The sequence below is a fragment of the Lepisosteus platostomus genome, chromosome 1 (assembly GCF_059453375.1).
Source record: "Lepisosteus platostomus isolate fLepPlt1 chromosome 1, fLepPlt1.hap1, whole genome shotgun sequence".
NCBI lineage: Eukaryota > Metazoa > Chordata > Actinopteri > Semionotiformes > Lepisosteidae > Lepisosteus > Lepisosteus platostomus.
The window spans coordinates 50,959,543-51,172,895 of record NC_142611.1 but is presented as its reverse complement, the minus strand read 5'-3'; the positions used below and the strand labels follow the sequence as shown (position 1 = coordinate 51,172,895).

The 213,353-nt window shown below is 38.6% G+C and overlaps 1 protein-coding gene across 3 annotated transcripts; it reads left to right on the top strand.

The window, feature by feature from the left end:
• The first annotated feature begins 285 nt into the window (after positions 1-285).
• LOC148678079 (ADAMTS-like protein 1) lies at positions 286-210,673 on the top strand. 3 transcript variants are annotated; one of them, XM_088631318.1, is made up of 28 exons: positions 286-531; positions 66,466-66,585; positions 140,931-141,058; positions 150,179-150,224; positions 152,014-152,250; positions 153,212-153,338; positions 153,691-153,765; positions 156,802-156,959; positions 170,448-170,559; positions 172,634-172,772; positions 173,316-173,366; positions 174,177-174,381; positions 177,193-177,340; positions 178,012-178,096; positions 185,141-185,424; positions 186,456-186,585; positions 187,094-187,304; positions 189,951-190,130; positions 191,081-191,234; positions 192,518-193,598; positions 193,826-193,953; positions 194,540-194,674; positions 195,428-195,640; positions 197,911-198,034; positions 204,518-204,692; positions 205,969-206,078; positions 207,007-207,227; positions 208,252-210,673. In XM_088631318.1, exons 1-28 carry the CDS (start codon positions 472-474, stop codon positions 208,356-208,358), a joined length of 4,944 nt encoding a protein of 1,647 aa, XP_088487444.1. In that variant the 5' UTR covers positions 286-471; the 3' UTR covers positions 208,359-210,673. The 3 variants fall into 3 exon arrangements, with proteins under 3 accessions (XP_088487444.1, XP_088487433.1, XP_088487452.1); XM_088631307.1 differs by having other exon boundaries at positions 204,485-204,692; XM_088631326.1 differs by lacking the exons at positions 286-531; positions 66,466-66,585 and adding an exon at positions 131,207-131,393 and having other exon boundaries at positions 204,485-204,692.
• Positions 210,674-213,353: the final 2,680 nt, after the last annotated feature.

Here is a 213,353-nt window from a genome sequence, read left to right as displayed (position 1 = left end):
TATCATGTTCAAGAAGACATCGGTTAACATTAATTATATAGTTGTTACTACTGCTCATCATCTTTCTACGGCTGCAGCTAAACGAAAGGTATACATACTGTATATTTCATCCAAATGTGTTTTTAGAAAGGTGAACGGTGAATTCTTGCAATGCTGCAATAGTCGTTTTACAGACAGATGCTGTTCCTTTAAGAATGTAAGGTGGGTGAGCCCCCTCACTGACGCACGCTTGGTATGCAAACATAAATTTAGCAACAACGTGTTCTCAGACACAAAACTCTTGGAAGCAACTATGAAGTGTCATGTCATGACAGACGTTTTTACATTTGCATTGTGACAGAGGAAGAAACGGATGGTCGCTGAGATTTGCTTGTTCATGGTCAAATAATAGATTTAACCACATTACAGTTTGAATTCGCTTCACCCTCTTCCAGTTATCAGTCTTTTTTAAATAAAAATTGACATTTGGAAATGGCAACCTTTATCTTCGAGGCACTGGGATTTTTTTGCACGTCTCTTCTGCTCTGCAAGGTAAGACTGAAAGACCTGAATCGGTGTTTTTTGAGCATCTCTGAAAGGTTTGGTTTTGTTGAAAGCGTTCTATGACATGCTTTGTAAATAAAGGTATTAAAAATAAACAGGTAAAACACAAAAAAGAAATGCTCAGCAGATTTACATTTTGTAAACGCTATACAGATATTTTTGCATTAACCTGTTGCAGATGTTTTTGCAAGTACTGGCTTAACTTTGAAAATCCTGAATAACGATGTACTCTTACTGCAGTCCTTAGTTCGCACTTGTCAGTGTTTAGAACTTAATTCCACATGCTTTGTTCTGATAAATGACTATTGTGCTTATTGCTGTAGATGATTTAGTTGTCTAACCTCAACTATCGACAGCTGCAACCAGGAGACTGCTATTTATGTTCAAGAAGTCTGATTAGATGCTGAAGAGGGTACAGAACTATTCTACTGGATGTACAGTATCTGTTACTGTCTTCTAGAGTTTGTATAATATGTTTCAGATTTTTAATATAAAAATCAAGGACTTTTGTGAAAGGGGCAAAGTCAGTGTTTTATTTTTAGACCGATTTAGGTTTCACATATTGAATTGAATTCCATTTTTTTTTGCATTAACTAAGCCAGTTGCTTTTTTACTGTTTATTTAGGCTGGAATGGAAGGCCAACCTGTAGCGTAATTAGATTCTCAAGGTTGTTTCATTTCGGTGCGCCTTACAAGAAATGTTTGATAGCCTTCCCAAATATGCAGTGATATTACATTTTATTGGGAAGTGCTAAAAAAAACAACGCATCGGTGGTGTGAAGCTGGTTGTTATTCATCTGCTGTGTGCAGAATGAGAACTGCTTCGCACAGTGGAACTGACAAGAGTACTTCTTCGTCCACCGCGCGAGTGGACATGGATATCGCTAGTTTTTTTTTTGCCGGGTGGAGATTATGAGGCCAGTCTTGTGCGGATATCATTGATGTAAAGCGTTTCCCTGAGTGCGGGCAGGAGCCAGTTACCTCTAGCAACTACTGTACGTCAGATAGGCAAAGGTGTCTGTGTCCACTGAGCCCGTGGGGAATTGACATGTCGGAACACCTAGCGCTGTCAAGCTCCGCCGTGCAGGTGTGCTGGAAGCTCATGAGCTCAGGTGTAGGAGTGTGGTACAGCGCTCCTTAGAGCTCTGTTAAATCGTGGTTAATGAAGAAAACCAGTTGGATTTATTTGTGCGGTTTTTCCTTATCATTGTAAAGTGATTTTAAAAAACTTTTTTTGGTGGGATTAGATGTTTGACCACCACCATTTACTGTACTGTATATCTCAATTACCCTGAATTTGTACAGGGTGTTAGAACCCGTTTCCGAGTGCTTTACCCTGTTAGGGTAAATGTTAGGGACACGAAAGTAATCTTGTCGTGTTATACTCATTTCTGGAACTTGAATGGCAGGGTAGTTATTTTACATACAGTAGATTTTTGTTGTACATTGGTGTTTAAAGAGGAGTAGCCTTGGCAGTTATTTTTCACGCCCCTACTGAGTCTGTGATTTATTGCTCTAACCAGTGTATCTTGGAGCTCAAGCAGCAAAACTAAAGACAGATGTGCTGAGAGAGGTGTTCACAGGTTGTTGGTCCATTTTGTACCATGATACCAGAGTGAAGATAGTAGAGGTTGGTCTCACTGACTCAGACATTGTCTGGTGATCTCTCATTGAAGTGGCACAGCTTGGGGATGAACTTGTGTTGAGACTCAACAAGAACTCCTTATCTGATAAGTCTTTCAGGTGTTCAGTTAAATTATTTTGCACATCAGTACTTTGTTGAATAAAAGCAGTCTGTTACACTTCCAATTTAATTTATTTGGTCAAAAGTAATTAATGAAAAGACTCAACCATTGTAACTGTCATTAATAAGGGCAAATGTTCTATTTAGATCATCCACTATAAGTTTTTTTAATTCAGAGAAAGCTGCACAAGATGTTCATTGTACTTTCAGTAGTTGTTGTAAAAGCGTTTACTCTGTATCTTGAGTATTGACAATGGCAGTGGTATTTAATTTCTTTTCACTGTGCTGAATCCTGACTGTCAAGGAAATTGGTACCATTTTGGATAAATTCCAGTTGTATAAATTGCTTGATATGGAGGTGCTGTGCTTGCTTGTGAGAGAAGATGGCAGTAAGGCCCACACACTGCTATTTCAAACTAGTCAAAGAGGTAGTCAAAAGAAGTAAGGGCTCAGAATTCTCAAGAAAGTTTTTAAATAAAGCTGTTTGTATTGCCCTACTACAAAATAAGGAAACATCAATGATTTTATATAGAGTAAACACTTAAGCTGTAGCTGTTCCAAATAAAATCAGCAATATAGTCTATTATAATAAAATAGACTAATATAGAAATATAGTGTACAATAGTTAGTGCAATAAAGATTGCAAGAGCAGCTCTATATGATAACAGAAGTCATCTACAATGGTATGTCTTGTGTGAGAATTTAGAATGCTGTATTCCAGGCTTCATTTGAGGTACAATATATCAACTGTCCTGATCAGTTTTTGAAAACTGGGAAGCATTTTAACTTTTCAGGTGGACATATTTCTTCCAAACTTTTATGTAAATTGCAGTTCAAGACTTTACGTATATTTGAGATATTATTTTGCTCTGTAACTGATACTGAACTAAGATTACTATCCTCTACACAAGTTGTGTGGCCCAAGCTGCTTTCAGTCATTCACATCCCTGGTCTTATCAACCACAGGCTTTCAAGTTTATATGGGTGTTTAACATCAATATTTTTATCTTCTCAACAGAAATGGCTCTGAATGTCTACATTTCTTTAATGCATATATTGAGCATTGTTGTTATTGGAAATATTCCTATACAGAGTGAAAAAAAGTGTTGTTTGCTGACTGATCTTTTGAGAGTAGGGCTCAAGGCAAGAGTTTTTTTCTCTGTTTCTCTAGATTTCAGCATACAGCAGTACCATGCATGCCGAGATATTGTGATTCTCTGTATAAATGTGAACTCTCTTCCCATCGTAAAGAGTGCAGCAGAGCCCTGTTGTCTGTTTTTTCCTCAATTCACAGTGAAGCTTTCACACTTTCCAGACCTCATTTGCAGCATCCATTGTAATACAGCTTCAAATTCAGCCTGTGCTGTAACTGGAGAAGCCCATGAAAGAGACCCACCAACCTGCCACACTATGAAATCATCAAGCAAAATTAGATAAAACATCAGGTTAAGAAATGCCGAGGGTGACCTTTGATTATACATTGAAATTGTTTGGTTTCTTCAGTAGATGATGACTGTTGTTCTTGTAATTCCAGTTTATTTTGTTTAAACATGTGACTTAGTCCCTGTTGTAGAATTTGTAACCTTGGAAATTTAATTCGTTCACTACAAAACTATATACAAATACACATGTGACTTGCATGGTTAGTTAGGCAACATAAGTGTGAGCAGCATTTGTTTTATTATTACTTCGGCAGAGTTATTTATCCTAAGGAACTTTAAAGGAGTACAGTTTATGCAGCAGCATAAAAGCAGTAATATTATACTGCAGATAATATGTTATCATGTATATTATGTTACAATATGGGCACTGATGAGTTCAGTCTTTAACTTGCTTAGATGGTGATATCCACAATGAGCATGTAGACATCTGCATCTTGAAAGCTCCCATAATATATTTTCTACCATAATTAAAAATAATGTTACAGCCTTCTTTTCGTGTCAGAGAGGGAATTTCTAAGCTGGCAGCTCAATAGCTTTTTTCTTCTGAATCTCCATGATCTCTTGTGGAGCTGCTGGTCCTTTAACAGCTTGAGGTCTAAAGAATCACCATTTTGAATATGAAACGCTAAGATGATAAGCGGTGTTGAAAAATAGCTAGAAGATCATCACGCAATCTTTAACCGATTTGTGTCATAACATTATAAAGACATAAGATTGCAAGTTGGTTGTGTGTGAGTTTAAGTTTCTCAGAGCTGGAGTTTAGCTGAGCTGGAAGGTGTACAATTTGGAATCTGAAGGGCCATTGTAAAAGGAGAAGCAGTATGTCAACGTGAAATGTCACAAAAACACTCTCCTTTTTTCAGTGAGGTTTTAATGAGCTTCTTCTCCCACCATTATGGGAAACTCCCATTTCAGAAAATGCTTCAGATTTAGCCCATTTTGAAGTTTTCAGTTTGCCTTAAATGTCCTTTCGGTGTCACAGATTCCTTTCATTCAGTTTCAAGTAAGAAGAGTCAATGGAGGGAAAACATTGCTTTCCTATCCGAGAAAAAAACCTGAAGAGCCCATTGCTAGAAACTTTAATGGCCCACAAGGAATGAATGGAGGCTCTTTTGTCAGCAGTATAATGGCATTTCTTAATGATTCTTTAAAGATCCTGTTTAGCAACAAACAACATGCCCCTCTTTAGTGTGTAATGCAAAGCAAATCCCTTCAAATGAGCTCCGTTTCAGAAAGTGACTGAATAGTAATTTGTGGAACAGAGGCAGTAGACATGCTTGAGTTAAAAAGGATCTCAACATTTTAACAAGTAATGAGCTGAAAGAGGTTAATATGGGGTTAATTAGAGGAGAATACAATATATAACTGGGTTTACAGGGCTCATGTGATGTAGTAGATTTTATCTTATGCCATGAATTTCTTACATCATATTAAAACAGAAAAGCAGCCCTATTCTAATGTTTGTTTTTGCAAAACAAGCTATTTCACTAAAATGTTCTGCTGATAAAGCTTCTTTTGCGGACATATTAGCTTAAGGTGAATTCTCAGTGTGGGCAAATATAATGCTGTGTAATTTCCTTCTAATTCTGCAGAAGCGTTTTTTTTTAAAGTAGTGTGCATGAGGAAAATCAAGGGTGTGGGGAACACAATTAATTTTTGGCGATTTGTTTGAAAAGATATTGGATTTTGCAGGATCGCAGATCAAGTGCCTCAGTCTGCATCCTGTTCCTATTAGGTACATGGATAAGTGCCATTACTGTAGTCATGCCTGAAACATGCAGAGATGTACACCACAAATATGCACCTTGTGTGCTGTGCATTGAATACCATCTGTACTTAACATCGTCTCCAATCCTCAATTATGCTCAGGCATAGTGTATGTGTTCTAGCACCATATTAAGATGTTGAATACTTGTACAAGATAAACATTATCATTTCATAGCTGTAATGTGTCTCCAGAGAAACATCTGCAGACAGAACTGTACGTTTGTCATCAGCAGATGACACTGTGCCTTGATGAAGCAGTCATGTGCTTGTCCTGTCACAACACTCACCTGGACTTGCTTCGGTGAAGGACGCTCTCTGATGAAGGATTCCCTGTTCACTTGTCTCAGGAAGAAAATTTGTAATGTTCAGGTTGGATCCAAGCTATTTCAAGTATATAGCCCCTTTTAGGACTTGTTTTAAATTAGAAATTCAACAGGCTTGCCACCAGGAAATTCTGATTACAGGAAAATTCTATATGACAGAGGCTTCTGGGAAAGCATTGGGTTGGCTGATGTTTTCATATATTTCAACCACATTAAAAGGATAATGACTGAAGTTAAAATTATAGACTTATTCTCACCACTCATATCATGAGAAAAATAAAATTATTTTTTATATGACAAGATGGGCTTTGGGTTTAGTTGGAATATATCACCCTCTCCCTGATGTTAATTTGAGATAGCTTTAAATGATCAGAAGTTGAATGTCACTCCCATAATGACTGAAGAGCTATCAGGTTCATTTGTGGTCTACAAAACTGTATGTAGTGAGCAAGACAATTGTTAAAAGCATCTGAGATGTGAAATCTCCCTGTAGAATATTTGTTTTATAGTCTGATTAAGTTGTTTAAAAATATAGGAGTCAAGTTTACTAAATTACCTACAGTACAGTGCCTATATAAAAACAACACATCCTTTTCAAAGTAACACATTTTGTGGTCTAACAGCTTGAAATCAAGAGACATTAAATCAGAATGTATGTTACCTTTACTTACACAGTGTAACACAGAACGTCCATGTAAAAAAAACAAATGCTCAGACATTCTGAAAAATAATTACAAATGAAAACTTTGGAAAGGGTGTGTAAAATACCTGTGTGTAGACAGTGCCTATAGTATGTAGTATGTATGTAGTATGTATGCCAATCTCTGTAACCAGAAGTAGTGGTAACAGTTGCGTACTTTAAAAAGAAAATTGTACATGTCACAGTGTATACTGTAAATTGCCTTATGCATTTTTGTTGTGAGATAATCTCTTTTGTAATAAACAGCTTTTGGTGTTTTTAGATTAACCACAATTGTAATACCTTTTGACAATATGTCCGTAATACATTTTATTCATATTATATGACACTTGATTGAATTATTAAAGACAAGAAATTTAAATTTCTGATGAGTGTGCTGTATCTGCTAATGATCAGTAGATGGCGCTGCAACAGCAGAAGGTAATCAAGAAAAAAACTGAAACCTTTCAACGATGGAAGATGTGTGCATATTTGACCTGAGCAGAGAAACAGTTCAGAAACTGTCCAAATTCATATTTTATATTATTCAGTGTAGATATTGTGGTTAAGACCTCATCACAGTAAAGTGTAATCTCTACAGGACATCAACAAAATTGTCCAGCTCCAGCTCTGAAATGATTTTGTTCTCCAGTTTGTAATTGTGTGGCGATGCAGAGTGGAACGTTTAGGCGATAAATCTCTAATTATAAATGATTTCCCTCTCCAGCCTTAGAAAATTCTGGACATGACTTGTATCTCTCTTTCTGGTTTTGTTGGCATGGGATGTTCCAAGTGGTCATGTTTCCTTCCACCTCCCACATCTAAATGGTGTCTCTAAATTGTGTGCTTGTGCTTGTGCTGGCCAGGGGATCGTGCTTCTCTGGTCACTGTGCCTCCAGAATAGGCTCTGGGCTGCCTTGACCCTTACTTACAAGGAATTATCTGCTTTCTAAGAAAGGACGGATATACCTGTATTTCTAAAAACATAGTACTTTGACACCCACTTAAATATTAAGAAGACTAAATGAAGCAGGTGGACAGAGAGAGAGAACTAAAGCCAAAATAAGGTTTTCTCTGACAGACTCTCCAGGACTTAGTAAGTAGTTTCATGTCGATGTGCAGGCTGTTCTGAAAGCTGTCTCAAGTAAGACCAAAATAATGCTCCAGCAAGCTAAGTCTGATGTTTGATGTTCTAGAGGAAACCACACTGAGAACATTTCTCTAGGAAGAAAGTTACTGTATGAAAGCATAGGATTATGCTTTTTGTTAAGAGTTAGAAGGGCTTAATCTCGCATAGTGTTTTCTACATGAAAGTTCTTTCTGTAGAAATAACTTTCTAGAGTGTGTGTCAGACGACATTCTGCCTTGTTGAAGGAGGTTGTTAAAAAGGAGATATAAACTGAGGAAGAAGATCTATGGTGAGATGGTGAAAGATAAGATCTCTTTATTAGCCATATACAGTACAATTTCTTGCATTAGGAATTACTTTTCACATACCCCAACTTGCACTCAATGAGACACAGACACACTGACAGGGAGAGAAGCTGGGGGTTAGAGTGCAGGGTCAGCCATTGTGCAGCATCCCTGGAGCAGTTGGAGTTAAGGGCTTTGCTCAGGGGCCCAACGGAGTAGGATTCCTCTGCCGGGCACCAGATTTGATCCAGCCACAGGTGCAGATCCTTAGCCACAGGGCCACCGCTCTGCCCCAAATGTGATATAAATTAATATTATGGTCCTTTTAGTTTTATTTGTTAATTTTTATAAAACATTTGTGTGATTGTATTATGAAGTAGATTTGTATGTCTCTATAGGCTGATAATAAATTCAGTTAGTGGGATATTTCCTTTCAAAACATGGTGATCCTCAAGCTAATGTCTTGTTCTGTAAATATCATATATTCACTACACATGATTAGGACTGTTAGCTAGCTAGTTATATACATATACATCCCCTCCCTGGATGGGAGACCTCCTGGGAAAAACTAAGGTTGCTGCTGGAAGAGGTGTTTGTGGGGCCAGCAGGGGGCGCTCACCCTGCGGCTCATGTGGGTCCTAATGCCCCAGTGTAGTGACAGGGACACTATACTGTAAACAGGCGCCGTCCTTCGGATGAGACGTAAAACCGAGGTCCTGACTCTCTGTGGTCATTAAAAATCCCAGGGCGTTTCTCGAAAAGAGTAGGGGTGTAACCCCGGCGTCCTGGCCAAATTTCCCATCGGCCTTTATCAATCATGGCCTCCTAACAATCCCCCTCTATGAATTGGCTTCATTACTCTGCTCTCCTCCCCACTGATAGCTGATGTGTGGTGAGCGTTCTGGCGCACTATGGCTGCCGTTGCATCATCCAGGTGGATGCTGCACATTGGTGGTGGTGGAGGGGAGTCCCCATTACCTGTAAAGCGCTTTGAGTGGAGTGTCCAGAAAAGCGCTATATAAGTGTAAGCAATTATTATTATTATTATTATTATTATTATTATTATTATACGGTACAGTATATAGGCAGTATCATGAGGAAATTTCATAGAAAGTGGAGTCTAGAACTTTTTATTGTTCTGTGTGTAGTTGCTGTTTCCTATTGGATAGGTTCAAGAGGCATTAACTCCTATATATAGATATAGGATGATGTACTTCTTAATGAGTATGTTAAAGTTTACTATTTGGTACAAGTCAACATTGTTTTCCAAGTGCTGTTTTAATAATGCTTGCTTGCAGGGAGGTCATTGCTCTTACAGGAGCCTGTGTAAATCTCCCCTTCAGAAAAAAAACACTATTAGTCTGGTTCCAATTACTGTTGATCTCAAAGCCATATCAGGACAATAAACTCTTGGTCACTGAGAAGAAGGGACATTCATGTCCCTGAAAATGTATTGACTTAGACAACATAGGTTCTCTGATCTCACTGTGTTTTTTACAGAAATAGTTAGAATAATATATATTTTCCTTTCAAGACAGTTTAGTTGACATAAAAAACAGATAATAAGTTGATTTTATCTTTAAACTGATCATCACTTTATTTTGTATACTGAATGCAAATTATACATTTTAAAACATTTTGGTGTGAAATTGCCTGTTCTGCCAGCTAATAATTCATTCAATCAATATGTTTCTAGGTACAGTACCAAAGCACACTTAAGTATTAAAAAAAAAACATCTTGGTACAAGTTACAGCGTTCCAGATTTTTCTGCAAAGCTTCTGTTCAATCTTTTGGAAGACGAAAAGTCAGAAAGTCCTGAAGTTTGTGTATTTTAAACAGTGACATCATTAGCCAACAGAGTTTAAAAAAAGAAGCGTCACATTTTTGTACTTTGCTCATCGCCAGACCAGATAAGGCAGTTTTGAATTTCTAAGATTCTGAGCACTATTTTTAAACACCATGCTGCCTTGTGCTTTCAAAGTCAACATTAAAAGCAATTACACTTCCAGGCCTGTTTTCTGTGACATGTTCCACTCATTTTTCTTGCTGCCATCCGGAATCACACTGGATACCCTGTAGTCACTGGTTTTAGTTAACAACCCTGTTTGCATCACTAATGCTTGGTATGCTGCATGAAAGATGTTTGGCATTTACATACTGGAAAAAACACTTGACATTTAACATTTCTCTTTTTTCTCACTTCAATTGGATTAAAGCATTAAAGGAGCCTATTGTTTAACTAGTCTGATTTGTCAGACTGATGCCAATGGCTTCAATAGCTGGAATAGTTTAAATACTAGCAAAAGTACTCAGTAACTGATGTCCTTCATTTTGATGGTTGTTGCTGACATATGGCTCATGTCAGAATTGAACAAGGAGCCTTCTTCTGTGAGGCTATTAAAAAGCTTTGTTGACAGATGATGAGTGGATTCTGTAGACAAGTACTTTAAGGGCTGCCATGCCACATGGAATGGAATACATGCGAGTGCTTGTCAGTGTAACAGTTTAAAATGACATTTTTACTCAAGTGTAAGAGATGTACTGTATATGCATTACTGTGAAGGGGGATAGATTGTTGAAGTAATACTGTACAATTTAAATTGAACAAGTTGAATATTTTAAGTCTGGGGCATCAGCTATATTTATTTTTTTTATTTAAGGGCTAATTTAATTTTGAAATTGCTCTCCGTTTATTTTTTGCTTGACAGCTATCCAACATTCGCATTTCAAATAAAAACCGAGGTACACTCCGTGTTTCAGCATTGGTCCTGAAAAGGTCTACTGGATTGACTTTGGCAAAATCTTTGAGGATTTCAAATGTCTGGATCAAGTCGTTTTGAGACCCATCAAGCTGCAACCCAGAGCAGCATCATCATCTAAAAACTTTCAAATTGTGCTTGTGAACATTATTCCTGCATTTGAAAGTGTGCCTGTGCCAGTACCCATTCACACCAGCTGAGGTGATTGAGAGATTTTGCAAAGTATGGACGTTTCATATAGGATAAAGATGTTGTACGAATGTCCACCCATTTTCTGAACCACTATTTCCAGGGTTTTTACAGGGTTGTGGAGAAGCTGGAGTCAACTCCAGCAAGCAGTGGACGCAAGGCAGGGGACATCGTGGATGGGATGCCAGTCCATTACATGGGCAAACACACAGATACAAACATAGACACACTCACACCAGGGCCAATTTTACTGAAGCCAATTAGCCTGCCAACATGTCTTTGGACGGTGCGAGGAAACCACAGCAATTAAAGGAAACCCATGTGTCTAGTGGGAGGAGGGGGGGAACATACAAACTCCACACAGATAGCATCCCAGGAACTGAACCCAGAGCCCCAGTGCTGCAAAGCAAAAATACTGAACACTGCACCACCACGCCTCCTGTTCTACTAACTTGAATCTCTCATTGTTAACGTACTGATACAATGATGAGCAAGCTTGGTGTAAAGAGAGCTACAGTCCTTTATTTATTGTAAATGTCTTTTAAAATCCGTAATAACTGAGAAATTGAGAATTCTGGTGAAACAGAGACCAGGAGGCCTTGTGGTCCCTGAGGACAAGCATAGCTGCTTTGCTATGCTTTTTAATGCTCTTGGATGTGTACTTCTCATTCTTGGATAACTTAGCGAAGAAAAGCTTAAGAGATTTTTAACTGAGCATAATGGCCTTTTTCTTTGAATTCTGCAGTCTTAAACATGAACTTAAAACGTGGTTGTGTGTTTTTGATTACAAATATGTATTCACATTATCCCTTCGGCTCCACTGTTATTGTAATGGTAAACAAATGGAAATGAGGCATAAATTCTAAGCTTTACATCCCCCAAAACACTGTAATTTTCTTACAATTTCATTTCTTTTTAGCCAGTCATGAAAGAATACTGTTTGTAAAGAGTTGCTACTGAAGAAAAGTACATTTTAAAACAAAACTATTAACATAGCAAGACTTATAGCCAAAGAGACTGACATTTGCACCCATTTATGTAGCTGAGTGTTTTCAAATACAAGGCCCAGAGAATGTTTGTGAACCCCCTAGGTTGGTCTGGATTCTTGTATATTTTAGATGTAAAATGTAATTAGATTTTCATGGAAGTCCAAAAGATAAATGATGAAGATAGCAAATACACATATTTGGATTATTTAATTAACAAAATAATGCAACAGTAAATATGGTAAGATAAATAGGTATATGAAACCTTAGTAACCGGTGGTTCTTCTTCAGCAGCAATGACTTCAGTTAGAGGTTTACAGCAACTGGTTATCAGTCTGGTTGCAATAACAATAACAATAACAATAACAATAACAATCGGGTTTGGGTCCAGACTTTTACTTGGTCAAACAATTTCTGTTGTAGATCTGCTCATGTGTTTAAAATCATTGTCTTGCTGTATGGCCCACTTTTGGCACAGCTTCAGTTGATGAATGGATGACAAGTACATACTCCTCTAGAATTTTCTGATACAATGCCAGACTCATGGTTTCGTCAATAATGGCAAGCAGTTCCGGTTCTGAGGCCCGAAACCATGATGCACCCACCGCCATGCATGATGGTCAGGACGATTCTCTTCTGTTGTAAGGCAGTGTGTGAGGTTTGACCAGCAAAACATTTCTTGTTGTTGCAAAAAAGATATAATTTTGACACATCTCTCCAGAACATTCTTTCCTAGTATTGTGGATCATTTCAGTGCTCTCTGGCAAACATGAGATGCCACAGTGAGAGAGGTCAGCTGATCCTTAAATGTTATTCAGGGGTTGTTTGTAAGTTCCTGGATGATTATTCGGGTTTTCTCTTGGAGAGATCCTGAAAGTATGACCTGTCCTAGGTAGAATCATCCAGTGGACGGACAAAGGGACAAATGTTCTAACTCCCTCCAGATTGATGTAAATCAACCACTCTTTTGCTCAGGACCTCTGAAATCTCTTTTTTAGTCGCGTGATGTGTTTCCAATAACTTCCATAGTGAAGACCGAATTCCCAAAGTTTCTGACCATTATATAAAATAGCGCTGCCGAAACATAATCCTTGTTTACTTCTTACCCAGTTATTTAACCGTCTGTTTCTAATTACTCCCTTAAAAGTTTGGCACTTTGGATTACTCAAGGGTCAAACAGCAGTGCTCCACCCAGGAGCTACTGCTGCTGCCTTCAACAACAGTACCAAAAATGACAGGTACATCAGGACCCCATTATTCCAGAGAAGACAAACAGTTTAATGTTTCTCTTTTGTAAACAATAACATTGTGGGACCTTACACAGTTAAACATATAAATATCCCTTCATGACAGTGTCTTAAAACCTCAGCATTAACTAACATTTTGTAAACCAAAGGACTAACTTGAAAAGCAAATACCAGGACCACAGCCTTTGACAAAGTTGTCACCTTCAACACAATTCTTCTCCAAATTATATACTGTACTGTATATATAGATACAGATTATATTGGTGAAATAGATTTGTTCGGAACCCACATATATTACAAAACTCATTTTATAAAACACGAACAAACTAATACCAAGGAGTTAGCTCAAATTTAATCTCATACAAGTCATAAACCATAATTTCCCTGAAATATGAAACTGCACTTGATGTGTTGAAAAACTACTGAAAAACTTTTTAATACATATAAGATTACAGTTCAACTTCAGAAATATTTGGCAGTGAATCCTATGATCTGAAGAAACGATGCTTCTCTTTTGACAGCATTTTGAAAGCTGATATTAAGTTTCTGTGGCTGCCACCTGACAGTTCAAAAAGGAGCATTTCCAATGTAGTGTAACATATCACCTGGAGGGCTGGAATTTTTAATTAGTTAATAATGCCAAAGTGTCTGACTTGAGCTTGGAAAACACGACAGCCTGGTTAAGTTTAATCCTCGGTTCTGTCTTGCGTTGGCAGTCCTTCCAGACAGGAGAGTGGCTCATGAAAGGTGATTGCCTGACAGTGGCCTTGGTTACAGCCGTGTATACTGCCAGCAGAAGCCAGGAGGCATTCCACTCATAGCTCTGCAATCACACTCCAGTCCTCAAGCAAAAAGAGGCAGCTGAGTTTGTTTCGTCCATGTGGACTATTACCTTGAGAAGGAAAATTTATAGCAAAACCTTGTACTTTGGCCCTAAGCCTAACCCTAAATGTATGTATTGTGTTACCCAGTGTCCCTCGCCTTGTATATTTAGGAATTCCACTTCGTATTATTATCGATTGTTTTTCATCTTAAATATGCATTAGTCAGGAAAACTAGGACCAGGATCCTCCACTTCCATTGTCTTAGCAATGCCATCTTTATTTTAAGGATCTCATTGGCTTGTCTCCTCCTCTCCTGAAGTGTGTCCTGGCATTCTTAAGGACTTGCAACAGGGAAAACTGTGAAAGGAAAATTCTCTCCCTCAGTCCTCACATTAATAAATTAAAAGCAAATTAGGCTTTGGTTCATTCCAGAAACAACATTGTGTATGTAGTTCAGTAGTTGTTTGACAAATACATTTACCCATACGTACAGTATGTCTTTATATCTAAAACAATTCAGTTTTTCATTTTTTTCTTCAAATTTACCTTTGCTTTTCACATGGTTTACCTCCACGTTCAGCCTCATGGATGGTACTTGAATCATATTTAAAAAAACACAACTCAAAATTGGTACACTTTGCTTTTATAGCGGTTTGATGAGAAAAGTGTTTGAATGTGGATGAAAATGTAAAGTAAAGTATACAAAATGAGAAACACCAATCTTAAAGAGGCTTGTTATGAAAAAGACTTTGTTAACACTTTGTGGGGAAGTAATGAATATACTGTATATACTGTAGTTAAAACCGTAGAACTTACATCCAGGGATATACAGTGCAGTAGTAAGTGTTCGTTTAGAATATTCTGCATACGTCTGGTGACTATGTTACAAAAAATAGATTACTACTCTGTGCAAACAGATATATTAAAGAGCTTAAAGGAAAAAAAACTGCACTGACAGGCTACCTCTTTACAATCACCAATGAACTGGAGAACACAAGTGGAAGTTACATGGAAGTGCATTTAAAACAGAGTACAGGAGGCACGTCTTTACACAAAGGGTTGCGGGAGACTGGAACAAGCTGCACAGCCATGCTATTAAAGTTGATAACGTAACTAACAAACTAAATGTTATGTTCTTGTGTAAGGGGCTAAACTGACTAACAAAAGCAAACATAAGCAGAACTGGTTGGAGACTTGTTTTCCAACCACTGGCATTTAAAAATGCATTAGGTAAAGTGCTTAGAAAATGGTGGTATATAAAAAAACCTTAAAATGAGCTAAATTGTGTTTCACTGTTAGAGCCCTTAATTGACAGCATTTTACATGACCAGCCTTTCCACATACTTACATGAAATCTTCTGCAAAGTGATATGATTCACTTGCAATTTAGCCCTTTCAGTCTAACATATTGGGAAAACCTATACCAATGCAATTAATCTGCATGCCGTGAGTCTTAAGGAAAGGCGTCCACGGGATTGATCTGTCAGCTGTATAAAAAAAAAAGTTTTAAAGAATGCTTCTTTTCTGACAGCACTTTTCAGTACCTCAGATAAATACAGTTGGGCTGGCTGAGGGAAGCAGTTTCTATCAGATAAGATGTTTCTTAACATTCCAGTTTATTATAAGGGTATTATAAGGCTCTTATTTTAATATAGATAACTTGCAATCTGATCTTTCTCCTGCTTTGAAAGATAGTGCCACACCCTTTCTCGTTTGACATTCGTTTTGTCCTGAATTAAGGAAGTCAGGAGATGAACACTGCATCTTTCCTGCTGGTCTGTTATCAGGCTTCCTTGACAGATTGATACAGAGGTCCAAGAGAACTCCTGACATGTGTTTCAGATAACTGCTGGCAGCCTGGATCCTCTCTATTTTAAAGGCTCCATGTTCTTTGAAAGTAATGAGAAAATATAATATTTTTGAGAATAAGGGGATTTACTGTACAAACAAATTGCAGGACCAATGCATTCAAAAGCAACAGTGAAAACTAACATGCAGGCTGGGAGATTTAAACTTACATTGTACACTTCCTTTCATGGTGTGGGCAGAAGGTAAATGACATGCTGATATTTGCTGCATCTATGCATTGGTGATTTTTTTATATTTTGTGGCTTGTAAGTGTAATGGTAATGAAGAATATTACTGCATATTAATGAAGGAGTACATTGTTATCTGTTGGGAACATGGCTGCCTTTGTGTTTTGAATTAAAGTAAAGAATGCATTGACACATGAAAGAAACAGGGCAGAGAGGTACAGTATCTGGTCCCCTCATTATTTAGACGATCAGGAAACTGTCAATACTGAAATGCCTTTCAGCCTTCTCTGTAATGTACCTTCACCTTGTTTGTACTTGTATATTAGCGTTGTTTTTTTCTTGCAGTAGAATAGAAGTAACCATGGCTTCATAATTCCATAACTCTTTATGAATAGACAGGTTTTTAAATTGCCCCTTAAATTAAAAGGAATAAGTGTGTAATGAAAGCATCATCGCTTTGTTAAATAAATTTTTATGGTGTCTAAATTACTAGAGGGTAGCCATACATGAGTATGAAAAATATTATTGGAAAGGAATATACCTATTTATATTTTTGTAATTTTCCTTGTGTTTTAAATGTACCCATACTTTATATTGTGATAGTCCATCTGTCAATGAAAATATGCATGCTTGTTTGCACACAACCCATTCTAACTAGCAATTCTGATCCACAGTTCCTGGATCTGATCTTTGGAAGGAATTCTACCCGCCAGTGTTTGTACAACACAGAGCAATCCAAATAGTTTAAATAGAGTGGCGTCAGAAATGAACATTTTAGACATTGGTCGTTTTCAATGACTGCGGTTACAGATGCTGGATTAGAAACCTGGTTTGTCTCAAAGCATTGTGGAATTATGGGGTCATATGGCAAAACTAATTTGAGCTGCATTATTGATGTACAAAAGTGGGCAGCAGGGCGGTATAATAATGGCAGAAAACATATGCTCTCATTTTAATTTATACCCTACTGTATATATATACCTGACTCAATAAAATCTTACAGTATATGATCTTCTCAAGCAATGAGAAAGAAAAGAGCATGGCAAGCTGAATCCTCACTTGACGGGTTCTGATGAGTGTCTGTTTGGAATTCTTTTATCTGCAAACCAACGATGAATGTTTTTATTGAGTTAATAAATGACATACATAGTGGAAAAAAATAGCATTTTCACATCAACTGCAGAGAACAAATTTGAGAAATATTGGTCTAGATGGGTTAAGTACAGCTGAGATACAGCATAACTGAAACTTGAATAAAGAATGTACATTTACATACCTTTCTCCCCCTCTATAATCATAAAAAACGTATCCATCTTACTTATTTTAAATGTACACAGTTTGGTAAGAACCGAGTAAAATAACTAATATAGATAGGAAAGAGATAAGAATAGACTATAGATTAAATGGCAGTGCATCATGTATATTTGCAAATTCATATTGTAAAAGGATGGTTGTGTAATGTAATTGATACTTAAAATGCTTTTGTCTGTTCTCTAAAATATACAGTAACTCAAAAAAGCAAAGGAAAACCTTTTGTGCATATCTTTTTACCTGCTCAACTGTTATGTACTGAGCTGTGGAATTCTCTAAAACAGAAAAGGTTTTACATGAGGAATTCTGAAATAGCTGAATTCCGACCGGGGCAGTAATTCCTGTAATGACTGAGCTTGTTAAAGATGTTTGAAGAGGGGTGGTAAGGGAGGTGTCTAGACCTGCTCATTCTGAGAATGTTTTGAATGGAGTTGCATTGCACTGACAATGATTACCAGCTAATGACAGAAGGTAACACATAGGGCCTGTTTGAGGGTGCTCTGCCTTAGCAAGTATTGATAACCTCCACCCTTTGTGGGCAGACCTTCACAGGCTGACTTTTAGTTCTTGGAAGAAAGAGTGACTTTTTGAGAGGCGAAAGCATGAAGATGTTCAACGTGTGAGAATTCTGTAGGTTTAAAAAATGGATTAACTTGGTGGCAATGAAAACTAATGTTTATTGAGAGTAGTGCAATTGTTAACTGTTAATGTCTTTTAAGAAATCACAACATTTCTGTTCCTTCCTAACCTTTTTTGTGACTATTTAGACTTGTCTGTTTTTTAATCAATCCCTAAGGTAGTTCATTTCTCTTTATTAGAGCTACTTTATGTCCTGAACTTCATGTGATTCCCATTTATGCTAGAAAGAATCTGTTATAAAATTATACTAGCTTTTTCTACATTAAATACTGTAATCTCGCTTTGTTTTAGAAGATGCTGTAGTTGTGACATATTGTTAATTCTTCCATTTCAATTTTAATGTTATCAATTAATATTATTGTACCATTATTTGATACTAATACCACATAATTTATTTACAGAATTATTTTAGAGAACAGACAGACCAAAAAAAAACAGAACAGAAAAGCATACTGCATTTTTATAAAATTACCATGTAAATATGGATTGATTGGGTTAACCATAGTATTCATTAACATATGAAGTTATTTGTACTTATATTATTACTTTGCCAGTTGAGACACTTTAAATAATTAGGTGAAGTAATTGCTATATTGTTAAAAAATCAGTATGGAAACACAGCTAGATTATAATCAGCCTGAATGTCCGACATCTTAATTTGCCCTGGGGTTGATGTTGTTTCTAACTGAAAGGGATATTAGGAACTTTGTGCCAGAAAGCCCTTGCAGATCAGTCGTAGCGTTGAAAATGTGAAATGCCAACACTATTGATGCAGTGGAGTTCAAATTCAGTTCTCAAGTCAATTAAAGATGGGACAACCTTCCTGTCTGTGCGCTGTAGCTGTTCTTTATTCTTTGAGCTGTCAGACATATCATATGAGTCATATCATCAGAAACCATTACTGACTGTTTGAAAGCCTTTCTTTTACTGTGTTCCAATTTGAAAAGAAAAATACTCAAAAAAAAACAGTAGATATATTTTTGTAATGAGTCAACTAAAGGAAGGGTGCTTACTTTGGGAGAAGAAGCACTAAGCCATTACCCACTAACTTTGATTCACAACTTTGAAAAATGGGGTTCTTGCGTGGGCAAATCTGCTGTCCAGTAGGCGCAGAGGAATACATAGTGTGCTGTAAATGCTAAGCTCATTAGAAAGATCACAAATGAGAGGAGGTCACTCAGCCCCTCTCATTACTCCAAGGAGCTCATCCACTCCCTTCTTGAAAGAGTCCAGGGTATCAGCTCCAACAGCATGGCTGAGTTGTATATTACCTTTTTGGGTACCGAGGAGCCTTCTGTTCTTGGTTTTCAGAGCCCTTCCACAAGTTCTTCTGATACAGTAGGCAGGTCGTTTCCATATCCGAGCCACTTCGGCTCATCAGTCCAGAGCTATACTGGTTGCCATAGTGTTAGGTGGACAAGAGGACACATGACTCCCCACCCTGCAAGGAACATCACCAGATATAATATATGTTGCTAAAATTTCAGTACTTGTCTCTTTTTTACTTTGTCCTTTTAAATAATAAATGGTTATTGAATTTGGTTGATCATTTTCCTTTCACATTATTGATAGACCTTAACCCACTTCTCTTTTACACTGCCTCATAAGAGGCTGTGTGTTATTCTAGTAACGCATGGCCTCTGACGATGGTGTTGCCAATCAGTTTTGGCTAAGTTTTATTTACTCTAGCACTGTGTGTGCTGCTGTATTTCACCAGACAAGCTGTGCAGTTCAAGAGCAAGGTGCAGCTTTTTGTGTCAGCTGTTGACTCCCTGGCCAGGTGGAAGACATGATCTCTTATACACCCAGGGTGTGTGATGTCATCCATCATGTTGGGCTCTTGCAATGGTGGTACTGTAGTTGCCATAGCAGCACCTGCCAACTTGATCCTTTCTCCTTAGGAAAAAAAAAACATTCTAATTGGCCATTAGTCCTTAGTCTCATGGTGTCCTCATGCAGTCACAGAATGGCAGAATACAATGAAAGGCAACACTGTCTTACTGTAACAATGACCAATGACCAGAATAGCTAATGGACAGTAAGGAATGCATCAAGAGCAACAGAACATTACAAACACATGACGACAGTTAAAAGACTGTGGGACAGAGGGACACAGCACTTTACATTCTCTTACAGTGCAAGGGCCAATGCCTACTATATTCCCAGTATTCAGGCTTTAATGTGGTTTATAAAAGGCAATGCCTGCATTTTGGCATTTGGAAGCTGTTACAATTACCTAAGAGAAAATTTGTCATAAATGGAGCAAAAGAAAAACCAAACTGACTCATGGAAAAAAGTCCAATTTAATGAATGTTGTAGGTGGATCAATTATAGATTTAAATAATATGGCTGGGGTGTGTTCAGCAATCAGTCTTTCACAAAGCGCTGAAGTGGCACAAACTCCCAGATAATGATTTTCAGGTGCGTACTAGTGCTCCCGCATACATTTATCAAAAACAAATATGACAGTTCATCGTAAATTACTGTAGCTGAGACAGCCTGTGTGAATTATACCAGACCAAAGCCTCATACTCATTCCAGCACTTATTATTATTGCCTGGTACTGAACCCTTGTGACTATGAGGTGGTTTTTTTTTCTGTCTAATCTGCTGTTTGGTCTTTACATATACATCCTTGGCTCTGGTTGATTTTCCCACCTATTTTAATATCTTCCACCTTTCCCATCTGCCCTAGTCAGTCCCTGTATTTGTTTTTCCGACCACGCTAATCTGTGGAATACGCCTCAGCTGTGTGAGCTGGCTTGGGAAATCTAATATAGAAGTGACCCAGGTTCAGGCTTGAATTGCTGGGTTACATTTCCTGCCTGTCGCTTCCTGCAGGCCCCTCCCTGCCATTATACAATTTGAGTAATATTTCTCGCTGCACATGTGCACACCCTGGTGTTTTTATGTGCCGAATGCCTATAAATGTCAATGGCAAGGAGCTGAGCTGAGACCTCAGAGGGCGTTTGGTTCCTTTTTTGCAGGAGAAGAAATGTTATTACCCCTGGCTATGGACACATTTGGTCAGCCTTTGTCTGACAATTCACTGTATAATACAGTAAAATGATATTTACCCTAAATTCCTTGAGTGCTGGAACTATATCACAAAATGTTGCTACCACACCTGTACTTTACATGAGACAAATGATTACTGCAGTATCGACATGCCTTATAGTCACGTTCAACATTTAGCTCTGTTTTTACATTTCTTGAGTTGAAAGCCTTTTAGTTTACCCTCCAGAGAAATCCTTAAGCCGGCTCAATACATACAGTTTTATGTATGGTTGAACATTCTAGCTCAGCAGCATAGTAAAAATAGTTTTACACTTTCATAGCGAAGTAACTGATTACTAGAGGTCATGGCTGGTGGCCTCTCTTTATTAGATAAACAAATCAGAAATCCATTAGACATCACAGTAGGATGTGCTGAACTGCAATGTACTTGGTTTGGTTTTTCTAGAGCACACTTTTGTCTCCCCAGATTTTAGCATGAAGCTCAGACCAGTGACTGACAGCTTTGTCCTGCTGATTCTATTCTGTTTTGGGTTTTTTTGTGCTTTTAAAGGACATGGGTTGGAAATGCAGCCAGGGCATGGAGCTTGCTGAAAAGGTCTCCATTGTCTGTCCTCACGAATTGAGAAATTCCACCTCATTCCTCCTGGTCTTCCTGATTGTTCTCGTGGGAAGCTGTGAACCAGTGCTGTTCTTCCCCTCAGCAGGATGCTCTTGGAGATGAAGGGCATCTTTAGATAAGGCTTCTGCACTGCTCTCTGAAACTGTGGTCTTTTCATACTCTTAAAAAGAAGTGTTGCTTTTTTCCCTCCTAATAACTTAAATCAGTGCTACTGCTTTTGCTTACACTTCAAGGCAAATATGTTCACAGCTGGTTTTGAGAGCAGTATGTACTCACAGATAATTAAAATTATTTGCAGCATCAGGATGGAAAGATGGAAAAGGGAATTCAGTAATTTTTCTTTTTGCTTTTGTTCTGCTAAAACAGAGCATAGCTGAATAAAACAGGCGGTTGTTCCACTACTTCATATCATTATTATGCTTACACTAGCATTTAGTGGGGAACAATTACTGCAATTAATGGTTTCCCTAATGCTATTATAATTAAGAAATATTGTGTAACTTGAATGATATGCTGTAGTTTTGTAAGTTATGCATTTGTTGAATAAATATAGCTCATAAGTAACACCAAGCACTTCACTTTAACTCATTATACAATAAGACAAGAAAAAGCAAAGAACAAAGAGTTACATGTTATAGCAAAGGTCCAAGTAATAGGTTTATTGAGGGCTCACGCCTGAAGAAGGCTCCATGGCCGAAACGTTGTGTTTTCTTTCTTCTTTTTTCAGCATGGAATAAACCTATTACTTTGCAGCCTACACATGCTGATGCAGCTACCCACCTGAACTACTACATGTTATAGCAAAGGTACAAGTCCATTAGGACTTAGGAATTATTTCATGAGTCATCAATATTAAAAAGAATCGTGCATAGAAGTTTCAAATCACAAATACAAAATTCACTTTAATTTTCTGGCATGAGTAAGATCTTCAAAATTGAAAAGGATGTAGGAAAACCTTGCTGTGGCCTCCATTTTTGTTTAAATTTATACCATTAAAATTGGAATCAGTTTGACGTGAGATGTTGACCTCAACAAATTTAGTTTTGTCTCCTAATTAATAGCATGTGATCCATCAAAAAATAATGTAATCTTTCTTTTCCACTGGAATTTCTATTTTGACTCTTTCATTTTTGTATTTGTTAGTTTTATTAATTCCGTTGTTGCAGTGGGTACTTTCATGGTTGTATTACAGTAGGTGTTTCAAGGAACAGTTTGATTAGATCTTTGCATCAGATAGCTACTGTACTTACTACCAAATGGACTTGACTTGCCAAGTAGCCTCCTCTTACTTCTAACTGTTTCTTACGTTCCTTGAAAAATAAAATTAAATTTAAGGGGTTGTTATTTGTGGAAAATATCAAAAATTCCTTTCCACCAGCAGCTCGGGGTGTCTCTGTCAGTGCATCTACGGAATGCTGCGACAAAATATTGTTGACTTTCATTACTCTGCAAATTTCATGGTTGTGGATGATTACTAAATGGTTAACAAGTCACAGAAAGAAGAGGAAGTCATGGTCTTAGTAGAGTCCCACTTGAAGAAGTTCAAGTTCACAATGTTGTGCTGTTTTTCTGATCCTGGCTAAGGGTTGTGTGATGAATAAATCAGTTTGCAAAGAAGACATCTCGAATTCAGCATTACCAGTACTGTTCAGCTAGGTTTTCAGTTCAAAAGTGCCTCCCTGCAGCCTCTTACTGGACTTTGATTTCTCAAGCAGACAAGTTAGATCTGATTGCTCAACGTTTTGAGTAAGTGCAGATATGTAATCCTAAAGTCTTGACCTGTCGAGAATTCTAAATTCAACTTTTAAAATTTATATTTATATAACCTTAGATTGTTGGAGTCAGTTGTACATGAGACTATGAAAGGAAAAGAAGAATGGAGACAGGAGAGGGCATTTTTCAGGCTATTCCTTCCCTATTTTTTACTTACAAAAACAAAATTGTGCAACTTTATATCAAGCTTCTTTGTAACCAAGTAGAAAGCGAGGTTTTCATTACTTTTCTTTATTTATTCTGCCAGAAAGCTATACCTTCCTGTGCTGAAGTGTTCCTGAAAATGTGTCATTTCCAACTAAGACACTATTTTTTCTAGGTGTCGCTTTTTATTATGTTTCAAGAGAAAATGTAGCAACAATCACAAATGATTTGAGCATTGCTGATTCCTCATCTGCACACTTGTTTCAGCACAGAACCTTCCTTTCTCAGTGCTCACCATAAGCTTTTTTAATCTTAACTTTGATCTTTCATCTTGTTAAATTTAGTTTCATTATATTTTTTTCCATTCGGTATGTTGAGGGAGTTTTTTCATAAACAAAACTATATGAAAATATAGATTGTTTGACTGAATCTACATAGATTATAATAATTATATTAATAATTGCTAACACTTATATAGTGACTCCCCTCCACCACAACCAGTGTGCAGCCCCACCTGGATGATGCAATGGCAGCCATAGTGCACCAGTACGCTCCCCACACACCAGCTATCAGTGGGGAGGAGAACAGAGTGATGAATTGGCTTGGGTGATTTTTTCACATGAAAAACTTAACAGATGTGAATAATCAACATATATATATCTACATACTGTGTGTCTTTTGTCACCATTGTTTGGTGTGCATTAAACTATTTCCAATGACTATGATGTTAAGTGAAGTATTTATAGACACCAAGGCTGAGGATTTTAAAACTTGTATAACCTTTGTATTTCATAACAGTAATATAGTAGTAATTCACTAGAAGTGCTAAAGATAGTAAAGAGCAGTGTGAATTTTATTTCTTTAACTGGATCTTCAGGAAAAAAGACAGATGGCTCATACATTGAAGAATATTGTGATGATGTGTACTGAGGCGTGTGAAATGGGCTCTCCATATCTGGGAGAGGAACTGAGCATTTAGAAAAATGTGTTCATTAGGGTTCTTTTAAATCTAAACAAATGTGTAGTTAAGAAAATAATCCTCATTACATATGAAAATACATCAGATAAGTCACAGAAACACAAGGAGGTTATGTTCTTAATGAGGTCTCACTTGCTAATACTCATGTTCATGACTTGCTGTTTTTCTGATCCTGGCTAGTCTTGTTTGTTATTTCATACTGAGAATTCCCTGTTAAAGAATTCATTCTTCAGTCCAGAAACTTACCTGGTGTGAAGCTGTCTGCTCTCTGACCTATAATTCCTTCTTTCCTGCCTTCCTCTCTTGAAGATTAACAGAATGCTTGCTACAGCTCAGTCTGCCTGTACACCTGTGTGAAACATTACATTTACCTTGGTCTTCCAGGTAATGTCAACCTTTGTGTGTCAGTTTATTTTTAATCCTAAGAAAGAAAAATCAAGAAGTTTCAGACTAATCCCATACTGTATGTACCCACATCTAAGTAAAATGTGGGGTATTTCCAATTTGGTTTTTGCACAGTAACTTTGTCAATGCCGATATGCTCCTTAAGACAAACTTGCTCTTTGTTCAACTTGTTTCACGAATATAGGATCACCAAATATTGTTCGGCTTTCATAAGCTTTCATTAAAATAGCTAATTACTATCCCGTCTAAATTACAAACATAGACTGAGTTCAACCAGTTGTATATTGTCTGTAGGTTTCTCTCTGTTCCCATGGTAAAGGTCATCTGCCCAACATCAACAGCTTTGTATTTGATCAACAGACCCTCTTAGGATTTCCTTTGAAAAGAGCTTCTTAGTTGGCTTTACATTGTTCTTGACTTGACTTCGAGTAACATTGCTTAGCTGAACATATAGTTGTTTGTTCTCTGTAAGATGCTCATTGGTCATAGAAGTAGTTTGAATAGGTTCAGTGGGAGGGTGCACTAGTAATTAAGACTTATCAGATTGAAATGTAAGATGTCTCTGCCATTTCTCTGGTAAGGATCACAGTGGAAAGTATCATTAAAAGCTTAATTAATCGGCATTTTATCTCATCTTTTATGGTCATCAACTGATTTAAGTCTTTCTTCGCAAAAATGGGTAGTATTACAAAATAAAATGCTTGGGAAAAACAAAAAGAACAATTATTTTCTTCCTGAGTTTTCTCAGTGATCAGAGCCTAGAGCTATTTGTTATTCTCTATAAGAGTGGCATTTCATATCCACTGAACCAAAAATGTAGTAAAAATATGAAATTCTATCTGAACCTTGTTAAGTAGTTTGTTCAAATAAAATGTCTTCAGTTTTGGTTTTGTCTGAAAAGAATTCATCTTAAAATGCAGTAATATAGAATATATTATATAGAGTTTTATTTATTAATCTGCAAAGAATATATAGAATTTTGTTTCTTTATTCATCTGCAAAGATTCACTAGGAATCTTCTGTAGTTTGACTTGGGTGTCTTCTGTCATCTTGTATCATATTGTCTTTCTTACTGAGATCCATTTCAATTTTATAGGTGTTAATGAAAGTTGTCCTACAAATTATTATGAAGCGTAATATCATCTAAATCAACTAACTGACTTAATTTTTATTAGAGATGTTTTGTGGGGATGTATATTTTCTTGTCTTCATAGAAAACTTCCTTTCTTGGGGAATATGATATCTAAGACATGAAAGACTTTTCAGATTTTTTTCTTTCCACTTAGAAAGTTAGTTGTTGAAGATTCTCATTCTGGTTTCATCAAGTGCAGCAAAACATTATCAGTCTTTAGTGAAGAGGGTTACCAGCATATGTGAGATAAGACCTCTTGAGTGGCTCATCAGTCAGGTCAGTCTCAACTGCAGGTGGGCCATAATTTGCTGCCAGATCTGTTCAAGCCTACATCCCTACTGGCCGACTACAGTAGGGAATTCTCAACAAGGTGGAGCACAGGTTTTTGAACAGTACAACCGACTCTCTTTAAAATTGGAAAATCGGTATATTATACTCTGGGCCTATTTCCATTTTCAAATCAAAGCACTGTTGTTGTTGTCAGTGTGTAACTTAATATTTTACAGTTGTGGTTTTTCAACACAGTTTATCTATCCATCCATTTTCTCACCAATTTATCCAACACGGGGTTGTGAGGGAACAGGTGTGTCTCATTTCATGGCCTGTGGGGTCTAACACTGATTATTCTGATATTGTTTATTTCTTGGATTATTTATATGGCCGTGTTTCGTATCCATGTGTTAACTGTTGTGGGTTCAAAATTATCTTGTTCTGTCTGTTCCACCATCTTGTGGCAGGTTACAGAACCTGCTGCCTCACACTGTTAGTGAGGTGGGACCTGGGATGGGACTTGGAGTGTTTAGTCTGGCTTAGGTGGGGCGACAGAGAGTTTGTTTTGTTGTGTTGTTTGGGTTATTCTCCTATACTTTTTTTCTTACCAGTAAAGGTTTGCACTAGTTTAATAGTGTCTTGCGTTTCCATGACGTGACTGACCATCATTCTCTGTGGTGAGGTCACAGCAGGGTACACCTAGGGCACCCAACAGAAACCCATGCAAAAACAGGAAGAACATACAAACTCCTCGCAGTCAGGACCTCTGGAATTGAACACAGGGCCCCAGCACTGCAGGGCATTAATGCTAACCACTGCGTCATCGTGCCTTCCCAAAGCAGTTTATCTAAGAACGAAGACCTTTGAGAATTGGGTGGGAGGTGAGTACAGTTGCAGTGGATGATGGGATGACTATTAATTAGCTCATTGTCCAATTGCAGTGCTATATTCAAAAGAACTGGAATTTGAATCACAGGTCAAAGTTAGCTGACGACCCCTTGTAAGGCCAAAATATCAGTATTGGAGTTAATTAATATTCCTACATATAATGCATTGCAATATACAATATTTACTGACCTATTTATGCAACATATGGTTGTATGATTTTTGTGATTTTTGTTTCTGCATTACAAATGGTTATGAATATGTGGCCTGTGTTATAACTTGCAGTTTTCATTAGTCCCCTGTAATGATATGAATTTAGAATGTTTCCACACTTTACTTACAGTAATTACCTGTGAACACTAACCTCTTTATGAAGATACAATGGAAAATAAAGTAGTTACTATCTTTTAAAACATACTGTGATAATTAACCATGGAAGTATCAAAAATGCATTTGTAAAATAAATCAAAGTTTAACGGCTTAAGAGATTACAGTCTGATGCTGTAAGACATTCTCATTCTGCAACAAAAATGAAAAAAGAAATCTTGTATGTTGAGCCAATCGTATAATAGCTTTGTGAAGTTGAACCTTGTCAAATGTACATTCTGGCATCGGGGGCCTGATTTCTTCAGTCTGTTTAATCTGGGGTTTAGATATTTTTCAAAGCCTTTGCCAGTTTAAAAGACTTATACTATAGGGGGTTTTACCCATGTTATTTGTCTTTTAAAGATTCCTTGATTTAATTCCAGTTGTTTTCTGTATTGTGAAGACAACGCTTGAATGATTTTACGCTCATGAAACATGACTTCCAGACTCTTGGCACCACATTGTCTTTTCTTTACTTTAGTTTCTTGGTTTTCTCTGTGCTTTTAGTTACTGCTGAAAGAATGCCTACACACAGAGAAATGAGTGATATAGCCAGCGATTGACAAATCCAAACATTGCAGATTCTGAGCCCGAATCTGATATGAGTACTTTGGTGTGTTGGGGGATTTTATATGTTAATACTGAATTACAGGGTCCAGAAAATTCTGCACAAAGCTGCTGTTGTTTTATTCCAGCAATGGGGAGTTAATTAACACAGCAGGGGGAGTTAATCAACATAATTAAGAAGCTCCAAAGCGGGAATTCTACCTGACACCACAGCAAACCTTCTTTCTTATGTCTTGCGTGTCTGTTTAGGTAATTTAGCCTGCATCTTTATTTTAGCAAAATGTTTATACTTCATTGGCTGTTATTGTTGTAAATGAGGGCGACAGTATTTTAAAGTCTTACACTCTCTTGTGTTTCTGACAATGACATATAAGGTAAGTCAGCTGTACTGTAGGAGTGGCAAGCTGGTTTAACAATTATCACTGTTGACCTGCAACTTTTCCGTCATCAATTCTAGTCCAGAATGCAGCATCTTTTGTGCGGAGTTTGTGTGTTCACGCTTGGTCACTCCTGATCGCTGGGATGGCTAGTGCTCCCACCATCCCAGTGGGTTTGAAAGCAGCCTCACACATCTGCCTGTCTGTGCATGGACATCTGAATGTTTTTACTGTGTTTGTATGTTTGGTACAGTATGTTACTGGATTTCTCCCATCACCACAGATGGTACTGGCTCAGTCTGATTGACCTTTCCAGTTCACCTTGTGCTCTTCTTCCCGTATTGAATCTGGGACAGCTGTAGGCTGCTATGACCTTCGCCAGAATAATCAGATTACAGGTCATAGTTGAATGGGCAAAAGATGTCCATTTTACCCTTTTTGATTAAAACACCAAAGTGATCCCGTGATCTCACATAGCCTGATGGACAGACAATTCAGCAATTTTTCTTTTGTTCAGGCAACAATGACTCTGTGAGTTACGTACTGCCTAAACCCCTCCTAATTTCTGCTTGTGGCGCTGTTTTATTCATCAACAGTCCATTTGTTCGCTGTGTTTACTCTGAGACTCATCAGTGCAGATCTAAAAAAAGATTTAGTTCCTTTAACATGCGTATGTGCTATATGACCAATCTGTTCAGATGAGAACATATTTGAATACCTCTTATTCAAACTCCTTACTGGGCAGTGCTGTAGTGGTTGGCATAGCTAAACAGCAGAATCTTTATGTATCTCTGTATTTATTATCTTTATCTTTAATATTAACCTCTATCTTTATTGTAGAGATTTTATTGTGGTGACCAAATCTAGATATGGTGTTATGCATAAGCTCTTACTAATTAATGCAAAGCACAGTGACCCTTTATTACTTAACATTGTCCACATGCCAGTGACTAAATATTGTAGTTGTAATATTAAAGCATTTTGTTTTCTTTGTTATTACCTGTCATTCATCCACCCATTTTCTAAGCGGTTTTATTCAGTATGAGGTTGCAGGAGAGACAGAACTAAACCAGGAACCTAACCCAGCAAGCAATAAGGTAGTAAACACCCTGGATGGGATGCCAGTATATTGCAGGGCACAAACAGACAAACACAGACACACACTGGATCAAATTAGGGACAGTTCTCCCAGAAGCCAGTTAACCTACCAGCATGCCTTCGGACTGTGGGAGAAAACCTACAGTATACTAGCGTCCCCTATTACTTGCCATATCACATGCAAATTTACCAGTAGTCTGCAGTCAGGAGAACCAGTCCGAAGTGTTAGCAGTTTGGGTAGGAGTTAGGAGTTTAGTTGGAGTTTGTAGCTGTTAGAGTAATTGAAGGGTACTGGTAGTGGTAGCTTCACTTCCTAAAGGAGTTTTTGTTAGTATTAATAACAAATACTTAACTATAATTATTTTAGAAGCCTTTTTGCTTTGCTTTTATTTGAACACGACTTAAATAAAATAATACTCGAAAACGTCTGGAGGATAAAATCCATCGGAGTTTGGAGTGTTTTATGTTAGATGGTCTCCCAAGTCATGCAACCAAAAACAGGTATCTTCCACTGTGAACGTCTTCTGCTTCCAACATCAGAATTAATCCTTGTGTAATTATGTGTAATTTTGTTGAAACTTCTGGAAATATAAATAAATCTTAGTACAGTATATAATATTTAATCGTGTATTGGTACCATTGTTTTTAAGGAAAATTGCTGTGTGTTTTCTTCATACATAATTGAGATGAGGGAGTTGTAAAGCATTGCTAACCGTGCGGAAAATGTCTGGACTGGCACCAGGTTAAAGGAGCAGTTTATAACATTCCTATTTCCTGCCATATCACTTAATATCAATAATGCGAGTTCATGGTGCTTCTTTCTTACAGTTAAACTGTATACCGCTTTCTGCCCAGATTGTGATGGGGAGGTTTGTAGCAAGCAGCTGCACTCCCAGTGTAGAAAAAAACGTTCACACCAACAAAGTAATCAGAAGATAAGTTGCATGTAGTCTTGGTTAACCAAACAAATCTCATGCATGGAGAAAAGAAAATATCTTTTTTTTTAGATTGGGTTTTCATGTTAACTTAAATTGTGTAGGTGAACTGTAGTGCTGTAGTCTACTTGGTTTTTTAATTAGAGGCCTTTTCCAGTTTTTTTCCCTGTTTGTGTTAATCTTTCTTGCATTCAACAAAATCACATAGTGAAATATGAACAGGTGCAATGCAACTGGAAGATCAAGATCAAGCTTTATGTAATCTGTATAATCCTAGATAGGTTTCCAGCTAGGCTATGAACTTGCCCTTGGAAGGCATTGAGGACACTGGGATGAACCATCCTGTATTATCTGTGCTGCCAGTAAAAACAGTGCCTTTATGAAACAAAGTACTTCCAGTCGGTATAGCTGCGTCAGCATGCGTAGACTGCAAAGGAACAAGTAAAAGGTTTATTCCATGCTGAAAAAAAAAGAAGGAAAAAACACAATGTTTTGGCTGTGGAGCCTTCTTCACACCCAAAGAAGGCTCCACAGCTGAAATGTGTTTCTTTTCTTCTCTTTTCAGCATGGAATAAACCTTTACCTGTTCCTTTATGAAACAAAGCTGAGTGTAGCGGCTGTTTCTCAATGAGTGACAAGCTGACGTGATCACTTTAATGCTCTCTTGGGGGACTTGCTTTGTCTTTCCACAGTGCTTCCAATCTGCACAGAACAACTTTCTCCTCATTTCTTTTAAATTGTCAGTAGTGCTTTTGGCACTCAAAGTCTACATTAGTGTCTCTCCAAGAAATTTGGAGGGCAGGAGGTACATTATACAGTACAGTATGTGTATGTTGCAATGAATAGTTGGCTGTAATCAGTAGTGGTCTTGGAAACTAGATGGGGGCAAAGTCTCAAACACTCATATGCAAGGTTAACAGGGAAAGCATCTAAGAGCATTTGTTATGATGTGTGACTTTATTTCCTTTTCCTAAACTGTATATGGGCTGGAGTGTAAAAGTGGAGGCACGGGAGCTGACAAATTAGCTAAGGAAAAGCGCCGCTGTTTCCCATATCTTAACATATTTTTTTTGTTTTTTGATGGAAAGATTTCATATGGCAATTTTTGCCATAGAAAAGTGTGAGAGAAAGCAATGAGAATACCGGGTGTTTGGTAAGGTAAGAGCGATAAGGCTCTGAACTATTCAATCCCCACCTGGGAAACTGCTATTTTGCCTTTGATTGAGGTACTTCATGCAGATAATAAAGATAAAAGAATAAAAGAAAATAATAGGGTTTAATCCCAATATTCTATGTGTAATAGTCATATTATTGTCCTAAGATTATAATAATGATTTTAGCAATGGGTCACACTGTGGTGTAATGGTTAACATTTCTGCCTTGGAGTGCCGGGGCTCTGGGTTCAATTCCAGACCAGAAGTGCTGTCTGTGTGGAGTTTGTATGTTTTCCCTGTGTTCACATGGGTTTCCTCTGGATGTTCTGGCTTCCTCCCACTGATAGGTTAATTGGCTGTTGGGAAAATTGTCCGGAGGACTGGAGGTCTCCTTCTGCTGTAGCCTTTCTTTGTCAGAATAACTGAGATATACTGCCTGTTGTATCTGCTAACACCTGCTCTACTCTCAAAGAGGTGGTTGCCAGAGCCCTGTGCCCTGAACAAGGAGCACCCCGTAACCCTAAAATACCTCCATGTTAATTGAAGCAGCTCCAGGTCTGAAGGATCCTTCTGTACTCGGCCCTGTTAATTCCGACTCTACATCACTCATTGCCCAGGTTCTGTGGTGAAAATGAGGGGGTGGACTTGGAATCACTTAAAGAAGTCATTAACACAAGTATTTAATAACTTTGGATGGCTGTACAGGTATATCTGAATTTACTGTAAGATTGTGCTGGCTTGCGTTCATTTTTGGTCTTATGTTTTCTCACATGGAAACTCCAGAATCCCTATACTCTAGCTAAAGCAGTCAGCCCTGCGCTAATGCTTGCTTTCCGTGTGTGAATGCAGTGAAATGGACAGCAGTCAGAACAGCTTGAAGAGCGCAGGGTAAGAACCACTGCAGTAATAGAGGGTGACTGGGAGGAATGGAGATTACTTGTAATTCTTCCTGGCAAACATGGCAGAACAATATTGTGTGCATCAGCAGTTGCTGAGGCTTGTTGAAATCAAAAAGGGATGTTTTTTTCCAGTGATTTGCAATGCACACAGTAGTGATTTTTTATGATGTGGTACAAAATAGTAGACTTGAATCATTTTAAAAAATCCTTTATAGGAACATAAGCAACAACACACATTTTTTTTAGGTTGACTTCACCTAAAACAAATTACTTTTACAAATACAATTTCCATTTACAATAGGTCTTTTACTTGGACTGAATTTTGATGGAGTTAGTGTTTTTGCCTCCAGTGTTTGTACTGGCAATGAAGTTTCATCTTCTTGCTTCGGCACGTGTCTGAGGACAGGGCCTGTCTTGTTTGCGTTGTTTCAAACAGAACGCTGCACCAGGTCTGGCTTTTTAGCAATTCAGAGAAACCGAATGGAGGTGCATTGTTTGAGAAGACTCAGCGAGGATGCAGACTAACAGTCTATGCAAAACATGTCTGAAAAAGTGCAGGAAAGCACAAAGGAGACTGAAATGCTGTTTCAAAAAAGCTGGCATTTAAAAATAGAAATTGAACTTCCAATATGGAAATGAATTGGTTGTCAAGTGTAATATTTCAGTATGGTGATAAATGAAACTCAATGTGGGTTACATATTAATGCCCTGCCAGGCGGAGCCCAGAGTGCATGGCTCTAAAGAAAAGATGTGGGACATCCAAGTGCTGCTGTGGGTCTGGTTGTCCAAGTCCAGCAGAGCTTGGACTTAAAAGGCCTATTTTCCAGGACGTTGAGACCACCTGATGCCGATTGAATTATAACAAGGAAAGTATTGCATCAGAAATGGAAAAATGGAAAATACTGCATCAGAAATTGACCGTAGAAAGTCGGCAGGAATAGCTCAGGGCTGTACACTTTATCATTCTGAAAGGAAAAGGCGTGAATTGAATGAAATATTATTTTTGTTTTTAATGTGGAGTTTGCCAGTTTTTTTCATGTATACCTCCAGCTGTCAATGAACTGAGCTGGCACGATCAGGAGGGATGAGGGATTTGTACTTCTTCACCTTAAGAGTGAGCTCTCGAATGATCTACTTTAGTTCTTGTTTCAAATCCCACAACACAGCACAGTTAGAGATGAATGAAGACCCGGTGCACCTCTCTGTGATAACACTGGTTAGTTCACAGGTGTCTGGCAAGCTACAGTATAGGTTTAGCTGCGGTACTGAGAATGGTCTCGCTTGCTGGAGCCCAATAGTCCATAAATGAATGTGCACTTCATCCTAAGGAATCTCTTTCACAATGAGCTGAAAGTCTTGACTATGCAGTGTAAAAGAGCACCTTTACTGGTTCTGCCACTTCAGAGCCAGAGTCGCTTAAATTAAAAGAACATAAGAGAGGTTACTGATAAGAGAAGACCATCTGGCTCATCTAGCTCCTTAAGTAGTTAATTGAAGCTAATTGGTCCAAGGACTTCATCCAACCATTTTTCGTGAAACACTAGGTTATCAGCTTCAACAACATGGCTGGGTAGCTTGTTCCACACTCCCACAACGTTCTGGTACAAAAGTGCCTCCTTATCAATGGAGCTTCCTCTTGTGTCCTCTAGTTTGTGTTTCCCCTTCTGGGTTAACTTTGTCAGTGCCTTTGAGGATTTGAATATTGGAATCAGGTCCCCCTTGAATGGTCGATTCATTCAGACACAAAAATGAGGGATTACCTTTCTTGATAGGATAGTCCATCAACAAGGGCACACCGCTAAATACAAAAAGTGACTGTAGGCATTTTGCTATTAGCTCATTTAGGGACTCAAGGGTATAAAAGTTAAGTTAAATCAGTGCCCAGCTTGAATAGAGTGGACAGAAACAAGAGTTTGTTTTGGTTCCAGGCTGCTGTGTATTTGAATGCCTCTGGACAACAAGAACATGCTTTTATTTTATTGTCAGAGGCCATTAGTTAAGGAGCTTGCTGTAACACTATTCTTGGCAGAGTATAATGGAAGCTAAGCTATCAGATTTAGAGCATTCAGATCAAGCTTAGAACTGTTGGGATCAGATTGCAAGAGCTTACTCGTCTGAAAGACATTCTAAAGGTTCAAACTGTACTTTGCTCTTTTTGCAGTTACAAGAGTTTTGTCGAAAGCCTACCTGTATTTCTCTCTTAATGCAATTAAGTAATTTCTCACTTCTAACCCTGATCTGCTATACAGAGAGCTGCTACAGGATTATGAATGCTGCTCGTCACACAGCTGGGGGCTGTACTTCAGTAGTGGATGATGTGGGTCCCCTCTTGTATGTGTAAAGAGCTCTGGGATGAAAAGCACTGCGCAAAATGAAGTTAGAACAAGTTCCATATCAGCAATATTCTGAAAGCAGTCAGTTACATGCTATTACATTTTTTATATTCCCATCAAAGTTAAGGCAGTGAAGAAAAAAACTGACTAATATTCTAGGGTTAAGGTTATGCTCTTAAGCTTCTATGTCATGCATGAACAGAAAGAGTAGTAGCATTAAATGATGGAGAGATTTCATGAGTTTCTTGTTTTATTCATGTGTTTCTATCCTTGAACTGATTAGTATCTCTGATGAGTATCTCTTTTTAAAATGTACCCTCAAGACTGTGTTATGGATGTTGTCTTGATGTATTGTCAATTTTGCATTCTTTCTCTACTAAAACTGCACAGTACTGCTTTGGAAGGCATGTTTATCGTAAGCCACTCCTGTGTAGCTTTGGCCTTGTGCTTTTGGTCATTGTCCTGTGAAAGATGAGTTTTCATAAGGTTGTAAGCAGACAGACGCAGGTTTTCTTCTAACATTTGCCTGTACTTTGCTCCATCCATTTCCCTCTCAATCTTAACAAGCTTTCCAATCTTCATGGTTGAATCTTAGCTTTAAGTTCTCTACCTGACTGAGGGACCTTACACAGACTTTGGTTCACATTATATCAGATTATACCTATTATTGCACGGAGAGATGCCACTTGACTATTTTTGTGACTTGTCAAAGTAATTTTGTTCTCCTAAAGAAATTTAGGTTTGCTGTAGCAAAGAGGGTGAATGCTTATGTAATTACCATATTTTAGTTTTTGATTTTGCTTTGCCCTTTGAGCTGACTCATTTGTCATACAGTAAATGTTAATTTAATAAAATACAATTCCGTAAAATGGGACATTATTGGAATGTGTGAATACATTTGCAAGGCAGCGTAAGTATGGAATATCTAAAGTACATTTTACCCTCAGAAGATGATTCCTGCTTATTGATAACCATATTGTTGTCACTAATAAGAAAACACCTTGCAATGTGTCACAGTTGTTATCAGTTTTTGCTAGATAATTGTGTATGTGTATGAGAATGTAATCACTTTAGTGAGTGTCTAAAACCTCTGAGAACTGAATGTGAAATGTACTGTGTTATATCTTATACTGTAGATGTGCAACTGCTGAGAATGTTCCTAGCTCTTGTTATCCGATTGATCAAATCAGAAGGATAAAAAACATTTGTCTGTATCAGGGAATTAGATTAATTTTAAACTGTTTAACCTAATTAACATGTCTGTTACATTAGAAAAAGCAAAATGCTTTTTCTAGTACTTATCATGGTGTTTTAAAAAAAAATCTTGATAAAAGGAGAGCTTTTAGTTAAATATATTACGTAGATGAACACATTCAGTGTTAGTCTTTGCTTGGTCAGCTGGTTTGTTTAAACCTGTGCTGTCTAGGGCTGCGTATAAACTCAAACGCCATGCAGCTTATTTTGACAGGTTAGCACAAGTGTGCTGCGGTGACAAATTGCTTCAATCATTCTGCCCATGAGTTTTTGTGTTTAATTGATATGAAGTTACAGTAGGGTGTATTTAAATGATGTTTCTTTGTTAGAACAAAGGCACTCTGTGTTGCCTTTCCTAAATATATCACATCCATACAGACTGCCTTTTTGCTAGAATTGCAGAAGGATCCCAGTGGGAGAGTCTGGTTAAAAAAAATTCGGGCCTCCAACAACTTCCATAATTGCCAAACTAAATGTTTTCCAGAGATAACTCCTACCACTGCCCAATAAAAAAGCCACCACACACAGCAGTGAAAGCAAACATTGCTTCTTTAACATCAGCTTTTAGTTTGTAAGGACTAGAAACAAGAACATTTGCACAGAGTTACTTATATGACATATTTATGCACTCAGAGAAAGAAACACTCACCAAAAAGAACAAGTGTACAAATTTGGCGTAGTTAAGTCTTTCTTTAGTGTGTCGCCCTCTCTTTTTGTAATTATAATTAATGCACCTGTTTTAAGATGATAGTTTTATACAGTGTAAAAATGAATTGGGTATATTATACTGACTTGGGTAATATACATCCTGTAGATGAGAGTATAAATTCAGCATTTTGTGTATATTTTTAAACTTCTTGAATGGTGACTCTTTTGTGGGTGGAATGATCTAAACTGTGGTCGTAGTTAATATGGTCAGAAAAGAAAATTATTTTTATTCTGAGTGCATTTCAGCCTGATAGGGCTACAGACAGTGACTGGTGAAGCAGTAAATTCTGTTGAAAGAAAGCAACAGAATATGTGATCGGCTTAGATATTGTTCAGTTAGCTTCACAAAGCAGTAAGTAAGTAAGCCATAAGCAGCAAACAAGCAGTGCAATCTGAAGTAAGCCTCTTAATATCTATATTTCTAGGACAATGTTACCAAGGTATAATTACATCTTTGCTTTTCAGAGTTAGGGTAAAGAAAAAAATATGTACATATAAGAAGAAATGTATACTTGTTAAATCTGGCAATTAGCTGTTTTAATATGGTCAGAAAAGCACTTACAGCTAGTTAATGCTACTTGGGAGCTACAGAGCCCTGACAAACTGTTTGTCGAACACTATGAAACAGACACTGAACTGAATAGGGCTTAAACTTGCAGTGGTCAGTAAGTCCTAAGTGGTGCATCTGGTATTTTCATGATTTGTTATTTGGACTGGTGATCGCATCCCTGTCAGTTCTGAACAGCTAATCTTATCTGGAGACTCACAGACAGACTTTTTGTAGTCTGATAACTAAGCATTCTGGACTGCTTTACGACCATAAAAACAGCTATTAGCTCCAGCTTAATTAAAGGCCATGTCATATCAGCTCGGTATTCTTATCCTTCTGATGCAACTGCAAAGAAAGCCAGGGGTTTTCCAGGATGGACTCCATATATACAACATGCGCTTCTTAATTTGAAAATAATATCCTAGATTCATGCCAAACTGTGGCCTTTAGTACTGTTGCTTTTCTTGTGGGGTTGAGCAAAATGATACAATAGGAAAAATTAGTTGTAACAATTAGTTGAAAAAATTTAGATGAGGCAGAAAAATAAAAACCCAAGCAGTACGAAGAGTGTCTGTCTGAAGGGAAGGCAGTTTATTGAGTTTTGGCATGTTTGTTGTGTTGATCCAGTTTTGATCCAAAGGACACGATGGCTCTTGTTCAGTGGTTTAATCGTGTGATGTTGTGGGGTTTCTCTGATGCACAGTAAGCCCTAGACTTAAAGGGGGCAGTTTGCTTGTGTTTAATGGTTTTCAGGGGTAACCTGTATTGTGATGCTATGTTTCACAAAAACATACTGTATACTTGTCAGAGGAGAATATGCTTGTAATGAATCTCCTATGTTTGTCAGAAGTTTCATCTCTGTTGACTATATGATAGAAACAGAAAATTTCAATCTGAAATAAGATACAGAAAACATTTCCACACTTTTCATTTTAGTCTGTGAAATACCTCATCTGTAGATGCTCTATGTTTAGACCTGTCTTGGAAGTTGGAAGTGACACACTCTAGGTAGCATCATTGTGACTGATTTTGTATCTACAAGACATTTTGTTTTCATTTTCATACAATTTTTCTCACTTAATACACGCATGCTTTTGTTTAAAGATGTTGAAAAGGTTTGTGAAGGCTCGCATACCACAATGAAGAAGGAGGAATCTTCCTCATTACCAGTTGCAATGTATCTGACCTACAAATATTTGAATCCCCTCACTGGCCCCAGAAAATGGCTCTCCTCACCCCTAATGTATCCTCCTGTGTGGGTTATTGTACTTGGGTATCTATACCAATGTAAAGCACCTCCTTGATAAATTAAGATAAAGGGAATTCCTCAAGTCTTGAATCTGAGAAATCCAAGGATCTCATCCAGCCTTTAAAGAAGCCAGGGTATGAACTTCAAACATGGCCAACCAGCGTTTTCTAAACTCTAATACCTCTTTGGCTAAAGATGTGTCTCCTGTTCTCAGTTTTCAATCCACTTCCACATGGTTTGTGTCTCACTATTAATTCTGAAGAAGTCTGCTGGGTTGATGGGTTGACTTTGTCGAGGGCTTTCGGGATTTTGAATATCTGAATTGTCTTCTCTATTCAGACTAAAAAGGTTCAGTCCTTCAGTCGCATAACAGTGATCAGAGTTCAGTACAGGGAGCCACTGACCCATTATTTACTGTATGTGACCAGAGGTTCCACAGAGCTAACCCAGTCTCAATCTGATGGGGTGAGCAGGGAAATAACATGTAAACAATACTTTTGACCAGGAGAGTTGGGATGTCAAACACACTTCTGATCTTATTTGGCTTCGTAGATAATGCTGAAAAAGTGACTGCTATTTTGTTGCAGCAGAGAAATGTAATATTTGTGGCAGTTTCCAGATTTACAATAAAAATTGTAGGTTTGAACCAAATAAAAAAATCAACATAAATGTTTACAATAAAAAAGTAGCTTTCCCTGAATGATTCTTGTTCACACTGTCTTTGTCTTTGTTTTCACTAGTTTTGTGAAACATATTGCATTGATAATGAGATAAAACAATTTTTTGTAGCTGTTGACTTTGAGGTTGAATGGTTTGGATTAATTCCTTTTATAGTTACATTTGTGTTTAATTAGAAATGCACTAGCAGTTTGGTTCCCAGGCAATTGATACTGTACACTGCACAGTTAGCACGTCAAGTACCATGTTTTCACTTGGTCTCATGGGTGCCAAATTGGTTTGCAACCCCTTAAGAAAAGATCAGTGGTTACATGTCTACTGGGAGGTCTGGCACTGCCACTAAATTTGTGAAACGTTTGTAAGTGGCATTGCCAGTTTTCTAATGGTACACAAGCAGAAACTAAGGGGAAACCAAATGTGGTTTCTCTGTCATTTGGAGTAGAAAACCTAAGTAGTTTTCCTGTGACAAATAAATAGATTCTCTTCTGCAAGTGAACCAATAGACATACTGTATGTAGGCAACCCCTTTTTTGTTGTTGTTAATACAGTGTAGTTCATCGTCAATAATTTGTATATAATATATTTAACAACGGAGAACCAGCTGTACACAAAATGCACCTCCTTGTCTCTGCAATTTGAGTAATAGTACTCATTGAGTCTTCATTGTCTGCCTAACTCTCCTCCATTAAATCACGGCTTTCTTGAAAAACAAAATATAAATCTGCACCTACATCAATTAGACAACATATGGGGAGTGCATTTGTTCATTTTAAAGCCCTTCAGTTCCTTTGGTGCTGTGTTGTTTTCCCTTTGTAAATTGTAAAGTCAGTTGAACATTCCTTCTCTACTCTAAAATAGATTTTATTTAACATTTGTCAACGTTTCAGCAAACAAGCCTTCATCAGGACCAAAAGTCCAGCTAGCTCTTCTGTTTTCCTTGATGTTTTTACTGGACAGCGCCTCAGCAATCTCTGGGTGTGCCTCCTTTTTCTCCTCTTTCATTCTCCCATTGCTCCTGTTGTCCTTCTGAAGGTGGGCTTGGCTGTTGAAGGAAGGCTACCAGCTACCAAGGCGGCCCTCAGCAGGCTCTGTGCAGGCATGGAGGGAATGTGTTGTGTAGGGCCTTTACCTCCAGAGCAGATCCCTGCTCTTGCTGACAAACCTAATCCTGTTGACTCGGGAAATGATGAGGTCAGGCAACTGGAGGATGAGAGAAAGCACGCGCTGACGTATTTTCATTTTCTTGCAATTAGATAAAAAATGCAACCCTTGTAAACCCATGGCCTTCTAAATTAGTTGTAAAAGTTGATTTTGACAGGCTGTGTAATTACAGAATAACATTGAAGAAACCTGGGAGGAGACAGTGGGTTTCAAGGCATTTAAAAAAGGGCAGAATTTGTAAGGGGAGCAATTCTGTAAGAAGCCTGTCCTACTGCATTAAATAATTAAAATATGCTGAATAAGTGTAATGATACATTTTTCCTAAATACTTTCCTTTTGAATTATATCGTTAATTCTGATGTGGTCAGTAAACATCCACTTGAGTTTTCGATGTCAGACAGTTCAAAGTCAGACAGAACTGTGTTCCCAACAGCTTTCACAAATGCTCCAAAGCACATGGGAATGGGGTTCATGACTGAGTGCATCTCTAGTCACCCAGTCAGCCCAGTTTTTGACACCTTCAATTAAATTGTTCTAGATATTCAGTGTAGTGTCCATCCTTCCTCTGTCAGAACATCTTAGTTTACATCATCATTTTGAAACTGTCCACTCACCCACTGCACACATTTCTAGGATGGTGTTTCATAGCTTTACTAAGCTTGAATCAATTAGTTTATATGAATAAGTGTGCATCAATAAGTGAACAATAAGTGTGCAAAATATTTTTAATGGAATTGCTCATGTTGCATGTGATCGTTTTTACGTGACTTGGACAACCTAGATTCAAATGGACGGTCTTCAAGATGTAGCGCTTTACCAACAGCCTCTCGGGAGTTTCTGCTTTTTACAAAAACAAAAACAAAAGGACCTCTGTATAACATGAACTACTCCAGCTGAGCTTTAAAGAAAAGGTTCTATTTTGGTTTTTCCTCCTGGTGCCAGAAACATGATTTTGTAAGTTCCACTTCATCAACAGCGAAGCATATAATTAGCAGATTGTAGCAGTGAAAAAAAGGGTGTTGCTATTAGTGGTTCAGTGCCAACACTCTACAGTATTCTGTGGTGTCATGGTTGTTATTTACTTTAGATTATTGAACATGCTAAGTATTAAAGACAGTTTAGAACCTACTGAGAATACATTTGATTGTGATTGCAAACACTTTTACTCAACCCGATATCTCTTTTGAGAACTTTCCCCTAGGTACACTCTAGACATGCATTAGATCAGTTGGCCGTACTCCTCATGCTGGACTAGGTGACGTTGTTTATCGAGTGGCCTCTGGAGTCTTTCTTGGGAAGCTAGATGTCGTATATCTTTCTACCATAGGTGTCACCACAGATACTCCACGTTGCACTTACCAGTGTGATCAATGTGATCTTTTATTCTTTGATTGCTCCTCTCTGCATGCTAGATGAATGACTCACTGGTCTTGATTAATTTACAGATCTGTAATTGGAAAGCACTTTCTGTCCTCCAGTTTGAAATACTGCACTTTTATCAAACTGAACCTCCCCAAAACAACTTCCAATCCACCTGCATATGCGTGGTTGTGTTTGGTTCACAGGGAATGTTCACACTTGCGTGATTGCTAACGCTGTCGAGTCCTGTCGTGTTATGTACTGTTTATTAAATTGTGCTTTGTTGTTTTCCTGTGTTTCAGTTCTTTTTGTCTTCTGTGGAACATTGGTAGAAATGTCTTGGCTGTGTCTTCATTGTAAATGAGGATTTGTTCTAGACCCACATGACTGACTGAACAGATCTTATTTTCCAATAGTTAAGGACATTCTAGCCTATTCTGCATGTCTTTAGCTGGTGGTAGGAACACGCAGGCTCCACACGAACAGGCTCTCAGGGCAGGAGCTGAGCCTAGGACCCTGAAGCCATGAGTATGAAGAGCTAATGGCCTAATGCCCATGCTGCCCAGCTTCACTGTGGGAAAGTTTGATGTACAGAGGTCTCCCTGTACACTTTCTTAAATATTAACTACTGGTCTCAGCAAATGTTTCTGCCATACCTTTCCACATGCTTGAATTAACAACAGGTTATTTCTTATGTGCTAAATAAGTCACAAAATAACATATTAAATCACAGGATGTTAACCAGCTCAATATACTGTGCTTCCCTCTCAGTGATGCAGGCAGCTAGAAAGCACATGTAGTCCAGACTCAGGCTGGCAGTGAAGACTTGAGTACAGGGCTGAGTGTGCTCTCAGAATGAACACCTTTCCTGATTCAACCCTTCAGGATTCAACTCTCAAATAAACACAAATATGTAAAGGAGGAGCAGGCATACCTTTTTGTGCATTTGTTATTTTAGTTAACCTGACAGCTTCTCAGAGAATCCCTCATAATCGAGATAAGAAAGGCTCTGGTCTGTCGTTGGCCATTGCTGTCAAGAATGAACGATAAAGGTTGACTTTTTAATGGGAGAAAGCTGCCATTGTGGACATAAAATATGAAATGTATACAGACCTTAGGGATTGTGTAGTTAAAATGGGGAGAGTTTTGGCTCTGTCCTATGGGTGGGTCTGTGGAGTTTGTTGGCATGGAAACATCTGTATGAGAATGATTAATGTGAGTTGGTGAAAACAGGACAGACTAAGTATAATACATGATATAATTTCAAATGTGTTTGGAATTACAGATTTCCACCTTCATATTGCACTATACTGTAGTATGTGTGTAAAATGTCAATGTGTCGCATGTATACTGATTTTGCTGACCATTAAGGTCCTCTGATTTGGGGTTGTTCACAACTGCTTTGAACAAGAGTCGTTTACTGGAGACTCATGCCTTCTTTCTGGGTGTGGAGCTGTCAGACAAATCTCTTCTGCCACCCACCCATACTGTAAGACTATATAAACAGCTATACTATTTAAAAAGCTTTCCATCTAAAGTTATAATTGAGCCTAGTAGAATTTCACATAAACTGTAATAAAAAAATCTTTTGCTGTATGTTTTGCAAGAAGATAAGCACCCTCATTGCCAGAAAAGTACATTAAACATTACAACATAAAGTAAATGCTTTCTATTTTTAAATAGAGTTGTACCCTGAAGATTATGAGTTCAAATCCCAGATGGGACATTGGTGTTGTACCTTTGACCAAAGTTATTTGGTTGTTCCAGTAAAATGTGCCCATATAAATGGATACAAATGTAAATTATTTTGAATGAAGTTGTCAGCCTGTACTATAACCCCTGCTCTTCCTAGTTTATATCAATTATCTGGATCTGGATTTGGAAATGAAAACCTGAGTCTGCTAGTTTTCGTTTCACCTTAGCTCTTAACACAGTCTCTCAGCTCAATTCTCCCAGCTCTTTAGGTAATACTGCTTTGAAAAGACCTAGAAAACCTGCTGACACACTGCCCCCCCAGTGTCACGCCCTCCACATCTAGAGGGCGCTCCTGCTCTGTCCTGTTCCTAATATTCCTCTGCTTTACTTGTTCTTCCGGTATGTCTTGTTGTCTGGGGCTTTATATTTCTGGGGCTCCCTATCCTCCTTGCCCGGCATTGTTGAGAGGCTCGCCTCACCAGGTCGCCCCACGTCTGCTACCTGAGGGCTCATGTGTTGTTCTGACTCCGCCCGATACCTTGAGCCTGGAGCGAACCCCCTGTGTTTGCTCCATTCCTGTCGCTACACATAGAGTCTTGCCGGTCTCTCTCCACGGCTAGCCCCCGGCTTCTGTGACACCCAAGAGTAAAACTGCACACCCCTCGCCTTGATTCTGGTATACTTGACAACTTACAAGTTGTGTTTGTTACTAAATACCAAAATGGGAAAATGATCTTGAAGAGGCAACTTATGAAAAAGACTTAGGTGTTTATTTGGACACATTATTTACATATTCTAGGCAATGAAGAAGAAGTAAAAGAGGCAAAAAATGTTAGGATGTATTGTTAAAAGCATAGAACTTGAATCAAGTGGTGTTAAAATTTAGGGGTTCACTTACAATATTGTGTACAATTTTGCTCACCATGTTACAAAAAAGATATTGCCAGAGAAAAGCAACGAGATACATACCAGGTCTTATGGCAATGTCCTATACTGACAGACTGGAAAGGCTGGACCTGAATCTTTTTGGTCGAACGAGAAGGCTATGGGAGAACCTTATCCAAGTATTACAAATCCTTAAACAAATTGTCATGGTCAACCAACAATAAACGGTGCAATGTGTAGACACAAGTGGAAACGATGCAGAATTGCATTTAAGCAGGAAAAATAGGCACTTCTTTACACAAAAGGGATGTGTGAGTCCGAAACAAACCCAGCCAGCCTTCATCTTGCTGAAGCTGATGCCTTGGCTCCTTTGAGGAAGCGGCTGGATGACATTCTTGAATCAGTTAGCTACTATCTTCCAAATGTGCTAGATGGGCCGAATGGCCTCCTCTCATTTGCTTACCACACAGATGGCCACAATGACCTTTTCATATTGGTCATGTAAACAGCTCATTTGTGTAATTGTACATTGATTATTTGGAATATTTGAGTACTCGCATGGGTTTAGAAGTGTGTTATGGTGTGTCATAATGTGGGTAGTAGAGATATTGTAGGACCAGAAAATAGACCTGAGTCAGTAGACCCCCAACAGCACATTGCTCACAGTTTTGAGTTAAGGGCTCATTTTGAGGGAGTGTTTTTGTTTAAAAAAGGCCTCGTTAAAAGACATAAACCTTGTCACAAGCCTAAAGCTCCATGTATTTTGGAGTGTTTCCTGACTCTGTTAACTAATCTCTTACCTCCGGGGGGGATGCTAGGGCTCTGCTGCCACTGTATCTAGAAGACCCCTGCTTTTGGTAATGTGGCTCAACACCGATGGAATAGTGTGAATGAGCCGGCTCTGTGTTGAGCCACATTACCAAAAGCAGGGGTCTTCTAGATACAGTGGTACCAGCACCCTAGCGTGCCCCTGTGGTCAGAGAGGATGCACTACCTTTTGAAAGCAACAGAAGAAGGAAAAAAAGCATGGGCACAAACATAGTGATGTGCTACAGTATGTGTACGAGGACTTGTGGAACTGGTTCAAAGGACAAAACGATAAGGATGTACTGTATGAAGGCAATCCCTTTGATGAAGCAGGATCGGACAATGGAGCTCCCAGGGTGATAGAAGGACTGAGTGGAGTCCTTGTCTCCACTCTGCAGGGTATGTGTATAGTTCCCAAAGTCCAGGAACTGAGGACATGGGATAGGACTTCAGGGCCAACAGGGAACTGTTTCACTGCAACCAGTGTGAGACTGACATTCAGTGTGTATACTGAGGAGATGTAGACCACAGGCAGACCAGTTGCTCTGACATCTCTCAAACTGCTGTGGTACCCTGACAGAGAAGCATTTGAAGTGTAAACATACACTGACAGGCCAAGGGGTTTCTGTGAAAAACACCTTGTTCAGTGATAATAGTTTGATTATTTGGGTCTTTTTTAGCACAGCTGTAGATCAAAATCACTGTGTGAGTCCTTGGCAATCTTGAACACATGATGAAAAGATATATGTGAGAATCTTTGTGGAACAACAGGGTTTGAAAGTCATATGGGTGGTTTATTAAAGTTTGTATGAGACTGGCTGATTCTGTGTTTATAGTAGGTAACACCACTTATATATACAGTAGAGCCCTGGACAATGGCTCTCCTACCAACTGTATACTGTCAGATTGTTTGATTTTATTAACTCGCAGATACTTTTTTTGACATTTGTAGGACTAGAAAAAAAGTGTGCACCCTGGAGCGAAAGCAGGGGAAGAAAAGAAGTTGTTCTATTAATGCTTAATGTGACACAGTGTCTAAAATAGGAATGCACATCAAAATGTGCACAGTTATTTATCAGCTTCCACAGGATATAAAAAAATCAGAAGAAAAGCTATGATCATTTAATTCAATTCAGTTCAATTCAAGCTTTATTATCCCCTGGGGAAATTTGTTTCACCGCACTATCCAATAGAACAATACAACATAGACAGGCAGATTACCTACAAAGATGACAGTAAAGCAGCATCCAGGAGGTAAGATACTTATTTTACTTTGTTTGAGAGTGAGATTGCAGAGAAGATGATTTCTTGAGTCTGTTACCATTGTACCTGTGGACTCATAGTATCTCAAGCACAGGAGGAGTGTAAATTCACAGTGGAGGGGGTGAGCCACTGCGAATTCCATAATGCTCTTCGCCTTCATTTCAGCCCTCTGTTTGTAGAGGATACTTAGGTTGGAATTGATTACTACAATTGATTTGCTACTTCCAATTCCACAGCTTTTGCTACAGTATATACCCAAAGTTACTTTTTCATTGATTCCTTGCATTGCTCTTGGTGAGGACATACTGAAGCAGAATCTAATCACTTCCTGCATCTTGCGTCACTACTTCCTGCACGTACCCCTTTGTACTCGTCAATGTGAAATGTTTTTTACTAAGCATCTTCGCAATCCATGATTTTATCTAAGGCTTTCTGTAATTCCCTTGCTGCTGATTCTGTCCTATTTTGTATCTGAACATTTATCATTTGCTTACCCTACCAGTTCAGAAAGCCATTTACCAAAAATACTTATTGCTTTGTTTAAATTTGCTTCACTTAATTTTGATGAAATGCAACTTTTGATTGAAATACTTTTACTAATACTTCTATTAATTCTATCTTGTACAGCTGGTCCTGACTGGTGTAGCTATTTGTATTTTAGTTGTTTCGAAACTTACTTGGCTTTAATAGACCACAGAGAACAATTTCATCAAACTGGATGACAGAAAGGATTAGATACCATCAGGAACTGTCCGTTGTCTGTGAGATTCCCAAGAGTGCAGCTAAAATACTGGTGAGAAAACAAAACTAAACGAACTTCATCAACGATTTATCACCTGTCTCAACAATTTTTCGAGAAAATGGATGGGTTTTTTTTTTCCTCTACAAAAGGGTGTGCTGGGAAAGCTATGAACTGGGTGGACAGCAGAAACCAGATAAATCACATCCAAGTGCTGAAAATGATTTTTGTAACAGGATTTCCAAAGGACATGGCTTATATTACAAACTCAGCTTCTCAAGGTCAGACCCGTATAAGACAGAACAAGACAAGCTTCTGAATTCATTGTTTCTTCATTGTATTTTTCTAATGAATAAGCAGATGAATAATTGGCACTGCCAAGTAATTAACAAAAACATTGAATACCATTGTATTTACACACACAAAAGTCTTTGAATTTTAGTGCTATTTATGAAGTGATTGTTGGGTCAATTAAGGGCACTACAAAGAGAGCACCTTGAAGTTGTGGTACAGTATAACAAAAAAAAAGCTTCAGTCATAGTTTTCCAATAAACTGGCCAGGTTAGCGGTAATGAGATTCTCCAAGATGCACAGTTAAAGAGATTCTGCACTGTGTGACTTTGAGACAGGCAGGATGGGCTGACATGACTGAACTGACTTCATAATTCCTGAAGGATTGTATGCATGTGGTTTTCAGCCTGTGCAATATCGTTCAGTCTGTCATTGTGCCATTTACATTCTGTCATGGAAAACCTTTCATTGACGGGGCTCTCTCCTAGTTATTTGCGGTTTGCCAATTCCTGCTGATGACTACTTGACTGCTGCCTTCGAGGTGTTTATGATTTGGTTTTTCAAACTGCCATCATCTTGAGAAATAGTATATGAGCCATATCAGCAGACAAAATAAATTTGAAAGTAATTTCATGTGATTCTGGGTGTTGTGCCTTTCGCGGAATGGGGGGAATTTTAAAATCATTTAGCCATCTTATACTGTTTAGTTTCAGAGGTTATTTCAGTTCATTGCTTCTTTCCATGCATGCTGCTGTACACATTCATTACAGTTGATCTTTTGTTGTTGTTTTGTTTTTTGCTTAATTTTAAATTGGTAGCAGGTAATTTAAATAATTTGAAATGTAGGGTTTCACCAGATATAGTCTAATTAGGCATATTCCATCAAAAATATAGGATAAATGTCTCCCAAGATGCATCTACAATTAGGAGCAAATCTATGTTAAACACCTTGTGAAAACTTTCCAAGTATTACCTGCTATTCTATACTGACATCTAGAGGATAGTGTAACATAGAAATGTCATAGTCTTTGCCCAAGTTTGATGACAGAAGTAATCTGTTTTATGTTTTTTTTTTTTATGAGCATGATTTAGGTTGCTTGAAAAAAAAGTAGGGATTTAAAACATTTTCAGAATCATACTGGAAAGACTACTGATCTGCAAATTCACCCGAAGGATTAAACATGCGCTTCAGGAAGCAATGTATCCACAGTTGTTTGTATTGTTTGTTGAAATGGAAACAAATAACCAGTTATGTCACTTAACTTTATTGCTGTCCAGGTTACATGAACACTTAACCCTAATGGGGAATAACACACTTATGCTTTCAGAAAGTGTTTTAGATTTTTACCTCCAGTAGAAAGTTATGTTTTGTTCAGTGAGACAGTAGTTTTAGTTATATTTAATTCAGTGAGAACCTACGTAATTCCCGTGGGAAACTTCCAGTGACGTAATTGCAGTAAATCAGAACCCTTAGAAAAAAAGCACAGGTACAAACATCTACATACTTGTTCAAACTTTTACCTCACTGATGTTTGATCACAAATTCTCATTGCTACGGACTACAGTATATCTACATCTTAGTGGCCGCCACAAAACTTAATAAATGTCTTAAGAATGATTGTGTGTACAAATGAAAGGACATTACAGTTACAAGCAAGAGGTGTTGCTAGTCTTGCGGGTTTGAATGTTATTAGCTTTACATACGTATGACGATCTCATTCAGGTTTTTTAAATGTCATTGCTAATCACTTAAAACAACACCAATGGGTAGTTCCCCCCCCCCCCAGAATAACATTAGATCCTTCAATTTTCAGTCTTAAATGTATTGCCTTATTTTTTTATTAGTAGAACTATGGGATTGACTTTCAACACCCTCTACTGTTGATTAATTGCATGTACTATACTGTAAGTAACAAAACCTTAATCCTGAACATACTGTAGCATGACCTAAACCATGGGTTAGTGACATCAGTGTTTTATAGCTGTTTATAACATAATTAATAACATGTTAATAGATTATTTGCAAATGGTTATAATGGATACCCAAACTAAAGTTTAAGAATTCAGTAATACCTGGCTATAATTTATATTATTTGTAAAAGGTAGGATATTAGGACCATTTTGGCTCCTAAATGTATAGCATCTTTGTGCTAATTGGGCTCTTTTCTCAAGGTTCAACTAAACCCTGTGAGTTTATGCAATACTTTTCTATGTACAGATCAGGATGCCCGCTAGTCTTCGTATCTCTTTTTTAAGTATAAAATGACTATGTACTCTGTAGTCTTTCCTAATGATGAGTAATTCTGAAAAGTTCTCTATGTAAAATGTCCTTTGGCAACATGCCTGCAGTATGTTGAACTGCTCTGTTTGGCCACTATACATCACAACCATTGACGTACAAACCACATTCAAAATGTTCCCTGGGAAACACAAATCCGTTGCATAATAATAATAATAATAATAATAATAATAATAATAATAATAATAATAATAACAGGTGCAACTCTCAATAAGATTTACCATCCAAATGTGATGGATCGTCAACAGAACATATGTTCTGATGTTAATTGAACCTGTGATGATAATACTAATTGGCATTCTTGAGCTGAGGCCTTGGGGAAAAAAAGGGGGACAGCTTTAAAAAAGTTAAAAACCTTGGAGCTAAAGGATCCTACAGAGTCAGCTTCAATCACATGATTCGGGAGTAAAAAAACAGGTGTCTCCTGTTTGTGGTCTTGAATATTTTTAAACTTTTTTTTTCTCACTTGTGTGTGCCCCAGTCTGTATAAGGCAGCTGATCTTGAAGAAGTCCTCTGAGTTGATTTGATCAATGACTTTCAGGATTTTAAAATGCCTGAATCGTGTCCCACGTAATCTGTTCCATGCATGTCAAACTTAAGGCATACTTCCATCCTGTCCAGGTCTTTGTCCTCTTTCTGTTGATATATTTTCTTAATTGACCTACAGTAACACCTGCTTTAGGCACTCTAGAATTCAATTTAATTACTTTTAGGCTAAATTTGTTCTGTCCCTCTAAAATTCCTTTTTCTATTTAATCACATTCCACTTTCCTTCAGCTGTGTCTTATTCCTTCATAATCTGCTTTGCTGAAACTGTAAACTGTGGACGGCTCCAGTAAGGTTTTTAAAGTACACCTCTAAAGATACCATGTTTAATCCCAGTTCTTGTGGTATCACATTTGCCTGCCTGCATCTACAGCCATTTTTAGTATGGGTGAGGTGGGCTATGCCATACATACAAGCAGTATGTTAATCCAAATGGACATACTTGTAATCAGAAAATAACTTTCTGTTTCTTCAAGGTGTTTAGCTTCATCAGCGCACTGTGATCCCCCAAAATTATCATCACATCACCACAGAATAATCCCCTTCTACAGCTTCAGTTTTATCTTCATGTCTGTGATGTGTTTGATGTTTGAGGTTAATATTAATATATTTATTCTCTTTGGATGGAAGCTGTTCTGTTTACAGTTATTTGCATAGAAGGCAAATGTTGACTCATGGTGTACTTCTGGAGGTTGCTGGCGATTGCAGGCTTCTCTCTGACCTTTGTAAAGCACACCACATCTTATAGACTTTACATGGCCGCTCCAATTTGGAATATGTTACATGTGAAGTTCTACAGGGGTGTTCAAGTTCTTCTGTTATTTTAAAATGATGTTTTCTTTAATAGTCATTTTATGCAAAAACAGCCCCGGGTTCTCTTGATGACTGGTAATGTCAGTGTTTAAAGAAAGACTTCCATTAGAGAAGAGTCTTGATATGGTTTCTGCTGTACTGGCATTTAAATTATGCCTAATTCCAAAACAGTACCTTCAAAGTTTGTTTTAATCCCTCACAAAGTATTGCTTATATTAGTCCACTACTAACTGAAACTGTACTAACTGAAACTGCTGTTTGTTCTTCATACTTCATATTTGTCTATGTCATACTGATTAAGCCAATGTAAGACACAAGAAGGATATGATTCAGCATTTTGTGTTTTCTAATTCTCACCATTTATCATGAAATTAAGAAGTAAAGGCTCAGGGCTGTCGACTGTTTTAGTCTAAAATTATATAACACATTGCCTGTTATTCCTTGGAATTGGGGCACTGCGCTGTTATTTTTGTCACCCTTAAAGGTTAAGAGTAAACAGACTGATAGCTGAGTTTATCTTCAGGTAATGTAAAATGTCTGGAGAAGATTCTTCTTGAGAATTTTAATAATTTATTATAGAAGTAATATACACATACTGTATATAAAAGGAAAAAATGATTAATTTCCTTCTCCCTAGATTTGTGCTGTAGTCTGGACTGTAATCTCATGAATTGGTCTGAGTTATATCCACCCTAAGCACATAATTAAAACAAGTGGTGTAATAATCAATTATCTTCCCTTTTTCTTAAACTTATTTTTTATTACCTCATAAAATCCATGGCTGCAGTCATTTAACAGGGCAGTAGGGCCGACAGTGACTGAAAATGACAAAATAGCAGTCAAACCTGTTGGTGTTAGTGTTAGTTAAAAGCAACTGTTTGTTCCAAGATGGAAAACATCTGTTGGCAGTTTCAGTGACTGGAATAAAAGGCACTGCATTTAACTCTCCATTTAGCAATATTAGCTTTTAAACAGAATAAGACTATCATGAAGCAGTATATTGCTTTTACAGTTACTGTCAGTGGCCAAGAATTGTCTTTCTTATTTATCTTGACAGAGAATGTTTATTCCTTTCAGGAGCCGAAGAAAAGGTTTCTGAAAAAGTTGAACCATCTGGATGGACTTCTTTGTTGTTGGCAAATATTCTGGTACATTAATGAAATACTTCATTATATGCATTATGTGTATTATGGTAAATGCATAACAAACACCAACAAGCTTCCTTTTAAAGACAGGTTTATGTGTTTAATAAGGCATATTAAATGAAAGAGTCTTAAACTATGACTCCCTAAAAACATCTGTATATTTCAGTTTCCTTCTTTGATTTCACATCCCATTTTGCATTTTTTCTTCATTTTGTGGCTCATGTTTGAATAATGTGCACAGTCTTAGCATGTCTAGCCAAAGTCAGGGAAATTTGGTCATTGCAGATTAAGTGATAGAATTAAGGATGCACATTTTTAAAAGATGGAAGACAGGTGAAGGGACCTGGCAGTGTTTGACAATGAGTTTTTAAGTTCCAAGTTTGACAACATCTGGCATCACATTCTCTCTACAACACACTTCACATCCACACCTCCTCCCTGCTTGCTTCGTTTTACTGGTTCCCTTCTCTCTAGCTTTTCTTTACTAGACTCCGCTTGCCTCAGTAAACTGGTTTTGTGTGTGAAATCCACAATTTGCCTATTAGATCCCATTCCCACCACTTTATTTCAATCCTGTTTCACTTCTCTCTGCCCCCTTGTTCCCAATATAATAAATGAATCCCCGAGCACTGATGTGGTACCAGTGGCCTTCAAAACTGCTGCTTTTACCCCTGTGCCAAAAAAAACAAACATGGGTTTGGACAATGTAAACATTTTTTTCCAGTTTAACCTTTCTTGCAAATATTTTAGAATGTGGTATAACAATTCAGTGCAACAACCATCTGTTTGCGGATAACCTCTTCAAGCCCCTCCAGTCTGGTTTCCTGACAACTTCATAGCACTGAAACTGTCCTGGTTCAGGTTTCTAGCTGTCTTCTTATGGCTTCTGATTCTGGTTCTCTTTCTATTCTTATTATTCATTCCATCAACTGTGTATGTTTTCTTGTTGTTCTGTAAAGAGCTTTGAGAAACCTTTTTAAAAGCTTTTTAAAACCAAACAAGCAAGTGAATTTTGATCTAGACCCTCTGAGCTGTAAGTAGACACTGAGGCCTTGACAGCATGTGACACAGGTGTCGTATTAGGGCACAAACCTTTGCTCTTGCATTTTGGGTCATTTATGGTTTTCAATGTAGCTTTTTAGAGAGAATAGTAGAAACAGCATCAAGTTAACTTAGAAGAGAGGTTGCAAAGAGATCTGTGCAAAATTATAATACATGGTAACTGTAGCTCTGAGGAGAAATAAGAACCAGTTTTATTTCTTGATTTACAAAGTTCAAGGCAGCATTGATGTGACAAGTAAATTTAAAGTAAAATAAAACAAGGCATATAAGATACTGTGTAAGGTAAATATTTTTCTGGCGTGCAGATATTGATGATTATTATTTTAATATAATTTCATATGTTGGTTATAGATCAGTAAATTTAGTATATAACTGAATCTTGTAGGTTTTAAAGAAGAAATGCATTCATATCATGCATATACACACCTTTTCCAAAGTAACACATTTTGTGCCCTAACAGGCTGAAACCAAGACGCATTCAATCAGAATTTATTTACCTTTATGTACACATAGTAAGACACAACCTCGAAGTAAAAAAAAAAAGCTCAAACATTCTGAAAAGTAATTAAAAACAAAAACCTGGAAAAATGGGTTAGATAAGTGTACACACCCTTCAGTAATGCCAGTTATAAATTAGCCCTGGTGTAACCAATTGGCTAAATGTGTAACTTTGGGAAGGTGTGTAGACTTTCTATAGGCACTGTGGAGGATACTGGTGGATAGATACTGATAGAGGATATATATGGATATACATATAGAGGACTCATATGGATACAGTACTGTATGTGTGATGAAATAATCTCTCCCTAACCCCTGTTGGGATTAGAGCATGCACAGTGCTACGCCTCAGACAGTAGATAACTCACCCACACCAAAAGAGCATGTTTTGTCCTGTGCCAGAGTTTTACACTATCTAGATTTCAGTGTGTGGGGGTGTCCCTTCTGTACCTCGCGCAGCACACTGGGCCCTGTTACATGTACGGTACATGTCATTGTGTTAAATGAGATCATGTGGCTGAATGGAAATGAGAATCGTTTTAGCCTGGAAGAACCTTGGGGCAACCCTGAGGTTAGCTTATTGGTGTTTGGAGGAGTAAAATGTCAGAAACATATTTAAGCCAAGACACAACTGTAGTCAGTTACATAAACCAAGAGTATTATGATCATCTTATCACAGAACCTTCTGAGCACTGCAAAGATAAAAAATGAACTATGATCTGCCAAAGGAAATTACAAGGTTAATTTGCAATTTAAAGAAACAACATCTCTTGTGTAAAAAGACTTTAACCCGGACAGGAATATGTTGCTCAGTATATTCAGATGTCAGTTAGATGTGCCTTAAACTAAAAAGTCCAAACTAATTTTAGAACGTTTTCCAAAAATGGATGTTTTAGTATGGGACAGTTGTTTCTAAGAATTTCAACTTCCATCGTTCTTTTTTTAACAGTTTGGTGATTTGATTTAAATGAAAAACAAACTCGAAGCACAATGTTTAATTTATGATGTGCAGAATTACAGAATGGAGTCTTCCAAAATGAGTAATAAGGAACGTAAATGGAAAAGGGTCCAGGGAGAATAATTTAATTTTCACTGAGATGTGAAACTCTAACCTTTCAGTTGTTGAAAATAAATAATAATAATATGCAGAACAGACAGGGTCATGTGAAGATGACAGGCAGAGTTTTAAACAAGAACACTCTGAGATATTCATTCCGTACAGTATGTGTTGAAGTACTTTTGAAACCAGAAAAATTCTAAATGGTCTCAGAGCTGAAGGGGATTATGTAAGTAAGAGCAGTAATTTCCAGGTGGAGAGAGGGCAGTTGTCTATACTATATATCTATAAAAGGAGAAATTAAGAGTGTTGGTCAGATCTCAGCCTTATTGAAGGTATGTGAAAACTGTAGTGAAACATGCTTCAAGGAGAGGAAGATGGCAGAAAACGTATTCTAAAATATATAAATCTCTTAAAGAATTGATGAAGATAATACTTCCTTACTGTTATATAGTGCTTTTCTAGAGACTCCACTCAAAGCTCTTTACAGGTAATGGGGACTCCCCTCCATCACCACCAATGTAGCACCACCTGGATGATGCGACAGCATCCATAGTGCACCAGTACTCCCACAACACATCAGCTATAAGTGAGGAGGAGAACAGAGTGATGAAGCCAATTCATAGATGGGGATTATTAGGAGGGCCAATGGAACATTTGGCCAAGATGCAGGTGTAACACACATACTCTTTTTGATTTTTAGAGTCAGTACCTTAGTTTTATGTCTCTAGTTTGCTAAGTACTATCTAGGTTCAAGTGTGCTTTGTTAGCCATGCAAGGGGAGCATTTTTAAGATTAAGATCATTTTAGTAGCCACATACTATTTCTTGCATTAGGAATTTGTCTTTTCGCATACTTGCTCTCCATGAGACTCACAGACACACAGACAGGGAGAGAAGCTTGGGGTCAGAGCACAGGGTCAGCTATTGTACAGCGCCCCTGGAGCAGTTGGGGTGAAGGGCCTTGCTCAGGGGCCCAACGGAGTAGGATGCCTCTCCCGGCCATGGGATTTGAACTTTCCAGCCACAGGCGCAGATCCTTAGCCACACAGCCACCACTCTGCCCCAAATCATTTTTGTACAGTGATGTGAAAAACAAAGCACACTCCTTTACGATTCGTGGTTTTTCATACAGTATTAAGACATACCTGACCTTCCTCTAGTTCTCACCAAGTCCTAACAGTAGATAAGTCATGTGACAGATAGCACACAAGTTTTTCTTGGTCATTATTTATTGAAATCAGCCAACAGTCAGAAGTCTTGTGTACAAAAGTAAATACACCCTTGCTGACAGGTTTAGATGAAAAAGCAAAGCAGAATATTCAATTAGAAAAAGTTAGAAGTAGTTAAAAGAAAACAGTGAGAAAACATTTTGCTCAGCCACCTGGTTTGAGACTGTGATACTTAAAGAGAAAAATGTTACCAAAACATGGGCCAAGTAAAGGTGTAATATTGCTCTAAAAGATCCCAGCCTCTTTTGGTGCAAAAAAGATACAAGAGATTCCTTTGGTAACTTTAAGTTTATATTTTTAATGTTTAAGCAGATGACAGTCTCCAAAATCATGCTGTGGAAGTTTATGAGCTCTTGAACTTGTGTTCCCTTGATTTTCTTTGAAAGCACCATAGGGCAGTAATTCATAATTAGGTCATGGAAACGAGAAGAAGGATTACCTGACCCAAGGGGGATGTCTATGTGGAGTCGTTAGGCTGGACGTAAAGGAATTAGAGTTATTGACAAAGGTTTGCACACCAATACCTCACTCACATTCCTACTACTATTATAATATTACTAGTATATCGTTTAGGAATTTCTGACACTATGTGGTACTCTGAAAGTACAAAAATTGGATCTTACCATCACACTTCTATCTGTTGTGTAAAATCCCTTTTTTCCCCATAAGATTTCTTCTCAAGCATTAACAATTTAAAAGACAGAATCAAAGTTAAAGGCCCATCCAGATTATTTCACACATATTACTTCAGATTAGATCTTCATTATGCATCAGATGTACTTCTTAGTGATCAGTCTTCCGTGAATACATATCCTATCTCATATCAAAATGAAGGATCACCTTTTATTAAATAAAACCCCATAATGCACGAAATAAGAGTCCAGGTTAAGCCTTCTACTGTTAAGGTGTAGCCATTTTTTAATTTCCAGCAGCAGCTGAAGCTGGCACTGTCCTCCAGGAAAGACCAATTATGATATCAAGTTAATGTTATTACTGTTGATTATGTCCTTTGAAGCCTTGCAATGCCCTAGGTTCATTTCCCTTTTCTTCACATCAGCTCTAGCACTTTGAAATTGAAACCGCTGGAAATGAATCAGTTACCAGGACTGGCATGCCGTTCCCCTCTTAGAAACCATGCGGCACAAGGCATTCTGGGGATTAAGGGTTTTGTGCCTTTGTATCAAAAAGTGAGTGCTTTGTAATTGGCCTCATATTAAATAACTCAGATTAATCCACCTTCCGCCAAATACTTGGCCTCTCCTTCAGCTTCTGGGGAGAGCTTTATTCATGACAAGGTTCAAATGGTGTCTGTCTTTTGCTTTGTGACATGAATAGTAAGCACATCATCAGTTAAGATCTTACTGGATCCAAGGTTAACTATCCAGGGCAGTGAAACAGCTCTAGTGCCCCAGTTTGCATCCATATAATTTTTTAGCAACCTTCCTCTGTAGCACTTTAAATTTGATTTGCATGGAAATGTTATATTTAACATTTCATACAAATTTATTCTTATTTTGCTTTGCTTTGTTGCCTGTTTGTTTGCTTTAGTACACTATTCAGTGACAACCCCATGATTTCCAACGGTAAATATTAATAAGACCTGAGCAAGACAAGCCCTTGTGAATTACAAGAATGGTATACAGTATAGTGTTTTTTTCATTGTGTCCGTCTTAAAAACAATTTAGTGTAACATTTTGAGGAACACCATTGAAAAGGTCTATATCTTGATTTTACCCACCTCTTCAAGGAAATTTTACTTGGTATGTGAGATATTGGGCTTGTGAATTAGCAAGAAAGAGCAGGGCTGACCCAAGATGGTGGGAGGGAAGGAAATGTAGCCCTTTCCATTGTGCTTTCTCCAAATACCACAGCTGGGTTAAGGGCAATTGCCATTTTTTTTTACCTTGGCTTTGAAAACCCAGCCTGTTTTCTGAAAAAACACAACCAGTCCCAGCGGAGCGCCATGGAACTTTTTGGCTGCTATGGTTCATCAGCTCTTCAGTTTAACCAGTATCCAGTTGCTACATCCATGGAAATGGAGGCAGGCTGTCATCAACATTCAGTAGAAGGATAGATCATTTGATACATTCAGTAGAAGGACAGAGAGCTTATTAAAATACCTTCTGCAGTTTTACTGATGGTAGGAAGTGTTTAGCGATTCTACAAATATTGTTTTGTTATTCACACTTTTTAAGATTTATACTGAGGATTAAACATAACTTACTGCTTGTAACTGTAATACATTTACTAAGTTCTTTTCAGATAACAATATGACAATATTTTTTGTAGGAGGTACACTGACATTTAATTGAACAGACTAGTTAGCGATGCTGCCTCACAGCTGTCTGTTCAGTTCTGACTGGGGGTATCATCCAGAGACCTTCAGTAAGGTTGATTTGGTGTCCCTGTTTGTGTGCCATACATGTGTATGAGTTCAAGTGTGCCTCTGTCCTGTGATACACTGGCATTTTGTCCTGGTGTATCCTGCCTTGTACCCATTGTCTCCCAGTTTAGGCCCCTGGCATATTGTATTACAGTGCTTCTCAAACTGTTTGGACAAAGTACCACCCATGATCAAAGCAAAGCATCACCTACAAGTCATCTTCTCATAGGAACCACAGAAAATCTCAATGACCAGCATGAGCGCACGAGCGCACAAACACATATATTAAAATTGGCACGGAGCACTTACCATTTCAGTGAGAGGGGTGAGCCTGTTAAGTCGAGCAAAGCCTTGCAATGTCAGGGTCGAGGGCAGTGAGCTTCAAATGCAGATCTGGCTCAGCATCCATTTTGATGTGGTACTTTGTCTTGATTGCAGTGAGAGCAGAGAAGCTTTTCTCACAGAGGTAGGAAGTAGCAAAGGCATCAAAAACTGCAAAGCCTTTAATGAGAGGGCTGGGTATTCACTCTGTCTTTGGATCCAGAAATCCAACAGTGACTGTCGTTTCAACTCTGACATCAAAGTCGCATCAGATGATAACCCGAGCAACTTCTCTTGATCAGCACGGGTTCCTGATCCACTCTGGTGTGGCCTCAACTGGAACTGCTCTTCCAATAACAAGAGGTGCACTGCAATTACATCACAAACGGCAGCATCAAGTGCCACACCATATGTTTGGAGATACTGTAGTTCTCCAAAGTTGGGAAAGCAGAGACATCACTTGTGTTGATTTTATTAAAATAAAGGTACAGCTTTTTCTTCATAGCAGTGATCTTGTCAGACACGTCAAAAATTGTTAAAGAGAGCTCCTGCAGTCCCACATTCAGCTCATTCAAATGTGAGAATATATCAACCAGGTAGACTAATTGTACCAGCCACATTACAAAGCACACTGAACAGACGTGAATTCATTGGTCGAGACTTGATACAATTCACAACTTTGACAGCAGAGTCTAACAAAGATTTTAAATCCTCAGGCATTTTCTTGACTGCCAAGGCCTCGCAGTGGATACTGCAGTGCGTCCACTTCATATCTGGAGCAACCTCTCTAATTCGTGTAGCTACACCGCTGTGTCGTCTTGTCATCGCTCTAGCACTGTCTGTAAAAAATCCACGACACATTTTTTCCAGTCTATGCCATTCTCTTCGATTAAATTAATTCAGAAGCTAAAATACATGCTCTCCTGTAGTGCTTGTTGGTAGCAGTTTACAGAACAGAAAGTCCTCATGGGACATGCCCTCAAACTCATATCCAATGTAAACGAGCAAATTGGCCAAATCAACATCTACAGACTCATCTAATTGCAATGAAAAGCATTTTAACATGCTCTTTTGACATCATCTCCCATATCAATAATTCTACGCGTGACTGTGTCATTCAAAAGGGGCAGCAGGTCGAGCTGTTTAGCAGCTTTTTCTCCACACATACTGTAATACGTGTCAACTCTTATGCCAACGATAAACAAAGTTCTTCACCAGTAGTGTGGGGTTTACCTGCTTTAGCAATCCACAAGCTTGCATTTTTCCCCGTTTCCGCTTAAAAGACAGTCAGGAGTCTGTCTCAGAAGTTAAAAGAAGTTTTTATTGAATGCACATGATGCTCAGTGTATTTTTTCTAAAATTTACCTAGAACAATCCTTAAATATTTTTCTGTTATCTATCATGCTTTCCTGTGCTTACAAGATTGCCAGTATTCCAAAATCAGGCACATTCTCCAACCTCCCTATTTGCTACTGTACTTCTTTAAATACAATTGGTCACTAAGGTTCGTAGCACGCATTCCTTTACAATGGTATATACTGTACATAATAACCCTTGTGTCCTCTCAAGTATTAGCTTGCTCTGTATCAACATAGTAAGTAGGCTGCGTATTTGACAGATAAACGAATTTTATTAAAATAGAAAATATGGAAAACAATCCCAATTTTTCAGTGCACACAACAAATTTCCCGGGTCATCTGATGTACCCCCTGGAGGCGGTACGCACACCACAGTTTGAGAACCGCGGTTGTATTAGAAGTGGTTATTGAAAATAGAGTGATGATTGACATTTGTTCCCAATAAGATTGGAGCTATTGAAGGTTGAAGATCAGAGGCTAGTAGTGCATTTGACTAGTGCTGGATATGATATAAGCCCTGCCATAGTGATGCATGCTTTGCACCATGTTGGAGATGCTGTGTTATGGGTCTCTTCCCCATTCTTCCTGTAGAACATGGACAAGCAAATCTCTGAGCTTTGGATGCCACATGACATCCTGGCTCATCCCACATCCCACATCTCACAGGATCTTAAGCCTAGTGAATGGAGCATCTATGGCATAATTGTTATATTTTTATCTCACAAGAAATCTGTTGTTATCTGTTGTTGCATGGCAACGCACAAGAAGGATGTGCGTTGCCATGCTGGATTGTTGCCACTTTGTTGTGCTTTGAAGTTGGGGTTGTAGTTTGAGATAACCAGACTCATGCAGTTCATCAAAAGTCATTTACAAGACATGTAATATTTATACTGTACTTGATGATTTTAATCTGGGGAAAAGCCACCTCACAAATGTGCTATTGTGGAACCAAAGCAGGACTTCCCCTCCAGTGCACAGGATGACAAAAGAAGGTACATCTAACCCCAAAATCCATCTTTTCACCCAGCTTTCAGCTCAGAGTCACTTTGCATGATGATTATCTCCATGTCAAGTCCACTGCTCTGCTCAAATACCTCCTGAAATTTTTAAAGTTCTCTAATATCGACCTGAGGAAATCTCAACCTAGGTTGGAGACAAACTTGATGTTTTTGGATTTGTCTGATGATTTTGGATGCCTGAAATCTATTGAATTTCTTCTCCAATTTGTTCAGGCAGTCACAGATAGTTTCTGGATAAAACGTTAAAAACTCTGTGTCCTTTCTTTTTGATATATTAAGATTTTCTGCAGATTTTCAAAGTGTTCCTCTGTTCCCAAACTCTGAAGACCATAGATGCAGTTTCAGCTTGAACACCATCACTGCACTCATCGTGTGTGATAAGTCTCTGTCCCCCCTGCAATTCTTAAATTAGGTTGTTTGTTTTTTGCTGTCCAGAAGAAACCCCAAGTCTAATAACCACATTTGACAGCTTGCTTCCCAAATCATTTCTCACAGAGTAATTATTTAAACAAGTGATTTGTGTAGAGCTCTTGCATAAATTCAATTGACAGTCTTGACAAGTACCATCACATGAGAAAAATCAATTCTGTTATTGGCAAATGCTTGGTGGTGAGTAACACCATTGTATTTGATGAAGTATGGGAATGCAGGATCAGTTCTGCAAAGCCTGCATAGACACCTAGCATTGACAGCACATCGTCGGTGGGGTTTGAAACCACTTTCTTGAGTTGAATGTTTTTCTCAGTCAAATACTTTTGAATTTGAATTTGTTGTAGTTACCTCCACCTTCTTTGCTTATTGAGTGACAAAAAGGCTCATTAAATTCTCTACTCATAAAAGAGACTTACAAAATACTTTAAGGATACAGTTTTAGGAATATCATTAAAACCATAAATTGCAGATATTAATGGTAAGTCAACACTGAATGATTCATATGCAAATGTAGAAGTGATTTTCATGGGAGACTTCGATTTTTCCCACCTAGACCGAGAAAAACAAAATTCGAATTTCATAAAACCGACCGAAGACCGAAATGGTCTGCAAGGTTAATGACTGCACTGCTCAGTTTGTAAGCGCACCTACAAGAGGAAATACTAATGTTCATCTTGTCTTTCCAAACAATCAAGACATAGTGTGACAAACAGAATTGAGAGAATCATTAAGGAAGTGTCATTGTAATATGTTATGCTTTCAAATATACTTTGAAACTTTACATTTTTTTGTCCAGATCAAGGGTTTAGAATTTCAGAAAAGCAGATCTGCAAGACTGAGATAGAGGTCAAGATAAGTACAATGAGATAGAACAGTTATGGAATTTGTGGAGAATGGATGGCAACAGTTTAAAGAGATTTTGATTGATGCACATAACATATTCATGCCAAATGTGAGTAAATCAAAAGTTAAAAAACAATCGAAATGATATAAGATATTAAGGAAAAAAGGAAATGAAAGCAAACTATAAAATTCTTAAAGGAACAACAGGATCTAGTTTCATTTGCAAGCAATATTAGAAAGGGCAAGAGAAAGTGGAAAGGAACATGGCACTGGAGGCTAAAAGTACAACAACAGCAAAGGAACAGTAAAGGATGAAGCTCTACATCTACATAAATCAAAGTTCTACATGATGAGAGGCAAATGGCTGATGTACTAATGAGTATTTTATTTAGGTGTTCATGGAGAGAGAAATGAACACAAAATAACTTGCAGAAGAACAAAAAATCTGTATTAAACTGTGTGCATAGAACAGTTTCAAGGATAGTTATTAAACTAATCAAACTCCTCAACAAATGCAAATAAAAAATAGGTTAAATTGAAGACAGAAAAAACACCTGGCAGATGGTGTATAATGTAGTCTTCATGACCCTGGGTGTTTTGGCAGTCTAATATGAGTCACTCTGAAGTCATCCCTGTTTTAGTCACCATGGAATTGTCCTTTAGGGTGTCCTTGCCATGGCCATAGCAAATTGCTGAGTGTTGCAATTCACTCCGTCAGGAATTATCTACCCAAAACGTGCAGCCTACATCAGATGAGGAATTGAACTTCTTACTTTACAGCCACAGTACTGGACAGTGTTAAGATATAGAAGTGAATTAAGCGCTGAAAATAAATTATCCATCCATGCATCTGTTTAATGTCTCTCTCACTTTTTTTCCATTACTACTTAAACTTTCAGTCCCAGTAGGAAGCTTCTTTCAATTTCACAGTATTTGCAGCTTAACAACCAGCAGTGAACACTGAGCGTGATTAGATAAAGACCATGTCCACATAGCCAGCTCTATTGCTGAGGCTCAGGGTTACGGAATGTTTAAAGTAAACCAGCATTTGGAAGCTGTTGAATTGAAACCATTTGCCAAGAATCTGTAAAATTACAGCCTTTAACCTCAACAACAGATTGAACTGGATGTCTGTTGTCGAAACAAGGACCTAAAGGACCTATACAATCAGCTCTTATACAGTAGGTCTGACAGCAGGTGAAAGGCAACTGTATATACAGTACCACAGCCTGAACAATGAATTTAAGTGACCGTTTATTAATTAATTGTATTTTGGCAGATTATGAATTATTCAGTGTTCAGATAGAATCCAGCAGTTAAAAAGAAAAGCTAACCTTGAAAGGTTTTTGAAGCTTTTCTTGAGCAAATTCCTATTACAACCATAAACTTAAGCTAACATGATGATGCATATTTGAGCATAGGTGATCATACCTAAAACCAGAATTTAATTGATTTTCTCAGCACACAACACTATTTTGCATTTTATTACTGAAAGAGGCCTGTAATTAGTTTTATGTGAGACCCACATGAGCTGTGTCAGGATCCATTGTAATGTACTGTATTATTATCTATGCAAATGGAAAATGTTTAATCTTGTGTACATGGTATTTGTTTGTGGGAATTTATTAATTGGATGCTTTGATACCTTTAATTTTTCCTTTAAGAAAGTAGGCTGACATAAAAGTTTTATATAGACATTCATTTAGTTGCTGTTACATTATATTAATTACATTTCCGTTTTCTTTATTCAAGGATTAACTAGCTGGCATTAATCCTTGCACGGTTCTATTAAAACGGGTTTGCTCCTTGCATCCTGGGCTTTTTCACTCATGACTTTATTACGTGCTCTGTGCTCATATTCTCAGTGGGTTTGAAGGCTGCGTTTCCCCTTCTCACTCCCCCAGGGTTGCAGTTTCAAGTTCAGAGGGATTATCCTGTGCATGATGGATTTCCAGTGTGAAAGCCAGTGAAAGTCCCTCTTGTAATCATGATTCCGCTGAAGGGAATGAGTTTCCATCACACAGTCATGTCGGTCGCCACCCTCTTTCTCCGGTCAGGCGAAAGGTATCGAGTGGCTTCCTCTTCTGCTCTGTATGAGCTTCAGCTGCGGAGTGGGAGCTGTAATGCAAAGCACATCCGAAAGGAAACAGTTTTAAAGCCCTAAAGCCATTTTTTTACTTTGTTTTTAAATGCTGCTTAAGGGGAGTAATAGCAGATAAAATCTACAGAATCCATAGTTTTGTTTTCTTTTGTTTCCTTAGAAATGTAGTTGTAGAATGAATAATTTTATGACTAAGTTTCTTTTATTTTAATAATAATACAGATAAATTTGAGAAGATGTCAGGAATAACACGCTTTTTGTTGTGTGTTAAGTCTGCAAACTTTTCGCTCCTCTTTCTTACTGAACCCTGCACCATGTTTTGACTGAGATTCCAAACATGGGTTCCCAGAGCATGATTCTGTTGTTTCAGATGCTATGTTGTGGAAAAGCAAATGCTAATTGATTGCAGTTGATGGTGTTGAGTTTGGGGAATTACCACAGATCTGATTTGTCACTTTTAACTCTGGCGTATGGGCCTTTTCCCACAGTCTGGCAACATGTATTTTGTGTTGGTTGCCTAGCAACAGAGGCCAGTCTTCCTATTTTTCCAGTTCACTTTGGCTCACACTATCTGCGGCAAACACTTAACCTTGTTCGTTATACATTTTTTTAATGCCTAAAAAGTTCATGTCCATGGATTCTGTACTGTACATCCTTGAAAATGGCTCTTATTGTTAATGGGGTTGATCCAAAATCCCTGTTGTGATTACTGAAATTTAAAACCTAGGAATAAGACGTTGACAAGCTCAAAATGTTCAAGCACTGGCAAAGAAACACGTGCTAACGTATGAGAAAAAAAAGTACAGATAATCTTCTAAGGGCACTTGAAAGATACTTAATAATGAAACTTTTGACCATTTTGAAGGTTGATGTTTTCACTCATGAAAAGATTTCAAAAGCCTAGGTTCTATTTAATTTAACATGATTCATTTCTGCAGATTAAATATGATCTGCATCATATCTATCAGCTTTGAAATGACATTTCATTGATTAACATGCAGACTGATACTTGCAAAGCATATTTTCATGTGGTAAAGATTATGAGCCTTGTATTCAAAACATGTACTGTACAGTAGGTGCTTAATTCCCTGTAAAACACGATAGGGATTTAAGTATCTAAGTGGTTTACATATAGGCATTTCTTTTATTTCTGAAGAATATTTCTTACGTTTATCATTAAATGTGTTTCTCTTATACTGTATGTACATAACTCACAGTTAGCACCTATCACACAATTGTTTTGGATTATGATGGTTTTTAGGAATAAAAAAAACATGGTAGTTTTCAGGGGGTAGAACAGGGTTATCCTTCAGTACTTTTTATTTCCTTTTATTAACATTTCTGTTTCTTGCCGCAAAGAATGGCATTTTTTCAATGAGAGTAAAGTTTCCTGCTAGATATTTGTTTCAGCCTTATTAATGTGAAGGTTTTTTCATTTACTGCTGAAAAAAAATCATTTCTGCTTTTACAGTCTGCGTATTATTATTAAAGGGTGGTTTAAAAGGTGAATATCTGTTTTAAGAAGTAAAAGATTTGGTTGAGGTGTGTTTGATATTCTTAATCTAACACATAGCACGGGCTATTTAGTGAATAAGAATAAAATAAGTCAGAACTGCTTTGTTACTTGTAACCTCACACTGTATTCTTGATTTGGAAAGTAGTTCCCATAGAAATACCCAGTTTAAGAACAGTGACAAAACAAGATCTCAGACTGCTGGAAACCTACAGAAGTGCCTTTCACTACCCTGTGTTTGTTTGGCTGGCTGAGCTATCGTGCCAGGAGCTGTGTGTTGTCCTTGCTTACCCAGAGGGAGTGTGATACTTGTTCAGAAATGTGTACTGTTATTGTGTCTTTGAACAGGTGTGGGCTGTTGGGGGCGAGGGGGCCGTGTTCCTGCGAGAATTTACACTGATCCGCAGAGATAATCTTCAAGAGGAGTCGCTTTCTGAAAGCCTGGCTAACCACAAATCTGATGATCCTGTAAGTCTAGAATCTGCCTCATGCATTTTTAGAAATGTCAGGCCTCTACTGTGCTCCTCCCTGGGCCACAACACAATGTTGGTCCCCACTGTTTTTCATGTCTTGATGTTGTGTATTATTATAACTTTCTCACTTTGTTCTTTTGTGAGATCTAACAATGCCCATTAAGTCAGTGTATTTTTATATTCTGTATGTTCTATATAGGGGCAGCACAGCACGGTGTTTAGCATTACTGCCATGTAGTGCTGAGGCCCTGGGTTCAATTCTGGACCTGGGTTGCTATATGTGTGGAGTTTGTTCTCCCAGTGTCCAGGTGCTCTAGTTTCCTCTAACAGTCCAAAAACAAACTGGTGGGTTAATTGGCTTATGGAAACATTGGCCCTAGGTGTAAACGTGTGCATGTCTGTGTGTCTGGCCTGTGATGGACTGAAATCCCATTCAGGGTGTATCCTGCTTTGTGCCCATTGCTTGCTGGGATAGGCACCAGCTCCCCCTCGAAATAGTCAGAAAATGAATGAATGGATTGAGGTACAGGTATGATATTATTGATAATGGATTGAACTCTCTGAAAGGGCAAATCTGGAAGAATGGATGTTCTGTATACAAAACTGAATTACAACACATAAAATACAGAAGAGGAAATGTAATTATTTAGAAAAGCCAAATACATATTTTTTATCATGTATATAATTTCAGATATTTCTTTACTCAAATGTAAAAGGATAATAAAAGTAAGAAAAAAGATTATTGTTTGAAGTCACTGATTATGGCTGAAATTATTCCTACTTTAGAAAGTATTGTAGTGTGCCTTCAGTCCTATGGAAAATATTTGTTGACTACCGCTTGAAGTGCTCACGACATTTTTGAGGTTGCTTAAGGTTCCATCTCATTAACTAACAAAAATGAGAAATGTGTTGTAAGTATTGTGCACCTAAAAAATTTCAGGTCTTTGTAAGAGTATCACTACTACTTTTTCACATACTGTATGTATGTTGCTTTTTGGTCAGGTTTATATGTTGGTGTGGGCTCAGTTTCACTTTTATTCTTATGATACTCATTTAATTAACAACTACGTTAATTCAATGCTACTGCTGTTTAATTTTCGTCACTTCACAGCCAACTCATATTAAGATGAGGGTTAAAAATAAGTATTAAGATGAGCTGTGAAAAGACAGGTTATGCTTATTGGCTCCCAACAACAGCCGTGCAAAGTTGGTGATTTCAGTGTTGTGGCTGGTGCGGACTTTGATCGAAGTCCCAAAGCTTAGTGTTGTTTTTAACCCTGTGCTGTCAGATAACGTTCTTGTTCCGCCTGTTTGAAAAATGACATAATCTTTCCACAAGATAGGACTTCTGTAGTACCTTCCTTACTGGGGCATATACAGTATGAAGGTACTGAGTAGGCTTTGCTATATCTAGAATTCTGTGGCTTGCGTGTGCTAACTTAACCTACTGGGCCTCAGTATATACAGTATCTTCATGTAAATTGCTGTGGCTCTCTGTGAAATTTAGTGGATTTTAAGGTTCCTACGTTTGCTTACATTTGAGGCACTGGACAGTCTGTCTTCAGGTTAGCTTAAGGAGTTATTGCATGAGTACAGTGCAACCTTTAATGTGAGATCTTCTCATTCCAAGACTGGGCTCTAAACAGTGAGAGACAGAGCCCGCTCGTGTGCAGCTTCATGACTGTGGAATTCATTGCCCACATCCATTACTGACTCTGTGACTGTGTCCAATTTTGAAAACTTACTTAAAGATTGTTTTCCTATCTTGCTTTTAGTCTATAATTTGGTTTTACTCTTGGCTGCAGTTAATCAATTTACTGTGTGAGGTTTTTTTTTTTACTTCTATGGTCTAGTAGTATGTACTACTGTGCTGTGCTTTCAGTTTTTTAAAAAAAAGAACTAATAAATAAAACATGTTACAACTATGGCCACTTATTCTTCATCTTTCTCAGCTTCTTCCCTTTTCTTCTTCTTCTTCCCCTTCCCCCTGTTTTCGAAATGCATTCCATCCATATGAATGATCTGCCTTAACTCAGAAGGATCAACAAGTTTTGTCCTGGCAGCAGAAATGGTTGGTTTTTCACATGTATGTTCTTTCATAGGTGTTTTTTTACTTCAAAGCGATTTATGCTTGTGTCCGCCGAATTTGACTTAACCTTAGGAAAGGTTGCTATACAGTACATGAACAAATTTATCACAAAAAGCAAAACAGATTCCTGATAATTTTATTAAATGCAGTCAGTTCACAGGCATATTCCATTGCCTCTTTTGACACATAGTTATTCTTCCTTTTAAAAGTGGTTTGCCTCAAATTGAGGTGTAGAGTGGATAATCAAGGGCTAAATTAACTCCACTGGCTGTATGTTTTTATGGTTTGTAGTGTATGTTTGCTCCTGCATACAAAAATGTTCTTGAAGCAAGGGTACTTTTTTTTTTACATTCAAGCAACCATTGCCACATACAGTATTATGACTGATTATATTGATTAGATGCGCTGAGGAAATTATCTGACAAAATAAAAATCATATATTACTGTATATGATTGACATATACTATAACTTATGATTCAAAAAACATTTACAACATGTAAAAATGTATATCTTTTTGAACAATAGTGAATAGGGATAATACAGTAAATACCTTTACGGCTTCACCTGTAGTCTTTATAAAGGAGTTATAGTATATAAGATCACTTTCAATTACATCATGACCCTCTTGCCTATTTCTGACTATTCCCATGATTTTTTATCATTATATATTTCAGTTTCTGCATGCTTCAATAATTCATACAGAACACAGGTTTTTTTATAGCTATAAAAATGACCTACTGTGATTATCTTTTCCTCCTTTTAAATAAATTGCCTTGGTCTTTCTGACTGCACTTCCCTATTTAGAGAGAAAAAGAGAGTAATTTATGACAATAATTTTTCATGTTAGTTTCATCTTCTTTTTCCAAGGAATTTACAATTGTATTACAATCAGTTATATTGTATGGCGTTTTTCATCCCAAAAGATCTCAAAGTGCTTCAACTAGGAGGGGACACAAATGAATCAAAGAATACATTTAAAGAGACCAGGTTGAGCCCCAAGTGCATTTAGAAGGAATGCCAGGGTTAGCAACCCTACTTTGACAAACAATGCCAGCGATCTTTAATTACAAAGTTAGATCACAGATTTAAGTCTCCTCCAAATGAGACCCATTAGACCTAAGAGACACATTTCTGATTAACTTTAATTTAGAGCCAAGTAACCATTCCATTTTTGCCAGGCTGGTAGAGATACTGTATAGTATATCTTAAAATACTGATAACAATAGTGACAGAAATGGCTTCTACCAATTATTTATTTACAGGGGTGAATACTTATATAATAAACTATGAGACACTAGGATGGATAATTTACTGTACATTTCCATATACTGTATATGATAGAAAAACATAACATCTACTGAGATGTTAGTGGAAACCACACAGAGTGATAGTTAAAGCAATAACAAATTAACCAGTGCATAGCTGAGTCTTACAATCTATATTGTTCACAGAAAGACAAAAATGCCTTGAGTTTCCTCTAAATTGTGTGCTTGACCGATACAGTATGTATGTGTGTTGTGGTATTAGACTGTGGCACAGCTGATGGAAATATTTCAAAATAACTTAATTCTCTGTCAGTATAAACTAGCTTGAGCTGTTCCTGCCACACTGGGTGAAATACCCTCCATACATCGGTGAAATTCCTGAATTTGAAAAATCTTTCCTGCCTTCACAAAAGCAAAAACTGTGGGATACCCTGACCCCTGAGCCCTCATAGTTTAAATGATCGTTATTGTAATTTGAGCTATAAGTAAGCGTCAGGCTTTTTCTTTTACACAAAAATCCCTTTCCTCATTAACAAAATCTTTACCCTAAACACACACACCCCAACCCCTTGGGATGTAGCATCCCATTTCCATCAGGTTTCCTGTTTCTGCTACGTTTTCCAGCTGGGGGACGTGGGGGCACAACTGGGTCGAGAAACACGTCCCAGTTTCATCCAGTATAAAGCTGAGGCTTAGCTTAGGTTACAGCTCTATCAGAGCAGCTGTTTGTTTGCTCAGGATAACCGTACCATCTGGCTGGCTTTTTCCTGGCTTGGCTTATTCTTGCAGGGTCTTTTCGGGTCTTATAAAAAAAAAATTCACTTTAAATCAAATGTGCTGAAGCAAACCATTTTAATTAGTAAAGGAAACCGAATAAAAAAAAATGAAATCTTGGTTTATTTTTATTGAGAATTTAATTTGAAATGTTAACAATTTGCTATATTGTACCTCAACACAACAGAAAGCATTCTGAGGCATTTATTTGCCTCTTTGTTTTGAACCTGGTAAAGTGGTTGTGTCAGAGCATAGCAACAACTCGAGGTTAATTACACATTGAAACAGAAGGAAAGGCACAAAGTCTTCTGTTGAGCTTTCTCCAGGTGTGAGAAGAAGTTGTTTTCAAGCAAAGGTTATTAGTACATTTTGATTTATGGTGCACAGATAAGCCTCCATATCTTGAAACATCGTTTCAGACCAGGTTATGAGAAAGTAACATGAGTAGCACTTACAGTTCCATTAAGCGATTGAACTGCCCAATACATCATGTATTTTAATAAGCAAAAGCCCTTCTTTCTTTTCCCTTCTCCTGTCATCAGCCAGGTAAAGTTTGTGCAGATACTATAGATTATACAGTTTTGAATTATGATTTATGTATACAATGCTGACCTCTGATAAGTCACTCTGGGACTGCACCCATAATGCTATCCTGCCATAACATCATGAAGGAAGTTCCAGTAACCTTAAATCATCACCAGGTGCGGCACTGGCAGATTTATATACTGTGCTACAAAGCTGTCAAGTGTGACTGTTTCTTATTGTCAGAGGATATTTTGTGATTGTGTTTGTTAAATTAATTTTGTTTCTAAGATTTGCTGGAACAGTGTTCTGAAAAGAGTCATTGTATAATAGGAATTACGCACTTCAGGGTGTGTGTTGTGGCGGGATATAACATCACTTCTGGATGGACTCGGCCTGCAGCCTCATTCCCAACCAGCCCAGGAATGATGGAGTCTCAGCACAACACACCCTGCCCCTTTAATAATCACCGATAACCTCATTTTAACAGTTTAAACCAGACCAAACCCTGCACTTGGCTCCCAGACTCCTGGTGTTTTTTGTGTAATCAAGAAGCAGAATCCCAAGAGCAATGAACCATTCCACTTATGTCAGCCAAAATGATCATCGTGCTTTGAAGGTTGCTGAACATGCAGAAATTTGAAATCAAAAGTTGAGAAATTTTAATGATACCTTTAACTATGGTACTTAATAACCTTAAGTTGTAGGACCTAAATAGTGAGGTATTCCTTGGTTCAATTTGTAGGGAAGATAATGTGGAAACACAGGAGGATTTGGAGAAGTGGAGAAGCACTCTTTTGCTTCGATGGCTTCCTTGGCTTTCTATAAAGAGATTACAGTTACATAAATTTAGCTTCTTGTAGGGGCTTGATTCAATATCAGTTTTGGGCAGAGGCCAACACAAATAATGCTTAATTAGTCCGGAGTTAGTTGTTGTACAGCGTTTTCTTTTTCAGTTCATAAATTTATTTCCGGATTGTTCAGCAGAGGCCTAATGAGCCCAAGAAGCATATTGCTGAGAGCCCTTCTCCCTTTTAAAGTGTGACAGAGATTAATTATTCCACATGAATGAAAATGTTTGTCCTGGCGGCTTCTATAGGGTTTTGAGAGTGGCAATATTTTGCTGAAAATGTGGAGATGCTTTTGGCTTTTTCAGCACAGAAAAAAACATAATTCCCACAAAAAGTATACATAGCAAAACAAAAAAGATTGATTTGTCTTCTGTAATTGAATGTTCTGTAGTTAACCTCCTTTTCCCCTTGAGATTCCCAGTTCCTGTATGGTCCCAGTATGTTTTTTGTACTATGATTTTAGTGTACCAGTGAGTGTCTCCTCTAATTCACACATTTACAGAAGTCAGAACAGAAGCTAACTGCCATCTTGGAAAGTTTTTTTGGAGATACTTAGCCCAGAACTATGTTGAATCAATGTTCCTAAGTAGATTTTCCTGAGTTTGCAATAGTTTTAACTGTTTGAAGAAACCACAACATAAGTTATGGAAGTCTCTCTCAGTTCATATATCAGGAAACACTCATGCGGCCTCCCCAGCTGCACAGCATTTGTGGAAAAATAAAGGACATTTTAGGCATGATGGCTGTGAGAAGATTTTCTGTGTCATTTTCTGTAGTATGTTTGAACATAAGCATATAAGAAAGGTTGCAAACAAGAAGAGACAGTTGTTCCTATCAAACTCGTTTGGCTTCTAGCAGCTAATTGATCTAAAGATCTCATTCAGCCATTTCTTAAAATAAGACAGGCTATCAGCTTTGAAGACATGGCTTGGTAGCTTGTTCCAGACACCCATGACTCCTTGTCTAAAAAAGGGATTCCTATACTCATTTATTAAATGTACTTTCCTTTTAGTTCCCATGTGTCTTCTGGTTCGAGTTTCCATTTTTGTCTAATTCTTTTGATCCGAATGATTTTTTGGGAGAAGTTTGTTCTTCAGATAAGATATTCATCACGTCAGGGGTCGGAGGAGGATAAGGTGTTTATTAATGTTCCAACCTCCTTAAGATGTAAAATAATTGTCTTTCCTTTTATATAGCACAATTCGTGCCAAAGGATGCCTTTACTTTATATAATAGGAGGGGGCAACTTCCTTTCCTCAACTTCCTAGTGCTACTGTACACCAAGAGCGGCTACAGCATTATCACTATAACAACAGCTTTAGCAAATGAATGAAAGGATCAATTTAGGAAGGCCAGATTGTGCACTGTCAGAGTGGATTTAGCCAGGACACTATGATGAACATTCCTACTACTTAAAAAGGGTCATGGGATGTTCATTGAGTTAAGTAGTTTGAACTTAGTTTATCATCTAAGCCCAAGTATGACACCTCCAACAGTACAGTGTCCCCGGTCACCATACTGGAGCACTGATTTGAAAATCCTGAGCGAGAGGAAGCATCTCCTCCTACTGGCCCACCAACACCACTTGCATCAGCAGTCTGGACTTCCTTGGAGATTTCCCATCCCAGTACTGACCAGGACCAGCCTTGCTTCTGAGATCTAAAAAGATGAGACAACAAAGTGGTAACACTGCTGCCGTGAATGGGATGTTCTCAGTCTTGTATTCTTTGAATGTAGAACTGTGAGCCTAGCTAAACCCACCTTGTCTGTCTTCTTCTGCTGAAAAAGCAGGTGTAAAAGCAGTTGTGTCACCTGTATTACATCTTGAATCATTCAGCATCAACTTCCTTGAAACCAAGGATAGTTGTGAAGAATGAAAATAACACCTTCTTTGTCCAATACATTACTGATTATTGTTGCGGTCTACAGTATGTCCAATAAATTATTGGTTATTTTTGGCTTTTAAAAATGTATTGCCTTTCAGTTTTTTGCAGGATCAAGGGACCTTCAAAATAGACATATCCTGTCTAAAATGAGTTATGGTTAAAATAGCAGGCTGTTTGAGCTTTGTCTGTTGCTTCACCATGTTATGAGTATTTTATAAAAGATAAGATCACTTTATTGGCCATATACAATTTCTTGTATTAAGAATTTGTCTTTTCACATACCCCAACTTGCTCTCCATGAGACACACAGACACACAGACGGGGAGAGAGAAGCTTGGGGTCAGAGTGCAGGGTCAGCCATTTATACAGCGCCCTTAAGGCCTTGCTCAGGGGCCCAACGGAGTAGGATTCCTCTGCCGGTCGCGGGATACGAATCAGCAACCTTCCAGCCACAGGCACAGATCCTTAGCCACAGTGCTACCACACTGCCCATGTTACCATTAAAATGTTACTAATTTGCCAACAGCCATATCACCCTGCAACCCACAACTGGCAACCCACTAAAGCTCAGTAGGTCTGTGCCTGGACAATTATCTGGATGAGAGACCTTCTGGGAAACGTTAAGGCTGCTGCTTTGCTGCTGGAAGAGGTATTAGAGGCGCCAGTAGGGGGCGCTCACCCTCCTGTGCTCCTAATGCCCCAGTATTGCTAAACACGTAAAGGGCAACTTTTCCTAACCGTTATAGAGCTTGGTTTACCAGGTGTTCAGAAATTTGCTATTGAAGTGTTTGCACTGTTACTTCAAAATACAGGCTTTCACTGAATCATACGTAAGTAAGTAATTACAGTATTTGGAGATTATTGAACTTTACACAAGTATTGTGTTATTCAGATTTGTTACCACATTGTATTATATTTCTTAAACTGTTAGACTTCATCGCTTCCTGGTTGTTATTTTTTATATGTCTTAATATCTCCAGCATTTTGAGGTAATTAGAGACATGCAAACTCTACAGGCCACACAGACTGTAACGATGCATTGTACAGGACCTTATGCAGATGGTATAATCCAGAAGTAAGTGGAAACGGACACGGGGAGGAGATGACAAGGAACTGGGCAGGTTGACAAACAGGGGGGCGTGACGACAGTGAACGGGTGTCCGGGGAGGCGTGGCCATGGCGAACAAGTCCAAGGGAATCTGAAGGAAAATCCAGGGCGAAGTCCAGAGCCGGGTGATCCGGTTTAAAAACTGGAGCTGGGTCCAGTGCAGGGACGAGGAATTAAACACGGGTTAACGAGGCCAGGCGCTGACCCAGATGGTCAGGACGCTGTGGTGAAACCTATACCGTCGGGTCACTCCACGACCCGCTGGTAGGCAGGCTTCCGGGCGTCCATCTTCCACTGCAGAGCTAGGAATAGTGAGAGCACCAGGCTTAAATAAGGAGGGGCAGGATAGGAGACAGGTGCACATATTCAACTAAACTGTGAAAGAGCCAGAGCGCCCTTAAGAAGAGGGATTACGATCGTGACATAGACGCTAGAAACGTTAATGGGTTTCCACAGTGATGTGTTTAGCTTCGAAAAGCTATTATATGTTTATTTAGTGTGTTCGTTGCTGTATATTAAAACATTTTTATGATGTCATTATTTAACATCTCAGTAAATAATTTAGCTAAAAAAATTTAACAGTTTGTTTCAATAGAAAATCCATGGCTGGAAAAGAGTTATTATACAAATACTTCTTTGGTTGCATCGGGAAATGCATATACTTTTTTCTAATAGTGATTTTATTACTCTACATAGTCTTTTTTTCCTGTTTATGTTACTGTATAATAATTTCATAAATTACATTTCGCAGAAGCATGAGTGGAGTTGTTCGTATTTTTATTTTATGGTTTGTTTTTCTAATTACTCATCTGTAAAACATGGCAAAGTCACATCAACATAAACATTTTGTTCCACACAGACCATGAATGTATTTAACAATCAGGATACCCAGGGCACTTTACAAGTCAGTTATCTAACATATTGATGTCCACTTAAAACTAAAATTAAAAACGATTAAAATTAAAAAGCAGTATGTAACAGTTTAAATAGCATAAACATGTAGAAACAAACAAAAAAAAACATTTCTGCTGTACATTGACAAAGTCTATCCAACCAGTGTCTTCAGAATGAACAGCAAAACACAATCTAGAGGACACAAGTGGAAACTACATGGAAGGGTATATAAAACTGTGAACAAAGGGTTGTGGGATTTTTAAACAAATTACCCAGGCCTTTTAACGAAGCCAAGGCTTCTTTGACAAACAGCTGGATGAGATCCATGGATCAATTAGCTACTATCTACCAAACCGGCTAGAAAAACCAATGGCCTCCTCTCATTGGAAATGTATTCAGTTCTTACCAAGTACGACGCGGTGGTGCAGTGGTTAGCTTTGCTGCCTTACAGCACTGGGGCCCTGAGTACAGTTCCTGGGGTGCTGTCTTTGTGGGGTTTGTATGTTCTCCCTGTGTTCATGTGGGTTTCCTCCGAGTGCTCCAGTTTCCTCCCAAGGTCCCTGCGCTGGACTGGTATCCTGCTAGGGTGCCTCCTGCCTTGTGTCTGTTGTTTGCCTGGGATAGGCTCTGGCTCCCACAAAAGCCTGCATTGAAAGAAAGGGTTAGAAAATGGTTGGATGTGTGTTCTTACAGAACCCTTTCAATATTGGATTATTTTGCTTTCCGTATACTATTACTTTCTTATTGTTTACCCCCAAAACTGTGTGCCCCTTGAGCCTTGATAAAACCCTCAAATGAGAACTTATGGTTACCTGAAATAAACTCATTTGGAGCTTATCTGTTTATGCCCAAGATAAATTTACCTCATGGATACATTTACCTTATGGGGGCAGAACTGATCAAAAAGCTTCTTCCTTCCGTGAGTTATGAGCGAAAACATGAAATATAATCTAGATGCAGAGCGAAAGGATGATACAGGTGGTTACCTGACAGATGTCAGCAGCTATGCCTAGAAGGAAACTCTTAACACTATCGTAATTGGGCCAAGACTGGTGTCTTTTTGAATGAACACGCAATTCATCCTGCCGGCGCTATGTCTGGATGGCCTAGACAAGATTTTTTTCACTTGTATTGAAAGATTATCCTTCAAGGATATAAAAGTATTTGGAGACTGTGGAGGGTTGAAAAGAGAAACAAGTAGCTTTCTGACAAGCAGTTGTTCCTTATTATTTTCTGTAAGGTAAAACGCAGGTCCACTTTGAAAGCCAGAGAAGAGAAGAAGACCTGTTTAAATGAATAGGATTGCTTTCTTCTGGGGACAAATCTTATCCCTGTATATATATGTGCCCCCACCAAGCACGGTATCCATGCACTAATATTCTAGCGGAAGCAATTTGTTTTTGGGATGTCTTTATGAAGTAACTTTTTGGCACTGCTTGCTTAATAAACATTAGGGTGTTTTCTAAAACTTTTACCATCAAACCCAGATGATATATTTACTGTACTGACCAAGCCATATCACACTAAATCAGACAGCCCTACAAGGTATGTAGTGTGACACAGAGACACATATTATTCTGTTAGTTCACCGTAAATAGCAGCAGTGTGGAATACCGACTAGGGTGCTCCTATCCAGAGGATCATGGGTGAAATTCTGGGTGGACTGTTGTACATTTAGTAGGGCACTTTCCTTAGACTGTCCTACTAAATGTATTGTTGAGGAAAACTGTTTCCAGGTCATTGTTCATGTGAAATTGTTTTTGGTTGGCTTATGTAGTCAAATAAAGGATTACAAATGTTACAAAAATTGAAATGTTACAGTCAGTGAAGCCAGGTAAATATTGTCATGTCTAAGATTGTTTCCCATCCCATTCTAGTTTTGTTGCAGTGGTGCAGGCTTTTGTCTGGAGTGCAGGTACAGAATGCTTTACATCGAGTTGTTGCATAAGAAGATTAGTTATGCCTGCAGTGTTTTAATAAAAATAAATATACAGTACTGTATACTGTACATGTGCTTGTAACTGGAAGGCCAGGGGTTCAAGTCCCATGTGAAACACTGTCTATATCATTGATCAAGTTATGCCACCCAAATTACTCCAGTAAAATACCCAGCTGTATAAATGGGTGCAAATGTACTGTAAGTTGCTTTGGCTAATTAATTTGGTTTCAAATAAATTACTAATTAGATCGGTTTCTTGTAAAATAATAATTCATACCAGGGGTTTTCCTGAAATGTTAAGTTTCTTTTGGTTGTTGTTTCCACTAAGTTCTCACATTATTGGCCTAATTAGTTAATTTGCTGCATAATAGCAATAATTCTAACGAAGCTCTAGATGATTTATAGGTAGCTGTACTTTTAGCGAAGTGATTGTGTTGTGAAATCAGCAGTTAAAGGCTTTAAGAAAAATACTACATATGACTAATTTAGACAAGAATTAGTTCAATTTTTTACTGGACAATTTAGGTTGGAATAAAAACCAGAAGACACAAAGCCCTCCAGGAATTGAGGGTTTGAGACCCTTGATTTCTAGCATGTAGATCTGATCTTCTATCGTCTCATTATCGGCATTCATGAATGTCATGTCTGGTAACTGCAGTGGTTGTGCTGCAGGTCTCCAACCTCGTTGGAGCCCAGAACTCATTTATCACAGCGTCTCTGATGTAGACACTTAATTCACAGACAGAACTTGAGCTACTGCCCTTTCTTCAGGAAACAGACTCAAAAAGGACAGAAAGTCTTTCATGTATCACCTGTAGCTTTAAGTAAATAATCAAATGTAACTAAATCAAAGTAAAGCATCAGGTTCTGTCAAAACTGCAAGTTAAACTTTCACCAACCTTTATATTCTAATAGATTGCTAAAAGCCCTGTTTGTCTTTGATCAGATTTCAGAGATGTGGGCTTCATTTGACTCTTTGTGTTTGCAAGAAAGGCATTAAGCTTCGTTACGAATATTGACAGGGAATGACAAAAAGTAAAAGCTGCATTAGATCTCCGCCAGAACAAGGAGGGTCCTTCCTGGTTCTCCAGATGGGAGGTAGGATAATATGCTGGTTGCAGGCACTGACAGACAGACAGAAATCTTGTTGTTTTCACCTTTTGAATTTTGTACTCAAACAATGCATGTTTTGCAAGGCATTAAGTTGATAATAGTCTCCTTAGCATGAAACATTCATTCTTCTTCTAGGACGTCATCCTGTGAAAGTAAGTGTAGAACATATTATCCATTAGCCTTAAGATTTCGGTTTCAACAACAGTTATTGTGAGTGTATGAGTAAGTTTAAAAAATCTCTAAAGATTCTTAAAGGGGCAGTTGTTCAAGTAGAAATACAAGGAGAAATTGAAGAAAATGCCCACTGGAATTTGGCCAACTCAAGAAACAAGCACCATGACACAGCTCACCTGAATGTACTGTACTCTACCAGGTAAAAAGCCCACAACAAAAAAAATGTAATGCTCTGTATGCATTATATTGTAAGATATCCCTGGGGTAGGAGGTATTGGTGGACCTTTTAATTGATGGGTTGTGAGTTATAAACACACCAGCTGACAAGTCCTTTTGGTACAAGCGGTTTGTTGCCAACGTAAAAGACAAGACAGCCCATAAAATAATGCTTAGGATGATAAAAGGGGACTAGTTCTGTTAGAGCTCGGACTGTTATTCTTTTTCATCCTCTTAGGAGGCTAAGCTGTTTCCAGCTCCAGAAAAGCCAAATATAAATAAAAAACACAGCATCCAGAGCTTAGTCCATCAATCCACCCATCTACCATCTACCCATCTACATTTTCTAATCGCTTGATCCAGTTGAGGGTCATGGGGGAGCAGGGCCTGTCCTGTCAAGCAAGGCGCAAGGTGGGATGCACCCTGGATGAGGTGCCAGTCCATCGCAGGACACACTCTCTCCCACACCTGGGCCCATTTTCTCAGAAGCCAGTTAACCTACCAGTATGTCTTTGGACTGTGGGAGGAAACTGTGGCACCCAGAGGAAACCCACGTGAACAAGGGGAGAACTACTTGTACATAGCGCCTCACTAAATCTATATATATGGATAAATCTAATCCAGGACCCCTAGCACTGTGAGGCAGCAATTCTAAGTACTGTGCCACTATGCCACCCGACCTCACTCCAAAAGGGGGAAAAATCTAAAGTCCTTTTTGTCCTTTCTTTGAAAACGTTTCTTTTCAAGAACTCAAGACTTCCACCATCTAAGGCAGATGTTTTGAATCGTTGTTTCACCTTTAACCCCAGATCAAACCGCTATGCTGTTATTACTTTACCTTCTGGGAACCTTCTAGTTTTGGTCTAACTCTCCAGAAAACACAGGGTTCCTATGCCAATATACAGTCCGTCAGTGGCTGTGCCCCTCATGCGGTCACTCACCCTCCTCAGCACAACTGCACTCTGGAAAGGTGTTCAGTATTGCCCTTCTTTGCTATGGCTCCTTGTCCTAGGAAGGCCTGGTTGACCAGTCAATGCCAATTTAGTATAGATTCCCCTTTTCTTTCCTGGGGCTTGTCTGATCACATACCTCAGGTACTTGGCTTCACTGACTCCGATGGTACATTTCTCCAGCTTGGCGGTCATTTTGAGTTCCCAAAGGGAATCTGGCACTGTTTGTACTCTTGGTGAAAGCAATTTCCATTTAGGGCTGTGGATGCAATGGGTGATCAATTCCTTTAAGCCCATTTCTCTGCTTCCTAAGTTGTCTGTCCTTGGGTCTTTGAAGGTGGTAGGTGTCCTGTGTAGTCCAATAACTGATATTGTACATTGATACAATCTCTTTTTTTATCATGACCTCTCTTCTTTAGTGGAACTTACCATTAGACTTTAGTTAAATCCAGGGTGGAGATGAATCTGGCTTTTCAAAGTCAGACAGTTGGTTTGTCCACCCAGACTTTGTTAATAAGTGTCAAATACAGATCTTTTATTTAGCTTGTGTAATGGTTCTTGGGGTTTCCGCCCTTGCCGCTCCTGCCCTGCCTGTTCATCCCTCACTGCCTGGGCACGAACCCGGGTCTCCGGAGAACTCCCTCAGACTGGGCGGCTGTGTTATACACAGGAGCGTATTCGTTACACTTGCAGAAGGTGTAGCAAAACCACATACTGTAGTGCCCAAGTATGGTTACAAACATGAGTAAGCCATTTAGTCTTTCTAGGCCTTTTAGGCACCAGTGCAGTCAGACTGGACCTGTGGTAGTCCTGTGGGACTACTGGATGGTGTTTAGCTCCAGCTTGTACTTCTTGCTGAATGACCAACTTTGAGGCTCCAGGGACTTCCACAGTGAGATGATAGTATCACGTTATTCAGTCCGACCCTTGACTTTAGTTCCAGTGTTAACAATGCTGCAAATATCTCCAGTTTGTGCTTCTTATATCCAGTTCTTAAGGGGATCTGTAGTATACTGTAGTAAATTTGTTTTGGCTTTCATCTTCCATGCTGTCAGGTTTAGAAGCTGGCTGGCTCTGTTCACTCCATCATTTCACAGGGCTTCCTCCAGAAGGCCAGAATGACATCTTAACTTATGATCTCAAGAGCCTGTGGTCAGTCTCCTGGCTACAGTTCCCTTCATTGAGCATGCGGGTTGTAAGCAGAGCTTTTGTCTTCCCGCGCGTGGTGCAGGCATTCCTTCACAATGGGCATCACTATTTGAGTTTCAGGTCCTGTCAGTACTAATGGTATGTTCACAGATCAACAAAGGTGGAAACACACAAAGTAATGATAGTTATTGTAAAAGAAGACTAGCTCTGTCAGACCTCTGACTGTACTGTACCCTATGTCTTCTTAAGTCTTTCTATCAGATGGGTAGCTGAGCTGCTTACAGAGCAAGAAAAATATAAACACAGAGTTAAACCTCAGTCTAGAAGGGGAAAATCTATCAAAAGGAAAAAGTCCCATCTTCAGCCAAAAATTCTTCCATCCTTGATCTAATAATCTTTTTAAAAACCTGGATAGCTTTGAAAACACTTTTTCTGACTTGGGACAAAATAGTGTGCAAAATATTGTGAATTTGTATTAACTTTTACTTGCTAATCCACAGTCCTGTTTTTAATTTGGAGCAGCTGTTCAAAAATGGTCTATGATTTGTACAGTATTACGTACTGTAAAATATATGTGGCAGGAGCAAAACCTTAACCTTTTTCTTCACCAGCAGAAGCAACCCACTAATATAGTTAACTCAGAGAGACAAGGAAGGTTTAGCTAACCTCTTACTATCACATTCAATGAGGACTAGGAGACTCTCTACAACTTCCAAACCAATGCCCAAGCATGGTGCCTGGAGACACTGTGGCAGTCCTTTAGATGAGACATTGGTATTAACTCTGTTTCTGCCTGAAGTCCTGCCTTTATTTCACTGTGGGTTTGTATATTTTGAACTTCTTAAAAGTTCCCCCCCAATTCAATCAGTGAAGTGGTTCTTCACTTCTCTATCTGATTTGCTGCGGGGGCTGTGATGGGACTGCTGGTACAGAATGGCTGCCATTTATCACCCAGTGGGATGCCCTTCATAGTGGATGAAGTGGGTCCCCTCCTAGCTATAAGACACTTTGATATTCTTTGGGGTGAAAAAACTACACATATAAGTAATTAAGGAGATTTTTTTCTCCTTTTTGAAATTTTCTTTTGTTCCGTTCGTGTATCTTTTTATAACTTCTGCATTTGTGGACAGCAGCTTCCTGACAGATCTTTTTAATGGTTGACATTTGCAGCTGTATTCCACACCGATATTTCCAAACGTCAGACAAATTAACTGCCAAAAGATTTTCTAGCCATTTCAATTACTTCTTCATTGTTCAGGGGTGGCGAAAAGAAACAGCTACTGCTTTCAGAAGGAGCTTGCTGCTTAAAAAATGTAAAGGGCAATTATTTATTTAGAAAATTTCACTCTTCTTCAAGAATCAAGTTTGTGTGATGTTGAGAAGCAGTGCTTACAAAGCAAAGTTATTTTTTCCCACCCTGAAATTGTCTTTGCGTGAGTGTTGGTTAATATCAAGTGGCCATGACCCAAACCATAGAGATCTGGAGCTGATGTAGGAAGAGTTTATAGTTTTTTTCCACCCTTTTTTTTTTACTTAACTCCTTCACATCACTCAGGGATCTGAATTAATTTACTTACATTTTTTCTTTACAATTTATAAAGCTACCTTACAGAGGAATTTGCTTATTTTAAATGTAAATTTCCACAATCCAAGCACAGCGCTTTACACTGATAAAAATAATCAATTGCACCAGTTCCCTGTAACACACATCAGTTCCCCTGCCTGTCATTGAGCTTTAAGAAGCCTTTCTGAAATGTTACTATTCTGAGCCCAGAAAAAAAGAGAACCACTTACATTATAATGCATAATGTTCAGGAAGTAAAATAGATGTGAGAGGGGTGTGTTTAAATCACCATAATATTTAAGCCACCTTAAGAAAGTATAGTTTTTGTATAGAAATGTGTTTTTTGGTAACTGCCCATACCTCTAAAATGTATCTATGGTTTGGAAATGTACAGGTTTTCTTCAAATTGTAGAAAAAAATCTTCCACTTCACAAAGCCCACAATGATTATTTGCCAACTACTTAGAGAACATTATTTTTTTTCTCTCATTATTTTCCAGATTGTGATTTATGCAATGGGTGCCATATCTTGTTTGTAGTGTGACTAAAGATGCAGGCCACTTATAAAAAAAAAACAGTGACACATTTTTGTGGTCTCAAAAATTAAAACAAATGTTTGGCCCGTTTGTACAAATTACATAATATAATCATACACTCTAAATGGTTTAATAATAATTCATTCATATTTCATAATGTTACTTGTTAAATAAATATTTTGCAATCCACCTAATCTGAAAATAATAAATCAACATTCTTTCCTTAAATATAGTAAAATGAATTAATGCTGATTGAGTTGCATATTGTAGGTGCTGCCTGCTCTGTGGAGTGAAAATATAGTGGACCACGTCAAGTAATTCAGAGATCTGATACAATACGTTGAAACAATTGTAGAACAAATCCTTTCCTAATGTGGGTTTTAAGTGCCTTGGGACTGACACCTGAAAACATTTGGATTCCCTGGTGTTGCTGATTTGGATTGTTTTGTTTAACACTGTGAGCTCTGAAATTATCAGTTTTTGCAGAAACCTTGTTTTATATGGCCACACTCGGTGAAATGACTCATTTGCTCCTACGGGCAGTCAAAACTCTCTTTCCTTTAATCAGCACCAATCTACGTTCATCTCGGGTACTTATCAAAGTAGGAGAGCCAGTAATAGATCAGGCAGGTATTTGCTTGCCATGGTAGTTTTAATGCCAACAATACGTAATTGCATCTTGTTGAAGGATTACTGTTAATCAAGCAGAAAGACAGGAACACAGGCGATGGCCAAGACATTGAAGGTCTGTAATCTTGAGCAGGTAACCCGACGCTTATCGCTGTTGCATAGAAGTAGCTAAAGTTTGTACACCTGTCTAATAGCAATCATGGATTTCTAAAGAGCATTTGAAATCAGGAAAGAATAAGTATTCTTAGAGTTTTAGTTTCCCATTAAATCTCACAATTACCAATGCCAGTTCACTACTATCTATTCTACTGAATTCTTCCATAAACTACATAGCAACTCAGCAACTGTAGCTTACTGAGCTCTCTGTCTGCCCACCAAGGAGTTCATGTCCCAAAAGGGGGATTTTTTAACCTAGGTCTGTGGATTTCAAATAATTCAGTGTTCATCACAACACAATATTGAGTTCAAGAAAGAAAACAACATGCAAGTGTTCCTTTCTAATAACGTTAAGAAGTTCTAGCGCTGTATTGTTCTTTTTTTTGTCGCTTTTATTTCATTTGTGATTTTTGTGCTTGGCTTACAGCTTTGTGACCAACTGTATAAAGAACAGTCTGGTCAGCCAAGAGTAAAATGATAAATGCCTTTCTCTGTTGGCCAAATTGAGGAGGAATCATTTTTAAGCCACCTCAAAATCCTTTAATTTCAAACAACCAAATGGAAACATAACTTGACACTGCTCCAAAGCTCAAATGAAAGTTGTTTACAACATAAGAGGGTGAAGTTGAACAAAACCTTACACATTAAGTCACTTAGAATTTAAATGAACCTTTTACTGCTTTTTATTCACAGTAACAAGAACCTCCCAAAAGTAAAGCATTCACAGTAAACTAAACTATAGACCAAAATTTTAAAAACTGTGTTCTTTTTTGTGATTTACTTATATTTCATTCTTAGTTCCAACTGAAACGGGAGCCAAATACCAGTTCAAGGGAATCCTTTATGATTTCTCCCAGATACGAAGGAGGATTTATGTTTATCTTAAATGAAAGAAATGCAATATAAAATTTAGTTTTTAGAACTTCTCTCTGGATCCCAGACTGATTCTGGTGTTACTCTTTTTTAAGCACAATGAATTGCAGATTGTAATTTGTTGGACATCGAATTGCAAACCACTGAATTCCAAACATAAAAGGTACAGATTTTTATCAAATCAAATTTGAGCAAAATCAAATCTGTGAAGATATTGTATCCATAGAGTTTCATTTCTTGTGCTGCCTATTGATATCTCTCAGAGACAAATCTGTTCGTTTAGCTCAGGCATCAATGTTGAATAAAATAGTTGAATTGTTCAACTTTAAACTGCTTACTTAGGTTAAAAACCTAGGATCAACAACATGTTTTTCCTTTTATACCCTTTGTTTGGAGTGTGCATTATGGACAGTTTTAGAACTAAAGCCTCCTTGTGTTTGAAATGTAACCTGATGTTTTGATTTAAAGTTTTAAAAGACTAATAAGCTGCAGGAAGACTTACCAAAACCACAGAAATACAGTATATGCTGCTAATCCAAAGATTTCTCAGTTCAGGTCATAATTCATAAGGCAAACTGAGCTTGCAGGTCCCAACACTAGCATACGGCGTTTAAATTGATCACAGAAGTCTTAAGTGTAGGTGCTGTACTGCTGTTGCAAAGCAATTTGTTTTGTGAGCTACCTTCCATCTACCAAAAGACAAATGATTCTGTTTTTAACCGTTCTCAATTTAGTTTTTTTCCTGAAAGTGTGAATTATTATTGAAATTCTTCCAATATCCTGCTGATCTGCTATCTGCTCCCTGTTAGTAGCTTGGATTGATATGCCGGCAGTAAATCAACTGGAGAGTTTTTATTGTGAAGGCGATTATTTATTATCAGAGCGCATTGCGTTCTTGTCTGTCGGCACCTCCACGGCCTGCCGCTGTCGGCGGTCTAATTAATGGACCCCGGTGCTTCAGGTTGCCTGAGAAGCATGAGAACTTAGTGGGAAAGTAAAGAAACTGAGGAGCAAGGTTTACACAGAATTTACCCAGGACATCTCGCACTGCGGAACTGAAAAAAAAAAACATGACTTTTTTTTTTAAGGCATTCTCGTATGGGAAGGTTTAGTAAGTGAATTACTTGTATGCACCACTACCAAATAAAATAGGGTATCGGTCATATTTATTCTTACAAAATAATTAAATCATAAAAGTCAAGAGCAGTTAAGAGCTCTATGAAATTACCCCCTTACAAACAGCACAAACGATTAAACCCGCCTTATTCTTTAGTGCTGCATTTTTGCCGGTTTGTGCAGTTGAAAGTAGCGTTTGTACTTTTCCTTGAACAGTGTAACACACACCCCTCCTCTTTTTTTGAAAACCAAAATATGGTCGCCGTACCTAAGATGTGAATAATACTTAACACATGACACATGCCAACAAGTTAACCATCTATGACATAAAACTGTGGTTGTAATATATGTAAAATCACCATATTTGTTAATCTATAGTTTTTATTTTCTAAGGCATGTTTTCCTTCTTTCCCTACCATGACACGCTGTTGCCAAACGCATAACTATGGGATGTCATCACGACAAGACCTCAACAGCATGTCATGATAGGGGCTGCGTCAGTATATATTGCGACAACGGGCATATGACTCACGACTATCACGATTGGTGCCTTGCTTACATGGCACACTGGCGCCACTGTCGCACCCAAGGTGTCCTATCACCACACGATATACACAGATTGTGTTGAGATATATAGACTTTGTGTCACGACTTGGGGGCGGGGGTGTGTGTGTGTGACCTATCGCGATACATGGGTTCGTGTCGCGACATCGGGGGCGGGGCGTTTTTAATGGCTTGTCATATAGCGATATATGAACGTCATGTCGCGACATGGGGGCGGGGGCATTTCGTCCTGGCGTGTCATATCGCGATATATGAACTTCATGTCGCGACATGGAGTGGGGGCATTTTATCCTGACATTCCATATCGCAATATATGGGCTTCATGTCGCGACATGCGGGCGGGGCTTTTTATAGTGACCTGTCATATCGCGATATATGAACTTCATGTCGCGACATGGGGGTGGGGACATTTTATCTTGGCATGTCATGACAGAGCACCAGTCGCGATAGTAACCCATAGTAACACAGCTGGTATCGCGATGTGCGCGCACACATATCGTGACACTATCTGAGTCGAGAAGGCGCTTTGGATGCCATGACATTCTTTGTCTGCTATTCAGTCTTGAGCTCAGTACAACTTCTCTTAGATTGGAAACCGATAGACGTGTTACCGTATATCCAGCGTGCTGCAGCATGGTTAACCAGGGCTGCAGTTTCCAATGGATCTAGATGTTCTCTGAACTTATGCTGTGGCGCTTTACCCAATCAGAATGTCGGTTCTCAATCTTGCTCAATTTCAGTTTCGGCCCGGACTGTTCGGGGGTTTAGCCAATCACGGGTCTGAGAGCTGTTCAAGCTGATCGGCTTTTTTACTCATTTTAAAATGCTTTAGTTATTTGCAAAATAACTAAACATCGGTTTATTTTTTTAACATCTTTATTTATTCACAATGTCCCATATTCTTCGAAATACATTTTGTATTTGCAATATAACTGTCTCCACTGTTTTCTGTAATTAATACATTTAAATCAATCAAATTAAATCGTATATTTAAGGTAGGGGAAACAACTTCTGCTTTGTACTTGTGAATATACATGTAAAGTCTATAATCATTATATTATTATACTTGTGCTTTCAATTTTGTTTTTTATTGTTCAATTATATCGATCTTGAGCCTAAAACCTAAAAATGTGAGTATGGGCACTCGTGTTGTACCAGCGGTAATTTGGAAACTGGTGTTGTCAGGATACAGCAAAAGTGTCTCTTCACCAATAAAAGCAGTACACAAGCAATACGTTTTCGAGAATATGGTTAGAAATTAAAAGAAAAAACATCTAACCCAATGAACTAACATAGTAGCTCCTCCCTAAATGTAATGTTTATTAGTGCAAAGGCTGGGGTCAACTGATCAAAAGATCACAATTGAAAGGTCTGGTGGTCGTGACCTTGATGATTATTTACGTCACAGCCAGATTTTTTTTTACAATATTTAAACATCCACCCCACCCCACCAGACATACCCAGAAAACAAATTGCACCCATTGTTTTCATCACATTTAGGAGTTAAAGTACCGAGTACGTTGGAACCTGTAAACTTCCTTATAGATAGGCACGCCATAGATAGGCGTTATATCTCGGAAACTAAAGCAGCACAAACGCTACTTTAACGCACAAACCGGAACAAATGCAGCACTAACGAATGCGGTGGGTTTCGTCATTTGTGCTGTTTGTTGGGGGGCAACTTCACAGAGCTGGACAAGCAAGCATGTCCTGGGTCATTACACTGCATACTGCAAAAGACACAACTTCACCTGGGAGAAATATGACGATCGAACAAAGGCGCTCATTTCTGTCTTCAGAGGTCAAGGTGTGCCCTCACGCTGTATTCTACACCAAGGATTGACCAGAAACATAAAGATAAAAGGACTGTGAGCTAATCGTTTCATGTTTGCGCATAAGAATCCTGCAAACACAAACGCGTGGGTAATGACAGTTTATTAAAGAATGTAGATATATTTTCACTTCTGTTATGTGAAAATAAAAACATTTTTCCAATATTGCCGCGGTCTGCATGTGTGAGACAGCAGACTTTTCAATGTTGCTTCTCGGATGTGTTATTATGAACTTACTGTGTCGACTTTGTACGTAGTGTCTCTTAAAAAACATCCTGGTTCTTTTTCAAGTTGACGAATGTGCTTTGCACAAAAAGTACAACAGTGGTCTTGCTGTTTATTAGGTTGCAAATTTAAGCTTTTTTAAATATGTGGCTGGCGAAACAGGTCGAATCTTTACACTCTTTTAAGAAGGAAAGAGCGCGAAACTGATTACTTCTTCAGATTTAAAAAAAGGACACTGGTTTGAAGTACAGTATTAAGACAAACTCGTTAAAGCCTCTGTGTAAGATCATGCAATTGTTTGCTAGTGTTGAAGGTTACACCCGAAACTCTTCTGATTAGGGCATGATATTCGTGACAAATTCAATTTTCCTGCTCACACAAACGCACAGAAGATACTGGTATTAAATGCAAAATCCACCGTCGCGTCCCACCCGGTCAAACAGAGAAACAAAACTCCAGACTTGTTATCCTCGCACCCGTAACCCGGCACTTGAACGCGGCTGACGGGGTCACTGGAGGTCAAGGTCGCTGTGCATGGTCACGTGATCACCCGAAAAAAGACGGTGTTATATCTCAGAAACGAAAGCAGCACACGCTACTTTCAACGGCAAAAACCGGCACAAACGCAGCACCAACGAATTAGGTGTGTTTCATCATTCGTGCTGTTTGTGTGTGTGTGTGTGGGGGGGGGTTAGGGGTATCTTCACAGAGCTGCAGTTAAGGTTTACTAAAAGTTAATGATAATGGTATTGTATAATATGTTGCATACACGTTTTATTACTGTAGATAAAAGATCCAGTACATAGAACTGAAATGCCAAACAACCTGGTAATGTTTTTGACGTTGGAGAACTTTCTAGAAATATTAAAGATGCAGCATTTTACTTTGAACAAATGCAAAAGAAGAACCATTTTAAATAACACTGCAATGTGATGGTAAAATATACAAACACACACAAAAATCTTTAATGGCATTAAATACCTAGTTATACAGTACAGCAATATAATATTTTTTCAGTGGAGTGCTCTATAGTATCATCCAGGTGCCCAGCATCACAAGCAACAAAATTCCTATTACAGGGTCAGGGCCTCTGAACTCGATCAGAGTGTATTCCTTCCTGCCAGGCTGATGCTAGCAAGTGTGTACTATTCATAAGAACATGGGAATAATTAAAGTAAGATTGACCTTATCAACCCCTTTAGTTCATTTGATAGTAGTCAATTGATCCAAGGATGCCATCCAGCTATTTCTTGAAAGAGGCCAGAGTAACGGCTTCAACAGGAAGACGGGGCAGCTTGCTCCATACTCCCCCAACCCTTTGGGTAAAGTAGTACCCGCTGCTCTCAGCTTCAGATGCACTTCCATGATTGTCAGTACATTCGAAGATTAGGAATATTTGTATCAGGCCTTGATGCAACCCTCATATTTACGTATACAACAGTCTTGTCTGCAATATACAGGAAAATGGCACACAGTGATTTTTGGATTCATTAAAGGCTGTTAAGAGAAAATACTGTTTTACACAAAAAGGTAGTGGGTGTAGTGGGTAGGTAGGGTGGTGGGATTTTGAAACAGGTTATCTAGCCAAGCTTTGGTACCTTGTACCCTAGTCCCTTTAAGTTCAAGTATTAGCAATGTAACTAGTTAGGTAGGCCAGATGACGTTTTTTCATTTGTTACTTTTCCCGTGTTTGTACATAAAATGCTTCAGGTAGACCCACATTTCCATCTACTAATATGGATGGAAATGTAGAAACGTATTATATTTGTGAAACTTCAGTCAGCTCCCAGAACAATGGTCTTTTAATTTCTTCACAATCTTTAGGTCTTATAAATCATCACTGTTCTTTTATTTAAGATAATAATACATCCTTTCATAATTTAGTAAATATATCTGCTACAGCAATATACTTCCACAGTACTTTTACGTTTGCATTGTGCTTGGAACATAGTAAAATGTCATGTCATTTGCCAAACCGCTTTATACCATACGGTGTCGCAGGAAGCCGGAGCCTAGCCGGCAAGCAACGAGCGCAAGTCAGGGTACACCCTGGACAGGGCGCCAGTCCATCGCAGGGCAAGTGCAAGCCAGTCATACATGGGGACAATTTGGAGGCCACAGTAAAGGCAGAGGGGGGGAATTTGGCCCGGACACTGGGATAACTCCCGACTCTTATTAAGAAATGCCTGGGGATCACTGAGAGTCAGGACTTCGGTTTAACATCTCATCCGAAAGACGGACATACAGTAGTAATATGTTCATGTATAATTTTCTGTTCACTTGTCAAACCTTTAAGTCAGTAAAATAGACTTAAAAGTTTAAACGGAGGAATTAAAAGTAACTGAGGAATTACTGCAGTCACTAAGATGATGTGTGTAGCAAGCTTTGCAACTGCACGTCAAAACCTGTACACTGCATTCCGACAAGGAAGTAAATGGTTTCTTATAGCCAGCAGAGGGCAGCAATGTTCTACAATTGTAAAAATACAGATTATGCTATACAAGCATTTTTAGGTTTAATTGACTATCAAAGCAATTAAAATAAATTCAATCATAAAATACTTCATTAATTAATTATAGGTAATTTAGACACAATACATCATCATATATCATATTTCAGGGAACTGACTATTGCAATAAAACAGGAATACTTTTTAATTACAGGAATAATAATACAGGAATATTCACAAAATGGTCAGTTTTGTGAATACTGAAAGTGAAGAGTCACAAATGATTACCTCTTTTTGTGTCTATTTATACTTCAGATCTGGAGACTCTTTTCTTACATACTACTTTTCAAAAAAGTTTTTCATCATAATGTCATGTCATGTCATTTGCCAAACCGCTTTATATCATACAGTGTCGCGGGAAGCCAGAGCCTACCCGTCAAGCAACGAGCGCAGGGCAGGGTTCACCCTGCCCGGGGCGCCAGTCCATCGCAGGGCAAGTGCAAGCCAATCACACATGGGGCCAATTTGGAGGCCACGGTAAAGGCTGAGGGGGGAAATTTGGCCCGGACACTGGGATAACTCCTTACTTTATCGAGAAATGCCGGGGGATCTTTAATGACCACTGAGAGTCAGGACCTCGGTCTCATCCGAAAGACGGCACCCACAACAGTATAGTGTCCCCACCACTATGTTGAGGCATTAGGACTCACACAGACCACAGGGAGGGCACCCCCCACTGGTCCCACTAACACCACTTCCAGCAGCAACCATAGCTTCCCAGGAGTTCTCCCATCCAGGTACTGACCAGGCTCAACCCTGTTCAGCTTCAGTGGGCTGCCACTTGAGAGCTGCAGGATGATATAGCTGCTGGCTTGTCATCATAATGTGTTTGATCAAAATCCATTGTAGTTGATACAAAAATGGCATTAGTGGTGTTGTTGCCTCTATCACACCAAGGTGTGATAGAAAGCAAAGGTTTACTGATTCTGCTTTGGGATTACTGAACTGTATTACTTCGCTTAATTAATAGTGTTCTTAAAATGCAGAAAATCTTTGCCTAGGCTTTGTCTTTTGAAAGTTTGTTATAGACACCATACTGAAAGACGTGACCTTTGGGAAGTTAATATCATGTTGAAGCACCAGCTTTGACAAAGCTTTTACTCTGAATTGCTGTGAGCTCCAATGCAGACACTTTTGGACATAGAGCTGGCTCGCATAGCAGGGCTATTGACAGTGCTGTAGTGGAACTCGTTCAAACCTGGGTCACATTAACGTCTAATGTAAGAACAGGAATCCATCTAATTGCTCTCCTTTGACAAATTTGACCAAAGATGCACACAACATTTTGAATAAGGTCTTACTCCAAATTTAACAATTTAAACTCACAACATTTTTTTTATTATTTTTTTATTATGTAGAAATACTTAGTTGGTGGAAGGACCCACATAGATCTACTGTATTCCACCTTGCTTGGTGTTTTGGCTTCACTATAGGTGTAGTCCCTTAGATAACCTAGCTGATAAAGACTGATGCAGAGCATGTGCAAAACCCAGGTAAGAATTTGTTAGGTATCTTGGGTTCATTCTGATTTTGATCCTCAACAAGTCCGTTGGACTGATTTGCCAGTATCTTTGAGGATTTTTGAAACGTTGAACTAGAGGCATACTTGAAACCTTGCCCTCTGAAATTCAGTGAAGACAGATTTACTCAGGTACTGAGCTCATAGAAGTGATGGGCCTTAATTTTTTGTTCGAGAGAATGATGGGGAACATTTTTCGTGCAAACCCCCGCTGAATGATGATAATCGCGGAGAAGGTCAAATGCACATGAAAGACGAATAGCTCAGGATTTAGGATTTAGGATTAGATTTATGTGTTTGTCCCGAGAGTAAAAAGCATCCCTTATGCTGTGACTGTCAAAGAGCCTACAAATATGTTTTGTAATTGAAGAGGATTCGAATGCTGACTGGCTGCCCTCTTCTTGTGTGAAAGATGACGTGAAGCCTTTCCATGTTGATCACATACTGTATCAAATTTCTTGACAAAGTCATCTTAAAGTAAGGCATAGTAAATCTACAGTGGGAGGGGCGGCTCCAGTCCTTCAATACTGGAGTCCTGCAGGCTGCTGACCATTACTCACAGCAGAAGCAAGTGACCTGACATCCCATCCACATATTTAGATCAATTACTGTAAGTATTTCATATCACAGATAGAAAGAAAACCCATGTTTCTCATCCCTGTCCATGTTTCCAGGACACATGAATGTGAAATTTTGGCAATCAGTTTATTCATGCCTTTCTGATATAATAATTCACCGCTCTAAACTTATACTGTTCTACAGAAGACATCATACCTGTTCATACATGTTGCTTTTTGTGACACATGAAAGAACTCACACATCCTCAGAAGCCATTACCAAACTATGAGATGTAATCTTCCATCATTTTGTGGGTATGTGTTAAGAATGGGTGGTTTTCATCTATCTGAGGTTTATTTGAGGGAGATTTTGCAACTGAAAAAGTTTCTCTCATCAAACTCAATTTGTCTGTTTTCCATATAGGGTTTTCATATATTTGAATTTTTCATTTTTATGCTCAAGCTTTTTTGAGTACCATGATTTTTGGTGCAACTCTGTTCCATTTTACAGTGTTGTATTATATAGTATACTGTATACTATATTCTGTGAGCAGAGAGCACACTTTCTTGGCTGCTATTTGAATAATAAAAAGCAGCCTGGATTTAAAGAAAGAATTACTACAATATTCAGAGCTACAATATCCAGAATTCAGAAGTCACACTACTAAGTTATCTACAGTAACTCATGTTGTTTTTAGATTGTTGCACTGCCCGTGTTGTTCACTTGCTTATTTCTATGTGAAGTTCAGAGCATAACACAAAGTTTTCAGGTGACTTCCTTATAGTGAAACTGTTAAAAGATGTTCCAATTTTCACACCCTCACATTTTCCATAGCCACCACGATCTAATAATTAATGTGCGCTCAAAATGTCATTTTCTCAAGCTGTTGTATGTAAGCAAATTAAAAACAAAACTTGACAAACCATAATTTCTGAAATGATGAAACCTTTAGATTAATGATACTTCTGTCATATGGAGGATATCTTGCATTAAAATAATGGCTGGATATTTGGGTGCAAGCCAGCCCATTAGTAATGGTAGTGATTTATGAGGTGCAGCATAAAAATATGATTCTTTCTCCCTGGTGGAAGAATAGTTCAGGGGTTATATTGACTCTGAAGCTGTGAATCTCCTCTCTGTGTATTTTGAATTTCCTAAATCCACAGCTTTCTGAGAAAAAGGTTGATCACATTGATCACATTGTGGATGTGGACTCCATTTTGTTAAATTTAAACAAAATTTAAAATGTAAAATTCTGTTATAATTTTTACAAATAAAAGATTCTGCTTTTTAGACATACAGTGTGCTCTTTTTACTTCTTAAGGGACTAATAAAATTAAGGAAAACATATTTTCCTTTTCCTCTGACGAAGTCATTATGTATGACTAATATCACCTTATAATATGATTCAGATAGGTGGAGGACTGCATGCGAAAGGATTTACAGCTGATTTTCTATTGATTCTAGATAACAAGGGCAGAGGTCTTGTCAGCTGCTGGTTATCATAGCTCAGAGGAGGTGTTGATTTCAATAACTGTGCAGCGCCAAGCTGCAATCATGGGAAAACAGCTGGTCACAAGTTAACCTTTACTTAAGTCTACAAGGGCTAATACATGTAAAAGATGTTTCTAAACACTATCTTTAGAAAGGGGAAAAGAATACTCTTACTTCTTGGTACACGTTGGAACATAACAACACAGAAAAGGTTAGCCAGGTAGCTAGAGGTAGCCATTTGGCCCACCTTACACATTTGGTAGTTTGGTAGTTAATTGACTCTAAAAACCCATGTCTAACTTCGGGAAAGCATCTCAAGACCCATGGGCCCATACAGAGCTCCCAATGGTCAATGAACAAAACAGGAAAGGGATCCCTCTCACCTTAGAAGAAAAGGCAGAGGTCAGCAGTGCTGAGCAACCACCCTCTCAGCAGGAGCCTCAAGCCTTTTCAAGAAAGATTAATCAGCTGATGGTTTGAGATTCAATGAAAGAAACACTCAAGAACAAGGGGTAGTTTGTGTAACATCCAGAGATAAAGCCTGCCAGACAGCACTGATTGTCTCTGGTTTATATGAAGATCTCAATCGGTTACACAAAGAGCTTGGTGAGCACAGTGGGTCACAGTCTTCTTGTAGGTATTGCTTCAAAGGAATATGCAAAACATACTGGGTTTTATACAAGTGACTTTGTAGCAGTAGTGATAGTGATGGTCACTTGAAGTCATTAGGTTGAGCACAAAGTTGTTTTTGTTTTAATACGATCAAATGTGTACATGGAATTATCCCCAAAACTAACTATATAATATGTTGTACTTACAATTCATATTAATCTTATGATCAAAGATACACATTGTTTGACTGTAAAGCAAAAATCCAAAATCATTTTGGAGGGCACTGTACTTGCCTGACCTTGTGGACTATAGCAATCAATTAGACATCTATAGATTCCAAACTCTTTATACCACCGTGTTTCAGTTGCCTAGTTTATAAGTAAATGTAGTCTAATAACAGTCCTAACCCACAACCCTTTCTTCTAGTTTATCACCCCTGGCATGGTTTGTGTCGCCTCATTTCCTTAGTACGTAGGTCAAAGCTACTTACATTTTGATGGTACTGAGTGATCATCATCGCCCCAACATTGCAGTATTTCTTTCCTGCTGGGAGAGGTGAATTCCAGGATGATATTGCCCTATCCACAGAGCACACGAAATTCTCTTGAAAGAATGGTTTCTCCTGCAGAATTGCCGATGCTGGTAGACCCTGTAGCCATGGTACAGTACATACAGACTATCCTGGGCGTACACAGTGGCCCAAAATGCTATAAAATGACAATGTTTTTTTTTTGTACAGTAATTGTACCTTTATCTAAATCCTTGTTATTTCTAAATCCATGTTAGCAATTATATGATCCACTAGTTTAGTTCTAGTAGTTCTTGCTGTCACCTTACATGTAATAGAAATCAGATTTATAATTACTGTGTCAGTAATACTCTGGTCTATACTGGGGTCAGTTCTGTCACCCTTCTTATGAATGAGGACAACATTAGCAATTCTCCAGTCCCTGTGTATTACCTGTATCTTGAGCAGCTGTTGGAATGAGTTTTATTAATGGTTTCCAAATAACATCTCTGATTTTCTTGGTTACTATCTGGTCCTGGGGATCCAATGGAAATGCTCTTTCCCTAGGTTTATGGGCTACATTTGTCTCCATATTAGTTGAGAGCTACACGGATCAGTCATAAAGACTGTATTTATTTTTAATTTACATCAGATCTTAAAAATCACTAGCAAAAGTAATTAAAGTCAAAAGTCATATGTACGTATTTGATTCAAAAATAGAGGGATAAGGGAGTTTGGGGTGTTGAGAGGAGTGTGTATGCTGCTGTTTGAGTAAAGGAAGTTTAAAGGGTTTTATATCTAATTAAAACTTCAATATTTAACAAATCTATTTATTAATACATTTGTGATATTGAAAGGTATTTGACTCATTTATGTTTGCGTTCAGGCATTGCAGGAAAAAAAGCCAGTGAATATAAGTAAAAAGTGTTCAGGAGGGTTAATTTTAAAAATGTATGATATTCACTATAGCATCACACTGGAGTGAGTGACAATCAAGCCACTTGCTTATAGCCCCACCAAGCAAGTCAGCTCTCTTGGTCTAATGTTAGTGAATCTACAGTATGCTGAGGTCCTGATGACCTGGTTTCAGAGTCCTGTTGTCAGAAGTAGACCAGTATAGTTAATTCCAACAAAATTTTAGAATAGTATACAATGATTTGGTCCCTGCACTGCAAAAGACTTCAAAAAGATTTTAAATTAGAGAAGCCAGAGTAATCACAGGACTGAAATATCATTACATAAACAGGGATGAAATCACTTGCCTTTGTAACTTAGAACAAAGACATTGTTAGGGTGATTCCACTGAGGTATTCGGCATCCCAAAGGGGATTTAGAAATTCAAGTTTAAACATGACACCATTCTCAAAACAAAAATTGTGAGCAAAGGATAGAAGTGGAACAGTGGTCATCTGAAAATACGAAGAAATTCTTTGGATTCAAAGAGTAGATACCGATGATCTAGTACAAACTATGAAACTAAGTTGCCACCTTTCCAAATTAGAATATCAGAAGAGAAAAAGACAGGACATACTGTATCTGGCCTAAAAACAAATGTGGTAAAGAGCCTTTTGCAAAAAAAAAAATGCCATCTTTTAAGTAAGTCTTTTCTTTGTATGAATGTTTTGAGAATTCAGATGAAGTATGATGAAGTGAAACCTTACACATGACGCCTGCGATGCCTTTTAAGTCTTCTTAAGCTTATCTTGGGAGCTTCCCACAGTTCTACCAAGGGCTGCACTAAAAAGATAACAGCTACAAAGACTGGAGCTATTGCTGACGATGTTGAGGTTTGGCAGATGTCCACTTCTTTTATTTTCTCTGCAGGAGACACTGCCAGGGTGAAGTTGGCACTCCTTCTAGGGTGCTCCCTGGCAGAGGTCTGCCCTTGTAATTGAACATCAGCCTCAGCTACGACAGCAGCAAGGAAAATGGAATGCACGGTCATTGTTTCAGTGTGGGAGGGAATTATTTCCTCTCTTTCCCAAGGGCTTACCTTGCTGATGTAGCTAATAGACATACAGTACAGCTTTTTGTCCACTGTATCTAAAAGGAGATTAGAGACATGATCCCTCAAGAATGAACATGACCCTAAGCCTTTAGAACTGCTTTCTCTGTCTTTTCTGTTTTACTTTTTAAGTATTGCCTGCCATTTACCCCCCAATATGCTTTTTCAGATTCTTTCCTAATGCTGGCTCTCTGCCTGTGTAAAGAACTGGGAAAGTGAGTGAGTGACCTCTGGTCTCTTGCCAGATAGCCTGTTTACCCCCTGAGCCTAAGAGATGGACTATTGAATCAGAGAGGGTAAGAACTGTAGCTGATTGTCTTCATTGGCTTCCTGGTGTCAAGCTCATTGGAGGCAACTGTGATGTGCTGATTCTTGTCAATCCCAGTGGGTTTCCCTTTACAATTCTCCTATTGATCAGAACACAGAGTAGGCACTGGTTGTGCACCCAGTGTTTTCTGGAATTTTACTTTTAAACCTGATATGGCTACTCCTCCAAGAAACATTACATTGTGTACAAATTGAATCACTGTTGTCTATAAAAACACACCAAAGCTTTCTGTTTTCTGTGGTTTTTTTTGCCTCTTCATGTACAGTAACCCTCCTCCCCACAATTAGCCCTCTGCTTTATTTAGCTAGGAATATGCATAGATATACTGTAGTTTAAATGCAATGGGAATGTCAAAGTCTATAGTTCTTAGGATTTGCAAGAAGCCATTTCAATGTGAAAGATGCATGATGATACTTGGGGATTTTTACATAATTTAACTTATTTTTGGAGTACAAATGTCAGATGATGCTAAATCACTTGAATTAATTATTCTACAATTTTAGAGCATAATCCCTTTTTGAAGTGCAATATTCTGGTCAAGAAAATAACTTAAATAAAAGTATCCAGAACTGTCTGAAACTGGCACAGCCAATTAAATACTTATAGAAGGAAATATTACTGCACCCTGAGTTTTGATTTTCCTGATTGAAAGTGTTCAATGCATAAAATTAAAAAGGTTGGTCCAGTGTTCTTAGAATAAATTCATATTTACTCTTAAATCGTTTCTGTGAGATGTTTGAACCATGACTGTTCTGTAGAGCAGTTTTTGTGTAGGCCCCTGTAGGAGGATAAATGAACACTAGATGCTGCTGTTAGCTACCTAAACTCACATTGATCATGTAAATCCACTGGTCTTTTTTAACTAATCTCCAGTCGCTGCACCATGTGTTCGTGAAAAAAAGTAATATTACTTTAGTAATAAAGAAAGATACCAGAATATTCACAGTAATACTTTCTTCTGGTTGTATTGTTTTAGACCTTTAGTGTAGGTGTGGTATTTAGTTTCTAAGGAGCTGTAGAGCTTTACAGCTGGTTTATAAAAGTAAATGTACTGTATTCACAGTATTCTCCATATATATTCATGTTTCCAGTGAAGTAGAAACAAAAACATAATTTAACAGGACTATTTATGGATTAAATTGTCTTAGGCTGTAAAAGACAAATAATGTGATACTGTCATCTTAATAGCATTCAACATATCAAAGTGATATTTGCTATAAATAATTAAGTCCAATAAACACAGTCGTCACACTAACAAGATTATAGGTTATAGGGTTCTGACAGTTTCCAAGAGGGATTTCTGACCATTCCTCCAGGAACAATTGCTCTAGGTAATTTGGAACCCTTGTTTTTTCATATGTGAACTTCCCACCTTAGTTTGAAACACCATTGTTTGATTGGATTGAGGTCTGGAGCTTGAGATGGCCAGTCAAGAACATTTACCTTGTAGTTAACCATTACTTTGTTGATTTGGGTGTATGCTTTAGATCATTATCATGCTGGAATGTTCAGTTTTGGCTGAAGATTTTTGTCAGACATAAGCAGTTTTTGCCTAAAAAGTGTCCCATTAAGTGTAGGATTTCATTATTTTCCCCTTATCTTAGCAAGGGCCTCAGGACCCAGAGTCAACACAATTTTTGAATTTTTAACGCCAAACATACTGTAATGCTAATGACCAACTTGAAAAAAGTTTTTATCACCATCGCCCCCAGCTTGTGGAGGTCAATATCCATTTGACTGTGGTCCTCAGAGAGCTCTTGAACCTAAACCATGATGATGCATGTGGCTTCTGAATGTCTTCTTTTTTCGTTACCTCCTTTTATACCCCAGGGAAACAGGACGCTTTCAGAGGCCTCTATACTGTATAGTTCTGCAATTTCAAAGAGCAGAAAGTTATTGTAGATTTTTTTTGTTGGATCTATTTAAAGAATACCTAGAGATGTGAATAAATGTGTGGCCCGCTGTTTTCTGGAATTCAATTATTTAAAATAGGTTGTGATTGTTATTATGAAATTCTATGATATTTTTGTTCCTCTTTCATCTGGTGGAACTGTACAGGAATGTTGAGTTCCATGGCCCATATTTCCTGCTATAAAAAGCTGTGGGTATATTTGCCACTCCATCGCAACTGTAATAAATGGGCAGCTTGCCAGCCCTGCAAATTCAGGCGCTATAGAATGTAACTATTTAGGTTCATTGTGAGCGACATTGTCATATATATTTGATTAAGCTGCTTCAAACTTGCCAAGATCCTAGTTTTAGATTCAGTTTAAATCCTTTTTATTTTCTGGCTGGCATTAACATTCTGTTATTCTTTTCACATGTGCATGCACAAAGCTGATTTTTGTTGAATTCTGCATCCAATCCTGGCGTACAGAGCCATGGAAGAAAGTAATACTGAAAGCAACCAAAGTTTTATATTAAATGTAAAACAAAGTTGCATTTGCAACAATGAAATCTTTCATTTCACAATTAAAAAAGGCCGCATGGCTTATTTTCTGCAAAACTGCCATGAAGGAGTAGCGGTAATAGGACACACTCATGTCCCTAAAAGTTCAGGTACAGAGTTATGAATAGTCTTGTTGTGTGTGATTTAACACTGTAGCTCATCTCAGTTGGTCTTCAGCAAGAGAGACAAATGTCAGCATACCAAAGTTCTGAACCCACCCTGTATGATGAGAAAGTCTTTGATAGCTATTAAATTAACTTTAATAACATTCTGTAAACCCATGGTTTCATTATTTTTAACTTGAAAACATTACTGGATAAATATAGGAAATTGAATTTAGATCCAATAATTCCAAGGAGTATGGCATATTCATTTTCTATAGGCAATATGCTATTATAATAATAATTTTAAAAGGTATAAAGACTGAAAAGGTACATTACATACTGTAACCGTCCACCTGGCGGGATAGGCCTGTAATGACTTGCTTGCACTGATGGATGTGTAAAGTGGTAGTCTGTATGATACTCGTACTGCTCTGTTTTTGGTCTTCAAGTCCATTTGAAATTTTGAAGTGCGTACTCCTATGTGTTATTTCATACGATGTGAAGCTAGGATGGCCAGCATAGTTACAATAATTACAATGATCCAGAACTGGTAACAGCTCGTTAAGACTTGGATCCCTGAAATGGCTTTACCAATTTCAAATTGGTCATTAATGTTGATATCATGCTGTGATACCAAGATGTATGAAAATTGTTTTTTGCAGAAGATGTCACCGCATCTGGAAAGAGAATTTGGGGCTGGGCCTAGCACATCTGGCTGAAGTGCAAAGAAAACCATGCAACTTATTAGTGGTCCCATCTGAAGAGAATGAATACACATTCTGAAATAATGATTCAAAGAATGGAAAAGCTTATGTAGCATACCTCAAATTCAGTGACAGTTCTTTTTCCATATCTGCTTGTTTTGACATATACTTAGCACTTTACTCAAAACAGGACTATGAACTTTATGTTAATGGAAATGAACTGCTGCTTTCCTCCTCAGCTGTGGAGGGCTTTGTGTGAACTGTGGAGAACTCTTTTCACACTGTACAAAATTTCAACACCCTTCATAATATGCTGCAGTGATCGTGCACCATCAGAAGAAAAAGCTTGTTGGTTCCATTCCAGACTTGACCGGAGAGCAGTGAGAGAAAGCAGGGGGCTATTCCAAAACTGAATTGAATGAAATGAATACTGACTGAATCTTTTGAACATTAGGAGAAATGAGCAGAAGATGGTACAGTAAACCCAGAGAACTTGGCATAGAGGAGGGAGTTGTGTCTAAACTCCAGGCCAGCAAAAGAGAAACAGTGCACAGCTCCAACAGTACACTTCAGGAGAAAGAAAGTCACACCACACTTGATGAGAGTTTGTGGCTGGGTCCGGCACTTCTCGTTGAAGAGAAAAAAAACTTCAGGCATGATTCTTTTTAGTTTGCAGGCCCACCTAAAGAGAATGAACAAACAACACTATGAAACCTAGCAGCTTTTTAGGAATGAAAAAGTTTAAATAGTGTATTTCAGGTTGAAAGTTCTTTTTTTGTTTATACAGGTCTTAATACACTATGGCCACCCAGATTGCAGGAGTGGAAGTAGTGATCATGGATGACATCACCCATACCTGTTCATCTTACAATCATTCTATTGCAGAGCGAGGTCTGACTTCTCTGTCTATTTCATAAGCAGTAAAAACTGGACTTCACAATGTGAGAGGTACTGTTAAAAAGAAAAGCAGCTACTGCACACAGAGCCTTGACAACCAACAAAACCCGAGATGTTTCATTTTATTTTGTTAAACATTAATTCATTTTGAGTTTCATAAAATTATAACACAACAACACTTATCTGTGCATTAAACTGCTTGCTGCATACAGTATATTCTGTTTGAGCAAAAGCGAATGACAGGTCTTCCTTTATGCAAAAATATGTTTCCTGCATCATTCCAGGATTTTGGCAGTGATTTCCATTGCTGTTACTGTTTCTTTTTTCAGATTTCCAGATCAGATTTACAGCACATATTGCAGGGTCCAAAGAGCTCCATTCTACATTCAATTTATGAATTTAAAACGTACATCTTTTGAGAACTATCAATTGTGTTCGTGTGTGTGAGGCTGGGATTTAGATATACACGTTGGAACAATATGTAATTTTTCTTGTCCTTCACTAAATAATAGGACTGACCTTTTCACCTATTATTTAAGGTCGTATTGTACAATTTTCAGATTTCTTCTTTGAATATACCATATTTCTCTTCCTTAAAAAGTGAAGTTGTCTAAGTAGCAAAATTAGACTTAAGACCAGTGATATTTTTAAAATCCTCATCATGTCAATTTGGCTGGACAAAAAGTTTAATTTTCTTTTAAGGACATTTTACCACACAGAGCAGGATCAGAGAATATACTGTAATATGAGGAAAGGGGGTTAAATCAGGAAAGAAATAAGGAAAGAAAAAACTTCAGGAAGCTCTTCAATCAAAAAACAACCAGTAACCTTATATGCAAGATTGCTTTTAAATTACCCTTACTTTCTTGTGTACTGTATGTCTTGCTTTCTTTTTCATAGATTTCTAAATATCAACTTTTGTAATATTATATATTATTTTGAATAACAGCTTAAAACTAGTCATGTTAAATTTTTCCTTCATCATTAGGGAACAAATTATAAGTCGTTCTTAATTTTTATGCGGCAATGTTCAGAGCAGCATCTGGCACTTCAAACTCAATTAATTACCTGTTAGTAACCCATGACATGTGCAGGACCCTACTGACCAGACAAGTGTTTCGATAACAAAAAGTAAGTTAGAACACAATCAACGTTGGTCCTTTGTGATCTGTGTTTAATTGGTTGGAATGTACCAGAAACAGTCATTGCTTTAATGCTCGGGGCGCACTCTATTTTTGGTTCCGTACAAGATCTAGATGGTCTGGAATCTTTGTATTTTAGGCTTTTATTATTTGGAAATAATAAAAATCAAGCTGGATTGAACCATGAAAAGAATTTCACTTTGCAGTGGCACAGTGGTTACCATTGCTGCCCCCTAGCACTAGGGTGCTGTGTTCAATTCCAGACCTGGAGTGCGACCTGCATGAGTTTGTATATTTCCCCCCTGTGCTTGTGTGGGTGTCCTCTGGGTGCTCCTGTTTCCTCCCACAGTCTGTGTACCCTGTAATGGACTGTAGGTAATTAGTGTAAATGATGTAGGGTTTGAAAGGTATTTATACTATTGTAACAAGGAAGGAGCAATGGATTATGGACTGTATCGGGTCAGTGTCTTCAATGTACAGTTTTGGAGTTCAAAAACAATAATCTATTTGGAATCCATCAGTAAATTTGGGTGTGTAAGTTGAGTTCTTTGTGCTGAGCAGGAGATTTAAGTACAGCAACCTCAATCATAAAGCAACCTTCTAAATTCTAAATTCAGATTAAATTTAAATGTGGCATTCAAATATTTAATAATATTCAATTAAATACTTAAGAGCTTTCAACAATTTGGTTTCTGAATATATTTTTATACTCTGATACTCCAAAAATACTCTATATACCACTGATTTAGTTCAACCTGAGTATGGTGCATTTTGAGGTGATGTGGCTTATCTAGACTGCTACTCTTGCACCCAGAAGATAGAAATGATTCTCTTTTGAACACAGTTATACTGTACCACATGGCATACAAGTTCAGGTTTTGATTTTTTTTACAGTGTCATATTTTAAAATATGTTGCTCGCCCACATGTATACAGTAGCTTCATGGGCTGGCTACAACTTTAACTGTAAACAGACATTTCATGGTGTAAAAGAAGAGGAAGCTGAAATGTAAACAAAAAACAAGGCAACTGAATTAAATCAACTAAAACAATCTTTAAGATCTGGAATCCCCTGGCCCACACACCATACAATTTTTAATTGAACCAACAAGTTGCTTGGCTGGAACTTTGGCATTTTGTTCTAATGAAAGGTTGGGGATTTTAAGTAATTTAGGAAGTACATCAGTTAAAGGGTAATCTCTTACATGTTTAGGGACTGAAAACAAACCATCCAAATTAAACCTGTTATTAAGTCTATTAAGGGTTCAATTATTTAATTAAGCAGTCAAGCAAAACAAAAACTAATCCCTGGCCTGGGTCACAGTTTATCAAGTCCGATAATACTCTGACATTTGAACAGAGCTTTCATGAGGAAATACAGTGAAGTTCGAGTATTGATAAACACTCAGCTAAGAATCTGGGACAGCATAGGGACTGTTCCAAGACGTAAAAGAATGCAGGCCTTCACAATATTGCTGTTTACTGGTATTTTTACCCAGTGATGAATTAAAAATCTAAAGCTTGTGGCAGAAATCATTATCAGATATAATCTCCTGTTGGGGACCATTTCTCAATAAAATAGGAGTCCCTCATATAGTGAGTGAAAGGGAATACTTTAGTTTAACTATCACACAGGCAAAGCCTTGCTTTCAGACTGAAGTCGGAGGAAAAGCCTCTATGATCTCTCTTTGCTGTTTAGTCAATTACTTTACAGTTTATGCCAAGCAAGGATTTGGAAATGGCAATGTGTCTGTTGGACAGTTATTGGTACCACATGTCACATGAAGAGGAAACCATGTTCAAAACCTGCTAAAGTACAATCCCAGTCCCATTTGCTGTGTTTGCTTTTGAACTAAAAAAAAATGCTAGCAAACATTTTCTTCTGAATAAATCTGGCTTCACCAAATGATTTAGGACTCAAAAGCAGGTCTACGGAAGTTAACATGCGCCCAGATGCTGTTCTTGGCTAAAGAGGCTGTAGTTAATTTCACCTGCACTGTCCCTTGATGACACTCAGGACTAACGTTTTAAAAAAATGCATACAGTAGGCTTTTTGACAGATTTGTTCCTGGTGCTTTTGCGTAGCCATTTTATTGTGCTAAGTGTTCTGTGTGACACAGCTTTTCAAATGATGTATTAAAAGAGAAATGAGAGGACGTAATAGGAAAATTATAGTACGTCTGTTCTGCTGGCATATTTTTCCTTATTATGCCTTGGAAGCCACAGTTGTTTTATGATTAAAACCTTTTAGCACAGAATGAATAGCTCAATCAGTTTGCAATATTACAAACAAAATGCTGTCAGCATGAAAAATTGCATCTATGTCAACTTAAGCATAAAAACTAATTTAAAAGTTAAGCACAGAGGGCTTATAAAGTCTTGCAGTCAATGCTGAAAAGAATATCTTTGTAACCACTCATCCCTCTTGCTTAAACTTCACATTCTACACAGAAGGGATCCTGTTAGATAAGGTCCCACTTAGGAAACACTAATAGTCTTCTTTGAGCTGACTGCAGGAATTGATAACCTGTTTGTATTTTATGGTAATTTCTGAACTTATGTATGTTGCAAAGGAGAAAGTAATCCATCTGTCCACCCATAAACAAACCTTATGGCCACAGAGAAAGGATCAATTAGAAAAAGCCAAACAGATCTAACTCGCATGTATTGTGTAAAGGAGGTAAAATGAATCTGGTGCACCTAGAGCAAACCTGTGTGAACAAAGTGAGAACATGCAGAAAACACAGATGTTTATGGGCAACATTGATCCCAGGAGCTTTGTAGTGGTTAGGAAACAGCATGAGTTACCAATCCTTCAGAATTCCTTAAAATATATTAAATTAAAAAACATTCCTAGGAAAGCTGGCCTATGAAAAGAATGTAGTAGCAGCCTGCCTTATGAGCCCCCTAAGAGTGCTTGGTGATTGTAAATAGGCTCACTGGGTTGCAGTTAGTTAATTATTAGTTTGGTAAAGGCTAAGTGTCCACATCCTCACATCAGGGGTTGTTCATGGTTCATTAGGAAGTAGTCAAGGGACATTGATGCAGCTAATTCATAAAGCATGAATATCTTTTCTGGAGTTATTTTTAAATGTAAGACATGAATCATCACAAGAAGGCCTACTGCACCTGAATCCAGTCTGCCATGGTGAGGTTTTTAAGTCCCCTTTGAGTACCCTACCCAGAACCTAGGTCTGTCACCATCCCTAAAATATAACAGTTGTTAAAAACATCAGTACCTGAATCACTAAACTGATGTGACATAACTGGATATGCAGTTTGATTTTTTGCTGTTTGCATTATTGGAAACTGCTTGATTGTATTTTGCATTTACTGTTATTCACATCAATAAACTGAATTTTAGCCAGGTGTCTTTCTGTCCTAATATTATTGCACCCATTTTTGGTAGACCTGTGTATGTCTTAGCTCAGGGTACCTTTGTATACAAAATCCTCCCTATTCTTCCATTTTAAAAGTCCAGGAGGTTGTAAGAGGTCATTCTTCAAAGTCTTAAAATGAAAGGACGTCTAAATAATAAATCAATTTTTAAAAAGAAAAAGGTTTCATAGAGAGTATCTACTGTACCATCACCACCTACTATTACTACAGTTTGCTTCTCCTGCCAAACTGCTCATTCCCCTCTTGACTACCTACTGTTCTCCTAAGGTACTAAACTCACACAAGGAAAGGCTGTTATACGTAAAACGTAATGCGTTCCATGTGAAATACACCCATTTCAAGCAGAGGAACAATTCATGGATAATTCCAAGCAGAAAAGTAGAAGAGTCTACCCCTATTTGTTCCTTTGCAGCCTGCTGATGCAGATCCTCACTCCAGTATTGCAAAACAATTACTCAGTAATACACCCGGTGAAACTATTTACAGTACGTTCCAGTATTTTGAGGCTGTTTTGGCGGCCTCTAGTGGCACTGTCAGGGCCACTGACGTCAACCTGCCGCACCATGTATTCTTCAGCGTCCGTAATGCCACTATATACATGAATCATTATAAATGGGTCCAGCCATGACATCGTACAGTCTCAAGACTGCTTCCTGTAAGATGAATACAGCATTTGATTGAAATTCCATACTTAGAGGCATTTACAGAAGTTGTGTGTGGAATGCATCTTAGAATCCTATCTATGAAGATGTAAGTTTTCCATAAATGTCACAGTAAAAATGTCTGGATGCTTGTCTGTTGTATTCCATCATTTACTATATAATGCCAAAAATGTAGGAACAGAAGTCTCAGGTTTCTAAACCAATATCAATAATTTAATGTATAAGCTTTTAAATCTCATGCTAAGTTTCTAACAAAATTTCTTCAGCATCCGTTTTCACTCCAGAGCATTCAAAAGTCTTTATAATGTTGCCATTTCCTCTGTAGAGATGCTGATTCCAGAGGCATATGGAAAAAGCATTCAGATTCCAAAGACATCTGACCCGCTCCTACAGGAATTCATATATCCTTTTCTTCTGTGTTGCTCCACATGGAAACAAAGGAGAAGTATTTTGTGGTGATCTGTTTGCCTGCAGATCTGTCATCTGCTTCTCTTTGTTCACATGTCACCCCATGGAGCAGCGGGCTGAGTGGGCCTGAGATCACATGCAGTGTGAGGCATGGGCATCCCAGACTCTTTGAAGCCATTTCCTGGTCAGCCGATTGCAGTTGTGTGTGGAACTCATTATCATCCATTAAAGGCATTTAAAGGGACGCTCTGGTTAGTTGTGTGACTGCTGCGGTCTGCGTAGGCACGGACTCTGTGGGTGAATAAGCTACACCTAATGCGTCTTGTGTCTGTGACAGCTGTGTTGTAAAGAGCAGTGGCTTCCACATGCAAGTGTTTGGGGGTGGTACTGAACAGCGCAGGATAAAAAAAAAATTGGCTTTATTTATCTAAAGCACTTAAATAAGAATTAAAATAACAGAGAAAAGACAATCACCTGATGCTGAGAAGCAGACCAAGTCCTTATCATTTGGGACTTCTCATTTAATACCTTTTGGAGATTTTGGGAAGTAATGAAACTCTAGGGTGTCCTAATTAGATAGCTCAAATTGGAACAAGTTTTCATACTTTTCATCAGAAACTGTATGACGAAAACCTTCTTACTAAGAACACACACATGCGACTCAAGAACCTTCAACGGCCTTTGCATATAGTTAGGGTTTGTTTGAGGGTCTTTTTTATTTTTGACTGTGGCAGGAACAGCAGAATCAGTCTTCTCAGGTATTGTAACATCATCGGTTTCTAACCTTCATTGTGCTGTCAGGTAGATGGGACTCAATCAATCACGTCGCGTTTTGTTGAAATGAAACCTATTCTACGCAGAAAGTACGACATTTGCTGGAGGATTACATATTTTGGCCAATTGTAAAATGAAAACATGGTTTGTTGTACAGGTGATAGAAGAACATTCAGTGTCTCTCAAACTACTTTTAAAAAATGTTTATATGAGGACAAAAATTTGAGTCATGGTTTTTTACTTTTCAGGTATTCACATTCACGCGTCTGGGTCCAGCATCTCAGGAGAATAGATATGAAAGACCCTGCTAAGTCTGGGCTGCCCCATCGTACTCCTGCAGGACAACACTTCTGCTGGTTTTCTACCAGCCAAGCTCTCGATTACACAACTGAACGCTTAATTGGCTTTTACTAATAGGATTTACTATTAATTACTAATAGGATTTACTAATAGGGCCGCCTTTTAATGATTGCATGTCATATGTGAAATACAATCACAAACTCCGATTTTGCATTCTGAAATATTCATTTTTCCTGCTGTAATTGGCGATTATTGATATTTTCAGATGTTTGTGAGAGAAATGAAAATTGAAACAAAGCAAATGACTGTATTTCTGGTAAACTCATTCATTTTTGCTCTTCTGCTACAAAGTACGTTTGTCTTACTCAAGTTTATACTGTGCCCATCCTTCATTTCCCGTACGGATGACACAACATTGCAGTGAAGTTTGACCAGCAATCTCTGTTTGGAATTAGAGACTCTGTACAGAAATGAGAATTGTTTTAGCAGAAAAGAAACTGTCTGAAACATACACATCTAATGTTAAATGCTGCCAAGGGACATATAAGAGTTGTAAACACAGATTCATAAAATCTTTTTTTGGTCTTGATGGAAAAGACAGTGGAGATTGAACTGTCCCATATGGATGTACATGCTGTTTGTTCATATTCCAGCAAGGTGCTCTGTTTTGAGCCTCTCACCCAAAGCTGAGTGAATCAGTTTGAACAGCAGTGGTATCAATAATCTTCTAATAGAACTGTTGCTAGTACTAGAGAACTGTGGTTCCTTCCTTTGCACCTTTTCCCCATAAAATAAATCACTGAAAACATTTCAGTACAGTGGCAGTTAACTGCAGACGTTTGCTATTACCAAGCTAAAAATAAACATGTCTCAAATTTCTGCTCTCTCCTTCATTCCTCCACACACCTGAAGAAGGCTCTGCAAGTGGAACATTATTTTTTTTGTTATACTTTTCAGTGGGGGATTAATCTCTCATTCTTCCTTTGCAGTTTTTGTAACCTCACACAGCTGTCAACTCTAACCTCTAGAAAGAAACGTGTCTTCTTTACTGTCCGGATAGGATGTGGCAATGCTAGTAATTATGGGTATCAACTAGAAAGAGACTTAAAGTTTTCGATGCAGGGGGAGTTAAAGAGCTTTCAGAGGTCATACTCACAGCCCTGTCTTCAGTAAGTAATGCTAACAAGTACATGTGCAGTAGGTGTTGAATTGGAATTCCTACCTTTTCCTTACTTGAACATACTATAATTTGTTCACTCTTGGGTAAAAAAACTGGCTTTGCCTAAACATTTAGGCTTTTGCAGACTTTAATGCTGTCTGACATGAACTAAAGTCAAATAAATATTGTCTGATGGCGAAACAGAAGTTTTTTTGGTTGATCTATTGAAGACCTTTAGCACTGCCATTGTCCTTAATCCTTAAAAGATTGAAGATGGCTTTGACTCATTACCATCCTACGTTTTACACTGGTGACATAATGAAGACGGTATCTTCATATTTCTGAAAATGTAGTTAGAGTTCCTCTCTAATGATAATGATGAAATAATGAAATTACTCATCTGTGCACAGTCATTAAAAATAATAAAAAATCACAAATGAATTACAGAGGGATCCAATTAATTGAATTGAGTGGGGGGGGGGGGGTTGAATTAGTGAACCATTAGCTCCAGTTAGTGAACCATGAGCTCCAACTAGTGAAAGATGGACTCGAACGAGTGAATGATGGGCTTTCATAAGTGAACCATGGGTTTGAATGAATGAATCACCGGATTGCACTGGCAAACTGTAGGCTTGAAAAATAACCATTTTCTAATATCTGAGAACCAGCGTGTGTAACTAGTTTGAAGACCTGTAGCACTGCCATTTTCCTTAATCCTTAAAAAACAGTTATAAGTACATACAGTAGTGTATCTTTTTGGATCACAAAGTTTCATATCTGTTTGACATTTTAGAAACTCCAACATCACACACGTCTTACAGTATATGCTTGGATAAATATGTATACTTTATACTCGGTGTATGTAATGATTGCAGAGAAGAGGGAGCTAAAGCCATGATTTTGAATTTAATAGGAAAGGAGTTATTTTTTCCAGCCTACTCATCAGTTTTGAAACCTATCTATAATTAATTGCAATAAAATATAACAAGGAAAAAAGCATATTATAAGGGCTTGAATGAAGCATTTGTTTTTCTAATGCTTTCCACTGCACAGTAGCAAAGCCACAATGTGTAATGTGATGCCAGAACTATGTCAGTGGTATACTTACAACAACCCCCTCTGGGGAACTATACTGCCAGTTCCCAGGGGCTGTTTTCATAGCTTTAGAATTAACCCAGTTTAAAATTGGTCAGACGTGATCTATCCTTGCATTGATAGGAAGTAAAATAAGGCTGAATAGTCTTAAACTAATAAATACCCCACAGAGGCACTGATAGTGATAATATAACTTGGCAGAACTCACTGCATATTTCCTGAGAAAGGGGTATATAGAGAGGTCATCAACATAACAATGAAAGGGTCTCAGCTTTGGTAAGTAAAAATAAACTGCCATCAGTTTGCTGGAATTTCACTGAAATAGAATGAGCTTGATACGTAAACACTGTGAGAAGAGAACAAAATCACAGAGCAAGAAAATGCCAGTTTAGCTACAGTATACAGGTACATATCGGCTCTGTGCAAAAGAAGGTCTTGGTTCTGGTCCTCACTGATCTGAAGTTTGGAGCTGACCGAAGTCTGAAAGCTGTTAACCATATGCTAACCACCATCCCTGGGATGTAATTTTAAGAGTAATTAAATTAAATATTTAGGAATGATTTCCAATGTTGGGTGTCATGGTAGCACAGTGGTTGGCATTGCTGTTTTGCAGCTGTGGGGCCCAGGGTTCAATTCCTGGGGTGCTGTCTGTGTGGAGTTTGTATGTTCTTCCTGTGTTTGCAAGGGTTTTCTCCAGGTGCTCCAGTTTCCTCGCATAGTCCAAAGACATTCTGTTAGGTTAATTACTATAGCTTCTGAGAAAATCTGTGTGTCTCTGTGTAAGTATGTCCTGCCTTGTGTCTGTTGCTTTTTGGGATGAGCTCTGGGTCCCCCACCTCCCTGAACTGGATAAAACGGTTAGAACACAGATCGAAGGATTTTCATGTGCACATAACTCAGGAACTCCAAATAACTCAAAGTGTCATAATTTGTGGACTGTAAGATACACTTTTCATAGTTTTAAATTGACCTTCTTAATGTGAATATGTTCCCACAAAAAGGACTTCTGCAAATGATTAATAAACATTGAACAAAATGTAAATAAGACTGTCACTAAAAATGCTACTTTTACTATAAATAAAAGGAATAATGCCACTGACATCAAAAAGACCCCCAAACCTAGCCCGATACTGTCACCATAAGTATTTTGCATCTTTGATTTTTAAGTTGTTAAATTTCTCCCTTTTTTTAATATTGTGTCCCACCACAAACTTTATGTACAGAACAACATAACATGATAACGTTGTATTCCTAATTGTATAACACAATGCGGAATATACTGTTGAGGACAAGGAAATGATTTTCATATTGACAATGTAAAAAGAGTAAAGTTGTTTACAATATACAGTAGATTACTGTACTTCTTAAAAAAGGAATCTTTTATAAAATAATTTTTAAATTGCTTAGTCATGTGTGCAATAATCAGTTTGCACAAAAATATAGGACACATTTTTTAACCCATATATTACATTGAATTATTCTAAAATAGATTTAATATCTTTTCTGTCCTTTGCAATATTTTGCCACAGATGGTATTGCAGAAATATACAGCGGTTGACAGTATTGTACCAATATTGAATGTAGCGAAAATGTTTACAGTACTTACAGTAACTGTACTTAAGGCATACCATAAGTTGGAATAATACTGTGTTTCTGACTGCCTTATGTACCTGTATATATTGGATGTCTAGTGTCCAGTTTAAGTTATTCCAAAAAAGGAAACTTTTGAATCAATGAATACCCTAAGTGGAAAGCTGATCATTACTGGCTGTAACGCACCATGATGTTTTTGAGTGGTAGCAGTGACACTATCTACAAGACATATGGAGGAACAGTGTTTTGTGATCTAGCCTAAATAGGAAAGTTGTTGATTCACATCCCACATGGGGCACATTTGATGCCCATTAGTTGGACGTAATTCAGATTGCTCTGGTAAAATACCCAGCTGTACAAATGGAATTTGCTTTTGGTTAAAGCATAACCCAAATAAATTAATAATATTTCAAGACATAGGCATCACTTCACAATGTAATATTTAATTCATCAGATAGTCAAATAATATTGAATTTTTTAATTGTGTTGCAGGTCAGGTTCATCAGAGCAGGGTGTTTTCTACTTTTAATATGAAGTAAGGAATATTATGATAGTTTGGATTAAGAGAAAAGCAAATATTTTCCCTTGGCTCTCCTCCAAGGGTTAAAAGCATATTTTGACCTCAAAGTGACCATCTCTTATATATCACAATCGTATCACCCATATAAAGCAATTGGAAAATGGGCCAAAATAAGCATAGAGTACATTTTTAAAAATGAAAAACATGTGTTCATATTTGACTTAATTTTGTCTTAAACCTGAAACCTTACACTGTACACTACACATGTGAGATCAGATACCATTCCCTTTCAAGAAAGTCTTGAAAAAATATTGCTTGACCTTTTTCCAAATACTTCACATTCATGCCTTCAATCTGACTTCCTGATTAATGTTAAGAAGTAACACTGGACAAACAGTTTCATTTCAACTAGGAGAATCATCAAGGTATCTTTTTTCTCGTTTTTTTTTAACTTTGCTTCTTAAATGCTTGCACTTAAATCTGTTATTGACAGTTTATAACTTGGCATCTTTTGTTAATTAATACATGCCTTTCTACAGTTATACATTTATTTAAAATTTCTGTCCCATTATGTTAACTCTACAGAAATAAATATGATAAATAGCTTTAATTAGGGGAAAGGGTGGGTAAGCAAAATTAGACACAAAGGAACAATAGTGTTATGATAATTATTTAAGCTTATATAGCACCTTTCATGCAAAGATATCTCACATCACTTTACCATGGAGGTAACATATCTGAGAGAAAATGATTTAGTTTTTCTGTGAAACATTATGAAACACTGGCCTGAAAAAATGTTTTAAAATGTTTTTGAAGCCAGCAGACAAGACTGATTGATGTTTAAATCACAATGAGACACAACAGTTATTCAAACTAGTGAGTGAAAATGATGGGGCTTGTTCTTCTGTGCTTTCCATCTAGTTTTTGTCTGATAAAAGAGTTGGCACAAAAAACTTGATAAGCAGTTGAGCTGATCCATTGTAAAATGAGAAGAAGAGTTTGCCTCTTTTTCTCCTGTCATGAACTGCCCTTTCATATATATTCATGTGCTTTAATAATAAACTGTCAGAGGCACTTAACATTGTTTTCAACACAATCTGTCCTGAAGAATATAGTACATTCAGTATTGCTTGACAAAAGTTCCTTTCAGATTCTTTTTACAGACTGAACTCTGGCCTTCAGTGCTGAACTGAACTTAGTCTTGCCCATTACATACTGTATTGTCTCAGGTGAGTTGATATTTCAACCTTCTGATTAGTGAGGAACAATTGAAATAAAACTGTGAACTAATTAATTTAACCAGGAGTGTCAATCTGAGTTTCTAAAGGACTATCTAAAGTACATATTAAGTACAGATAAGTAAGATAAGTACAATCTTTAGTTTTATTCCAAATTGAATACAAACTTAGTCTAGCACTTTCATTAATTTTACAACTTTTTCCATCCAGAAGATTGTTTTATTTAGATATTATAATGATTAGTTACATTTATATAGTATTCTTCCCAAAGGATCCTAAAGTGCTTCACAATGGGAGAAACTAATTTTGTCCAACACTGACCTACAGTAGTACTCAACACGTCAAGTAGAGAACAGAGAAATTACTTTTTCATGTGGTCTATAGCCATAGGACCTACGGGGTTAAAATAGCGCCAACAAGGATGGCTGCCATCCAGGAGCTCCTGTCCGTTTTTGTCTTCTTTTCTACTTTATGCTGTCATTTACACTGTTAACTGTACATAATGCTTGCTCGATGATCAGCTATGACCGACAATTTTTTTTAAGCATTTCATTGCCGACAGCATGGCTGTATGATGTACTGTTCGTGCATTTATAAATAAACCTGGATTGATTAAAAGACCAAGGAGACAGGACTTCGTTTAGCATCTCATCGACAGAAGACATCTCTCATGGTACGGTGTCCCTGGTCACCTTAGTGGGGGATTGATTTAGAAATTCTGGTCCAGTGGGAAGACTGTCTCCTACTGGTCCCCTAACGCTACCTACATCAGAAACCGGGTTTTCATTAAAAGTCTTCCATCCCAGTATATACTAAACTATCAACCCAATACTGTACTTCCTTAAAACACACGGACCCAACTGATAAAGATGCCTGCCTGAGCAAATTCAACACTCAAAGTAACTGTAAGCTTGTTTTAAAGAGTAAGAATGAGACTATGGCTATTGGAACGTCTGTTGTGCTGATTTTCCACATGCCATAAGAAAATTGTATATAACACAAAACTCTGCTGCCAGAATGCACACTTCTAGCAAATCCAGCTATCAAATGTCCAAATTTGTGCATTTCCAGGTGTAATTGATCATATACCTTTAGCCTGTACATTTCCTGCTTTTCTGCATTACAAGTGAGTTCCTGAGCTACTGTATCTACAAGAGTGCAAAGTTGCCAGTTAAGGCATATAGAACTAAAAAAAAACGTATGTTACTAAACAACAAAAGGCACATCAGAACAGCTTTGAAATTTCCTTCTGTTTTTCTGCTCTTGGATATTCAGTATTTAAATAAAAACACGTTAAAACCTTTCTTGCTTTTGGCATTTATTTATTAGATTATAGTAAGTCCCGTGAAGAGTGTTATCTAAAACTAAATATATTAAATGCCCGCTGCTTGCTGAGATAGGCTCCGGCTTCCCCGCGACCCTGAACTGGACGAAGAAAATGGAGAGATGGATACCTGGTCTGCCTTGACATATATTATTCTTAACTGCAATGTTTGGATTACCCTGGGAAACTGTTATTTACCTTGTTTCTGTTGCATTGATTTGTTTCTCCTGGCTTATTATTTGTCCATTTTAAATTTACGGCAAATTCTCATTTCAAATATTTTAGCTTTAGGTCTCTTTGGGCTTCTGAAATCAAATGGCAGTCTTGACTGTTTGCCTTTGTGACCTCTGTTGATCTAATTAGGTTCTGGTTTTACTAGACCATGTGTCAGGCTCTTCAGGGTCAGGTTGCAACACATGTGGATATTTATTAAACATGTTGTTACATCACAGTTTAAGAGTTTAGCACTACTGTGATTTCCTGGCCTGTCAGGTCACTCAGATCAATAGATGATAACAGGAAGACAGGAAAGCCATAATACAACCAGCTTTCGTACAGATAGTGGGAAAATCATCTATTAAACTTAGATTAATGAGGTAACAAAGACTGCTAGCCAAAATGTTTTTCAGTGCCCTGAGAACATGCCATGCCGGGAGCTCATGTAACCATGAACAAATAAGTGAGGCAGTACAAATTCCCAAAGGGAGTTTTAGAGGTTCAACAGTGAGACCAGGACCAGAGGGCATAAATGGAAGTTAGGTGTGATGGGATTTAGGAGTAAGAAAGAGTCGCGTGCTGAAAGAGTTGTATCAGTGTGTACAGAACAATTTGACTGGTCATGTTGTGGGTGCTGAGTCAGTTGCTCTGTTAATCAGATGGAAAGAAGAGTCTACAGAACAATGGGCAACAGTCTTCTACTACTACAAAGCATTCAGAAACTTCACGTGGTTTATATTGATTTTAGTTACAGGAATTTCAACACTAGAGTAGGGTTGTAAGAGTTTTTAAAATTTCCATTTAGAGTATATACTGAAGCTCCATATGGCTCTGTCACTAAGATTTTGCTTAGTTTGCATCTTGGTTACATCTAGACTGTGATTTCTAATGGGTGGCCAACGTAACTGGTGATTGGCAGACTTGAATTCAGTCGGGATTTCCTTGGCTTGACATATGTGTTTGAGGTTGTAGCAAAGAGCAAAATTAAAGAAAAGAGGGTATCATGTGGCAGTACAGTGGCGGAGTGGTTAGCATTGCTGCCTCAGAGTCATGGGACCCTGGGTTCAATTCCTGGGTTAATATTTGCGAGGAGTTCGTATGCTCTCCCCTTGTTCGCGTTGGTTTCCTCCCACAGTCTTAAGACATACTGGTAGGTTAAATGGGTTCTGGGAAAACTGGCACTGGTGTGAGTGCATGTATTTGTGTCTTGTTGTCCCCTGTATGTATGCTATCGGCATTGAGGGATATGAAGAAAAATATTGCCAATTCAAAATTAAAAAAGAAATGTGTCTGTTTACAGAGGTAAGAGGCCTATAACAGCCTATAGTGGCAGGGCAGATCGGGAGAGATAGACATGAGCACAGATCTACCACTATAGGCTGTCATAGATGTAGATGTGTCTGTAAATAGACACATCGGGTGAAGATCAGTTCCTTGTATAATAGGTGGTTAGAAGGCACATACTCACATTGGTAGGATTAAAGGAATGTTTGCTACAGTATATAAATAGCCTGATGCTTATCTTGTCAGACCTCTGAAGCTATATGAGGTTGGACCTGGTTGGTGCTAGGGTGGGAAACCTCAAAGCAATGGCTCTAAACCCTGGTGTTGAGAGACCACTGTGTCTGTTGGATTTTGTTCCTACTAAGCCCTTAATTATTGGTATAAATAGATGACTGTAACTGGTCTGCTTGCGGTTAAAACCAGTCACTTGCAAATGCAAGGACACTATCACAACCTTTAATGCAGGATCTCACTAAATAAGCTCAGGTTTATCTCAGGTTTAATACTCCGTTTGCTAAACCAAACACTGTACATAAGTAAGGGCCTCGTTTGTTTCCTCATACAGTATATCAGCCTATGTTTAGGTTCCAGTTCCACTCTCTTAACATCATCCATCTTGCATTAGCTTTCAGGCCTGTCCCTGACAGCTTTATAGTGCTTATTTATACATGTGCTCCTCTGAGAGGGGAGCAGGGTTAAAAACTTCCCCTTTAAAACGATGTATGAGTGCTTTCCACGATGAAATATCATTTTACTGATTTCATTTGGTGAAACTCCAGTGAGGCATGCTCCCCTCTCCTTCAGAGGTAATTAAAAAAAGAGGAAATGGTTGCTAGTTTATGTGACTAGTCAAAGTTATGAAAGCTAAGATCTGAAGACAGTGCTGGAGGAAGTAATAAATACCAGTGGTGCAAACCCAGACGTATTGTAACACCATTCCCCATTCCTCTCAGTGGTACGTCAAAATGTTTACAATTGATGTCAGTGCAGTTTGAGAAAATGCTGAAACAAACTGTATTCAACGTGTTGTTATGTATGAAAGCTGCAGTTACATAAGAATGTGAGAAATATTACAAATGAAAGGAAGCCATTTGGCCCATCTAGATTGTTGGTAATGAAGAGGAAATCGATTCAAGGAACTCATCTAGCCATTTCTTGAAACAAGCAAGGGTACTGACTTCAGAAACATGCCTGGGAAATTTGTTCCTTGCTCCCACAATCCTCTGTGTAAAGAAGTATCTTGGCTTTAAAGAAGTCAAGATAAAGAAGTGCTCTTGACTTTAAATTTTAGTTGTGTCCTCTGGTTTGTGTTTCACTGTTAACAGCTTTTTAAAAGAAAAAAAAAACATAGATCATTATGTAGAAACACAGGTCCAGATACATCTCACAGCATTTTTATTGTGATTTCTCACAGTAGAAGGCAAATATTGTAAAGACACCACCCTGTTAACCATCACCAGAATGGTAGATTTTACCATAATTTCATTACAGCCTTATTGTAGTAATGTTACTTTCTATTTTTAAAAAGGCACATTACTGTTCGCTTCAGTGGATTAAACCCCAGTGGGTCCCTGATAGTCTGGGTGATGGCATCTAGTGTATGAAGTCACTGCTGAATAAATACGAGATGGATGCTAATGGTCAGAAAGAGTAATCTTTGATCATTTCTGAATTATCACAGCTTAAGATAAGTATTCAATAAGAAAGTTAGGGGCTTTGCTTCTCCATTTTTTTAAATGAGCTCTATGCAGGCCACTTAGAATGTCCTCAACTGAAAAAAATTAACATGTAAAGTAAGATCTGATATTATTTATCACTAATTATTATCTGGTTCACTGTGATCCTCTGCGAAGGACAAATCAGTGCCTGAAAATGGATGGGATTGTTATTTTTATTTTTGTCTTGTATTATTGCGTAACAAGTACAGTATGTTAAAGTGGCAGCAACATTACTGTTCTGTAGCATGGTCCTGCCAGGGATGGGAGATCTCCAATGAAAATAAGGTTGTGTCTGTATCTCTGCAGGGGGCGCTCTTCTTCTCTTCCTTTTGAGCTAGCTTTTCCAAACTAATGAATGGTGACCCAGAGCTGCATTCTATAGGAGGTGCCATCCTTCACCAGAGAAATTAAACTCAGGTCAGAGCCACTTGGTCGTTAAAGATCATACAGGACTTTTTGATTAATAGGATTATTAACCACAGGTGTCCCGGCTAAAATTTCACTCTGGTCTTGGCCAGTTGGGCTTACCTGAACTAATTCAATCGGTGAAGCAATTTCACGCTTGTCTACCTGATCTGCTGTACAGTGGGGCTTCTGGAGCAGAAAGGCTACTGTGCATCACCCAGGTGGGGGCTGCACTGTAGTGGTGAAAGAAATGGGTTTCCTTCTATGTGGAAAGCAGTCTGAGATGACATGATATACAGTATACTGTATACAGTGCCTTGCGAAAGTATTCGGCCCCCTTGAACTTTTCAACCTTTTGCCACATTTCAGGCTTCAAACATAAAGATATAAATTTTTTATTTTATATGAAGGATCACCAACAAGTGGGACACAATTGTGAAGTGGAACGAAATCTATTGGATTTTTGAAACTTTTTTAACTAATAAAAAAATGAAAAGTGGGGCGTGCAAAATTATTCGGCCCCCTTGCGTTAATACTTTGTAGAGCCACCTTTTGCTGCGATTACAGCTGCAACTCGCTTGGGGTATGTCTCTATCAGTTTTGCACATCGAGAGACTGAAATTCTTGCCCATTCTTCCTTGCAAAACAGCTCGAGCTCAGTGAGGTTGGATGGAGAGCGTTTGTGAACAGCAGTTTTCAGCTCTTTCCACAGATTCTCGATTGGATTCAGGTCTGGACTTTGACTTGGCCATTCAAACACCTGGATACGTTTATTTGTGAACCATTCCTTTGTAGATTTTGCTGTATGTTTGGGATCATTGTCTTGTTGGAAGATAAATCTCCGTCCCAGTTTCAGGTCTTTTGCAGACTCCAACAGGTTTTCATCAAGAATGGTCCTGTATTTGGCTGCATCCATCTTCCCCTCAATTTTAACCATCTTCCCTGTCCCTGCTGAAGAAAAGCAGGCCCAAACCATGATGCTGCCACCACCATGTTTGACAGTGGGGATGGTGTGTTGAGGGTGATGAGCTGTGTTGCTTTTACGCCAAACATATCGTTTTGCATTGTGGGCAAAAAGTTCGATTTTGGTTTCATCTGACCAGAGCACCTTCTTCCACATGTTTGGGGTGTCTCCCAGGTGGCTTGTGGCAAACTTTAGACGAGACTTTTTATGGATATCTTTGAGAAATGGCTTTCTTCTTGCAACTCTTCCATAAAGGCCAGATTTGTGCAGTGTAAGACTGATTGTTGTCCTATGGACAGACTCTCCCACCTCAGCTGTAGTTCTCTGCAGTTCATCCAGAGTGATCATGGGCCTCTTGGCTGCATCTCTGATCAGTCTTCTCCTTGTCTGAGCTGAAAGTTTAGAGGGACGGCCAGGTCTTGGTAGATTTGCAGTGGTCTGATACTCCTTCCATTTCAAGATGATCGCTTGCACAGTGCTCCTTGGGATGTTTGAAGCTTGGGAAATCTTTTTGTATCCAAATCCGGCTTTAAACTTCTCCACAACAGTATTACGGACCTGCCTGGTGTGTTCCTTGGTCTTCATGATCCTCTCTGCGCTTTCAACAGAACCTTGAGACTATCACAGAGCAGGTGCATTTATACAGAGACTTGATTACACACAGGTGGATTCTATTTATCACCATCAGTCATTTAGGACAACATTGGATCATTCAGAGATCCTCGCTGAACTTCTGGAGTGACTTTGCTGCACTGAAAGTGAAGGGGCCGAATAATTTTGCACGCCCCACTTTTCATTTTTTTATTAGTTAAAAAAGTTTCAAAAATCCAATAGATTTCGTTCCACTTCACAATTGTGTCCCACTTGTTGGTGATTCTTCACATAAAATAAAAAATTTATATCTTTATGTTTGAAGCCTGAAATGTGGCAAAAGGTTGAAAAGTTCAAGGGGGCCGAATACTTTCGCAAGGCACTGTATATATTATATATATATATATGAAGGCAAGGGAGGGTGATTATAGATTATTAATAATGTATTTTTCTTAAGTCAATAACATGTTGAGTTGCAAATACTCTTTCACTCAAGTCAGTCACTCTTAAGAGCACTTCAGTTGAGTAAGAATTGTGAACAGCCAGTAAGTGAGACTATGTTTGATGTGTAGATCGGTTAATAATATTGATATTCGCAAAGGTGCAATATTTAATTACTGTGTATGTGGATTTTTTAAACAACCTTTGTTTCCCACTGTCCTGGGATTACATGGTCATCCTAGGAATAACAGAGAGAATGAATTATGTTTACATCAAAGGGGCATCACTTCATTTCAGTAAGAGGGCGGAGCCGGCAGTTCTTGCTAGGACTGCATTACCCAGAAAGCTATGGGGAATGACTTGCTATCCTCCATCATCTGATGAAATGGAGGAAGATGACTGGTTGGGTAACATATAAATACCAGGAAGTAGAGGCTTTTAGATAGCTGCCAAACTGTTACGTGCTGGACCAGTGGGAGACCAACTAATGGATTATGTAGATATGTTGTGAGTTTTTGAGGAAGAGTTTGGAGGAGATATTTTGGCTTTATCCTATACAGGATCACTTGGGAGCTGGCGCCCATCCCAGCGAGCAACTGGTGCAAGGCAGTAAACAACCTAAACGGGACACCAGTCCATTACAGGGAACACAGACACCAACACACACACTCACACTGGGGCCAATTTTCCCAGGAGCCAGTTAACCTACCAGTATGTCTTTGGACTGTGGGAAGAAACCTGAGCACCTGGAGGAAACCCATCCGAACATAGAGAGAACATACAAAATCGCTGGAGATAGCACCCCAGATCTGGAATTGAACCCAAGGCCTCAGCACTGCGATGCAGCAATGCTAACCTCTGAGCCACCATGCTGCCCAATTTGGGTTTTCAAACTTGGTAATTCTATTTAAAAAAAAACTAGAATAATATTGATCTTGAAGGGAATGAATGATCCCAGTGGTGGCGGAACTTAACGATCGTAGGCCCCAGTACAAATATTTTTATGGGCCCCCTCTCCCCTAACTTCACATACTAGCAGCAGCGTAATAAAATCAGATAGGTTTCTCACTCATTTTAAATTCATCCTCTGAGCTTTACACTATGCAAAGTTGTCTACGATCCCTTTGTAGAACGCTTTAATGTGATATACCTCTTAAATTGTCCATCTATTTTCAGTCCAATGTCTTCTGTTGGTCAGATAAGCACTTCCTACCACCAGCTCACAGAGAGGTGCTAGAGATCGCTGGTGTGGTGAATTCCTGACTATGACTCTCTTTGTTGAACATTCTCCATGGGAGTGATACAAGCCAAGACCTGCAATGAGCGGTGGCTTCATGCCCAACCTCTTTGTCAGTTGGAAAAATGTCTTTATTTCAATTAGTGGGGCTGCTACCATATATTGCTCTCTTTTGAAGCTTTTTGTTATTACCATATTTAAATGCCACAACTGGTATACTTCCCATAGGCCTTCGTATGGTCGCTCATTTAAGTCTTATCAAATGAATAAATTAATTAAGTTTCAATTAAATGTAATATCCACCCAGACCTAACTCTAGCTTTCAACCAGTTGGTTTTCAAAAAAGATTTTTATCATCAAGAAAATGATGAGGAACTAGGTAGAAAGTTCCATAAATTTAGAGGTATATGTATAAGTGAATAAAACACACATTATTTAACTCATATTGAGATTTACAGGTGGGTACATTCTTAGATCTGTTGGGGGGACCATCTTATGGAGCACCAGTACAGTCACATCGGCTGCATTGTCTGTTGCTCCCAGATCAGTATAGATCCCAGGACGTCCTTCTGGCAGAATAAGTAGTTGCATGAATTCAAGCAGAAAACACAAGATGGTCATAGACAGACCTCTACAACTTGTATGGAGTTGATGGAGGAGCTGAAAGTCAGCGAAGTCTGGGAGTGCATACTACTACTATACTACTGAAGCATTCCAGTACAAACTAAAGCCATGTTGAAGGATGTGTAGAGAGCTAAAACAGCCGAGTCTGAAACATTGGCTTAGCTAAAGATTTTGATAGAGGAACGTCTAATGGCCCAGCTTAATATGCATGAGGACATAAAGACTATGGTCAGACAAGGTCTGAGGAAGAAGGAGCTGTTTGTTACACAAGAATCCCTGGAAGTGAGGAAGGATCCACATCCTGTGTCCCATGAGTTCTGAATGGCACCCTGTGGTCCCAAGAAATCCTGGAGGTGAAGGAGAAATACTGTACCAGGCTGTACCAGACTGTGTCCCAGAAGATCCTGGTGCTGAGGTCAAAGTGCAGAGAAAGGTGAAGGGGAATCTCCAGTGGCATCACAGAAGAGTCTACTACTGCCCCGGCCTGAAACAGATGATCGTGTGCCTAAAGAGGACTATAAGAAAGAAGAAGGCTCAACCTTGAGTGGGGCTGCCAATTGAGGAGGAAGAGGTCGTCTGGCCAGAGGAAAAGACAGAGTCGTGAGAGGTCCACATAAGATAGAAGGACAGAGGGAGGATGCTGGACCATCCCCCAACAGAGCAGGTGTCACGATCGCTACTCCTCCTCTTAAGGGCGTTCCAGCCCTTCCTTGTTCTGCCCCATTACCTGCACCTGTTTCTGATTTCCGTTCTCCCTTAAAAGCCTGACGCAGACGTCGCCCGAGGTTCCTCATTGAATCCCGTTTCGTGAGAACCCAGGGTCCTACTGCGTCTGGCTCCGTTATGGTTTTAACCCTTCGTTCCTGATTCCCCCCGCTGGTCCCGACCCGGCTCCTGGTTTTTAATTCCTTTGGATGGATTGTCTGGCATTGGACTACTCTTCTGTTTTGGCTTCCCTGTTTTGGATTTCATCTTTGATTGTTCGCCCGGACTCACTTCCCCCGGACACCTGCTCACCTTGGACACGCCCCCCTGTCTCCATACCCTTCTCCTGCATGATTTTCTCCCTACTGTGTCCTCACCAACTGGATCCTCACCAACTGCAAAGGGCCCGGAAAGAACTGTTCGTGACAGCAGGAGGAGGAGAGGCTGCTTGAGTGACCCCTGACAGTAAAGAAAGTAGGGGAAGACAGGGACGAAAGGGAGAAAGAAAACGAGGTGATGTTACACCTAGAAGAGGGGAGTTGCTGCAGACCTGTCATGTGCCCAGAAGGAGGAGCATCATTGGAGCCACAGAGAGAGAGAGAGGGCTGCCACCAGGGTCCTAGCTGGAAAAATACAACAGGTGCATGATCCAGGAGGTTGAAGGCCTGCAGTCTGTGCCACGCAGCCTTCCTTGTTTCTGTTGTCAACCAGGGGATAGGCCATATGTTTGCAATAAGTACTAGATTACTAAACTGTGACCATTAAGCCATAACAACCATTTGAATCTCTAATGATTACTGCTCACTTGTCATTAATTTCTCATTAACTTCACACACCACTCTCACTCAGGCTGAAGACGGGTTGAAACGAGGGCACAGAAATAATTACTTTGGCTCAGTAACATGCACGTTCGGACATTAGATTCAACCTGCCATGTCAGGAATTCATGAGTGCTAAATCTGATTAGTACATACAGGCACCAAACCCACTATGGCAAAAGAATGGTCCCTTTCTAGGGGACGTTTTAAGGCACTTGAGAATCCAGGGGAATGACATCACCATAAATTATTCATCTTACACTGTTACATTAGGGTATATCGATATGATTTTTTAAATAATTTTGAGCACTTAAGGTTTGTGAGGAGTGATGATCCAGAGGCTGCTGGCAGCTGCCTGTTGAAGGAGAGTAGAACACATCAAGTCTGGCAAAGAACTCAGACAAGTAGCCTTCATTTCCCAACCCTTAGTTTTATTGCCCCCAAAGGCCCCTCCAAGCAGGATTACAAAATTGTCAACAAATCATATTGTGCAGACTAGTGCAAAATAGGACCAAAATGGAAAACTAAACTAATTGTTCTCTTGAGAAAGGCTGAAACAAAGCCTCTTTTACATCACTACATAGTCCAATGGTGTCCAAAGGTTGAGCTGTAGTCACTACTCTTATCAAGTATCAAAACCCAGTGACTGACAGATACTGGCATCTATGAGATGGAACCAGAAAAGTTACATATGAATAATAGTGTAAGACAGATGAATATTTGGTTTTCGGGTAGTAAAGGTTATTAACTTGAGAATAAAATTAAGTAAAGAAATAATGTACAATACAAACAAACACTACAGCCTGCAATCTGAACAGGTAATCTGGCTGATACAATTATTCTGTTCCTTGTTAACAGACTAATTATAAAAACAAGGTGATATTTACTTGTTTTTGAGATTGTAGGAGGAAAAATACAGTATAACTACCTTTTTTATGGTCTGACACTGGATTATGGCCCAGAATTCAAGGTTGTGTCCCCTGAGGAAAGTTTAGATTCTGGAAATTGGCAAAAAGCAGACAGAAAAAATGCAAGTATTACATGATTTATACAAAATTCATTATTTAAAAGCTTTCTCTGCTGACAATCAGTAAACTAAAATGGAAGAAGTAAGAAAATAAAAATGATTTCTTGTGACCACTTGATTTTTAGTGCAATGATCAAAATCTGTTTGCAAAGATGATATGATACATTAAAGCTTTGTTTCTACATTCTGTATATATCAAGATATAAAGATATAAAATGAATACGAGAGTTTGTGATTTAAAATTTGTCGTAAAATGTGATTTTCCTCCAGCTAACTTGCCTCTGTTTTTTTTTCTAAGAACCATTACTGCCAATAACCAAGAGGATCTGGTTTCAGAGATGGGTATTTTAAAAATCTGGAGATGATAGATTTACAAGCTCATAAACATCCCCGCCGAGCATACTTCATCATGGCTAAAGAGAAAAATAGGAATTTCAGATGCATGAATGTTTTTGACAGTGTTCATATAAGAGTGACAAATGCCCAAATGAATAATTAGTTCTCAGCTTCCGTTTTTTCTATAATGCTGATAAAAGCCTGTGGTTCCCTACGTCTCAGTGGCATTTACAAAGTAGGACATGGTTTCTGCCTGGAAAACCAGCTCTACAGTGACGTAATCGGCTTGTGTGTAGATTTCTTTGGTTAACCAAATTTTTAAATGAAGATCAGAGACTTCCATTTCCTGCAATGAGTTTACAAAGACTTTTAAATGTCTTCCGTATATGTCAAGGCAAATTAATGCAGGTAATCTTGTGATGGGTACAGACATAAAGGATGTGAAAGGACTTCAGTGAGATACTGAGGATTTTATCACCTGATACTAAGGTGAAGCCATCTACTTGCTTGCCCTGTAGGAGTAAAAACGTACTGAACCCAGGAGGATACCACACAGGCACAGGTGTGAAGAACATGCAAACTCCATGCTGATAGCACCCCCAATATTGAACCCAGGGTCCCACCTCAATGCTAGGTACCATGCCACAGTGCCACCCCCTCATAAGACATACTGATCACAAATAAAATACGATATTGAAATAAAAGAACATATATTGATGTGATATAAGAATACAGTATTTTATAAACATGACAGGCTTGCATCATGTAGTTCCAGATGTTGTTCACCACACACTGTATGCACATACTGTAGTATAAACAGGGAAAGGTCTGTGGTTCAGTCAGCTTGGAGAGGGATCACCCTAACTGTAGGACTGTAATTTTTCAGTTGATTTCTAACTCCCTCTACTCTGGGTAGGAAAATGACATTTCTGGCAGCTGGGGTTCTGAGATTGACTGTGGTTGACCTTAGTATATCAGGATAATTATTTTGTAATGCGTGTCAGGTTTATGGAAACAACTAAATCATTTTTCAGAGTTTGTTAAAAAAACAAAACAGCTTTCTGCGTTACATACTGGGATTTGTTTATTGCTTTTTTTTGCTTAAGTTTATTTAAAATATTTCCTGCATATATCAGTTCCAGATTGTTTTCTTATGAGTTTCCCCATATTTCCTGTTAATTCCCTTTTTTCAGCAATATTAATATGAATATTTTCTAGTTTCTAACGTTTCCTGTTAATTCCCTACTCTTAGGAAGAGTAATATAAATATTTTCTGCATTACTAACAAGGTGTTTTAAATTTTCATTTTTTATTTTTTTTGTGCTTAATTCCTCTTTCTTTTTCTATTATTTTTTTTGTTGAAGTGGCTTGGACAGCCACAAAATGCTGTAAGAAACTTTATCTCAGACCAATTTAATATCCTAGTAGCTGGAATTAAATACTGTAGGTTGATTGCTATAGGATTATAAAAATCAAGGAGAGCACAGAGAGAAAGTGATACTATAAAACAGAATTGGGATCGAATTCCTTATTTATACTGAGAAGATACATAGTACTTGCAGTATAAATCCCAAAGGATATATGCTGTAAAAGTAAACCATGATCACAACCTTTTCCAAAAGAATTTGCCTTGTGTTCAGCCACACAACATGGGGACAAACCTGTGAATAATGTTATTCTTACACTTAATAGAGCTTTTATGTTTCCTTCATTCTCCAGTTTAATGGTTTTTCCCCTCATAATACTTCCATACACGGCTAACTCGTGTACAACAAAAGTGGTATTACAGTTAACAAAATCTTAATGACCATGTTGCTTATCACAATGAGGATGACAAAATTAATATGAATTAACTTTATTGTCACACACAGCACACTAAAAACTAATCTGGTGAGGATGACCACAAAATCTGTAAGGATAAAACCACTTTGCAACCCATTCCAAGACTGCAGAATTATTTTCCTCAAATTGAAATACAATACTCCTGTCCTTATTAGCTGTAGAAATCCTTGTTCTTTGGCTGTTAGTAAAGTGAGGTGGATAGGGGAAGGGAAGTAGATGAGGCATGGGAAACTGGGACAGGATTTGTAGGAAGAAGGTAGTCAGAACGAATGTAGAGGAAGGGAAAAATCAACCCAAATAGCAACGGGAGAAGGGCAAGGGAGAGTGGAGTAGGTTGGCCCCAGGGTTGTAGTGTCACTGGAGGCATGATGACATATAATTAATAATAATAATTGCTTACACTTATATAGCGCTTTTCTGGACACTCCACTCAAAACACTTTACAGGTAATGGACTCCCCTCCACCACCACCAATGTGCAGCATTCATCTGGATGATCCAACAGCAAACATAGTGCACCAGTACACCCAGCACACATCAGCTTTTAGTGAGGAGGAGGCCAATTCAGAGAGACCATGATTGGTAAGGGCCAATAGGAAATTTGACCAGGACGCCGGGGTTACATCCCTACTCTTTTTGAAAAATGTCCTGGGATTTTTCATGACCACAGAAAGTCAGGACCTCTGTTTTACGTCTCATCCGAAGGACCTTTTTACAGTATAGTGTCCCCATCACTATACTGGGGCATTAGGACCCACACAGACTGCAGGGTGACTGCCTCCTACTGGCCCCACTAACACCTCTTCCAGCTGCAACCTTAGTTTTTCCCATCCAGGTACTGACCAGGCTCACACCTGCTGAGCTTCAGTGGGCTGCCAGTTGTGAGTTGCAGAGTGATATGACTGCTGGCTATATACAGTAGATGAACAAAGGAAGAAGGAGGAGAGTATGGTGAATTTGTTTCCAAGGCATGTGGAAGATGGATTGGTTTGGCTGTCTTGGAAAAACAATGTTGTTGGAGTAGAGATGCAGGACTGAAGGCAGATATAGCTGCCGGAAGAATTGCAAGTAATCTGCTGTGGCTGATGTAGGATAAACAAAGTTGGCAAGATGAAAACCGATCGCTGAGAGACTTTGTGAGAAACTGGGTAGGTCCGATAGCAGATTGAAGTTAAAGTTCTATTGAATTCCAGGAGAAATGTATCCTTCAAGTTGGGCTGGGTTTCATGGCTTGATGAATCAGTCAGAGTGCAGGGATTTCTTTTCCTTCAAGCATGTGGTAGAAGAAAGGAGTAACAGAGAGGTGCATGGTAAAGTCTGTCTCTGGCTAGAGCAAGTGCTAAATGATAGAATCCAAAACACTTTATAATCATGTTCAACAGGGGGAAGTGGGCAAGATTAGGGTTGGACCTCTTCCTGGACTTTTATAAAGCTTTGTTTAAAACTGTACATTGGTTGCTATGCATTAAAAAATAAAGGACTGGCCAGTTATCTTCCTGAAATATTAAATGCTATTTGTATTGGCTTATGCCTCTTGAAAATAGCTTTTTTAATTGCACTTTTAGTATTGTTTGTGGCATTAAAACGACCTTTTTGTACTTGTGTTCATTTCAAGAGACTTGACTTTTTCAGTTGTTGAAATCATATCTCCGAAAACGTTGGAGTTCTGCCACAACCAGATTCTTCTCGCTGCTGAATTGTCGTCATAAAAACACATTAGAGACTGAATTCCCACTCACAACGCTCCAGGCGCCACTTGCTGGTGAAGTCTGTATCTGTATATTTGCATCTATATCAAATGATTCATTGCTTTCAAGATTTCTTCTGTACTTCCTAGAAAACATATCCATGCTTCATCAGAAACAGGGCATCTCCAAAAGGTGAAAGGGAATGCAGTGAAATTATTTACAGAAATGAGGGAATCATTTGTAAATCTCATTTCAAATGCTTTTAGTAAATTAGATTATATCAATGTCATGCCAATGTGTATCTAAAGAAAGAAAAATGCATAAAAGACACTAAATTTGGGCATGTACCTGACTATACATTTTCAAAAAGAACAGGAAAATGTACAGTACATTAGTTAAAGAAATACCACACAAAGTGTTCAACTGTTAAGGTTATATTGTATATGATTTCCAATTTGTTTTATTTCACAATTTAACAAATACCTGCACCATATCTGAATTTGAATTTGATATTTAGATTTGACTGTTTTTAAATAGACGTATCTAAAGTAAAAATGAATGGCTTTATTTTTTGGAGAAAACAAATAGTTATTGTGAGTTTTTCTATTATTTTTATAATTATCCTAGGGCAAATCTTGTAACCATTTGGATCCCAAGATTTTCAAATCTGACCCCAACATGTAGAAGGGTCATAAAGCTTGCAAAAGAAGACATGGACGCTGTACTTATTTATTACAGGTCTAATTCATGATCTGCACAGATTAAAAAAGGCTGCAGTAGAGAATGTAATGTGGGCCTGCCATTATGATAACTGCTCAACAGAGGTAGCAAGTTTGATCAAGAAGCAACACCAGTTGTAAAAGCCAGCAGTCGGTCTGCTTCTTGTTTAGTTTAGCATGCTTGATTAGGAGCTTTCTGATTGGCTGGAAAAGTACACCCTGGAATTCTTTTCCAAGCCCCTCTCTTTAGGAAACCACAGCAGAACTGAATGAAAGAGAGAGGCAGCTGAGGCTGGAGCACAGTGCTGTATGTGGCAGGACTAAGCAAGAATCCTTCATCTGAATTTTGGCAAAGGTGTCCAGGTCACTCTGCTCTGGCAAGATCTCCTCTAACAGCATGGACTGTCCACCCCACAGGCACCCTACTGCAGCTGTACTGCTGCTCATTGGAGTTACAGTGCTGGTAATCCCTATTTCATTTATTGTATTACCTATAATGATAATGATATTGATAATGATAATGATAATGATAATGATGGTGATGGTGACGTATTCTTAAATCTGTAATGTATTACAGTAATTAAGAATTAAAATTAATTGATCAATGTTTATCACAGATTAACTGTTATCATAGATTCAAAGGTGTGACCGTGTTCTTATCCATCATCAGTTGTGTTATGAGCAGTTTATTAAGTGGTTGCATTTTAACTTGCTGTGACAGCCTAAATTATTATCACATCCATGTTCTACATTATTATTAATGTGCTACAACATTATAGTTTTCTGGAAAAAAAAGCCTAGTTCAGTAACTTAGAAATAAACTCAAAGGCTAGGATGCAATAATTAAGTCACTCATTACCGTGCTTTTTGTTAACATTACCTTCCCCATAAATCGAACAGTTAAGCACCACACTTCTTCGGATTAAAAATTAACTTTGCAAACCCTAATAGAATAAATTGCATAAAGTGCAACTCTAATGCTGGGTAGAAATTGTCATTCAGCTTAAATACTTTTTTTGCTCTGCAGATATCTGCATGAAACTCATAAGTACAGTAAAGTTTTACAGTGTGGCTGGCTAGTACTGTACACTGTGGCCCTGGGTGGGAACTGCTGGACAGATACAGGTTTGGAAAGAAAAAGGATGGGTGGCATTCTGATTACAGTGTGGTCAGCTCAGGTGGTTCACTGTGTTATGCTTGCTCACTGAAGGTCCTATACTGTATTTAATTTCATTTACCTTTATTCTTGAGAAACCTTATCAAGTTTTGTTATTTTATTAATTAATTTAAAAAAATTCTCTCACCCCATACAGTAAATGGGGAATGAGTGGACAGTGACCTGCAGTATCTTCATTACAGGTTAAAAGGGGATTTTACGCTTTAACTCCTAGGCTTTATCTTCATATCTGAACTGAGTGAGTTTCACCACTAAATGTGTCTTCAAAACTGTTTTATGTAGTAAATCTCAGATTGCTTGCAAAAGGAGTGGCTGGAACCACATAGTGACTTAATTAAATAGGCGTTATGCCCTGAATTATGTGATGTGAGAGAAAACATTCAGCTGGAACAGAATTTAAACACAGATCTCTAATACCTTTCAGTTACAGTGATTCGCACAAATCAGTGACTCAAAACTGCTCGTGTAAATTAATAAATAAGATTGCATTAATTGATGTATACTTATCTGATCTTTTGAACATTATTTAGAGATGTGCAAAGCAAATGTAAGTAATTTATAAAAGAAAATTAAGAAATTGAACTGAAAAAAAAACAAAGCAAATTTTGACTTTTATCAGATTGCACATTTTTATTTCCCCATTCAGGTACAGTGGCACTTATTTACCTTTGTGTACTCTGTTAATTATATTACAGTGTTTCAGGTGAAGAAAATTAAAATAACTAACAACAGTTTTAGCCTGGCACTGTTGCATCTGATCAGCACTCTAAAGGAATTCCAAGCTGATATGATAAGATTTTATTTTTAAAAACACAAAGAAAGGACAAAAAACATTAAAAATATATACAGTATGCATTATTCTAAAGTTTTCTGGAGACAAAAGTATTGAAGACATATTCTGGTAAACATTGCAGTCATTTAACCCAAACAAAGCATTCATACTGTTTCAGTTTAGTTTCACATTTTCTTCCAGAACCCAATTTTTCCATGGTCACTTAAAGATAAATTAGGCATTTCTGCTCTGCGAGTTGGCCAAAGCCCTTTAGTATAAACGTATCTGAGAGATACTCAATTATGGGAACTCTTTTTATTTTAGCTTTCTCATCCCTTAAATGTATGGTGTTGTTACTCAATTTCAGAATTGAAACTGCTTAGTATATGTAAAAATTACTTTAGCCAGATTTACCCTTTTGAACTCAGGATATGAAATATATATATACAATATATTTAGAATGGATACATAAATACAGTATACATGAATATTAAAAGGCACATCAGGAGGGAATTGAGAATAAAACAGAGATCCAGTTATAGTTCAGTAAATTATTTCATTAATTCAGTAAAATTTATATCCACACCCATTTTTAACAATTTCAATTTTACACTGGTGTTTTTTGCCATGGTTTTAGACAACAGAAAATAGACCTTAATAGACACACAGGTTGTTCAGTTCAAAAGTCCTGGTTTTGGCTCACACAATAGAACAACAAATTCACACAGCATAGACAACTAAACACTCAGGAAACCTCTTCAAGGTAATGAATTAAGGTTCCAATGCTATGTATTATACCACTCTTTCAAAATTCATTAGATGGCGGTGGTATCCTATAATTAGAATGTACAGACAAACCCACATAATTGTGGCAAAAATATTTATTTGGTATTTTGGCTTTAACCTTCTTGGTTTTGAGGGATGGACAGGTACTGTATCCAGGTGGACAAGAGGTTACAGTATAGGCAATGGCATTGGGGAAATGGTGTAGGCATGAGTAATGCTGGGAAGCAGAGTTCCATATGCCCATATTGATGCCCTGGAGCCGGTGATTGATGGGAACTGGAGTTTGTCCTCTTCAAGAATGGGTTTTATGAGCTCCAAGTATAAGACAACCAATGCGCGGCTCCCTGTTTATGATAAATGAGGTTGTAAGGTTACAAAGACCAGCAATAAAAGTCAATAAATTCATTATTTATGAGCTGCATTTTTAATTATGTAGTTGGAGAGAATGTTCTGCTAAAAATAAAAATGAGTGCGTCCCTGTCACATTGTTTTTTAAGTACTAAATGATTATGTTAATACATTACAAAGAATGTGTTTACATAATACAATACAGTATATACTGTAGAACACATTACCTACTGTATCACTTCACTTGGCCATTAGTCCAAAGGTCTTTTGCATTTCTTATAATGGTATAAATACACTGATAAGAACCTATATAGAATTTTGTGTTCTGCTTTATTTAGCAATATATACCCTGAGTTAAAAAAGAGCAATGTCATACATACTGTACATACAGTGTGTTAAAATAATTGAATCTTGTTAGTGTTGAACATCTGACTTTGCAGAAGGATTAAATTCCAATCCTTATTTTCCTCAAAGGCAGTGGATGTCAAGTTCAAAAATCAGAGTTGGACACAGGGCCACTAGAGGACTTTTAGAGCACTGACTTTAGGTTTAGAAATAGGATGTACTATATTTCTTTAAAGAGAATGTGGATGGCTAGAGCACACTTCTTAGCCAGTTTGTAAAAGCCAATGGGAATCCTTTGGGCCAGCATGGCTAGATGACACTCTGAAGTTCCTCACACCATGTGATCACTTTACTGGCATGGAATCAAAGCAGGTGTCTGTGATGGTGCACCTGCTGTGAAACATAGCATAAGAGAAGTATTACTCTGTCCATTTACCATTCGCTCAAAGCTGACTTGCCCTTTTCAAGTTCTGGTTTGTGAAAGAAAACCATAGAGGGGTTGTCCTTTGTTGATGACTGCTCTCTTGTCTGTCTTTGAAAGTGTAATGGACAGTGGAAATGCGATTGTACTGATATTGAGAGCTGACATTGTTCTCTCCAATTATGGGTCAATGCTGCTGGCCTGAATTTGAATTAAGATGGGGGAAGATGTTAACCTCATTTATCTAGGCTAGCTGAAGACTTTCTTGATGACAAATGTCTTGATTTCTTGAGAATCTCAAGGATAGATCAGTCTGCAAATTCATTAATTCTCAGTCCAGTTGAGTCTGTTTGAAATGCTGATGTAAACCATGATGTATTCAAACATCATCCTTCTGGGCTAGATCCCAAGCTGTCTCTTGCACTGTGTCTTGTGGTCTAGCTCAACATGAGCTTAGTGAGATACTGTACTTTTCTTGCTTCTGGTGGACCAGTACATGTCCTCATTTGTCAGGTGGGATGGAATGGGGAAGGACACCTATTTTCTGAGCATTTTTTAGACTTTCTGTGCATTTATGACAATTCTAACCCTTGATGGGCTTGATTTTTGAGTGTGACTGACCATTTTCTGTTCCCCATTAATTTATACAAAGGCGTTTTGTGTTTTATTTTCCGAACACGCATTTAATCATTTTCAGGTCTATACATACAGATCAAGGAAAGCTTGTGTCATGGAAAAGTATTATAAGCTTCAGTCGCAGGCAGAAATTCTCGATGCAGGTGTTCGTTTTAATTTTCCCCTCATATAAATACTTTCCTTTGGTATTAGCAGGAGTTTTCTTTCTGTACATAGAAAAATTAGAATTCCATCTCTGCTTTTGTGAGATTATGTTATTGTAAAAGATCCCACAGAGCTCAGATGCGTTTCATGTTCCCAAGTGCCTTCAATGAATACTAAAAAGACAGGTGCCTTAATGCACTTGTTTGGTCTTTTGAAGCCCGAGTGCCCTCCTTCAGAGGAAGCCAGCTTATGTAGGACTTGCTATTATGTGGGTAGAGCCTAGCACAATAGTTTTACTGCAGTAATTTATATGTATTAAGCACTTTCACACAATAGGCAGCCCCCCTCTGTCTGGCATTCTGCCTCTGTGCCCCAGGACTGCAGCCTGAGAGCAATTAGCTTTGGGGGGAGTGATTTTTTCCCCTTTTTGTTTTTTTATTCTTTGTAATTTATGGGGGATTTTTTTCCTGGCTTGGCATTCCCTTTTCTCCCACCACGGAAGCCCCTAATATCCATTGGCAGAGATGGGTTTCTATGTTCTTCAGCTTTGTGCTGCCTAATCGCCCGCCCTGATCTAAACTTGGGCGGCTGGTTGTCTCTGTGTATGTTTAGTGAATAGAAGATGCTGTGTATGAGGTCATCACCCCCGTCGTTTTTTTCAGCCACAGGCAGCTTCCTAGTCTTTATTGATGTGAAAAGGAGAAACAATTGTTTTAAATCTTTCTTGAATTTCCTAGGCATTAGAAAGTGCATAATGAGCACAGAGAGCCTTAGTAAAAAAAGAGCACAGCCAAAGATTTCCCAGCTGAGATTATGGGGATTTAGACGTCCCGTTTTTGTTTGTATAAAACTACTGTTTTCAGGTGTGCTAAGAATGTGTTTATTTCTGAAAATACATGAACAGTTTTAAGATAAACCAGGTAATAGACTTTAACTCTTTTTCAAGTTTAGAATGTTACACCTGATTCAAGCCAACCTTAAATTCCCAAAGATTTTTTTTAGTTAGAGCTCACCAGAAGGATTCTGGTTTTGTGTGCATTCCTGATTGTAAAGGTCTCTTGGTAATAAATGTTTCACACAGTACAGTTCTTACGGTTTCAGGATCCTCAATGCTGGAAACAGGAACCAATTTATGCTTTACTAAGAAATATATGCTATGGCTTGATAAACGTGTGCAATGGTAGGAGACTAAGGAACCTAGCTTGTTCTTTAATCAGCTACTGTTTATAACTGAATGGGAGGAAAATGGCTACGTTTTCTGATTTAAAATGTTCAGTTTCTCAAAACTTTTTTAAGAGGTCCTTTTGGTGTGCCTTCTCAAACCTGTTGTTTGAGTGACGCCAATTCCACAATATAAACGAGAAATCAAGTGCTCTAGTCTAAGGTTATTTGATTTGCTGGTGTTGGCTGAAGAACAAGCAGGAGTTATGTGTGAAGCAGAGAAAAAGCTCCTGGATCAGTTTGCTGAAATATCAGGCCAAAATGTTGCCTCCTACAAACCTCTGAGAGAGATCAGGTAGCGAGTGAGCTCAGTCTTCTGTGGTTTTTGAGGTCTCATCACTTCACCCATCTTGAAGCTTTTTTGCACATACAGTATGGGATGTCTGAAGCTGAACCTGAATCTTTTAAATCTTAAAAAAGGAACGTGAATGTCTCAGAAAAATGGCTGCTTTTTGGCAGTCGCTTGTGGAATGAAAACAGCTTAATTTGTATTGGCAAAAGCCAGTAAGGAAAGATGCCTAGAAATTGAGCCACTTATTGAAAGGAAAGCACACCAATGGCTCTGTCAACCATTTTAAGAGTACAGACACTAGGTTGTGCAAACAACATCTTTCACATTGGGTATCATGGTAGTTTTGAAGTTCTTTTATGATAAACAAGCAATGCATATTTATGGCATGGATGAGTCCCATAGCTCCCATTTGGAAAACCAGGACATACTGAAAAAACGTGCTGAACATGAAATACCATGAGTTCACAAGCCCCGTCTAAGTGATAACATTTTGCAAGTCAAATCTTCATCGTCACGGTAAAGTCAGTAACTGCAAATGAAGCTTTCACTGACGTCAGAATAAGCTTAACTTATAAGGACACAAAAGCTACACTTATTATTGCTATATAAATTTGAATTCAGTGCATAAGGCTTTTCTAAAAATAAAACTAACAAAGAGCTGAAAATGTCTTGCAGACTTTTTTCTTATTTTTATAGAATGGTCGATCCTTTCAGCAGGACTACAATATGTGCATTTGTACAGAAGTGCCACTACTTGGCTAGTATATTCAGTGATAGCTCATTTATCGCACACATATCGCTGTGGAGACAGGGATTGAAGAATAGTACATCCTATCTGCATTATATACAGTACATTGGGTTTATCTAAGATATCTTTAACCTAAAAAAGTCCTGGAAATGCAACATCATTAAGAATTTTCAACGGGCCTTGTCACATTATTTGGAATATCAGCTAAAGCCTCTTATTTTTGGATCTAATTAGAAGCTAAGCCCATGTTGGTTATCCAGTCGTAGATATGTACAGTAAAGAGAGAGTTTGCCTACTGGACAGATATTAAAATTCCCTGAATATGTCTTGATGAGTAGAAAAATACTTTAGTATTTGTGTCTTTCTTGTACTATCCCAAATTAATTCTTATCACAAATACTATTTCCTTCATCTTAACTGTGACAAGACTGAAGTCATGCTTATTGGCACCCCCCATCAACTTCGTAAAGCCAATCCTGTAAACCTATCTTTAGATGGTTCTGCTCTTGAGCTTCAGTCTAAATTAAAAAACCTTGGGGTGATATTCGATTCTGGCTTAACATTCGACCAACATGTGCAGCATATTGTCAAAACATATTTTTTTCACCTCAGAAATATCGCTAGACTACACCTTATGCTATCACTAACTGTGGCTGGAAAGCTGATCAACACATTTGTGTTCTCTCGAATTGACTACTGTAATGCTCTGCTCACTGGGGTATCTAAATCTACTTTGAACAAACTGCAGTATGTCCAAAATTCAGCAGCCAGAATCCTGACCAGGTCTAGTGCAAGTGATCACATTACTCCTTTCCTGGAGTCCTTGCACTGGCTTCCTGTCAAATTCCATGTGCACATTAAAATCCTCATGCTCACCAACGGTATAAGGCTCTGCATGGCTTGGCACCTCAGTACCTGTCTGAACTATTTCACCCTACTCCCCACCTCGCAACCTTTGCTCTTCTAATTCTGATCTCCTAACTGTCCCCCAAGTCCGTCTACATTGTATGGGTGACATGTCTCCTGTTAAGCCCCCAAGCTCTGGAACTCCCCAAGGATATCAGAGTCACCTTCTCTAAACTCCTTCAAATCCGGACTCAAAACCTTCTTCTTTAGAAGAGCCTTTACTTAACTGGTTACATTCTTCACCCCTCTGCTTTTCTTAGTACCACCATCCACTGTCTCCTCTGTATATTGTAGTTTTATCTTGTGTATTCTTTTTATTTATTGTTATTGTTATTGTCATTCTGTGAAGCGCTTTGAGAAGCCAGCCATTAAAGGTGCTATATAAAATAAAGTTTAGTTTTTATTATTATTACTATGGAACCTGCTTTAAAAGGAAATTGGTATCCAATCAAGCTTTTGTTAAGAGACTTCTAAAAGGATATTCGATAAATGGTCACTCAACACAGGTAATAATAATAAAACCTTAATTAATACATGAGCCATAATTTCACAGTATCGCTCTTCTTTGACATACCTTTCTGTAATGGTACAGTATACAGCAGAATGGACATTTAATTAGAGTATAAAACCTAGACATTGTAAAATGAAGATCAGAATTATTTTTTGATGCTGTTAATGATAAATGAGGCTAATTTTAGCTTTCCTACTTTAGAACCTTCCCAAAGGTTTCCCATGTAAATATGCAATAATGCTATGAGTGACACCGTGGATAAGTCAAATTTTTTATAGAGAAAAAAATTAAAGGAAGAAAAAAATTAGAAGTCTGGTTTAATTCTTTTAAAGCTACAGTGTCCAGCATTTTAAAATTAAATAGTGGCAGTTAATGTTTGATACATGGGGAGAAAGGAAGACAAATTGTATTAATAATAAAATCACATCTTTCCTTTCTATTTAAAATTTTCTGAAACTGTATCTTTTCAGTGACATACTTTCCTTCAGTTTCTCTAGCACATATTCCAGGGGAACTGAAAAGCTTCAATAGTAAAACAAGCTCTCATGGTACCATTGATGTAAATTAAGTCCTTCTGTCTCCTGTTTGTCTCAAGCAGTACAAAGTACTGAGACAATCTTACTTTTTTAGAATTAGTGAATTTAGAATTTATTGCTTGTGCTGTAATTTTGAACATTTTATGACTGTCGTTAATGTACAGTAGTTACAGTATCTAAGAACCTTTAATTTGTTTATCTATGAAATGTTGTGAATGTTCAGCCACTTCTTTCGCACGGATGAAAACTCACTTAAATTTGAAAAATTTGTTGGAATCATTTTGGTGCAAGATAATTTGGGACAGTTTTCATAAGATAGATGAAGTACTGTAATGTATATGTACTGTACATTGTGGTGTATGTTATCTGGAGGCGTTTAGAATGGTAATTTACAGGTGGCTCAGTGAGCAGACTGTATTTACTGTACCAATAATCATACTGTATGTTATGAGTACAGTACATCCTCTTCATAATGTCTTTATTATTATGGACAGCAGCACATTGGGGTCCATCGTCTTTTTGTCTTGTGTATGCACTTGATAACATTAGAATGGAAAAAAGAAAAGAAATGTTGTAAACATGAGATGGCCATTTTGCCCATATTGCTTGTTTGGTAGTTGAGTGGTTGACTGAAACTAAAATCTCATCCTAAAGGAGCTCAGAGTTTGTACCACAGCTGCCTGTCTGGAACTTGTTTCCCAGATACCCACATTTCTTTGTGTAAAGATATAGTTCAAATTCTCCTCCCTTCAATGACTTCCCTTTATAATTTCCAGTTTTGGCCTACTTAAAGTATTTAATTCAACGCCATAAGAGGCCATTTTCTGTACAATTCACTTTTTCTGCTGATTAACTTTAGCCTGTTGAAATTAGATTCAGTTAGCCATTGTCTCAAAGAGTTCTGAATTACAGTAACAAGCATCACTGTATTCAGGGATAGGTGGTGTTGTCTGTATGTGGCTGTGTTCATTTCATTTGTTTTTCTATTCTAGTAATAATAATAATTTAATTATTCTTATTATTCTTATTATTATTCTAGTGTACTTTCCCACTGCTCTCTGAGCACATGCAGGAATGCATGTGGCTGCAGACGTGACTGTTGATAATGTACAGTATCAGGTGTGGGTGTGTGATGGCCGTTGACCCCTGTGTTGCAGAGCTCGCGGACTGCTCGTTCGGAGGAGGACAGGGACACGCTGTGGGACGCCTGGGGATCCTGGAGCGACTGCTCACGGACCTGTGCTGGCGGAGCCTCCTACTCACTGAGACGATGCCTCAGCTCCAAGTAAATCATTGACTTCGCTTGTGTGTTTCTGACCGTTCAAACAGGCAGATACTAGGTGCATTTCCCAGTTCTCTGTTTGTTCTATTAATGTGATTCTTCATTGTCAGGACATCAGAAAGTTTGTATTCCTGAAACCTGAATCAGGGCAGCTCAGTGGCTTCAGCTTTGCTGCTTTGAAACTCAGGAGCCCGAGGTTCAATTCCAGATCTGGCCTGCTATCTGTGTGGTGTTTGTATGTTTTCTCCCTGTCCACATGGGTATTCCTCTGGGTGCTCCAGTTTTCTCTCACCATCCAAAAACATACTGGTAGGTTAATTGGCTTCTGGAAAAATTGACCCAGGTGCGAATGTCTGTGTCTGTGTGTGCCCTGCCATGGTCTGACATCCTGCTTTGTGCCCATTGCCTGCTGAAATAGGCTCCAGCTCCCTCACGGCACTGAGTTGGTTAAAACGGTTTGAAAATGGTTTGGAAATGAGGTTTAATCCTTAAATAAAGGTAAATGCATTTTAAGTTGTAACATGTGTCGGACATTGAACAAGTTACAATTGTTCATAGGTACCAGAGGTTCAGTAGTAACAGATATTACGAGAAAAATAAAAACGTTCATCTTCAGAATTTAGCACCCTGTGAAGCACAGAGTTCTTTCTTTTTGTGGAAAAGAGTTCAGCTGTGTTTTTAGCCCCACAGATTTTCTCAGAATGGTTTCCATTAAGAACAGGCATTGAAGGGGGGCATTACCTTGTAGTTTATATCCTGCCAAATTTGATCCGACATATCCCTAATAGTGAAAGTAAATCTTAAAATGAAATCAGCTCCCTTGGGGTGCAATAGAAGTGCTCAAAATGCATTTTATGAGATTGTTAAAGACCCGTGAATGGTCAATGGAGAAATCTGTTGTCATACAACAAAACTAGTTCTGGCTGCACCTTGTAACTGCAAAACAATGTCAATAATGTACTGTAAGTAACTGATGTAGTATTAATCAGTAACATTGTAGCAAAGAACGTTTATCAATTACTCTTTAATCTCATAAGATTGTCACTGTGGATTAAATTAGAAATTTTAGAAAATCTAAAATGGCAATGCCATGTTCTGTATGTGATTCTGAGATGTGAACAGACTGATATAGTATACTATAGGGTATTTTTTCTTGTGTGTGGTTTAAAGCACAAGACTAAGTTACTTCATATGTTCTGTGGTCTGTATGTCCTGAGCTATAACACTTTTGTTTGTGAAATAAAATGTCCATTGATCTAATGAAATGCATAATAATGTAAAGTATTTCAGGGGATTTTGCAGCTGGATGAATTAGATGCCTCGTTCTTTTGCTAATGAAAAACATCTTATGTGCTATCTGAAAAAAATTCTGACGAAAAAATCTGTTACAGGAACTTCTTCAGCAAACATGATGCAGATGTATTCTTTTGACACTTTACACATAGGCTAACACATCTTGAGGATTCTGTGCAAAAATAATGCCAGAGGTCATGTAACCTAATGTAACCTAATTTGGTCACACGCAAAACCTGCGATCTGTAGGAATGCATTCAGCCAGCGTAATGATACTGTCTGTATAATTATCGGTAAATGTGGGCGGGGGCGCTGCTCAATGTGGCGACCCGTTGGCTTGAGAGCGCAAATTGATTTATTTTGTTTCGTTTTTTTCTCTTTCCTTTTTATTGCTGCTCGTTCCGTGTCCTTCGCGTTCGCGAAAATGGAACTTTTGAAAATGCAATTAATTGAGGAAGTCTTATCAACCCGATGTGTGTTGCACAGATCCCCACCCACACACAAATGTGCATGTGCTAATACCTTCCTAAATACTACACACTTTTACTTTCAATGGTCTGTTTGCTGTGATAGTATGAATATTTTTTTCTTAGAGGTGTTTTTTTATGTTCTGTTTTGTCTTTATTTCTGTCTTGTGCTGTATGTTGCACCCTTTGCTGCTGAAATTACCCCGCTGGGAAGGAATGAATGATTTTGAATAGAATTCTGCTAATATAATGAATTTTGCAGAAATGTAACTTGGTTTTTAAGAGCATCTACTATAAAAACCCTGCGTCATGAGTCTAGTCAGTTTGATCATTAAACACCCAAGAACTCATTAATTATGAAAAAGCTGATTCTGGTAAAGTTCATGTCTTGATTGAACTGACGGATGTTTTGCCTTATTCTTAATTATACCACTGACAGATGATATTGATCAGTCAACACCACAATTAATTCATCCATTAGCAAGTAAACATGTTTTCCTGCCTACTTTTAAAAACAAAATAATTTTCCAATCCAAGATGTCATACAGATGTGTCACTTTTATTGTAAGTTTCAATTAATTATCCCTATGTACAGTAATTCAGCTTCCAATGTGTCTCTGCACTTTGGTTATTTTGCTAAATGTTCTATAATAGATCTCTCTGTTGAAAAATATTATTACAGAGTAAAATATCCATGTAAAGTGCCTTACAAATATATTCAGGCCTCTGCACAGTTTTTTACATTTTGTTGCAGTCATTACACTTTGAATTAGCAATTAATATTTATGTACACAAGCTACTCCATATATTCAAAGCAAAAACAAAAAGAAATAAGTGACTAGAGAGAAGTGACTACTGTTTTAATTGCAGATGCTTTATTCTGCCAAATTATATTAATTTAGATGCACAGAAGTTCCATGATGAGCCACACAATTGATTGAGTGACCTCTGTTTGTGCAGTAATAGTGGTTCCCATGATTTCACAAATGCACCTGTCTCTGTAAAGGCTCCATAATCTCAGGCAAAGATTCATCCATTAAGACCGAGGAAGTTTCAAAACTACTCTGAGATAAAGTACAAAGCATAGATCAGGAGACAGATATAAGAAAATCAAAAACACTGAAAATCTCTTTGAGAACTATCATGTCAGTCATTAAAAAGAAGAATGTGTCTCATACCACCCAGACACTGCCTAGATAAGGCTGTCCCTCCTAAATGAGCAGGCGGCCAAGAAGGAAACTGATCAGGGTCTTTGAAAGAAATACAGAGTTCAGTGGCTGAGATGAGAGAAAATGTCAGTGAGTGAACAGATTCCCTGTCACTGCACAAAGGAGCCCTCTATGCTACTGGATAAAGAATTTCACATCTCACATGGGGTCTGCAAAAAAGAACCTAAGTGATATTGCTACTGTGTGGCAAAATTTGGAGTACAGTATTGTGAAATGATGGGCCATGTATTATTATTATTATTATTATTATTATTATTATTATTATGATTTTCCTTTAAAGCAAGTTCCACATACCATAGTATTTGTGATGAGATAGTACAAGAAAGACGCAAAAACATTAAAGTGAATATTCATTCATCAAAACATATTCATGAAATTTGAATATCTGCTCTATCTACTGTACATATCTATGGCTAGATAACCAACATGGACTTAGCTTCTTAGATCCAAAAGTAAGAGGACGAAAGTGAGACTTGCCCAAAAGACATGCAGCTGTAATTGCTGCCAAAGGGGCTTCCATCAAATACTGAGCTCACAGTTCTGAATGCTTATGCAGTCCACACATTTAATTTTTTTCCCTTCAGTTTGTGCTGAGATTTACTGTGACATATCTTTCCTTTAGAAGTCTTCATTTTGAGCATTCAGGTTTTGAATAAATTATTAAGTTAAAAAAATGTGCATACATGGACATCATTTTGTAATTTCACTTGTTGAAGTATTTAATATTCTTAACCCCTTTAACCTTAAACGTGCTTTACATGAAAATAAATACTCAAGCCTTACTTATTCAGTATTAAAATGTTTTTGAATTATGGGCGATGCAAAATAAGTCCCTTTCATATTAAAATACAGCCAAGTTAAGATTTCTTGTGTTGGTTAGCTGTGGTGTTCTTAAAGAAAGGGATCCAAGAGCAAAATCACTCAGGGTGGGAATCATGATCACTTGCAGTCAATGTGTGGCAGATCAAAACCCTCTAAAACTGCATAACGGAGCCCCATGTGTGACTGAATATTCAAAAATATTCTTTAATATGCGTGCATAATTGCCAACCACCCCACACTTCACATGCCAGCACCAGTGCTTTATTAAAAAAAGCAGACAGCCACATTGTGATGCTATTGAGGAAACCAATAATTTTCCAGAAAATCTGCAGTAAGTGTAAATACATTACAGCAATGGAGTTGGTGGTCAGAACTGCAGAGAAAGCTGAGAAGAACAATATGTGGCACATTTGGCACTGAACTGGAGGAGGCTGGATTTGGACATGTACAGCAAGTTATAAAATGTGAGGCATATATTTGGAAAGCACCCAGTGGTAGACGTAGAGCTTTAGGAGCTGTAATGGATTCATCATTGTCAGCTTTTGGGCTTTGTTGAGAAGACGTTAATGTTCAGAAATGTAAAAATATAGCTGTGATTTGCTCTAACTCTCTTTGTGAGAAACGAAGACATGCAATGAAGTCCTTATTGCCATGATGTGGGTTTGGTAAAGCGTCTAATGTAACCATGCATTCGAAAAATACCTTTCCTTTGTAATCTGATAATGTTCAAACTGTAGACTCCAGGCATAAGATACACCAGTAAAAATCTTGGACCTTGGGTAAGCAAGTCATTTGTCAGAGATTCTACTGTGTGTTTAAATCTGTTCTATAATACTGTCAATTAGTAACACTGATGTAGAACTTGTGTCATTCTTGAGTTAGAGGTATCCACTCATTTTTCTTCTCTTTTGTAAGATTGTGTATTTTAGGGTGCATGTTGAGGTATCAAAAGAAAATTCGCAACTTAGTTAAAAGCTTTAGATTAGCTTTTGGCTAAGATGAAAGTCCCCTGCACTCAAAATCAAAATCGTAATCAAAATTACTCCTGTACTGATACTACAAATGTATGTGAAAAATATACAATACCAGTATAGGAGAGTTGTGTGTGCCCTTTATTAAAGGAAAATGCATAATCCTGTTTTAGACAGGTAGACAATTCAGGTGTATTAGCTTTCTAATAATAGAAAGACTCACTCCCCAGATATTAACCCGAGTTTCTAATTTTCAGATAGATGCTTTCTAGAAGTACAAATTTCCATAAAAAGTTCTGAAATTCACATTTTTATCATTGATGCTTTAGAACCTGCTGAGTCATTGAAAAATGGGTTTTTAAGACTTCCTGCAGACTCAGCAGGCAAATAAACTCCAGCTGACTCAGATATAAACCACTGTGGGACTTCTGGTGTGTAAAATAGTGAATGGTTCTGAGTGCATGTTTAGAGGAAAAGTCCTTATCTTCCTCCCTCCTGTACAACTCTGTGTCACGGACGTCCAAAGGGACTAACCGTGGGGAGCAGGAGAGCGGAAAAAGACCCATATGCGTAGCGGCGAGACGGGAAAAAGGCCCGGGCTCATTAGTGCAAAGAGTTCAGGAATGCCGTATAGAAACCTATGCCCTCAGGGAGCGGACGTGGGGCGCCCTGGTGCTAGGCGGGTCTCAGGACATCCGAACGTCAATGCTGAGCGAGGATAGAGTGCAAGACCCGGAAATATATAGCCCAAGGGAAAGAGAGGGACAGGAAGGACAGCAGACCGGAAACTAGGGACAGGACAGAGAAGGAGCGCCCCCTGGCTGCAGAGGGCGTGACACTCTGACAGTTGTAGCTTGTAGCCATAATTCTCAGCTGAATGTTGAGGAAGGGCGGGGGTAGAAAGAATATATCATTAAACAATTTATTTAAATTTGTACAAAAGTTTGTATGTTGTACAAATTGTTCTTATATTCTTACATGAGGTTTCGATTACTTTACTCTGTACAGAATCAAAGTAATCATTCCCTTCTGATAAATGCTGACAGTCCAAATAATAATTCTGAATTGTTTTCTTGCATATTTTAGGAGAATGATTAATGAAATCTCAAACTGAAATTTCTAAAGTGATAGCATTGAATGCAATCCAGTCTTCCTCTACATAAGGAGATATTGGTAGAGTTATCATAGTAATGGTTTTTGATCTTTAAAAAGCTCTTCCATTCCATTTGAATTGCAACTATACAGTATTTAACTTTCAACTAATAATTATTTGACTATTATTAAATTGCTTTTGTAATGGTAATTTGTCATGGTTTATGTAAATCAGTTTCCTGCAATTATATTCCTTGCCCTTATGGAACAGGAACATATGCAATATGTTTTATGTATCTTTTCTGAAAAGTGACTGATTGCTGTAGTGAACTTTCTGCCAAAACCCTAATCAAACAGCAGAAGGTACATGCCTATGGTAGCTATGTGTATGTTGGTAACTGTTCAGAAGTTGCATGTTAGCTTGGGAATTCTGGACACCTTTTGCAAACACATGATGTCACAAGAATTCCTGATCACCTTCCCCATTCAACCTAACAGTCTTAGTCCAAAAAGAGATAAATCTGAATTACTTTAAGAATAATTCAGTTTTTTTTATTACCAAGAAAGCAAAATTTGCCATGATATGGGATGCCATTGAGTCTTTTCACATTTATTCTTACGTGCTATAATAAATACAGTACTACTGGGGTTTTCTTAGAGGTAAAGCAGAATTTCGGTAGTGCGAAATTCCAGAATCTCTTAACCAGTTTTAGCATGGCAATACCAGTAAGAAAAATTAGTATTTATATATTTCTATGTTCTACAATGCAGTTGCCATATCAAGTGCATTTAAGTAAACGATTGATTTTAGTTTCAAACTTAATGAGGAGTTATTGTATACCATTCCTCACCCCTATAGAAGTTATATTTTGTATAGAATTTTCTTACATTGAGGAATTTTACCAGATTAAAGTTACAACCTGAGATATTTTGCTTATCAGAGCGGTTAGATTACTTTTTTTAAAAATCCAACAGCCACTGTCAAGTCTCTTCTTAAAACTGTCTTTCTAAATGGATCTGCCATCCACAGCAATACCTGGTAACTAAGTCTGTATATACCTCACCACAAACCTCTGAATGATGATCCCAGTTTAAATCCTGCCATTTAAAAATATCCTTAATATCCCTGACATGCTGCATCAGTATTCACTTCATAATGAATATTGTTGAATCCACACAGGCATCTCAATTCTACATTGTTCTTCATATAGATTAATCATACACCATGGAGTGCTCAATTACATCTGCTTGAAACTGTCTAATGTCAATGCTTTCAAGAGAAGACCTACAGTATACTATTTCCCAACTAGAGAAATTGGTTCTCACTCTGATTGCATTTTTGATCATTGTTTCTACCACCACGTTAGCACTGCTGTCATGGGTAAGAGGCTGCGACTGAGTCACGTGAACGTAAACTCGCCTCTTCTCTTCCTGTACTGGCAGCGTCCCCCAGCTATAAGAACAATTTAATGCTGAAAAAAATCTGGCTTTTCCAACTCCTCTTGCAATCAACAATACAATTTCAACTTGCATACAGCTCTTAAAATTACCTTCTACCGATCTTCCTTCCCTGCACCGAAGTCTCATCTTTTAGGTTCCCGGGACTGAGATCTGCCATCTCCTTTACAGTTCCTTCCACCCCGAACATACAGTACTACAAACTCATAGGGACGTTCCTCAGACTTCCTTGTTTATGCAGCAATGAGACGTCCAAGACAAAACCCTCAGCATGCGGTCGTTTTCACTAACAGTTGATATCTTTTCTACAGTATGGATAGAGCCCTTCCAGAGACAAAAATAACTCTTGGAACATCAACTCCCCACCTGTGCCCAGAATTGCATTCCACTTGTCCTCCTCTTCTGCCTTCACATCTTTTTTTTTATTCATGAGGCCACTGACACTTTTCCATTTTACAGAATGATCCTTTAAGTAGAACCTTATTCTAGACCCACCAATCATCTCACACTGCTGACCACCTAATCTACACAGCCTTCTTGTCCAGAATTCTCTTAGCTGCCCACAACTACCATCCATGCCAGGCAACTGTTGCTGCCTCAGAAGCCACTCATTTCAAGAACACAGAGAGGGCAATCCAGCCATCTTATTTATTGCATTACTTTCAGGAAATGCAATACATTGGCAGAAAGGCATAAGATGGACCAGCTGTTTTCGGGGAACATGCCAGAGCATTTGAGATAAACGATCTGTACAAAACAACAGTCCACCATATTACCTCTCCCAACCCTGATTACACCTCATTACTTGATTATACTGCATTTCATGGAATCATGTACTTGAAAGATGTCAGAAACCATTTTTTTCTAAAACTTGGTTAAGTCATTCCCACAACAATAAATAGTGAAATAAAGTTTCAATCTCTCTATTCATTTGCAGTTTGCTGCTTCCACATTACCCTGGAATTCACCCGTCTCTTTATACCCATCCTTCACCTTGCCTCGAGACACTCTCACATTTCTGTTATTCAGTTCTCCACACCCCACTCCTACAGTATGCCTTATATGTGTGTTCACTCCTTCTGATGACAGCTCCACAGCTGAGACTTTTTCTTTTAACTTTTCCAGCAAGGAATTAATCTGTTCACATAGAAAACTGAGAGTACAGTGAGATCATTCGAATTAAGAAAACTGAGATACTGGGTAAATTCTTCAATTGCTGTGCTGTAGTTAGTGGAGTACCACAGGGGTCTGTATTAGGACCTCTACACTTCCAAAACTATATTAATAATTCTGATACAGTTAGCAAATCACTGAAGTTTTCAGATGATACCACAATAGGAATATTAGTAGAAACTGCAAATGCTGAAAAGGAAATTTAATTAAATCAATAACATTCAAAACTGGCAGTTCAAACACCTGGCCGATGATATTGAATGTAGATTAATACAGAGCATCACATAAAGGTACAGTAGTAACATCATAAACTATAGATATAAAATGGGAATGTTCTTAGAGGTAATTAATATTTATATATCCCATACGTCATAATGACTACTGCTTGTTTTTAAATTGTTTTTTCAAAAGCAGTTTAAGTTGGCAATAAGTTCTATCTCTATTCTGCTCTAATTGCTTTCCTTTTTCTTGGAGTTATCTATAGTACATACAGTAGGAGGGTTTGACTGCTAGAAACTGTATCCCAGAGCCCTTCTTCCCCTGCCTGTTTTTAAACTTTTACTTTATCAAAGTTCATTTAAGTCAATTAACCTATGTCCTCTTTTCCTTTTGCTTCAGGAGTTGTGAAGGACAGAATATAAGATACAGGACATGCAGCAACGTGGTAGGTAAATGTTTCATAGATGGTACTGTATATCGGATTTGGATGGTGGATTGGATTTATTTTTAGATACTGTATTTGTAAATATTTTGTCATTTTTTATCATTATGTGTTGTTTTACCAGTTTCACTTTATTTCAAAAGAGTTAAACTGCAACAGAAAAGCAATAGAAACCAAGTAACTTCGATAGACAGTGAGCATCTGACCTCCAAGAAATTACTTTCAGCTCACATAAAAGTGACAGGTTCAGTCTGCTTGCTAACACGGAAATGCTGTTGAAAAGTCATTTCAATTACCTTCTCTTCAAAATATAACCCAAACACATGGCAATTAAAAGTTACATGAGACCATGGGTTTGCTTAAAGTGACACACAGCATGAGATGGGCAGAAGATCCTGTAGTTCAGTTCTGAAAATAACAGTAGCAATTACCTATCTGCATTACTTCCATATGATTTCATTATTTACTTAATGATTTCGTGAACCACAGCCTCATTAGCCTTTATGTCATCACAAAAGTATTGCTCAATGCTCACTTAGTCATGTGTTTGTTCCGGCCAAGGTAGGTAATGTATCATTACTCTAAGTTTATTGGTATAATCAGTTTGATCACAAAACCGAGTTTATTGGTGCAATCATGTCAGGAGAATTCTTGTCTGGTTCAGAAAGCATTAGATATGTTGGAATGAAAAAATGCCTTTCATGTGTTCGTGGCTCCCGGCAGAATTTCTATGCTTGCAATTTATCCGAATGGAAGCCATTTAACCAATCTAACGAATACAGAGGAACAATATTCTGTAGTTTCAGAGTGTCAGTTTTAACACAACAAAGATGTGTTTTTTGGCATGAAATAGTAAAAATGTGATTCTTTAAAGTGTCACCAGGGATCGATTACAATAGCGTTCCCCTTTTTTCCAATAATTAGTTACTTTTTCCTAGCTGTCAGCACTGGTTTAAGTCTGGTCAGCATCTGGCAAGGGTGTGGCTAAACAAGAGAGGTTAATACTCCTAGGATACAGTCACATGTGACAATGGGGGCTACTACATTGTAACTGCAGATTGTTTCTGTTCAGTACTTATAAACAGACCTAACCTAAGAGGATTGTTGTCACAGATTTAACATGCTCTATAATCAAATTGAACTCAGCCAAGAGCTAGAGAAGAGAAACCCTAGAGTTTGTAAAATACACGTAGACTCCTGCTGAACACTTAAATAATATTTATTTCTTCATCAGTGTCTTCATATCTTCCATCTTGTCTCTGCAACATTCTGTACTGTACTTCATATCTTCCACTTTTCTTTGTCAAACATTAAATATAATTGAGAAGTAGCAGCACGAATGGACCAATAGTGGTTTAAATGTCTCCATCATGGATAGTGTACATGCTTTGGGTGAATATTCAGATCCACTGCTGACAGGCTATTCTATCAATAGAACTGAGTTTGTTCTACTTTTAAATTTTGTATCTGTATTTCCAGTACACCTTGAATATTAGGCATGCACACTGAATTCTCTCTACTTGTCAGGCATTTTCGTATTGAAAGTAATCCAGATGAAGTCCTCAGGGGCAGTGAATATTATAGTAGTTTGATCATTTTCTGACAGTATGAAAGAACAGTGCTGATCCTGCTCAAATTAACTTTAAACTGTACTGTTTAGTCGTAGTATGATTTTTTTTCCATTTTAATCAATTGGGTTTTACACAGACAGATGTAAATGGAATGCACCTAAACCTCTGTCCATGTGGTGACCTGACTCTGGTCTTTCCTGCTGTTCCTTGTTCGGCCTCAGGAATGTCCCCCAGAGGCAGGAGACTTTCGGGCCCAGCAATGTTCGGCCCATGTGGATGTCAGGTACCAGGGTCAGTACTACGAGTGGCTTCCTGTCTACAATGACCCTGAGAACCCCTGTGCCCTCAAGTGCAAAGCAAAAGGAACTTCCCTGGTGGTGGAACTGGCACCCAAAGTCCTGGACGGGACGAGGTGCTACACGGAGTCGCTGGATATGTGCATTAGTGGCGCATGTCAGGTACAGAGTCTCAGCTTCCTCCTTCTTGCCTTAACCCTCATTACTCATGCCCAGTGTCTAGAAACTACAGTTACATGACTCCAGTGAAGGAAAAAGGATAAAAAAGGATTCTAGTGTAGCACAAACATATGTTTGGAAAGGGACAGTTTCTTTTTAATTGAAATCCGTTTAACTGAACTACAGTTAATTAACATGTCAGAGAAAGGAAATACATTTCATATCCAAATGACTTCCAAAAGTATTCACCCTTTTTTCCAATGGCATTCCATTTTGTTTAATGAAATATGATATGTAACCATTGTTTAAAGTGAGTCATTTTACCCTAATTTGAATGCTCAATATGAACTCTTTTCTGGGTGAACGAAGTCTAGTTAAGTCCTATATTTGCTCGCTGGTGTCTGATAAAAAAACAGTGAGTTATGGCGTTAAATATTCTCACTGTACTCTTAACTATGCTACATGATTTTTCTTTTTAAAACAATGAAGTCTAAAATAACAACACAGGGAAGCAAAACATTTGTTTGGAAATCCATCAGGAAAAGGAAAAAGAGACATGGTCATGAAAATTGATTGATACCTGTAGTTCAAGTAAGTAGCTGCGTCAGTATGCGTAGGCTGCAAAGGAACAAGTAATAGGTTTATTCAATGCTGAAAAGAGAAGAAAGGAAACACAACGTTTCAGCTGTGGAGCCTTCTTCGGGTGTGAGCAAGTAATAAACCTATTACTTGTTCCACTGATGGATAGCTACAGTACAACAATGTGGAACACACTCCTGCACTAATTAAGATAATATAAGAAATATTCCTTACTGGGTTTCAAGGCACTGTAAAGCACAAAGTAAAACACCCCTCAAAGAAATATTTTATTGACATTTATTGCGGAGTGTTTATTACAGATCTCATGATGTTAAGGATAGATTTATAGATGGCCGGATGCCTACATTTTTTGGTCTCCTGGCAGATTGTTGGCTGTGACCACGAATTAGGAAGCACTGCTAAAGAAGACAACTGTGGAGTGTGCAATGGAGATGGGTCTTCCTGCAGATTAGTCCGAGGGCACTACAAATCACAGCTCTCCACAAGCAAAAGTAAGTTGTGAAACACAACAAAATACTGCAAATTGCTGATAGTTTGTGCAACTGTAGAACAAAAGAGCAGAAGGAGAGAAATATACTCCACTTGTATGGTACTGTACGATAATAATCCAAGGCAGCAAAATGATCTTATTCTTTTCCTTATTATTAAACTATTCTATAATATTTTCAATCAGTATTCTCAATTTATTAAGTCTCCGTACAGTATATATATATAACATAAATATTATGTATTACTGTATATATTATATATTGTGAATCAGAATAGCTTTCTGCATTATGTACAGAGCCCAGTGTCTACTGTAATAGTTAAGCCTGTGTCTTTTCTCTGTCTTCTTGGTCGCAGCGGAGGATACAGTAATTGTCATTCCCTACGGAAGTCGACATGTTCGACTGGTCTTGAAAGGCACTGATCACTTGTGTAAGTCTTGGTAGGTCAAAGGGTGTTTTGGACCAGAAAAATGCAACTCTGCTGATTCTGTTGGCCATGTTTTTTTTTTTTTTCGTCAAGTTTAATTGGTTATATGTTTAAGCCTTGCCTATAGGTGCAATGGGTGGAACATTTTGCTTTGTGCTACATAGAGTCACACGCGGTGTTGCTTAAAAGGTGACGCTTCACCGGTTGAGATCAAACTTTAGGTGTCTCCTCTTTATATCTTCTTTCCCCCTTCACATCATATGAGAATGACTTGCTTGTTATTCTGTAGTGTAAGTGGATGACCTGAGTGTCGAATGACAGGCAGAGATCAAAAGTGGAAAGTGCCATCTACTGTAGGACCAAAATTGTAAAATGGATGACCACTTTGACAAACAAATAAAAACTTCTTCCACATGCTGCATTGAACACTGTATGGAAAAGGACTAGTCATATTGTAAATAGAGGTAAATTAATAAAATAAAGTAAGGTGCATGCCAAGAAGTGCAAAAGATGGCTCCAAGAGAGAGGTACTCATAACACGGACAACAAAAATTTCTCTTTAAGGCCTCAATGGAGAAAATTTGGTGATTTAGAACAAGAGGATATACAAAACTCTCCTTGAGATCCACACTTGCATCTGTTTCTTGAGAGTTCCAGTTGTCCCCAGTTCACTCACATCTTATGGCCTGGGACATAAAGCTCTTTTGGATTAATCAGTAAGGACTAAAATGATTCAAGCTGTTCAATCACAAGCTGACTGGCATACAATGGAAATTCAGTAATTTCCAATCAAATTGAGACATCTACAGTAGGCTATTCACATGTGCATAACTGCATGTCCTATAAACTTTTGTACTATAAGCTGACAATAACTCATATTTTGCACAGCACTGTGGGATATCTGCAGCAGTATTATGCTGTGTTAAAAGTGACTCATCTTACATATCTTTCCTGAAAAAAGGAAATCCATATATCTAGTCTGATAACCCAAAAATGTAATAAATAATAGTTACTAAGATAATTAATAATAATAATTCAAAACACAATTGTTTCCTTAAAATGCATACTCGAGCCATTTTAATAACCAGTTAATTTCTTCAATGTAATAACAGCCAAAATATGCTATGCTTATTAAATGTAGATCTATGAGGTTTAACATTTTTCTTGACATTACCCAGTAGAATCATTTCCTAGCTAATGGCTTGCATGACCAGTGTCATGATGTAAAAGGATTTGGCAGCATTGTTTTTGGCAGGAAACATACTTTTGGGTAAAATCGAGAACAAATGTTTTCACCAAGTTTTTCTATGATGCCAGTAAAAGGATCCATTCTGAGGTACTGCTGTAATTTAAGGACACAGCGCTCATTAAATACTTTACCATTTTTCTTAAAGAGGACTTTAAAATAGTAAACATCTGGACTGATAAGTTAAAAAGTTTTCTTTCATGAAATCAGTTGTGGTTTGAAAAATACCTATACGTTAAGGATATATCTAGATAATGATCCTCTGAGATACATTTCAGTAAACTGTTTAGTTAAGTAAAAAGTTTTATATTAGAAGAGAAATGTCCTGAAATAAGATTTACATATTATAAATGTTTAAATTATAAAAAGAATATTGTGCGTGGTTAATAAGTAGAACTGTTAAATTTCAAAATAGCTTGACAGTTTTCTAAAAACAACACTAGTATACACATGAATAATTTACTTTAAATTTAGTGATTTAGCGTATGTTTAATTCGATTTTTTATTTTCCAGTTTTGGGGTTGTATTTTCTGTAACAGGAAATACTTAATGTGCTTGTCACCTTAGAACAATAATCCTAATGTAAGTGAGACCGAGGCCTCATAAATTGCCTTTGGTCTCATTATGGACCGGTTCCTCCTTTCCTTTGGTGAACCACATCAGATTAATACTGACGAGCTACTGGACCGCAGAGAGGCAAGTTGTACCCGAGTCATTGTAACCTGAGATCACTGAGAACCTTCCTAAGCATGATCTGTAGTGAAAGTATGACAGCTTTGACCTCAACTGACTTTCCCTCCCTTGCCCAGACAAAACACAGAGGCTAGATTTGGTCTCACTGTGCATTTTTATGAAATAACTGCTTGGATTCCAAAAAGAAGAGCCTTGGACCTCAAACCTACCTGACAGAAGGGATTTGTAAAACTAGTGAGAGAGCCAGTGGACCTCGGCATCTCCACTTATTCAACAGTTCTGGGATTAGCTGATCTGTGGTAGTTTTCTGTCCTGTCGCACTGGGTACTCCCACAGCCATCTATTAAAACTTACTTGTTGATTATTTGTATAGTGACAGCTATGGAATTCTTCAATGAAACAGACGTAAAGGACCACAGCTTAAGTAGGACTGTTAGAAAGTATTACACTCTGATCTGTTCCACCATGAGCTGCGGGTTATATGTTCTGCCAAATATGTTATTCTCCAAACAAAACTGAGACTTTGGCCCAGGCTAAATCAAAGATTTGACTCACAATTGCAAATCACAGACCTGTTTTTTTATTTCTCAAACTTGAACGTCTTGTATTTTTTTGAGCAATTCAAAATGTATTATTGATTTCACATTCTAAATATATAAACAACTAAACACCATGTGAAATGTGCATTAAATGAAACAACAATGACAGCTATTTAGTGTAATGTTTAGCGGTTTTAATCTATATGATTTGTTGTAAGCTCCCTAAATTCTGTAGTTTGAAACCAATCATTTAATCAATTAGTAATATTTTATGCACATACAATTCTCTCTCTGCAGTGAGCTCTAACTAATTAAACTGCATCATATATTAAACTGCAACAAAATGTGTTACTGCCTTCCTGCAACAAAATGCAGTATTAGCATGAAGTGTATTTCAAATTAATTTATTCAAGAAGGAAGTAAAATATATTTTTAATAATTGAACATTAGTGAACATATATAAAAAGACTGAACCTTCTTGTGATGCCATGACTTGTGAAAAATGAATACTTTGCTATGTTTGCTTATCTGTTTGTGTTACATTTATCATTTCTTGTTTAGATTTAGAGACAAAAACCCTTCAAGGTTTGAAAGGAGATAATAATCTAAGCACGTCTGGCCCTTACCATATTGAGAATACAACCGTGGATTTTCAGAAGTTTCCGGACAAAGAGATCTTGAGAATGACGGGACCACTGAGGGCAGATTTCACTGTCAAAGTAAGGGGATTGAAACACTTCTTTTCAACCATTGTATCTTTTATAGTCTCGGTTTACAGTATACTTCCTACATACATCATATAGGGTAACCTGTGGATCACTGTTGGAGTAGTAAATTACAACACTATGTGATGCTAATTACGCTCAGGTTTTGCTTTCATGGAGTCATTGCATTTTAATGTAAGCCACTGGGTGATGAGCGATGTGTTTTTGAAAACAGTTTGTGATATAGAGCATTTGTGGTTAAAAGAATAGCACGTCCCACCTTAATGACTTACTTCTGTTCTCTGTAATACCCACCAATTAAGGATGTAGCTCGTTTATCAAACCCAAAAGCAGGTGCTGCCTCAGTTTTCCGCCAGTGACTGGAACAATCCGAATGTGTATCCGAAGGCACTCTGAATTGTGTGATCAAGTCTTTTGTGCCTGATATTTGTTAACTCTGCCAGGTCCTGTCATGTTCTGTATTCTTCATGGATTGCTCTTCGCCTGTCTTTCACTTCTTTGTCTTTTGTGCAACAATATTGGATGCCACTCATTCTGATCATTGTAGATGAGAATTTGTTCTGAACTTCTTTATCTCTCTTAATAAAGGATTTATCCTTATTTAGGAGAATGTCAGAGATGTATTTATGCTACATTTGCACTGCTCAGTTATTTAAGCATAGTTTCTTATTTAATTACATCATTTTCAAAAGTTATCTTCATACTTTTTCACTGTAATTCTTTACAGTTCTCCTATGTGTTGCTGGTATCGTGGTTTGCTCTAAGACTTACTATGATTTTACTATACTGTGCTCCATTGCAGTGCACGTCTTAATATAAATACATTTTTACTTTGGATGTCATTAAATAAAGATCTGAAAAAAAACAAGCCCAGCCTTCGGGCGTGTTAAAAAATAATGCGGAAGGAAAGGGATATGTTTCTGACATTACAATTTTGTGAAATATTTTGTGTTGTTCTACTTAACAATACAGTGTCATGGGTACCAATGTACTAGTTAGCTAGCCATAGTATAGTGACAGTGGGGTATTGGTCTAATGGTATATGTAAAATACAGTAAATATATATACAGTGCCTTGCGAAAGTATTCGGCCCCCTTGAACTTTTCAACCTTTTGCCACATTTCAGGCTTCAAACATAAAGATATAATTTTTTTATTTTATGTGAAGAATCACCAACAAGTGGGACACAATTGTGAAGTGGAACGAAATCTATTGGATTTTTGAAACTTTTTTAACTAATAAAAAAATGAAAAGTGGGGCGTGCAAAATTATTCGGCCCCTTTACTTTCAGTGCAGCAAACTCACTCCAGAAGTTCAGCGAGGATCTCTGAATGATCCAATGTTGTCCTAAATGACTGATGGTGATAAATAGAATCCACCTGTGTGTAATCAAGTCTCTGTATAAATGCACCTGCTCTGTGATAGTCTCAAGGTTCTGTTGAAAGCGCAGAGAGCATCATGAAGACCAAGGAACACACCAGGCAGGTCCGTAATACTGTTGTGGAGAAGTTTAAAGCCGGATTTGGATACAAAAAGATTTCCCAAGCTTCAAACATCCCAAGGAGCACTGTGCAAGCGATCATCTTGAAATGGAAGGAGTATCAGACCACTGCAAATCTACCAAGACCTGGCCGTCCCTCTAAACTTTCAGCTCAGACAAGGAGAAGACTGATCAGAGATGCAGCCAAGAGGCCCATGATCACTCTGGATGAACTGCAGAGAACTACAGCTGAGGTGGGAGAGTCTGTCCATAGGACAACAATCAGTCTTACACTGCACAAATCTGGCCTTTATGGAAGAGTGGCAAGAAGAAAGCCATTTCTCAAAGATATCCATAAAAAGTCTCGTCTAAAGTTTGCCACAAGCCACCTGGGAGACACCCCAAACATGTGGAAGAAGGTGCTCTGGTCAGATGAAACCAAAATCGAACTTTTTGGCCACAATGCAAAACGATATGTTTGGCGTAAAAGCAACACAGCTCATCACCCTCAACACACCATCCCCACTGTCAAACATGGTGGTGGCAGCATCATGGTTTGGGCCTGCTTTTCTTCAGCAGGGACAGGGAAGATGGTTAAAATTGAGGGGAAGATGGATGCAGCCAAATACAGGACCATTCTGGATGAAAACCTGTTGGAGTCTGCAAAAGACCTGAAACTGGGACGGAGATTTATCTTCCAACAAGACAATGATCCCAAACATACAGCAAAATCTACAAAGGAATGGCTCACAAATAAACGTATCCAGGTGTTTGAATGGCCAAGTCAAAGTCCAGACCTGAATCCAATCGAGAATCTGTGGAAAGAGCTGAAAACTGCTGTTCACAAACGCTCTCCATCCAACCTCACTGAGCTCGAGCTGTTTTGCAAGGAAGAATGGGCAAGGATTTCAGTCTCTCGATGTGCAAAACTGATAGAGACATACCCCAAGCGACTTGCAGCTGTAATCGCAGCAAAAGGTGGCTCTACAAAGTATTAACGCAAGGGGGCCGAATAATTTTGCACGCCCCACTTTTCATTTTTTTATTAGTTAAAAAAGTTTCAAAAATCCAATAGATTTCGTTCCACTTCACAATTGTGTCCCACTTGTTGGTGATTCTTCACATAAAATAAAAAAATTATATCTTTATGTTTGAAGCCTGAAATGTGGCAAAAGGTTGAAAAGTTCAAGGGGGCCGAATACTTTCGCAAGGCACTGTATATATAGTGAGGTGTCTACACAGTTGAGATATGTTGTAGTGCATTCATTCAGTGGCTCATCACTTACTGCCCTGTATACATTTCTCTGTTATTACTGTGGACTGCATGAAGACACAAAGGAGCCTGCAGAGAAACAGCTCACTGGGTGGGAGTTATCACTGTGGTAAATGGCGGTACCCAGTTGTGTAAGAGTTTCATGACACGAGCACCACTGTGATCCACATTCACACCCTGAAAATAAATCTTCAGTTATCACAGTGGTGCTTTTACAGACATTTTCCCTTTCCACATTACTATCACACTCAAGTATTCTGGCTAATGCAGCAATGTTCTTCAGCCCATAAACCACCCCAAATACTGCTAAAAAATAGACTCTTTGAACTCCATCTACTCCTTTGCCTCAGAGACTTGATTTATCAGAAACCTAGTAAATGGCTTTTTTTCTGTGGTCAGAATAAAACGTTTTTCATTTCCCCCCTTCCACATCTCTTTTTGCTTAATGTAATAGAAAGCATATTTCTGAATACAGATAATACCCCATTTCAATACAATAAGAAAGACTGGATCCAAGGTCAAGAAAGAGGCTGTTAAGTCATTACTGTACGCAAGCCAGGACCCTACACTGCTGTGATTATTAAACAATGGAGCTGCAGTAAAATGTATTTTATGACTGTTGACTTTTAAGCTGATTGTAATGTTTTTGATGGTCTAGTGCTGGCAGTGAATGATTGCAAGGCACTGTTTCGATTAGTTAGAACCCCAGAGCCATTGAACGACTTAGTAATCCATTGTGTTAGTGACATAATGAATGTTCTCACTTTGTAGAATGGTGTTACATTTAGGTATCAAGTACACCTGTATGCCTGTCTTTCATGTGATTAGTTTCACGTGTGACCTAGAATTAATGTACTGTTACAAGTCTGATGTGGTACGTAATTCAAGTAGCTGGCCAGGTGCAGTTTTTGGCACAAGACAATTTCTTTCTCTCCACCAAAAATGGTAACCAAAATCTCACAGGACAGTTTACATACAGTAAATAACCTTGAATTAATCGCATTTACTGCACGTCGAAAATCTCAGATCGTTTAGGATGAACATTGGACAGGATATTGTTATGTTTAGTGTATAAAATGTGTGACATTATTTGTAAAAAGTTCTTTTACAGTATGATTCGATAGCCACATGTTGTGTTGATCACATGGTGCTTTCAAATCAGGAATCCCTACGTAGCTGATCAGAAACTGAGGTGCCTACCATTGTCTTGAATATAAGCATGTAAAGTGCCTGCTGCAGAGTAGCAGAAACTTTGCAGCAACCAATATGAATACTATTATCACAAGTCCTGTCTATTCCAAACCAGTATTATTCCTTTATGCAGTTGTGTATTGTGAAGATCGTCTTCATGGGCATCGATAGAATCTGTAAAGCACATTGATCTAACAGATTGATTATGTTAATTCAGTTCAAGCTTTATTATCCCCTAGAGGAAAATCATAGAGTCTGACACAAAATGCAACACAAATAACCATGACCAACAGAGAGTTCAGAACAAACAATATCTCAGGAAATGAATTATTTAAGAGTACAATTGCAGAGGGGATGAATGATTTCCTAAGTCTATTTCCTTTGAACCCTGGGGCACAGAGGCGTCGCCCAGCTGGGAGTCATGCAGATTCACAGTGGAGGGGGGGGTGCCACGCACTCCATAATGCAGTTAGCCTTCACTAGAACATTATGGTTATAGAGATCATATACTGTAGGTTGATCTGATTTATCCCAATGACAGGGCTACTTATTTTCACAGTTGTCAGAAAATAATTAAATGACTGTAAGCCAGAAACTTTCCACAGGCAAAAGTGAAATCAACTGTACTGTAATGGAACTGTCATGTAGAAGTCACCTATGAGGGCACTTTGACTTCGTGTCCCAGCTACCTTTGGGAACTGAATGTGCAGTTTAGGACAACTATATGAGCAGCCACCACTGTAGTAAAAACCATGGCCTGTAGATATAGACATAGCAAGCAAACATACCATGTTCAAATAATTAATTTCTCAAAGCACATAGATGGAAACCACTATAAAGTCATTATCATGTTATTTACAGCAGTTATAAGGTGTTTCTTGTACTGTAGTGACATTGCTGGACAAGGAAAATAAAGTGTTAAAATAATAAAGTGATTCTGCATACATTTATCAACACAAATAGCCATGAAAAAATAATGTAAATGCTAAACATTCCAATACAGATCCCAAAACAAAAAGCCTTTGTAAAAAGAAAGAGAAATCAAAATGAAAACAAAGTATAGGAAACATGAGAGCAAATCATTTTAGACATTGTATTTTGTAATGTGAGGGAGGCGCCCAGTCAATATGCAGTGCATCACAAATTTAGATGAGCTCAACAGTAATGCAGTACTGTACTGTATGTAGCACAGAAAGAATCTGGAAAATATATTTCCACTTAGCAGCTTGATCCCATCAGAATTCAGAAGCCAGGAAGGCCTGGACTTCGTCAGTACTGAGATGTAAGGTTTCTAAAGAAAACCAAGTTGCTGTTACTGGTGTTGGTAGACCAGTAGGTGGCGCTCCAGTTTGGTGGCAGGGGCATCTGTACTGAAAGAGAAGTCTTCCTTATGTTGGGGCATTAAGCCAAGATATTATTGGCTGTTAATGATTCACTGGTACTGTTCACAAGAGTATGTTTTTTAACCCTGGTGTTCTGGCTACATTGCAGTACATTATTAATTTAGTACGAAATGGGCTCCCAAAATTTCACCTCAGTCACTGAAATAATTTCTAACTTCTCTGCAGTGATGCTTTGTAGCCGGGCTGCTGGTACATATGTAAGGGCTGTCACCCAAGTATATCACCCAAGTGGGTGCTGTACTTCAGTAATGGATTACTAGGGATTTTTCCTGTATGTGAAATGTTTTGGGATCCTTATGCATGAGTAGAATTTAAAAAATGCAAAAGGTTATTATTAAAACTACACTTTTCTTAAAAACTGATATTCTGTGCATATTTCTCCTCATTATCAGGTGTTCATGATGACAGACAACAGAATCTCCATTGAAAGACTCCAGAAATCAAAGAAATTGGTAACTGTGGTGTATATATGGTGGTATACAGTATGTGGTGACCTGAAACTCTGATCATGTACAGTTCAGAGAAAATGTTTGTGAACCCCTAATTTAATTATATAAGTCACATATTGTGACCAAATTGTGACGATACCCTTGTTTACTCTGAAATGGCTAAAAGGGAAAGAGGAGTCAAAAGGACAGATGAGTCAAAAGTTGAACTTAAGGGCATAATGAAAAACATTTTGTGTGCCAAAAACCAAACACAGCCTTCCAACAGAAAAACCTCATCCCGACCATCAAGCATGGTGGTGGGAGTATTATGGTTTGGGACTGTTTTGCTGCCTCAGGACCTGGACAAATTGCCATCATGCATGAAACCATAAAATTCAGTATTGTATCCACAGATTCTGGCAGAGAATGTCAGGCCATCCATTCATCAGCTGAAGCTGAGCCAAAACTGGATCAGGCAGCAGGATAATGATCCTCAACATGCAAGCAGAGAAGGTGCCTTCAGTTACTGCAGCTAGGAGATTTCAAACTTATTTACATGAGGATATTTAGATTTATTTGATGGTGTTCTTAAGCCAAGTACTGTATATCTTTGTTTTTGTTTTATAAATTTATGCGGGTTATCTTGAATTTCATTTTCTTTATTTCAGGTATTATTTTATTAAGGAACAAGTAATAGGTTTATTCCATGCTGAAAAAAAGAGGAAAGAAAACACAACGTTTCTTCAGGTGTTCTTCTTCAGGCCTTCCTCAGACACCTGAAGAAGGCTCCACGGCCAAAAAAATTGTGTTTTCTTTCTTCTTTTTTTCATGATGGAATAAACCTAATACTTGTTCCTTTGCAGCCTACGCATGCTGATGCAGCTACCCACCTGAATTATTTTATTAAGACTTTCATGAAGATTTAATTACCTTTTAAAAAATAAAAAAGATGCAGAATGACAATACGGACCCACCTAGAGGATTAATAAACCTTTTCTTGGCACTATATTAGTCCTTTTGCTTTTGTCAATACATATTTTAAAATATGTGATTTGCTCCCCTTCAGTTTCAATTCACCTTATTCTGTGAATATATTTAATTTCACAGCAACTTACATTTAATACTAGAAAGTTGTGTATTCATTAGCACAATTATTGTACAATAATATATCTCCACCACTTTCATTTAAATCCTTTCAGCATTTAGTACATTTTCTAAATGTTTGGATGATGTTTTATTCAGAGCAACTTACATAAGCACCCTTTTCTACAGCTGGGAATTTTACTGAAAGAGTGAGGTACTGTACCTTGCTACTGGTTTACAACAGTAGTGTCCCATCTGGAATTTGACTCACAACTATCCTGTTCTGAGTCTAGAACCTTAACCACTGCTCCACATGTTTTTATTTTGTTTGCCATCCCTCTTGCTGCACCTTCTATTTAAATACATAGATTTCTAGACCCTTAACTAATGAAAATTCTTTGTTGTTTTTTTTGGCAGTAGCCTATTAGTCTGTAAAGATTTGGAAATCCTTAAGAGAGAAGGTTTCTGTGGTTACTAGTGTTCTGTGGGTTCATGGGTTTCTGCTACTGTAAATGTTTTAGTGTGTCTGTGGCCTAACTTTCTGTCTTTGGAGAGTGTCTTCATTGTCTTCAATCTGTGATGTGGGTCTCTAAATTCCACCTTTCAGTTTTCTGGTATGTTTGATCCAGCACTGTCAGCATTCATGGGTCTCCAGTTCGTTATTACCCGCAATCAACAACCCGCAGTCGCTCTTCTGGGGTCTGAAAGTGTTTGTTAAAAATAATGTTAATGTTAACATAGCAGAATGGTTTCTATTTTAAAAATAATCTGCTTCACTTAACAGATTTTAAATAAAATAATACAGGTTTTTTTTTCAAAAAATATTTATTACTACCATGAACAGTAACAGAACCTGTTGTTTCATTGAGTTATACAGACAAACTGCCAATTGGCACAAACCTAAGTTAATATACAGGCATGAGGTGTGCCATCTTAGTTTAATGCAAGAGGTCACACACAGCAAAGAAACAAAAACAAAACCTACTCATACCCTGCAACATCTGAACCCCCAGGTGGCAGGAGCATCCACTATTTATCCCCCCTACCAGGGGCATGACTCCAGGAGAGAAGGGGCTTCATTAATAGTCCATCAGCCCAATGGGGGTCCCTCCATTCACATCCACTGTCACCTGTGTGCCCCCTACAGTACTTGCCCATCGGCCATGGGCTCACATTCTGCCTGCATGCTGCAGTGGTGATGCTCACCAGCACCCACACCATTGCAGACACACAATAAGGGAAGGGGAATCAGGGAGAACAAGCACAGACAAGTACAGCAGATGATTCATTGGAGTGACAGTCCTTAAAGTGTTCTGGGCTCCCTGTCCGTGACAGTGTGATAGGCTGCACAACAGCAATAGAGAAGTGTTCATCAGTAAGCTCTGCAGGACACAGGGCACAAAGTGTACGTTTTAGGAAAGCAATGCAGCAGGATGATTTGCAGTACAGAGACAGCCTGTCCATCTAATGAGAAAAGGCTTTTTTCACTGGATAAAACATCTTTTCTAAAATCAGATGGAATTCCAGAAAGGTTACATTTACAAAGTCCCATGGTACCACTCAGATGCCCTTCACTGAAGATGAATTGAGTTGTAAAGTAACTACTAACAGCAACAGCTCATGGGTTGAATGTGTCTATTCAAAGGCTGGCAGGCTCTAGTCTGAGAACAGTAGGGCACCGATATTTAGGTAGTGTGATGTGTGGTTGGGGGATCCTACAAAGGCATTTTTCCCAGGCTTTCTTGTGATGTAAACTGCCTGTCAATCCTGCACCTTGCAGGTCCAGCTCCCTTTAATGTTCATGTGTTCATTATGTTTGTGCAGAGAGTGTGCTTGGTTTAATATGAAAGCTGATAACCAGCCACTGGAACAGGAAACAGGTGCTCAGCACCTGCCTCGTTCTTGTGTCACCTTGTTAGAATGGGGAAAATGAAAGTCACTTTCATGTGCAATGCCTCGGTCTTTTCATGTGTCCAAGTTACTTAAGTGCATACCATGAGAGAGGGAGCAGGTGGTGCTTGCCCACCTGACACGCAGAAGTGGTTGTAATTTGCTACCTTCAAGGTCCTCCCCCTTCATCATCTGTTGAACTTTGTTCTGTGTTCTCAGTTCAGACACATCTTTAAAAAGCTCCTTAGAAGTCTGCTAGCATTGAGGTGCTTTGAGTGTGAAATTCAGCTAATAATCCTTTTTCATTTTATGGAGTAACAGCCTGGGTTTTCATCGAATGAAAACCTACACAGTACTGTTCAAACAATTGCAAACATCAGGTGCAGAGAGAGTAGAGACAGTTAACATATTATTTAATTGTAATTATTGACTAATTCTTCAATTAGACCATGTCTTTACACAGCCTCGCACCAAAGCAGATAACTTCTATAATACACTGTTTTTTTGGACGGTTGTTGTCTATGTTTAATAGCAGCATAGGGTATTCTCATTTTAAAGTAAAGTTTTCAGCTGGAGGGCATGTATACAGTATTTAAGGTAGGCTGGGTATGTATACATTAAATATTTGGGGGAAAAAATTGACTGCTAATAATTATAAAGGTTTGGAAACACAAATCATAAAGATAGACTGGGTGTAACATTGGTTGTTCTTTTTCATTGGCATATACTGTAAGAACATAAGAACAGATACAAATGAGAGGATGCCGTTCAGCCAATCTAGTTCACATAACAAGGCCTAATGATTTCCAGGAGCTTACTCTGAGCAAATGACTCATGAAAGTAATGCTTTTATCCTAAGATTAACAGTATCTTTGCATTGCTGAAAAGCCCGCTATGTCCTACAAGCATGGCAGCAAGTGTTGTCCTCCTTATGATAGAAAGGTTGTTTGGATTAGAAGGCTGTATCATGTTAGTGTACTGTATATAGCTGAATTACCAGTTTAGTAGGCTGCATTCATTCACACAGCAGCTTTCAGAGTAATAGGAGTACACATTGGTACACTGAGAAATCAGTCTTTTGTATGTAACACAACATATGAAAGTAATCTCTTCAGTGATAAGAATCCAAGAAGAATGAACAATATTGTTCTCTCCCTCTGTTGTAACTGAGTGCATGGGAGAGAACCGTATACCATACATGCTGTGTCCAGTCTTTAAAACAGTAAGTAATGTCCATAGATATGGCAAGGATGCAGCTAATGCTAGAGGTGTTTGTATCTTATGGAAGTTGTTTTTTGTTTTTGTTTTTTTGAGTGTCACACTTCCAAACTTGACAGATGAGCAGCCTGAATGGACCTTATCGCTTACTGCAGTAATTTCATTACCTTGGACAGACCTCTCAAACAGCATTCTTTATCTTTTTCTTTAAAAAGGCAAAGTTGATAATACTTAAACACAGATAAAATAACTTGAAGTTATCATCTTTAAATTAAGGGCCAATAGCTGTCAAAGCTGTCAAAGCTACATTAATCTGAATATGTTATGAAGAGGTTTTGTGGGTTTTGCTTGTTATCCTGCTGTTCTTTCATTATTTTATTACAGTTACCACAGAAAGACCAAAAGAACACTAGATTTTGTCATGGTAGAGAACTAAAGCCAGCCTTTTGCAGCAGCTTTGCCACAGGCTGCTCGATCTTACGAATGGATTCTGCATAAACAAAGCTATTTAATGGAAATCAGAATTCCACCAGTTCCAACATTTTTAAATATCTAACTGGCAAAAATAGAATAAAAGCAGTATACTATGGAAAAAGTGCAGTTTATCTTCTAAAACTGAAAAATAAAGAGTTCGAAAAAGTTCTAAATTCGATGGGCTGGTTCTTCCGGAGTCATTGCTACACAGCCTTCACAAGGGCTATTCATTATCTTCCTGTTGGGCTGTGGCTGGCGGAAGGAGTTAATACTAGTCTAGACACCTGCATCTATATGTATTTTTAGATAGAATCGCACAAGCTGATATCCATGAAAAAATCACATAAGGTAATATAGCTGAGGCACGTTTGAGCCATCCACGTGGATTGGCTTTATTCATTGGCCTCCATTAGTGCGATTAAAGAAGTGACATTGAGGTCTGGGAAATGAATTCATCCTGGCCTCGTGTGTTCCTTTTCTTTGCAAAAATGTGGTCTTATCATTCAGTGGAGTAAGAAATATATTTGCCAGCTAAATTGTGAACAGGCTTTTGGGGATTTCCTTAATTGAGTTTCACATGTAATTTGTGTTAGAAAGAATGAAAAAAACAATGCTCTCCATCTTCCCTGGGAACATCTTGGATGGATTTTTGGACAAATGTTTTTATTCATTTTTAAATAGAAACACTATGTACAAGGAGGAAAGGGGTAGCTCATTTAATTTATTTCGATGTTGATTTTATCCAAATTGACTTCGATTTCTGCTCATTTACATAGCTGGAGTAATCAGAATAAAATGCTTTGCTCAAGTGTGCTTCAGCAGAGCCTCACCTGGTACTTGAACCCAGAACTTTTTAGTTTTGAGTCCACAGCCCTAACCATTCTTTCACACTAAATAAACATGTTCTGAAATGAGAAAGTGCAAATCTGCTCACTCACCATTTTTGCATGAGCAAAATTAAATAATTTTTAGTTTTTTTCCACAAGTGCAATTTGTGCAAAACAGCACAGGCAAATGCCATTTACGGTTACCTCAGTCTACACCCAGCAATGTAAATTTGAGAAATGTCGCCGAGCAAGAGCATTTGAAAGGTTAGTGTCTCAGTCTCTCTAGTCATATGTTAATCACATACTCCCCAAATCTATCACAGTGCCTTCAGAAAAGTATCCTCAGAAGGTACTGAGCACACCTTGAGTGTATTTGTCCAGCACTGCCAATTTAATGTGGCTTGCCTACCAGGTGCAGTTATGAAATGGGTTAGCAAATGTGCTTGGAATATGGAGGAAGAGAAAGTGTTTTCCTAGACCACCTCCCAATCAGGACTACCAGCTTGTCTAATTCCCTGCCCCATTTGAAGGTCGTTGTGAGAGTTCTTCACTCATTTTAGATGAGGGAAGAAAGTCATGCAGAGAAGCCTCTGGACTCCAGCAATTCACTGGGTGAGAGGGTAAAATAGTGTCCCTTGACACCCAGTTGACTGGAGTACAAGAACCATAAAATAATAAAACCCAGCAAGTATCGCTGCCTCAGATACCCAAATGTGCACAGGCCGTGATCATGACGTCAATGAGCCTGGTAGCCTGCAAAGGTAGACATTTTTGTAGAAGGTTAATAGAATCATCTCCCTTGACACCCAGAAGCAGGCTGACAGTATGCAAGGTAGACCTGCGGCTTCTTTCCAGCAGCACAGCAGGGCAGGGTCAAGCAGGGCTAACTCGTTCTCCATCTCTCAGTTGCTGTCATGGTTTTTGCGCTGATGGCTTTAACATAAAAAAGATCAGTTTTCAACCCACAATGAGATCCCTGAGCAAGTGGCACTGTGTATCAGACGGCCATGGGAGTTCCCAGGCCCAGTCCTCACAGGAAAGTGCTGTGTTTGCAGTTGCAGATGGTGAGGAAGGAAACTGCTTCCTGGATTTCTTCTCCTTTTGGGGGAAGGGATGCCTGGCTTCATGGCCAACAAGTTGCTCTTTTTAGTGGTCTACATACTGAGGAATGAAAAGCAGGAAAAGTGCCCTCAGGTGAAATTTTATTTAATCTTTTGAAATAACGACCAGGCACCATGTTTCTGCTCTCTTGATCGAGCCACCACTGTGGCATTGAGCCACTGGGAGTCCCTCATGTTGTTTTCTTTTAAAGAAGAATGTAGGCATTTTTAGTTGCTGCCTGTGTCCCTTCCAAGGTTCTTCATTCCAGTGTGCAGGCTCTCTCCCTGTGCTGAAAATGCACTTGGAAAAAGAACGCTGATTGTCTTAACCAGCGCTCTCCAGCCTGGGCCTGGTCTTGCTTATGGGCTCTTTTAACGTCTTCAAAGCCAGATGTGTGGTCTGGGGTAAGTTTGGGTTCTGGAAGTTCTTCAGAGCTCTGCAATACACATCAGGATTGGAGTGTCAAAATATTTCGAAAGCAACTAAATATGCAAACTAAAGGCATTGTCAATACTGCGTAGAGAACAACAAACTTCAAAACATTTCTAGCATCAAACCTTTAAGGATGGCGCAATACTCTGTGTCATCTCTTGTGCTAAAAATATAAAAGCAAAAACAAGGAACAGAGAAATCAGAACAGGGTTGTACGGATGTATAATCTGTTTTTATAATACTATTATGATACTGTATCTAACAATCTGAAAGTAATGGGCATTCTTCATGGAGAATAGTCACAACAGTTATGTTGTTTGCCCGTTATAACAAGTACTTATTAATAGTTAATAAACACTTAAATTCAAGGCAAGTACCATCATATAGGTGGTGAACTACCAATTCTGCTGTATACAGTATGTCTTCCAGTAGTAGAAGAACACTCTTTTTCTTGATCAGGTGGATACAGCTTTGAATCAACAGGGATCTGACCCAGGAACTTCTCAGTCACATGCTCTTTTCTCTAACACTGGAACGAACACTGGACCTCCAGTAGTCTCATTTGTTTTGTTTTTTTTTTCAGATCAGGCAAAGACCTTTTCAAAGCATCCTTATTTTCAATAGCTTTTTCCATGAAAGAAATCCAAGAGAAATTCATAATGTCTTGTCATTGGTGTTTCAGATCAGTTACATCAGCGCATCAGACAGTGTGGTTCAGTTCATCTTTTACCAGCCTATTATACATCGCTGGAGGGAGACCGATTTCTTCCCATGTTCAGTCACTTGTGGTGGGGGTAAGAAACTGTCTTCACCACTAATGGCTGTGGAATTTTCACTCCAGTACAGTGTATACCTTCACACTCCTCAACATTACTGTATGCTCTTCCTTCTCCCAGTTGTTAAATTGTGATTCCCCTTTTTGGGGATTTACTGTAAGTCAGTATTTAAGCTATTTTTTACACCATTTGTTATTTGGAGCTCCTGAAGACTATCCTCTAAAACTGTGGGCCATAATATAGTTGCCTATATATCCTATAGCATAATGTACTGCATTGCTTTGTCTCAAGGTTTTGAGATTAGCTGCATTGTCTTTGCAAACTGTCTGACTTAAAAATAAACAACATAAAACATAGAAAACTGAAAGCAAAATAGAAAGTGTGCCTGCCAGAAAAGCAGACTTTGCCATTATGTCAAAATTAGATTGGAAAAATGCATTTTTATTTTAAAAAAGAATGATTAAATTATACAATGAGTACACAATTAGTGTACTGTACAAACACATACAGTATATACGTTGTATTCGTTGTCCAATTTAATGGAGATGAATTGTTTAAATTAATTTCAGAATGGATCACAAAGCATTTGCTTCAGAGTTAAATTGGCACTAGGTTATTAATAATTGAATTGCCAACTTTGAAAATAAATAACAATCATGTCTGTTGAGAACTTGTACTCCTCTCCCAGTTGTCATTGTGCCCAGCTGCTTTTTTATACTGTACATGCAGAGAGCCTTGTTGTTTGCAAGCTTCATCAGTAACAAGTGTGGGATCATTACTTCATTAGTGTGGTTAGAGTGTTTGATTCATGGATCCCTTTTTCTGAAATCTCTTTATTATATGAAGTATATTAGTAAAGTATAATGAAACGCAACGGGGGTTCAGGCAGGCGCCCTTGCCGCATTAGGTCAGCCCCGCACCGTCGGGGGCTCGAACCCAGGACTCCCGCGTCACTCAACACAGACCCAGCCCGGTGAGCTAAAGAGAGATCTCTCCACAGCCCGGGGGCTGTGGTCCTGCTATTACAGGGAAGGGCGGTGATGTCACCGCTCTGGTAAGCCGGGTCTTACACAGTACCTGTCGGCCGTAAGCGTTACAATAACTTTGTGTTTTTTAGTTTTTTTAAACTTTGTTGGCCTGGGATACAGATCTATCCTATACTCTTAGCTACTGGAGTATTGTTTGTAGTGCAGCTAACTAGGCTTTTATGCAATATCATTTGCTAGGAATAAGTCATCGTCTCTTTTTGCATTTGAATACCCTTTTTGTACATCACTCGAAGGTAATGTTTTTTTTTGTTTGACGAATCAAGAACTAAGTGTTACTTTAAACGGGTTCAAGCAATTGAGCCAAGTTTTAATCTATGAGATCTTCAACTCACCGACTTTTCTAGACGTTCAATAAGTGAAATTTTAAATGCTTTCAGAAAAGGATTAATTCTGACCGAGTGAGTAATATAGTTCAATTAAAATACCAAGAAAACCTGAAGTTTGGGTGGAGTTAAGGATTGGATTTCATCTTCTACTGGCTTTCCAGCTACCACTCCTCCAGTAGCGTGGCTCACCAAGGGCCCAGGAGTGTTATTGTTAAATTATTTAAGAAAAAAAAGGAATGATTAAAGGATGAGGCATTGGTTAAATCAAACGTAATCAGTAGCTGTATCTGTTCTTTATCAATTTTCATTTGAAGTTCAACAATTCTGATTTATTCTTAACCTACCTTATTCCCTTGTAAGTGTATAATAATATTCACCATATTGGTTGACAAAGCACTGAGGATCACAAAAAATGACAAACAGCAAATGCATCAACTGAATCATGAAATTATATTTTTTATGAATAAGTAAGGCTTCCCTCCTTCATAACAATTTAGTTGTCCTTAAGGATGAGCTGTGGCTCATTTCTGAGCAAATAAACCTGAATAGTGTCCTGCCAACAGGCTGTATCATTGACAGCATTTAATAAATGATAATAAATGATAATGGAGACAAGCATGCCCAGGTTTTATGAATGTTTTTGATTGGTTGTCATTGGCGAGCACCTCGTTCAGTACTGCTGGGCGTTCTTTTCTCCTGCCCCGAATGTGGCTTCAGGATACCAGCTGACCTCGGCAGAGTGCTTTGACCTGCGCAGCGGCCGGGTGGTGGTAGACCAGTATTGCCACTACTACCCTGAAAATGTCAAACCCAAGCCAAAGCTGCGAGAGTGCAACATGGACCCCTGTCCTGCTAGGTGGGTGCTTTCACAACATCTAGTGGGGAGAAAAAGGGAACATTGTGAGACCTGCAAAGAAAAATGGGACAAATTGGCCATGTGTGTGGAAACGGACAGGATCCACGGTGCTTATGCTGTGACAGGTGATCAGAACTCAGATGAGGGCTGCATATCAGGTGCTGAAACTGCCTGATTCTGCCTGATGAAGCAAGGCAAAAAACATATTTTTAGATTATTGTCCTATTTAAATGTTGCAACAGATAAGCTTAAATAAGCGGAAATAACATAATTAACATTGTAGCAATGAAATATTTTAATTCTACTCTAATAGCAATTAAAGCTGCCTGGATGAAACCTTTTCAAGTAAATGAGCAAACCAAGATTTCTGCGATACTGCATTAGCAATCCCATCTGTATACAATTTAATTAATTTCTTATACTCTTACGTAGTGGATCTGTTTATGTGTATTTAGAACAGTGACATCCTCTGTTATGCCTTTTCATAATTGAGTGTTCATTGTTCTGTTTAACTTTTACTGAGAGAGATTTTGTTCCTAACAGCGATGGCTACAAACAAATCATGCCCTACGACCTCTACCACCCTTTACCTCGGTACGTATGGCAGTGAAAGCAAGGCGAACATCATGAGCTAAATGTGAAAGGTCTTGTTAGCAAAGAAAACACAACACACAGAAAGGCCTACTGAATGAAAACTTCTGTTACATTAACAACAAAGAGAAACTCTTAGAAAAACCCATCGTTAACTCACACACACAAGAGTCTGGTATCGTAGGGCCGGAAGAAGAGAGGAAAGGAAGCATCTTAATCTATATCAAATGTTTTCTTTTCCATTTACTGTACGCATCTTTTTGTACCCTCCCAATTTGTAATTGCCAAATGTCTTTCAACAACAATGCTGACCTATAATATATTAACCTCAACAACAACAGACATCTCAGAGGTCAAAAAGCACACAGTCCTTATGGGAGAGCTGGCCCTGAGTGAGGTTTGATGCAGCTCCAACTGTGAGCTTACACAGTGCCCAGCAAGCCACAAGAGCTGTTGTTTGTAAGCTGAGGACATCCTATCTGATTTAAGCACCACTTGGGCAGTTCTGGTGCACAGTTTGTGGATTCCCACTAACACCAAGCTGGCTAAATAGTCAGTTATCAACCCAGTGATGTCTGGGTACTGCTGTACCACTCATCTGAATGTGTGCTTTTACAGCTGGAACCTCTCTGGGGCCCAGTTACGAGCTGGAACACTAGCAGTTACTCTGCAATAGTGACGCTCCATAGAACCGCACCTTTGTGTGTTTCTAAGCAATGGCTCAAATTGTGAGGGAACGTGCATGTCCGCCGCTTGTTGTCCCTGTATTCGGCGGTAAGTTTGTTTGACCGTGTGGAAGACCTGTGTCCTCAGGTGGGAGAGCAGCCCCTGGACAGCCTGTTCCATGTCCTGTGGCGGGGGGATCCAGAGCCGCTCAGTGTCCTGTGTGGAGGAGGACATCCAGGGCACCGTCACCACTGCCGACGAGTGGAAGTGTCTGTACTCCCCCAGGATGCCCATCCTCCAGCCCTGCAACATCTTTGACTGCCCAAAGTGGCTGGCGCAGGAGTGGTCACCTGTAAGTCCTTTTTAGGAGCCTCTGTGGTGCCAAGGGACAGAGGGTCTTCACTCCATCTGTGTCCTGGTAGTTAACTGAACTCGTTAATTACTGAATCACTTTCTCCTCTTTTTAAACAGTGGTGATTTCACCAAACCGAGAAACAGTATAACACCCCAGGGCACAGGCTGTATATTGCTAGCTGAAGTACAGGCACTCTCAGGCTCTTGTTTTCTGTGCGTGATTGAGCCAACTACATTGTACAAAAGCAAATCAAAACAACAGAGACTTTTTTGTTTTTTATCTTTGCAAAATAAGCTTTACCAAGTAACAACTCGTCATTTGAGTTAAGGTTCTCCATTATCTTTGGCTTAAGTAAATTTGATATTTTTACCACTCCCCCTAAACCTCAAGGAAAAACAAATAAGATATTGCCTTCACAATTTATGTGGTTGGCACGGTGATGTGAGAGTTAGTGCTGCTGCCTCATAGCTCTTGAGTCCTAGGTTTGATTCTGGGTTGGAGCACCTTATGGGTCGAGTTTGCACATGCTCTGTGTGTGTTGATTAATTGGTTTCTCTAGCTTGTGTGCCCTGTAAAGAAGCTGTTTACCATCTAAATGGAGTGTTTCTGGCCCTGTATTTCTGGAAGTGACTCTAGTTTGAGTACTTACTGTACTAGGTGGAGTTTGAATGGATGGTAATTTTCCTTTCAGTTTGATATCTTTAATTTTCATAAAATTTAGGATTCTATTGTAGTTTTATTAGTATGTTCATCACTAATAACAAATTAATCTATTTACACTATGTAATAGTATTGTGTGTTTCTATGTATTCTAAAGAAGGATTATTAATTAAATGACTGGAGTAGATATAAGCAAATGTCAGAATGAGATGTAAATATGAAATATTGTTCAATTTTCTTCATAACAGAGAAGGAATGTCTCAGTTTTAATACCTTTCTCTCTATTAGCATATTGTCATTTCATGAATCATGTTTCCATTTTGGTCTATTATTAATTGTTTAAAACGTCCTCATTGTGTCCACAGCTGTATTTGCTCTGTATTCGGTCTGTGTCCTCTAAGCAAAACAGTGTGACTCTTTTTTCACATCACCTCTTGTCTATGACTACTCTTTAAGCAAGGGAAAAGACAGATTCAGAACATGTTCCCACAGAGAAAATAATTCACTATGTATTTGCACGTTTGTGACTGTCAAAGCCAAGGTCTCCTAAACTATTCCGATTTCTGTGTCATGTACAGTATAATCTTTCTACTGAGTTGAGCTTTTACTTGAATTGGTTGTCAAAATACCAATATACAGAGAATTGATTGTGCACACAGAATAAATGAATAAAAGGTGTAAATATTATTTTTAGCATAGTGCCAGAATGACAAAAGGAAGGAGAAAATAAGTTTAAATTTACTTGGCAAGTCTTGTTGTGTGTTTACTGTTTTATTTTTTTCAGATATGTTGATTATGATGTAATTTGAAGCAGCGTTTATGATTTTGTTTTGAGATTTGATGATTTCTGAATAGTTTCAAAATATTTTAAATCAGTTTTGTTTGCCTTGATGCTTCGCTATTGCTAAATGTTATATGATTAGATTTTTTATTTAAATGTTTTCAGTGTAGCCTGAAAGTGTAAACCCTATCACAGAAAAAAAAAATCACATATGAGCAAATAAATTACTGTTATACTGTAGGTAGGTCACAGAAATGTCAATTCTTAAATTACCACAATTTCATTTGGACTTTTACAGTACAGTATATGAAAATCTTTTGAGTTGTCAATGGATTTAAAAAGATTTAAACTGTTGCAAAAGAGCATTCAGATAATGACAACTTAAAATATTTCCTATAACCTCTGTGATTTAAAGGAAAACAATTAATATATTTTTTGTTCATAATTCAAATATCTGTTTTTTCAACTAATGAAATAAAATTCTACAGAAGTTAAAAAAACACCTCCAAAAGTTGTTGTTTAGAAACATAAAGCACTATAACTGTGTATGTGTGGTAAATAGGATCTTTTTGGTCAGAAGATGTGAAATAGAAAGATTTCAAGCTGGGGGTGAAGAAGTAGAAGCACTTATGAGATATACTGTACAGGAGTGTGGGATAGAGGTGCAGGACTCCATATGTTCCTATGTTTAGCATTTGTGGAATATAAACAAATCACCCTATGATGTCTCTATCATTTCAGCTTCACGGTGAAATTCATTTCCCATCCTGCCATCGCACCCTGAGACCCTGCGAGTTAGATTTGTGGCCTGTTAAAACCTAGAACTTTGTTGACCTTATACATTCCTTATTCTGAACTTCCATTAAATGCTTGTCTTGGCAAAGGTTGTACAAAAAAAATGGAGGCAGCCGATGTGAAGGAATATTTCTTGTCCTGTTTTTTTTTTCTAGTTTAAGAGTAGGATGATGATGCTGTGTGTGCTATATTTCTACATGTTTAACACATATTTACATTTTTGTGGATGTTCAGAAAGGCACAGTACTGTTTCGTATTGTCTTGAGCTGAAGTTGCTACAGTGTATTCCAAATTACAGTGTTATGTTTTGCAAGGCACACAATGTTGCTGGTGGTCTCGTAGGCCACCTTAAGATGTTCTGCCTCTGATTTTTAATATGACTTCTTCAGACACTTTGTCTGTGCTTTAGTAGCTGCTGCGCGTAGAGGATTTACAGAAATCAGCAGAAACGCTCACTCATTCCAATGCACGGGAGATATGTTTAGAGGCTGTCCTGTTCTGTGAGCAAAGTGACATGATTATCCATGCTAGCAGAGGAGGTGTGGGCTGTGACTGTGTCCTCTGTTCCACAGTGCACAGTGACATGTGGCCAGGGACTTCGGTACAGGGTGGTGCTCTGCATCGACCACCGAGGGCTTCATGCAGGAGGGTGCAACCCCAAGACCAAGCCACACATAAAGGAGGAGTGCATTGTGCCTGTTCCTTGCTACAAACCCAAAGGTATGCCACTTCTTCCAGACAGAAAACGAGCTAGAAGTAGTGGAGAAGCAGAAATGAGAGGCCCCCTCCTGCCAAACCTATTGTAATTCTCACACATTTTATAACTGCAGTCAACAGCTTCTGTTTGCATTTGAACACACCTCATCAGCTGTCTCATTTGTCTTCTTTAAACAACTTACTATGGGAATGTGCTCTCTGCTTGCCTGACCTTGTTTAGTGCTGAAAATGTATCGAGGATGGGAATATGTACCCACATATTTGCAAAGGTCTGTGTAATTTGTACTATGTAACTGAGCAAGCTTGACAGGCATATCCTTATTTTTGTGAGGTAATTCTTGCAAGCCACATCTCCTTTTTACATGACAGTGTCAGTCAATAGATGTCGTCTAGCTGATGTGCAAAGTAGAGCTGCACTTCAGAGGTGATTCTGTTTCTCAGTAGACTCTGACTCTGAGGAGGGTAGGGGGAGGTTGATTGACCTTAGACCACGTGCAACACATGTGAAAATCTTGAGGGAACTTACAGTAGATGTGGTGGCTTAGATGCCACAAGTTCTACAATTTTGTCCAGGTGAGTCATTGAAGCCCTTGAGAGAGGAACCTTGTGTGACATAGCTGGTGGCAGAGGCTGAGGTCTGAGGGCTTGCTGACCTGGAAGGTGCTGTGTTACAGAGAAGCTCCCTGTAGAAGCCAAGCTGCCCTGGTTCAAACAGGCCCAGGAGCTGGAGGAGGAGAAGGCTGTGACTGAGGACCCTACGTGAGTACAGGCCCTCAGGCTGCAACTTGTTCACAGCTGCCTGCCAAGTCTAAGAAACTAAAGTATAGGCTGTGAAATTTGTCAATTTGTCATCTGTGGTTTTCTGGATGTTGTGCAATGATGCGGAATAAGGAATCCTTTGTTCAGATTAATGAAGTGATCTCTCATATGTCTAATACCCAGTATCATCATATTCAAATCTTTAATCTCATCAGTTTACTTGACTCATGACTGATTGCAAGCCTTGTGAGAAAGAAAAACTACATACCATGCATTAACCTTACTTTGTTACTGAGAGAGATACTACAGATAATGGGGGGAAAAATAAATCCAAAGTAAAAACGTATGTACCTGAATACATGAGGATGTGACTTTGAATTCAAGCTCCATGGTATCTCTCGATATAATTCATATCTGCTGTAGACATAGTATTTAATTTTGTTCTAGTATTTAATTTTGTTCTAGCAATTTTGTAGAAAAACGTTAAATTTGCTTTCTACAGTGTTGTAATTCAAGAATACCGCCAAGTGTAAGATTTGAAAACACAATTAGGATATCACAGTTAATACAATGCATAAATTGATGGTGATATTACCACTTTCTAACTAGAACTAATCAGATATCACAGCGACGCAAGATAGGTCCTGCTCAGTACCAGGGTGTAAGACCTGTAAGTAAGACCAGGTTGCTGTAAGAGGTATTGGTCAACCAGAAGATATTACTCTTTCCTCTGGACCAGACTTTACAAAATAATTTCCTAGTATTGACTGGAGACAATTCAATATACAGTAGAGGGTACCATCCTTCGGGTGAGATAATGCATTAAAACTAAGGTCATGACTACTTGATCATTGACCATGACACTATTTGAATGAGTAGGGGTGTTAATTCCTGTGTGTTGGTTAAATTCCATTCTGGGTTTGAACAGTCTGGCTTCCCCAAGTTTCCCCCATTAATTCAGATGTTGAAGCAATTTCTCACTTGTCGGCCTGACCTGCTGTGTGCCCCTTCTTTATGTAATGCACGTTGAGGGGCATTGGGATAAGTGCATATACTGTAAATGCAATTTTATGGCTAATAAAATGTTAAAAATAATAATAATAATCTTCTTTAACAACATTCTATTTAATGATATAATCGGACTGTGCCCTTCTAATGTCATTAAAGCAATACAAAACAAAGACCACGTGGAAACTGTAGCCTACTGATTGCCAATAAACATCAGAATGAATAAAGTGGAAATATACACCACAAACAACACTTCAAGAATTTGAACAAGCTAAAGTATGAACATATTATAATACCAGCTCCACTTGATGACTTCTTATAAAGTATCCAGGACAGCTGACATATGCAGCCAACATTCTTTCCATTTCTCAGCAATTAGCATCCACAATGGGTTTGTTCATACATTTCTAGAATTTGTCAAGGTCTGGAAAATTGGATGAGAAGTGAGTGTTGAATGTGAGATTTTATGAACGGAACGTGGACATCCAAGGTCCAAATTGTGAGTCTTGCAATTCAAGCGTGAGACTTCATTTTTTTCTACCAGCGCTCACTGATTTTCCCTGTGCTCTTTAACAAGAATTTTTAAACAAGCTTTTAAAAAAGGATTTGCTTTTGCAGAGATCAAGATTAATAATACTGTGAAGCTAATACTCTTGCCATTCCATTCCTGGGTGTCTGGAAAAAAATGCTTTTAATTGCCTTCTCTTTTTGTGTGCTACCTTTATGTGTTGTGCACAGATCCTTTTTCTGTCATATGTGACAGACTGTGAATCTTTTTGTTTAACTAATGGTTATAGGAGCTCATGGGTGTTGCACCTACAATTTCCCAAGTGTCAGTATTAAGTTCGGGAAATGTTTTCAAAATCAGTCTCGGATATGAGAGCCTCATGATAATTGCACTATGCAAATATTAAAGCTTTTCTGTTGAGCAATCATTTATACAGCACTTGTAGAATGTCCGTTGTATCCCAGCCAGGAGGAAAAAGAAGAACACTCTCTGCTTTCTTGCTTTCAATGTTAAAGCCACATCTCCAGCTCAACAAATATGTGACAAATGACTGGAAATTACTTTGAGAAATTCATGGACACCGTGCATTCACTTTAAAGGTGTCTAATGAAACCCACAGAAAGAATTTGTCATACATTTTCACACTCAGACAGTCAACCCAGCCAGGGTTCATTATAATGGGCGGTGGGGTGGCTCTGTGGCTAAGGATCTGCACCTGTAGCTGGAAGGTTGCTGGTTTGTATCCCACAGCTGGCAGAGTAATCCTACTCCATTGGGCCCCTGAGCAAGGCCCTCAACCCCAACTGCTCCAGGGGTGCCATATAAATGGCTGACCCTGTGCTCTGACCCCAAGCTTCTCTCCCTGTCTGTGTGTCTCATGGAGAGCAAGCTGGGGTATGCAAAAAGACAAATTCCTAATGCAAGAAATTGTATATGGCTTATAAAGTGATCTTATTTTATAATTCTCACACATTTCCATCTAATCAAGCATAACAGATCAGAACAAAAAATACTCACAGATTAAATGCTTTTTGTTTTTTTTTCCTAATTGTTGCTACAGACATTAACAGTAAGGAGTGAAGTAATTACCCTTGTGTGAAAAATTGCAGCTTATACGAAATCCACAAAAATGGCAAAAAAAGAATAAATCTTCAAAGAAATGAGAAACGGATGCATGTGAAAATGCCCCTCTTTCATGCTTGTTTCATAAAATGTTTTTGCATTTTATCTTGCAATAAACTGGACATGTTGCAAATGCAATTTTATATCTTATTACCTTTAACTAATAGCTAATAGCTGTTAGTTACCTGTAACTAACAGCTGCCAGCTGTGAACGGGTTACAGGTAATAGGATATAGAATTGCACATGTGTCTGTATTTTAATGTGTCAGAATTTTAATTAACCCATTAAGGTTAAGGTGGGATGACTGTCTGATTGTGAAACATCATAGCACAGACTGTAATATACAGTACATTAATTAATCATTTGTATTTCCTTGTGTTTAAAGGCAATTAAAGCTGTAGTTTATTACAGTCTGTGTAATGATGTTTCAGCTTTATTTTTCCATAGTTATGTGCTGTATAATGTCCCCTTGTTGTTTTTTTTAATATACCTTTGTGTTCATACTGTATAATGCAAAAGTGTTGCAATTTTTGGATAAGATATTTAACTTCATCTATTGATTTTCAGATCTCTTCTTCCAATTCAGTGTCATGTGGGAACTGGAACATACTCCAGCAAGCCATGGGCACAAGGTGTCCAACAGGCCAGAGACAAATACACACAGACAGTCACACCAGAGCCAGTTTACCCAGAAGCCATTTAACCTATCAGTATGTCTTTAGACTGTGGGAAGAAACCAGAGCACATAGAGGAAACCCACACCAACATGGGAAGAACACAAAACCTCCATGCAGATAGCATCTCCATGAATTGAGCCCAGGGCCCCAGTGCTCTGAGACAGCAATCTTTAGCACTACGCTACATTGCTACCAAGTGAACCTATGGGTATCCTGCTCCAGGATTATGCTCATCTTCCTGGGAAAGGTAGTTTAGCCCAGAGCTGCCATCTTGCCTGGACCAGCCAAGCTCACACTGTGTGCTCAATATGCTGACTACTGTTTCTCACTGAACGCTCACTGTAAATAAATTCTGTTTGGTCTTTATTCTTTATAAAAGTTTTTTAAAAATTACAATGCTCATTTTACCCTTGACATCATTTGTTCTGTACCTTTACACATAATTGGTTACTTCATGGGTTTTTCCCAAGATGCAAGAAGTGTAATACATTTTAGTGATTAGCTAAATTGAGCATTGTGATCTAAGCTTTGAGGTTCATTTTGATTTGATTGCCCAGCTGTTCTTGCATGCAGAAATACAGTACACGTACTCTTAACTATACAGTGCTACAGTCAAATGAATGGTTAGTACCTTTGTTGAGTCTAGATTATGATTGTCGCATTGCTGTTTGTATTTTTATTCTCACTTCAACCAGGGTTTTGGGATAATGGACACTGTATGTCAGTGCTCCATTTGGGATTCTTTGTAGAAATATGTGTTTGGTTTCAGAACACTTTCAGGACTATTCTTTTTATCTTGAAGGAACTATGCCTCTTTACAATAAGTATTGTGTGTTAGGTAAATATATGCTTGAAGCCAAAACACATTATTTTGTTTCTGTAGTAGCATATCTTCATGAATGTCACATAAATAACCATGCATACAATACATTCACACTGTAAGCCAAAAACAATATCTGTGTGCCACATGGAAGCACATTCTTAATAAAAGGAAGTTTAAACAGAGGAAATTCTTTAGAATTAGAATTACTTCTGAGACTGGAGCCAGATTAACAGAGACATTAAGCAAAGGAGTGTCCATTATAGTGCTGCAAATTATACATCTCTCTTTTGAGTATCAAGTTATTTGAATTGTTCCATCATTTGATACATTAATTTGTTGCATGAATGTGAAGGACTACATAATCTATAGTTAACTATGCTAAAATAATATTTGTTTTGGGGAAGAATTATCATTTCCCATTGACTTGCCTTATATTTCATTTGGATGTGTTGCTAACATAATATGACATCACCAGCATCTTAGACCAAGTCCGGTCACTCAGATCCATCTTTGGAACCTGGGAAGGTTAACCGAGACAGGAGCTTTCAAAAGCTTTGCTATTCAAAGGGTGGTTGGCATGACTTTGATTGTTTACACTACCACAAGAAATGTAGTCCTCCTACAGCCTTTACAGTCAAGCTGCAGTGAATACCACAATACTCTTGAGAAAGAAAGTGGGGATATCCCAACACAAGTATACTCAGCCTATGTCTGTGATCACTAGCTATGCAGATATATAAATAAACTGATCGCCAGAACACTGGAGACACAATGAAACCCATAATGTTTTCCACAAAAAAAGCTCTGTTCTTAGGAATCTACTTTATCTATCTGAACTCCAGAGGCAATAGAACCCCACTTGGTGTAAGTCTTTGGTCATATAGAGAGATTGCTGGATTTATACTTCTTGTAACACAGGTAGACATTGGAGCCCCACTGAAAAAAAAAACAAATGAAAAAAAGTTATTTGATAATAATAATGAATAATTTCTTTCAGTTATACAGTATAGTGCTTTTCTGGACACTCAAAGCGCTTTAGAGGTAACAGGGACTCCCCTCCACCCCTCCACCACCAATGTGCAGCCCCACTTGGATGATGCAATGGCAGCCAAAGTGCACCACTACTCTCAACACACATCAGCTATATGGGGGGGACAGAGTGATACAGCCAATTCATACTGTACATGGGAATTATTTGGAGGTCATGATGGGTAAAGGCTTGTGAAGAATTGCTTGTAGTCCTATGAGATCATTGTCCTAAACTGATCTCCAGGAGGCCTCTACATTACAGAATAGATCTCTGATCTCTTTCAAACCTTCACTGAACTGTGCTGTGACATATTGTATCCCCACAGGATTGACAACATTACTGTGGCATTTGTGAGGTGGGGGGTGGGCATTCCTGTTTTGTGACAGCAGGCTTTACTTTTAATCAAGTCACCCTCTCTAAACGCCAAGGGTAGCCTACGTTCACTGTACTCTCCATTTGAATTCCCTCCTTTGCGTGCCACAACCCCCTTGTGAAACTTTTACAGCCTTTCTTCTAAATGTACTTTCCTCTTTAAAATCACCTCAAACCGTGTGTTGGTATTTAATAATTCACTGGTTTTAGTCATGAGCCAGACTAACACGAACCCCAGACTTACCTTTCTCACCTCTTTGTTGGTTGAATTGGTTGAGTTTTGCGATCAGATGAGCATATACAGTACAACCAGTATGCCTCCAATAGCCTCTCTCAGTGATAACTAAAAATTTTCTTAACATATGTTTAAAGGCTTCTCCGGACTTTGTGCTGGCCTATTAAGACCTGATAAGCAGTGTGTTAGTGCTAAGTCAGTTTCATAAAGGTTAAAGTTGACAACTTTGATTTATCTTTACATTTTCAGAAGAGTTGTGAAGGAACGGGCATGATGTACCAAAGACTTTAGAGCAATTTATTCAATAAAGGAGCCCAGCTAATCCTGAACAGCTGTGAAATTACCTACGGGAGGACTATATTTTATTAATATTGCATTAAGATCATATTAGAGTAGCCAACATGTGGGAGGTGAGAGCCTGCCAAAAGGAGAATATTTTTTTATGGGAAGCAGCTCAGTTGCTAGCTACAGTACAGTATAATGTTAACATTTTTAAAATCTTGCCATTTCTATTGCACTTAAGCTTTTTATGTCTTTGATGTCTTTTTTAAGCAAGCATATAATTGATTTCTCAGATTAAACATAATGTAATACATGCTATTTATGAATCTCTGTGTATTTACTACTACTAAAATGTTGGGTATGCTTGTGGGAAAACATGGTCTTTTCTGGTAAGACTGGAAAATGTAAAGACTAATGTTTTTATTATACAGTATTTTCACTTAAATTGTACTGTAAATAGATCCAAATCTGTCTGATAAATTTTGATCTATTTAGATAAGATATGGCTAATATCTTATCATATGTACAAGTTAATAGGATGCCTAAGTTTAATGAGGAGCAGACTAAAGAATGTCTTGGAGAAAAACCGAGTTCTAGTTCTAGTTATAACAACAGACAAGGTGTCAATAGATACAGCATTCCTGTTCAAGAACAGAAACGCCTTGGAATTCATTTCACCATAGTTTGCAACAATCTGATTTTTAAGATGTTTGATGGAATTAGGTCCCCTTCCTTGCCTCAAAAGCTAGAAGAAAAACAGTGAGGAGTTACCCAGATGCTTTCTGTTTGTTTGTGTTTGTGAAATGTGTTGTATTCATCATCTTATAAACATTTCAAAGGATTAATACCAACAGCTGGTTCTTGCTAGCTGGTGAAAGACCAAGTGTGTTCTACTGTTATGTGGAAACGTCGGCCCAGGCTAGCTTTTTAATGCGTTTGCTGTGCCACTTGACAGCTGTGAACTGTGTTTGTGTGTTTGTGTCTAGGTTCATCCCAGAGGCCTGGTCCCCTTGCAGCAGGACGTGTGGCGCAGGGACGCAGAGGCGGGCGGTCCGCTGTCAGGTCTTGCTGTCTTTCTCCCAGACAGTGGCCGATCTACCCGACGACGAATGTGATGGCCCCAAACCCCCAGAGACGCAGCCCTGCTACCGGAGACCCTGCGGGAATGACGAGGAAGAAGAGGAAAGAGCCTTCCATCTTGTAGAGCAAGAAGAGCTTCACGACTGGGAGTATGAGGGCTTCACCGAATGCTCAGAGTCCTGCGGGGGAGGTGATGTGCAGCTGATGCCCATATTTGTGTTGAACATAGAGGAGATGGAAAATATTAAACTAAAACGTGTCAGAATCACATGCAAACAAATCAACTGCTTGTTTTTGCAGAACTCAGAGCACATTTGTGGACACAAGCTCTGACGTAAAGTACTGTGCAGATAATGAAGAGATGAATAATTTTGGTGTTCAAATGATTACAAACTGTGCAGCTCTGTATTGTTTTGAAAATAATTTGCACATTTATAGTTCCACTAAGAGTATGGCAGCTTTTGTCCACAGATATAGTTTTCACTGCTTGATTTGACAGATTCTTGCATAAAATGAGGTCATTTGTAACCCAAATCTTCTTACGGTTAGAAAATTCTGAAAGATCTTTGGCGTTATTATTAGTTCAGTTTGTAGCTTTTCTTTGCGTACTAGTTGCACCTGAACACAGGATGCAGACTGTTTTATATACTGTGTTTTTATACCTAAATGGGCAGGGATTTTGGACAGTAAGAAGAACTATAAGGTTTAATATTTTGAACCGCTGCCATTACCTATCACTTCCACCAGCACGAGCTGGGAAGCAATGGTGTCAAATTCATGAAACCTTCATGAGTTCCACAGTTGATGAGGGAAACGTGTATAATATTTTGGAACAGGCCAGAGAAAATAAATGAATTAATACAAAGGAGCAGAATTTTTTATGTGATCCATTTGGTTACCGTTCACTACACTGGAATAGCAGTATACAAAGTGAGCCTTACAGCCATTCCATCTCAGCATCACAGAGAAAGGGACAATTTAGTCTCATTTTTTATGTTTCTTTCCAAACCATTCTTTCTGTATTTTTTTAATATTTCCCCTGTCTAGGAGGCAAGCAAATGATGTAGCAAGTAATATGGCTGCAGAGTTGATCATTTGAACAGCTTTGCATCAGCACTTGGTTGCCATACAGAATCGTAGTTTTTTGTCAGGGATTTTCTATTAGTTTTCCCCTTGCACACTCCCAGCAGTATGGAAGGTGTTCTGTTGTCCTTGGTGCAGGGCTGCAGGAGGCAGTGGTGATCTGCCTGAATAAACAGACCCGAGAAGTGACGCAGGAGAACATGTGTGTGAGTCACCGACGGCCCCCCCAGCTCCTCAAGACCTGCAAAACAGAGCCCTGCCCTCCCAGGTGACCACATCATAATTCCGTCAAAGAAACAAAATCTAAAGATGTATACAGGGTGTGAATATGAAGGTTTCATTAAGGAGGTTAACGTTCCACTGTTATTGTCCCTACATAACCAAGAGCCTCAGAATCTTTGTGTCATTTATTAAGCATTAAATGAAACTGGTGTTGAATCTCAGACTTTGTATTTACATGATCTGTTTGGTTTCAACCCCTAATGAGAAGGCCAGGCCCAGTTATTTCTCTTTCTAATCTACTTAACATTTACCTAGGCCTCCTGTTTGATAAAAAAATGTAACGGTGAGATTTGGATTTTCCTCTTCCTTGTGGCCATTCTATACAGATGTTTTGGTTTCCTTAAGCATCATAACCACAGAATTCACGGGGAAGGACTGTAGTTTTTTTCTCAGCTTCCAGTCGGGATGCCTGTCCTGACACTGACTTTGGTTGATCCATCAGCGGTGACTATTGACGCCCTACATATTTCACTATGGTTTCCTGTGCCCCTCAGGTGGGAGACGGGGGCCTGGAGCTCCTGTTCTGCTTCCTGCGGGGTGGGGCTGAGGACCCGCGGCGTGGCCTGTAAGCACCTGCTTTCCAGGGAGAACAATGAAACTGTCGTTGTGAGCGATGACAAGTGTCGGTTGCTGAAACCCACTCCAGTGCAAGCCTGTAACCGCTTTGACTGCCCTCCAAGCTGGGAGACCCAGGACTGGGAGCAGGTAGGTTTTTGAACATTTTGTGATAATATGCTTGGAAGTTGACATAACACCAAACTTACTATGCCCTAGGTGAGAGTGTTAGTAGGTACTTACACTTTGTAGGTAGCAGCGTGACCCAGTATTGGTTCTTGTCAATTCCTAAATGAAACATAACGAGCGTAACTGTTCCTTCACATTGGAGGCATCGCAGATTTCAGCAGAACACATTCTTGACCCTCACTTACAGGAACTGTTGCATTCTTGCGAAGTGTTATATACGTGTGTGTTAGACCTTGATTAGCCAGAAGTTCTTATATTTTCACTATATATATCAATCTGACAAATGTTTGTGTCCAAAATTCACCAGACTTTGTGTCAGTAGGCATTTTATTTCCAGGGAACACTTGAAGTTACAATTGCTTTGCTGTTGGGGAAAGAACTAGGGGATATTAACACTGTGCATCATAAACTGATGATCGGCTTGTCAGGCATAAGTATATTTATTTAGAACAATTTATTTTGTTTTTAATATAAATAACAATAATACAATGGTTCCATTTACAATCGACCTTGTTTTTCATTATTTAAATGCATTCTAGTTCCTGAATGTGTCCAACATATTTGGCCTTACTGACAGATATGTTTCAATGTGTGTGGGCTCCAGTTTTGTGGCCTCTGCGAGAGACAAAATAATGATTGAGAAATCATGTGTATTCAAGTCAGGGACTGTCAAAGAATGCATACAAACAGGACTTTGTGGTGGGTTTGTGGCTATAAATCTGCAGTGAATAATGATGTCTATACAACCTCTTTGTCCTGGGCAAGTAGTGTTGTGTATATAAAACATGCTTTGTCAAGAATATAAACTATGAAGAGAAACATAAGCATGACATCTTTTTTGAATAATGTGGTGATTTTTACAAGATTGTTAAAAGCTCATTTATAAAAAATGTCATTAATTTTAAGTACACATTTATTGCGTCAAATACAGATTTTACAGTGTATTGAAAATATAAATACAGTTTTAGAAATGCTAAAATTATAGCTGAATATACACAAACTAGTGCAACTATATTTGTAATTACAGTGCCTTGCAAAAGTATTCACCCCCCTTGGACCTTTTCCACATTTTACTGTGTTAAAACATGGAACCATGGTGTATTTAAATTTAGCTTTGCCACCCATCAACACAAAGTACTCTATAATTTCAAAGTGAAAATAAATTCCAGACGTTTTACTAAATTAAAAATAAAAAACAGAAAATAATTTAATGCATAAGTATAAGTATCAATTTTGGTTTCATCAGACCATAGAATCTTCCTCCAAATTGTTGAGTCTCTCACATGCCTTTGGGCAAAGTCCAGCCGAGATCTGATATGAGTTTTCAGCATAGGCTTTCTTCAAAGGCCAGATTTATGATGTGTTGTCTCATGCACAGCTTATCCCATTTCTGTCATGGAGGACTGTAACTCGTTTAGAGTTGCCGTACGCCTCTTGGTGACCTCCTTTACTATGGCTCTTCTTGCCTGGACACTCAGTTTTGGAGAATGGACAGTTATGGGCAGATTCACAGTTGTTCCATATTTTCTCACCCTTTTAATGATGGACTTCACTGTGCTTTGAGGTATATTCAATGCCTTGGAAATGTTCTTATATCCTTACCCTGACTGGTATTTTTCAAGAACCTTGTCTCGGATCTGCTTGGAATGTTCCTTGGAAATGCACTTAGTGGGGAAGCTCCCAGACACAGGTGTATTTATTCTGAAATCATGTGAAACACCTCAACTGCACACAGGTGGACTCCAGTCAAGTAATTATGTGGCTTGGAGAAGAGCGTTGGTTACTTCAGAGGTAATTTAGGTGTGTCAAAGCAAAGGGGTGAATACTTATGCATTCAATTATTTTCTGTGTTTTATTTTTAATTAATTTAGTAAAATGTCTGGATTTGTTTTTCAATTTGACATTATAGAGTACTTTTTGTTGATGAGTGGCAAAAAATCAATATGGCTTATCTACATAAGATAGATTACATTAACATTAACTCCTTACTTCTGTTGAATTTGGTGGGATTCGGGTTGATTTAATTTAAAATACTAATGACACAAAAATGAGTCAGAGTTACATGTATATTAATAACTTTGAAATTGTGAGTTAGTATGCTATTTTACATTTTATGTACAGTTTGGAATCTCCAATGATTAACTATCTCAGCTTACCTCCACAATCCGTAGTATGTAAAAGGAGAATGAAGACTTGCACAAGTATTCCTCCAACACACTCACTTGTCATGGCCATTTTCCATTTCACATGTTGTGGATTCCACAGTACTTTACCACACAGTTAGCACCTTTTGGAGGATAAATGAGCTTTTTGCTGAAAACACCGCTCGGCAAATTCCAGAGCCTTGTGTTGCAGGGAAGTTGATGAAACATTGCCTAATTCAGGTAACCAAAACACAAGCGGTATTCAGATAGCTGAGTTCCCACCCCTCTGGGAATTCCAATCACATTATTGAGGCTCGACCAGTCATGTCTGGAATGAAGTTAACGCCTGGATCAGCCTGAACTCCAAGCTATTTGGGAGTCTCTCAGATAGGCCTCCTAATCCAAATCAGAATTGTTCATCCTCTGTACTGGTCGAGCTCATTGTGTGTGTTTGACCCTGCAGTGTTCCCGTAGCTGTGGAGGAGGCGTACAGAAGAGGGTGGTTCTCTGTAAACAGCGTCTTGCCGACGGCAGTGTGTTGGAGCTGCCGGACACCTTCTGCCCATCTCCAAGCCCTCCAGCCCAGCAGGCCTGTGAGAAGAGCCAGTGTCCAGCCAAGTGGGCCTCCATTGAGTGGTCACAGGTGTGTTCATCTTGGTTTCAGTTTCCAGCAGTCCTTTTCATAAAGGAGAAAGGGGGGAAACATAAGACCTTAAGAAATGTTACAAGTTAGAGGAGTTACATTATTTGGTAGCTAGCTGTCTTAATGATCTAAATTCATAGATCCTATCCAGCCATTTCTTAAAAGAAGCCAGGGTATTAGATTTTACAACATGGCTAGGTTAGGGTAACATGTTCTGGAGACCCACAACCTTTTTGTGTAAAAAATGTCCCCTGTTCTGATTTTCAAACGCCTTTCCTGAAGTTTCTATATGTTTACCTAGGTTTAAAAGTGGAGGAGTATTAAACACATACTTGAATACACATATGAAGCTCTCTCATGAACAAAGTCAGAAGGAGCCTGCTGGCTTTAGTGTCACAATGACACCTACTGAATATCTGAATATAATATATGGCATTATTTTCAAGTTCTAACTTGGCTCTTATGCTGAATTTGCACTTTTTATTAAGATGCGCAGTGTTACTGTGGGTCTGCCAGACAGCAGGGAACAGCACAATGGGGAGTACAGACTGTTTTAAACACACAGAATGTATGGTGAGGTTCCAGCCCCAATTACACATTGGACACAATATACAAATATGTAATAGCTGTCATTCTAAAACACCAGAAGTAGTTACATCAACTCAGATGCACATTGAACAACTAGAACAACACAAAGACGACATTGTGCTCCCATCATGCCTGTATGCTAACCAAGTCCACTGGAACCCAGGCTATGGTCCCATCTGCTACTGTACCTCCAGGGGCCGATTGTCATTGCAATATACTGTAATAACAGCTTAAGTCTGTATATCCAAAATATAACACTCATGCAGTGTTGTAAATCTTTAGTGAAAATATTAGCATGGGTTAAAATAATATCAGCTTATTAATGCTGCTCCACGTTTCTGAAAAAATATTTATGTTGTCAGTGCTCCGCTACCTGTGGGGAAGCATCTCAGACACTAGTGGTGGTGTGCAGGAAGCTGAATGAAAACGGTGAATATGTCATTCTCAACTCTTCGGCCTGTTCCTCTCTGCCACAGCCCTTGACTCTGAGATCCTGTTCTCTGGGACCATGTGGAAGTAAGAGTTTGCTTTGAACCGGCTCAGATTTTACACCAGCCTCATGCCACTGATTCTGCAGTCCGAAACATCTGTGCTGATAAAACCAGCCTTTATACCCAATGGAACTAAATTTTCTACTGTCATTTTCTTTTTATTATTATTTTTTTCCCACCTTAGTCTTGTTATATTCCATAGGAAACTGTTTCAAGACAGGATGTCTGCACTACAAGCACAGAAATAATAAAAAAACTGCTACATTCTAGTTTCATCTAACCATGTACATGCTTATAACCACTTTAATCTTTCTTTTTGCGTTCAAGACTAGATGGGGTTTGGTTCTTCAGTATCTCGTAGACTAATTATCTGTTAGCTCCCCTCCAGGCAGCCTCCTGTCTGCTGGTTCTGGTTTAATGTGTTTCAGCTCTTATTCCACACTCTGGCGAATACGGGGCCCTCTGTTGCTGCACCCCAATACCCCGTAACACCGTCTCAAAATAATCAGGGATTCAGCCACACTGGGTGCTTTTAAAACTAATCTGAAAATTACATTTAGGCTAATCACTTCCATCACAAAGCAGTTCTGAACAAAGTTTGTAAGGGCTTGTGGCTATAAGCATGTGTGTTTTGCTTCCTGTATCGTAAATTACAGTCTGCGTTAAAAATTCTGAATTCATGCTCATATTTTTGCCATATGTGCCATAAATATGAAAATTATATAGTTTTTGAAAATTCTAAAGAACATTGTATAAATTAGTTGAATTTGAAGCTTTGAATTCACATTACGATTAAAATATTTATATTTTAACTTGTGACTTTTAAGTAAATAAATAAAATGTATTTCTTTTTTGTAATAGATTTTGTTTCTTTGCCAATTTAACCCACCTTAGTTTAAACCTGGTCTTTCAACTGAAAGGGATCAGTGTTTTTCCTAGATTTCCTAATTCATTTTTACTTTGCAAAATATTTCTTAATTTAAATGAAACCTAAATAAACTGTTGGCCAGTTTTAACATGTAGGCATGAAAACTGACTTAATTAAAGCTTTTTACATTAAAGACATATGAGAGTGGGCTCGTACTGTATTACCCAGTATTGTTGTAAGCATTAGACTTGTTGATAATTAAGAATTCTGATTGATTGGTTGGTTGATTGGATTGAATGATTGACTACTCAATCATTACATAACAGAAACCTTGATTTTAATTTGACTAAATAACATACTTTGCCACTAAATCCTCTCTCATAATCGTACTCAGTCAATTTCCAGACTAACAAGTGTACCTCTTTCTAATCTCATTCCAGGGTCTGCCAAGCCTGCAGGTACTAAGCTCAGTCCACATATCCTGGCTCAGAGGAAGGTATACGTTCAGTGGAGAACAGAGAAAAAGTTACAGTTTGTTGTCGGAGGAAATGCCTATCTGAAGCCAAAAACCTCAGTGATCATCCGCTGTCCTGTCAGACGGTTCCACAGGGGTCTGTTAAGATGGCAAAAGGATGGGAAGCCACTTGCTGGTTTGTCCCACATCACAGTCACACCGTTTGGATACCTCAAAATCCAGCACCTCAAGACGTCTGATGCTGGGACCTATACCTGTGTGGCAGGCCAAGCACAGGAGAGTTTTGTTGTTAAGATCATCGGCTCCAAACATAAGCTCACCACTCCGGAGAGCAGTCTGTGGTTAACAGCTACGGGCAAAACTCTTCGAGAACATTTCCTCTTGCAAGATAAAGTGCAGGACCCAAGGGTTAAACTCAGCCTGTATGATGACATTGTCCTCCGACTCTTAGAGCTGAAAGCTCCTTCAAAGGAGAATCAATACTCCGGAGAGCTGCTCAATTCATCGGAGAAAAACGTTTCATTTTTGGAGGAGGACCACAGTCTGGAGACCTCTGTTCCTCTGACTCTTGTGACTGAGCAGTGGAAACTGGATGAAATCATCAGAAACCTGTCTTTCCAGCCAGAAGAGCTCAGGAGTTCCTTTGGTGACAAGCTCATTATGCAGCTGCTAGGGGAACTCACCAAGAACAAAGGGGAAAGCAATGAATCCACTTTGCAGTATCCTGAAAGGGGTGAGCTGACCTCTCTGGAATCAACCACCCATAAACTTAATCCTGCGTTTCACAAGGTCTCAGTCAACACAGACATACTCAGGTCTCGGGGCTCTACTGGAACACCCAAAGAACAGCCCAGAGCCCCTTGGATCATGCAGAAAGCATTGCAGAAAAACCCTGCTTCCTCCTCAGAGGTCATTGTCCACATTGGCCTTCCAGTCCTGCTGCACAGGTGGACCAACAAGCTGGAGCTCAGATGTGAGGCTGCAGGCAGCCCCGAGCCAGCTGTCAGCTGGTCTAAGAATGGAGTAGAGCTCCATTACAGCAGCAGGTCAGGAATATTTCTGTCTCCAATACCAAGATTACTAATTTCCTGTGTTTGCTGAAATAATGAACTCGTTTTGTGACTTCTCTTCTGGCTTTGCAGCTGTAGAGGCTGTTGAAAAGGCTTTACAAAGGGTGACACTATTTACCCAGGCTCTAGGACTGTTTAATTTGAAGTTCAGTCATGAATCACAACTTACAATTAAGTGTTTTATTTTGCTTTTGTTATGGCAGAGTAGAAAAGATGCCAGATGGCACCCTGAAGATTCTGGCACCAAGTGAGGCTGATGCGGGACTCTACACTTGCACTGCCAGGAACAGCATCGGCTCTGCTTCCCTGTCCTCTGATGTGCAGCTTGCAGGTTTGAGCACTATGATTAACTCCTGTGATTCATTCTGCTCCTGAATGGTCATCACAAATGCAGGGTTTCATACATACTTTTATTTGAAAAACAGACTCCCTTCCAAATCCCTCTTTCTTTTTACATCTCAGACTTCACTCAGGATTTTGTGTGCCTGGTGTTTCCTGGGCGAATGTCATTGCATTCTCACTCACTCACTCCCTACTGGGACGTTTCTCCACTAAGTCAACACTAGAATGTCTTCACTAGGTCAACGTTTCATTCGCATATACAGTAATAAATGCATATCTTACAACCTTGCAAGGAAAAGAGAATTCTATCTGATCTACTTTTCCTCACCTACAAGATCACCTCCGCAATCTCGCCCTTACAAGGCTTAAGCAGAAGGCCTGCGAAGACCCCCTCAGCTGATCCTCTGCGTCTCTCCAGAGAGAAGTATTGATCAGTGACTGTGGTGAATGCAGGAACTTCACTATTATAGTGACAGCACTCTGTTATGCTGTTATAGCATTATATCATCAAAGTATTCTCTGTGAAGTTAGAGAATTGCTTTTAGCCACTGTTTTTCACTTGCCATCCCTTCCAGCTCCTCCACAGGCTTCTCCAGAACTTGCAGATTGGGCAGCTCTGGTTTCAGCAGCAGAGCCAGGCATCCAAACGCTCCTCATCGCTGGCAATAACACCAGAGTGTCCCTAACAGTGGGATCTCACATTCTCATTGGTTTGTGTTCCTGTTTTCCCTCATTCCACTCCACATTTATCTTCTGAATCTTGATGTTACTGAATACCTACAGCAATTCTGAAGTAATGCTAAAACCACTATTACTTCTTATTGAAAAGGGCCTTTCATAAAAAGCAGAACTAATAGCATGCCAGTAATACACAAATCCAAAGTGTAAAAACTGAAAAATAGAGTAAGTGCACCCAATAAAACCAAGAGTTAAACCAGATTATGTATTAAAAGCTTTACTGAACAGAGGGGTCTTTAAGTGAGTTTTAAAAATATTTACAGGCGCAGGGTCTCTAATGGACCTGGGCAGTGAGTTCAACAGACATGGTGCTGCACAAGTGAAGGATGTATCTATTGTATACAGCCTGGTCTTCAGCAGACTTAAGAGGACTTGCATCAGAACTTCTCAAATGGCAGATCTGGGTCTACTGTAAATGTATTTAAAACCTTTTAAGACAAGGAACACCTTATATATAAGTAGTAAATGCGTTATAAAGGGAGATCATGAAGATGATGATGAATATGCCAAATGCTAGTCTAAACACCATAGTATAGAATTCCATCAACTTACTATCAACAGGCCAAATTAAATTCTGATTCACAAACCGTAGACAAAAACCTGCATGTCGATTGAGAAACACAGCAACAATTGCGATGTTCTGAAGACTTTTTTTTTATTCTAAGCTGTTGGTGTAATGACTGCTTGCTTCAACCTGATACTGTATTTTGGTGTCTTCCATTCAGGATGCTCAGTGAAAGGTCGTCCCAGACCACAGATCTCCTGGTTTCACAACAGCCAGCCACTGGCTAAGGAACTGGGGATTTCTTATCAGCTTCTGGCAGAGAACCACGTCTTACAGATCTCGCGCATCACAAAGAATCTAGAAGGGGAAGTGAGCTGTCTCTCAGAAAATGAAGCAGGAACCCTACGGCAGAGCGCAGCCTTAGACATACAAGGCAAGTATCCTTGCTAAGGCTGATGAGTATCACAGCTCCTGCAAATCCCAAATTGTTTTTCAGTATTATTCCACAAATGCTTTTGTGATTTCTTTACAAACACCACAAATGTGCTCCCAAAGTTACCATGCAAAATTTCATGTTAAAAAAAATTAATAATCTGTATTATTGAAGATAAAAATGAAATCATGCAGGAGTGTTATGGGGAAAAAGCTTACTTTCCCTTCCAGTGTTATTTGCCTCCCAGTGTTATTTTAATTGTTTGTACTAGTAGACAGCCCACACCAGCCTTTTAGTATTCATCTGTGAATTTTACAAACAAAAAAGAGAATGCACACCCATAGTTAATTAAGTGCATTGGGCATTGTGTTCAATGAAGATCAATCAGAATCATTTAAAAGATGGATTCACGCTTTGAACACCATGACAATTAATTGAATGCCATCGGTATTTTAGCACAAAAAGGTCTTCATCAGGTCTTACATATTAAACTCAAGAAGGGTCTTATGTCATGTTATTATGTCGATAAGTGTCTGAAAACACAAGTTCATTTTCCAAATGCTTAACAGTATTCATTTGCTTCACCTGAAAACTGTTCATTAGTGAAAAAATATAATAGATTAAATAAAAAATGTGCTCGAAGCCAGTGGAGCAAATCACTGTACAAGCCGTGTCCCAATTTCTGCTTATCTTGAATTTCTAACAGCTGTGTTTTGTATAAACCACAAACTCCATTAGTCACAGCCCAGTAGCAAAGAAAGCAAAGTGTCACAGCTATCAGCCCTGGATGTAATGGATGCAAAACGTGTCTCAGTAGTTGTGTGAAACACGAAAAGTGGCACAGTACAGTATTTCAAAGTGAATAAATCATATTTACATTTGCACAAATAATGTTTCTGCAGTGGGTCAGCAGAATTGAAGCAAGTGAAGACATTTATTGTAAAGGAACAAGTAAAGGTTTATTCCATGCTGAAAAGAGAAAAAAAGATACACAATGTTTCGGCTCTGGAGCCTTCTTCGTGAGACATTGTAGGTTAGCACAAGCAAAATGTGACATTGTGATATTTACCCCGTTCTGGGTAAAATTCTAGGTTTACATAAAAAATGTTTTGAAATTTCTTAAATATTTTTAAGCATGACTTCTGAAAGCAATGTCTTATATATTCGTAGATTTGTACCTTTTAATTCTTTCTTACTATTGTTCAGTAAAAAAAAACTTTACATTTAATTAATTTTTATTAATAGTTTGCTAGTTTTATGGTTGGTTTTGCTCTTCAAAATGCAGATGCAGACCCCCTCACCCCCCTTTCCCCATATTACAGTATAAGTATACAGTCTTTTAACAGTGAAATGTTCACAATTCTGGCAGAATCCTTCCAAAACATGTCAGGGCGGCACACAGGATTTGCATTATACACTGCTGTGATTGTTGCCATGGATCTTGAAAGATACCGACACAATCGGGTTTGCCTCGAAAAATTCTTGTTTCCCATTTGTGGTTATATGAACTTTAATGCCCTGACGCCAAAGCATGTCAAGAACTTTTGAGATGTCCTGTTTTCAACAGAAGAAGGGCACACAGGACTTGGACAGGGCAGGTATCCTATACTTGTGCAACTCCAGCACGGGATTAAAGATTCTGCCAATGAATTTTGCCAATCTAGGGATCATTATGGTATTATTATGCACTGTTTGATTAAATGTTTAATGGACAAGAGCAGCAGTTGTCCTCTACCTTTTCTCTACTATAGCTGCCATTCTGTATGCTCTTATGAAGCAAATAAATGTGGTGGCTCTGTGGCTAAGGATCTGTGCCTGTGGCTGGAAGGTTGCCAGTTCATATCCCAAAGCCGGCAGAAGAATCCTACTCTGTTGGGCCCCTGAGCAAGGCCCTTAACTCCAACTGCTCTAGGGGTGGCGTATAAATGGTTGACCCTGCGCTCTGACCCCAAGCTTCTCTCCCTGTCTGTGTGTCTCATGGAGAGCAAGTTGGGGTATGCGAAAAGACAAATTCCTTAGACAGGAAATTGTATATGGCTAATAAAGTGATCTTAATCTTAATGAAAATGGTCACTTTTTCCCATATTATGACTCCATCAAACTCCATCGTATGCCTGCTGCTGTGTTGTGTTCAAGTCTTATATGGATTTAAAGCAGCACATGTCTTAAAGTGACACTTGTGATTAAGGAAGACTCGTGACTGGTCATCAGCAATGCACCTAGTGGAGAGGTGTAACCTGAAATCATTTTCTGACCCCTGTGAATCCAAGGTGTTATGTCTGCTGGGCAAAGATGTCTCCTGGATGGAGTGATGAGCAACAACTCCCAGTGCACGGATAAGACTAATTCTTCACTGACGACAGAGTCCTGTAATGGGCACCATTGTTCTCCCAGGTAGGATTCTAAGAATATGTGCTTTGATTCATGAAGCCTGTGAATTCTGCAGATTGTGCAGTGTGTATAATCTAGAGTGTATATATAATATATCCATGCTGAAACATTTAAAATATCTTATTAAAAACTATATGACATCTTTCTAATATGTCAATCATCCACTGATTAGCTGAAAGCACCTTTTTTATTGTACTGGATGCAACAAACCAGAGCTCTTCTTATAAGTGTAGGTTCGGGGCAAAACTATCAAGGGTAGCACACCAGTTCATCACAGTGCATACAGACACACTCACACCTACACTGATGCACTCAGGGACGATTCAGAGCCCCCAGTTAACCAAGCCAGCGTGTCTTTAAGGTTTGCACGGTGCCCAGAGAAAACCAACAAAGACACAGGGAGGAAAACTTCACAGGACCAGAATATTTCTTTACTATTCAGTCAAGAATGTACACATTGAGACTGAATAGATTCTGAAAAGGGCCTCTGGATGAAATCAATCCAAGTTCACATATGTTATAAGGTTATAATTATTTTGGGGAAACTGCTATTCCTCTGGGACAATTACTAGTGTATTTTAATCTAATATAATTCTATTCAATTTAAATTTAGACCAAATTTAATTCAGATTTTCTTGAAAACAACTATATATGTCATAGCATTTAAGTCTGTAGTCCATAGTCCACAGTTTTCTGGTTAGAGTCCTGGTATAATCCAAGGGTGGGCAAGATAGCTGTGGATTGGTTCAGATGTCCTCTTCTTTCCATGTGAGAGCAAACTCTGTGGTGCTATAGAGCTTATGGCAGAGAGCAATGTTTATTATGAACAGACGTTATCATCCTGAGGGGCAAAAAAAAAGAACAATTCAAAATGTAGAAAACTTTACTTATTATTGGCATTTTGATAGTAGCAGTGCTGATCTCACCTGATCTCAAAAGGTAACAAATGTTGGGCTTGTCATTATTAGGGTGGAAATAGATCTCCAAGGAAAATCAGGCTGCTGTTAGAAATATGACTTGACCAGTAAGTGGCACTCCCCCTTCTGGACCACAATTTCCAAATAAATGCCTCAGTATGTTGACAGAGTAATGTGCAACAGGAGATGCCATCCTTCTGATTCGATGTCAAACCAATGTTTAACACAACTATTTGGCCATTAAAGATCCTATAGTATTGTTTTTATGGTTAGAGGTGTTAACTCCTGTGTCCTGGCTAACTTCCATTGTGAAGTACCTGAATGGGAGACTTCCTGGGAAAGCTAAGGTTGCTGCTGGAAGAGGTGTTAGTGGGACCAGCAGGGAGCGCTCACCCTGTGGTCTCTGTGGGCCCTAATGCTACTAATAATCCCCACCTCTGAATTGGCTTCATCACTCTGTTCTCCTCCCCACTGATAGCTGATGTGTGGTGAGCGTTCTGGCGCACTATGGCTGCTGTCGCATCATCCAGGTGGGGCTGCACATTGGTGGTCGTGGAGGAGAGTCCCCATTACCAGTAAACCGCATTGAGTGGAGTGTCCAGAAAAGAGCTATATCTAAGGTCTAAGGAATATCTAAACCTAAGGAATTTTTATTATTAAGTTACTCAGGCTGGCCTACATAAAATCAACCCTTAAATTAGTACTGTTGTGTAGTGGGGCTTTTGGTGCATAAAGGCTGCTGCAAAGGCTGCCTTTAGAACATATTTTAGCCAGATACTGTATGTTGGCAGGATGGTGCAATCTGGCCATGTACTTTGCAGGTAGGGTATACAGTACTTCTACTGCCCTTATTATCTTCTGTGATCCTTCAGCTCCACTGAGTGGTTTCTGCTACAGTTACATCTTACTTTTTTAAGGGTCCATCTTGAATATAATAGTAAATATAAAAATAGTCAAGTATTTTATTTTTCATTTTGAAAGACAGAAGTCCAGATTCATTTTTAAGACATTAAATGATTACCAAGTGATGTATCACTATTTAGCTGATCATGACAGTATCCTCTTATCTGTATTTCTGTGTATTCTTTGGGACAGTCTGGAAACGTACAGTAAATTATAATCATACAGTTTTTGCATGCAGTTCTGTTTTCGTGTATTTCTTTAATAATTTGAAAAACATTTTCAAAAGCTCCATTTAAAAATGTTCTCTTCATCAGTGCTATCATATATTTTAGGCATGCTTAGTTGCTTTAGTAAATGTAGTCTCACTACATCAGAAATATTTTTTGTTTTCAGATCCCTCTAAATATATATATTTTTTAAAAGACAATATCTGGCTTGTCTTTTCATTTTCAAATTTTCTTATCTTAATATAACTCTTAGTTAATGAGATATAATGATACAATTACAGTATTGTTTGTATTAAGATGCTGTTGTATAAATTAGCTACTGTTGCTGACCTCTATAGGCTAAGAAGCTGAACTGCAATTGAGCAAAATTAAGTCACTGAGCAATACATTAATTTCCTTTCCGTCGATGTTGCTAATAGATAGATAGATACTTTATTGATCCCGTGAGGGAAATTGCAGTGCAACAGCAGCTTAACACACACAACACAGCCACAGTGTAACGAATTATATACTAATAGTACAATACATACAATACAATACAAGAGTTACTCACAGTCCGGACACACAAGAGGAAACTAGAACAGTACAGTACACAGAAAATCGTATCACACGTATGAATATAAATATAGATGTAACCATAGATATAAATATAAATATAAATGTATTGCACAGGTCCCTGGCATATATTGCACAAAAAAGTGGTTGTAAACGGGAAAAAGAAAAAGAAAAAGAAAGAGAACAGATGTAGCAGTATATGTGTATATGCGTTTAGTCCAGAAACAGGTCACTGTCGCTGTTGCCTCTGCCAAGACGCAAGGTGGATGCGTTGTACAGTCTTATGGCAGACGGCAAGAATGACCTCCTGTAGCGCTCCCTGTCGCACCGTGGGTGAATCAGTCTATTGCTGAACGTGCTCTTCATTCCTGCAAGCCTGTCATAGAGGGGATGGGAGAAGTTGTCCATGATGGCCTCCAGTTTGGACATCATTCTCCTCTCAGCCACTACCTCCAAGGGGTCCAGGTCAGACCCAATGACAGAGCTCGCTCTCCTGATGAGCTTGTTCAGCCTTTTGGAATCTACTGCTCTAATCCCAGAGCCCCAGCACACCACTGCGTAGAAAATGGCACTCGCTACCACCGACTGATAAAACATGTGTAGCATCTTACTACACACATTGAAGGACCTGAGCCTCCTCAAGAAGTAAAGTCGGCTCTGTCCGTTCTTATAGATGGCCTCGATGTTCTTAGACCATTCCAGTCTATCGTCGATGTGCACTCCCAGGTACTTGTACGAGTCCACCATCTCCACGCCACTCCCATGGATGTAGACAGGAGTAGGTTTGACCTTTTTCCTCCTGAAATCTACCACCAGTTCCTTTGTCTTTGTAACATTCAGTTCCAAGTGGTTCACCCCACACCACTCCACAAAGCTGCTGACCAGTCCTCTGTACTCCTCCTCCTGCTCACCCTTGATACATCCCACAATCGCAGAGTCATCTGAGAACTTTTGCAGGTGGCATGACTTTGAGTTGTACTTAAAGTCCGAAGTATAGAGGGTGAAGAGGAATGGAGAAAGAACTGTCCCTTGAGGTGCCCCTGTGTTACTCACTACCAGTTCAGACACGCAGTTCTGAAGTCTCACAGACTGTGGTCTGCCCGTCAGGTCAGGTCAGGTAATGCCATAATGTTTAGGTGAACTCTATTATATTATTTTTATAATTGGCGATAATCTGCAAGACTAAATGCTTTGATCCTAACATGACCAAAACAAGAAAAGGTTATTCACAAATACTTGAAAATAACAATTTTAAAGTACATTTTCTGAGAACTCTTTCATACTTACTTTATTGTCCCAGCTGGAAATCTGCTTTGAATTTAGGTAAAAGACAACATAACATAATACATTTAACACAACACCCCATTAACAAATAAGAGACATACATGTATGATGAGAAAGAAATATATTCTGCTGCGACTCACTATGCCTTCCTCTAAATCTTTTTCTAGATCTCTTTGTCGTTCCTTCTCCTCCTCCTTGGGCTGCCTGCCCCCTTTTCTCACTAAACCAGCATTCCGTCTCTTCACAGCGATCTGTTCCAAGACCAGGCTACCTATCCACCTCTTATTCCTTTACTTTGTTAGAATTTTAGTCTTTGTTAGAATGTAAATAAAATATACAGTCACTTGTCAAAATTAAGCAGGTTAATAACTGTAGAACTGTAGAGTCACTAATCCCAACTTGGCTTTCTAACACTCTTAGAATCTTATAATCTTGTAATTATTTGTAATTGACGTGGCTATTTTCGTGAAACTCATTTCAAACCTTCACTGGACTGCGCTGTGACTCTTTGCTTCCCTACACTACAAACCATGTCTGTGAGATCATCTGAATTATCAGAAGATTCTAAAAGGCAGTTCAGTCCCTGCAATCAAAACAGCCCCACAGGCACTGTGTGCTTTTGATTGCTCGGATCTGGACTTGCTGTGCTTGAGCTTTCTCCCTCTGTCTCCTGTGCTATAGGCTGGCATTAAAAGCAGAGGGTTGTGTTCAAATGAGCCAAGTGAAGGTTTCACAGTACCCTGGTACGCCTTTTTGGTGAAAAGATCCAGGCTTCTATTGGTACACATTGGGCAGTCAACATATTGATAGAAATTGTACAAAGACTTCCTTTGGTTTCAGTGGTTAAAATCACCATTTGCTTTAGGATGAATGTACGCAACGGTTTCAGAAGTCTGCAGGAGTTCTCTGTGTAGGTAATAACATTGACAGCAACTCAATATTAGCCAGACAGAGCCTCTCTTGCACCGTGATACAGTATATACAAACACCTCCCTCCTGTGTTCCTCTTGTTGCTGTTCTGTCTCGGTCCAGCCTAAAGGAGGCGCCAAAACTTCAATGGCCAAGTCCGACTCCGTGTCTATGAGCCAAGTCTCTGGAAAGGCCAGGAGACCAGCGTCCCTGTATTCATGGAGACTGTTGACATTTGCTTGTAGCTCATCAGCCTTGCTCCTAAGAGAATGAACATTACTCATGTGGCTGTTGTGATTTATTGAGGAGCTGGCTGGTGTTTTTTGCACAGTAGCAACACTACTTCTCTTTTGAAACAGAAGTAGCATTTCCTGTGCCTCAGAGACGAAAAAATCCACACAGGGAATGGAAAAAATGTTTCAAGAAAAGGTCAGTTTTGCCCATGGTGCAAGAAAAGAAGCACTGTAATGGAGGTTTTAGTAGAAATTGTTTTTCTGACATGCTGTACACTTAAGGGACATATAAAATGTATCCAAAGAAATAGTTTATTATTGCAGTGTCATGGGCTTTGTAAAGAGTGCAATGAATGATTGGAAGCATTTCCTCTTTGAGAATGAGTCATTGCTTTCAGCTGCTTTTCAGAAATTATCCCTTTAACATCTGTTTTCTTGATGCTTCCTCAGTTATAACGGTGGGCGTAGTTAGAGCTCTTGGGCCCTGGGTTCAATACCTTCTGTGTGGAGTTTGTATGATCTCTTCTGTGTTTACATGTGTATTTCCTGGCTGCTTTGGTATGTTCCCAGAGACATACAACTTTATGTTACAGGTTTAGCTGCCTACTGTACTTTCTTCCCCCACAATTAACTCCCTGTACCAAACACAATGTTCTGTTTCAGTGCTGGTTAATGGTAGCTCTTCTTTTCTAGTGTCAGATTTGGAAATGTTCGATTTACTGTATTCTGATTGGAAACTGAAACAACATCTGCCTAAGAATGATAGCTCCATTTTTGCCACTGCCTAGATTTAATTAAATTGATTTATGTATGAATCTTCGCTGCTACTGCTGCTATCATGGTAGAAATGCTGTTAGATCAATTGCAGTAATAGGTTTTAACATGGTGTAAGACACAAATGAGTGGAGTGCTCACAATTTACTTTGATACCCAATGATATTCCATTAAAGGATAATTTTATCTGATGGACAGCATTTGTTCATTGACCTTGTGGGTTAAAAAAAGGAAATGGATGTTTCAGAGGGGCAACTACTGGTGTACTAGTGGGTAGTATTGCTGCCTCCCAGCACTGGGCTCCTGGGTTGAATTTCTGGGTGCTATCTGTGTTGAGTTTGTATGTTCTCTGCATGTCTGTGTGGTTTTTGCCACAATCCCAAGTGCTGGTATGCTGGTAGGTTAATTGACTTCTGGAAATATTTGGCCGTAGTGTGAATGTGTGCGTGTTTGGGTCTGTGTCAGTCCTGCGATGGACTGGCGTCCCGTCCAGAGTGCACCCTGCCCTGCACCCGCTGTTTGCCTGAATAGGCTCTGGTTCCCCCGGGACGCTGACCCGAATGAAGCGGATCGAAAATGGATGGATGGGTATTTTACAGACCCTGTGGTGTTGGTAACAAGCGGCACGTTTGTCTGTCTCCTCTGTGGCAGGTGGCTGGTGTCACCCTGGTCCCTGTGTTCCAGGAGCTGTGGGGGTGGTCTTCAGAACCGCACAGTGTCGTGCCACAAGGAGACCGCTGATGGCATCTCCACTCCCCTGGCCGACAGCAGCTGCTCTGAGGCAGGCCAGCGGCCTCCAGATTCACAGTCTTGCAACACACTGCTCTGTGTGGGCTGGGCAACCTCTTCCTGGACACAGGTAAGACCTTGCAAGAGAAAGCGAGTTCTGTAGTCTGAGCCTGCCCTGTTAGTTTCACTGTTTATCTTGACTGATACAGGGGGAAGCGGATGTGCAAATATGTCCTGCTGAAGTTCTAGAAATTAAAATACTAGCCTCTCAAAGGTTTCGGGGGTATGTGTAACTCTAATGCATTTTTAGAACCAGGGAACGCAAATGAATTCTGAATAGTTCTTGCTAAATGTAACCTAGTAAAGAAGTGCATATTATCACCTATGTGTCGCAAATTTTATCTTAGTTAAGTTCTAATCCTTCCCTCAGGTTATGCTTCAGTTATTTGCTTTCTTCTTTATTCAGTCTTCTGTCTCTTCCAGTCAGACCAAAATATTTAAGAGTGTTAAACCGAGTTTAGGAGACTATATCGGCAAAGACAGGTTTTAAAACTTGTTCCTTTTTCTTACAGTAGAAGTTCATGTTCTGTGCAGCTGTTTATTTTATGTCATTACGAGGCTGAATAACGAATACTGCTTCCTATAGTACTTCCTGACTTTGGAATGGTGATATTCCTTTACTATATTTTATTTTCCATGGATGAAACAACCTCGCATCTTCATGTTAATAATATCTATGTTTTACTGTAAGCATTGGTCAATATTACACACTTCTGCACAATGAAAACCAATAATGTACGTTTTGGATCAGTTGTGGAGGGGAGCCTCCTGAGTAGCTCAGCTAGTGAACTAGTAAAAACTAGTAATCTGGTCAAAGTCATGTGAACACAGATTGAGCTACAGACTGGTGCCTGGTGGGTGACTCACATTTCCCATGGCGCAGCAGAGATTTCTGCACTTTTTATCTTTTTGCCAAGGCCAAAGCACCTCAAGTATAACTCCAAGCCTAGGTAATGGCACCACTGGTGGCATGCAATTGGCCATTTTGTCTAATATCTATGTTTGAAGTATTTTATTAAATCCAGATTTTTTTATTTGATTTGATTAAATCCAGACCCAAGTGTTTCATTTGCGCCTCAGAAAAATCTAACTTTATCATTTTCTGTTGCTCTTAGACATAGATTACTGTTTGGCATGGTATGAGGGTGGAGGGCAGACCAGTAGTTTTTTTTGGGGGTGGTGAAATTAGCTTTGGGAATCCCAGCAGGGGTTCAGGCAGGATGCATTCATACGTATTTGAAATTTATTGGAAAACCTATTGGAGGAAAATGCAGATGATACACACCTTAAAGGAGAGGTCTGCCCTGATGAGATTGTGACATATGACATATTTCTCTGCTTCACAGTGTCAAGGACAGTGTGTCGGACTGAGACTGGCGACACAGCACAGACACGTCTTCTGCCAGGACAAGAATGGCACTGGGCTTCCTCTGAATGATTGTGATGGTCTTCAGAGGCAAGGCTGGAACTTATAATATATTCAAACTTTCAGCTAATTTACAAGCTAGATGCAGAACACCTGATCAGTGCCATAGCCTCTGTACCACAGTTTTACATTGTGGAACATCTGTCTTTTATGTCTTGTTCTCCAAAGTTCTTGAAAGTGTCAGTGTGATGCCACCCCCTGTCATTTTACTTCTGCTAAGTTTGTATTACCTCACTGAAACAAACAATGAAAACATTTTGGTGCTCCTGATTTGGTGAAATGTTTTGCAGGACAAGTCTTATAATGTTTAATTATTATTAATTATTAATTCTATATTAATATTAATTAAAACTATATATTAATTATATTAAACAATATATTCACTACAGTAACTGGCTTTAACGGTGCAAACATATCTCTTACAATTATAACTCTTGACTATATGTCATTTATAAACTACCACTGCTTAAATCCACTTTTGATAGAGCCTGCTGACAGTAAACTCACACTATAGAAAATGCCGAAGCTCAGGTATTTTGGCAACAGGAGTTCAATGAGATTTGTCCGTGTGAGTTGACTCTAAACTCTTGTTAATGGAGTTTTTAACTAAAGATACTGAACTTGAATCAATGAAGTCACCTTAACCTCACATTTTCTAAATCATTGTCATTCGTGATGTAATTTACCAAAAGCTACATAAACCATGAGTAAACCACTGCTCTGGCAATCATTTTATGCCTCCCTCCTCCACCCCAGCTCCTCCTTGGGGGAGTCGATCTCTTCCTCCCTACGCCCAAGGGCAGGCCCTCAGCCAGGCGGGTTAAGTCGAATCTCGCCGTACCTAAATTCTCAGTAGACAGCCTCCGACACATGTAATTCCTGAGTGTCGTTACTCCTCGTGAATGGGATGCAGGCGTGTTTTCTGACGTTGCCGTGTCGCTGTGTGTGGTATCCCCAGGCCTGCTGCGTCTCGACACTGCCCCCTGGAGGCCTGCGCGGTGCAGTGGCGAGCGCGCTCCTGGACCCAGTGCACCGCCACCTGTGGGAGCCATGGTTTCCAGTCCCGCCACGTGACGTGCGTCCACCTGCGCAGCGGCAAGCCCACCAGAGAGCTGCAGTGCTCCTGGAGGCCGAGGCCGGCCAGCTGGCAGCGCTGCAACATCCTTCCCTGCGCCAAGAGTGAGTCTTGCTCTCCAGCGGTCTGCAGCTTCCATTGTCCACGCCAAGGGAAATAAGAGTCGCCAACCAGGAAGCAGGTCATGCACGAGGTGGGATGGGCACGACCCTTCAAAGGAGAGGGTCACCCCTGGTATACGGGACTGGTCCCTGGTGGGAGACTCTTATTGCCCATGGCGCTGCAGAGATATCTCTGTTCTTTTGGTCTTCTTTCTTTCCAAGTCCACCCTGCGGTCTGTGAAGGTCCTAATGCCCCAGTGTAGTGATGGGGACACTATACTGTATAAAAGGTGCCATCCTTCGAATAAGATGTAAAACCAAGGTCCTGACCCTCTGTAGTCATTAAAAATCCCAAGCCGTTTCTCAAAAAGAGTAGGGGTGTTACCCTGGTCTCCTGGCCAAATTTCCCCCTAGCCTTTACCAATCATGGCCTCCTAATAATCCCCATCTATGGCTTCATCACTCTGTTCAACTCCCAACTGTTAGCTGGTGTGTGGTGAGCATACTCGCTCACTATGGAAGCTGCACATTGGTGGTGGTGGAGGGGAATCCCCATTATCTGTAAAGCGCTTAGAGTGGAGTGTCCAGAAAAGCGCTATATAAGTGTAAGCAATTATTATTATTACTGGGTTGCAGGGAGCTGGACCCAAACCCAGCAAGCAATGGGCACAAGGCAGGACACAACCTGGATGACACACAGACACAAACACCCTCACACCAGGGCCAATTTTCCCAGAAGCCAATTAACCTACTAGAATGTTTTTGGACTACAGAAAAAAAATCCATGTGAACATGGAAAGAACATACAAACTCCCCAGGTCCATAGGACTGTTTGGGTCTTGCAGATGGATAAATCTGCATCTTACAATGATGTTTGAGAAAGGTATTGTCAGAGACCAATCAAAAAGTAGAAAATCCGAAAACTTCATAATGAGACTGAAATCGGGGGTGGAGGCAAATTGAAGTATTCACACAGCCTGGTCTGTCTTCCTCTGGGCGCGGCTGAGGTGTTGCTTTTCTCTCGCAGCCGAATGCCGGGACTCCACCAGGTACTGCGAGAAGGTGAAGCAGCTGAGTCTCTGCCAGCTGGCGCAGTTCAAGACGCGCTGCTGCGAGGCCTGCAGGGACACCTGAGGGCCGCTGCCGGCCTCCTGCGGGCGGGACAGAAAGGCATGAGGTGGGACGGGCACCACCCTGCAGAGGAGAGGCTTTTTGTTAAGGGGGCCGGATTGCCTTGAAAACGACCCAGCCCAGTAACGAAAACCCTAGCGACTGGGGAGAAAATTTCAACGTTCCATTTAAGGCTTTTTATGTTAGAGGTTTTTTTTTTAATTTTATTATGAGGGCTGCTGTGGGGCCAGGAAGACTTTGCCTTGCGCCAGAGAAGAGGATTGCACTCAAAAGCACACAGGAGGGCCTGTGTGCTGAACTCCTTTGTCATCTCGTCAAAGTGTGACTCCAGGACCTGAGACCTGTGAGACTTATGGCCATCATTAAGGCTTTACAGTATTAGTACAAAGGAGTAAAATAATGTTGTCTTGGGGATTCATTTCCTAGGCATTGTGTTTTCGGCTAATGCATATGTTTTTCTTTCTTTTAAGAATGCCACTGGAAAATTATATTTAAGACGCAAGCTACTTTGTAGTGAACATGTTTACAGTGCTTTCAGTTTGGACAGGGCAATGCAACAAAAATGATAATGACGACTGATAATTGGCCAAATGTTGCTATTGTTGGTTTACCTCTGAAAGTAACAAATTTGTCCCATTATTAGCTGTTATCACACCATTATATTAAGATAATAGTGTGTGAGTCCTGGAGTTGTTGGATAAATGGATTAAGGGATGCAGCAGGTGTAGGATATTGAAGAAGATGAAAGATATGCTGGCCCATTGTAGTAATTCACATCTGACATTGTGTTTGTATGTCTGTATGTTTTACTATAATCTCCCACTGAAGGAAATAAGACTGTAAGATGCTAGTGACTGTTACACTGAGCATAACTACAATTGAGATCTATATTGCTACAGTATATGTTTTTGTGTGAAATATTCAGGCATTACACATGCAAAGCTTTTAATGCATTTTTAAAGACTGATAAGCAGGAACTGGAGTTTGTTACAAAAAGGCTCACTTCAAGCGTCTTTATATAAGGGATGACCTTAAAGGAATTTTCAAAACAGTACGTCTATTTAGAATGGTGCCCAATAATCAAATGCAAAGTGACAGATCTGTGTATAGAACCACAGTGTGACAGATCTTAATTTTGTCTTATAGCTTTTTTCAAAAATTGATTTTTGAAATCAAATTCCTTACAACCGTTTAGTTTATTACACTACATCTTTTGTATCTCTTGTGAAACGAGAGTGAACAGATACTGGATGAGTTTCCCACTACAGCTGTTCAAACGTGTCACACAGAATTAATTCCTGACATGCGCACTGGAGCAGCCAGAGCTGACTGTTTTACAATGCAGGATGTTACGTAACAGCATTTGAAGAAAAAGGAAGCATGTTTCATACTTTCCCATGGCCTTCAGAAATCCTGCAATTATGAAAATGGAGATTTTGATTTTGATTCACAGATTCAGTTTTGGTTGTACTCACCACAACATTATTCTTCTAAAAACACAGAAGGGGCCTGTTTACAGGAGGCAGGGCGATGAGAAGGTATAGCTTCAAATCCCCCTGTCTCACATAAGCACTCCTGCCAGGTGTCAGTGTCAGTGCAGTATAAGTGAGCACTCCAGGCAAACATTGGAAATCCATTACAGATATACACAAAATGATCTTTCAAATCAACAGTAAGTTGTACGCCTCTGAACCAACACAAAAACAAACTGTTTTTCATTGTGACTATGTCCCTGATGTTTAGACTTTATTCTATAGTTTCTGATTTCCTGTGCAGCCCTGACAGCACTTGGCATTGTCTAAAATTTAAACTTAAGCTTGACTGTACATCTTTTATTCCTAAAGTTGCTTTTGTACTGTTAGGCCAGTGAGATTCCTTACACCAATGTCAAGAAAGTGAGATGGATGCAAAAAGTTCTAGTCAGGGAATATTCTCCTTTTTTTGAGATACGAAAACAAGTCTGTTTTGTTCTGTATATAATTTAATGAGATTTTGTTTTTTTGCTGTTAGTATTTTTTTCTTTTTAAAGTACAGGTATTGTACCTATTTATTACAATGACTGTTAGTAAAAACTAAGTGCAATGATTTTAGAAATGGAAAAAAAGCAAAGCAATGTGTAGTTTTTGTTTTTGTACTGTAAATATATGTCATCTGGTTCTTTTTTCCTCATATCGCTTTTCAGACGTCCCTATGGACTGTCATTGCAGTGCATGAAATTGAGTGGAATTTTGCTGAATTTGTCAGATTTGGGTATTCTGACCCAAATCCATAATCTTCTTCCAAACAATAAACTGATTTACATTCCTTTTCTAACCTGACCTCTGGTTGTGTCACCTTCTATTTCATCAACATGAATTCTAACAGATTTTGAGCTGATGTAGTATCTCAGTTTAAGAAAGGACTTTTTATTGAAGAAGTGCTTAACTGTTTTGCACCACAGCTTGGATGAGCCCTGTGGTTTGGATGAAGCACAGAAAATACAGTGTGTCATCCTCTTCCTTATCCCTCAGGTGTCCCTGCCCAGATCCCCGCCGATTTGACTCTTTATATCTCTGTTGATCCTGTAAACATTTTGACAGCCTGGAAGTGGTGGGAATAATAATGATGTAATCATCAGTGTACGCTCTTTTATTAGTGTCCGTTCCCTTTTTTTTCGTGGGCGTTGTACTCTTGGGCCACCATAAACGATGCGAGAAATTTCTCAAATTCAAATCTGGCGCGCCACCAACCTGAGCTACGCTTTGTGAACTAGCTACTGAGCCTCTAGCACGCCATTGCTCTCTACAGTATATTGTGCAGTGTCTCCCTCAATATGGCTCGTAAACTGAAAACAAGTACGAAGTGGAAAGGCAGGTTCCTGTTTGAAAGGGATGGGATATGTAATTATATGTAATTAGTATTACACAGACGGGAGACGAGTGAACTCGCGGTGGAGGGATGACAGACACCATCCATAATACACTTTGCTTTCGTTGCTTTCCTCAGTTTGTTGAATATTTTAAGGTGATTTGGTTTTCCCCAATTAATTTGCTACTTGTTTTGACTAATTTTCCCAGCCTTTTACAATCAATGTTATTGATGTTACCAAACCAGCAATTGAGACTTTCAATAAAAGATTTGTTGAAAAGTGTTTAGATGGTTCTATCAACCTTGAAATAGCTTAGTATCCTTTTTTATTAATGGTGTCACAGCATTTGTCCCAACACAGGTTTCTGTCTATGACCGGTCCCAAGTACTAAGAAGTGTTGCATTTTTCCTAAAATCAGCAATCAGCTTATTTGTTTTTAAACATTTAATTGCAAAGAGAACTTAGTAAAATCATTTAATAGTCAATCAAAGTTTATTTATCAAATGCACAACAATACAGCGTTTAACAGTGGTTTCTGTCAATGAAATGTCTTTTCTGCAAACTCACCAGGGGGTAAAAATCACAAAATGAAAGTTACAAAAGAGAAGGTTACATAATAATACAAAATAGTGCAATAGAAATGGAATAAAATAAACTCAGACAGAGCTCAATAAGCTGTGATGTGTCCAGGGTGTATGCAATACATTATGTCCAAGTAGTTCAGTATGCCGAATACAATGAAAACTGTATGTCCATGTAGCCATTATGGGTGATTTGCTGAAGGAACTGCAGCTTGGCTGCCTGGAGGAAGAAGCTGTTCCGTAATCCGTTAGTCTATGACTGAATGTTTCTATACTGTTTACCGGACGTAGGAGGGAAAAAACAGTTTGTGACTGGGATGACTGGGATCCTTGAGAATGGACCTGGAATTCTTAAAACGTTTAGCTGAGTAGATATCCTGGACGTTTGGTAGCTTACAGCCGGTAAAGAGCTGCGCAGTTCCCATACCAGGCAGTGATGCAACCAGTCAGGATACTCTCAATAGTGCCCCTGTAGAAATTGGCCTGGATATGTGATGGCATGCCAAACCTCTTTAGCCTATGGAGAAAGAATAGGCGCTGCCATGCTGTTTTGACCACGATATTGATGTGCTGGGTCCAGGTTAAGTCTTCTGTGATGTGAACTCCCAGGAACTTAAAAATGCTGACCCTCTCCACTGAAGTCCCTTTGATGTAAATAGGTGTGTGATCTCCTCCCTGGTGTTTCATACAGTCCACAATCATCTCCTTAGTCTTACTGATGTTCAGTGAGAGGTTGTTCTCCTGGCACCATGCTGCCAGGGTTTCAACCTCCTCCCTGTACACAGACTCTTCACCATCTGTGATCAGGTCGATGACCGTTGTATCGTCTGCAAACTTAATGATGGAGTTTGTGTGCCTGGCGACACAATCATGGGTAAATAAGGAGTAGAGGACAGGGCTAAGCACACAGCCTTGGGGGGCTCCAGTGTTTAGAGTCAGAGTAGAGGATACTATATGTTGGTGCCCACCCTCACCACCTGCAGACTTTCCATCAAGGAGTCCAGCATCCAATTACAGAGAGAGGTGTTCAGTCCCAGGTCCTGGAGCTTGATGACAAGCTTTGAGGGCACTATGGTATTGAATGCTGAGCTGTAATCAACAAACAGCATTCTCACATATGTTCCTTTCTTATCCAGGTGTGAGAGGGCAGTATGGAGGCCAGTGGCAATAGTATCTTCTGTTGACCTGTTCTAGCGATACCGTGATGGTTTTCTGGTTCCCTTAACACAATACAACCATTGCAATTGCACAGAAATTCTCAGAGAACTTCAAGCTAAACAGTAACTTGATAAGATGAATCCTAAACCTTTTAAGAAATAGGACTCAACAGCTCAAATTGGGGAACTGGGTATCCGACATTCGCTATACTTCCACTGGATCACAACAGGGCTGTGTTTTATTCCCCTTACTGTACATTTTGTACACTAACGATTGTAAAAGCAAACACAAATAGACATCTGATGACACAACCCTGGTCATCTTATTAAAGAAGGGGAATAGGAGGCTGTTCTGATTTATGTGCTATACTGCGAAAAGAAAAAAGTCTGCTGTAATTTTAACGTGAATCAT

Bases quoted from the DNA above. Each gene is read 5' to 3' on its own strand.
- LOC148678079 (XM_088631307.1), top strand. From the start codon at position 472: ATGGCAACCTTTATCTTCGAGGCACTGGGATTTTTTTGCACGTCTCTT. The intron at 152,251-153,211 runs GTACAGAGTCTC...GTCTCCTGGCAG, and splicing joins GCATTAGTGGCGCATGTCAG to ATTGTTGGCTGTGACCACGA. The intron at 206,079-207,006 runs GCAAGGCTGGAA...TGGTATCCCCAG, and splicing joins GATTGTGATGGTCTTCAGAG to GCCTGCTGCGTCTCGACACT.